This window comes from Cibotium barometz, chromosome 46 (genome assembly GCF_041138505.1).
Source record: "Cibotium barometz isolate CiBa-2024 chromosome 46, ASM4113850v1, whole genome shotgun sequence".
In the NCBI taxonomy this organism is placed as follows: domain Eukaryota; kingdom Viridiplantae; phylum Streptophyta; class Polypodiopsida; order Cyatheales; family Cibotiaceae; genus Cibotium; species Cibotium barometz.
Genome location: NC_141091.1, coordinates 2572338 through 2853654, shown reverse-complemented (window position 1 = coordinate 2853654; position 281317 = coordinate 2572338). Strand labels below are relative to the sequence as shown.

Genomic DNA, 281317 nt, shown 5'->3' with positions numbered 1-281317 from the left:
AACAAAATCATGTCTTCATAAGTACTATTTACCTGACCACACACTCATCTTGGATGTTATTAGCTTTGCTAGTAGCCAAGCAGAAGTGTCAAGGCATTACCTTGGCTGGTTAGAGCTCTCAACTCACATACAAGAATTGTGGATTCCAATTCTAGTAGGGAAAAGTCTCCCCATTGGAAGTCACATGGTCTAATGTGCGGTCCTGTGTGTGTACCTTGCAAAGTTGCAAGGTAGTGGGTATACCCACACACTGGGGATGACATGTGCTTCCATTGTAGTTTGTGACAGTTATGTGATGATATTGCCCTGCAGTCTGGTTTCTCAGTCTGTATGGACTCTATATGAAGAGCATTGGTTATTAGGGATGCCAATAATTGCATTTTGTGGTTCTAACAACTGTGCGTGGCTCACTTGTAGGCTATTCTATTGCAGCAAAATAACATGAGACCCCACCTTCTATTGAGTGTAGTGTGTACAGGGGGTGTCCTTTTCGTAGCAGGGATGGACATGGGGTAGGGTTGAGAGCTCCACTGGAAGGCTTTGGGTAAAGGCAGATCTTTGATAGATAGTAACCAGTAGTCATTATGGCACCATAGTCTAATTCTATCACCCATGAGCTCTAATTGTGCATTTGATACATTGTACAACCTTATCAACTTTTCTCTGGATAGCCAGGTGTTGCCAACATTGTCCCATACATGCCACCAACTGCAGATGCCTAACTTGTGTAGTCTGAGAGCAGCCTCAACCTTGAACTCCTCCACTGGGAGGAAGGACAGCATAGGCCACTAGATTGAGTCTCTACCATGAAGCGCCCAAGTATGGCTAGGTTTTTTTTATAGGATTAGGTCCCCTTTCATTGAATTCTAGGCTGTCCATAAAGAAATGACTAGAGGGCTACCCACAGGTTTAATGTGATATTTGCTCACTGTAATTATAAGGGGCAGTAGGTTCTTCAATTGGGATATTTTTTCAGATTGAATTGGTGTGTGTTCCTATTAATCAACCAAGCCCAGTCTTCTGAGGGGTTAAGGATGCTTCTCAAAATCCACTTAGTTGCCATTCTGGTAGCCAGGTTAGATACATCTAAGAGACCAAGTCTTCCTTTCCCAATCACAATACCGCACCAATCCCATTTGACCTTAGGCATTTTCTTTAGCCATGGGTCCCCCCCCCCCCTCCTTGAAGGCAGTTCCTGCACAACCTAATGAATTTGCTTAGGTCTTCATCTCGAGGTCTCCAACAGCCCAGAAAGCAGATGACAAAGGGGATTATGAAGTGGTTGATGATCATTTTTCTTTGTGCAAGATTGAGTTGCCTTTTTTGCCACCTTGTGAGTTTTCCTTCTACTTTGTTGAGCACCCATTGCCACCTCTGTTTCATAGTGATTTTGAAGCCCATTGGAATACCCAGTAATCTGAATATCACCCATCTTCCAAGGTGTTGCATCTTGCATGAATTAGCCACTCTGGAGGCTTGTCAATCAATGTTTTGATCCCTGTTTTTTGGTGGTTGATCACTGAACCTGAGGCTCTATAGTATATGTCTAAGCATGACCAAAAGCATCTAATACTCTACTCAGTATTGGCTCCCATTGCATTTGTGTCATCTGCAAACATCTGTGTCCAGAGTTGGTTACCACTAGGGAGGGCAATACCCTGCATCTTCCCTTTGTCCATCCTGTCTTTGATTAGCCAAATCAGCCCATCTGCAGCAATAGCATAAAGCAAAGGGGTCAAAGGGAAACCTTGCCTTATGGACTTAGTCAGAGGGAGGGCCTCAGAGAGCACCCCATTTACCTTGTTGTGGCATTACCAAATAGGGTCCCCACCATCTAAATAAAGTGCTTGCCTGCACCCATGTGTCTAAGAGATTCCAAGACATAGTGCCAACTAAGTCTATCATAGGATTTGTAAAAATCTATTTTGAAAAAGATATAGTCTTGTTTAGATTCTTCAACAAACTCCATGCCCTCATAGAGAGTAATAATAGCATCAAGGATGTATCTACCCTTTATGAATCCCTTCTGTTCCTATCTAATCCAACTTTTCATTTGGTAGGAAAGTTTCATAGCAAGGGCTTTAGCATAGATTTTGTAAGCACATGTGAGCATAGTAATGGGTCTCTAGTTTCCCAGGTTATCTTTCTTCTTATGAATAAGTTTGATCCACCCTTCATTAATTGAGAGGGGGAGAGCTCCATATGACAAAAGCCTCTTGCCATACTTCTATTAAGGGACCAACCAAGGTCTCCTTGAAGGATTTGAAGAATTTTGAGGGAAAGCCATCCACCCCTGGGCTTTTCTTCCCCTTAAGATTGTCTATTGCCTTGCTAATTTCTTCCTTTGAAAGAGTATATTCCATAGGTTTTTAGATGCCTTTTGGGATGGTGGGGCTTCCCCTATAACTGCAATGTAGTGGATTTGATTCTTTGTGAGCTCTCCCCCCTCGTTGAAGACATTGTTAAAGTGTTGGAATACCACTTGCCTTCCTCTGAACTACAGCTGATGCCAATGTTGTCTTTGAGGAGGGGAAGTTTATCATTGCTTTGTTTAACCTTTAGCATCTTGAACATTTCACGAGTGGGAAGATCACTTTTACCTACCCACCAATCTCTAAAGAAGAGATTGGCATCATGCAAGTAAATCTCTTCCTCCTTCCTAATCTTAGCTCTAATCTTGCACATCTCATTCTGAATTGATGGATCCTCCTTATTGGTTAGTTCCTCCAATTCCTTAAGCTTTAGGCACAATTGCTCTTTCCTTAACTTCCTGATTCTAGTCATGTCCTTCCTCGTGCAAATTAGTAAGGATTGGGTAGATTTGGTGGCCAAGCTCCAAGCCTTGGCTGGAGTGAGGCCCCTTCCAAAGAAGTGATCCCAAAAACTTTTAACTTCCTCCTGGACAATGGGTGTGCAAGGTCAGTGTGAAACCACTTGTCAAGAACCTAATTGTCATAATTGTCCAACAGTAAGGTGAAGCCATTGTCTGACCAATCTGAGCCTTGGAGGGGTCAATCAGACCCTTAACATTCAAGGTGGAGCACTTCATTCACCTTTTCTCTGGGAGTTGGGCTTCTTGGTACCCCCTTTCGATGTTGATTGAGGAGTAGTGGAGCCCACCAAAGAGTGGCCCCTTTTCTATTCTTTCACTACCTCCATTTCATTGAGAGTGCCATTATCTATGTCTGGCTGGGTCAGGTTTACCCTGCTCAGACCATCATTCTGGTGCTCCTCTTCTAATGGTTGGTAGGGGTTGATAAGGTCATGACCCATCTGGTTGACTTCTGCATTGATCATGTTTCTATCTAGGGGGGTGGATTGGCTGGTCTCTTGGGAATCCTCAATATCTTCTAGGTTAGAGGGGTTATCTAGTATTGCATATGAGTTTGCATAGGCCCTCTCAGGGCCTGGTCTGTGTTGCCTTGCTATTTTTCTCCTGTTGGGCAGAATAAACCCATCTCCTTTCCCTTTTGCAGAACCAGGGGCACTAAGAGGGGGACCTAGCTGAGTAGTACCACTAGGTTGCTAGCTTTTACTATTTGTAAGTTGAGGGGAAGGGGGACTAGGAGCTCCTAGGTTTGGGTGCTTAATAGGGAAGTTCCTAATAACATGTCCCTGCACTCCACAATGGAAGCATGCATTGGTAAGGTGTTTATAAAGGACTTTTCTCATGAAGGTTGTACTCCCCACAGTTAATTTCAACTTCTTCAATTAGAGGTTTGTCAAGGTCAACTTCCACAAGAATTTGGGGATGCCAAGCTGGATTATAGTCATTCTTGGGTCTTAGGCCAAGGGTTTTGCCTACAGGGGATACATTTTTTTAAACCCAAGGGTATAAGTAGAATGGGAAATTTGGCAGTTCCACCCACACCGGGTAGGCATAAGGCTTAGGACCATTAGGGTTAAATTCTTTGGACCATAAGAAGGGGAGATTTCTGTACATCCACTAGCTAGAGCCCATAACCTTGAGAGCCATGTCAGAGTCCTTGAAAAGGAAGATAAAATACCCATTGGGGAGGGCTTGAATGACCTCAACAGCAGTAATCCCACTAGACAGACCTAGCTGAGTAATCCATTTCCATCGATTGCAGAATGTCTGGGGGGCAGGCAAACTTGTGGGATAGTGGAAGGAGGATTACTTGATGATGGGGCAAAGGATTCCTTCGGAGTCGCCTTAGTGGAGATCTCCTCCTTTTCTTCCATTTGATTATAAAGCAGGAATAGGTTCAGCTCCTCTATTCTTGCTCTTGAATCTTCAAGCTGCTTCTTCGTGTCCATGAAGTCTTCAAGCATCTTCTTGTACCGCGTCAGCGCTTCTCTATTGGGATCCATTACAGGGGGCCAAGGGGGAAACTGGTGATGAGGGGGTAAGAACTCGCCTCTGGGGCCCTGAGGGCTCTACACTGTCCCTGCGCTGGGGCCGGCTCCTTGTGCAACCTAGCCAGCTAAAGATCGAGGAGGAGAAAGATGATCGCAAGCCTGCTAAACCCTAAAGATCATCATGCAGACTCCATACTCCCTGCTCGATGCTTGTGATTGCAAAACCAGTATTTTTTGAAGGGATAGAATGCTTATACCACCTTTACAACAACTAGTTTAGTCTTAATCACAACTCAATGGTGGGAAATTGGAATCCATCATACCAACGTATGTTTCAAAGTTCAAACTACATTTTGTAGTTTCACTTCTCTGTGTCAGCTGTGAGAGCACTCGTGACCTAGCTTGCTATAACAGCCAGCCACCACTGGTCGAGTTGGCAACCTGAAGTTTGAACCTATAATGCTCATTGTGCACTAAGTGTGCTCTCCTTCTCCTCACCCAACTCTTAAGGTTGCCTTCCCCGCTAGTCTTCTCTCTGTGCTCACCTGATAGCCTTGCTCAAGACTTAAGACTACAATGATTTGGTTGCCTTGCTCGCTAGTCTCCTCAGTGCTCACCTCATAGCCTTGATCAAGAGTTAAGACTACAGGTTAGATGCCTTGCTCAAGAATACAGTGGTTTGCCTTGCCCTCCCCCTATGGAGTCCATACTACAGTGACCAGACTGCCTTAAAAAAACATGTTGACTTAATAATAGATGCGGAAAAAAGTCGCATAATAAGTGATGCAAATTGCATGCTTTGTTGCTCAAAATAACTTGTCAATGGAAACATCCAAGACTTATGTCATTTTCATATATATATATATATATATATATATAAGCATACACCTAATATGCCCTTATCGAGGAATACTCCTCCACCAATTGGTACTGATTCTTCCCCAAAAACTATGGGTCTTCATGTAATAGATTTGGTACAACAAGTTCAGCTTTCCATTCAGTCGAAAAACAAGTACAATAGCTAGTATAGTCATAATCTGGGAAGAACTTAATCTTGCTCAAGAGGTAAAATTTTTAGAAAATGTGTTAATTGGGGTCTAAATTGATCATATGAGTAGTCGAAATTCGTGTTTTTAAGTGTTTTGAGAGCATCTAGATGCATCAAAACATCTAATTACATCAAGTTTTTCATCAACTAGAGAAATTTGACTCTCCTTGCTTAATTTTACCTTAAAAGAGCAGACCATAATTAAGAGTCTAATTAATGTCTTATTTTAGATTAATTTACACATTTGTTAATGCACAAAGATTAGCATTTCCTTGCTCTATCCAATCCAATAATGTGCTCAATTGTGTGAATTAATTAGAGATTAGTGGTTAATTAGAGTCTTTGATTAGTGTAAAAAAGGAAAAGATTAGTGAAATGATTAATCTTAGATTAATTCTTAATTATTTTTTTACATAGATCATTAAGGCTAATGAGCATTCAATGAGTAGATGCTCATGAGTTGTCAAATTGTCTATTTTGGGGGTCATTTATGAAGGGTGTAAGGGGTGGCAACCTTGCTTAAAACCTTCCAATCGAGATTTTTAAGAGAGGATGAGAACCTTCAAAACCATACATCCTTAATGTCTCTACAAGTGAGAAACGAAATGCCTTGTGTTGAGTGCAATCACTACGACCATCCCAATCCCCATTGTGCATACAAGGCACCTCTTCTTCTATACTGCATATATTGTAAAAACCTTTGACCACGATACTAAAAAGTGTCCCACTTCATCCACAATTGACTCAAAACCTCCATCTCCCGTGTACCAAACAGAAACAGTCCAAAGGGTAGAAACTGCTCAGGAAGAATTTAATCGAACACTTCAGTGTTTCTATTATTGTGGACCTCATAAGGTGGCAGACTGCATAATTTGGAATACTTCCATGCCCATAGTCACTGACACCTTGCGACCCATGTGTGAATAATGTGGCATTGATCACATGTTCCAAGATTGTCTAAGATGAGTTGATTCCATGCAACTTGTCTCACAAAATACAACTCTTAACATCTTAAGTGTATAAAACGAAAAATTATCCACGGTACCCTTGAATGTGCTTACACGTTTACAAGCCAAGGCACGAGAAACAGTCAAAAGGAACGTAAAAGACAATATCTCAACATGGGTAGAAGAACATGCTTTAAAACAAAACCCAAAACAGAAAACAAAACATTCTAAAACCAAGAAAAACAAGGAACAAAACAAACTATCAAGATTGAATTAAAGGGCAAGGAAAATGAGCCTGTAGAGGACATAATCCCAAAAGATCCAAAAGCTATACATGATGCAGAAGCATCCACCTCAAAGACCACCACACAAACCACAAAACCCATATGTGCGACACAGGATACAAAAGCCTAAAAGAAAATTCGATCTCGTCACATGGGTAAACATAATAAAAAACTGACAAACCAAAGAAAGTCTGAAAATGAAACAAGTTCTAGTATGTCACTAAGTGAGGATGAAACAAGTTCTTACTCTTCACTCAGTGCACCACATAGACCAATCAAGAAACTAGAACCCACCCAACCACCCCAAATGGAAAATAATGATCACACGACATATGCGCGAAACGCAAAAAGCAAGCTCAAGAGAGCATGCTTAGTTTGGTTGAATGTCTTACAGGGTCACCGCCCGGTTGTGATTGAGCCTTATAATGCCAATCCTAAAACAACAACCAAAATACAAAGCCCAGAGGAGTATCGATTTCCCTTTCAAGAGAAAGACATACTCTCTACAGAAGAGTCATTGGAGACAGATTGCACAAACTATACGCTTGTGAAAGCACGTGAGGAATTCGATAATTCCCTTACAAGATTAAAGCAGTCTCTCAAAACCTCATTTGGAGGAATGCTCTTCTCTCATGGGTGAAGCCATCATAACATCCACACTTGCACCTTTAAGGGCTCAACCTGAGTTATACCAAGACATAAAGAACTCCATAGAACAGGACTGTGAGGATTCGCAAGTTTCCAAACATATCTCATTAAGAATTGTCAGAGGGCCAAGTGTGCCAGTATACATTGGGTACTCTTGAAAAAGCTAAGAGCCAAAATGAGGATGAAAGTGAATGGGAGTATGAAACAAAAATGGGATCTAAAGCGGAAACAAAGAGTGAAACATCCATGGTTCCTTTGGAAGATTCTATCATGGTATGGTTTGATTTCTCTATAGGCAATGATGTTAAGCAAACGCACATTGATTAGCCCTCGAGCTAGTCATAACATCATGACAATAGACACCTGGGTGTCATTGTGACAACCTAAACTCATCCCTATAGACAATAGTCTTACAAGAGGAGCCGATGGACAAAACATTGAAGTTCCAGGTTACTTTAGATACACTACTCAAACAATCGATGGGCCATATGAAATTTCAATTCCATGTTACCCTAGATTCCCTTGAGTATGATGTCATTCTTGGTGAAACTTGGATAGGTGAATCGTTGTATTCAATAGATGAATCCATGCAAACAGTCACCTTGAACACTCCTGCAAGCAATGTACAATTGCTATTACGGGAGGAAGAGACCTTGGAGGACCTGAAACTTCCAACATATCTTACTAAAAAGATCCCTAGGATTTTGGTTGGATTGGAAATTTCAAATAAAATCACCACAGCTCAAGCACAACTTTTGAACATACAATGTATATTGAAACTAACCCCCCACTTGCAATTCTTTTGTGGTTGAGTATGTGTTGGAAGAAGATTTGATCTTGGGGCATAAATGGACTATTGCTGCCCAAGCACCACTGTGCTTTGCTAGCGACGATAGAGTCATCATGATGGTCAATGACAAAAAGTTGACAATACCATACTACAAGGAAGAGGATCCAACTTTAATGGATTTCTATGATGCTGAACGCAAAAGGATACAAGCCTCTTCCACAAAAGCCTCTTTACACAATGACCTACCATTTGCGTCAACGACCGACTCCAATAAAGCATATACTCCTTCAACCCCATCCTCACCAACGAAGTTCAATGCCAAAACCTCGCAATCAACAGCCCTTCCTAAAACGAAGTTCTCCCCACGTAACCATCTATCTCTAACAAGGAACTTAAAGGAAAAGCCTCGGAGCCTATGCATCTTCATCGACAAACCTCACCAAAAGAGACAACCACATGCTTGAAAACCTCGTCATCGACATACAATTCGCAGGAGACTCTAGCCTCATCATCATCAACAATGCCCATGAGTCTCAACCCTGTAGCCTCCGCACCAACCAAAGTTAAGGAGGGCCCCAAACCTTCCATATCAACCCAAAAGAAAACTCCACCAAGACAACCACAATCAAGGTACCTTAATAGTATCAAGATGTGGGTGGAAAAATAGCTACTTGTAGCTCAAGGCTACTATGAAGGTGCCAATCAATTTGGGTGCCTCGACAGTCAAAGCCTCTTCCTCAATGCAGCACTCAGAGTCCAAGGAAGAAGAAAAGTACTCTACAACACCGTCCACAAAAGCCTATGCGATTTACTTAAAGAACTTCACCAAATCAACAAGTGTGGGTACTAAAAACACTACTGCAGGCACAAGGGTACTACCAAAGAAATACCAAAGCTTGTCTACCCAAGCGCCTCACAAAGTCCCCTAAGCTTGCACAAAGAAGGAAGCCTCGGCACCAAGCACATCGACCACCAATTTATAATGTTCATCAAAGATGGGGCCTATGCAGGTGCTTCAATCACCAAGGATACTATGATGGTAATTCCATCATATGGTTCCAAAATTGAACAATGTGAAGAAAACCTCACCACTGACTTCAACCCCAACAGCTTCACACCTAAAGTTCGACAAGAATGGAGGCCCAAGAAACAACAACCAAATCACTCAACCACTCTCGTGCATTCAGCACCAACACAAGAGCTTGTGTGTTCGAACAAACAATCCGTAATCTTCCCTATTTCCTCGACAACATTTGAGCAACAAATTCAAGAATCAATACCCACGTCTGCAAAACAGAGACTTATGAGCACATCAAGAACAAAATAACAAAGCTCTTGTCACCCCTCTGGATGTGAGAAATAAGAGCACAAGAACCTGTTGCTCGCAAGTCATAACCTCGTTGTCCCATAAAATCAATTAAAATAAAAAAATCATCAAGGTCAAAACCTGCAACTTCGCGGAATTCCATCTCACGGAAATACACTTCACGGAATTCCAGTTCACTGTTGAGAATTTGTGGTGCTCATGCTAGGTGACACAAGTGGAGGAGAGAGAAGACACAAAGTCATACCAGAAATCTCTTGCTTATTAAATTGCTTACAAATGCAATTGGGCTCTACTCTCACACAAATTGTGAAGAGTTCCCATCCTTTAAATAGGAGGAGGCCACCCCTTTGGGGTGCCTTTACACACGACCTTAATTTCAACCATCCAATATTGTGCCCAAGACTAATGGTTACAATGCCTATATTCTAATACCCCCCCTCAATACCAGCTATGAATGCTTGGAATGGGTGGTATTGCACATAGAATCCCCCCCTTAATCTATGGATGGAGATGCCTTTATAAATAGGCGTACAATGGTGTTCATGGTGATGTGATTTACTAGGGTTTACCAAATACCCTAGAGCTTCAAAGGATAATAATGGCCTTTGAGTCTTTAGTTGTTGTCGATGACGATGTACACCGTAATGCGGGTGCACTCCACTCTTTATGCTTGCTCGTTCATCTTTCCACTTTGACCTTTCAAACAAGTGTTCAAGGGAATGGGTTTGGGAGGGTCTTACCACTTGTCTTAATGATTTGACAAGAGCAGTGTCTACTCCACTAATACAATGAGAAGGTACAAGCTTATTTAGAGTGATTAAGGAGCTGATTTCATGGCTCGCGATGACAAGAAACACTCTTCTTGACTCATGAGTACATTGCTTATACATGTGCCAATGTCTCTTACATAAACAATGCCAAGAGAGCTCATGCAATGTCACTAAAAAAATGAAATAGAGGCATGTTAGGATGCATTGACCTCTTCTTAGGTTCAGCTTACATGCTAAACACAATGAGTTCACAGCGGAATAAGAATGCATTGAACCATTCATGGGTTACACATGGCTTATGGGATGCCATTGCACCATACTTGCATGGAACAAGCTCAAGAAATAAGTGGAAGTTGAATAGAAGCACCCAAAATTGATGTGCTTACCAAAAACCTTCATAATAGAAGATTTGCTGATGAAGAAGCTGATGTAGAACTCCTCCTTAGTTGCAAAAACTTCCCGCTTTGATGGTTATGCCCACCGTTAGTGTTTAAAAACACTCTCCAAGCTAATAGTCACCACCGGGAGCTTTATTGCTTGAGTAAATTGTTGTTGAAGACACCGCCTTTAGAGATTTTTGATGAAGCCACCTCCCTTTAGAGCCAAGGGACTCCACTCCTCTTCAGTTGGGCCACCACTAGTGTTTAGCAACACTTGTTAGTGTTTAAAAACACCTTAATCTCGCTTTAAACAAGCTTTTGGTGAGGCTTTTATGGAGAAGATGGAGAGGGAAACTTGGTTTAGATTTTGGCTTTAGGAATTAGCCAAATACTGGGAAAAGCTTATAATTACCATTATTTAACCAAAAAATCAACTCCACTTGAAAAAAAATGAGAAATAATTAATTTTTAATCTCACTTATAAGCTTGGTGAAGCTTTGGCTATGGCACCTCTGGACAGCAGCCTGCTCTTTTGCTTGGCTCTCCTTTTGTGGTCCACCAAATGCCAAACCCTCAGAAGTAGCTTTAGCACATCATGGCGCCCCTACACGTAAGAGGGTTTGTCCCAATTGTGCACAAGCAATGCGTATGGACCGTACGACCACAAAGCAGTAGAAAAACGGGGTGATTTGGGGGCGTGGAAGAAATTGGCCACTCTAGGGGCTAATCAGAGGCATTGATGGGCCATGGAGCTTAGCAATGACCTAATCTACAAAATCCTAGAGCAAACCTCAATCCAAAAACGCCTACAATGCGTGCTATGAGCCCTCCAATGAGCTGTGGTATGGGCTGGCCAGTTTGGAAGCTAGTGAAAAAAGCAAAAATGGCATTAAATGCCCAAATCTGGCCCAAATCTCCCACAGATTGGCTTGAAGTCGACCTATTCTACACCACAAGAGTAAACCTAAGCTCTAGATACCACGTTGAGAATTTGTGGTACTCATGCTAGGTGACACAAGTGGAGGAGAGAGAAGACACAAAGTCATACAAGAAACCTCTTGCTCATTAAATTGCTTACAAATGCAATTGGGCTCTACTCTCACACAAATTCTGAAGAGTTCTCATCCTTTAAATAGGAGGAGGCTACCCCTTTGGGGTGCCTTTACACATGACCTTAATTTCAACCATTCAATATTGTGCCCAAGACTAATGGTTACAATGCCTATATTCTAATATTCACAGCCTGCACTTTCACGGAATTCCATCTCATGGAACTACACTTCACGGAATTCCAATTCACAGTCTGCACTTTCACGGAATTCCATCTCACGGAATTCCAGTTCACAGCTTGCACTTTCACCACAGAAACACCATTTCACAGGATTAACTTTCACGAGTTTAGCCCATTTCACAGAATATCCCTAAACGGCCAAAAAACCTATTATCTCACGAGTTTAGGTTTCTCATGAATTATAGTCTCACGGCTTAAGAACTTGCAGTTTCATGATTTAAGCCTCATCATGGATTAAGCCATCTCATGCATTAACACTTGCACAACGATCTTCAATAGCCATTATATATTTTTAAAGCTTATCGCTTACTATTCTTTTTGCTAAATTAATGTAGCAGCTGCTCCATTAGTACATATCCATACTCATGCACTAGAGATCAACAACTTCCAGGTATATCTTTGGATGGGGGGAGGGGGGAATGGTGGGCAAAAGCCTGATCAATGGTACAACCCATCGCCCGAAATTTTCCTTCAAATTACAAACCTCTCCAAACGACGTCACCATCTTTACAAATCAATAATCTTCAATCCTTAGTGAAGATATCTATATTAGCCTCACAAGTTAACGTAATTATTTCAATCCTCACCAACAAATGACTAATTCAACACAGAGCAGTTCAATAAGAATCTATATGACTCAATTCTTGTACTTCATGTAAATCTGCTTCATAAGAGCACTTAAATATACATAAAAACATTAAAAGAACATGGGCACAGAAGAAGACTGGAACAGGTCCTACTTACAACATTTGACAAGAACCCTGCCACACGAAGGGACATCATTAAAGGCCAATTTCCTCAAATGATGAATGTCACTCTTCAATGAATCAAATGAGGAACTAATAATCACCATCTCGTTCTGATGATTAAGTCTACGTTCCTCTCCAGATCATTCCCTCTCTTCTCTCCCATTATTAACATCTCTTAGCATCCCCACTAACACTATCATTGTATTACTCTTTTTCAATTGATGCCAAGAGGCCCTCTTGGCCTGTAAATATTTGTAAAAGGCTTCTAGCTTTGGCTTGTAGCCTCATAATAATTGTTTGGAAGAGTTTCCCCTATGGGGCAAGCCCTTCAGAAATCTACAATGAATCAAATCAAAGCGATTGTGCAATCCAAATGTCTGCTAGGCACACTCTCAACCACTGTTGTGGAAGCTATGCCACACATAAACAAATGTGGAGATAGTATGTGTAGAAAAGACCTACCATGATTTTGATCAATGTGATCTATTTAAGAGATGAAGCGACTAATTAAGCAGAGCACATGATCAATTGCAAATACGAGTCTCGCATGGGAGAAGTATGTTAAAGGCATGTGTAAGCAAGCAAATTGATTGGGATCGATTTTGATAGAGATTTGTATGCTACTAAGTTGAGATCATCGGCATAAATGAATGACTTTTGGCTAGGGTATGCAAGATTTTGTAGGAATCCTAGTTCGATAAACTGTGTGGTGGCAAGTGCCTTTAGGTTAGTGATCTAGACTAGATGATCGAAACTACACGATCTTGATGAGATGATCAGAACTTTGTTGATTGTTGAAACTGCATAATCTTGATGAGACGATTGGAACATGGCGATCTAAACATGCACAATTTGGATGTGTGCGATCTAGAAGACGATGATCAGAATGTGACAATCTAAATGTGTTTGATATCGGGATTGAGTGATTCTTGATGTTGATGCTTTGGAAGGATGTGATCTAGACAGGATAATCGAAACATGCCCGATTTGGATGTGAGATCAAAGAAAGTTAAGATCAATAATTTGGAGTTTAGATCAGCGAGCCACTATTGAGACGATCAGGACAAGGGTGTGATCCAAATGTTGGGATCGTTGAATGGGTTTAGATTGGCGATCCAAAACTTGGTAGTTGTATTTTTCCCTTTTTGTTCCCTTGGGGTTTCTTTAGCTTTGGGTTAGGTGTTTGTGTAAGGTCACAACAAAATGAAGGGGCCTAATGCATGTGTCTATGTATAAAGCATGCGGTGTTAGATCAATCACGTGTTTATGTGTAAATCATGTGGTGCAAGATCAGTGAGGGTCTATGAGTAGTCAATGATGAGGTTTTCCATTGAAAATTTTGTTATGATTGGAGAGGGGATTTTATCATGGAACTTTCCTGGCGATGGGTTGTACACACTAGGCCAAGTAGAGGAAGGTTTCCCTTCCATCCTCTTACTAGTGTCTGAGAGGCTCTTGGAGTTGAGGTTTCACTTTTTTTAGTCTGTGCTGCATGCGTGGGACTTATTCCTTCTCTCCGTAGACCTAGACTCAAACTTTAATCATTATGCCTACCACATCCCATATCATAGGCAGCTTGACTTGATCATTATGCTTATCTCTCTAGCACAAGTGACTTGAGAACAAAAGACCTTGCAAATAACATGTTGTGCTATGCTTACGATTTACACTTGGGCACATATTGGGCCTCTGTAACAAACCCGACACATTTTTACCTCTAGTGACTTGCTATTACTGCTTTGTTCTTCTTTGTGCTACTATTGAGTAAGAAATAACCTTCTTTGTCCTATGATTTAGCATGAGGGTGACAACATCCCCTCTTTACAAAAATGTTTCCACCCATGTCAACATTGAAGACTTTGTCTTTGGAATTTTTTGTTTGTCTTTAGACTTCTTCTTTTTTTATCTTTACAAATAATGTTTCCACCCATGTTAACATTGAAGACTTTGTCTTTGGACTTTTTTTTTGTTTTGGGTAGGTTCGCTTGTCATGCGATGGACACTTGTGTTGGTGACTTAGATGAACTTTCTTCATGCTAGAGATTGAGGAGAGGTTCTGAATTTGCCTTTGCAGTTGTTCCCACTCTTCTATGGTCAATTGTTCCTGTTGTTCCATGTTCATTAATTCCTCTACTTTAGCCTTGCCCTTGTTGGTTCTTTTAGGTATCCATACTTGGTTTGGCTCAGCTAGCTTGTGGATTGGCTTTGATCATGATGATGATTTTTAATGTTCTTTGGCTCCCGCCTTGGTTATTGATGGCTCCCCTTTGTGGGATTAATCTTTGGTAATAACCAGATCAAGCCTTGTCCTTGATAATTTCCTTGGGCTTTGAGGGAGTGTTCTCTATCCTTGGGTGGATGAGTCATGTCTTTGCCTAGTGTTCTTCCTCGCTTTGGGATCCATACTAGCTTGCCGTATGCAATTTGTTGTAGGTTTAATATACTGGTTTTTGAGATCCACATTTGTTTTAGTTGCTTTAGCTTGGCTTTTGGTTTCTTTACCTTGTCTTTTGGAGAAGTATGGGGTCAACTTTTGGAATAGTTGGGACTTTTGGTACCCATACTTATCGAAGTTTATCCTTGGGTAATGGTGGTGATACAAATGCACCAAGGATTGTTAATTCTTTGGCTATTTTTTAGTTTCTCCTTGTGGTTCCTCCTTGATTTTGGCTGCTTCTCTACCTTATGTCCAAATTTTGGTTTGTTGGTGGTAGAGTTGGGAAGGGTTGGGGTTGTTTCTATGAGGCTTGGAATTTGTATGGATGATCAAACTTACTGGCTCAATCAGACCTACTTCTTGTAATAATAGAGTGAGTAATTTTTGGATCTTCAAGGGGACTTATCCTTGTTCTCCTTGTATAAGAAGGAGAATGAGGACTTGTCCTCCAATTGATGTTGTAGTCATTCCTAGCATTCCTCTTCCAAGGATGATTTATTCTGGCATAGTTCCTACAATCCTCATGACAAAGAAACTACCTTCCACATGATAAGAGTTTATGTGGAACTTAAGTTTTGTAACTTCACACTCATTATTATACAATCTTGAAAACATTTGCACTAAGGCCTTTGTGGGATCAAGGGCTAGTTTTCCTAATGAAATCCATGTCTCATAGGATATGAGGTTTCTTCCTGATCCAGTGTTTATGGATAATCAACCACTCTGTGAGGGCCTTGGCATCTAAAGCAGGCTAGTGAAACTCACCTTGGCACGTCACCCCCCACCTCGTTAGGAATTCCCAATAAACCACTAACCTCTTCATTCATTAACTAGATTTTCCTATTCCTTCCGAAGGAACAAAGACCATTGAACGTCACTCAACATCAAAGCCATCAACAAAGCTTGTTCATTCTGCCCACAAAGGTCTTCAACACAATCACGACATGGACACGATCGCCATCAGGAAAAGGGGGGATGTTAACCCAAATCTAGGGTTAACAAGAGCTACCGCCATTATCTTACATCAAGGAGTCACGGTAGATACACCAAAGGGTCATACATTCAAGATATGAAGCAATAGTGTCCAAAGCTACAACTTGGACGAGCACCCGTAATGGTGTGACGGAGTATTTATGGTGATTCCCGCTTCAAGAGCGTGTAGTAGCAAGTTAGGATGAAGTCCTAAGTGATGTACTTCATGGATATATTATGAGAGTAGTCATTGTAATAGCATTAGGCCTCTTATGAGCCTAAAAGTGCTCAGTCGGCCACAGTTTAAGTGAGTGTGAACACTTATGGCCATGTATATAAGTGAATTTCTCTCATAATACAACATACTCTCCCACCATTGTGCAATTGATTCATGCTCTTGCTAATCCTCTTACTAATCTCTCTCCCTAATGCATGCTAGTGAGTGTGTGTGAGTGAAGTGAGGTGAGAGGACGAACGAGTACCCGTAGTGCAATGCGGCAGTGTGACAATGCTTATGGGAGGCGTGGTGGAATTGCTTCTCAAGGAGTTGTAGAGCTTGGAGACCTCAAGGGTTACGAGCTCGGCCATTTGAAAGATCCTCTCACAACAGTTGTGGTTCACCAGGTAATCTCTTTTTGGATGTGTTTCAAGGAGGGTTAGGGTGAGTCTTAACATCAAGTGGTGTGTACGATGATAAGATTTATCTCTACAAAATAGGCCTAGGCCTTCTTAGATTAGAAATTTAAGACAAACGATACAATGTATGCTTGGGTTAGTTAGGAGTTGGTTTAGGTCTTACCTCCTCATTGGAGCTCGGATTTAGCAACAACGACGTTATCATTAGCCCTACATTGAAGCAAACCCGATAGCCACAAGAATGAGAATCAGGTTGCAACACAACCTGACATCTAACATATCTTATCTAGTTGTTATAAGTTGGCTCTTCAGTTAGAGCCTACAACACTCGAAATTTTCCACATAGACCTACATTGAACATGGGAAACATAACAAAGATTGAATATTCAATTCACTGTCAACATAACAAAGAATGAACCAATAAGAGAAAGACTTATAGTCTTACTTTGGTATGGAATCCTCTAACCAAATTGGTGCAATAACAAGTTCTTTGCTTCAAATGGATAATCACCAAGCTCCAATGTCTGCAACAATTATTGCACTGAATTGGTGCAATAACAATTTCTTTGCTTCAAAAGGGATAATCACCAAGCTCCAATGTGTGCTACAAATCACAAAATAGATTAAAAACAATGTAAGGAATAACTTATAACAATGGGAAAATTCGACTTACTTTTTGTTATTCGCCATGATGAATAATTCTACCTCTGTAAAGTTCACCTATCTATGGTGGCTTGATCCTCTTTCCTTTTGCCCTTCTCCTTGCCTTCTAGTGTTTTAGTATGTCTTCAATTTTAGCCCTCCCTTCTTGCCTTGTGGTGGTGGTTTAGACTCTCTTCCAGGTGTAACTTCTTCTATCTTGAAAGAGTCTTTTTTTGGTTTTCTAGCTAGGGGAACTTCTAAAATGTTCCACATCTTGGCATCTCTTATGTAGATAGGCTCAAGCTATCTATCCGAGTGGCATACATCTGATATGGCATAAAGAATGAATGTCCTTGTTTGTCAAGGTTGCTCTGCCAAGATGTAAGTGTCTTTAAAAAAATTCAACAAGCCAATCTTTAGCCGCCTCCTACAAGCATAGTAAGGCTGAAGATTGCCACCTCATGCCAAGTTTGAACTCCTTGCATATCTCTTTGACAATACGCTGGAATTGAAGATTTGGCACTGCCATGCTTATGCACTTCTAGGCTCTTTTGATTTCCCTCAGTGCACAAACATACTACTTGAAACTTTGTTTCCTTCCCTCCATAAACTCAATGGACTTCCCCCTTCTTGAACCTGATTCCTGTGCCATCCTCTGTCTAGTTTGAGGGTCTTCCGCCTTATTTTTTCTTGCAATCTTCTTGGTGCGTGTCATTTGATGTATACAACAAGGTGGTGCAAAACAAACTAACTAAAACTAAATACAATGCGAATAGCAACATACCAAAAACCACATACATGTACTTACATTGTGGTGAACGATCTAATGCAATACACCATGATAAGATGAAATATGAAGTAACTATTAGTTTTTAATTAAGTAAATATTATGATATAATTAAATAAATGCTTATTATTAACAAATAAATACGAATTTTAAAAAAATATTTTTTTGAGAAAACATGAAATATGTATCTAGAAAATTTTAAATATTATTTATTAAATGACTATATTTTATTTATAAAATAAATAAGTATTTATTATTTTAAATAACTAATTAATTTATAATTTCTTAAAATTATCATTATGTTTTAATATTTTTTAGAATTTTCTCAAAGAAATATCATTATCTTTAAAAAGATTAGATAAATTATTAAACACCTAGATTTTATCTATAATGTAATTTAACTAATGAAATGCTAACTGGCTTAGTATATATAGCTTAATTTTTTGAGTCACCCACAATCTTGGAGCTTCACCAAACTGAAAGATCCCCGCCCCCTCCGCGCAACGAATTCGGGGGTGCTAGCAACAGAAGTAGCACTTCCTGTACGGGGCAAGGTCCCTCACTCAGGGCCTCGCCCCACGGATATCCGGACAAGAGACTAATCCCTCGGTTCTTCCAAAACCGAACCCGAAAAAACTTCCCCCACCCGAAAAGCATGGGTGATTCCTCCTGGATATTTTTACTCTAGCGTAGTCAAGGTCATCACTAACTAAACTGATCCAACCGAACCTGTAAGTCACTTGGTCAGATCAAGGAAGAACTTGCACTTGGATCATAGAGACCAACGCTTTTTTTCTCATCGCTCGAGAGGCACAGCCATTGATTCTTTTCCATAGAACAATTACTATCCGGGATTTACTTCATCTATCACACCATAACAGAATTGAGTCTCATTTTAGTGATCCATCAGTCCAACCTAACCCCATCCAATCCCATGGGTTAGCCAACCGCCCACCAACCATTGTAGTGATGGGATCCAATTAGGAATTTGGTTAGGTTTTGTCCTGGGTACTAGGGAAAAGAGTTCCCAGGCCCCCTAGAGCTGGCGCTTTCATGCAAACTTCAAGATAGTCACACCACTTACACACCCAATATGAAATTGCCTGTTTCACAGATTCAGCTGACTTTAAAACAATCTTTTAATGAAACCATAGTATCACTGATCATAGTTCTCCAAAATATCCGGTTGAATTCTCATTTCCAATCATTCCTTTATCGGTGTACCTATGGCATCATTGGTAACCAGAACGCTCACCACCTGTCCACTCAAGGGCCTTTTCGATAGTTCCTAGCTCATAGTACCTGACAATGTATTCACTTATAAAATTCCAGATGGAATCTCCGTTGAAGATCAGCAAGATCAACCAACATATCCATATAAAAGAGCCATGGACTCATCCGTTAAGGACCAACAAGGTCAATCAAGATCCATACCCAAATTCAGAAAATAACTCTTACTCCTTGTTCCAATATCTTCCCCGATACACATGTGGGTATCTTCGGTGACCCAGAGCCTGAGCACTGTATGGTCAGCACCCTCTAGAATCCTTCGCAGGTCACCTAACGCTTCACTCATAGGCCGCTTCCTTGGTCCCTCATCCACTGTACCGGAAGCTCACCATTTAAATCGAACTGAGGCTGGTCAAGACCTCGGCCGACCTTGCTACACGAGACATCCTCCGTTGACTCTCTGTCAGCTATTGCAACTTTATCAGTTAGGTCTCCACGACCTCATTCACAAGACGGTGTCAAAATGCTTTCCCAGCATTCTTGACATAAAACAGTGATTTAAAAACAGGTCATAAATACAGTTTCTATAACGAACTCTCGTCTTTCCACATCAATCCACATTACTTAATCCACATCCATTTCATATGTATTCCCATTCTCATCCAATCACATCATTTTCTATCTCATCACATCTTTCCTCATTTATCCTCATATCCACTTGCATCTACCCATATCCACATTTCATCACATCATATTCATTCACATCTATCCCGTTTCACCTCACATCACATCACATTCATTCACATCACATATCATCCATTCACATTTATCCCAATTTACATCACATCCATTTCACATCACATCTCATTCATTCACATCCCGATTTACATCTCACATCCCATATTATTCATTCACATCCCGATTTACATGACATCACATCTCATTCATTCACATTCCGATTCAAATTACATCACATCTATTCGCGTCCATCACATTCATTTACATCGCATCCATTTACATCCATCACATCACATTCATTCATATCCATCACATTCATTCTCATCACCATCCCATCACATACATTCTATCCACATTCTATCCACATTACATCACATCACATTTATCCACATCATATCTCATTCATCCCATCCACATTACATCACATCCACATCATGTCTCATTCATACACATCTCATCTCATTCATCCACATCCATCCAATCGTTCACATGTACGACTACCCACATCTATCCATACATTCATATCTATCACTTCACATCCACATATATTCATGTCATATTACATCTCTTTACATCACATCACATTCTTTCACATACACATCCACATCCATTCTTTCACATACACATCCACATTCATTCTTTCACATACACATGTACATCCCTTCTTTCACATACACATACACATCCACATCCATTCTTTCACATACACATCCACATCCATTTACATCACATTCTTTCACATATACATCCACATCCACATCCACATCCATGTACTTTCCATCTCACCCTTCCACATATCCTCTCATCTCATTCTCATCTCATCATTCACATCCACATCCATTTTCATTGCATCACATCTTATTTACATCTTATCACATCCTATCCCATCCCATTCACATCTTATCACATCCTATTTACATCTTATGTTTTGTTAGTTTGGAGACTACTTGAAACTTTAGAAAAAAGGTAACAATTAAGTTTAGCCTCTTGTTAATTTAGCTTATGAGTGCAAAATTATTAATTTTAACATATTGGTTAATCCAGTGGCTTACATTGAGGTATCATTTTATTAATATTTATCTATTTTTTTCCCTTTACTGTATATGTCTCAAAGAAGAAAGACTAAAAGTAATATACACACTATGGAGGTTTTTAATCACAAAGATGAGGAGGAAAAATGGATTCCTTAACAATACAATAAATTCACTTGGGTCTTAATGTGACTAAGCACTCAAGGCTCCCATTGACCACCTCCAATGACCAATTTATCCATTGATTTTAGCGGTTTCACATGCTCATGTGGCCCTAATGGAGTCAACTTCTCTAATATAGTTTGTATCTTCCTTTTCTTGTGTTCTAAACTTTGCACATTAATAAACAACTAAGCATTTTCTATTTGAACAACATGCACTGCATCCTGCAATAGTTTCCTACTCAATCAATGCATTTGAGAGCTACATAATCCTTGCTTCCTTATTCTTCAGTAGGTGTTGAGCAGATATATAAACACTATATACTTATGTAGCTCTCAATCAACACATTTGAGAGCTACATAATCCTTGCTTCCTTATTCTTCAATAGGTGTTAAGCAGATATATAAACACTATATACTTAGTTGATACGTCTTTTTTTGTATCCTAACAAATCAGCATGACTCTCACATACATACTTAATGAAAGACGTTAATCCTAAAAATTGAGGAGGCTATTGAGTAAGAGGATCAAGTGGATATATTGATCCCTCTACCCAAATCTCAACATGTTTTTTACCTGCATCTCTTTACCGTTGCATCATTGTTTGTTGCACTATACTTGCTTCTGTCCTCTTGTGTAAAGGTACATACTCAACATCTAATTGAAAGTGTTTATCTCTTTTCATGTTCCTTCATGCATCCTATATTAAAAATATACAGATAATTAACCACAAAACTTATAATATAAAAAATTAACCATTAAATCTTAATAAAAAAATAACACCAATTAAAGCATAACATCAAGCTTAAATATAACACATTTTAAGAAATTTACATAACATTGAATCATCTCAGTAAAGTACAGTATAATACTAAACTTAAATATTGTACCATTATATTAAACATTAATGAAAAGGAAAACTATATTAGAAAACCATAACAAGATATCAAAACCTAAAAAATACCAATTCCCCATAGCTTTCTTCTCCTTTGAAGTTGCAACACAACTAAACAGAAAGATTAGTGAAGGGAAAGCTGAGTTTTTGGTTCCAACCAAATGGCACCAAAAAATCAACACACCCTTCATCATCAATCTTGGTCTCTTCGTGTTTTCTAACCAGTCTCATGATTGAGAAGATCATTGCCATTAAAGTGGGAATGGAGGGAAAGGAAAAGATGATTAAAAAAATAGAGGCAAGCTACACAAATTGAAGGCTATATACAAAGATTCAAATTTCTCCTCTGTAAAGGAGGGAAACTCGAAACAATTGGGGTATCCCTCATAACCCTACAAAAAAGAATCTTAAAAACATAATGTTTAACTAAAAACATACAGAATAAGTCTCGAAGTAAAAAAAGGACTTATAAACTGAATAGAAATTGGAAAAAATGTACAGACACATTCTTTAGGCCCTAATCTAGGTGTGGATAAAAAATAATTATAAAATCTTAAGTCCACATGTAGATATATGAAATTTCTTAATTGAAATGTAAAAAGAGCTTAAATTTGTCAAATTTGATGGAATTTGAAAGGAAAAAGCTGGGAGGTTAATCAAGAGAGTCACATCAATAAGCTGCATGTTTTGAGTTAAAATAAAAAATACTTTTTGTTATCTTTAAAATCTGGTCCCAATCTTAGACAAAGATATTGTCAGAATAAAAAAATAGGTGAATCTATTATAATATATCTAAAACGTGATCTTTTAGATCCGAAAAAAATAGAGAGAGAGCTAATATTTCATAGTTCTTTTTAAACTTTTCCTTGATTCATGGAAGAGAGAGAGAGAGCCCTTACAGGTCCCCTTTTTGAGTCCATATTTTTCCTAATGTAAATCTCAAACCATATAAATGTGTACAGATCTCTTGTAAATTAAATATATATAAGGAATCTTTCACATATGCCAATAAATATATTCATTGCTAATAAATATGGACGCCTGGAATAAATGACACACATTTTCACAAAATCAAATAGTATTCCATCGACACCTAAAGACAAGTGTCTCAAAATCTTCCTAACCACACCACCAACTCACCTCCATTATCCAACCCAACGATCTACGCTTATATCAACTATGCCAATCAATTAATAAATTAATTGATTTAAAATTCAAATAACCATATGAAACTCAATAAATCAAGACGATACAACCCATACAATCATGCAAGTACGAAATCACCCACGTACCATAAAGTAAGCTACGATTAATCGGATTTAGAAAGGCTTCCCAATCTAAAACCGTCTAAGAGAATTCATAAATAATGAGAAGCGTGGGGATATAAAATTCCATTAATTTACTCCTCATAAAATTTTATCATGCTCTCATTGGGATTGATTGATGTGACTTCAATTTATTATTTAGCTGATGTGGGTTATGTTTGTGAGCTTTAGGTTATCAGCAGCATGCGAGGTATCACCAGAGGGCTTGCACAAATCGAGGGTATCGGATATTCTGAGGGCTCTGTTAATATCTATCCTACTAAGAGGATCGGGCAAGTTGAATGGGTAATTAGGGGGGTGCATTTGTTGCTGTGCTCTTTGTTGGGGGCTACTAGGATCTCACATTCTTCCAAGACCTATGTATCTCACAAGTTGAATGGGCTATTAGAGGGGTGCATTTGTTGTTGTTATTTGTCAAGGGCTATTGGGATCTCACATTCTTCCAAGACATATGGTGGGAGAAAGGGGTGGTTGGCTTGCAAGGTTGAGGCCTTGGTGAGTCCATTGAGGACGTCCTTAAGAGAGGTTGGTGGTGGGGTTGTCTTGGGAGATGAGGGGGTGATGGCGAAGTTGGAGAGGCAGGTTGGGATATCCAAGGAGGAGTGGCCAATGGCAAAGTCAAGGCAAAGAGAGGAGGAGCTGATGTAGAGGTTGGTCTAGAGTGAAATGCATGGTGCTGGCCTTGGCAGTGAGATGGAGACACTTCATCGAGACAATATGCCAGCTGTGTGTGTGCATCCACTGGTTTGCCTAGCTGATGATGTTGGTGGAGGCAGGGTATGGATATAGCTCTATGGGAATCAAGAGTTTAATGAACCCCTCATTTAGGTGGTCGGAGAAAGTGAGGACTTAGCACTAGGACTAGAGGTTGAGGCATAAGACATGGTGAGGGAATCAGAAGATGGTGGGAGGGCTCGGTAAGGGAGATGGTATTTTGGAAGAAGAGCATGGGGAGGGTGGTGTGGGATAAGGGACTTTGGGGAGAATGGCACTGAAGGTAGGGTGGGATCTCCTCGTTTTTGATGAAGATGTTGTGTTGGAAGAGGTTGAGTTGGAGGGTGTGGTGCTATAGCTTGAGGAGGCCACAAAAGGTGGTTGGGGAGAGATGGCAAGGTTTGGGAGGTCAGTGGCTGCATCCATCAAGCAATTGAATTTTTCCTCGGGTTGGGGAGGGATGGGAAGGTTCGGGAGGTCAGTGGTGGCCGCATCCATCAAGAAATCGACTTTTTTCTCGATTTTTGAGGCGATTTGCTTAGATTGGGGTCGAGCTTTGAGCTTCGATAAGTGTTGCTTGAGCCAAGAAATGTCACATCCTCTATCTCGATGGCCCACCAAAAGTCCTTGCGGTGTTCTAGTTGTGGACCTCATCCCATGAGCTTTTGGTGGTTGCACACCATTATCTTAGATCTTTGAAGTGATGTTGTGCGATGGCATGGGTGAGCTCTTTGTGGGATTGGGCTTTGGTGGTGCAAGCCCATTTGACCTCCGTATATGAAGGACTTCTAGCTCGTTCTACAAACACGTGATCTTGGAGTCAGCCTTTAGGGCCTGGTGGACTACGACATGTCGTTGATTCTTTTGAGTCTCCAGCTAGGCGAGGTTGGCCTTTGTGCCAAGAGGAGAGCCTACTGCAGTACATCTATCTGTGCTCTTTTTGTCGCACCATGTAGCTTGTCATGTTTCCTGCCAGGATTTGGAGTGGCTAGGAAAACATAACAGGGAAGTTCTGAAGGTGGCCATGTGAGTGGAAAAGGGCTTATGTGAGAAGCTTTCTAAGAGGAGAGGTTTCCTTCCTATATCTAGCAGTGAGCCTCAGTGATGTTCTACACCACATGAGATGTAAAAAAGGGGTGGCTTTCAAAGTGGACCGCCCTCCTGGCACTTCCGAGTACGTTCTTGATGAGAGGAACTGAACTGTGGGAGGGGCCACTGAACGGGGCTAATCTACATGGTCATGACTGGCACTTGGGCATATGGCTTTGTTGCCAACCTTGTGGGGGTATTCATGAGGTTGATTTCCAAAACCTCCACAAACGTCTCACTGGCAGTGGCCTCTTGGTCCAACCTTTGCTTCTTGGGCTTAGGAGAGTAAGATGTGCACTGGGGGTTGGGTGCAGAGCAAGGAGCTCTTCCTAGCCTGCAAGATAGTAGAGAATTTTAGTGAGAATCATGACAGCCCCAAACTTGCCAATTGAGTTTGTGTAGATTTTGGCTACTTTGGCAGCCTTTTACTTCTTGGAAACAGTAAGGAGTATAGTGTCGGAAGAGGTCTCATCAGAAGCCCCAGTAGTAGTAGCCATGATGATAAGGGAGGATGTGGAGGGCTGGAAGGCACGAAGGATTCTATAAAAACTAGCAAGAGCTTGGCTAGCTAGAGAGGGAATAATGGAAAATGATAGGGCCCCCTATTTTTATAGGATTTTACTTGGGAATGTACATACGTAGTGGGTATGTAAATTCGCACACCATTCTTGGGAACATGCATATGCAAAATAGCATACATACGTTCAAAGCCTTAAACGTGCATTTTGAGATGGAAACATGCATGCACAAATGGAAACGTGCATGCACAGATGGAAATGTGCGTGCACATCTTGCACAGTGTTTTTTAAAACGCCTTATCGGTATTCTGATCACTAGAAATCCAAGTGATGGGCCATACCAAGGGCTAGGTTTGCACCCTCCATGGCCTCCCCATCCAGAGATGTACTTAGAAGGCTAGTGATTAGAGAACCTAGTGTTGGCATCCTGGCTGGACTCTCCTTCACAAGTCTCCATCCCTTTGCTTTCTTCTATTTTGGCTTTCTTCTTGCTCGTTTTCACTGCTTTCCTCAACTCTTTTATCTAATTTCCTTGACAGTTTTTAGGAGTTTTTTTGATGGGTGCTCCTCTTCATCTGGTAAGGGAGAGGTACTTGCTTTTGGCCCACATGGTGAGGCTTGAGAGGGAGGTTGATGATGGTAGGGAAGTGGGTGGTGTAGGGCCCTCTACTATATTATAGGGAGTTGAGCTCAAGGTGAAAGGAATATCATGTCGTGAGAATGTGTGGAGATAGTCTAGGGGCTCCTTGAATTGGTCAATTTTTTCTTTACCCTTTGTAAGATTTGCATCAAGGGTTTCTATGTTACTAGGAACCTTTGGTTGCCATTACCATCGCTCTCGGGTGATTTTTGTTGAGACTGAAGAGGTTGGGGGAACCAACAGTGCATGGCTTTAGGGACCCAAAGGTCCAATTTCTAACCTAAGGTCCATAGTTTAATATTTTAATACTAGGGTATACACTTTTATCTAAGGTGGGGCCAAGTGCAAAAAAATTAAGGATTATTTTATCAATCCTACTCTTTAAAAATTCACACTTTAGACTTATGAAATTAATCTTTTCCACTAAGGTTTTAGGTTTATTTTAATTATTTGGTAATTAAGATTAATGTTAGGTTTCATCTACTTTTAATTTTAGGCTTCATCTGCTTCAATACTCTTAGTGTACATTCCCAATTTTTAGGCTTCATTTGCTTCAATATTCTAAGTATACACTCCCAATTTTTAAATGAAATTCAAGGTAAATCTTTACTCTAAGCCTTGACTATCTCAAGAACCCATTATTGGCAAAACTACCAATTTATGCATTTATAGCATAAGGTAAAACTGATGTATTAGGTGTTTTGATGCATCTAGATGCTCTCAAAACACTCAAAAACACCAATTTCGACTACTCATATGATCAATTTAGATCCCAATTAACACAATTTCTAATCTTTTTACCTCTTGAACAAGATTTATCACCCTTAATGACAAAAACCAGTCCATTAAGAGAAATTAGTTAAATTCAAGGATTTTTTGATGGTTTTAAAATTTTTTTTGAAAGATTAAGCTACTTCTAATGCTTGCTAACACTCTAATCCAAACAATTTCAATAACAAACACACAATTAAACTAAAATTAATGATCTTAGTTCTATGTTTAACACTAAAGAGAGCTAACATTCACTAAAAATTGCATTCTATTACATTGTTTGATGCAATGGATGCAATCTAAGCCTAATACAAACTATGTGCAAGACCTAAGAACTTGAAAAACCACAAAAATAATAAATTAATCTAAAAATTAAGCAAAAAGCATTCTTTAAAAAAACAAAACAAAAAGAGAGCTATTCTACACCAAATCTCACGCAAATCATCATTAAATCCACATCTTTTTCACAGGAAACCATTAATCAAGATAATGGGCAATGGGTAATGCGTAGATTAGAGGAAAAATGATGGAAAAAGCCAAGGGATGGTCCCCGGTAGTGGCACCAAAAATGTTATGGCTCACCCTAACCCTCCTTAAAACACATCCAAAAAGAGATTACTTGGTGAACTGCAACTGTCGTGAGGATCTTTCCAATGGCCGAGCTCGTAACCCTTGAGGTCTCCAAGCTCTACAACTCCTTGAGAAGCAATTCCACAGCAGCGTCTCCCCCTGCGAGCATTGTCACACTGCCACGTTGCACTACGGGTACTCATCCCTCCTCTCACCTCACTTCACTCACACACACTCACTAGCATGCATTAGGGAGAGAGATTAGCAAGAGTATTAGCAAGAGGAAGAATCAATTGCACAATGGAAGAGTATATTGTATTATGAGAGAAATTCACTTATATACATGGCCATAAGTGTTCACACTCACTTAAACTGTGGCCGACCAGGCACTTTCGGCTACTATAAGAGGCCTAATGCTATTACAATGACTACTCTCATAATATATCCATGAAGTACATCACTTAGGAATTCATCCTAAATTACTACCATATTCTCTTGAAGTGAGAATCGCCATAAATACTTCGTCACACCATTACAGGTGCCCGTCCAAGCTGTAGCTTTGGACACTATTGCTTCATATCTTGAATGTATGACCCTTTGGTGTATCTACCGTGACTCCTTGATGGCAGTAGCTCTTGTTAATCCTAGAATTGGATTAACACTCCCATGGTGTGTGTTCTCACCGCGCCACTGGTGATGCTTGGCTTTAAGGTAAGGGCACAAGACATGGATGTCCATGCGGTCCGTTATGTAGGTGATGGGTTCTGCCTGGAGTTATCGACTGAGTAGGATGGCAATCTCTTGCTCGAACTCCGTGCAGTCAAACGGGTCTCACTAGTTAAGAGGGTTGAGCGGAGGGTCAACGTCCTCACGCTCTAGTGGTGGCGGTGGCAGAATATTACCCTCTTTGAGGTTTTGTGGGGAGGGCTGTCATGTCGGCAATGGGGGTGGAGGGGTGGCCAAGGTGGAGGCTCCTATGGTGGCGAGGCTTGTGTCGAAGAGGGGTGGGGATTTTGTGGAGTTGGACGGAATGTTGCAATGATAAAAAGGGTGGTGAGGGTGGGGTGGGTGAGGGAGGTGGTATGGGAAAATGAATGGGGGGAGAAGAAGGTTGGGAATGGAAGAGGGGGAGGGCGGATGTGCTAGAGGTGGGTGGGGATGGTGGGTATGGGGGGAAGAGGAACCGGTTGGTGGAGAGAGAGGTGGGGGAGAGGAGGATCGTGGGGGTGGGAGACTGTCGTGGCCGTCTCGTCACCGCCATTTTGGTTGTCATGATCAGGAGAGCTGCTTTGGTGGCGTCTAGGGAGAGGAGGATCGTGGGGGTGGGAGACTGTCGTGGCCGTCTCGTCACCGCCATTTTGGTTGTCATGATCAGGAGAGCTGCTTTGGTGGCGTCTATTGGGCCATGGGCTCTGAAAAAAGCTTTTGTAGCTTCAGCATCTTCGGAGGAGAATTCAATGGGGAAGGCAATGTGTGAATCATCAAATTGGCAAATGCCAGTGTGGCTATCACTTGTATTTGCTCGTTGCACTTATAGAACGAGGAGGTCCTTAGTGGAATAGGGAGCGGTAAGTACTTTTCACCACGTGCCAGCCCATATCCTGCAAATAATGTAAAGCCTCTGTCATCCTCTGGGAGGGGTATGGGCATGGGCAGATACAACCGCCGTCCGGAATGGATAGATCTATAACCTGAGCTGGGCCGGAGAGGGGAAGCCGAATCGGAGAAGGTGACACTAGTTGAGGACAATGGCTTGGAGTGGGTGGGAGGGCAACTTGTAGAAGTCATGGTGGGGGTGGTTGAAGGAGATAAGGCCCTAAATATAAAAGTGGGGAATGAGGGGTAATGTTGCCGATGGTTGGGGATCTTGATGAGGAGGTACATGTAATTCTGTCAGGAGAGGGGCTCGTCCAAGTAGAGGTTGTGGTGGACGCTTCTAAAGTGGAGGTCAAAGAGCTGATATGGGCTTTGTGGGGGGAGGGAAAGGACATGGAGCTCCATGGTTGTATCCATCAAGGCATCCACTTTTTGATCCATAGCACTAGAGGAGGGAGTAGAGGGGGTGGAAAGGGTCTGTGCTACTTGGGCGTCCTGCTTCTTCGCCTATTTGCTTCTCCATCTAGTGGATGGTGTCTTGTGAAACACCCCTGTATTGTTGAAAGTCTAGCTGGGTTTACTCAAGGGCCCCCTCCGCAGCTTTCGCTCGATCTTGGGCTTCATGGGGCAAGGTTCTCCACGATGGAAAGTTCATGGTGTGCCCACTGAGATGCTTCATGGGCCTGTTGTAATTACCACTAGAGGTCAGTGATTTTGGTGAGGGCATGACCGAGCTGCTATGTCTATTCGTCAAACTTGCCCCGAAGCTGCATGTTATGGGAGTTGGCTTGATAGAGGTCTTTAGACACCTGTCTCTCATGTGCTTTAGCTAGTAGCATCTCCCTCTGTGAAACGGTAGCCACCTCCTGTTGACAGTAGATGCAATCTATCATTTGTGTGATCAGCTCTTTGGCCATATGTGAAAATCCCAAAGCAAAATTTGGCACGTTGCCATGGGCTACATGAACACTTTCAGCTTAGGCCTAGCTAGAGGCGAAAACTCCCCGATCATGCCCAGCGGAGGGTATTCATTGTATTCTGAGCTGCATTGGGGGAGGAGGGTCCATCTTCTGAGAATGGAGGAAAATCTATAAAATGTTATGGAGGGGGCATCTCAAATAAGTTTTATTGAAAGAAATCTTGTTTTTGTTTTTCCTCCTCCGTATTTTTGCGTGCTTCTTGAGCTGCCAGCTCATCTTGGGTAGGTCCTGGAGTGGGCGGTGGGGGTACCTATTCTGTGCCCCGCCGCTCCTGGTGGTGCCTCTTGGCTGGTGGGGAGTGGGGAGAAGTCCGTGGGGCGGGGGCATAGACGTGATCACTTCATCATGGCTACTTAGCTGTATGGCACGGGGCAACTCCTTCCACTCGGCCACATGATACAGCACCTATGTAAGTAGGAGAGTGTGGCTGTTGCCAGCTTCCCCTATGGGTTTGATCATACCCCATGTAGCTCTTTGGAGAGGTACTCCGCCCACTTCACCATTTGGCCTTGGTGCACATGGGCCAATGTGGTCATGGTGCACTTGCTAAACCAATGTGAAATGGGCGGAGTACCTCTTTAGAGAGGTACTCCACCCATTTCACCATTTGGCCTTGGTGCACATGGGCCAATGTGGTCATGGTGCACTTGCTAAACCTATATGTCTAGCGAGTAGTAAACAAAAATTGCAAGGCATGGGCTGGCATGATCAAATCTTCTTGGGTGATGTTTGCCCACTCCACCCCATCTTTGTTTGGGTTGCCTCTGTATATGCCACTGGTCAATTTGGGGGCGTTGGTGAGCTTGACATAGGGCTGGTCTAGGTTGATGAGCTCAATATGCTGAGCTAGACCACCCTGTGTCTTTGGCCTTCATTGTCCAAAATCTCACTTGTATGCAGGTTTGCATCATAGGTCTCTATAAAATACAAGATGTTGTAAAGATCTGTCCCCCATGGCTCCAAAGTAGGTCTCTCTAGGCCTAGCTGCTCCAGCTTTTTTACAACACCAGGGTCCACTGCTACTACCCTATAGCATGGGCCAATGAAATATAGAAGCTTGTGCTCTAGCTTATGGTTATTCTTCTTTCGGGAGCGCACCGTGTGGCCATTCACCTACTTCATCAGGGCCTCCCCCAAATGAGATAACTATGTGGGGTGCCGGGCATACTCCTCAAATTTGCCCCCTGCTAGTCGCTTCCGATGGAGGTATGGTGGAGAACCTCCCTGGAGGAGTCGGAAGTGTAAGTCATGGTGTAAAAGGGGTGGGAGGATGTGAAGGCTCAAGATAAAATTTTGCAAGGGTTTGGCCACAACAAGGAGAGCTGAAAGTGAGGAAATGAGGGGGTGGGACCCATATTTATAGTTTTGAGAAGGGTATGACCGTGGCATGACCATCGAACGTGCATGACAGCTGGAACGAACGGTTGTGGGATATCAAGCAAACTGCCATGGCATGTGGAAAATGAAAGCAAATGGGTGCAGAAACTCCAGCGAACGGCCATGGCATCATGATCGAACGGGTGCAACCTCCTATTTTGGTGTTGGTACGGGCGTGGGATTTTTGAAATGGAGAAGGGAATGGGTGTTCGCTAACAAAAGCTAAAAGGAACGGACGTACCGGATGGGTTGAGAAAGGAATGGGCAGCCTTTTGACTAAAAGTTGGTACGGCCATGGCTAATTCCAATCGCCCGTCCAGATGGTTGAGGATGGAACGATCGGGACATTTTACTGTGTGGGTTGGAATGGCCATGGCAAACTTGGAACGGCCGTGGCAAATCACAACTTGTAGTATGACTGTGATAAATTTGGTATGAGAGATATTCACTTATATACATGGCCATAAGTGTTTACACTCACTTAAACTGTGGCCGGTCGGGCACTTTAGGCTCATAAGAGACCTAACGTTATTACAATGACTACTCTCATAATATATCCATGAAGTACATCACTTAGGACTTCATCCTAACTTGCTACCACACGCTTTTGAAGCCGGAATCGCCATAAATACTCCGTCACACACCATTACGGGCGCCCATCCAAGTTATAGCTTTCGACACTTTAGGCTCATAAGAGACCTAATGTTATTACAATGACTACTCTCATAATATATCCATGAAGTACATCACTTATTGAAACAACTTTTTCAGCTACAATGTTACCCACGTCATCCCTCTGCTCTGTTGTAGATTGAGTTTCTCACTCCTCTCTCTCTCTCTCCAACGCACAAATAAATCAATGCTAGGTCTTGAGGGAGGAGAGCATCTCCTCAGGTTTAGGGTTTAACCCTCTCTCTCTCTCTCTCTCTCTCTCTCTCTCTCTCTCTCTCAAGTAGCTTGAATGCTGCTGAGGAACCTGAAATGATGTCTCCCTCCCTCCATCTCTCTCTCTCTCTCTCTCTCTCTCTCTCTCTCTCTTTGTTTAACAACTCACGTCTCTTTGAATGTCAAAATTATTTTGACAGATAATTTCAGTGACACCACAATGATGGAGGTATGTATATATTCACTTCCTTTTATAAAACCTTTTCATAAGTATTTCTATAATATTTTTACAACCTAAGAACCTAATTAATAAACCATAGATTCAACGTTAAGACACATTCAAGTTCAGTAACTTAAATAAAATTGCAAAATAAAGAAAATTTATGTTGGAATTTAAGTTTGAGAGGGAACTGGCCACTCCGCCTGAAACTTCTATTCTGAAGGAAGTGAATGGAATTAATTTGGTGGTATGGGACATCAGATTGGTTTCATATACTTACTCCAGACACATTTATGTCTTCTATCTTTCACCATCCTATGTGTGTATGTGCAACACGCAACACGCCTATGTGGTATGGGACACTTAGACTCATTTTACATACGTTCATTTGATTAGTTCATTACATATGTATTATGTATTGATCTAGTCTTCCACACTAATCATGAAACCATCCTCTCATGCATTTACGCAACTGTATATCGGGGACGCCTATGGGCCTCCACTATTTGTTTCAGTTGGTTTGTATGAAGGGGTGATTCTCGGGTTACTTGCACTTGGCAAACATATTTGTGGCTATGATTTGAATACTTATGGGTTGTCTATATCTCAAGACGATGTTGGGATTAATTGATGTGTTCAATTAATTTTTTATGAGGGTACCAATTGAGGTGTTGTATGGTTGGTGGATTGAGCGGTGGTGTGAAGATGGTGATCATTTTTGTTAATCATATATTAAAATTTTGTCATCTATAGCCTTTCATATATTGATAGGTTATTTTGTGCATATTACTTGTGATTTGATGATGAGTGTAAGGACCACCAATTCAGGTGTCGCACGAGTTTTTATGTTGCAGTCCATGTTTACCCGAGTCTTTGAGTCATGCCTTTGTGCCTCTGAGCCATGCTTGGTTAATGAACCTCTGAGTCTGTTTATGGTATACCATAGGAACCTCTGAATTTACATTGCAGGTTATGACATCGATACTTATGAGTATAATCTTGTTATTACAATATTTTTCTTTTACACAACTGGGGATAGTTTCTTCCTCAAACAGGAGGACTATTACAAGTATATATTTTATCATATTTTTTATGAATTAATAATCGTGGAAAAATATGCTTGATTTAATGTGTGTAGGAATCAGCTTAATGGAATGTGCGAATGTGCACAAGGTTATTATATGTGCAAATGTGCACAAAGTTATTTCATGTGAAAAGGCCCATTAGTAATTATATTTGGGCAAAGGCTTTATATGTACAAAACTTAGAAGCTTTCATATGGTTAATAATATGTAAAGCAATACCCAAAAGTGGGAAAAGAAAGCCCAATTCGTATACACATCTATTATTAGCTCCTTGGGCTATTTTTATGAATACAATTATCTAAATACTCAAGTCGTGGAAGTGGAGCTACACACTTGAGGGGGGAGATTGCACCCAATCTTATCTTGTGTGGTATTTTCTATCCTTAACTCTTGTTGCAATTTTAATTTTTGTTTATTTTATTCAATTGGTATTCAATTTTTAAAAGTGTCGAGCATGAAATAATTGATAAGTGTCGAGCATGAAATAATTGAAAAGTGTCGAGCATGAAATAATTAATAAGTGTCGAGCATGAAATAATTGATAAGTATTAAATCAATTTGTTGCAAGTTTCTTTTAAATTATATCTTCCTAGAAAATTAGATCCATGACAGAACTAGCCTTCTTCATTGTACCTTGAGTTCTTGCTCTTCGTGACACATACTCTCTCTCTCTCTCTCTCTCTCTCTCTCTCTCTCTCTCTCTCGTGTTCTCTTTCATCTGTGAACATTGAGTGAGTGAGTGTTTACAAATTTGTTTTCATTTAAAGCTAATAGTGGTATCAGAGCCAAGTTCTCAATAGCTTGGTTTTCTATTCAAGCTTCCAAGCTTTTCATAGAATAATCAACATATTTTTGAATGCAGTAATATCCATGATGAATCGAGATAATTGTTGAAATTTTCCCTCGTGATTCTTTCTTTCCTCTAACAGTATTGCAGCTAAGTTCCTAATCGATTCTTCTCTGATGCATGCAATTTGAGCATTGAATTACATCTTGTTTGTCCTTGAATGCACTTTATACATTTTGGATTTGGCATGAGCCACCAGTTTCATCTGCATATATACATGCTTTCTCTCAAGCAAGCCAATACATCTATGAGAAATTTGTTAAACATTTTTTGATATCTCGCAATCCAATTGAACCATAGATGAAAATTGGGCACTACTCTGTGTAGAATGTGGTGGCCCTTATATACAAGTGAGATGAATGTATACACAAAGAAAATGGCCCGTAAATACAAGTGAGATGCATGTATGCACAAAGGAAATGGCTTCCCTATTATAGGAACATCCTATGAAGAGGTGGGAAAGGGATTCCTAAGATTTTTCCTAACACTTATATATTCCATCTCTCCAAAGCCCAATTGAAGAGCTCTAGAGTTGGTCCAAACAACTTTCTACATGATTAACCAGAGAAAGAAGGACATTTTGGGTTGGATAATAAGCGGCGACCATAGGTGGGTGAACTTGAGGTTCCACTAGCCTCTGTCCCATGTTAGATATTTGGTAGTAGTACCTATGAGGTCATGCACTTATGCTATGGGCACTTTTTTTCCATTGGGTGTTTCCCTATGACCATCTAGGTGTGAATGGCCATCTACAGTACTTGCTAGATGGCCATAGTTCATTTTGTACTTCATTGTACCTTGAGTTCTTGCTCTTCGTGAACTAGCCCTCTACTCTCTCTCTCTCTCTCTCTCTCTCTCTCTCTCTCTCTCTCTCTCTCTCTCTCTCTCTCTCTCTCTCTCTCTCTCTCTCTCTCTCTCTCTCTCTCTCTCTCTCTCGTGTTCTCTTTCATCAATGAAATTGAGTGAGTGAGTGTTTATAACTTTGCTTTCATTTAAAGCTAACAGTGGTATCAAAGCTAAGTTCTTAATAGCTTGGTTTTTTGTTCAAGCTTCCAAGATTTTCATAGCTTCTATTCTATTGCAAAACAATGTGGGGCTCAACTGGTTGAATCTTTAATATCTTGTTGGTTACAAGCTTCAACTTTCCAAGCTTTTATTATAGGTGGTTCACTTACTTGAAGTCTTCTTCTATGTCTACAGAGTTGAACACAGCAAGGAGCAACAACAACAGCTTAGAGTCATCACATTTAGCACACTTTAGAAGGGACAGATGGAAAAAAACTAATTTACAGTGAATTGCACAATAATAAAAGAACTAGGGAGCCTCCTCTTCTCCTCCCCCTTCCATGCCTCCTACCTCCAAGTTGGCTTTACAAGCTTGCCCATATTTTACTGATTACTCTCTTTCTTGAGGTTGCAACAATTAGAGGACATCTGCTTTGTATAGAGCTATTAGACGATAACTAAAACTACCAAAATAGCACCTAAAAAAATATTTTAAATTGCAAAATTCATGCTATGTGGAGCTAAGTTTTCTTCCAATAGACGTAGTTCCTTGTTGTATGATAACAAGCCACAAACATGCAAGTTGTTTTTTTAAGATTGTGAAAAGAAGATTATATTATGAGAGTAAAAAGAAACAGATTACAAAAAGACTTTTGGATACTAATGGGAACCTCTTGAGGAGCCTTCATAGATCATCATAGTTTTGAATGTAGTTAATATCCATGATGAATCGAGCTAACTGTTGAACTTCTTCCTCATGATTCTTTCCTTCCTCTATGAGTGTTGTAGCTTTCTTGCTAGAGCCTTCTCTAATGCATGCAATTTGAGCGTCTTTTCACCATCTCGTTTGTCCTTGAATGCACTTCCTACATTTTGGATTTGGCATGAGCCACCAGTTTCATCTGCACATATAGACTTTCTCTTAGGTAAGATAATAAATCTATGAGCACTTTGTTAAAAACTTTTTGATTTCTCTTCGCAATCTAGATGAACCATAGATGGCAATCGGGAACTACTCCCTATAGAATGTGGTGTCTCTTGAGTACAAGTGAGATGCATGTATGCACAAAGGAAATGGCTTCCTTATTATAGGCACATCCTATGAAGAGGTGGGCAAGGGGTTCCTAAGAGTTTCCGCAACACTTACATATTCAATCTCCAAAGCTGAATTGAAGAGCTATGGAGTTGTTCCAAACACCTTTCTACATGATTAACCAAAGAAGGAAGGAATTTTTTCCATTGGATATTAAGGATCGACCATAGATGGGTAAACCTGAGGAGGTTCAACTAGCCCCTATCCCATGTTAGATATTCCCTATCCCATGTTAGATATTTGGTAGTACTACCTATGAGGTCATGCATTTATGCCACAAGCAATGTTGTTCCACTAGGTTTTTTCCTATGGCTATCTAGGTGTGAATGAATACCTTAGGGTTAGCTAGGATATAAGCAACCTCATCCCTAGTTTATAATGGTTGTTCATTTTGTACTTCATTTTACCTTGAGTTCTTTCTCCTCTGAAAAACTGGTGTTCTACACACACTAGTTTTTTTTCATCTATAAACATTGAGTGAGTGAGTCTTTGCAGCTTTTCTTTCATTTAAAGCTCATGGTGGTATCAGAGCTAAGTTCTCAATAGCTTGGTTTTCTATTCAAGCTTCCAAACTTTTCATAGCCTATTTGTTCAAGCTTTTTTGTAGATTCCATTCTATTACGAAACAATGTGGGGTTCAACTCGTTGAAGCTTTAATAGCTTGTTGGTTTACAAGCTTCAGCTTTCAAAGCTTTCATTACAAGTGGTTGTCTTACTTAAAGTCTTCTTTTCTATTTGTGGAGTTCAACAGAGCAAGGAGTGATAGCAGTAACTTATAGTCATCAAAGACTATAGTCCAATCTACAGTCGGCATTGCAGTAATTTGTAACTTCACTCACGTGACTCGATTTACACAGATCCATCATAGTACATCAAAAAATTGATTGAAGTCATCGGTCGTCGTCAAAGTGAGACCAGCTCCATCAAACCAACTCCATCTGTTTACCAATGTTTCATGAGCTTCTCTTGATGCGTGTGGCTGATAAACAGTGTAATCATCCACTTCTTTGATCGTGTGGTGTTCTTTTATCTCATCAGGTTCTCCAATCGTGTGTAGTTTTCCAATCTCACTAGACTGTCCAAGTTCCCTAGTTCTCCATTTGTGGATAGCTCAATCATCTAGCTTTTAGAATCACTAGCATGACTAATCAACAACTTCTCCAATTGTTTGTTTATGGTCCAATCATTTGGAGGTTTCTCTTATTGTCCAATTGCATTGTTTCACTAATCCTAGCTTCTCTCATTGTTGTCGCTAGCTTCTCCAATCGCTGCACAGAGCAATCGGTCTAATTTTCTAATCGAGCTCCTTCAATCGGCTAGTCGAATCGTGCGATTGTACATTTCCAATCATGCGATTGGTGATTTTCTAATCACCTGATTGTTGATGACCTTCAATTGTCTAATCAGTGATTTTCCAATCGTTTGATGTACCTCTCCGATCATCCATTTTCATAATCGTCTCTTCTTCTCCAATCGAGGATTCTAGCTGAAGTCTAATCGGTGATTCTTCATCTCCAATCCTTTGATTGGAGACTCCAATCGATGATTTGACTGATATATTGTAATAGCTTTCCAGAGAGTTCATGAGAAGTTTTGCTAACCTCAATTCAAGATTTTCTTTTGCATCATCCCTTCTTAAATTCACTAGCTTTCTAGAGAGTTCATTTAGCGAAGATGGGATTTACATGATGCTTAAGCTTTGGCATAAGTTTAAAAGGTTTACTGTTTCGTAGATTCGCTTTTATAAAACAATAAGATTTCTTGGAACACTCTAGAAGTTATACATGTATTGGGCTAAAAATGATGCAAAGGATCTACTATCTCATAAGGCAACTTGATAATGAAAATATGCAAGAAAAGGAGTCTATGAATGAATATTTAACAAAATTATGTAGTACATGACTTGATAGAGAAACTTCTCAATATTGATGAAGTCATTCTTGAAAAGGACATGATTAACATCACCCTTAATTCGTTGCCTGAATATTATCTAGGTTTTAATACTTCTCATCTTGTGCAATGCATCCCCTCTTACATATTAGAAGCTTGTCAGCTTACTGTTGCAGGGTGGAACACTCCAAAAAGAATGTCTTTGAGAGTTCTAGTAGTGATCAGGCTCTAGCAGCAAAGGATAAGGACAAGAAATTTCAGTGAAAGACCAATTCAAATAAAACTTCTGATATTGAATAGCCAAACAAGGTGACTTACTGGTATTGCAAAAAGCCCAACCATGTAATTAAAAATTTCTTCAAAATTTAAGAAAAGAAGAAAAGGAATCCAACAAAGTTTCTAGCAAACTTTTCTCTGACATCAGAGTTCAAGAAAGAGGACTTTACTTATATCATTATTCATTAAGATTTCTCGCTAATGGCTATTTGCAATTATAATCATAAAACATGATTCATGTCTCAGTGCAACTATCATTGTAACTATCTTTGATAGTTGGTTTCTTGATATTGGTACTTCTAATAAGCACATAAATTCTCAAAGAAATTTGGTCAAAATGTATGGAGACTATGCAAAAAGTGGTCTCACTGTTATAGGCACCAACAATGCCTCTTATCCCATCACAAAGGTATTGGTGAGATAGTTATAACTACTCTAAGTGGTGAGGATATTTGTACTTTTTCATTCTAGGAATTAAAAATAATATGCTTTTTGTGCCCACTCTAGCAAGGGGGGGTCTTAATGCTTAATTTGTAGACGATAAATGCATTATCCACTGCCCTAAAAGAGACCAAGATAAAAAGATTGTGCTTACTGGATCTTTAACCACTAATGGTTTGTACAAATTGGACACATGGATACTCCTATGCAATGAAATATGCCTAGTTATGGCATGCTAGGTTTGGCCATACTTCTAATGGTGGTTTGATGCTTTTGTAGCATTAACATGGGATGTTAGAGGATCTTTCTCAATTTAATCCACCAGCAAGATATGTTTACGAAGGATGCATCCTTGGTAAACTTTCTTGCCAAACTTTCCCAAAGAATGTAGCGGATAGAGCTGATCACAAATTGCAGCTCATACATAGTGATATGTGTGCTCCAATGAGGACTACTTCTCTGGGTGGAAACTTATACTTTGTTACATTCATTGATAATTATAGTAAGTACGGCTGGTCTTACCCTATGAAGGAAAAATCATAGGTATTTCTCATTTTTAGCACTTTGTTGCTATGGTTGAAAATGAGAAATAGCTTAAAAATTTAAACTCTTCATTCAGATAAAGAGGGGAATATATGTCCAATGCATTCAAAGATTTTTTGGCACAAAAAGGCATTAAGTATCATTGTACAAATTCTTATACACCACAACAAAATGGTGTTACTGAGAGACAAAACATGATTCTCATGGAGATGGTTAGATGCATGGTTAAAGTTCAACAACTTCCACACAAGTTTTGGATTGTAGCAATTCTTTGTACTAGCTATGTGCTAGATAGGTATCCCACTAAAGCTTTGAAGACTATCACTCCTTTATGAAGCTTGGTTTAATTCAAAACCTAAGGTTGAACACCTGCATGTTTTTGGTTATTTGGCATATGCACATATGCCAGCATAAAGAAAAACTAAGCTTGATGACAAGGCAGTGAAAAATACTTTTATTAGTTATAGTGTTAAAAGAAAAGATTATCGTCTCTATAGTCATCTCACTAAGAAGATTATTGTCAAATAGGGATGTCATTTTTGCAAAAAATTCTATTTATCCCCAATGATGGAATTCAATAAGAATGCCTATACCAATTCTTTGGACATTTTTGATGGATTGTTACATGTGCCACTTTCTAAGATCTAAATTGGGTGAGAGCCATGCAAGATGAAATTTATTCCATTCAAAAAATGGTACTTGGGATTTAGTGGATGGCAAGTACCATTTAGAAAAAAAGTACTTGGGATTTAGTGGATCTACCACTTGAAAAGAAAGGTATTGGTACTAAGTGGGTTTTCAAAGTCAAGAAAAAGACAGATGGATCTATTAATAGATTTAAAGCCAGACTTATTGTAAAAGGTTATGCCCAACAAAAAGGGATTGATTATGATGACACTTTTGGTGCTTAGGGATCCCTTGCAGATTTTTATTGACGATGTTAGCCGAGGCTTTGATTTCTTGAAGGTATATGAAATCAGGTGGGGCCCTTAAGCTTCTAACCCATTCTTGAATTATACTAGCTCTACTTCTGTCTGTGAGCCCTTTGGTGTTATAGGAGATCAGTTTGATTTCATTTATTTCCTTTGTGTTTTGGAGGGGTGTTTGGGTCTACTCAAAGGCTTCTTTTCAACTGAGGCTTGGGTCTATATATACTTAAGATTGTCTTCTTTTAGTGAGTTTGGGGATTTGGCCATGCAAGTATCCAGAGAGGGAATCTTTGCCTTTGGTAGTTCCATGTCTGTAAGGTACATTGTCAAGGTGTATCTGATTGGAAAGGGAAATCTCTCAAAGACACATGGAGTTTGATTGGTAGAAATGAAGTGTGGCATCTGAAGCACCCTCCCTTACTTGCTTTGGCACAAGTTGCAATGTTGTAATGCTGTAGCATTGTAGTATGTGAAAGAGTTTTTAGTGTGCAAAATATCATAAAAAATAAGACTTAGTTGAGAAATCGTTTGGAGACTAAAAGTGTGGATGTTCTAATGCAAATATCTATTGAAGATCCTCATGTCTTTTCATTAGGGGGCATTTGAGCATAAAAAGGGCCCTGTAAGAATCCCTAATTTTAAGGAATTAAGACTAATTTTGTTGTGGCATAAGAAGACACAGCTCATAAAAAAGAAGCGTACTTTCTTACTAAAAGTAGGGGATCTCTCTAGGCTCCCCCTCTAGGCTCTAGTTTCCCTCTCTAGGATTCTCGTATCTCTTTCTCTTTCCACATCAGCAATCTCGTCCATTAGTAGGCCCGAAAATAGGAAAAATCCATTTACTTTCAATTCTACCCTTTCAATCTTATTTACTGCACTTTAATATCGTATTTGAAATTCCCACCAAATTCCACATCAACCTCAATAATTGTTTTCATTAATTCTCCCACCTTTCCACGCCTGCATTACGATTCTCTCTGTTTCTCCCATTCCTGTAGTATCTGAGCCATCTGTTTGAGTCTCCCAAGCTCTCCTTTTCCATGTGAAGATATGTTCTCTCTCTCTAAAGCTACCATCTTAGAGTTACTATTTCATCCATACATATTCTCGGGAGCTTCTATGAAGTTCTCGTTAACCTCTATGTCCAAAGCCAACAAATCCTCTTTATATTCATTCTCTACATCAAGTAATCCGCTAACAGCTTTACAACCATCTGCTATAACTGCCAAGCAGTAATCTTCCCTAAAATTACAGAGCTTTTGAATATGGGAAAGAAGCAAATAACTCTTCCCATTTATAAGGAAAGAGGGAAGCCCAGGGATGAAAAAATTTGACTTTATGCCCTCTCCCTGCATAGAACAACCCTCATCAATGACTGTAGATGCCTTCATCAGAGCCGCATCGAACACTGTGCTTGGAATGCAGTCATCATTAGATAAAAGGTCCATGACCTCTTCATTTATAGACTCACTTTTTAAAATAAAAGGCTCTTGTGGAGCATTCTCACTCTACAGTTTGTTCTCTGTCCGAACAAGCTTATCGCACCATGGAAGGGAAACACCGTGCAAGAAAATTTTATCTCTACTCCACCCTTTTGAAAGTCAGCTTCCACGGTGGGATAAGGAAGTTTCTTCTCTGTCCGAACAAGCTTATCGCACCGTGAAGGAAAATTTATGTGATTTGTGATTTTTATGTCTACTGCTACCCACTTTATTTATTTTATATTTTATCATTGTTGTTAATATAATCTCACGTATTTATTTTATAGTTTTTATCATTATTTAGATTTATTTTTTTCAAATGGCAGAGGGCATTGGAGTGGTTGCATTATTAATTTGGTGAAGTGCCGAGTTCTATTCATGAATAGCATGGTTGGAATGCACGAAGAATGTAAATTGTATAAGTACTACTTTGTATGATTTGTACCATACTACTTAAGTTCTTTTAATTTTGAACATTGAAATTTTGTTATAGGGCATCTAAGAGAGCGGTTGCTACCATTGAAGCTATGTATCCTCAATTAGAAAAGGAGACATAGTATAAGTTTTTAAATCAACCCGTTCCTCTTTAAAAGGATTCACACTCCTGTGTGGGTGGCATGTTATTGCCAATGTATGGAAATTCATTCTTTCCAAGTACATTGAAATTAATAGCAGTTGAAAATACGTTACTCGTTCTCCCATTTTAGTTGCTTTCACCTCTTTTACAATATTCAATTTTCAACCATTTTTATTTTTAATGCAGTCTCTTGGTACGCCTGATTTTTGGTTGTGGAGCGTGCGGGCGAAGGCGATTAATATTATACTTAACAATGCAATTACACCAAAAGATCTTGACTCGCTACGTCCAACAGGTGAAACAAGTGAGGCCTTTACATTAAAGAAGAAAAGAATGCCTATGCATTCACCTTTTAACCATTTTATCTTTAAGCAAGGAACCCCTAAGAAGGTTGGCAAAAAGGATACTCCAAAGAAGAAGCTTCGATTTGCAGGCAAGAAGGCATCTACAGAAGAGACCAAGGTAAAGGATGTGGATGCAGGGCCAGAGACAGAGAATCCTGAGGGCATGGAGCCCCAGCAGCCCTAGCCTGCTGATCTTTATTAGTACAATTCATTTTGTAAAGATTCTTCTCGATACGAGCTTTTTTCTCATATCTTTGTTTTTTTAAATATCCAAAATTCTTATTGAACCCCTCATTATTTTAGCAATTTAAGACACCTTTAAAAACAATTTACGAAAAAATAGAGAGAGAGAGAGAGAGAGAGAGAGAGAGAGAGAGAGAGAGAGAGAGCAAAGTATAATACGAGTACACAGGTAAATTGAAATGTTGCAAGATATTTTCCATTAAAGTAACATTGAGATACAAATTGTTTTGAGCCCAAGTCCTCAATACAAAACATTCCTAAAATTCCTAATCATCCTACTGAGTAGGCTTTTCTTCAATTGGCTTGTTTTAGATCTTCTGAAGGATCGTTTGATACATGGCTTTGGCTTCAGCTACTATTAGTTTTTTTGCATCTTCAAGGTCTTTCTGTCTGTTTTTAGAGTACACTATAGATTTATCATCTGTATCCCTGTTGCATGACAAATGAAGATCAAATACAAGGATGCAACAAAAAAGATACTTAGGGCTCTTGTAAAGAGTTCCACTTTGTAGATGAATGTGGGAGAGGGTTTGACAATAATCCCACATGGGAACCCATTAGGAAAATTCTGGACTCAAAAGAGGGCTGTTTCAACAATAATATAATAATAGACACATAGATTGAGTGACATGTAATCTACGAACGAGATTCACCGGTGGTGGGACCTCTGTACAAACCCACCCAAAACGTGGAGAAACGCTTATCTTCATGAAATATTAAAAAAAACCATCACCTTGTCTTAAAATATTTAAAACCGTTTTTTTGTCAGAAACTAACACAATAAAAGAATGTTTTCCACATTCCTGTGTTAGACGTGGAGCACTAAAAAATTCTTTCCACCACCCCTAGAACTAATGAGCTTGAATGCTTGGAATAGATAGATACACATTCTCCTGGTTATTCCCTCAACTTGGTTCCACTTTTGAATCTCGAAACATCTTTGGCGCCCAAAAGAACACACCGTCCCTCATTTCATCTTCCCTCCTTGATCCACAAAAGCGGTTAGCCCAGTCATCCACTTTCTGCTACTTCTTCTTTCTCATACGTCTGTTAATCTATCATGGCACCCGAAAGTGGACTGAAACGAGCAAGGAGCAGTATCTCATCTGTTGTGTTGTATAACATAAAAGACGAGAACGAAGAATGGATTCCCCAAGTATACAGGAAGTACTCTTGGGTCACTATGCAGCCAGGAAAACAAGGCCACTACCGAGTGAAGGGAAAGGCATCTGAAGACTTGGCCAAACATTGGAAAGGAAGGATCCTTGACTTTAAGATGGCACCAGGAGGGAAAACTGTCAAAGAAGTGTTGATCCAGCATGTATTCATGCAAAAAGAGATCAACGTGGGACCATTGGAAGGACTTCCAAGACACATACCACATTGTAAGTGCTTGTGTTTTGTATTTCAATGTTGCAAATAAGGTGATTGATATACATTTTTCTGCCTTGCACAGATTTGTACCCATCCAATCTTCAGGAGTGGGAGCCTGCACAATGCTTGACGGGATTCTTGAATGTCGTACATGGTGAGGTGGGGGAACTTCAATATGAAGGTCGTGCACCAAGTGATCTCGCAAGAAGTAGAACATATTTCTATGACTCATTTTATACCTTGCCCACTCAATCGAGTCGACATGGAAAGTTGGAACGTATTCCGTTGCCCGCACGTGATAGTCCTGAGTGGCCATTACTTGACACAGAAGTGATAGAGTCATACAGGACCAAAATGTTTAATGATATTAAATGTGCTATGAAGCCTAGCATTGGTGCAAGAAATGTGCACTTAAGTTTGTTTGTTCCAATTGCATGCTTTGTTCATTTATTTTCTGATTGTAAACAATTGAGAAAAACTAGAACAACTTTTGTGTGCAAAGATGTAGATGAAGCCTGGCTTGATCATTTGTTTGACAAAGGTTGGAGAGTGAAATCATCAAAGGGAGATGATTTGATCGAATGTCGATTGAACACCTCCGACATTGCATTTCGGTGAGTGTTAAAACATTATAATGTATTTTTGTGAAACAGTTACAACGCTTATTTGATTATACTCGAAAAATTATCCTAATGATATTTTGGAATCAGATACTATATTGCCAGGCAACATCTGTGCATGTCATTTACTTATAGAAGGTGGCGATGGATCAACAACAACTGGGAAAGCATGGACCAAGATACAAGAGATGGCAGCCACTCTTGCTTGATAGATATAGTTATGATTCGACAGGGTCACCCATCTTTGACATTGGAAGTGGAAGAGAATTGGACTCTCGAATATGTTAGGAAGGAATTAGAAGTAGCTATTCAAAATCCTCTAGATCAATTTTGCTTCAAGCTCGTCGATGGTCGGAAGCTAAGTAAAAGAAGAGAGCATCAGATCATTTGTAAAGATGTTGCAGCCCCACATGAATTGGAGGCACTAGAAGATATATGATGTGACCATGTATACGGTGACAATGTATTTTCCATATGCAATAAACTTATCTATTCAGAACATTGCTTTTGTAATGCTTTATTGTTTAAAACAATGTAATGAAGGCAAGAATTTCCCAATTGAATTTTTATGTACACAAAAAAGGCTTAAAGTAAGAAAGCAAGCAATGAAGGAACACAGTAGCAAATTTGATCCTCTGATTTTCAAATGAAAAGTGTATTTACAATTGATGTTCTCTCTCCAATACATGTATAGCTGCATATTTACAAACGTACATTTGTTGGAAGAAGGAAAAAACTATTTATTACTCGAACCCATAGGTATCGGCTTCAGGATGGAGCCATGGCTCTTCTCCCAAGTATGGAGCCCATGTAAGAGGCTCAGGGGGGCCTATCCCCCCTCGTGGATTGGGCGGGATGAAGTCCACTGGCCCGTCTGGAGGCATAACTTCAGCGACCTCGATCAATTTCGCAATCGTTTCCTCCCTAAACGTTTGGACGTCTAGGTCCACGTAGCGAGACATTGATGGAAACTGCCATCACAATTCATCAAGGCATAAATAAGATCAACATGACAATATATAAGAAGATAAACAAGAGCACGCATGCGTATGGGAGCTGAAAATGCTTACATCCTCTGAAGGGAGCTGAAAAATGCTTCGTAGCAGCAACATTGCATTAAGTGCAACCCTCCACCCACAGCTGTAGCCATCTTCTTGTTTGGGGACACTAACCCTTCGGATGGTCGATCGATCTAGGGTGTCGATGTCCATGCTGAGGCTCTCGTAAGCTGCCATTAGTTTCCTGACTCCACTGTAAACAGAGACCAATCATTATCCTGATCAATCCGGACTTCTAACTCAAACAATAATATGTATCTTAATGATTTTTACTTACAGCAAAACATTTCCATGGACACCAGATGTCGAATTTGCAAGGTAAATGACATTTTCTTGCACGTCGACTAGTAGAAGACTCCAATGGGAACTGCACAATAGATTTCTATTAGTTTCAATCCAAAGGAAGCACTATATAACTCGTGTACGGTGATTCCTATAAACATCATGCAAGAGAGAGAGAGAGAGAGAGAGAGAGAGAGAGAGAGAGAGAGAGAGACAAACTCACTTTTCAGGATATGCCAAAAAAAATACTCGAGCATCGTCCAGCTGGACCTCCCGAAACCAGTTCAGCACATCGAGGTACGGAACTGACTCTACTAGCAACAGTGTTGAGACCAGTGAATCAATCTGGAACACTCGTTGCTGTACATCCTCGGGCAATAGCGAAATAACAAAACTTCACAAGGAAACATATCAAGAGTGAGGCATCAACTTTAAGAGCCAAGAATGAAAAATTGTGGGAGGACAGAGAAAAGAGTATACCTTAAGACACATCTGAGCACTTTGTCGTTGACTTCAGTTTTGGGATCAAACAAAATGTTGATTTCTTCAGCATGAATCGGGAAATAACATCTATGCCCTCTAATATTAAAGGGTACATAGAACTCCGGCAACAAAAATTGCAGCGCCTCCCGATTCATGGCGTGGAGTGCGCGAACATTTTCCCTTTTTGTTTGCAATGCAAGCATTGCAGCTTGATGTTCCCTTTGAGCGGTTGTCATTAAATTTGCCCGAGTCTGATGCTCATGATCTGGACCTCCCTCGGTCACCTCTTCAATTCTCACTTTTTGTACAGGACGGACATCCAAAATTTGTAACATTCGTTCATCAGTAAACGTAACTGGTCTAAGTAACTTATCGTATCTGAAACGAAGGGCTACTAGGCTGAAAAAATCTTTGTTCATTACTGTCACCCTGTGTGCGTGGGCAGCAAGAACGTAACTATCCAAAAAAAATTCGATCATCCAATCTTCTGTGGCCTCTTGCAAGCAAAACAAGGCCGATGCCTTCCACCTAAACAAAATTCCATTCTGCTCACAAATTCTCCTGGCAAGCCTCTGGAAAGGCAATCTGGGAATAGCAGCTGTCGGGTGCTTCATAAACTTTTTGATTTCTCGCAGGGCTGCCGAATGCTCTGCGAAACGCCTTAGTCTAGGCTGCGTTTTGGACAATCGGGAAGGACTGCTTGATTTCCTGGATCTTGAGGCTTTCAGAACGCCCATCTTCTTCCCAGTAGATGAGGGAGCTGCATTGTCAATGGGTCTAGCTGTATGCCTTACACGAGCCATCTGGAAACGCAAGAAAAAGCAGAAAACTTTGCTATTCAGTAGTACACGATTAACAATTCACCATAAAGCGAGAGAGGGTGGCCAAGAAAGCAATATGCACTTCCTCGCGTTATGGTGAATCCATTCACCATAACGCGAGATGAAGGCCCACAGAAACACAATAATCCTTCTCGCATTATGGTGAATTCATTGACACCAATAAGAGGCGGATTATCGTGCATCCTTTGAGCTTCGATCTTGCGTTATAGTGATTTGATTCACTATAACGCGAGACTAAGAGCCAGTCAAAGCAAAACAATCCTCCTCGCATTATAGTGAATCGATCTACTACAACGGGAGGAGGGTTCTCCCGAATCTCTTACCATTCCGTCTTGCAGTTTGGTGATTCGATTCACCATAATACATAGAGCAGTATGAGATTCTAATGACTCGTCGTCTGCTTTACGGTGAATCGAATCACCATGACGACAGAGGGCAAGCAGTCGAAGAGAAAACAATGGCAAAGGGCAAACAGTCGAAGAGAAAACAATGGCAGAGGGCAAACAGTCGAAGGAAAAACAAAACAATCAAGTATTATACAAGAAACTCACAAAACAATCAAGTAATACACTTTCATCACATTCTATGAGTGGGAATGGATGGAGACTGTCGTGTAGGAGGTGAATTAATTGACACCAATAAGAGGTGGATTATCGTGAATCCTTTGCCCCTTGGTCTTGCGTTATGGTGAATCGATTCACCATAACACGAGTCTAAGGGCCAGTCAAAGCAAAACAATCCTCCTCGCGTTATAGTGAATCGATTTTCTACAACGGGAGGAGGATTATCGCGAATCTCTTACGTTTGCCTTCTGCCATGGTGATTCGATTCACCATAAGACATGGAGCTTATTGAGATTCTAATGGCCCATCATGTGCTTTAAGGTGAATCGAATCACCACGGCAGAAGGCAAACAGTCGAAGAAAAAACAATGGCACAAGGCAAACAGTCGAAGAGAAAACAAAACAAACAAGCAATATACAAGAAACTTACAAAACAATCAAGTAGTATACAAAAACTTACATTTCTTGCGTGCGAATGGATGGAGACTGTCGTGCAGGAGGTGGAAAATCGGTTCAGTACTGTGGCGGTAGTCGGAAGTCACCTGGAGGCAAGCAGGAGGACGGACAAGGCAAAATCGATAAGAGGACGAAAAGGTGGCGTGATTTAGTCTTTAGAGCAAACACACGTGCTGGCGGGCTGCCAGGGCGACTAGGCGGCGCTGACGTGTCGCATAGCATTAAAAAGGGCTTTGATTAAACTTTATAGCTTGTACACGTGCTAGGTACACGGCGGGCTGCCACGTGGCATTCATGGAATGGTGGGTAAAAACACGGCGCTGACGTGTCGCGTAGCATTAAAAACGGATTTTCTAGGATACTCATCTCATTTATTGCCTCTCTTGGAGTTCATATTCTCATTTATCTCCCCACCAACGGCCTTCATCTCCATCAACAACTGACTATCTCCTCCAACCCTCCTTCATCAATCATCCTCCTGTATCCAACGTCAAAGACAAACCTCCAACCTCCTTCATCTCCATCTCCTGCGACGATTGTATACAATTCGTTTTCCTGGTATTTTTATCTCTTTTGTGCTTCCTTCTTCTTTTGTTATTTCGTTGTTTTGGTTTCAGTCGTGGAGAACTTCTTGCTTTGTCTTTTCATCGCGTTAAGGTGAATTGAAAACCTATGACTCCTCACCTTATGGTGAATTGACTGCGAAGAAGTGTATTTTAATTCGTTTGACACCTCCTCTCTCAGTATGGGTACTGGAGAACTATCTTTATTTGTAATTCACCATAACGTTAGAGGCGTTGCCAAAGGATGATAAAGTCGTCATGTTGCGGTGAATCAATTCACCATAACGCGAGCGAAGGTCCCATAGGAAGCACAATATTCCTCCTCGCATTATGGTGAATTGATTCACCATAACGCGAGAAGAGGTCCTTGACTTAGCTGCAATTTTATTTGCGTTAGGGAAAATAGATTCACTACAACACGAGGAGGAATACCTGGATTCCTCTGGCATCTCCTCTCGCGTTATGTTGAATCCATTCACACCACACAGAGATTTGTTGTTTAAGATCGACTGTCTCTTGATTCATTGCTTGAACTAATATTTTCCATGTCTTATCTACACCCTTGAATTCAGCCATGGCGCAAGTTCAAGTCGAGTTTGATGTGGACGAAGAGATTAAAGAAACACCTGCAACTCTATTATATGACTTCCTCTACAAATGTCGACATCATGATTTGCACCCTGCAATTTCGTTGATGTTCAATTGCGATTTTTCTCTGGAGGATACATTTTCTAGCCATCATGGATACTTCGAAGAGGCAAAGCAAGAGTTTGACGAGCTCACAAATGAAGAACCAATGATGATTGATGGGAAAAGTCACATTCATTTTAATCTCAAGGTGTCGCCGGAGAAGAAGCAGAGGTTAAACAGGGATTGGCACAAGGTGCCATGTGATAAGAAGAGAGCTTTGCTATGCCCTTTCCACAAAAGAAAATGCCGCTTGATGGAATACTCTTATGCCTTCTTATGCTTCTTGCACATGAACGTGCAATTAACAGATGAAGACTGTACAGAGCCGCATGCAACAAATGAAAGTGAAGACACGATTTCTCGTCAGGCTAGTCCCACCATTGAGGATGTTGCTGAAGAGGAGGACACTCCTCATGTGATTGAGGAGTTCAATGTTGAAGAAGAGAGGAAGCTCAGTCGGCTGTTGATATTGAGGCAGTTAGAGAACAAAACAGTGATGTAGGTCAGCTTGTGATTGAATCAGATGACTCCTCCCCCATTCCAATGCCATTACTCCCTTGCTACCAAGTAGGAGATTCAGAGTATATATTGCTGACAGACATACAACATGTATTTAACTTAAGGGAGGACCATTGCATAGCTTTCATAGCCCAAAATCTGGAGGTCGATGACAATTTTGTAGATGATGATGGGATAGACAAGTACTTACTAGTGGATAGCCATGTGAAAGACACCGAGTTCCTATCTGCTGCAGCAACACTAAAGATGATCTATGCTGATGCCCTTAGATATGAAGGAAAAGATGCCACAGAGGAAGAGCTACAAGAAGGAAGGGACAGACTGAATATCACCAACATGGGAGGGTTTAGGGATGTGCCAAATAAGTCAGCGGAAACCGTTCCTAGTTCGAGCACTAATTTATGGCAAGACGCCTTGCTTGAAGCAGATGAGAACCAAGAGGTTAGTTTTTTTTTGTTGTGGATTTGGCTTTATCAACTTTGTCCTCAAATGTTTGGTGATGTTGTTTCTGGCTAATGCTCCTTTATTTTTTCAGTTGGAAATATATGAAGACACATTCCTCAAACGTGCTTCAGACAAGCGTATGGCGGGATTGGGCCACGATTCGACACTAGGAACATATATACATCGCCTAAAATTCCCTCAAATTGTGATATTTCACGCTAGCTTCTCCAAGGACAATGCCAGTTTTCCTCTGATGGTGATAAAGACTCTATCCAGGTATTTAGGTGGCTATCACTTAAGGCTGAATGCAAACAAGGCAATACTTCTGGAGCGGCAAGCAGGTGTTCGAATTTTTGGAGAGGGACCTGGAGTATATTCGTTCAGATGTAAATATTATTTAACATATGCTGCTTACGGGTTGGCATGTGGAATCACAGATCCTAATCTGTTGAGTGATTGCGGGAAGAAGCATCTTCTTAGAACAGCAAGGCCAAAGGTCCCTGTTGTGCCATTGATAGAGGATGAAGAAGATGATGCAGAAACGTCATCAAAAAAGGCTCGGCTGGGGGAAGTCTCTGAATGTGTAGTTGAGGCTTGTGTGATAGCTCTTTGCATGTTAGGTTCTTTGCATAAGTTGCATTTTTTTGTGCTTAATAATCTTGATGCTTTGATTATGTAAGATTGATTGCTTGAGTGATGAAGAGGGATTGAGTAGGACTAAAAGTCATTAGTGTGTGGTTAACTCATCTTCTCCCATTCGGGATAGCCTCTATGCGCTAACCGGGTTGCATTCACGGATTGACAAGTGTGTGGGTTGGAGTGTAGCCTCCGCTATGCTATGATGTCCCAAACAATGGTGCCGCTGCCGGGGAACGCACACCTAAGTTAGTGAAGGGTGTTAACCATTACTTCTTACTAAGTGCTCCATTGATTGCAAAATCATGAATTAGGGTAGATTAGAGTAGAGTTTGCAAGGGCATTGAGTGTGTGATCTCAAGGGCGCCTTGTGTGTTTTCAGTTTTTTGATTAGAAGCAAAAAAAAAAACAAAATTAATTAAAACCCCAATGCGGTTGAGAAATCCCGCCATTAATCAAATTTATGCACTTTCTGTTTTTGCACCTTTGACGGGGTTGGCGAGTGGGAGGTAGAACATTGGAAGCGGCCTCCTTTCTTTTATTGTTTTGTTGTGTTGTTATTTTGTGGGGAGCCAACGCATCAAGTGCAGCAAAGATAAATATATATATATATGTATAGATATATATATATATATATATACATGTACATGTAAGGCGGCCAGCAAAAGCGCAACCAAAGGCGGCTTTTTTTTTTTAAGATAATATATATATATATATATGTTTCATACAGTGACGTAGATGGGCCTGCATTGAAAAGTGAAGCGCTGGTTGAAGGAGGTGGTGATGGCGCTGTCTGCGCAGTGGGCGCTGCAAGAGCGCAGGCGAAGGTGGCCTTAAGAAAAAAACATATAAATCTATATATATTTATTTATTTATTTATTTATACTTTTACAGTGCGTCGAACGTTGCATCGTGGAGGGGGCAGTCGGCGTCGGGTTCTGCGTTGAGGGGGTGTCTGTGAAGCACCCGTAGGAGTGTGAGCAGCTTGCAGTGGGCGCTTCGGCGTAGGCGGCTGCTGGCCGACATTGGCGTGGAGAGTGGCAGCGGGTAGCAGCAAAAGCGCAGGCATCTGAAGGCGGCTATAATATATATATATATATATATATATTATATTAACGTGGAAGTAGGCGGCTGGAAGCAAACGTCTGCAGCAGCTGAAACGAATGTCTGCAGTGAGAAGCGCAGGCATCTGAAGGCGCAGCAACTGAAGCGAGTGTCTACAATAGAAGCGCAGGCATCTGAAGCGCAGCAAGAGGCGTGCAGTGAGAAGCGCAGGCATCTGAAGGCGCAGCAACTAAAGCGATTGTCTGCAATTGAAGCGCAGCAAGAGGCGTGGAGTGGCTGCAGTAGGCAAAGGCCGCCGGTGCGAAGCCAGCACAGCAGCAGCTGGCTGCAGAGCAGATGAGGGTACATTAAAGAATCGGCACGCCAGCGAAGGATCCTGCGTGCGGTGAGCTGCAAACGGTGGAGGATAAGGTAGGTGGAATTTTCCTTTTTTTTTGTTTTTTTTATTTTTATTAATTTTTTATGTTTTTTTGTATTTTTAAATAAAAAACAAAAAAATAATATTTTTTTATTAAAAAAAAGAAAAGAAAAAGAGATTAAAAAAGAAAAAAGAAAGAAAAATAATTAAATTTAAAAAAATAAAAAAAGAAAGAAAAAAAAAGAATAGTAAAAAATTAAAAAAAAAGAGAAAAAACAATTAAATTTAAAAAAAACAATTTTTATTTTTTTGAATCCATTGTTCCTTATTTAAATTTTTGCATAAGTAAAGTAGCGTGCATTTTTTACTTTTATTTTTGTAATTATGTGCATAATTAGTAGATTTATATTTTTTGTAATTAGGCACGAAATTTATTAGTTTTAAAAAAAACAAACAAACAAACAAACAATTAAAATAATTTAAAAAAAAACCAACAAAAGGAGAAAACAAAACAAAACAAAACAAAACAAAAACACATTTAAAAAAAACCAAAAAAATTTGACATTCATGTGCTATAAGAATTCATATCCATGGGACAGCTTTCTATAATCCAAGAAAATATATTAAAATACACATTACACTTTTTATTGGTAAATCATAAAAGATTTTACAAAAATGATTTGAAAAGGAAGCTTGGAAGGTATTGTTCTAGAGAAGTTCATTAACTCATTGATATACACTCAGCCTCCCAGTCGGTATCTACCAAGGCCATCGGCTCCATTCGCTTATGAAGCTTCCTATTATTCACCTTGAATTGTGCCTTGCTAATATCCTCACCTCTTACAATTTGAAGGTGCTCCCTAAAATTTAGGAGAGTCCAATGTCTACTTGCACTTACAACTTCCACCACACCACTTGGCAACCGAACACATATGTCAACAGGTAAAACAACTTGTTCATCTGCCTGCATTGGAACCCAATAACTGTTCTTTTTCATCCACCGCTTATAATAAAAGCGTATGTATAACGTGGAACAAGCTTTGAGATACCGAAATGAAACACTAGAGTCTACTATATTACACTTGAATGTGTCATTTTTATGCACCTCCTCTACAATACTCCAGTGCTCTCCAAGCAAGGCAACCATGTGATCACCTAGTACTTTCTTGCACACAAACATCGTAGATGTTTGTGAGAAGGTAAATTGATTGAACATCTTAGCAAAAAGATGTATTGGGCATACCCAACTAAGACCCAAAGAGAGAGGGCTTTGCAAACTTTAAAGACCCTTGTATATCACAAAGCATCTTTGATTTCATGACCATTACAGTCCAAGCATCTGGGATTGGCCATTCAATAGAAGAGAGGGGGGGAGATGCTATCATCTGTAACTTACCAAAACGAGCATCATACCTTGGAACCACATATAGGAGTGCCGGTAAAAGAAAACTTTTTCTTTGAGAAGTTCTGCACTGTCTACAAGAAAACATTGCTTCACCGATATCTCCATGTAATGCTTAAAATGTTCCAGTAAGATTGCGTAATGACTACTTCTCTACCAAGTTTGAGGGGAAAATGTCTACAAACAAGAAATAAGATGACTTAGAAAGAAAGAAACTTCTGGCAGTCATGAAATCATATGCTCCTTTCAAACTCATGATACTTACAGTTGCATGGAAACTTAGTTTATTGGCGAAGATGGATATCTCGTGTTGTGTAAATGTGTTGTACCATGGCCACTAGTTCTCCATTGCTCGCCTTTTTGAAACCCTGTAAACGACCTTTCCAATGAAGCTCCATCACATCTCGCCGTCGCACTCGATGGGGATCAATTGCAGTAGGCTGTAGATAAACCCAAGAACCCTTGCGAAATGCCTCTTCCACCCAAGCACCATCGTCGTCCTTCCTATTGTGCTGCGATATCTCCTCAATCTCTTTTTTTGGTCTTCTTGGTGCGGCCATATCAACTTGAAGCTAAAGGTGAAGCTTGTTGTGTATTGGGTGAATGTTCTAGAATGAGATTTGTAGATTAGGGTTTTGGAGGAGCCTTGGAGAATGAAGAGATGAAAGAAGGGAGGAGATTAACGGGAGTATAGTTTGGATGTTCAAGAAGCTAAACGGACTTGAAAATGAGATTTTGGTCTATAATCAAGTTTGAGATGAGTTTTTGGGAGGAAAAGTGACTGTTTTGGAATAATGAGCCACGAAAATTATGGGACCACACCTACCTACTCTAACCCCCTACTTTTTGTAGGAGACAAATGTAATTAAGTCCAAATGTGCACACTCCTCTATTCTTATTGGTCCGTTACTAATTACTTTCATTAGTAAAAGGTCCAAAATATATTCAAATGCCCCCTAATGTGATTTTACAGATGCCATTGGATTATGGAGAGCTGGACCAAAGACATCAAGACATGTCTATACACATGTAGATTGAATGAAGGCTTTCATTATGATATTTTGGACTTGGAAGTATTGAAGTATGCTAGGCTTAACTTTTTATAACTCAAGTCTCGAATATATATCATCGAAATTACTCAAGATTTTCACACTTGTATCTTTGAAAGTTTTATATTTGATAAATTTAAGTTTTGTAGCATCTCATGAATTTTTAATTTTAAAAATGACTTTTTGTTGTATCAAATCTCAAAAAAGTTTTTTTAACCTAACTTTTTTGTACAAATTTTTTTTTTTCACATTGTGTATTTGAAAATTTGCAATTTATTTCTTTGAGCTTGAAATATTGGAAGTTTTTTTTTTTTTACTTGTACATCTAACCCCAACTTTCAAGTTAACAATTTTAATAGCTTGTTTTAGATTTTCCGTGAACACCTACGTATAAGCAACAACCATTTCTGGCAAAATGCACTGTTAGGTCTGCCTAGTTTAACTTTGCATGATCCCAACACGTGCCCGACCACACGAGTTATCTTACATGTTACAAAGAATTGTAGGAAACTCGTCACTCAGGATTAGTGACTATTCCAAATTGTAGGTATCAATACATTCTATCGATATCAAATGGTATTTGCTAACTATCAATACATCTGGCAGCAAGTTAACCTCTGTTGGAAAAAAGGGGGAAGAAGGGAAGGGGGCGGGGCGGGTGTTTATGATCAGATATCGGAGTGAATTTCCAGTTACCGTACTTCAGTTCATAAGAACAAAATTGCTGAAGCGCTATAGTGGGGAACCATGTTGAGATAAGAACAACTTTGAAGGCCTTCAAGCGGAACTTAGAAGAACCATCGCGATGAATAGCCATCATTGTTCCAAAATCCATCTGAATTGAGTTGCTCATGTAAGCTGCTCCTCAGCTTCTACGATCAGCAAAAGGGTTATATTCAAAAGAGACCTTTTGTCAGAGAGGGCTTTCATGCTTTTGCTGCATGCTGGTGAATGCAAGAAACTGTGAATCGAGGGAAAAGCTGTACACAGGTTTTAAGAGTGCACATACGTAAATCCTGTACGCAATCTGGATGCAGGTCTCTTCATTGGCGAGAGCAGCAAGTTTCGCAGAGCATTGGATGGATTGTTGCCCCCGGGAGTGAACAAGTTGGATGGCTTCGTCGAGTCTTTGAAAGGCGAAGTCGGCCCCCTGCTGAGAAGGTTATTGGGAAGCCCCCGATGCTTCATCTGAGCTGGTTGGATGGCTGATATTTCGAACAGATTTTGCATGTCGTTGTTCCTTGAGGGCCTCATTGGCCAGAAATCCGTCTGTCCGGGAGTCACTGGAGCAATATCAACCAGTGACGAAGCACCTGCAGTAAATCAATAAACTGAAACTTTTTTTGGGGGTTCTTCCTAATCCACAATTAACATCCGGCTAACAATTGAGCGTGATCACTGGCCGTGATAGCTGATAATGGGATGAACTGCAGACCAGGGCTGGGCCGAGTAGTTGGCTCCTCAAAGCCCGAAGGTGCTGAGAACATGCCGTGCACTGCTTTCTGCACCACAAAAGGATCCTTGTGCGAAGGCTGTATGGCGGACCGTTTCATATTGTCGAAGTCGTTCCTCAGGTTGTCGTACATTTCTTCCAACTTCCTTTTTTGCCTGAAAATGAATCCAAAGCATCATCTTCAAGGCATGCGCACTCGCTTGCCGACATTATGAGAACAAAACAAATCTGGCAGGTGAAACCGGCACGGAAAGACCGTTTTTGGTATAACTTTTCAAAATCAAAGCCCGCTGCGGAGATGAATCGAAGTCGGTAGAAGCTTTCAAAACGGGACATCTGTGGTAACAGAGGCAAGGCAAACAAAATTACCTGGACTTCTCAGTATATTTTTCTTGCAACTCCGCCTTATCTTTGCTGAGGCTCTCAAGATCCTGTTCAAGAGCTTGAATCCGCTTCATAGCTTTCTGATAAGCTGCATGGGCCTGTTCCAGCTTCTCCACAAATTTTGCCTGCATCTGTTCCTGCCTCTGACGCAGCTGCGTAGCTGCCTTCTTTACCGTCAGCTGCGCTTCAACGTCCTTTTGCCCAATCCAGAAAGTGATTCCTTTGAATGCACTCTTCATGACTGTTTTGGTGAAGAAAACAAGTCGAAATGTTCATCACTAAATTCAAAGCACAATAAAGCTTGCGTTCTACAATATATAAAAGGATACTAAGATGAGGCGGAACTCCAGCCATAGCCATCTGCAGACCCAGTCAAGACCAAAGGTTTGGCATCAGGAGAACACATTAAATTGACTAATGCATAAACTGTTCCACCAATATTTCGAGGGCTAAAGCATAATTAGCGATTTCCAATAGAGCGTATGCATTATAGGAAATTTTGTAAGGCTGTGTGTAAGAACTGTTACGCTGATCCATTCGTCGCTTGGATTCAAGTCTACCGCTTTCATCTGGCTGCAGTCAACAACAAAATGGCAGCAGCAGGTCTAATCTCGTCCAGAACGAATCCGTAAAAACTGAAAACATCAAGTGTTGGAAAGCGGGAGTTCCAAAAAGCCTAAGAGCACCTTTTCGACAAAATCTGCTCGCACATTGGACAAGTAGATTCGGAGCTGAGTATTCTGCTCGCATCTTCAACACCTAAAGGTTTTGTTAAGAGAAACATCGATCCGAGAGACGAACACAGAACGCCTAGCTTAGTTAATTGACGGACATGGCCAGATGTCACAAGAGCCTTTTGCAGGATACAGAATACATGGCCACAAGTAGTTGCGATTCCTCGCGGTCCTTCGATCTCCCTCCAGCATGCATTGCACCTCATGATTGCTTTCCCGAAATGAAGCCAGAAGCTTTTGGATTTTGCTACTCCTCAGGCCCTGTTAACATGGATCAAACAGCAATGAATCCAGAACTGCCATCATCTATAAACAGCAAAGCGAATTAAGCCTCCTGCAAACGGGTGAAATTCTGTGCGAAAGAGAAACGGAAAGAGCGTTTGCAACCAGATTAAGCATTGTAAAAGCACACGAAAGGCCATAAAAGAGAATCACTGAGAAAAGCCTGCATGAAAAACGAGTTTCGAAAATCAACGAGAAGTCATGAAGTATTGAATCTGTTTTATCGAATCCAGAATCGTTTCTCAAGCAGCTTTGGTCATGTAGATAGGGCGAAGTTTAAATTGTACCGAGACAGCGCCAAATCGAGCTTTCTCTATGTAAATCCGTTTAGATTTTGAATCGGCAAGGTATGGACATGAAAGGAGAAAATTCGAGCACCAGTTCTCCAGCTGCCAGTCATCCAAAAGCTATCATGGTTGCTAAGGCGCGGTCTTTGAGCAAGAAAACCATGACTAGCGAAAGTATTAAAAAATGCAGCACCTGTGAAGTCAAGCAGAGAACGTTGCTGTTGCGGCTTAAAACAGAAGTTAGGATGCGGCGCTGCTGTCGTTCATCCAAAAGAAATGGTTGAAGGTTCGGCGGACAAAGCTGCTCTGCAAAAGCGATCAGCTGGTCCTTCCTCCTTGCGTGGCTCAGTGCGGCATCTTCAGGACAGAAACCGTGCGCGTTTTTGAGTCGTCGTCACGAGGGCATAAAGACTGTCTGTCTCTTCCAAATGGAGCAAAGCGTCAGTTCAAATAGTTTGGAGAGTCATCGTGCTCACTGCATTACACATCAAAATACAAAACGGCTGCTGGAAAGTATTGTCCGGCAGTGGGCCAGGTGGGTTCACACGCCTAGCAAGGATAGCGCAGGCTTAGCCTAGAACTTGTTCAATTTTTAAGAAAGCTTTCCGGAATTTATAGGAGAAACCTCAAAATTTTTAAGAATTAGTTGTAATAAGATTTATTTTAAAAAACTTATAATTTCCTTTTCGATCTAGCTCATGAAAAACCGGCTTTTTAGTGTATTTTCAACTGACTGAAATTCAAATTTCTCGGTAAGAATTTAACTTCATCCTTAAGAAAACCGACAAAATTTTGACATATTTAGTTATAAAACCGGTTAGTAGCAAGATTTTTATTAATCAAAACCAGCTAGGCTTCAACCTTGTCCTTTTTAAGACTCATTGATAAAAAAGTTTTTCGTGAGCACTGGATCATGTAAGGCTCAATAAAAGAAGTTTCCCGAGAACTGACTCCTAGTGAGCCAATAATATCCGGCCACTAAATAGTAAAGGCATAGATGGTTGGGCTATTTAATAGCTCACAAACTTTTATTTGCTCTGAAATTGTCGTTATTGGCCTCCCCTCCCTCAAGTTAGAAGGGCTCCTACCCCCTTTTTTTTGTTTGGGCGGGTGGCAGCGGTGGCTTATGCATTACCCTTCAAGGTAGAAAGGCAAATTTTAACCTAATCCTTCATTGGCAAGATTTTTTCCCCTATCCTTTCCTTATATTACAATGCCATATAGGAAAAAAAATGAAAACATTCCCTGTTATGCTTACACTTAATCACTCAAATTTAGACATGTGAACATTGATATAACTTTATTTAATATCAAGAAATTCAAGTACATGTTACTCTAAGAAGAGTTGTTTCCAATCAGTTTTTGGGGTCTTCTATCCCTTTTTGACTTCCACATATCAGATATGTGATGCCAATTCACACTTTCAAGCAACACATAGTTTTGGGGTCTTCTATCCCTTTTTGACTTCCACATATCAGATACGTGATGCCAATTCACACTTTCAAGCAACACATAGGGACATGAATATGAGCATATCTCTGGTTCTCAAGCTAAGGCAAGACCAATCATGACTCTTTATTGTTTGGAGAATCCTCTTTCACACATAACAGAACTAGCAGGTATGAGAATAATAATTTGCTATAGCTTTAACATTTTGGGAAACATTTGCCTCCATTCTATCTCACTACTACATTGGATCCATTTTTCCTTTGCATAGCTCTTTATCCACCAATGAAGATGAGCCTCCACCATCAAACTTATCACATAATCGATAAAAAAATTACCCTGCAAAACTTGTTTGATCTACTTTGTTGTTTGTATAATTTCGTGGTGTGAAGAGCTTTCTTGTGTTAAACAAACTACAAATCAATAAATCTTTCATCAAAACTTCACAGAATTTTTTCAATAAACTCCCTTGTTAAGGCCCTCCCGTGTCTCCTTGTTGAGTACTATTTGGAAGACTTTCATACTTGAGTACATGTGTGATTCTGAGAAGTTCTATGTCTTTTTAGTCTAGTAGCCCACTTTGGGATCACGTTCAAAAAATCCTTAACTTGTTTTGAATCAATACCAAATGCACTTATGCACTTCCCAAATACCTATCTTTCAACAAGTTAATCACAATGTTTACATCTCTTCCAGTAGTTGTAATATCTGGGTAATATCTACAAGTTCTTTTTGATATTATATATCAGTACATCAACCAAAAAGTGAATAAGAAATTAAACTTGAAACATCACCCCTTTTGTATATAATCTCTCATTCTTTTGTTACCAAAATGAGAGAAGTGTAGGGATTATTTTTATTAACTGATTCATCACCTTTCCTCTTGAAATCCATCTAACACCATGGATCTATGCATCCCCTTTCAAGATAACAGTAATATCGATGCATCAGGCTCATCCACTGTTGCGAGAGGAGATGGTAAGAGCATTTTGGAATACCTTTGGAGCATGAAGAAGGAAAACACATTAACAAAGATTTTGTTGAATGTTAAAGAGGTTATCAAGGCCGTGGAGATTCCTAGACAATATAATGGTGATATTGTATTTGAGTTCCCACTGACCATGGGAACACGCTCCAGGAATGGACTCCATGGAGGCTCATCCACTGTTGCGAGAGGAGATGGTAAGAGCATTTTGGAATACCTTTGGAGCATGAAGAAGGAAAACACATTAACAAAGATTTTGTTGAATGTTCAAGAGGTTATCAAGGCCCTGGAGATTCCTAGACAATATAATGGTGATATTGTATTTGAGTTCCCACCGACCATGGGAACACGCTCCAGGAATGGACTCCATGGAGGCTCATCCACTGTTGCGAGAGGAGATGGTAAGAGCATTTTGGAATACCTTTGGAGCATGAAGAAGGAAAACACATTAACAAAGATTTTGTTGAATGATAAAGAGGTTATCAAGGCCCTGGAGATTCCTAGACAATATAATGGTGATATTGTATTTGAGTTCCCACCGACCATGGGAACACGCTCCAGGAATGGACTCCATGGAGCATAAGTATCATCCCCACAGGTGGTCAAATCTAAAAACCTGTAATATTTCCATCCATAGAGTATGTCGGAGAAGCCATTGCCTAGGTAGTTTGAAGTGTGTTAATGAACTTTACCCGCATTTAAAGAACCACAGGGTATCAAATACATCACATTTTAATGGAAGCATGCTAAAGGCACCAACCACTAGAAAGGAGTGCAGCAATGCGTCTCGAAAGTTCCTTTGCCATTACTGCTCAGTGATGTGTATTGCTACATGCAATTGTTACATCTATTATGTGATGCCCTTTAATGAGACGACATGAGTAGATTAATGATACACACATCGGCTTCCATCAACATAATGTACGTGCAGGCACATTAAAGGCACTAACTGATAAGACAAGGCAAATGGTGTCCAAGGTGCTAGGGGTGGATTGCAATGTTGGGGCAAGGAAGGTATAAATGTGTGTGGCCAAAGAAATCATAATGGTAGCACTAGTGCAAGAAGGTGGTTCCTCACATTTCATTGGAGAGTTCATCAACATTGCAAAGGAGATGGGACCACTAGTGGAAGACAGCTTTAGTAGGCTAATATGGTTGGACAATTAGGTTTGTGTAAAAAGAGTTATTAAAATCTAGATAACTAAATTGTGATATTTGAACAATTTGAGTTTAAGGTTTCAGAGGTCAGTCACTGCAGCCTGGCAAGGGTCTTCAAAGGATATCTTTGGCTTGGATGCACTTTTTGAAGCTGAAGCAAGAGTGCATTTACAACTTCTTCCATGGAAGCAGGTTCCTAGGTCAAGGGTTCTCAGGTGAGAAGTGCTATGTTTTCAAGATGTCCACCATTGGACTCACTTCAAGGTTGGATTTAGTGAATCGAATGCGATGGACTAGCTCTGGCGACAACCTGTGAGACATGTGTGGATATAGTTCGACCACACCCGACAAACATCAGATTGGGTGACCATGGCTTGTCATGTGTATGATCTAAGGTAGCAAATTACCAATGTAGAGTATTTAGGTAGTTAGAGCTAGCTAATTGTACAATCTCTTAAATGACTAGAGTTTTCACACATCATGTAGGATCTCACGATTGCGATATGTGAAATGAAAGAGGAGGATATGGAGGACCAATGTCTGTTTTGGGAGTGCATTAATGAAGTGATGGCCAACCATGGTTGTGAGAGGGAAGATTTCTATGGTTTCATGCCAGATGAGGCTTAGGCTAATTGGAATGCAGTTCGGCACATGTTCAATGGCAGAATCAAGATCTCATCGCTCGCACAAAGAGGGACCGTGGGGAATATACACAACCACAAGCTAGCACCACCCTAATCATGCATGATCTTATGGGGGAACAACCTGTGTGGTGGTACCTATACCTTCTCAAGGCTAGGTGTTGGAAGGAGTACTGCTATGCGTCGAGGTATCTCAAGACCAACCCCCTCTATTTTCCAATCAAACAAAGATGGGCCTGGGACCTCTTCGAGTAGGATCTAGATAATACCCCCAAGATATTGTTCAACTTCCCATGCATACCTCCACCTTGCCCACCCCTCATCCTACATGAAGAATGGATGCTTTGCACCATGTGTAAGTTTATCCAAGATTACAATGTTGTGCCAGATCCTGATGTGGGCCACACCATTCACTTTTTTAGGCTCATCATTGTCCTTGTGGTGGAATTCTCATTTGATTAGGGTCAACAAGGCATGGCCTTCGACATTAATAAGGGTCTCACACTTCACCAAATACTCAACTACTACAAGCAAGTACACTAGATGCAAGGTTGGCGTATACTCTTTTTCAAAGACATGTTCAAAACCGCCTTCTAGACATCCTACAAAGCCTTTCGTCAAACCACCCCCAGTACACAAAGTCCCACTTTGACTTCTACTAGAACTTCAGTGGCTTCTATCGCTAGTCTCCCATAGCGTGTCACTGCCAGTTTTGAACCAATTTCAAGGAGGGAACCGTGATTAGGGAGGGACTATGTTAACCATGTTAGCTAACATTAGTTCACATTGACTAACAGTAGTCTACACAGAACTACCATGATGATTAGGGAGGGGGATATGCTAACCACATTGACTAATATTTACTCCATGCATGAAAACTTCTTCAAACCATATTTTTGTACCGCACAATGTGCTTCATGTAAAATGATTGTACGAAATTTTTGAGCTTATGACTTATGTAATGCCAATGAAGTACATTTAGGATAGGAAATTAGCCTAGACTAGCTTATTGAGGACCCTTGAACATTAGTTAGGTGGCATCTTACAAATAAGTCTTGTATAAGACATTTTTACTAAATGAGAAAACACACAATCCTATACGCACAATAGAGTTTGAGTATTCTTGCTCTTGTGATTGAAGTTTCTTATATGCTTTTCTCTTCTTCCTTATTGCATGCATGCTTAGGTGTTGTGTGGGTGAGTGATGGTGTTGATGTATGCTCTCTTCTCCCTTTCTCCTTCTCTTGTCTACTCTCTCATGCTTTTACTCATTGTGGCATTGAAGTAGAGGTTTTCTCCATAGCGCTCTCTCTCTCTCTCTCTCTCTCTCTCTTTACTTCCCACCCATTTGCAAAGCTCTTTTGTGGTGACAGGGTTCTCAACAAAGGAGGCAATGTTGAGAACCCTAGATCTCCACAAAGAGAGAGTTACTCTACCAAGAGTGGCTTGAGGTGCAACCCAGTATGACCCTTACATTTTCCTCTCCTTCTCTTTATCTTGCAAGGCTTAAGTGTTCTCTCCCGTGAACAGATCTCCAATTTCATCAAATTTGGTCATCATCTCTAGGTGCTATGCTTGTGGTAACACCCTTGCCCATTTTAAATGCCTTCTTAAGCATGTTTTCTACATATGCACATGGTGGGAAATGTAAGGGAAAAGTTGCGCAAAACCCTTTGTTTTTCAGGGTTTGGAATTTCTTTCCCCATATAGGATTAGGTTGTGTGGTTTCCAACATGGCACTTGTCCTACGCTTGCCTAGCCTCGAGACTATAGGCTATTGCTCATGCCACTAAAGACACAATATATGAATGCTGCTCTTTTGGATCCTGTGGGTTTGTGGTCATCCCAGTCATTGGCTTTTTACCCTTCCACGTGTTCTATTAGCTTTTTACCCTTCCACTCGTTCCATGTACCTTATCCAAAATGGAGAGGAACTCAAACTCAGTTCCATAGAAGAAGGTCCTCCTATAGATAGTGGGACTTTGCACTGTGTGATTATTATTGGGTGTTTTATGGAATGCTCGTCCCTAATGGTACAATAAAAGAGACATTGTTGTAACTATGGTTGTTAGGTTGCTTGGTCATGGCCATCTTAGGGCAAACCTAATGCACAATCGGCACCAAAAGTTTCAAACATTATAGCATGTGACATGGTTTAAACGATCACCACTTCCTAAGGGAGCAAACCTTGAGGGAGGTTCCTAGTTCTCTACTCCTGCTCCTTCACTAGAGCTTTGCCCAAAGATCAAGTGGTTCTCTTCACAAAGTTAATGGAATTGTTTAATGGCACTATTTATAAAGCCAATTGTTGGTGAATAGGACCATGGTGGCTCTCACTTTCAAGGGTTCTATTGTTCCCTACATCGAAAACTGCATTTGATTGGCACATCTCTTCCCAAAACTCCTCACTTAAGTTGTATCCAAAGGAGTCTTGCCTGGAGCACTCTGTTAAGTGCTAGTCATTTGCTAGGACCAAAGGCTACGTGGGGTTGAGGAAGTGTGTTTAATGTACTACATAATACGATTGTATTATCATTTTCAACAATTTAGTCTGAATCAAGTTTGCATTGGTGAAATGGTATCTAGTGCTTCCTAAAAAAAAGCACATCTCTAAAAAGAGAATCATTGTGTTCTTTAGAGATGTGCTTCCTAAAAAGCACATCTCTAAAGAGAATCATTGTGTTCCACTCAAGCTGGTTTTAAAAAAAATGAATTGTTTTGGTTTTTTAACCTTCATTTTTTGTTAGGCTCATGTCTCTAGGCTCATGCATGTAGACTTGCATTCACGTCTATGGGCTCACATATGTGGGCTCATGCCTTTGGACTAACATGTGGTAGATTCATAATTTTTTTATATGAAATAAGCTTACACGGGTATAGTGAGATAGACACACATACATTTGTTGGAGGGCTTACTCGTGTGGGCTCATGTGTCTCTAGGCTCATGCATGTAAAATCAGTGATTTAGGGTCACAGATATAGGCTCACACCTTCTTTATATGAACTATGGTCACGGATTTAATTTTTTATATGAATTATGGTCATGGATTTTATTTTTGTGAAATAGACCTATCTAGACAAATTTTATTTTTATGAAATAGGCCTATCTAGACACGGATTTAATTTTTTATATGAATTATGGTCATGGATTTTATTTTTATAAAATAGACCTATCTAGACACGGGCATGCTATATGTATAGTTTCTGCCACAAAGGAAATGGGTGATGCTAAGCTATGGCATGCACGATTTGGTCACTTGAACTTTGGCAGTTTATTGCGTTTGCATAAACATAACATGGTTTCTGAGCTACCACATCTTGAAGCCCCTATCAAGCATGTTTGTGAGGGTTGTATTCTTAGAAACATGCAACGGGCATCATTTACCAAAGATGGTTTAGTTAGAGCATTCTAAAAATTGAATCTTATACACAGTGATGAATGTGCTCCATGAGGATACCATCTATTGGGGGCTACCTCTATTTTGTCACATTCATCGATGATTATTCCAGACATACCTGGGTATATCCATTGAAATAAAAATCAAAGTTTTTTATGTGCTTTAGGCACTTTGCTACTATGGTTCAGAATGCTTCTGTACGTAAGATTGGTACCCTACGTACTGATCGAGCAGGGGAGTATACGTCTAAGTATTTTTATATATACATGGCTAATCATGGGATAAAACACCAATGTATTGTGCCCTATACACCTCAGAAAAACGGTGTAGCTGAGCGTAAAAATAGGTCCCTCATGGAGATGGCACGTTGTTTGGTCAAAAGTCAAGAGTTAATCATGGTTTCTAGCTAGAAGCAGTCATGTGTGCAACATATGTTTTGAATAGGTGTCCTACAAAGGCTTTGCATACAATTACACCTTTTGAAGCTTGGAATGACAAAAATACCTCTATGGCTCACTTACCCATTTTTTGTTGTCTTGGTTATGCACTTGTGCTTGAGCAACTTCACAGCAAGCTTGATATCTCAGCCTCGTGGATTTGTTCAGAAAAGTCAGGAATCAAAAGTATGCAGATTAAAGAAAGCTTTATATGGTCTTAAGCAGGCTCCCAGAGCATGGTACGAAAAGATACATGCATACTTGGTTGCATAGGGTTTTCGCAATAGCCCAACTGATAGTACCCTTTATATTAAGGGGACTAAGGATGATTTATTAGTCATCGTGTTTATGTTGATGACATGCTGCTCATAGGCCCTAATGATGATCATATTTCAACTTTTATAGCTGATTTAGAGAAGTCTTTTGAGATGCCAAGTCTTGCACCGTTACTTTATTATTTGGGCCTTAAGTTTTGGTAGTGTAATGATGGCATTGTTGTGCTATAGAGGAAATACATAGATGCATTGTTGAAGAGGTTCAATCTTGAAGATTGTAAACCTATGGCTACATCGATGGAGCTAGGTTTATGACTAAGTCTTGAAGATGCAAGTGACTCTTTTGATGCTGGCTTGTATCAAGAAGCTATTGGATGCCTTACCTTTTTGACATTCAATATGTGGTCTCAATATTGAGTAGATTTATACATAGTCCAAGCACAAAGCATTGGTAGTCTGTCAAACGAGTGTTTTGTTACCTAAAGAGCACCAAGCACTTTGGGTTATTTTATCCCAAGGGGGGTAAATCATAACTACATGCATTTACAGACTCACACTAGGCTGGATGTTATGACATATGAGTGTCCATGATGAGTGGTTTTTGATTTTGCCTTGGTGATTCATGTAAATCATGGCTCAGCAAAGCAACCCACTATGGCCACTTCTAGCTGTGAAGCTGAGTACAGGGCAGCATTTACAGCTACAGTTCAGTGTGTTTAGCTCAAGTGTCTTATCGTTGATTTGGGTATTGCCGAGTCCTCTACCACTACCATCTTCACTAACAGTCATAGCGCGATGAAAGTTGTGAGGAATCTAGTTTTCATGCTCATACAAACCACATTGAGGTGCACTATCATTATGTCAGGGAGAGATGCCCTGCAGTGGAAATTAGCTTGGCTTATGTGCCAACATAGAACAACTTGGCAAATTTTTTCATGAAGGCTCTCCCACAAGAGAAGTTTGAAGCTTTTCAAAAAGCTTCAAACTTACTTCCCTTTGGGGACTAGTCTAGGCTCCCTATCACAATCCAAAGAGCCTAGCACATCTCTGTACTTTTTTAGTGCTAGGCTAACCCCTTGTTCACATCATTACTCCCACGGGGGATTTATAGCCATATTTGGTAGTGATGTATGTGAACACACTAGGACCAACCGGGACACTTTTTCCCTCTTTAGGAGGCTTTTTCCCCTGTGCTAGTGTATACACGTATCTTGGGGTATACTTATCATCTTTTGTACATCAAAAAATCATTATCTATCTATCATCTCATTGTGTGCTCCCTTGATCTTCTCCACTGTGTGTGTGCATTCTTGCAACCCTATTTTCGATAAATTTTTGCTATTTTGTGAAATGGATTTCTCTAAATATAGTCTCAACCAAGAGTCATGAAATTTTCTCATTTTTCTTCCATTCACATATCTTTTTAATGGTCCTCCAGAAGATAGGTTCTTTAGAGAACCCTAAGGATTGAACCCTTAGTATTTTCAAAAATGCAGTGAAAAAAAAACTTTCATAAGAGATGTTCACATGGGAAATAAAATCCTAATGTACAACAACAATACGGTGTATTTACATAATATTGGCAAGACATCATTAGCATGTTCTTCACCTTGGCAAGGACATCATTAGCATGTTCTTCACCTTGCACATCATCATCAAAATCGATAAAAGATTGGGCATCTACTACATCATCAACAACAAAAACACCATGATAAAAAAAATCACCAAAAATTTATAACCTTTGTAAATGCCACCAATATGAGTAGCCATGAGTCTTAAAGTGTTGAAATTCTGTGGCCAAATGAGTACATGTGGAATAAGTGTATGTGAGAGTTAAAAATAGCTCTCAAGAAAGTCTAGAAACATAATCAACGAGTCATTTGCAAACAAGAAGACCAAGCTCAAAGCGTCTCTGTCTGAAGCGAAGAACGAGCCAATAAACCCAACAACAATCGTGTTAAAACCCTAAGATCTCTCTAGATAATTGTTATGCATAAACATGCATAAATCAGGCATAAACTCATCCACCCGACCACCCCCGAGCCCAAGGGATGCACACATGAATTATAATGAAATACATCATACCTTTACCTTAATGTCCCATACCATCAAGAGGTATAACTCCAATCCAATAGCATGTAGCTATAGTGTGAAATGGTAGGTGAGTAGATATGATCCTCTACACAAGAGACCATAGCCTAAGCCTCCAAGCCTCCCTTAAGTGTGCCCCATGCCCCTATTATATAGAAGGGCCCTCAAGTGACTCTTGACTCTCCATTTCCCATGTGTGACCCTTGGATGCCTGACCCTAACACCTTAACCCTTAAGGTTAGTCCTAACCCATGCTCCACTAGAGCTTGTTCCCATGCTCCCATGCTCACAAGCCTAATGTGGGTTAGCCTCCTAGAATATACATACATAATGTGCATATAACATACTTCCCCTCTCTCAGAACATTGCACTCTTGCAATGTTAATGAAAAGAAGGAGAACTGCGCTGAACAATCTCAACCAACTCCCAAGTCGAATCCTCTATTTTCCTAATTTTAACCTCAGGGATTAGTCAACTACAAAGTTTCCTTTCCCTGAATTCAAGTACCTTATCAGGTTCATGTGGAACATAGGATAATTCTTCGACTTCAACGTGTTCTTGAGGAGTAACTATGTTATCCTCACCTCCCAGTTTCCCTTTCAATCTATTGATATGAAAGATTGGATGAACTCTAACATTTGGAGGTAGTTTTAGTTCATACGCAACCGTGCCAATCCGATGTATAAATAGAAATGGACCACAATACCTAGGAGATAAATTCGAGCATTTTTTTATTGACAAAGTGAGAATCTTTAGGAACATTAAAATAAACCAACGCTCCTAGTTCAAAAGACCAAATTAAGCGTCCTCTATCAGCATAGAACTGTCCCCTATCCTCAGCACTCCTGTGATAGAATCCCGAGCTTCGGTCAGCATTTCCTGCATATCACGCAAGAAATCCCTCGATGCATCAAGCTTGATGTCCTTAAGATCGACATCAATAGGTGCCGTGGGTTGATACCCATACATAAGCATGAACGGACTAAAACCAATAGCCATATGTTTAAAACTATTATAGGCAAATTCTATCATTGGAAGATATTTTTTCTAATTTGATGCTTTTCCAGAGACATATGCACGAAGCATATCCTCTACAATCTGATTCATACGCTCTGTTTGCCCATCAGACTGCGGGGATGATCAGAGCAATTCATACTCAAAGTAGTTTCCTCATTGTAAACCATTCGGAATAAAGTAGGAAAACATGGCATTATAACAGCAGGAACTAGGGATTCATCGGCGCCCCGAAATACCCACATCTGTACATGGAATAATCGATGTCCCGAGTTACCCATATCAACATAAAGAGTCATCAGCGTCTCGATGAGTCACATATGTCCATCCGTAAACCACATCAGGTTGACTGTATAAATTACCTAAAGTACGGAACTAGAGAAAGAAATGCCAACAAAGGAAAAATCCAAATTTCCTTAATCCGAACACAACAAGATAAACTCGTTGAACTCTAAAGAAAGAGATTTCAACAAGTGAAAATGCCGACGAGATTACACTCATCAATATATGCAGGCTATAGATAAAAGAAGTTTATCTAGAGAATGCCCACACTATAACTTCTAGTGAATTTAGAAAATGAGATTGTCTTTGAATGTTGAGGTCAACATTCTAAGTGATGTAAGCAAAGCAACAATCTTGAGCCCAAATTATCCCATAAGATAATATATCTGAGAGATCACTAGTGTCCCATACCACCATGATACCACCCATACATACCTTAACAATTTGAAAACTCCCTAGTATGCCGTCTAGGATAAAATCCTCTATAAAAGGAATAAGATGGCCTTATCCTAGACTTTCACATACTAAAACCTGTCTCTATATACCTGAGACTACATCAAGGAATAACTCTTTTCGAGTACATCATTAGAAAAGAATTTGAATTATTGGCGCCTTTCTAATGATAACTATCCAAAACACAATAAAGTTAGGGTAAAAAAATAACTCACCTAGATATATAAGCAACTAGGTATCCAAGTTGGAATATGTACAAGAGTACAAGCAATATACTCCAAAATTATGTGCAAAAAACGAAGGTAAATCTACCCTCAAAGCACATGATATTATCCAAAAGATCAAAAGATCCTTATAAAACCATGGATAAAAGCATAGAAGCTCCTCGAATCCATGAAAACCATAGTTGATCATAAAAATAAATGCATGCCATCTAATGGACATTAATCATGCCAAAAAAAGCATTAAAATTGGTGGCCAACTCATCAATTTGGAGTATATGAATGTAGTGTCGTTCAAACAAAACTCCAAAGTAAGCAAGTGAAACATGTGTGTAACACTCATTAAAAAAACCCCTAGACACAAGTGATCTAAGCAAAACCTGATGAGTCCATATAAAACTTGGAAAATATCCAATAAAATCCACCAAAACAAACAGATCAACTAACCCATGATAGAATTTATCTTAGGCTTAAGAAATTAAGCATAGAGCACACTTAAAAAAGTGTAAAATAAATTATCATGAAAAAGTGTCAAAGGTGAGACACACTTTGAACATAGATTATAGCTATCATTGAAAAACTTAAGAAACATGTCCAAAAAGAATGGCTAAACAAAGGTAAAAAATCATGAAAATATCATTCAAAATTAATCTAAACAAAAATATCTACTAATACGAGGTATAATCGTATTAATAATATGCGAATAACCCACATCTATCTAATGTCAACGCATGAGAAAACGTACTTCAACATTAAATAACCCTCAAAAATATTAAATTCTTGAGAAAAAGAATTATCATAATTTTTTCCTAGTATTCCCTAATTTTATAGGGCCTCAAAATACGATAATTTTGAATTCCACCAAACCTATCTTATGGCATTCCAAACCTATATTTTTTCAAAAAAAGTTAGCAATTAATTTTGCCAAAATACCATTGATATTTTAAAAATACTAATTTTTAGGATTTCTAAAAATAATTTCTAGAATATTCCTAATTTTTCCTGAGAATCCCATCGATGGTTCACGAAATTTCCAATTCCGCTCGACAATTCTCAAATCCAATGAAAATTTACAATTTTAATGCATTTTCTAAATTGCTAGGTCAAAAAATATATTTTTAAAGTAATTTGAATGGTCACGGGCACCCGAATGGACACACCACATGCCAAACACCAACCCCACATTTTTTTGAAATTTTAAATAACCTTTGTCTAATTTTTCACTAATTTTGAGAAATTTTTTAAAAATTTTTATTTACCACGAACGCATTTAGAATACGAACGATCAAAAAATTTCAAAATCCCAACAGTTTTCCCGGACTACGGAAAGCCAAAAGTTTCAAGAAAATGAAAAGACAGAAAAATCGGAATGTGAAAGGTCAAAAGTTTCCGGAATACGAAAGGTCAAAAGTTTTTCAGGAATTCAGAAAGCCAAAAGGTTTCGGGAAAGCGGAAATCCAAAAGGTTTCCCAGAAGATGAAAAGCCAAAGGTTTTTAAATTTTAAAAAATCAAAAATTTCTAGAGATTTTTTTTTCTCAAATCCCATATTTTCTCATAGTTTTCAGGCTTTTTTGAAAAATTTCCAAAAGCTCTTTTTTTTGTATAAAAAACTCATTTTTAAAAAAAATAATAAAAAAACCGATTTTAATAAGCTTTGATTCAAAGCTTGTGAAATTTTTTTTTGGGGGGGGGGGCGATTTTCGCCCGGCGGCCGGGCTGCGCTGCAGTCCCCCCCCCCTGCGTGTGCCAAAGGACCAAGAGAGGGAGAGGAGGTCTCCCTCTCCACTCTCCTCTCTCCTTCTTCTCCAAATCAACTCCTCTCTCACCACCCCAACTCTTCTCTCTCTCTCTTAATCATTAATCAGAGAGATTAATTTTTAATTAATCTCCTTAATCATAATTAATCTTAATTATGATTAATATTAATAAAAATGTAAATTTTTAAGAGGTGGTTTATACATGCGAGAGAAAAATAGAAGAAAATTCAGAATTGAGAGACAAAGAGGGTCCCACGCACACGGGAGAGCATTTTATGCATCAACATGCTGCCCCCACTACATTTCAACATAAAATCGGCAGAAATTTGATCGCATACATTTTTAACCATAAAAATGCTCTAAAAATTTTTTAAAAATTAGAAAAAATTTCCTAAAAATTTTAGAAATTTACGGAATCCATTCTACCAAAAATATCCACAATAAAATATGTGTTATTTTTGTGAAAATTTCCATTAATGCTTATTTTAAACCACAAAAAATAGAAAAAAATAGCATTAAACTCACGGAATCCCCCGCAACGTCGATTCGTCCATTGAATAGTAGTAACACGCGTTCCAATCGCCATATCGACAATCCACGTGCAAATCATCATCAACATAAATCAACAAAATAACATTTTTATTGGTGAATATTAAAATTTACTTCAAAAAAATACCAAAAATTGCAATAAGAAAAAATCAACAACAATTAACTAGAGATTGCTCTGATACCACTGTTAAAACCCTAAGATCTCTCTAGATAATTGTTATGCATAAACATGCATAAATCAGGCATAAACTCGTCCACCCGACCACCCCCGAGCCCAAGGGATGCACACATGAATTATAACGACATACATCATACCTTTACCTTGATGTCCCATATCATCAAGAGGTATAACTCCAATCCAATAGCATGTAGCTATAGTGTGAAATGGTAGGTGAGTAGATATGATCCTCTACACAAGAGACCATAGCCTAAGCCTCCAAGCCTCCCTTGAGTGTGCCCCATGCCCCTATTATATAGGAGGGCCCTCAAGTGACTCTTGACTCTCCATTTCCCATGTGTGACCCTTGGATGCCTAACCCTAACCTTAACCCTTAAGGTTAGTCCTAACCCATGCTCCACTAGAGCTTGTTCCCATGCTCCCATGCTCACAAGCCTAATGTGGGTTAGCCCCCTAGTATATGCACACTTAATGTGCATATAACAAATCGAAGGCCACTTAAGGTAGCAAAAAGCATGATAGGCATGGCTTCTCACCCATGAAGACTAGAGCTTGTTCCCATGCTCCCATGCTCACAAGCCTAATGTGGGTTAGCCCCCTAGTATATGCACACTTAATGTGCATATAACAAATCTAAGGCCACTTAAGGTAGCAAAAAGCATGAGAGGCATGGCTTCTCACCCATGGTTGTAACCCCATCTTCATGTGTGTAAAGTGTCAAGTCAAAACCAACATTGTAGCCCACAGGGCAAGCTGAGACAAAGCACTCCACAATATGACTAGGAGTGACTAGTGGAGCATGTTAGGTGACATACCCTCATGACATTGCGGGGGAGTGTTGAAATAGAAATATGTTGGGGTAGAACATGAGTAGAGAAAGAAGAAGAGAATGCACATAAGAAACAAGGATTTCATATTCACGTGATCACAGCCTTTTTTCTTGTGATCACAGCTATTGTTCACAAATCTCAATGTTCACAAAATTCACAGTTCTCAAATCCTAGAGGGTGGGATGACCTGGTAACCCACAATTGGCCCGCCGCGCTACAAGTCTGGACCGCCGGGCCCGCTGGGCGCGCAGAAGCCCGCCGGGCCCGCCTCCCGGCCTGGCGGGCTATATTGTGGTATAAAAGGGTGGTCCAGGGGGTCACTGTTCACAGAATCTTCCTTGTACTTGGTGTCAGTGGTGCTAGTGTGATCAATTTGAGGTAATTTTTAAGTTGAAAGTGTTGGTGTCATTTAATTTTTTGCATACGCTTAAGTTTAACGTTGTTTGTGATGCATGTGCATGTGTCGTTAAATGTTAAGAGGCCCGCTGTAGATGGCCGAGCGATTGGCTAGGTCTGCTGATGTGCACTCTTAATATTTAACTTATGTAGAAGTTTTCGTTGTGGCACGGTATCTGCAAATGGTCGGTTTACTGACTAGGTTTGCAGTTACCAAGTTACAATGCGGCTTTGTTTTTGTTAAATGCTTTGAGAGCCTGCTGCAGATGGCCGGTTTACTGGCTAGGTCTGCTGATGTGCGCTCGTAGCATTTGACATGTGTGATGCTTTGCTACTTAGTACGGTATCTGCAGATGGTCGGTTTACTGACTAGGTCTGCTGACACCAAGCTATGTGGTGAAGTTTGTTTTTGTTATTTGGTTTGATAGTCATCTGCAGATGGTCGGTATACTGACTAGGTCTGCTGACGATGTGTCAAAGCATTTAACTTGTGCCATAGTTTTCATCTTAATGCGATATCTGCAGATGGTCGGTATACTGACTAGGTCTGCTGACGTCAAGTTAAGTCGTAAACTTGTGTTTTGTGTTTGTTTTTGACGATGAATGTGATTATTTAGTTTGCATGACATGAGTCATAAGTGTGTTGGATGTAGAAATCTCTTAGTTAGCTTACAAATAGCATTTTTTGTGGTTATAAATGTTGCAACTATTTGTCAATTATATTGTGCAGATTGATGGCGACGCTTGCACTTACTCCTGAAATCAAGAAATCAATTCGTATCAAACTCGTTACCCTCATTAGTTGCTTGTCACCTAATCACATCGAGGGTATTGTGTCTGATAGGAATCGATTTGAGCAAATATTAGGTGAGGTTGTCCGCGCAGTGAAAAATATCCATGTGGGTGCTGATGGAGCAGCCATCAAGCATTTTGTTACTAGCATTGTGGGCAACATGCCTAGATGCGCTGTTGACCTAGGTGACGACAGACCAGCGGAAACAAATGAATCCAAGCTGGAGCACTTCCACACAAAATGGAAGGTAGAGAAAGAGAGGTCCAAGCGTGCAAAGGCCATAGACACCCAAGCTATCCTGAGCAAGAGAGCTCGCAAAGAGCTGGACCGGCCTGCTGATGAACAAGAAGATTTATCATCTGGTGCACGTGAGGTCTCTAAAGGCACCCACTTGCAGCGCACAAAGCATAATACTAACTGCAGCATGACAATTGGGTTGCCTGCAGAGGCCATCATCACAGAAAAGAAGATGGGCTCTGGATCGTACGGCGTTGTACATAAATGCCATATTCAAGGTGTCTCCTGGTTTCCAGAAGGCATTTCTTATTGTGCAAAGCAATTCCTTGGTAGTCGAAGGGCTCAATTGAAGTCTTTTGCTCAGGAGGCTTCAATCGACCTAACCCACAGGGGCATAGTGCGCGCCATTGGGCACACAAGGAAGGAGCCATGGATACTGCTCTTCCCCCTCTTTAATGGGGGAAGTCTTGGAGATATAATGGAGTGTGTTCCGCCTCCTAAGGGGACCCTCAGTTCCATGCTTGCTGCAGGCAAAGGCAACAGATACAAGAAAAAACAAGTGGCTCCTCATGAAATGGAGCGATACAAGTCTTTGATTTTTCATGCTCCCGAGCTTATCTGTGCCCTTGTGAATACCATGGCCTTTGCACATGCTGAAGGGATCATCCACAATGATTGCCACCCCTGGAATATAATGATAGATTTCACCAAAGAAGGGGTGCCACGGGTAGGCATCATTGACTGGGGTCTTGCATTGAGGGATGGGATTGAGTTCAAACCCACAAATATCGCCAACAAAGCAGAGCACGATCAACGCCCCTGGAGAGCCCCTGAGCTCGCAGATGTAAGGTCCCCTTGTCCATGGAGCAAGGCATCAGATGTCTTCTGCTTGGCTTGGGTGATTGAAAAGTTTACATTATTTTGTGCTGAGTTTGCAGAAATGACCAAAGTGCCGTGGGTGGGTAAAACTGCCATCCACACAAATTTGATTAAGGAATGGACGGCTGCCTATATGACGCCATCAAAGGAAGATAGGAAGACCATGGCAGATTTTGAGGAGCAATTGAAGAATTTGGAAGTGTCACCTGCTGCATGCTTACGTCCACTATCTGAGATGACACCACACTTATTATAAAGCCTCTTGTAAATGATATGTTTTGGTTGGCTATCTATTCCATGACCTGCCTTTAATCGACTGACACTATTTTGGTCCCAATTGTTAAATATTATTTTGATCCCAATTCTCTCTCTCTCTCTCTCTCTCTCTCTCTCTCTCTCTCTCTCTCTCTGAGTATTTGAAAATAACAAGTTTGCAGTAAATAAACATTGATTTTATAAACTTATACCTAACATCTGAAAATAACTTTAAAGCTATTCCTAAATTAACATTGATTCTATAAACTTAAAGTGTATACATACTTTTTCTCAGATGGCTGATAATAATGAAGCCGCAAAGAAGGCATTTGAACGCTTAAAGCAAATCTCGGGCAGTGGCACTGTGAATGATGCGGCACGTATTACCGGACGCACCTCCAAATGGGCACCGGCCCATGGATTACAGTATGCCCAAGTAAACAAGAATGTGTCCAAAGAGATGGTCAAGAGCATCTGGCCTGACGTCTCCAATGATGCCATAAAAAAAGGGCGCTTGAAGCTGACACAATGTAGTGTTCCTTTAATTATCGAGCATGCGGAGCGCATTTTTGTGGATGTCATGGCCCAACCCATGCATCACGGTGACTGTCCCCTCTGGTTTGCTAAAATGCTATATGCACAATTTGTGCAGAATTCAGTTGTAGACTTTAGCTCTCGACCTCCTCATCTACATGTGGAAGACATTCGGAGTGAGTCAATCACTATGCCTCGAGATGAGTTGCAACTGGCCATTCTTGGAGCCTCAATGGAAGTTCATCACACGATTGATGAGCTTCAAACTCAAATCAACCAAATTAGAGGCACCCAAGGCCCTCAACAGACGGAAGCAGCACCAGAGCGCGGGCAAGCACCTGAAAGTTCAAGCGCTAGAGATATACTAAGAGAGAACAAGCTCTTGAAGAGACGCATAACGCAAATGGAGGAGCAAGGCCATGCAAACTCTCCTATGACGGCATTTGAACACCCGAATAGTTTGGAGCAACCACCTCTACATGGGCACGAAAGTGGCGGACCATGCCCTATTTGTTATAGTTTCTTTCACTCATGGTCTGGCCACTACACTGTCCCATGTGGGCACATGTACCACTTGACCTGTCTTTTGCAACACATGGTCAACAGTACTACGTGTGCTTTGTGCGGCAAAGAATTTCACAAAAATTTGTATATATGTTTTAAATTGGGTGCCGACTATGATCGATTGACCAATGCACGACACATGGATGAGAGAGAGCCGCATTTAAACTTATCTCTCTCTTAAATGCAACCCTGGAATTTAACAAGATTCGGCAACTTTGTTCAAAAGATTTCCAATGCTCTCTCTCTATCTCTCTCTCTCTCTCTCTCTCTCTCTCTCTCTCTCTCTCTCGCACACACACAAACACATGCACACAGATTACTTTGGAGTGTGTCAAAACTAATATGATTTCGTATTCTAAGTTTAACATGACATGACTAAAAACCATACTCTCTAAATTGACACTAACATGTTTGATATCCAGTTGTTGCAAGACGGATTACTTTGGAGTGTCTCAAAACTAACATGATTTCGTATTCTAAGTTTAACATGACATGACTAAAAACCATACTCTCTAAATTGATCACCAACATGTTTGATATCCAGTTGTTGCAAGACGGATTACATTGGAGTGTGTCAAAACTAACATGATTTCGTATTCTAAGTTTAACATGACATGACTAAAAACCATACTCTCTAAATTGACACTAACATGTTTGATATCCAGTTGTTGCAAGACGGATTACTTTGGAGTGTCTCAAAACTAACATGATTTCGTATTCTAAGTTTAACATGACATGACTAAAAACCATACTCTCTAAATTGATCACCAACATGTTTGATATCCAGTTGTTGCAAGACGGATTACATTGGAGTGTGTCAAAACTAACATGATTTCGTATTCTAAGTTTAACATGACATGACTAAAAACCATACTCTCTAAATTGACACTAACATGTTTGATATCCAGTTGTTGCAAGACGGATTACATTGGAGTGTGTCAAAACTAACATGATTTCGTATTCTAAGTTTAACATGACATGACTAAAAACCATACTCTCTAAATTGACACTAACATGTTTGATATCCAGTTGTTGCAAGACGGATTACATTGGAGTGTGTCAAAACTAACATGATTTCGTATTCTAAGTTTAACATGACATGACTAAAAACCATACTCTCTAAATTGACACTAACATGTTTGATATCCAGTTGTTGCAAGACGGATTACTTTGGAGTGTCTCAAAACTAACATGATTTCGTATTCTAAGTTTAACATGACATGACTAAAAACCATACTCTCTAAATTGATCACCAACATGTTTGATATCCAGTTGTTGCAAGACGGATTACATTGGAGTGTGTCAAAACTAACATGATTTCGTATTCTAAGTTTAACATGACATGACTAAAAACCATTCTCTCTAAAATGTTCACCAACATGTTTGATATCCAGTTGTTGCAAGACGGATTACATTGGAGTGTGTCAAAACTAACATGATTACATCAAACGTGAGGAGCGTCTGCGGGTAGCTTTACTAACACCAAAATCGGGTTGCAAGTTTTCTTCTATCTCTTCAATAAAGCACAAGTTATCGCTCGTATGTGGGAGCTCTACATCTCCATTCTCTTCTGCATCATACTCATCCTGAGTAATGTCATATGTCCACTTAGGCATCTCTTCGTTGTAATCATCTGACTCAATTGACTTCACCAATTTATCATTACAATACATATACACCAACTTCTCAGCTCTATCACTCAATAAACGATTTCTGCTAATAGAATGCACATACTTGTAACTGCTCCAATTACGTTCAGAACTAGAATTTGAAGCACATTGCGCAAGCACTCTCACAGCTAAGCGTCGCAAAGTTGGAACACTTCCCCCATTCAACATCCACCATTTCCAAGCAGGCTGTTCCTTAGCAAGCTTTTGCACAAACTCCAAGGCAAATCTACCTTCTTTCAATTTATACTTGGTTAGCTCAATTACCGCTGTTGCTTGCTCATCTGGACCTTCATAAAATCGCTCCACAACATCATAGAAATCATCGATTACCTCCTCATCTAGGGCATTCACGTCCATATGCCAGTATTCTGGGTCAAGACAATATGCAACACTATGCAATGGACTATGTGCTCCTACCCACCGAGCGCTTACATACTTGGCCAAGATATTTCTCCTTGCTCTGGTGAATGGAGGACTCCAATGCTTGACAACAGTTTTAGTGGGCTCCTCTGGGTTTGCGAGGCTTTCTTGAATGGACCACCACGCCATCCAAACCTTCCCGATATTTGGCAATCTAGAATCCAACTAGCGCAAAGCAAGCATAACTGGCATCATAACATGATAACAATCTGCTGCTTCCTCCCATAAACTACGATCCGATATCAAAGATCGCATGTACCTCACCTTTTCTTTAACCTTTTCGGACTGGTCAACCTCCCACTCAGAGAAGCCAGCACACACAAAGGTTTCCATGACTGCATTCCTATTTCTTAGGAGAGATTGAAGCATATAAAAATTAGTGCAAAATCTGGTTTCACAAGGCAACTTTAGCATAGTTTCCATGCGTTGACGATACATATCTAAAACACGTTGCCGTTTGAGCACAAATTTGACAATCTTACTTGCACTATCGATAATCTCCTTGAACCACTCTGTATCAGCATTTTTGTACCAATCTTGTAACACCAAGTTAAGGCTATGAGTGTTACAACCAAATGTATAGATATTGGAAAATCGAGATTCCAACATACGACCTGCTGCTCGACAATTAGCTGCATTATCCATAATCACTTGAAGCACATTTTCAGACCCAACTTGGTCGATAGCATCACCAATGATATCGGCGATAAATTGACCAGATTTAATTTCCCCGGAGCTATCAACAGCTTTGATAAAGCATTCCCCACGAGGACATACCAACATTACATTTATCAATGGACGTCTTTGGGCATTCGACCAACCATCACTGACAATTGTGCATCCAGACTGATTTGTGGTGTCAATTATGAGTCTTTGAACGCTCTCCCGTGTGTTGTCATAGCACTTGTCAAGTAATTGATTTCGCATGTGGTGATAAGTTGGTGGACAAAACCCAGGTCCATATTCTCCAATCTTCTTCCAAGCCATCTTCCATGAATCTTTCGTGACCATAGACAATGAAGAACCAGTAAAGAAGATCGCTTTCGCTAAAGCAAGTTGAGCATCCTCTAAAGCAGTGGCACGAAAGCTGTCAACTAGATTAGTTTGTCTGGTACGAGACATACCCACCTGAAACTCAGGAGATGCATCCATCGGTATTGAGACATCTGGACTTTGGGTGTCATTTTGGCAAGTAGTATGTGTTGGAGTCACTCCTTGGTTGGAGATCCCTCCACTTGATGCTGCCAAATTCGGCGATTGGTGATTTCTTGCACAGAGATTGGGCCTCTTGTTTTGTGATGCTTGTTTACTTATCAAAGCTCTAAGGCGCTTTGCAGCATCATCAGCTCCTGCACCCTTGCATTTACCTCCGGGATTTTTTGTGCTAGTGCCAAGCAAATGCTCCCTTATTCTGGGAGCACCCCCAGATTTTACCAAGCCACAAAAATTACACTTCCATTCGACAAATCTAGAAAGATTGGAAGCAAATTGCCATTCAGGTCCCGGTGATTTTCCTCCGCTCCTCCTCTTGCCACTTTGAGACGCAACATTCAAAGTTTGTGCTGTCATATCTCGTTGCAAGGAAACTCCACTAGTTTCTAATGGTCTGTTGCTTCGTTGGGTTGATGTGCCGCAATTAGAAGCAACCATTGTAACACCTAAACAACAATCATGCAAGATTTGAGATCCAAAACAGCCTGAGTAAAACTAAAATATGCAATTATAAAGTCTAAAACCCACTTCTTGCCAATGCAACCGAACGTTTGGTGAGATGCATTTGAGGCAATCCATCCCTAAATAGAGATGATGTCCCGAACATCTCACCACCTATATCCTCCTCTAGAGAAGCTCCTACCCAGACCAAATGGCACTCGAGTAGACCACCCAAGAGGAGGTATTGCTAGTCGACCTAAAGAAATCAAACGTTTGGTGAGATGCATTTGAGACAATCCATCCCTAAATAGAGATGATGTCCCGAACATCTCACCACCTATATCCTCCTCTAGAGAAGCTTCTACCCAGACCAAATGGCACTCGAGTAGACCACCCAAGAGGAGGTATTGCTAGTCGACCTAAAGAAACCAAACGTTTGGTGAGATGCATTTGAGGCAATCCATCCCTAGATAGAGATGATGTCCCGAACATCTCACCACCTATACCCTCCTCTAGGGAAGCTCCTACCCAGACCAATTGGCACTCGAGTAGACCACCCAAGAGGAGACATTGCTAGTCCACGTAACAAATACGATAAACCATTTACAATCAAAATCTTATAAAATATAAAATATTATTAACAAGCTTCAAACAAAAATCCAGAATATTTATACTCACCTCTTGTGTCTTTTAGCCTGAGGTGCGCCACCCAAGTGCTTTGGTAAAGCACATTTGGAAGTGAGGGGAAACCCTTTATATAGGTCCCTCCAAAACAGCCAAATTTTTGGCGCAAAAAAAGGCCCGTCGGGCTAAACAGTGGCCCGCCGGGCCAAGCTAGTAGCCCGCCGGGAAAACCGGGATAGCAAGTTTCTCCCGGTTGTGTGAATATCTATGATATTAACAAGTGTGTGAGAGTGTTATTAACTAGTGTTATTACCACTTCGCGGTTAACGTGATCACGTGAATGAAATCCCTGATAAGAAAGGAAGAAGAAAGACTATGTCCAAAATCAAAGATTGATTTGTATGGATACTTGTAAAAGGTGAAGTCAATGGTCAAAAAGGCAGCACATGAAAAGCACAAGGTGGCACATGGAGTGTGAGAATTTAATGTCACATGGACGGCACAAGGGTACACATATCTTGTGGATAAGGGCTCCTTGAGAGCTAAAAAAACATGTAATCCTTGGCTCATTTGATAAGCTTGATTAATGAGTTTTATTATTTTTTGTGCCAAGTACATTACCTAAACTAGTACAACTCCCTTTCTAGCCATTTAAAAGTACCAAAACTCCCTTTCTAGCCATTGACCCTCTTTGAAAAGTACCAAAACCTCATCAATTTGATTAGTGCAAGTACATAGGGAGAAGAAGAAAAAAATGTGGGCTGCCAAGGTATTACATAAGTCATCTTCATCAAATTTGCATCTACACTAAATCAAATTCAGGCCTTAAGAGGTACAGTTAAGAGGTACAGCCTGTATGTCCAATTTGAATTAATTTAATTTATATGTTTTTTACATAAATAAATATGCAAGAACCATAGGAATTTATCAAGGTCAAAGGTTTTTTATATGGTTATGTGTACCCAATTTTAATTTAATTAAATGTGCACCATGTAGGTTTCTAAAGCTTGGAATACACCTTGAATAATAGATTAATTTAATTCTTTAAGAGGAATATTCTTTGGTTTTTCTCTAAAAAATAGAATCATTACTTTACTTTAGGAGTTACCTTAGGATTCAAATTGATCTTAGGTTTAAAACCTAGTCTAAGGGTAAAGCTCAATAATTAGTTGAAATATGCACCAAAATACTCATGTATTTAGCCTCAGGGGATAAAGGGGCATATGGTCTAGAGTTAATCAAAGGTTATTTATATTCACTAGCCCAATAGGATGTCATTTACTAGAGAATCTCTACTTTTGCAAGTGGTCAAACTCAATGCCAATCAGCCCACCTTATATCTAGGAAAGCTAGAATCATGGGAGAGAGAATAGTGGAGTGTGGAGAGATTCAAGGAGGAATCTAAGGGAGAAAATCATGGAGAGATTTGTGGACTTTATTAGTAGGTAATCTTGATTAACTCTTTCATACTTGCCTATTTAAAGAGGCACACTAATGCAAGAGATACGCTCTCATTCCCCATCATTACCTTCTCATTATGCTAATTCATGTATTTAAGCTAATCTCATTTTACTTAACACTTATCTCTCATCATTATGCTTAACCATGTTGCTCATTGATCATTTATGAGCTACCATGAATGCCAAAAGTTGATGCCCAAGGATGAACCTTGGATAGGATGGAATAAAAGCCTTGATTTTAAAAATTCATTCAAGTTGAATTCACTAAATTTTGTGCATAAGTGTCCTATGGATGCACACAAATGTACACATGGTACACATAAAAGTATACAAACAGTCCCTTTGCAAAGGAAAGCAAGTGAGAAATTAGATTTTGAATAAAACTCATTTTAGAAAAACCCCTAACCTTAGAGAGAAAATAATAATAACTAATATTTTAAAGAGACAAAATGGTTTTAAGTAGACAAAGCAAGCCTTAGATCAATTAAATTTATTTAGTGGAATGCTTAGACTTCTTTTTTAGAATTATGTGAAGAATTGCAAAGAGATAATAATCCCTCAAGTAGAATTCTAGAGAGATAATAAGGAAATTAGAAAGATAAAGTAAAAGACACGTTGAGAGCAAGTAAAATTATGTCTAAGGTTAAGCTAGAAACCTAAGATTAGCTCAAAGAAGTATAGTTGACCTTAAAAATGTTTAGATTGAGTCCAACTCTTTGACTCTCTCTGGAAAAAGGAGATTTCTAGAGAGAGAAATCCCTAGACTACCCATGACTCAAAAGGTGAAGACACTCTAATCAAGAAAAGGGTGTATCTCAAAAGCAAAGTGTAAGAAGACTTAAATAAGGCTAGATTAAGTGAAATTTGATGAAAAATTAGGATCTAGATGAGCAAACTTTTTTGTGTCAAATTCAAGAAGACCCATACTTTAAGAAGTATGATAAGGAACTCTCAAGGAGAGAGGTAGCCTTTATGACCCTCAAGAAGATCCAATTAGCCTTGAAGAAGTATGATAAGAAACTCTCAAGGAGAGGTAGCCTTTAAGACCCTCAAGAATGATTAAAGAACTGTGATAAGTTAATCTCAAGGAGAGGTAGCCTCCTTTAAGACTCTCAAGAACGATTAAAGAATTTTTGATATGTGATAAGGCTTAATTCCTAGAGTTAGAAATGACCATCCTTGTATGTGTAAGACCTTAGATAAAGTTTGGTTGAGATTAGATTTGGAAATATCCTCAATAAGGGAAGATTCTTGAGAAGACCTTACCAGGATATGTTATGGCTTGAGGAATTTGACTTGTTTGGAGTTTTGGTTAGAGAGCTAATTAAAGAATTTTTGATATATAATAAGGCTTAATTCCTAGAGTTAGAAATGACCAACCTTGTATGTGTACGAACTTAGACAAACACTAGTTAATGATTGGATTTGGAAATATCCTTGAGAAGGGAAGATTCTTGAGACCTTGTCAAGATATGTTAGGCTGGAGAAATTTGACTTGTTTAGAGCTTTGACTAGAGAGTTTTGATGTCTCATTAAGCCTTTTGATTTTACTCTACTTTGGAATGAGATTATAATGTGCTTTGATTATAATGTGCTTTAATTATAATAGTGTTTATTTATTTGGAATACTATGTATCATGTGTTGCATATGTTTGTTTTTGTGTAGCCTATAAAGGTACCACAAAGGTTTATGGATGCCCTGTGGTGGGTGCCATCATCCAAGAGGTGTATCAGACAAAGGAAATCATTTTCCAAGACTTTGATCCCTCTCGGCAAAATGTGGGTGTACTCCTAGCATAATTGGTGTGATGACAAGAAGCAACTCCGAAGTGATACAAGCAAGGCAGTGCCTTGGTGATATGTTTCTCTTTTGGATATTGAGGTGGTGGTTAAGGGTGGTGAGTAATTATTATCAATGGTCATGAACCTATGTGAGTTTACTTTATTACACTTAGCAATCTATAGGAGTGTGAATATATATGGGTGGTGGTAAGGGTGGTGAGTGTACTTTGTTACACTTAGCAATCTATAGGAGTGTGGATATATGGGTGGTGGTAAGGGTGGTGAGTAATTATTATTAATGGTCATAAACCTATGTGAGTGTCCTTTGATACACTTAGCAATCTATAGGGTTGTGTGCAGGTATATTTGAGTGGCTTACTAGAAGTGGAAGAAATATCTTCATCCTTGGAGAGGCTACTTATTTTTATTTCTTCTCATTAGTTGCACCTAGCTTTTAGTTAGGAAGCTAAATCTTGGTATTACATTGATGCAAGCTAAATCATGGTGTTACATTCATTTTGAACTTGTAAGAGGTCTTCGCTCACCATACCATGTCTTGTTCATAGTATATCATTGCCTTGTCTGAACCCCTATGCTTTTAGGATAATCTTTGAAACCCACCTTTGTTGACCTTTATGATGATTAGACCTTTTGGTGTTCTTGCTTTAAGGTGAGTCGTGACTATACCCAAGCTCACATCTCAAGGTAGGCTGTTAGGTGGATAGATGTTATCAATGTGCAGACAAAGCAAACCACCACCACCAACACAAAGTTTTTTATATAAAAAAAAACTTATTTATGGGACATGTAATAGGAGTTGCTACAATTACAAGAGTTGTGGCCTTCTCAAGAACTTATCATCTCCACAACTAGCTTAACATCATTACAAAAAATATTCATAAATATGTTTAGTTAATTTTAGTGATGAATAAATGAACACATATATGTATATGCTAAAATCAATATATGCAAATATTCTTATATGTTTCTATAGAGTGTAACTAAATAGTAACCTTTCTTCACAAGGCAAGAGACCATTTACAAATGCCATTTTATGACTTGTTTCTTTAGGTAAAAATTGACCACCTGTTTCTTTAGGTAAGTGTTACCCACTTGCCATTGTGTAACTTGTTCCTTTAGGTAAGCATTATCCACTTGCCATCATGGAGTGGGTCTAGAGAGAACCCAAGTGTAAAAAATATTTTCATAGTCATTATCAATATCGTCTACATGTGCGTGTGCCTCTCTGCAGAGCTGATCTCTATGCTGATGCAGCTCTATCAGGTAGAGTCCCAAGCATTGTTGGTATGAAAATTCAATCCATCTCATTCCATCCATTCTAAGAATTTCATATTATTGTCATAGTTCGTTGGAAAAATAAAGATCCAGGGCCATAAGACACTAAAACATTTTTTAAAGGGATCTTAATCAATTTTGAAGAAATATTTATTCATTTGTGGTCTCACATCCCATTTTTAACATCAAATAGTACAAAATCTTCTCTTTTGGTAAGGCATATGGTAGTGCATGCTCTTTTTTTCTCTAATCCTTGTGCATCATCCTAAGTCTTCTTTTCCATCATAGGAAAATATATTCACCATCAACCTTTCATGTCTCCTTGGAAATAACTCCTCCCGTCATTAAACTAGATTACCCCTAAATTTCCTGCTTATGTGTGAGCTTCTCCTAGCAAACATAGACTCGATTTCACCTAAACTTATCCATTGTAGGCAAGTACTTCACCTTCAACTTTGTGTGTCTTCTTGGAAACAACTCCATGTCTCATCAATCAGAATCAATTACACCTAAATTTCTTGCTTATGTGTGATTTTAATGTGATCTCCTTGAGATCATATGGGAGCCCTACTCTCTCTTCTATCCCTTGGGTGATTTGAGGATCTCTCTCTCTCTCTCTCTCTCTCTCTCTCTCTCTCTCTCTCTCTCTGATCGAAGGGTTTCTCTTTCAGACTCTTTTAGACCACAATATGGTCTCATCTCTTTCTATTTCTCTCTCTAGTTTGTAGGTTTTTCTTATGGGGGGGAGATACTAAGGTTTAGACTTAAGTAAACTTAGGTGTATAAGTTGCCCATCATTTTATACAAAACATAGTTTTAAGGCAAATATGCATACAAAACATAGGGGGAGGGTGTGAGATATCCTTCTCCTCATAGAGCGAGAGGAGAAGTGCATCCTTCCCCCTTTTTTGTTTTTTAATCTTCACTTTGTACATGGAGGCAAGTTTGTACCTAGCAACTTGAGGCTGTTTTTTGTTAACTAATAGAAGGACCTTGTTTCTGAAAAAAAAAAAACATACCAAGAGTGGGGGCAAGGGAGGGAGGGAGGGAAGGAGGGGGAAACACCTAGGGGGTGTGAGAGGCAAAGAGAAATAATGGTTTACACTTAAGTAAACTTAGGTGTATGAGTTGCTCATTATTTTATACATAACAAGTTTCAAGGTGAATAGGCATAAAAAACATAAGGGCTATACATGATGGTTAATTTAAAATAAGGAAATCCCCTATGCTGTTACATGGAAAATAATTGCATTAGTGAAGTGTGGATATTTATGGATTTATATAATTATTTGCCCAACAAGCTGTGTAAAGAGAACCCTTCATGTGGTGGTTTCGCATTGGACACAAATTTGAGATTTGTTGTACGCTTTTAGTGAATTATAGATTAAAGTTTAAGTAACTTTTTTCAAAAAGTCCAAGTTGTAAATATATACTTCGAGTTTAATTTGATGAGTTGAAATTTAGTCTATTATAATTTATTAGGATTAATATGACTTGAAGAGTTCTGGTGGGTTGTGATGGAACTCTTTTCATCATGTTGGATAAACACAAAGACAAGGATGACCATCACAAAATGTATCTCATTAGATTGGAACTCTTGTTCTTCGATTACTCAAGGCTATCAGTATTTGATCACTCTTTATCAAATGAAACACATATATGTAGACATCTTGTTTTCATAAGCGTTTAATGTTTCACCTATGATAACAATTTTCATTATTGTCTCTATTAGAAATCTTTGCTTTTACTCTTATTATTTTAATAAGAGTCGCTTTAGCACAATCAATACAATACACTCATGTAGCCTCCCCAATGAAATTGTCAAATCCACAAGTTTGGTGAATTGAGTGAAAAATTATAGCATCTACATGAATAAAATCAATATACCACTTATCTAAAAAACAAATCAATGATTTTATTATTGATTCAAAATAAAATGATAAATAAAATCTCAAAGGCCAACTGTTGTAATTCTAAATAAAATGATAGCTAATGTCTTAAAGACCAACGTTGTAATTCTAAGTAAAAGAAAAATATAAATTTTAGCTAGTTAAACCTCAAATATATAAAATAATACACCTCTTGTTATTGTGAAGTATAACTTGCACTAAAATAAAATTAATATACCTCTTGTTATTGGGAAGCATTAGAACTTGCACCAAATAGACTATCAAGATGGTCTTTCACTTTCTTTCTCCCTAGAGGTACAACATTCCAATGCTTAACAACATTTGGTTCTTTATTAAACAAATACCCAACATTTTACAGAAACTAATATGATTTACCATTTATAATTAAAACCTTCAAACCTTTCATATTAAAAACTCGTAGTATGCCAAAATTGATAAATTAGAAAACTGTAGTACTTAAGGTAGGAACAATAACAGTGGCATTGAAATTACCAAAATTTTGTCGACACTAGATGGGCCATCTCTAACAATTAGAGAATTGTGTCAACTAAATGCACCATCTCTACTCTAGCAATTAGAGAATCGTAAACAAATTAACAAAAATATACTAATTAAATAGAAAAAATGGAATTGATTTTTACCATCTCCAACAATTAGATAAATGTAACTTCTTATCCTTTTTCCTTCTTGCAAAACAACATCAGGAAGAGTAGTATGCAAATTATGTGATAGCTTCATTCCCAACTCCAAAGTTGGTTTCCCATCTATAGCATGATGTAAGTATGATGATCTCATGATCATAGTCCTTTATATAAACTTCAAAATTAAAAATTGTTGAGTGGAGATGAAGGTAGCAACACACATAGATGCAATAAGTAAGCAGAGATGCAAAGAAGCACACCACCCAAAGTAGATTGATGAGAACAAATGAAGTATAAGTGAAGTGACATGATAAGGTCACTTACACACTCACTTATAAGAGTGTGTATACACGCTCGAGGGAAAAAACCTCCTAAAGAGGAAAAAAGTACTTAGCCCATTATTAGCCTATGTCCACACACGACTACCATATACATGGTTACAATAATATATCATAAACAATGCTAAAAGTTAAAAAAAAAGAAACACTCACAATGAAACTTCACAACTATGAAGGAACAAGAAAAGCTCATTATATAAAATAAATATTAATTGATTGAAAATTTTACTTTATTAACTTATGCTATAGTTTAATTATAATAACATCTTGAAAATCATTAAAGAAAGTCTTTCTTCAGAAATGTGTACATAGTTTGCATGCATATGTAGAATTGCCATGAAAAAAAGTTTGTTTTGTCACATATGCTTCACTTAAAGTGATGAGTTTCATGAATATCGAGTAGAAAAAATGAAAACAACCCTTAAGCTTATATCATGTGTAGGAAAAAGAGTTAAAAAATGAAAACACGCTAACATTGAGTTTACAACAAAAATAATCCATACAAAAGCATGCAAGAAATATCGACTATAGCAGATTGTAGTTCTCATTTTCATGAGTCACATATCTATTGCGTTAACAATCTGACCAACATTTCCCATTTTTTCCACCACCACTAACCAACAATAACATGCACATATTTGCAAAATTCGTAAGTCTCATACACTGAAATCACCACCATTATAATAAAGACAAAACCTCTACTAAAGCCTTAGACCATAATCTACAAATATCATTTTCTATTTGAAAAATGGAAAGATGAAAAAACCGCAACCATTAGTAGATGTGGGCGATGTTGAAGATACGGGGTTGACTAAAAAATGTAACCACCATTTCCACAATATCATGTCATAGGGTAAGATCATCAAAAGGCTAATAAAAGATGATAAATAAGCAAAGAATTTACATTAACGTGCCTTGGAAATAATTAATCTTTAAATTTTAAATATATATATTTTTGGCCTTCATGCTTAGAGGGCCCTCGAGGCCCTCCAACCTCCTCTCGCCTCCTCCCTTGCTAGAGAACACTGATAGCTCGCCTTGAGAGATCTCCTTGCTCGCCCACCCCACCCTCCTGAGGCCCCCTTCCTCATGAGACAACTACCATGATGGCCATGAGAGCTGCAGATCCAAAGAGAGTAGGACAATGTTGATTGTCTTGAGATCCTACCTGCATACCTTCATACAACCCGTAGGCTTAGACCTTGTACGAAGAGAGGGGTTCCCTTGGACCCTCTCTCCTTGTAAAAAGAGATCCTATGTGCATGCCTCTCGATAACCCATAGGCTTGGACCCTGTACGAAGAGAGGGGTTCCCTTGGACCCTATAGAAGAGAGGGAGAGAGGTGGCCTTAGAGAACCTTGTACAGGAGAGGGAGAGAGAGGACGCCTGGACCTATACGAATAGAGAGAGAGATAGTTAGGTCATTGTGAACCCCACACACGAGACATAGTTTAGGTTGGATGTTATGTACGAGAGTTAGATAAGAATGCCATTGAACCCTAAACCCAGAGAGAGAGAGAGAGAGAGAGAGAGAGAGAGAGAGAGAGAGAGGGGACTATCACCACATGCATTAACATTCTAAATAAGAAAGGATTGTATGGATTAATTGCTAAAAAAAGACCTTTCAAAATGTTAGAGAATATTCTTTACAACTTAATTCAAACAAAAGAAAGTAACAATTATTTTCTAAAAGTTTTACAACCAGAATATGTTGGTTACAACACACACCCACCCACCATCCGACAAGTTACAAGGATGTGTACACCATAGCCAACACAATTTGCCACAAACTTGGGGAATATCACAATTGCTCTATCCACTGAACTGTTGCCGTGTTGACACAAAGCAACATTTAAGTGCCTTGATTATCTAAACACTACTATGCTTATGTTGAATATCTAATCCCATGTGGTGGTGTTTTCTCACAATCATATAAAAGGTATCGGCCCTCATTTGAAAGGTGGTAGAGAGACTCTTATTTCATGTTTGACTCTTAAATAAGAAGGTTGAAAAGGAAGTAGTGGTTTTTCTTCATCCATAAAAAAGAAAACGCAAAGCCATCTCAGCAGCCCATTGAACCGTCTCTTGCATAGGTATAGGTATCCACGTCAGCAGAGGATGCCACGCAGGAACTTGGCGGATTGCAGCGAGGTCGCGGGAATCTCACGTTTTTAGTAGATAGCAGTGAGGTCGCGCTGCCATGGCAAGCGGTGCAAATCACCCGCTCGAAGAAGGCAATTGCTTTCACCAACACCACGAGGAGGACGATTGCACCAGCAGAAACAGCACCAGCAGAAACAACGGCAGTATCAGTAATAACATGGGTGGAGGGCATGCTCCTCCTCCGCCCTTGGCTGGTCCTCCGATGCATCGCTCCCCGTCGCGGCCACAGCTGGACCTGAGTGGAGCAGCCATCCACGGATCGGCCGAGGAGGACCGCACGCCTGCCATCCTCCTCCCCAACCAGAGCGATGACATCTCCCACTTCGCCATCGACATCGGAGGTAACAGCCTCCCCCCCTCTCTCTCTCTCTCACACACACACACACACACACACACACACACAGACACACACACTTGCCGTGCAAGCTCGAATTTGTTTCACCATGCTCCCTCCCAAAAGTTTATAGCTTTTGCAGTAAATTTTGTTATTTTGATCCTTGAAAAATTTACTTTTTCAACTAGTCATTAAGGGTCTGTAATGCCATCAAGGGATCGTTGTTAATCACAAGCTTGTCAGAGTAAGCACACATGATGACGATGTAAAGAAGCTCATTGAGGTAGATATCGAATTGTGGGGTATCAGTTAGATCGAAAGTCTCATTCCATCTGGTGAATTTGACTCTTGGTTCCATCCCCTAGCGTTGAGGCCATTTACGCATGAGTCTAGTCATAGGTAGGATCATAAATTCTTCACACACTTCACAGGAGCAATGCATAGATTGGAATTCAACATACTGGGCAGATTTGAAATGGTGTGCTTGGCAATGGAGAGTTTTCAGATGCCTTTTACCCTTCCTCCCCATGTCTTAGGAGAACACAAGGTCTTGGTTTTCTAATCATATAGGCTACTCAATACAAAAAAAAATTAATTACTTTGCTGACCTAGGACAGAAGTTTTTCAAGTTTCAAAGAAGTTATCATTATTGTCATAGCTTCTTATGTTTTTGTCTTGACATGCAGGGTCATTAATCAAGCTAGTTTACTTTTCAAGGCATTCCGATAGCTCCAAAAAACCATTTAGCAGAAAAAAAGTGCATGGGTTGGAACGACGGAGGGAGATCCTGCATCCGGGTCTACAGCACATTTTTCCTGTTCTTGGTGGTCGTCTTCACTTTGTCAAGTTTGAAACCAGCAAGATCAACGAGTGTATTGATTTTATTCAATCAAAGAAGCTTTATTCAAGCAATGTGTTCTGTAAGCTTTTCTACTCCCTGCTAGTTGGTGTTTTTCTTTTATATGGTATCCCATGCCTTTTTGTAGTTTTTTTTTGAGATAACATTTGTGTGTGTGTGTGTGTGTGTGTGTGGGAATTACAAACAAAAATCACCTCAACAGAGGCACAACCTTATACAAAATCTGCTACCCAGGTCCCAATCTGGGAGCAGACCATCTGCAAAGAAAAGGCCACATGCTTTTCTAGCAAAAGGGGAAACCCATCTCTCCATAGGAAATAGTAGCTTTCTGTGTTCTGAATTAAGCCTTTTTTGTAGTTTTACCATTTATTGGTTCTTTAACTCTCCCCTTCAATAAAGGGACAGTTGAAAGGCAAAACTTTACTCTTTCTCAACCATCAGCAAGTGTCGTCCATGAAAAAGCCTGCTTAAAGTTTGGTTAGTGTTGTGTGCCGGCAAGCATCGTGACCAGCCTTTTGACTTAGGGCTTGGGTTGAGTGGGTCTGGAAGAGAGTTCTTCCAGTGTCCTGTCATTTTTTGACGATCAAAGAATTGCGTTTGACTATTTTTCGACCTCATTGGAAGAAAAAGCACATCAAGAGAATCAAAAGAATTTAGTATTCCTGGACTTGATCAATCTATACGACTACTGTGTGACGTGGTACTTGTGCTATCATTGGACACGACTTTAGCAAGTTACTGGGGAATCTCCACCAAATGGCGAATAGCCAAAACTAAAGAAGAAATGTTATGCAAGTGAACATTCAACTGCTGCAGCTATGTGCAGGCTGAAATCAGAAAAACCCTGGATCTTGCTGCAGATGCTACATGTTGCCTGTTCGAGAGCCCGCTGCTGATTGCTGGGTTCTCAGGTGCTGAATGCCTAAAATGAGAGTGGAGTGTGCTTTAAATAAGCCCACAAGTGTAGGTTTGTTGAAGGTTTGCTGTATTAGCGGAGATGCAAATTTCACATTGTGAAGTTTTTGTCCAAGTTGTAGCCAGTTGATATTGTGTTAATTCTTCTATCTTTAGTGGTGCATATGCCCTATCAACTACCTTTTTGTTGTAATAATTCTTTCTATTTGTTATGATCCTTGGTGCTAGGCTTCATTATGGCTAAGTCTGCCTTGTATCTTCGGAGCTTTGACAGAAACTCAGGACACAGACCTTTGTATGAATGTGTGCTGTGGGGGTGCGTGGGGGGGGGGTGTGGGAGCGTATATTGATACCAAGTTCTACACCCACTATTGGGCACTGATGACGTTAGTGGGGATGTCGTAGTATCTAGTCCATACTATGCATGATGGAGTTGATGGTTTATTGTCTTGTGGATGACTACCATGAGGTTATAAATTGCACTTTTTTATAAGGTGAATTTGGGCATGTTCCTAGATTCATCTAGGTATATATATGTAAGCTCAAGTATAAGAACAAGGTTTGAAACCTTAGGTTGAAAGAAGGCAAGCTCAATAAATATTTGGGAAGAGAGAGCATAAGAACAAACTCTAAAAGTTTAGAGTGACATCCCTTCTCATCTTTGGCCAATAAAATGAACGCTAACTTATCCAATGTATTGTTGATACCTCAATGACCTCCAACAAGAGAGTCATGGGCATCGTCAAGAAGTGCTTGTTGCTTTTCGCTTAGTATGCATGTCTAGCTCTTGTAGAACAACTTGGGTATAGTGACTCGGTTCTGACTAAAGGGCCAATCTATACTAAGTCTCGAATTCCAAAGAATCCTCATACTTTGCCTTCATACTATCTAAATCCTTTTCTTGTATCTCAACTTTCAAGCATAGTGGACTCTTGCAGAGTCTGAATGGTACCTTTGCGACTTATAGCATTGGCAAAGGGGTTATTGTTGCCAGGGATGTATTCAATCATACCTCCAAATTGCTGAAAAATCTAATCCACCTGGCTTGTTTGTCTCTCCATTGGGCATTAGGCATGGTTTGCATCAATTTAAGTACGTGATGATCCGACTTAACTGAGAATTCTCCCCAATAAAGGAATGGCTTCCAATGCTTAAGAGCCGTTATCACCCCCAATAACTCTTTGTTGTACTCTACGTTGTTCAATTTCCGGCTACAATAAGCCATTGGGTGCTAAATTGCTGGCATCGGTAATCACCTCAAAAGGATCATCCCATGAAGCCAACTTGAGAAGAGGCATGTGAATGACCAGCCATCAAATCAGTCCATATATGGCAAAAATCAGCATCCAAATGATACAAATCTCGCATAGCAGATAAGTCTCCATGCGAGGCCATTGAGACTGCAGCTACATAAGGCCTCCTGGATAATGCATCGGCCACCACATTTTTCTTTCCTGGAGTATGCACAATCTGAAAATGAAACATGGAAAGAAAATTTGCCATTCTCATCTGCTTCTCTGAAAGCTTTGTTTGAGATAAAAAGTATCTCAAGCTTTGATGATCTGTCTTGACTACAAATTCAGCCCCAGGAAGATAATGTTTCCATATCTTTAAGGCGTGAATTACAGCCAAGAGCTCTTTCTCATAGATATCCTATGAAGCTCAGCATCATGCAAACGACGGCTCTCGTATGCAACTGCATGCCCTTCTTGATTTAGGACAGCTCCTATGCAATCACCACAAGCATCACATTCAACTACGAATGACTTGTACAAGTCAGGAACAATCAACACGGGTCCACATATGATTGCATGCTTGAGCTGCAAGAAAGCATCCTGTTCCTTTGAAGTCCATTTGAAAGCAGTTTTCTTCTTTGTGAGATCATGTAAAGGAGTGGCAATCATAGCAAAATGCCTTACGAAACGCCTGTAATACGAACATAATCCCAGAAAACTACGTACTTGATGTACGTTTTGCAATTCGGGCCAATTCTGAATGGTCTCTATCTTTGCAGGATCCATTGTAACTCCATTTTTGGATACAATATGACCCAGATAATGAATCTCTGAAAGGAAAAACTCACTTTTCTTGGCATTAATGAACAGTTTATGCCGCCGCAACTCTTCGAACACTGTGACCAAATGAGTTCTGTGTTCCTGCTCATTCTTGGAGAAAACCAAGATATCATCAAAGAATACTCCTGTAAACTTGCGATGGGGTCGGAATATCCTATCCATTATACGATTAAATGTAGCAGGAGCATTGGTGAGACCAAAAGGCATTACAAAAAATTCATATAATCCGAAGGCTGTCCTAAATGCAGTCTTATGGACATCTTGTGGTACCACACGTATCTGGTGATAACCACTCTTCAAATCAAGTCTGCTAAAACAACCGAACCATCAAGCTTATCCAAAATATCATCAATACGCGGAATTGGGAATCTGTTCTTGATGGTAAGCTTGATCAAAGCTCTATAGTCCACACACATACGGAATGATCCGTCGTCCTTTTGAACAAGAATTACAGGAGAGCAGTAAGGTGAGGAACTGGGCTGAACCAAACCTTTCTCTAAAAGCTCGTTTACCTGCTTCATGATCTCTTCTTGTTGTGTAGTACTCACTCGGTATGCGGGTTTGTTAGGAGGAGAACTACCTGGCACAAGATCTATGCGATGATCTTCGGGCCTTTGGGGAGGTAATTCACCTGGCAATGAATCAGCAAAACAGTCGTTGAATGCATGAAGAAAATTCAGCCTATCATTAGACATAGCATCCACATTTTGATGATTTGGTACAAGGCTATCACGAACAAAAACCAAGTACGCAGAAAGACTCTTTTTCATTGCTTTATTAATTTGGATGTGTGATACAAGTGGGATGGAATCCCCTTCTTTGCCAGCATCAATAAAATGCATGGGGCCTTTATGCATAAAAGAAATCATATTGGACTTGTAGTCTTTGCGGGGCTCAAGCCTATGGTGCCACGGCTTGCCCAACAATACATCACATCCATTGAGTGGAGCAACTAGGAAATGTTCATTATCAAGGTAGCCCTGGATATGGATGCGCAACTTCCCTATCAAAGGGGTAACCTGCACCTCTTTACCAATAAATGCAGCTTCAGCTTCAATCTGAGGTCCCATGTTCTCAACCTTAATACCCAATGCAGCTGCCATTTGCATAGAGATGAAGTTATCAGTTGCACAGTCATTAAACATGAATAAGGCGGGCTGATCCTTGATTTGCCCCCAAGCCTTGCAAACCATTCGCTCTTTTGCATCATGACTTGTATTTCCTTGCATAGCAGGAACTGCATGTACATTAGCCTTGGTCTGCTTGTCTTCGTGCTTTGGTTTGCGATTTGGGCATTGTCGAAACATGTGGTCTTTGCTACCACAAGAAAAGCATTTTCCATCCTTGGCATATTGCTCTCTTTGCTCCGAGGTTAAGCCGAATTTGTTCTTCCTTGGGCCCTAATCTTTAGATGTGTATTTTCAGCTTTACCACCCTTGTAGGCCTCCCGGAAGTTCTTTTTAGGTGGCTGTCCACCCTTTTGCAGATTTGGGACAGCCTTGTCTTTCCCTTTGAACCTCCTTGATCCTGTTTAATCTTCAGCACCAATTGCTCCGTAGCAAGAGTAGAAGCTGAGCTGTTGCAAAGTATGTTTCGAGTGCAATTCAATGCCCGATCGATATGCTGGTTGCAGTCTAGAACGAAACTTCCTCTTTCTTTCATCCTCAGTGATTTGCATAAAGGGAGTTACTTCCAGCAACACTTTCCAGAACTTGTTAACATACTGTTGCACACTTTCATTATCTCTTTGCTCCAGCCTGTCCCACTTTTGGGTGAGAGTTTGCTCCGCATTTGGTGGCAAAAACTGAGCATAGAATCTATCCTTAAATTCCTTCCAAGTGGAAATGGGATCCTTGGTGATCTTTTCAGTGATCCACCAATGAGCAGCAGTCTCTTTCAAAAACATGCTAGCATGGCGTACTTTTGACTTTTCCGTGAAGTCCTCGCTAAAAGCAATGTCGAACTGTGCCACAAATGCTAACACTTTAGAAGCATCATGTTCACCATGAAAGACATCAAACTTAACAGATTTGTCACCTGCTTTGAATTCCTTGAGCTTTTTGGCATGAGGTTCATGGTCTTCTCTTTTTCTTTTCCCCTTATCCAACAGGGCAGCCCTATCTGCATGGGCTCCATGGGCCATCATAGAAGTTTCATGAGGCACGGTGGCATGTGCTCCACGAACTTGAAACTCAGATGCATGTGACTTACCTGCATAAGGCAGTGTCTCTTCATGAGACAACTCAGAAGGCAAAATTTTTCTAGAAGCAGACCTGTCACCCCTACCAAGAGATACATGTCTTGAATGCATGTGACTTTCATGCCCTCCATGAGCACTCGCATACATATATCTGTCAGGCTTAGTGCCTTGTGGAGAAGATGCATGTCGAGAGGTGACTGTCACCTCTTCCTTTTGCATAAAAGATTTCAGCCTTTGACATGCGGGATCTCCATGCTTCAAACGAGGTGGATTTCTGAATTTCAGCTCTCCGTCATCCCCCTCTTTGATATCACCTTTGCGGAGGAGGTAGGCAAGTGCCAACTCCCTTGGCTTCTTGCCCACTTCCCGTGCCATAGACTCAAAAGTTACATCTACCATTGCATTAGCCTTCCTGGCTTCAATAGCACTTTGCACATGGGGATCTTCATGCAAAAACTTTAACTCTTGCTCTTGAGCCTGCAGAAGTTTTCTCATATGTTCCATTTCAGCCCTCATAGCATCAGGCTCTTGTTCAAGCATGATTGTCTTTCCTGGAGACAGTTGACCCTTTGATTCACTATCATTAACCCTTTCAAGGGGCTTGTGTCTTCCTCGCAGGGCATCAGACTCACGAGAGGCACTAGATGGACCCCTCGAATTTGGCACTTCCAAAGGGTTGCCTTGGCTGTCCATTGTGTTTAAGTGTGCTAAACGCGGGATGTCCAGTACACAGGTTCGTTTCCCCACTAGGAAGAGGGAAACAACCGTGCTCTGATACCAATGAAACCGATCCCGTCAAGTGGGAAGACTCCGTTGGACACCCACACGCGTAATAGCACAACTTTAAAACCACAATTTGAAATGGACAACTTAATACAACTTGAAATTGAAATGAAATGAAATGGAAAGATGGACACCAGCACTGGGGCCGGAACGGGCGGACCCCCCCCCCCTCAATATATGATATATTTATTGGGAGTATTTAACAAATACAATGCTCCATGGGTTCCAAGAACCAGATGATGTCCATGTACATATGAATACAGTACCAAACAAATAGGCTCGAAGTCGAAATTCGAAGTAGATGCTCGAAGTAGAACGACCACTAGTGTGGTCCAATCTCTACGGTCCTGTGCTTTCACTGGACTCTGCGGAGAGCGCCTCACTGGTGTTCCGAGACCATGCACAAACAGGCACTCTCGTACTAACGCCTGGCTCTCCCGATCTCAGCACCTTTGGTCCGAGGTTCTCCAATAGAGCTTGGACTACCCGGCACCGAACGGGTGTTACCGTGGGGAATGAATCCCTTATCAGATTTAACACAAAGTACTTTATTTAAATCTGAAAATTCACTTACTTGTGGATGGCAGAAGGAAATCCAATAGTGTGAGTACGCAGTTACTTGAGAGAAACTCCATGATGCAGCAACACATCGAGAGAAGTAGCTGCCCGGAGTAAAGTATAGCCTTCTGGCTACAGGAGCTCAACCATCAACAGGAGGAACAGCAGCTGTGCACGGAAGGTACAGCCGCCTGAAGCGAGGATGAGCAGCTTGTAGAGGATGGAGATGTGGCCGCTTGTTTATAACGTACAGCTGTCGGCCACCTAGCTGTAGTAGCACTGTTGTTGGAGATAAGCACACGCCCACAGCCTGCTGACGATGAATTTACAGCCAGCTGCTGCAGCTAGGCGTAGTATAGGCGCCTGAAGATAGAGCACTTTGCTGGCTGGAAAACAGGCGCACAGCCAGCTGATGGACAGTAGGCGCCTGGCTGTAGCCTGCGCAGCCTGGGGTACAGAGAATACAGCGCCCGTTGAAGGACTAGCGCAACCACCTGTAGCCTGTAGAGCCGCTAGCAACGATGGAGGAGGAAGCACCACTCAAGATCATGCGCCGGCTGATTGCAGAGCACAGTCGCCTTTGAATTTTGCTCAGCCGTCAGCAAGCGATGGAGCGCAGCAAAAACGGAAGGTGATGGAGGCGCACAAAATCATATCTTCAAGGTGGTCGTGGAGCTTCTTTTATTAAGGTTGGAGAGGGAGTGATACAACTAGTGCTGGCTGGCTCCCCACACTTGCATGTGGACGGCCAGCTCTTTGGGGGTGTGGGTAGGTGACCATGCACCCACCCCCACACACTCACTTAAGTGGGGCTCCCCACCTTGGCCCCTAAGTGGGTGCCCAAAGGGGTTGCCCACTTTTAAGTGAGTGAACAAATGACCTTATAAAATAAAGGTTAAAATATGAAATACAACATGTGCGATATACTTACCACCTGTTCACATGCACCAAAATTCGTCAGAATACAAAACAGACTTAATGACTCACTGGTAGGCGTCCCCACTTAGTAAGTAACACGTCAAGCAGGCAAACACAAAAATACATGTCATGCGAAAACAGTTTCAAACATGCAAAACATGTGTGCATGTGCAAATAGTATCATGGACATAGCTCCCGTTCATGGAACAAGTACAAAATATCTGTCGGGCACGACGTAAAACATAAAAACCTGATCTTCCTATGGAGTGACAGTCCCATAGGTAAGACACAGTTCCAGGCACGAGTCTCCCTATGGTGTGACAGTCCCATAGGCAAAACACGGCACGAATACTAGCTCTTCCATGGCGTGACAATCCCATGGGTCGAACACAGTCCAGGTCATACACGGGTGGCACCAGTCTGGCTCCCGTCTATGTCAGCAAAATACTGGCCTCTTCACATGAGACACTGGCCTGGCCTCAAGTGAACGAGACTCAAAATCTGGAGATGGACCAAATGGTCGGCCAATTGGTGACATCAAACAGGCAAACACAAGAATACAAGTCATGCGAAAACAGTTCCAAACATGCAAAACATGAATGCATGTGCAAACAGTAACATGGACATATCTCCCGTTCATGGAACAAGTACTGAACATTTCTGTCGGGCACAATGATGGCACGACAGAAAACATAAATCCCGGTCTTCCTATGGAGTGACAGTACCATAGGTAAGACAGAGATCTAGGCACGAGCCTCCCTATGGAGTGACAATCCCATAGGCAAGACATGGCACAAATACTGGTCCTTCCATGGCGTGACAATCCCATGGATAGAACATAGTCCAGGTCATACACGGATGGCACCAGTCTGGCTCCCGTCCATATGACACCATCCTGCTAACACACGGGTGGCACCAGTCTGGCTCCCGTCCATGTTATACAAAATACTGGCCCCTTCACATGAGACACCGGCCTGGCCTCAAGTGAACGAGACACAAATCTGGAGATGGACCAAATGGTCGGCCAATTGGTGACATCCCCCCGGGCTTCTAAAGAGTTGTCCTCAACTGAAAAGCCTCAAGATATGCCTGCAATAGTTGTGGGTAATCAACAAAATAATCCTCGTTTACCCACTTTGCATCAATGGGCAAATAATTCTTGAATTTCACAAGGTATCTCCTGGAAAGCTTTCCTGCAGGTTGCTTCCTCTCCTTGTGAAAGACAATCTGTTCTGGCTGGAGGATTTCCTCAAGCTCATCAATCTTTGGCGGATCTTCCGTGATAGGCTCGTCAGGATCTGGCCCGACATATTTCCGAAAAAGACTCACATGAAATGCATTGTGAATCTTCCAATGACTAGGTAAAGCAAGCCTGTATGACACTTTGGTTTGCTCGTTGAGGCTCCCGCCCATCCCTGCTTGCGCTTCCTGCACACCTGCGCCCCCCGCCTACCTACCTGCTTGTCCCCTCACGCCCCCCTCGTTCCTCGCGCCTTCTCTTGCCCCCCCCCCCCCCCCGCCTGCTGTCGCTTCTGCGCCCCCCTCCCACGCTACTCTGCCCGCCGCCCCTCCTATTGCCCCCTCCGCCTGCTTTCGCTGCTGCGCCCCCCTCCCTCGCTGCACTGCCCGCCGTCCCTCCTCGCCATCGCGCTTCCCCTCCTCCTTCGCGCCCACCTCCCCTCTGCAGCGCCCCGACGCCCCCCTCCGCCAGCATTTCTCCTCCCCGCCCCTCTTGCGCGTAGCTTCCGCCCCCCCCCCCCCCAGGGCTTCTCCCTCGCCACTTCAGCTCCCCCCCTCCCCTTTCTTGCTGACTTCCGCCCCCAGGGGGTTCTCCGGCCTTCGTCTTCCCCCTCTCTGTGCAGCTCGTTTCTTGCAGGATCTCCGCTTTCGCCTCGCCTTCGCCTTAGCTTCAGACTCTGATGGAGGCTCCTCCCGCCCCGCCTCAGAGGGACTCATCTGCAGCCCCCTCGCCCGCCCCTGAGGACACCCCCATCAGGCTTTCTCTTTCGCCGGAAGAGGAAGCGAGCCTCACCGCAGAGGTGGCTCATTCCACCATCTGCCGTATAGTCGGCACTCGCCCCAGCAGAGGGGAGATCCGGGATCTTCTCCAGGCCCGCCTTCTTGCAGATGTGGGCAAGATCCTAGACGTACAGCTACTGGGCCGTGGACATTATCAGATCGAGTTCGAGACCGCCCAGAGCGTGGCCAAGGTCCTTGCCATGAGTCCCCTTGACATCAGGGGTGCTCGGGCTTTCTTCAGACCTTGGCAGCATGGCTTTGACCCAGCAGCGGGCGGCTGAGCAAGGAGAGCGCCTTTTTCATGTTACAGTTTGCTTCCCTGGACTCCGCCGGGAGTATCTTCCGCTCCTCTCTCGGCTAGGAGCATTTGTGGGCTCGGTACTAGAGACTGGCCCCACAGCAGCTTCAGTGGTGGCCAGAGCAGCTGGGCTACCTTCCGTCAGAGTTTTGGTGTCTGACATCTCCTCCCTTCCTAAGGTCATTCAGCTACCTAAGATAGGGGGGGATGGATTGATTAGAGAGTGGAGTTCTCGGGGCCCGAACCAGTGCTTCATTTGCAGGCAGGTCGGTCATCTGGCCAAGGCCTGCCCTCGCAGGAGACCTCGACCCTCACCGGAGTTTTCTCATCATGTGAGCGATCTGGAGGTGACAGATGTGATAGGCCGGCTATGGGAGTTGGCTCATTTTTTCTTGGATCCCGGGAGTGTGGATGCCTCAAGGATTCGTCATTTGGTCGTGCGTATAGTGGTAGACGTAGCACGCGACCCTGGATATGTATGTATACACGAGGTTGCTCTGTCAGAGCGGGAGGCAGTCGCCATGGGCCACAGCCACTGGCGCCTGATCCGTGATTCTTACAGTACACCGGGTGGGCAGATTCGCAGCCGCTCGGATGGGGACTACTCTCCATCCAAGCCGCTTGCGAAGGCCCGCCGTACGGCTGAGACAGCATCCACCTCAGCAAGTCATCCATGAGGATCATCTCATGGAATGTACAGGGCCTGGGCGGAGCACATTTTATACGCTATCATGGTTGCTTGAGGCAGGAGCTTCAGAGATGCTTGGTTGGTGGCAGCATTGATATTTTGATGATGCAGGAGCACCACTTGGGTGAGAGCAGGATCCGGAGATATGGTTCGGTGATGCCTGGTAGATGGGATACCTTTTGGTCTGCAGGGTTTGGTCCTTTGGGTGGACAGGGAGGAGTATGCATGGTCATTGCATATGTATGGCGGCAGGCCATTGTGGATCGAGGGATCATTGTGCCTGGTAGAGCACAGTATGTCATTCTGAGGATGCATGATGAGCTGTTGGGCGTGCTCAACGTCTATGCGCCTAATCATGCTAGTGCCAGAGCAGAGTTCTGGACCGAGGTTACGGATGCATTGCCAGAGGCCGCACATTGGTGTGTCGGGGGAGACTTCAACATGCTTGAGGACCCGGCCGATAGGGTGGGAGGTAGTCATGTTACAGTGCACGGCACGGAGCTTGCAGCTTGGGACCGGTTTTGCATGTCACTGAGGATCACTGATGCATGGCAGCATGGGGCCTTCTCCCGCTCTCAGGACAGTCTTAGTTTCTCTCGGTCGGATCGCCGACAGGGAGGGACTAATCTATCACGGATTGATCGCTTTTATGTGGGCGACTGGTTAGGGGAGCGAGGGGGCTCCGTCGGCATTCTCGCTGGCACTTCATTTTCAGATCATGCGCCAGTTATCCTGATATTGGAGGAGAGGACACGGGAGCCCAGCTTGCAGTTGAGGATCCCAGAGAGGGTACTTACAGATCCCAGTCTCGCTGAGGACATTGAGAGGATTTGGCATGATAGTCAGTGCTCTGACCAGGATGCAGCAGGCCAGTGTGCCCAGGGACTCATCGAGCTTAGCTCTTTTCTGCACGCTGCAGCTTTGACACGGCTGGGAGAGATTCGCGAGCGGGAGCATCGGCTGAGACGCAGCCTTGCTTTGCTACAGTGCCTTCAGGAGCAGCAGCCTGCATGTGAGTGGTTGGCGTCACAGCTGAGCTAGGCACGCCAGGAGGTTAGAGAGGCAGAGGAGCAGAGACATGAGTTTTACTATCGTCGTCAGGCCTCTCAGTGGACGCAGCTTGGTGATAGAGTGACTGGGGAGTTTTTTGAGATCACTGGACCCCGCCATGCTCGGGCAGGAGTCCGTCAGCTTGGTAGACCGGATGGATCGGTAGCTACTGAGCTCGGGGAGATCAGAGCCATTGCCACTGCATTTTATAGAGACCTGCTTTCAGCGGAGCCAGCCACTGAGGATAGAGATGCTTGCAGATAGACTGTGTGGGCCCATGTGCAGAGGCGGGTCACAGATCGTATGCGTACAGTTCTTGGTGCGCCTCTTTCAGAGATTGAGCTTGCCGAGGCCTTGAGGGTCCTGCCGCGACATAGTTGCCCAGGGGAGGACGGACAGACGCCGGCCTTTTTTATGCGCTATTGGGACCTTTTGGGGCCAGGCCTCTGCAGGGGCTTTCAGTATGTTTTGGACACTGGGGTGATGCCACAGAGCTTTTCAGAGGGCTTGATCTTTCTTATCCCCAAGGGGGAGGGAGTATCAGATGATATTCGGCATTGGAGGCCTATTACAATTCTCAACACTGTCTACAAGGTCTTAGCAAAGGCTTTGAGTTTGAGGATCCAGCCCTTTCTGGGGGAGTTGATTCATGCTACCCAGACAGGATTCGTCAAGGAGCGCAGTATCCTTGACAACATCTTTACTTTCTGGGAGGCGATGGCCCGAGCTAGATTTCTTGGCGAGGACTTGGTCGTGATGCTTCTCGATTTTGAGAAGGCATACGATAGAGTTGATTGGGGTTTCTTAGAGGGCACTATGCTTCGCCTTTGAGCCAGGATGGATCAGAGGGGTGGCAGCTCTATACTCCACAGCTCGTAGCCAGGTGTTGATTGCAGGAGGACGGGGGCCGAGTTTTGAGCTGACCAGATCAGTCCGACAGGGGTGTCCCCTCGCCCCTTTTCTTTTTCTCTTCTTTGCGGAGGCTATGAGCATGTATTTGACGGCAGAGGAGGTTGGTTTGAGAGGACTCCAGCTCCCAGTCCGGGGGGAGGACCTGCTTGATGCTGAGTTTGCAGACGACACAGGCTTATTTTTGCATGGCCATGAGGCCAATCTTCTTCGGGCAGAGCAGTCGCTCCAGGTTTTTAGTGCAGCTTCGGGAGCATTGATCAATTGGCGCAAGACAGTGGCCTTTTGGATCAGTAGTGCTCCCACTCCGGCATGGAGCCCGGACCTCGGTTTTAGATGGATTCCTCCTGGCACAGCAGTGCGGTATTTGGGATGCCAGATTGGACTAGATTTGTCACCTGAGCAGCAGATTGCCCTGCTTCTGAGCATTCGGAAGAAGCTTTTGTATTGGAGTACAGCCCGACTATCCTTGGCTGGGAGGGTGGTGGTGGCAAATCAGGTGCTGTTAGCGACCATGTGGTACATTACGTCTTGCTGGATCTTCTCGAGCTCTTGCATCAGCCAGGTATAGAGGCTGATCAGGAACTTTCTTTGGTCTGGGCGGGACGGTCAGCCAGCCCGGGCAAAGGTTGCATGGGCAATTATTACACTTCCGCTGGCTCAGGGAGGCTTGGGCATTATAGATCCAGTTGATCAGAGTAGAGCCTTATTGGGGAAGCTTATTGTTCGGGGGCTGCTTCCAGGCGCTGTGCCTTGGAAAGAGCTTCTCTTGCAGCGGCTGCAGGCTCGGGCTCCCCCAGCAGGGGGCACTTGGGCACCAGAGATTCGCTGGATCTTCATAGAGATGAGGAGGACAGGCCTCAGTAGAGGATGGGAGGACAGATTTGCTACGAGTATCCTGAGAGCTTGGGAGCTGCTGAGACCGGGGCTCTCTTAGCGACCTCCTTCTTGTGTTGAGGAGCGGGCTAGACAGCCGCTCATCTGGAGCCCAGCGGTTCGCACAGAGCAGGGTCATATGCTGGGTTCTCGGCCTCGTCTAGCCTGGGGACCTTTAGCGGCAGGCCCAGCACGCAGTTTTGGAGACTGGCAGGCCTTCTGCAGTCTCCCAGAGGAGATCCAGGTGGAGAGGCTGAGTCACTTCAGAGGGGGGTTGATTATGAGGGATGATATTCAGGAGGCACTCACAGAGGAGTGGTTCACGCCTTTCGAGCCAGTGGCCCCACGGTGGATGGGAGCCTTTACTCAGTTGGAGATCCTGATTGCTGTCAGAGCTTGCACTGAGGATGGCAGATGCCTCTACTATGAGATTCAGGATGAGGGCAGACTTCAGAGAGTGGAGGTGGAGTCGCCTTTGGTTGTAGAGTGCACCTTTCAGAGGATACGGGTAGTGGCCGCCGCTTCTCGGAAGTGGCATATTGACCCCGACCCTGCTGATGTGCTCCCGGATTGGCGCATATGGGCATATGCAGCGCGCCCCTTGGCCCGGTTACAGTGGGACTCGGGGGAGTACGAGTGGCATGATCCTTATGCATCCCTTGAGGCCACAGAGATCACCTTTCTTCAGTATACTGTTCGGCTGGGGAGGCATATTTTGACGGCGAGGAGGATGGTCTCTCGAGCTGCAGCGGGGCATTGGCGGCTGCAGGGATTCTCACAGGAGTTCCTGGAGGATTTTTGGGCTCGGCTCTGGGCTAGTCGACAGGCCCGCAGGATCTCGACTTTCCAGGGCTGGTCGCCCACAGGGGCTCAGCAGTTGGCACCTGGCTTGTTTACAGCGGTCTTCCGGCGGCCTGCGTCCGATGCGGCCACCCTATGGAGACACAGAGACATTGCCTTTGGGATTGCCCTCAGGCGCAGCAGATTTGGTTGCGGATGCTGCGTATTCTGGCCCCCCTCTCTCCAGAGGGTATGTTTACGTGGGGTGCCGCTGCTTGGTCGACTTCGTCAGGGCCTGCTATGGGCTATGAGATGGAGCAGGACAGTCAGGCCATCAGATTCATTAGGGGCCAGCCTCGCCTGGTTCCGGCACCGGATTTCTCGTCCGCCAGCTGGACACAGGAGAGGGATTTACGATGGGAGCTCCTCAGCAGCCTCACCATCTGGTTCACCTGGAGGGCCCGGTGTTTCACGGCCTTTGAGGGGAGACTGGAGCCACCAGCAGAGACTGTACGGGGGATTTGGCAGGAGTTGATCCATACCCTGCGAGGACAGTACGACCGCATCCGGGGCGACTCGGACGAGGCGATCTTGCGGCGCCAGGCCTTTCACACCACCTGGCGCAGCGGCCCCTTCTACACCTTACACACGGGATCCCCCCGTTGGCATTATAGGCCACGTGTTTGGCTATTCCCCCCCCCTATTGTATGATTTACCCCCTCAGTCCTTAGTACTGATGCTTGTATTTTGCAGCACCTAGGGAGAGTCTCCCGGGCTGCCTTGCTGTATTCACTGCTCTGTTTCTCTTATGAGCAGGAGAGATCTTTTGTAGCCCTACGGGCGTTTTTTTTTATAACTAATGAAAGGTTCTTTTCTCGGGGAAAAAAAAAGCCTGTATGACACTTCATTGATCTTTTGAATCACCTTGAAGGGTCCATAATAGCGAGGAGAAAGCTTAGGATATGATCCTTCTCGTCCTGGCCTCTTCCGAAGCCTAGCTTTCTCAAATTTCAGCAAAACCCAATCACCTTCTTTGACTTGCATGTCCCTTCTATGCTTGTCAGCAGCCATTTTATGCTTATCTTGTGACCTTGCAATGGCTGTGCGGACTTGAGCAAAGGTTACATCCAAGTCACGTACATACTCATCAGCTGCAAAAATCTCATCCTTTGTACGAAGGATGGGTGGCAATACTACTCTGCCATAGATAATCTCAAACGGGGCCTTTCCCGTGGAGGCATGGATCGTATTGTTGTAGGCAAACTCAACAAGTGGAAGATACTTCTCCCATGGAGTCTTTTGATTTGCCACATAACACTTCAACAAATCCAACACGGCTGAATTTGCAGCTTCACTTTGGCCATCTGTTTGGGGATGATAAGCTGATGAAAACTCAAGTTTAGTGCCCATGTTATCAAATAAAGCCCTCCAGAAGAGGCTCGTAGTCCTGGGATCTCTATCCCCAACAATGGATTTAGGCATACCATGATGTTTGAAAATATTAGCAAGGAAAAGCTTTACCATATGATCAACTTTAATGGTTTTCTTGACGGGCAAGAAATAAGCTTGCTTGCTAAACCTGTCCACAATGGTCCAAATAGCATCATTCCCATGCTGGGATCTAGGCAAGTCCATAATAAAATCCATAGTAATACTTTCCCAAGGTTGCGAGGGAATAGGCAATGGCTGAAGCAAACCTGGAGGTTTTTGCCTGTCAAATTTCACCTTTTGGCAAGTAATACATGCACGTACATATGCCTCAATGTCTTTACGTATGCTTGGCCAAAGGAAATATCTCTCAATCATGCGTATAGTGGGCATGATACCTCTATGACCAGCATAAGGTGGAGCGTGACATTCCTCCATAACCTTTGGACGCAAATCCTTCACCACACATAGGCAGTTATCCTTCATAACCCTCGTTGATAACATAAGAGGCATGTGAGTGACCAGCCATCAAATGAGTCTATATATGGCAAAAATCAGCATCCAAATGATACAAATCTCGCATAGCAGATAAGTCCCCATGAGTGGCCACTGAAACTGCAGCCGCATAAGGCCTCTTGGATAATGCATCTGCCACCACATTTTTCTTTCCCGGAGTATGCACAATCTGAAAATGAAACATGGAAAGAAAGTTTGCCTTTCTCATCTGCTTCTCTGAAAGCTTTGTTTGAGATGGAAAGTATCTCAAGCTTTGATGATCTGTCTTGACTACAAATTCAGCCCCAAGAAGATAATGTTTCCATATCTTTAAGGCATGAATTACAGCCAAGAGCTCTTTCTCATAGATATCCATATGAAACTGCAGCCGCATAAGGCCTCCTGGATAATGTATCTGCCACCACATTTTTCTTTCCCGGAGTATGCACAATCTGAAAATGAAACATGGAAAGAAAGTTTGCCATTCTCATCTGCTTCTCCGAAAGCTTTGTTTGAGATAGAAAGTATCTCAAGCTTTGATGATCTGTCTTGACGACAAATTCAGCCCCAAGAAGATAATGTTTTCATATCTTTAAGGCATGAATTACAGCCAAGAGCTCTTTCTCATAGATATCCATATGAAGCTCACCATTATGCAAATGACGGCTATGCAACTGCATGCCCTTCTTGATTTAGGACAGCTCCTATACAATCGCCACAAGCATCACATTCCACTACGAATGACCTTTGTAAGTCGGGAACAATCAATACGGGTCCACATATGATAGCATGCTTGAGCTGCAAGAAGGCATCTTGTTCTTTTGGAGTCCATTTGAAAGTGGTTTTCTTCTTTGTAAAATCATGTAAAGGGGTGGCTATCATAGCAAAAATGCCTTATGAAACGCCTATAATATGAACATAATCCCAGAAAACTACGTACTTGATGTACGTTTTGCAATTCTGGCCAATTCCGAATGGTTTCTATCTTTGCAGGATCCATTGTTACTCCATCCTTGGATACAATGTGACCCAAATAATGTATTTCTGAAAGAAAGAACTCACTTTTCTTGGATTAATGAAAAGTTTATGCTTCCGTAACTCTTCGAACACTGTGACCGAATGAGTTCTATGTTCCTGCTCATTCTTGGAGAAAACCAAGATGTCATCAAAGAATGCACCTATGAATTTGCGATGGGGTCGGAATATCCTATCCATCATACGATTAAATGTGGCAGGAGCATTGGTGAGACCAAAAGGCATCACCAAAAATTCATATAATCCAAAAGCTGTCCTGAATGCAGTTTTATGGACATCTTGTGGCACCACTCGTATTTGGTGATAACCACTCTTCAAATCAAGACGGCTGAAACAAGTCGAGCCATCAAGCTTATCCAAAATTTCATCAATACGCGGGATTGGGAATCTATTCTTGATGGTAAGCTTATTTAAATCCCCTTCCTTGCCGGCATCAATGAAATGCATGCGGCCTCTATGCATAAAAGAAATCATGTTTGTCTTGTACTCTTTGCGGGGCTCAAGCCTACGATGCCATGGCTTGCCCAGCAATACATCACATCCATTAAGTGGTGCAACTAAGAAATGCTCATTATCAAGGTAACCCTGGATATGTATGCGCATCTTCCCTATTAGTGGGGTAACCTGCACCTCTTTACCAACAAAGGTGTTGGGTTTTATGCTGTGTATGCACCCAGAGGAGTGCTAGTGATCATCAGTAGATTACTTGGGCACTTTTTACTTCAGTTAGTGGAGGTTTTTTCCCCCAGTTTAGTTTAGTTACACTTATAAATAGTTTATAAGTGTTTTGGTCCTCCCGGCACATTTTATGGCCGGACATGTGAACACATCCTTTTAGGTCACTTTATTATGTGGCTATTGTACTTCACATCATTATCTGAATACACAAAGAGTCGTGTTCTCTCTCTCTGCTTCCCACGCTTGTGTTTGCTGTACCTCCAAACCCTAACCCTAACAGTTGCCAGCCTTCATTTGGTATCAGAGCTTCCAGGTCGGCCTGCCCTTGCCCTGCCCGTACACCGCAGCCTTCCGTACTGCACTGACCGTACAATCTCGCCTGCAACAGCCCGTACACTGGAGCCTTCCGTACCAGTTCGCCGACAGCAGCTACAGTACTGTTCCGTACACCTGTGCTTCCGTACAAGTCAGCGCCGCCTTCAGTACCGTACTGTACCTGCATACAGTCGACACATCACTAGTCGACTGTTTCAGTACTGTACTTGCTACGAGTACCTGCAGCTACCTACAACGCGTACCTGTTGTGTACGTGGTCGCCCTGCTCCGTACAGTCCTCCGTACAAACCTGCGCAGACAGCCGTACATCATTTAGTGCTGCGTACCTGCTTCTGTACCAGTCGATTGTACCTGTTGTACATTCGACTGAAGCTTCCGTACAGTACTGCTTCGACTGTACCTGCTGTGCATTCGACTGCAGTTTCGCCTCCTGTTTCCGTACTGTACCTGCACGCCCACCTTCCGTACTGCTTCCGTACAGTACCAGTCGATTGTACCTGCATAGTACAGTCAACTCTACTTGTTCATTAAAACTACCACAACCTACTCAGTACAACTGTGGTAAGCATTACAAGTTTTGAATATTGGGCATTTTTATTTTCTTTGTGAAAATCTACAGGCAGATACAAGCAGACTTTCTTGCAAAGAAAACTCTACAGGTTTCTTGCAAGGTTTTGGGTGCAGTAACTTTGGGCAATTTTTGGGCATCTTGGCACTGTGTAAGCCATTTTTGCTGCTCTACTCAGTCAGTGGTGCATTGAGTTGCACATTCAGAGGATTGAGAGTGCAGGCATATTTGGGTGAACTGTATTCAGTGGAGTACAGTTGCTTTCAGGGTTCTTGCTATTGGGTTTTTTGATACACAGGTACAACGTTGTGCATAGGCATAATGGCAAATCAACAGCAGAGTGATGTATTCACGTATTTGTCTAAGGAAGACAAATTGGACGGCACGAACTACTCCTTGTGGAGTTTTATGCTGAAAAATGTGCTTGTGGCAAAAGGTCTTTGGGATTTTGTTAGTGGTGATGAACCACGTCCAGGTCCATTGGCTTCAGAGACTCCTCCCCAAGGGGGTGCTCGTGGACGAGGACAACAGGTACAGGCTCCAGGTCAGCCATTGCCTGTTCAAAGAACAAATGCTCAGAAGACATGGGATGCCAGAGATGCACAAGCCTTGTCACTCATTGCATTGTCAGTACAGAGGTCTATTATACCTCATATTCGTTCAGCTGGCTCTTCACAAAATGCATGGGTGACTTTGGAGCAGATGTATGCTGCTCGTAATGAGGCTCGGATCTCATTTTTGAAAAGAGAGCTGGAAAATCAGAAAATGCATGAAGGAGATGATATGTCTAGCCACTTAAACAAGCTGCAGGATTTGAGAGAGCAACTCATCAATGTGGATGAGATTATTCCTGAGACACAGCTTGTGTCCACCATCTTACACTCTTTGCCAAGATCTTACTTGGCTTTTCATACCTCTTTGAACCTCAGCATGAGGAATGCTGCTGAACCCCTTAAGTATCAGGAACTTGTTGCTCTCTTGCTACAAGAAGAGCAAATGAGAAAGAATATGAATATGAACACAAGTGCTGAACAAGCATTTACTACAGGTTAAAAGGGGAAAGGAAACTCTCAACCAAAGAGTTCAAATCAGAATTCAGGTGATGGTGGTTCATCTCAGGATACCAAGAAAGGTGATGGACAGCCCAAGAAGAAGGGCAAATGCCATTACTGTAAGAAGCCAGGTCACTACATCACAGAGTGTAGAAAGAGGATTGCCAAAGAGAAGGCAAAGGAATCTGGGATGTCTGTAAATGATGCCTCTAAAGCTCCTCCAGAGACTGCTTCTTTTGTTGAGGACAGGGATTAGTGTTTCTATACATGCAGCTATGATGCCTCTTGGTCTTCACAGGCACTCAGTATGACAGAGCATGCATGTACTTGGTATTTTGATAGTGGTGCTTCAAAGCATATCGCATCTCGCAGGGATTTGTTTTGTAGTGTGCCAACAATGCTTCATATCCAGTTCGTGGCATTGGGGAGATTCAGCTCACAGCCATTGATGGCTCCATTCTCCGCCTTACAGATGCCTTATATGTACCAGGGATAAAGAAGAATTTGTTGTCCATTTCTTCTTTAGCACATTGTGGTATGCAAGTCCACTTTGATGATGATAAATGCATGGTCAGAGACAAAGCTAATGCATTGACCTTGATGCTTACTAGTACATTATGTCATGGACTTTATCAGTTGGATGCATTTCAGCCAGTGGATCAGTTTGCTTATAATGCATTCACTCTTACTCCAGCTATGGTTGATGTGGAGTTATGGCATGCTCGCATGGGGCATGTAAATTTTGGTAGTCTTATGCTTATGCAGCGACATAACATGTTTATAGACCTACCTCTCATGGAGAAGCCTCCAGATCACATTTGTGAAGGATGTATTTTGGGAAAAATGCATAGGTTTTCCTTCCCACGTGATCAGGCTCTACGAGCAACTGCAAAGTTGCAGCTTATACACAGTGATCTTTGTGGTCCCATGCAGACGAAGTCATTGGGAGGTTGCTTCTATTCTGCAACATTTATTGATGACTTCTCTCGTATATGCTGGGTCTATCCTTTGACACAGAAATCACAGGTATATGATGCATTTTTGGCCTTTGTAGCACTTGCTGAAGCAGAGTCAGGATGCAAGGTTAAGACTCTCCGTTCTGACCGAGGGGGGGAATATATGTCACACATGTTGAATTCCTTTCTTGAGAGTAGAGGTATAAAACATCAGTTTACTACTCCTTATACTCCACAGCAGAATGGGGTTGCAGAAAGGAAGAATCGGTCACTCATGGAGATGGCCAGATGTATGCTAAAGGCAAAGAGGCTACCACATATCTTTTGGGTGGAAGCTGTCATGTGTGCTTGTCATATTTTGAATCGATGTCCCACAAAGGCATTGGTGTCCATTACTCCTTTTGAGGCTTGGCATGGCCGCAAGCCTTCGGTATCACATTTTTGTATCTTTGGGTGTCTTGCATATGCACACATACCCAAAGAGTTGAGGAGGAAGTTGGATGATAAAGCCACAAAATGCATTTTTGTTGGGTATAGCCGTGAGAGCAAGGGCTACCGGTTATATGACCCACTATCCAAGAAGATATTCACTAGTCGGGATGTGATTTTTGATGAAAAATCAGAAATATCCATGGCTGGTTATGATGCAAATCAGGCTGAAAATGATGTGTTTGAAGGTCTACTACCTATGGAGTTTCATTCCACAGTTGGTGATCCAACTCATGAGGGTACAGGACAGCCAGCAAATCATGAAGGTGGTGCAGAAATTCAGCAGCAAATTGAGCCAGAAGCTGAACCAAATATGGGGCAGCAAGCGCCACAGGTACTGCAACAGACATTTGACATGTCTGATTTGGGGCTTGTACACTACTATTTGGGCATACAGTTTGTGCAGGATAACAGAGGCATTGGGTTGTTGCAATCTCGGTATGTTGCTAAACTTCTGGAGAAGTTTAAATTTCAGGATTGCAAGCCTATTAGCACTCCTATGGAGCCAGGGATGAAACTGTCACTACAAGATGACAGTATTTCCTTTGATGCCACTACATATGCTCCGGCTGTTGGATGCCTCATTTACTTGTGTACTACATGGCCAGATATTCAGTATGCCGTATCTCAGTTGAGCAGATTTATGCATAGCCCGCGGTTGTCACATTGGCAAGCTGTGAAGCGTGTATTCCGGTATTTGCAGGGTACCTTGTCTCTTGGATTGCTTTATCCTGAGGGGGGTGACATGCAGTTATACGCTTACAGTGATTCAGATTGGGCTGGTGATTTTGATACCAGACATTCCACTAGTGAAAATTGTTTCTTTCTTGGCTCTTCATGCATTTCTTGGCTAAGCAAGAAACAGACCACAGTGGCCACTTCGTCTTGTGAGGCAGAGTACAGAGCAGCCTACACTACTTCTGTTGAGTGTGTTTGGCTGCATCGTCTCATGACTGATATGGATATTTCAGTGGAGGAGCCTACACCTATCTATACTGATAGTCAGAGTGCCATTGCTGTGGCCAGGAATCCTGTGTTTCATGCTCGCATGAAACACATTGAGATTCACTATCATTTTGTTCGGGAGAGACTCCAGGCAGGTGATATCAGTCTGATCTACTGTCCTACAGATCAGAATGTGGCAGACATCTTCACCAAGGCATTACCACGTCCGAAATTCGAAGCATTTCGCACTGCTTTGAATTTGTTTCCTTTTGGTGGATGATGTGCAGTGATCACATATCACTCCAGGGAGGTTTGTTGGGTTTTATGCTGTGTATGCACCCAGAGGAGTGCTAGTGATCATCGGTAGATTACTGGGGCACTTTTTACTTTAGTTAGTGGAGGTTTTTTTCCCCAGTTTAGTTTAGTTACACTTATAAACAGTTTATAAGTGTTTTGGTCCACCCGGCACATTTTATGGCCGGACATGTGAACACATCCTTTTAGGTCACTTTATTATGTGGCTATTGTACTTCACATCATTATCTGAATACACAAAGAGTCGTGTTCTCTCTCTCTGCTTCCCACGCTTGTGTTTGCTGTACCTCCAAACCCTAACCCTAACAGTTGCCAGCCTTCAAAAGGCAGCTTCTGCTTCAATCTGAGGTCTCATGTTCTCAACCTCAATACCCAAGGTTGCTGCCATCTGAATAGAGATGAAGTTATCGGTTGCGCAATCACCAAACATGAATAAGGCGGGCTGGTCATTGATTTGACCCTATGCTTTGCATACCATCCATTCTTTTGCATCATGTTTTGTGTTTCTCTGCACATCGGGAACTGCATGCACATTAGCCTTGGTTTGCTTGTCCTCATGCTTTGGTTTGCGGTCAGGGCATTGTCGAAACATGTGCTCTTTGCTGCCACAAGAAAAACATTTCCCCTCCTTGGCATATTGCTCCCTTTGCTCGGGGGTCAAGCCAAATTTGTTCTTCTTTGGCCCATGATCTTTAGATGAGGTATTTTCAGCTTTACCTCCCTTCTGGGTCTCCCGGAAGTTCTTTTTAGGTGGTTGTCCACCTTTTTGCAGATTTGGGACAGCCTTATCTTTGCCCTTTGAACCGCCTTGATCTTGCTTAATTTTGAGCACCAATTGCTCCGTAGCAAGAGCAGAGGCTATAAGCTGTTGCAAAGTATGTTTCGGGTGGAATTCAATGCCCGAACGATAAGCTGGTTGCAATCCGGAGCGAAACTTCCTCTTTCTTTCATCCTCAGTGATTTGCATAAAAGGAGTTACCTCAAGCAACACTTTCCAAAACTTATTGACATACTGTTGCATACTTTCATTATCTCTTTGCTCAAGTCTATCCCACTTTTGGGTGAGAGTTTGCTTCGCATTAGGTGGCAAGAACTGAGCATAAAATCTGTTCTTAAACTCTTTCCAGGTGCAAATGGGGTCTTTGGTGATCTTTTCAGTGATCCACCAATGAGTAGCGGTCCCCTTCAAGAACATGCTAGCATGGCGTACTTTAGACTTCTCAGTGAAGTCCTCATCGCTAAAAGCAATGTCAAAATGTGCCACAAATGCTAACACTTTGGAAGCATCATGCTCTCCATGAAAAACATCAAACTTAACAGACTTGTCACCTGTTTTAAATTCCTTGAGCTTTCTGGCATGAGGCTCATGGTCCTCTCTTTTTCTTTTCCCCTTTTCCAACGGGGCAGCCCTATATGCATGGGCTCCATGGGCCATCATGGAAGTTTCATGAAGCACGGTGGCATGTGCTCCACGAACCTGAGAATCAGATGCACGTGACCTTCCTGCATAAGGCAGTGTCTCTCCATGAGACAACTCAGTAGGCAAGGCTCTTCTAGTGGCAGACGTGTCACCCCCTCCATGGGATACATGTCTTGAATGCATGTGACCATCATGCCCTCCATGAGCACTAGCATACATATACCTGTCAGCCTTTGTGCCTTGTGGAGAAGATGCACGACGAGAGGTGATTGTCACCTCTTCCCTTTGCATAAATGACCTCAACCTTTGAGATGCGGGATCTCCATGCTTCAAGCGAGGTGGATTTCTGAATTTCAGCTCTCCATCTTCCCCCTCTTTGATGTCACCTTTGCGGAGGAGGTAGGAAAGTGCCAACTCCCTTGGCTTCTTACCCACTTCCCGTGCCATGGACTCAAAAGTCACGTCTACCATTGCATCGGCTTTCCTTGCTTCAATGGCACTTTGCACATGGGGATCTTCATGCAAAAATTTCAGCTCTTCCTCTTGTGCCTGCAAAAGCTTTCTCATATGCTCCAATTCAGCCCTCATTGCATCAGGCTCCTCTTCTTGCATAACTGTCTTTCCACGAGACGGTTGTCCCCTTGAATCACTATCATTCACCCTTTCAAGGGGCTTGTGCCTTCTCTGCAAAGCATCAGAACCACGCGAGGCACTTGATGGGCCCCTCGAATTAGGCACTACCAAAGGGTTGCTTTGGCTGTCCATTGTGTTAAGTGTGCTAGTAGCGGGGTGTCCAATACACAGGTTCGTTTCCCCACTAAGAAGAGGGAAATAACCGTGCTCTGATACCAATGAAACCAATCCCGTCAAGTGGGAATAGACTCCGTTGGACACCTACACGCGTAATAGCACAACTTAAATATCACAATTTGAATGGACAACTTAATAACAACTGAAAACTGAAATGAAATGAAATGTTGATCAATGGACACCAGCACTGGGGCCGGAACGGGCCGACCCCCCCCTCAATATATGACATATTATTGGGAGTATTTAAAAGATACAATGCTCCATGGGTTCAATGAACCAGATGATGTCCATGTACAAATGAGATGAATACAGTACCAAACTAGAGACTCGAAGTAGACGTTCGAAGCAGAGCAATCCACTTGAGTAGTCTAGTCTCTACGGTCCTGTGTCTTCACTGGAATCCGCAGAGAGCGTCCCACTGAGTTCCAGGACCACGCACAAACGGGCGCTCCCGTACTAACGCCTGGCTCTCCTGATCTCGGCACCCATGGACCGTGGTTCTCCAGAAGCTTGGACTACCCGGCACCGAACGGGTGTTAGCAGGCACCGAACGGGTGTTAGCAGCAGAGAGTATCCCTTATTAGATTTACATCAAAGCCCTTTGCTTAAATCTCAATCAACGTACCTTGTAGCACAATGAATTATGGCCTTCAGCAGTATTAGACTCCCACGTATGAAAGGAGGAACATTGCTGTTTCTGCCAGCTTGAGAGATGGAGAACTAGTAGCTGCCCCGTAGAATGATATGAAATATTCGCTTGTTGTGAAGTCAGTATGCAGCCTCCTGCAAGGCAAGGGGAGAGAGATGGCCTGCGCAGCCTCCTATATGCAGTCGCCAGCAAGCAAGGAGAAAGAGATGGCCTGCGCAACCGTACAGCGGCCTGAGGGCAAATGGAAGTGAGGCCTGTGCACAGCCGAGCAGCATGCAACAGTCTGAGGGCAGGCGGAAGAGAACTGTGCGCAGCCCAGCAGTACAATCGACCAATCCTGCAGCGTTGGAGAGGACAAGCGGAGAGATGATGCTGATTCGCTTGTGCATAGCTGAATATAAGCAAGAGGAGGTTCACTCCTAAGCGATGGAAGGGGGTGCATGATAAACAGCTGGCCGGCCCACCACAGTTGCATGGAGGCGGCCAGTTCCAAAGTCTCAATGAGGGGTGGGTAGGTGGCCATGCACCCACCCCCCCACATAAGATTAAGTGAGGGGTTTCCCTCCCCACCTTGACCCATACGTGGGTGCCCATAATGGGTGCCCACCCTACCAAGGACATCATGAAATATTTGGGAGGGTGCCCACTCTTTAATGAATGTGAACTTGCAACCTTAAAAAATAAAGGTTAGAAAGAAAGCTATAAAATAAACAATTGCAATACACTTACCACCTGTTCACATGCAACAAAACTCGTCAGAATACAGAGCAAACTCTACGACTCACTGGCAGGTGTCCCTGCTCAGTAAGTGGCACGTCAAACAGGCAAACACAAGAATACAAGTCATGCGAAAACAGTTCCAAACATGCAAAACATGAATGCATGTGCAAACAGTAACATGGACATATCTCCGGTTCATGGAACAAGTACTAAACATTTCTATCGGGCACAATGATGGCACGACAGAAAACATAAATCCCGGTCTTCCTATGGAGTGACAGTCCCATAGGTAAGACACAGATCCAGGCACGAGCCTCCCTATGGAGTGACAATGCCATAGGCAAGACACGGCACAAATACTGGTCCTTCCATGGCGTGACAATCCCATGGATAGAACATAGTCCAGGTCATACACGGGTGGCACTTGTCTGGCTCCCGTCCATACGACATCATCCTGCTAACACACGGGTGGCACCAGTCTGGCTCCCGTCCATGTTATACAAAATACTGGCCCCTTCACATGAGACACCGGCCTGGCCTCAAGTGAACGAGACACAAATCTGGAGATGGACCAAATGGTCGGCCAATTGGTGACAGTCGGCCAGCATACTGCTGTCGGCCCCAGCAACTTTGGACAAAATAAATGTAAAAATAGCATAAAATGCTATCTTGGCTGCAAATGCTTTCGGTTGCTGTCCAACCTCTGTCGGCTGCCTCCACAAGCCCCAAATGCTTTGGTCTAGATGGCTAATGTTATGCTACAATGCTGAATCCAGCCCATACCATGTGGTACATGCTGAAAATCTTCATTTAAATGCTTGAAAAATGCCCATAAAATGCCTGATAAATCCTGATGATGTTTATGATGCTAAAATGATGCCATGTCACTGCACACCTGAAGGGTGTGCACGTGACATTCCCCTCTGCTAAACTGTTGCTGAGTGGTAACCTGGCAACCTTCTGACTCCCTGTTGACCTTCGTCCAATGAGACTCCTGTCCCCTTTGACTTCTTCTGTGGGGACTGAGGTCAATGCTGGACTGAGATCCCTGTGGGCCAAAGACTACTGAACTGCGGGAACTTCATGGCACAATGCTGCTAACCTGCAACCTGCAGATCTACCTGGAATACTTGAGTCACCCTTGACTTGCTTGTGGAGTCCTTTCACACACCTCTGAACCTCTGAGGCGAATGTTGGAGCAAACTTCCCTCTTCTTCTGTGAAAGAAACTCCCTGCTGCCAATTGAAGTCAAAAACTCCATTCACTCCTTTGATGATGGATGTCATTCTTCCCCAGAGAACTCATGGGTGAAACCTGTAGGCCTTGCTGAATGCATGATGCAAGGTATGACTGCTAGGATGACTAAAATACTGATGCAAGCTTATATGCTGTGCAAAATGCAGATGGATGGCTTACTGATGCATGCCTAAGGGAAGAACCCTAGGGATGGCTTCAGAATCTTGAGAACTGGATTTAGCTGTGCGGAAACGTGAAACATGATGACTGAATGACTTTAGAGAATGAACATGCACTGACTGCTAAGGCTGCCTACCCTATGCTCTGATACCAATGTGACATGCGGGGGACTGATCGAATGTTAAGCAACCTTGGATTAGTGCTGCACTCTACTTAAGGATGATTAACTGAGATGGACACAAGAGAGATGAGTGTCAATGCAATGCAATGCAGCTATATTAGATGATGAATGCGGTTACAATGAGATCCAAATGGATCTATTCCTAGATGATGTCTACCCCTGGAAGAGATGGAAACATGCTGAAGGATGATGAAGGATGGCTGTCCTGACTCCAATGCTGAGTTCCACCACTTGTATGCTGGTATCCCTCTATGTAGGAGTTGGGAAGATGGCTGAATATGCTGATTACTGATGTAGATGCTGAACTGCAGACCCCAAGGCTTCTAGGAAGAGAAACGATGAAGAGCAATATGATGAGAATGGGCCTGAATGCTGGAATGCTGTGATGCGTGGATGCGCTGCTGTTCCCAGCCCTCCTGGAGTAGAAACGCTGAAGAACACACTGTTGAATGCTGGAATGCTGTGAGGAATAGAGGCGCTTGCTTTATATGGCTCAAATAAGGCTGGTATGGGCAAAGCTTGCATGCCCATGGCGGAGAACCGCCTCCATGAGCGAATGGGGTGTAGTTAACCTCCTCCCACCATGTCCATCCCGTCGTCCTTCTACGGGAAGCCTCGGCATGTGAGGAGGATGCCATGGTTGAAGATGGCTTGAGAGAGGGAGAGAGACTTGAGGGAGAGAGACTAGAGACTAGAGTGCTCGTGTGAGAGCCTAGAGGCTTGGAAGTTGGAAGAGGCATGAGGGAGAGACTAGATAGTAGAGACTCGAGAGTAGACTCTAGAGACTAGAGTGGTTGAACCTTGTGTGAGGGGCTTGGAAGTTGGAAGAGGCTTTAGGGAGAGAGACTAGAGAGAGAGTGTGGCTTGCCGCTTGAAGCTTGAGCAATGAGCAAAGTGCCAAAGACTTAAGAGACTTGAAAGTTGAACTTTCTTGAAGGCTTGAAGGTGTGTGTGTGAGGAAGTGTTTGTGTGTGTGCTTGTTCTTATATGGATAGGCAAGAGAGAGAGGCAAGGGCCAAGGCAAGAGGAGACGATGTCCCAAACGTTCAGATGAACGGCCAGAAAACCGACCGTTGGAGAGTGCAACGGCTCTCTGCTATCCCCCACTGCGTCCCTGGTCGGTAACCGTCCCCGTCCCCGTCCCCGTCCCCCCGTCCCTTGTGAGGGACGCCTCCAGGGGGATGTCCGTCCGTCCCTGCTGCTGCCGCGTGCCGGGGTGGTGTCCCCGCGTTCCAAGCTCCCGTCCCCCGCGTCCCGTGTGACTATGCCTTAAACAAGCTTCTAGGGCGTGGTACCAAAAGATTGATGCTTTTTTTTTCACTCATTCCTTGAGAGAACTCTTGCAGACAATAACCTTTACGTTTTGATAGAGGAGGATCACATTGCAACTATCATTTTGTATGTCGATGATCTTATTCTCATTGGATCCGACCCTGACCCCACTGCTATGATTATGAATCTTTTAGTCATACCTTTGAGATGACTAATCTTGGTCTACTTCACTACTTTCTTGGCATGGAGGTCTGGCAGTGCCCACAGGGGATATTTCTCATATGGTTCGTGACTACTTGACGCTCGTTACCTTAACACTGGAGTACTGTCCTACCAGGGACAATGTGGCGGACATCTTCAACAAGGCGCTTTCCAGACCAACTTTGGATCACTTCCACACGCCAGTATGTGTCCTCTTCTGTGGAGTTGAAGAGGAGGTGTTGGAGGGGTCATGTCCATTGTTCTGGGTGCTTCCCCACTGTTTTTGCGTCTCTAGAGGACCTCCCCCAGCTTGGGAAATTTTCCCATATTTCTCTGGATTTTTTCTACATCTTTGGCTCCTTTTTTTGGCATGTTCCATTTTATGCTCCAATCGGCCTGCTTTATGCTGGCTGACTGGGCTCTCTAGGTGCTATATAAGCATGGGCTTTGCCCTTAGTTGTATCATCTCATTTTCCGCATATTCTGGGATCTTGGCTGCTCCTACGGTGTGCCTTATGCTGCCTACTCCACCTTTGTAACCACCTTTTGGTGTATATGATCTTCCTTCAGTTCCTGTGCATCCTGTATCTGTGAACTTCAGTTCTCTTTCATTGTTTGGCACTTTGTCGGGGCTCAAGAAAACCTTCAACGATAGTGAAAGTGTCGTGCCTCCAATTAGGAATGGGTGCATACTCTCTAAACCACTGGATCAGGAGGACCATGTCACACCCTAAAAGAGGGGAGACAATGAAATCCCGTTGGAATGTTGCCCTTTGAACTTGAAACTCAAATTGCTGAGCTTATGAGAAATGTGTGTACGTAGACCAAGGGTAAACCCGTTTCCATGTATATGATAAGGAACCAAGGTACATCTCATCTCGTTTGCCAACTGCGGAGAGATGGCATCCTCAGAACTGTCCATGTAAAAGAGGACAATGATATGCTGTCCCGTTGGAGTGCCATAGGCACGGATGAGAGCCTTTGTTTGTCCCTCAGCCTCACCCTCCTGCTTATTCAAATACCACCGGGGGCATTGAAGTCAAAGCAGGAAAAAGCTGAACGGCATTAGAGACTGATGGCGGAGGTGTGGATGGGGCTGCTATGGTTGCTATTGTGGAAGTGGATGCCTTAGGAGACCTTTGAGCTTGCAACTTAGTGCAATCTTTCTTCCCGTGTCCCACATTGTGACAGAAGAAACAATGGTTCTTTATCCTATACTGTGTCTGTTCATCCGGCTGGAGATAACCTCCAGTGATGCCCTCCTTAGCTTTTTCCTCGGGAGTCTTCTTGGGTGTAGAATCCTTCTTATTGTCCGATTGACCTTGAGCATTTTTCTTTTGGTCCTTTTGGTCTTTGCTGTTCTGAGCCCCCTTACCCTGGGTAGATGACTGCTGGACAGATGATTGGTGTTGGGGCTTAGGGGTAGACTCTACCTCCTTGAGCTTATCTCCTTCCGATATGCCCAAGTGCTGGGCCATTGGGAACCACCCTGAGCGAGTTTGTAAAACTCGTCCTCAAGATTGATCATGTACTGTGGTGAAAGAAAACGGGCTTTGAGGATTGCCACGAAGGTAGTCCAATCAAATTGGAATTGGCTTGTAATGGGGTCTGTGTGAAGTTGTGACCATTGGTGCCACCAAGTAACGGCTTCCCCAGTGAGTTGGGGTGTTGCTAGGACTTTGTCTTGTGGATCTGTAATTTTGGCTAAAGGAAAATGTGCTTCAAATTGATGAATAAATTGAGGAACAGCAGTGTGATCACACTTACTAAAATTTGGAGAGGTTCGTATGACCGTGGTGGTAGGGGTGGTGGAGGACGAGGTATTCGGAGCCATCTCGGGGAGGGATGCCAGAATCTGTGCCATCGTCTACTGATGCTGGATTTGCATAGCAGCCCCCACCCCCACCCCCCGTTGAGTCTTTGCTGAAACTCTCGGTTGGCGGCTTCTCGACGGCGCTGGTCTTCCTCATATATGCGTGTGGCTTCCTTATCTCGTTGTTCCTGCTTATATATGCGTGTGGCTGGTCATCTTCGGCTTGATTGCTTTTCAAGAAGAAGAGAGACGAGGAGAAAAAGTTAAAACAGAAGGACTCCGACGACAAAGAATCCAAACCCAAAGACAGAGGTGTGGCCTTTGTTCTAGTCGAAGAGTGCACCTCATCCATTGAGGCGTAGACTACTACCTCTCTTAATAACGACTGGATTGTGGATTCCGGGGCTACTTCTCACATGGCTCACAACAAGGATATCTTGGAGGACTCTCACTCTGTCTCTATGCAGGTCCAACTTGCGACCAATCAACTTGTTGATACACTGATCATGGGTAATATTCCTCTAGTCACTCCCTCAAGGAGGCCCTAGCACCTAGAGAATGTTCACTTTTGGGGTCAAACATGACTATCCACTCTCTCACATAATTTGGTTTGAATATTGGTGAGACTCCTTGTGGACAAATTTTGGGGGGAAGGCTCAAGATTTGCTCAGCCAGTGGTGCCCATTCTATTATATGCACATGACATTGTTCTGATCTCAACCTCTACAGAGGAATGGTAGAGACGTTTGGATGCATTGCAACGGTCCACGAGAGAGACCTCACAGTCAATCTTGGCAAAACCAAGGTCATGATCTTCAACACATCATATCGGGTTACATCTACCATATCTTTCTCATACAAGGGAGCCCACATGGAAATAGTTTCATCTTCTCTATACCTTGGGGTTACTCTTACATGCCCACTCTTTTCCATGAGACTAGCTGCTGATGCACGATTGGCGAGAGGATATGCATCTCTAGCCCACCTAGAGAGGCAGTGTTTCTATTACGTACCTAATGCTAACCACACGGTTAGCCAACCAAATCTGGGGGCTAGGGAGCTCGGGGATTAGGAAAGCACACTGATTTTAAGGGTTAAGGTTTATAATAACTCAGAAGTGAGTTATAAGTGAATAATCCCGTAAGTATAGCTTTTATTCGAAAAAGCAATATAAGTCAGGGTTATGAGTGGAGTGGGTTATTGTATTGTTGTTGTAGCCTTGTGCTATGATGGTCAGTACTTGGGCCATGAGAAAGCTAACCCACTCCTACTAGTCCATAGTGATTCAAACAATTTGCATGGGTCTTGGTGGTATGAGACATCAAGGCCTGTTGGTTGAGTTTGTATGGACAAGAGCCTTGACCCCTATGCTCGAGGGTGATCTTGGTGGGTTGGTGAGCTTGAGTCTACCGATTCTAGTTTGGATTAACATGCATTAGCTTGTGTTTAGGGGATCTTGAAACAGACGAAACGTTTCTTGTAACTATGGTTGGATCAAGATTAGCCTTTGTGTCATCGATGCAGTTACATCGGGATGGACATAGCAGATCATGGTACTCTTAAGTGGTTGATTGGTTTGATGGGCACGACCTCAAGATTGGACTGCCTTTGTCACCATTTGGCCACCCAATTGGTCCGCCCGTGTTTTCTCATCATGTATAACATTGGACTGGTGTCCATGGCAGTTGTATATGCCAGGGATTGATGCCACTCTTTTGATACTGTGGACTTGGCTTTCCGTTGGGACTTGTGCCTCCGTGTACATGCCCGGAAATGCTTGGTGGATTGGTGTTCCATTGGGTCTGGTACCTCGTGTACTTGCCTGGAGCACGTCTATTTTGGTATGCTTGGTGGATTGGTGTTCCATTGGATCTGGTACCTCGTGTACTTGCTTGGAGCACGTCTATTTTGGTAGTCTCATGAACGGGGATTGTCCATACCAATGCTGCATTGCATAGCATCTTTATGTGCTTGCTTGCAATTGAAGTTGCATACTGTTTTCATGCTTGCTTGACCAATGTGTAGTTCCGAGTAAGGGGACGCCCGCCCGCAAACCGTGCGTGTAAAACTGTCTGCTGACATGGTTATGTGGCATGTGACAAATGGTAAGTATTGGTCATAAACCTAGCCTTAGGAGTTAGCACTAATTTACAAGTGAGTGTGTACACACTTCATTAAGTTTTGGGACCAAAACTCACTTATAAATTATGACCAGCCCGGTGTTCACACACACTGATGTCCCGAGGTGGACATAACCCAATGTCCACTGCCCTGACCTTATCCCTTTTGTACAAAGGGAGTAACCAGCCATGTGTCCACTCTAGCTTGCTCCACAAAGCACCTGCCTGCCACCTACACTGGACAACTCACCACCTCACTCCTCCTCCTCTCTCTAGAGATGGGCGCCTCCTTCATGAGGTCTGTTGGGCTGCATTTTCTGCACTTTCTCCTTCCCAACTCCATATCCAAGCTTGCTAAGGTGTTTTTCAAGCTTCGAAGAGTGTTTCCGGATGCTAATCACTCTCCTACTCACTCCCAATGACTGAAATTCAGCAAAACAGCTCTCTTTATTGCTATAATTTTTGGTATTTTTGCTGAAAACCCTAATTTCAGCCCTCCTTTCTCAAGTTGAACCATAGGGGAAGCTTTCCCAAGGTTGCCTTCATTCTCTTGAAGACTTTTGTCGCGAAGAAATGCGACAAATCGAAAATCTCTTCACTCCAAGGACTTCCATCGCGAAAACTTCCGTTGTCATCGACTCTACTTGCAATTGGTAAGCTTTAATGCTTAAATATGGAAGCAAGTAGCAGGAGGGAGGAACCGGATTACAAGATCACATACCCTGTGTAGTGTTCTCTTGTCTTACGTGCTCTCTTGCACATTGTTGCTACCATGTGTTGGTGGAACAATAGAGAGTACATGTAGGGAACATGGGCACTTGAGAGGGTAGTGTGGATTGCAAGTCTACATCGACAACTACTTGTTTCTAATATTGTATTAATATGCATTGATATGAAAATTTGGTCAGAAATGCGCATGACACTATGTACTTGATTCTTTCAAGATCAATATACTTTATTTGAGGGAGGGGTTGGCTGTTTTGGCTCATTGTGTGTCTCTTGTCAATTCAGCAATTTACTTCTTGTATTTGAGCAAGTGTCCATCAAATCTTAGTGTATTTAAGTGTATTGATTAGCATTGTGTTCAACCATGTTACATTGGTATCAGAGCATACGGTTCTCTTTCACTTCTATTGTGAGAGACGATCACCGTGAACACTAGCTATCTCTACACTTAGAACATTATGGACAGCCATACAATGAATGTTGGAGATGCTAATACAAGAGGTAGGGACAATGAAATGCATGCCTCCAATGCTTTATAGGATGAGCAAGCTCATGTGGTGCACAATAGGGAACATGAATATGTGGAAAAGCGATCCCGTGGCAAAGAGAAGATGTAGGAAGAAGAGTCCATAGTCTTGAAGGCTGAACTTACTCGTATGCAGGCTCTTCTCCATGCACAACAAGAAGAATTGAATCTCTATCGCCGCGAGGATCCATTGGAACATGACCGTTTGAAGGCCAAGAAAGCTGAATCTTATATGGATCATGCAATGGCAATGATTGCTCAAGAGTTGCACATGCAACCGAGGGATGCAGCACGTGCATACTTGGCTCGTACTGAGGTTGCCTATGTAGAAAAGGCAACCATCCCACATGTCTCGGAATCCCCACAGGTGCCCGAACAAGAACTTATGTCTAAGAGGATGAATCTCCATGCTATGGGAGAGGAACAATCAGTGACTTCACGCCATGCAGGAATACCTTATGTAGCCCGTGAAGGATATAATGTTTATGGCAGTGGTCAAAATGTATGTCAAATGCCATTGCTGGCTGAAAATGTGCATGCACAACACATGCAACATGGGCTGCAATTTTTTGTCGGTGCAGGTGTTCCGCGTATCTCTCATGCCACTCATGCCTTCGAGTGTGCTCGTGAGGGAGAAGCTATGGCTGAAAATGTATCAATGCATGTTGAGGGGCCAACCATGCCTCATGCTGACAGGGACGTGTATCTATGCCTTATGCATCATCTTTTGGTCCTAAAATGATGCCAGTCACAGGGGCTGTCCCAATGGACAAACATGGGGGAAAACATGTTGAGATGCAAGCACATGCATCAAAGTCTCGTGACTTCAAAGTGGGAGACAAATCTGTGAAGTTTGACACATCATGGGGAATATGATGCATCAAAGGCACTTGCTTTTATTGCCTAGTTTGATATTGCTTTCAGTGATGAGGATTTCACTCAGAAATCCATGATCCGGCATGTAAGCATGTTCATGAAAGGCACTGCTGTCCATTGGTGGCTCACTGAGAAGCTCTCACCGAATCCTGAAAGATCATGGGAAGAGTTCAAGGAGAGGGTCTATGCTCAATTCTTGCCTAAATGCATTGAATGAGATAACAATGAAGTGGGATTGGGTGAAAGCAAAATGAGGGGGAATCAGTAAATGCATATGTACAAAAGCTTTGGAAAGTGCTTTTGGAGGTGTCTCCATTTATGCATGTCACCGAGGCGGAAAGGAAGAGAAGGTTTCAATCAGGATTGCAACCTGTGTATAGAGCGGGACTACAAATGTATGCTGGTCATACCTTACACCAACTCATCGCCACCGCCACTGCCACCGCAATTGAAACTCAAATTGAGTCGATCCAGTAAGGCTAAACCCTCATTTCAAGCCAATGAGAGGGCTGTCCAAAACTTGCAAAATAATGGACAGCCACCTGAAAAGGACCAAAACCAAGATAAAAATGGTCCAAAGCTGAATATAACACTACCAAGAACCGTCTCTTCAAATTGAGAGAGTATGGTCTCACTCCGGAGCAGAAAAAGCAATATATGAGTGAGGGGAAATGCTTTACTTGTGGTAGCACTGAGCATATTGCAAAGGCATGCCCAAACAAGAAGAAGCGTGATAATGCAAATGCATTAAAGCCTAATGTGCATATGGTTTTGGATGTGTAGAGCAACACGTCACATGATAGCAAAGACAGGGTTGTATGTAAAGCTTGGGGATAGCTCAAGGATCAGCTCGCTTTGTTTATGTTTGATGATTGTGCATATGAAAATTTCATATCCAAACAGATGGCAGTTGCTTTGGGTATTGAAGTGGAGGACATGGGTCCTCAAATTGAAGCAGGGGCTGCCTTTGTTGGTAGAGAAGTGCAGGTCATGCCTATTTTTGGCAAGTTGCGCATACACATTCAAGGCTATGTGGATCATGAGGATTTTCTTGTGGCGCCTTTGAATGGTTGTGATGTATTGCTTGGAAAGCCTTGGCATACACGTATTGATCCGTGCAAGGCTTACAAGACCAACAGGATCATCTTCATGCATAAAGGCTGAGAGCATGTAATTGATGCTGGTGAAGAGGGTGATACCATTCTCCTTGTATCTCATGTACAAATTAAGAAAGTAATGAAAAAAAGTGTTTTTGCGTACTGAATTTTTGTACGAGATCATGTTGAGGAAAATAATGTACATGTAAACACTCTTAGTAGTGATAGGCTGAAATTTTTGCAAGAGCACAATGATTGTTTTGCTGATGAGTTACCAAATGAGTTGCCACCCGTACGACTGGAATATCATCGCATTGATCTTGTGCCGGAAATGCTCCGGCAACATTCAATAGAATGATGGATCGTATATTCCGTGGACACAAAAAATTTACAGGTATCTTCTTTGATGACATCCTAGTCTTCTCGAAGATGGAAGAAGAGCATAGAGCTCATTTGGCCATTGTTTTTGAAGAACTCCGTAAGCATAAACTCTTCATAAATGCAAGGAAGAGTGAGTGAGTTCTTGTCAGAGATACATTATCTTGGGTATATTGTGTCCAAAGATGGAGTGGGAATGGATCCTGCAAAAGTTGATGCAATTCGGAATTGGCCCGAATTGAGTTCGGTCCATGAGATCCGTAATTTTCTTGGATTATGCTCTTACTACCGCAGGTTCATTCGGCACTTTGCATGGACTGCTTCTCCTTTGCATGGTTTGACAAAGAAGAAGACCGTGTTCAAATGGACTAATCTAGAGAGGGATTCCTCAAATTGAAAGATGCAACTACTCATGGTCTAGTGTTGATCATTCCGGATTTGCAAAAGCCTTTTAGTGTGGGATGTGATGCATCTGGAAATTGCATAGGAGCTGTCTTTAATCAAGAGGGACATGCCGTGGCTTATGAGAGCGGTAGATTGCATGATGTAGAGCTCTCTCTTGGCATTTATGAGAAAGAGCTATTGGTTGTAATTCATACACTTACTATATTGAAACATTACCTTCTTGGGGCTGATTTCACTGTGAAGACAGATCACCAGAGTTTGAGGTATTTTCTTACCCAAACTAAGTTGTCAGAGAAGCATATGAGGATGGCCAATTTCCTCTCTATGTTTCATTTTTAGATCTTGCACAACCCTGGAAAGAAGAATGTAGTGGCCGATGCATTGTCACGAAAGCCGTATGTAGCAGCTATCTCGGTTGCCTCTCATGCGGACTTGTCTGCCATGCGTGATTTGTATCATACGGATGCTGATTTTGCCACTATTTGGACTGATTTGATGGCTGGTCATGCACAAGCCTCATATGTGATCAAAGAGGGTTATCTCATGAAAGATAATTGCCTATGTGTGGTGTCTGACAAGAGGCAAGAGGTTTTGGATGAGTGCCATGCTCCTCCATATGCTAGTCATAGAGGCATAAAGCCTACTACGCACATGATTGAATGGTATTTCTTTTGGCCAGGTACGTACATGTATCACCTATCAAAAGTTGAAATTTGATAGGCAAAAGGCACTAGGTTTGCTTCAGTCATTGCCTACTTCCACGAGCCATGGGAAAGTATTACAATGGATTTCATTATGACTTGCTACGGACCCAATAGGGTAATGATGCAATTTGGACAATTGTGGACAGGTTTAGTAAGCAAGCTCATTTCATGCCGGTCAAAAAGACCATTAAAGCTGAGCATATGGTTAAAATATATCTTGCACAAGTGTGTAAGTATCATGGAATATGCCGAAGGTCATTGTGGGGGATAGGGATCCCAAGACTACAAGTCTCTTTTGGCGGGCCTTATTTGATAATATGGACACCAAATTGGACTTCTCATTAGGTTATCACCCTCAAATGGATGGGAAAAGTGAGGCTACAAATTCAGCTGTGTTGGATCTCTTTAAATGTTATGTGGCGGATCAGAAGTCTTCTTGGGAGAAGTACTGACCGCTTGTGGAATTTGCATACAACAACACGGTGCATGCATCCACGGGAAAGGCCCCGTTTGAGATTGTTTATCGGAAGGTGGTTTTGCCACCCATCTTTCGCACAAAGGATGAGATATTTGCAGTTGATGAGTATGTAAGAGACTTGGATATTGCTTTTGCTCAAGTGCAGACAACCATTGCAAGGTCACAAGACAAGCATAAAAAGGTTGTCGACAAGCATAGAAGGCAATTGGATGTTAAAGAGAATGATTGCGTATTGTTGAAATTTGAGAAAGCAAGACTTGCAAAGAGGCCTCGCAAAGAGGGTGCATATCCTAAGCTTGCAACTAGGTACTATGGGCCTTTTCGAGTGAGAAGATCAATGAAGTGGCTTTCAGATTGGCATTACCTAGTCATTGGTACATACACAATGCTTTTCATGTGAGTCTCCTTCGCAAGTATGTAGGGCCGCAGCCCAGTGAAACGGTCATTAAGGATCCACCGGAAGTGGATGAGCTTGAGGAGATCTTGCAGCTTGAACAAATTGTGTATCACAAGGAACGCAAGCTTGCTGCAGGCAAAGTTGTCAGGCGTGACCTTGTGAAGTTTAAGAACTATCTTCCCATTGATGCTAAATGGGTAGATGAAGAGTTCTTCAGAGATTGCCCGCATGTGCTTCAGACATATTTGGATGCTTTTCAGTTGCGGACAACTGTTTAGAAGCTGGGGGGGGGATGTCACCATTTGGCCACCCAATTGGTCCACCCGTGCTTTCTCATCATGTATGTACATTGGACTTGTGTCCATGGCAGTTGTATATGCCCGGGATTGATGCCACTCATGTGATACGGTGGACTTGGCTTTCCGTTGGGACTTGTGCCTCCGTATACATGCCCGGAAATGCTTGGTGGATTGGTGTTCCATTGGGTCTGGTGCCTCGTGTACTTGCCTGGAGCACGTCTATTTTGGTATAGTCTCATGAACGGGGATTGTTCATACCAATGCTGCATTGCATAGCATCTTTATGTGCTTGCTTGCAATTGAAATTGCGTACTGTTTTCATGCTTGCTTGACCAATGTGTAGTTCCGTGTAAGGGGACGCTCACGAACCGTGCGTGTGAAACTGTCTGCTATCATGGTTATGTGGCATGTGACAGGTGGTAAGTATTGGTCATAAACCTAGCCTTAGGAGTTAGCACTAATTTATAAGTGAGTGTGTACACACTTCATTAAGTTTTGGGCGACCAAAACTCCCTTATAAATTATGACCAGCCCGGTCCTTCATGAGGGCTGTTGGGTTGCATTTTATAGCACTTTCTCCTTGTGCCCAACTCCATATCCAATCTTGCAAAGGTGTTTTTCAAGCTTCCAAGAGTGTTTCCAGATGCTAATCACTCTCCTGAAATTCAGCAAAATAGCTCTCTTCATTGCTGTAATTTCTGGTCTTTTTGCTGAAAACCCTAATTTCACCCCTCCTTTCTCTGGTTGAACCATAGGGGAAGCTTTTCCAAGGTTCCCTTCATCCTCTTGAAGACTTTTGTCATGAAGAAATGCGACAAATCAAAGATCTCTTCACTCCAAGGACTTCCATCTCTTCACGAAGACTTCTGCTGTCATCGACTCTACTTGCAATTGGTAAGCTTTAATGCTTAAATATGGAAGCAAGTAGCAGGAGGGAGGAACCGGATTACAAGATCACATACCCTGTGTAGTGTTCTCTTGTCTTGCCTGCTCTCTTGCATATTGTTGCTACCATGTGTTGGTGGAACAATAGAGAGCAGGTGCTAGGGAACATGGGCACTTGAGAGGGTAGTGTGTGGATTGCAAGTCTACACGACAACCACTTGTTTGCAATACTGTGTTCATATGCATTGGTATGGAAATCTGGTCAGAAATGCCCATGACACTATGTACTTGATTCTTCCAAGATCAATATACTTTATTTGAGAGAGGGGTCGGCCATTCCGGCTCATTGTGTGTCTCTTGTCAATTCAGCAATTTTCTTCTTGTATTTGAGCAAGTGTCAATGAAATCTTCGTGTATTTAAGTGTATTGATTAGCATTGTGTTCAACCAAGTTACATTGATATCAGAGCATACGGTTCTCTTTCACTTCTATCGTGAGAGACAATCACCGTGAACACTAGCTATCTCTACACTTAGAACATTATGGACAGCCATACAATGAATGTTGGAGATGCTAATACAAGAGGTAGGGACAATGAAATGCATGCCTCCAATGCTTTATAGGATGAGCAAGCTCATGTAGGGAACATGAATATGTGGAAAAGCGATCCCGTGGCAAAGAGAAGATGTAGGAAGAAGAGTCCATAGTCTTGAAGGCTGAACTTACTCGTATGCAGGCTCTTCTCCATGCACAACAAGAAGAATTGAATCTCTACCGCCGCGAGGATCCATTGGAACATGACCGTTTGAAGGCCAAGAAAGCTGAATCTTATATGGATCATGCAATGGCAATGATTGCTCAAGAGTTGCACATGCAACCGAGGGATGCAGCACGTGCATACTTGGCTCGTACTGAGGATGCCTATGTAGAAAAGGCAACCATCCCACATGTCTCGGAATCCCCACAGGTGCCCGAACAAGAACTTATGTCTAAGAGGATGAATCTCCGTGCTATGGGAGAGGAACAATCAGTGACTTCACGCCATGCAGGAATACCTTATGTAGCCCGTGAAGGATACAATGTTTATGGCAGTGGTCAAAATGTATGTCAAATGCCATTGCCGGCTGAAAATGTGCATGCACAACACATGCAACATGGGCTGCAATTTTTTGTCGGTGCAGGTGTTCCGCGTATCTCTCATGCCACTCATGCCTTCGAGTGTGCTCGTGAGGGAGAAGCTATGGCTGAAAATGTATCAATGAATGTTGAGGGGCCAACCATGCCTCATGCTGACAGGGACGTGTATCTATGCCTTATGCATCATCTTTTGGTCCTAAAATGATGTCAGTCACAGGGGTTGTCCCAATGGACAAACATGGGGGAAAACATGTTGAGATGCAAGCACATGCATCAAAGTCTCGTGACTTCAAAGCGGGAGACAAATCTGTGAAGTTTGACACATCATGGGGAATATGATGCATCAAAGGCACTTGCTTTTATTGCCCAGTTTGATATTGCTTTCAGTGATGAGGATTTCACTCAGAAATCCATGATTCGGCATGTAAGAATGTTCATGAAAGGCACTGATGGGGAGAAACCTGAATTAGGGTTTAGAGTTCATTCATGGGAGACATACACAGAGAAGCAAGGGAGAGAGAGAGAGAGTTGTGGGGATAAGTCAACTCATGAAAAGCATGAGTGTGTGACTCCCCTATCACACATGTATATTGCACTAGTACACATAGTGCACTTAGTACATTAAAAGTACTAAGTGTACTATGTACTATAACTTATGGGCTTGTACACACTATAAGGGTGGGCATAACGCCTTTACCCCAACAACCTCCCACTTAAAGGCAAAGTGCCCTTAAGTAAAGGAAAAGAAAAAATCAGCATGTACATGATAATATACAAGGCCATATCAAGGCTGAAAATGGCCTCATCCAATGCCCATCAAGTGTCTGCAATGAGCAAACCGCTCCGGAGGCAAACTCTTCGTCAACAGATCAGCCGGGTTGTCATCCGTGTGAATCTTAACAAGCTGAATTTGCTTGTTCTCTATCACCTCTCTGATGAAGTGATACTTCACATCCACATGCTTCGTCTTTGCATGAAAGACAGGGTTCTTTGCCAACTGGATGGCACTCTGACTGTCACAATGCAACAATGGAATATCCCCTGTATAACCCAAATCAACCACTAACCGAGATAGCCATAATGCCTCCTTGCAAGCCTCTGTGGCTGCAATATACTCGGCCTCTGTAGTAGATAAGGCAATGCACTTCTGCATCCTGGATATCCATGACACAGCACCTCCTGTGAATGTAAAGACATAACCGGTAGTAGACTTCCGGTTATCTGGATGACCGGCATAATCCGAATCCGTGTAACCATGCACTAATGCATCCTGTTTGCCAAAGCAAATGCACAAATCCTGTGTGCCCTTCAGGTATCTCATGACACCTTTCACTGCTTCCCAATGCTTCTTGCCAGGGTTGGCCATGTATCTAGAAACCACTCCCACTGCAAATGCAATGTCCGGCCTAGTAGCAACCATGGCATACATGAGACTGCCACAAGCTGAAGCATACGGAATCTTGGCCATATCAGCCCTGTCTCTATCTGACTGTGGGCTGTCCATAGCACTGAGTTTCACATATGGAGGCAAAGGAGTACTAGCTTTCTTCCCCCCGTCCATATTGAACCTCTGCAAGACTTTGCCAATGTATTCCTTCTGAGACAAATACAACACATGCTGATTTCTGTCCCGAAGTATCCGCATACCCAAGATGTGATTAGCATCACCCAAATCCTTCATATCAAAGGTTTGATGCAGCCTCTGCTTCAAAGCATCCATCTCTTTACGAGATTTCCCAGCAATCAACATATCATCAACATACAAAATGAGAATCAAGAGACTGCCATCCAAAGCTTTCTTGGTGTACAAGCAGTGATCTATGTCACTTCTCCTGAATTTCTGAGATTTCATGAATGTATCAAATTTATGATACCATTCTCTTGGTGCCTGTTTGAGCCCATAAAGACTCTTTTTCAGCTTGCATACAAGCTTCTCCTTTCCACTTACTGCATAACCCTCTGGCTGCTGCATATATATCTCCTCATGGAGATCACCGTGAAGAAAAGCAGTCTTCACATCCATCTGAATCAAGTCCAGATCATCATGCGCAACCAAAGCTAACACAGCTCTAAGTGTGGTCATTTTGACCACTGGAGAGAAGATCTCATCAAAGTCCACACCATATTCCTGCTTGAAGCCCTTAGCCACTAACCTGGCTTTGTATCTTGGCTTTGCATCTGGTGCAACTTTGAGCCTGTAAACCCACTTGCATGGCAAAACTTTCTTGCCTGCAGGCAAATGCACCAACTTCCATGTTTCATTTTTATGCAGAGAATCCATCTCTGAGTTCATGGCACGCTCCCATAGAGCCTTGTCTGCCCTCTGTAAAGCCTCTTTATAACATGAGGGCTCCCCACAGTCAGTAAGCATCAAATAGTCAACCCCTGGAACAAACCTGTCAGGGGCTCTGGAGGGTCTAGTGGACCTCCGTACCCAATGACCATCATTTGACTCCACTTTTGCCCTTTGGCTTTACATCTTTGGCTTCATCCTTCTCTTTGTCTTTGCCTTTTCCCTTTTCTTTTTGATCATTTTTCCATTTATAGCATTGCTTTTTGATGTGTCCCTTCTTGCCACAATAATGGCATTCCAAATCCTTTTTGGAGCGAGACTTGCTCCTTCCCCTTTCTTGGCTTTTCCCCCTTTGCTGGGATCTCCCACGTGCATTCATTGCATTGGACTTTCCAACAGAGTTGTTCTTCCTGTTCATCTCTTCTTGAAGAAGAGCACCCTCAACATCTGCATATGACAGCATAGCATTCAAATTGCTAGTGGCTGTCCTGAATGTGTCCCAACTCTCTGGCAAAGTGCATAACAAAAAAGTGGCTTTGAACTCATCGTCCATTGCCAACTTTTGATTAATGACCTGGCTGACAATACCATTAAACTCATTTAGATGGGCTGTCATAGACGCCCCTTCCTTCATCTCAAGACCTATGAGTTTCTTCAACCAATACACTTTGCTTGAGGCACTTTGTTGGGCATACAAGTCCTGCAATCTCTGCCACATTCCCCAAGCTGTCTTCTCTTCACGAATGCTGAAAAGTAATGAGTCTGACACAGACAACATGATAGTAGATCTTGCCAGCTCATCCATATCTTCCCACTCTTCAGCAGTAAGAGAAGCGGGCATCACACCCCTTTCTTTGATAGGCTTGTGCTGCTTTTTCTGGAGCAACACATTGTAGCACTGGGTTTGCCAAATATCATAATTATGCGAGCCTTCAAGCTTCTTGATGTGAAGCAATGAAGAGCTCTCACCTGTGGTTGCCATAGCAATATGCAACCTTTAATGCCTGACTCCCTGCAAATGTGCAAACACTGCACCCAAGATGTGCAAACACTGCACCCAAAGCACACAAAGTGCTCACAAATGTTCTCCCAAGCTTTATCTCCCACTGCGGAAGCACGAATGCAACTTTTCTCCCACTTTATGTGATGAAATCACCAAAATCTGGTTGCTGCAGATTTTGGACAGCACCTTAAATGTGCTCTGTTGCCCTTCCAAAGTACTGTACAGCAGTACCAAGTGCTCACCTGTAATGTACCAAAACTGTACCGGCAAGTACAACAGCTGAAATTGAACCTTTTGGTCACTCAAAACAGTGTACAGCCATGCCAAAACATGCACAAAGCTGTGCCAAATCTGTACCAGCAGGTACAATAGCAATAAATGCTCTCCTGGCTGTCCAAATGAGTGAAAATCAGACTTTTACAGTCCCGTACACTGCATACAACAGTCCCGAACAGAAATTGGGCAAAAGCCCCTTGACTGCAAGCTGATTTTTGAGGATTCAAGGCATAAATGTCTTGCCTGCTGCTTTGCCAAGCTCAACAAGCATACGAACTTGAAAAGCCCCTTGATTTAAGATCAATTTCTGATCATACATGGTACATTGACGCACATGAAGGCATCCAGAGTGTTCACGATGCTTCCCCCTGGCCACATATACATTAAATACATGAAACCCCCTTGATTTACAGGCACATTGAGTGCTTGTAAGGCATCAACACATTATCCACAGCATCAAATGTGATTGCCTGCATGCAAATCAACCAAATCGGCACAAAAGCCCCTTGATTTGCACTGCAATTTGCTGCAATTTTGCCCAAATGTGCGATTTTTCACATCATACAGCATGTATGAGTGCTTAATTGCACAATTACATCAAAAGCCCCAAATTTCGACATTCAATTTCCTGCAAATTGATCTTGATTGTGACCAATTTCCTGCAAATTGATCCTGATTGTGACCAATGTCACCCAATTTTGCCAATTTCGCTCAAAATTGAGCAATTCGGCACCTGTACCTGCTCAATTGATTGAATTGATAAGAAATTCCCAAAATTGAAGGCAAATACCTCTTAATTTTTTGAATTTCTCTGATCTACAGGCTGAATTTCAGTTGTTGCAGGAGAAAGAGGTTGATGATGCTGCTGCTGCTTTTGCAAAAATGGGCAATTGAAGGAGCTGCTGTGCAGGTTCTTGGAGGTGATCCTTGCTGCAGATTTGATGGATGCTCCAATCAAGCTGATGCGTTTGCTGCTCGCAACCCGTGGCTTCAGACAAGCTGTTGAGTCTGATGAGAGGTGTGTTGCCTATGGCTTCTAAGACTCCACCTCTCCGACTGTTAATTTGCTTTTGCTGCGTTGTCCATGGCCATGCGCGAGCCTCCAGTAACGTCGATACAGAATTGTCGCTATGAACAGTGTGAGAGACGCTGCAGTTGCAGGAATCAAGCCTCGCGCAAGCTTTGAGCTCCCCATGTCATAGTTGTCTCTCGAGTCTCGAGTCTGGACATCAGTGCCTCCGCGTGCAGATTTAAGCTGATTACTGCTGTGCGCTTCAAAGTTGCCGCCACCTTCGCCTAGTGCTCGCTACACGTGTTTTGTTACCACACTCGCCTGGTTGCTACACGCGACAAGCGTGTTTTTATTGACGTCGCCTCTTCGCTTGATTGGCTGCGCCTGACTCCTTGTCCGCCTGGCTGCTGTGACCCTGATGCAAGCTGCTCAGCGCTCTCTGCCACAGCTGTAGTATGACAGCAGCAAAGCAAGCAGCTCGTTCAGCTATCAAGGAGAAGAGGGAAGAGGGAGGGATCACTAAGCTCTGATACCAGTTGATGGGGAGAAACCTGAATTAGGGTTTAGAGTTCATTCATGGGAGACATACACAGAGAAGCAAGGGAGAGAGAGAGAGAGTTGTGGGGATAAGTCAACTCATGAAAAGCATGAGTGTGTGACTCCCCTATCACACATGTATATTGCACTAGTACACATAGTGCACTTAGTACATTAAAAGTACTAAGTGTACTATGTACTATAACTTATGGGCTTGTACACACTATAAGGGTGGGCATAACGCCTTTACCCCAACAGGCACTGCTGTCCATTGGTGGCTCACTGAGAAGCTCTCACCGAATCCTGTAAGATCATGGGAAGAGTTCAAGGAGAGGTTCTATGCTCAATTCTTGCCTAAATGCATTGAATGAGATAACAATGAAGTGGGATTGGGTGAAAGCAAAATGAGGTGAAATCGGTAAATGCATATGTACAAAAGTTTTGGAAAAGTGCTTTTAGAGGTGTCTCCATTTACGCATGTCACCGAGACGGAAAGGAAGAGAAGGTTTCAATCGGGATTGCAACCCGTGTACAAAGCGGGACTACAAATTTGTGTTGGTCATACCTCACACCAAATTATCGCCGCCGCCGCCCTCGCCGCCACCGAGCAATTGAAACTCAAATTGAGTCGATCCAGTAGGGCTAAACCCTCATTTCAAGGCAAAGAGAGGGCTGTCCAAAACTTGCAAAATAATGGACAGCCACGGTCCAAAGCTGAAAATAACACTACCAAGAACCGTCCCTTCAAATTGAGAGACTATGGTCTCACTCCGGAGCAGAAAAAGCAATATATGAGTGTATGTTTGATGATTGTGCATATGAAAATTTCATATCCAAACAGATGGCAGTTGCTTTGGGTATTGAAGTGGAGGACATGGGTCCTCAAATTGAAGCAGGGGCTGTCTTTGTTGGTAGAGAAGTGTAGGTCATGCCTATTTTTGGCAAGTTGCGCATATACATTCAAGGCTATGTGGATCATGAGGATTTTCTTGTGGCGCCTTTGAATGGTTGTGATATATTGCTTGGAAAGCCTTGGCATACATGTATTGATCCGTGCAAGGCTTACAAGATCAACAGGATCACCTTCATGCATAAAGGCCGAGAGCATGTAATTGATGCTGGTGAAGAGGGTGATACCATTCCCCTTGTATCTCATGTACAAATTAAGAAAGTAATGAAAAAAAGTGTTTTTGCGTACTTGATTTTTGTATGAGATCATGTTGAGGAAAATAATGTACATGTAAACACTCTTAGTAGTGATAGGCTGAAATTTTCGCAAGAGCACAATGATTGTTTTGCTGATGAGTTACCAAATGAGTTGCCACCCGTATGACCGGAATATCATCGCATTGATCTGGTCCCGGGTAGCTCACCACCTAATAGGCCAGCCTATCGTGTAAGTGCATCCCAAAAAGAGGAGATCATGAAGCAGGTGAATGAGCTTCTTGAGAAGGGTTTGGTTCAGCCAAGCTCTTTTCCATATTGTTCACCCGTCCTCTTGGTTCAAAAGAAGGATGGATCCTTTCGTATGTGTGTGGATTATAGAGCTTTGAATAAGCTTACCATCAAGAATCGGTTTCCGATTCCATGCATAGACGACATCCTTGACAAGTTGGATTGATCGGCATGCTTTACCCGAATTGATCTCAAGAGTGGATATCATCAAGTGCCTGTAGTGCCTGAGGATGTACACAAAACTGCTTTTAGGACAGCATTTGGGCTTTATGAGTAGCTTGTTATGGCTTTTGGTCTTACAAATGCTCCGGCAACATTCAATAGAATGATGGATCGTATATTCCGTGGACACAAAAAATTTACAGGTATCTTCTTTGATGACATCCTAGTCTTCTCGAAGATGGAAGAAGAGCATAGAGCTCATTTGGCCATTGTTTTTGAAGAACTCCGTAAGCATAAACTCTTCATAAATGCAAGGAAGAGTGAGTGAGTTCTTGTCAGAGATACATTATCTTGGGCATATTGTGTCCAAAGATGGAGTGCGGATGGATCCTGCAAAAATTGATGCAATTCGGAATTGGCCCGAATTGAGTTCGGTGCATGAGATCCGTTTTCTTGGATTATGCTCTTACTACCGCAGGTTCATTCGGCACTTTGCATGGATTGCTTCTCCTTTGCATGATTTGACAAAGAAGAAGACCGTGTTCAAATGGACTAATCTAGGGAGGGATGCATTCCTCAAATTGAAAGATGCAACTACTCATGGTCCAGTGTTGATCATTCCGGATTTGCAAAAGCCTTTTAGTGTGGAATGTGATGCATCTGGAACTTGCATAGGAGCTGTCCTTAATCAAGAGGGACATGCCGTGGCTTATGAGAGCCCTAGATTGCATGATGTAGAGTTGGGGCTGATTTCACTGTGAAGACAGATCTCCAGAGTTTGAGGTATTTTCTTACCCAAACTAAGTTGTCAGAGAAGCATATGAGGATGGCCAATTTCCTCTCTATGTTTCATTTTCAAATCTTGCACACCCGAGGAAAGAAGAACGTAGTGGCCGATGCATTGTCACGAAAGCCGTATGTAGCAGCTATCTCGGTTGCCTCTCATGGGGACTTGTCTGCCATGCGTGATTTGTATCATACGGATGCTGATTTTGCCACTATTTGGATTGATTTGATGGCTGGCCATGCACAAGCGTCATATGTGATCAAAGAGGGTTATCTGATGAAAGATAATTGCCTATGTGTGGTGTTTGACATGAGGCAAAAGGTTTTGGATGAGTGCCATGTTCCTCTATATGTTGGTCATAGAGGCATAATGCCTACTATGCACATGATTGAGCGGTATTTCTTTTGGCTAGGTATGGGGAAGGACATAGAGGCACATGTACATGCATGTATCACCTGTCAAAAGTTGAAATTTGATAGGCAAAAGGCACCAGGTTTGCTTCAGCCATTGTCTATTCCCACGCAGCCATGGGAAAGTATTACAATGGATTTCATTATGGACTTGCCACGGACCCAATAGGGTAATGATGCAATTTGGACAATTGTGGAAAGGTTTAGCAAGCAAGCTTATTTCTTGCCGGACAAAAAGACCATTAAAGCTGAGCATATGGTGAAAATATATCTTGCATAAGTGTTCAAGCATCATGGAATGCTGGAGTCCATTGTGGGGGATAGAGATCCCAGGACTACAAGTCTCTTTTGGCGGGCCTTATTTTATAATATGGACACCAAATTGGACTTCTCATCAGCTTATCACCCTTAAACGGATGGGCAAAGTGAGGTTGCAAATTCAGCCGTGTGGGATCTCTTGAAATGTTATGTGGCGGATCAGAAGTCTTCTTGGGAGAAGTACTGACCACTCGTGGAATTTGCATACAACAACACGGTGCATGCATCTACGGGAAAGGCCCCGTTTGATTTTGTTTATGGTAAGGTGGTTTTGCCACCCATCCTTCGCACAAATGAGATATTTGCAGCAGCTGATGAGTATGTAAGAGACTTGGATGTTGCTTTTGCTCAAGTGCAGACAGCCATTGCAAGGTCACAAGACAAGCATAAAAAGGCTGCCGACAAGCATAGAAAGCAATTAGATGTTAAAGAGAATGATTGCGTATTGCTGAAATTTGAGAAAGCAAGACTTGCAAAGAGGCCTAGCAAAGAGGGTGCATATCCTAAGCTTGCAACCAGGTACTATGGGCCTTTTCGAGTGACCGAGAAGATCAATGAAGTGGCTTTCAGATTGGCATTACCTAGTGATTGGCATATACGCAATGCTTTTCATGTAAGTCTCCTTCACAAGTATGTAAGGCCGCAGCCCAGTGAAAGGGTCATTGAGGATCCACCAAAAGTGGCTGAGCTTGAGGAGATCTTGCAGCCTGAATAGATTGTGTATTACATGGAATACAAGCTTGCTGCAGGCCATGTCTATTTTGGTATAGTCTCATGAATGGGGATTGTCCATACCAATGCTGCATTGCATAGCATCTTTATGTGCTTGCTTGTAATTGAATTAAATGCTGTTTTGATGCTTGCTTGATCAATGTGTAGGTTCGGGTAAGGGGATGCCCGCTCGCGAACCGTGCGTGTGAAATTGTCTGCTGACATGGTTATGTGGCATGTGAGAGGTGATAAGTATTGGTTATAAACCTAGCTTTAGGAGTTAGCACTAATTTATAAGTGAGTGTGTATACACTTCATTAAGTTTTGGGTGACCAAAACTCACTTATAAATTATGACCAGTCCGGTGTTTACACACACTGATGTCCCGAGCTGGACTTAACCCAATGTGCACCGCCCAGACCTTATCCCCTTTGTACAAGGGGAGTAACCAGCCATGTGTTCACTCTAGGTTGCTCCACAAAGCACCTGCCTACCACCTACATTGGACAACTCACCACCTCACTCCTCTTCTCTCTAGAGATGGGCGCCTCCTTCATGAGGGCTGTTGCGCTGCATTTTCTGCACTTTCTCCTTCCCAATTCCATATCCAAGCTTGCTAAGGTGTTTTTCAAGCTTCCAAGAGTGTTTCCGGATGCTAATCACTCTCCTACTCACTCCCAATGACTGAAATTCAACAAAACAGCTCTCTTTATTGCTTTAACTTCTGGTCTTTTTGCTAAAAGCGCTAATTTCAGCCCTCCGTTCTCAAGTTGAACCATAGGGGAAGCTTTCCCAAGGTTGCCTTTATCCTCTTGAAGACTTTTGTCGCGAAGAAATGCGACAAATCGAAGATCTCTTCACTCCAAGGACTTCCATCGGGAAGACTTCCGCTGTCATCGACTCTACTTGCAGATTGTTGCTACCATGTGTTGGTGGAACAATAGAGAGTAGATGGTAGGGAACATGGACACTTGAGAGGGTAGTGTGGATTGCAAATCTACATCGACAACCATTTGTTTGCAATACTGTATTCATATGCATTGGTATGGAAATCTGGTCAGAAATGCGCATGACACTATGTACTTGATTCTCCCAAGATCATTATACTTTATTTGAGGGAGGGGTCGGCCGTTCCGGCTCATTGTGTGTTTCTTGTCAATTCAGCAATTTACTTCTTGTATTTGAGCAGTGTCCATCAAATCTTAGTGTATTTAAGTGTATTGATTAGAATTGTGTTCAACCAAGTTACAACCTCCTCCCTTTTCCAATACAGCCTGGACTCTCCATTTTTGGATATGTCACAATAATAACTCAACCGTCTTATATCGTTAAACTTGCTAGAGCTCCACACGAGCCGGACATAGGTGTCCCACTAGAGCTCACAATGAAACCTCACTTTTATAGCAAGTATTTTTTGAGACTTTTTGAGGATGGGTTCATTGGGGGATCAGATTACTTACAGTTGCACAGTATGACATGCGGATAGCGATCAGCCAGCTGAGGGTATCTTCACGTCGCCTTAGAGTTATTCCACGACATGCACATATATTGTAACTATTTGGCCCTCTAAACGTATGGAACTCTTCGGACTGAAAGTTCCAAAACCCTCAAAATTTCAAAAATCCTAAAACTACTCGAAAAACCCTAGAAACTGCTTTTTGGAGGTTTTTATCGCCCGAAAACCATTAAAACAAGTTTTATATCAGTTTTCTTGCCAGAAAGAGCTTTTACATGGTTTTCTTCATCGACAAGGCTGTAGGAGTTGTGGGGATTACTTATGGGATGAATGAGTGATTCTTGAACTTGAACTTGGATTTGGATTTGGACTTGGAGCTTGGAGTTTGGACTTGGAAGTTGGACTAGAACTTGGACTTGGATTTGGATTTGGATTTGGATTTGGATTTGAGGTTTGGATTTGGATTCATTGGACTTGGAATCAGTGGATATTGGATATTGGATATTGGATCTTGTCCTAGCCTGGTGAGAGGTGTGCTCGGCATCAGAGATATTGTGCCTCGACATTGACATTGACTTGGATATTCTACATCGGTATATCTGTTTGTTTTGTATTCATTGATTGTATTGATCTTGGCCAGCGTGCCCGTGGATTGTTCCTGAATAAATTCGTGAAAGGGGGCGGGGCCTTTTCGTCGCTTGGTGCATTGTACTGTGCAAGATCCCTATTCCGTTCTCTCTCTCCCCTCTCTCTCTATATCTTTATCTCTTGGACACGTCGTTGAATCTGTCACGGCACGCCCCGCTGGGCTTACAGTGGTATCAGAGCAGGTTTTCTTTTGAAGAAACTTTTTTGGGGTGATAGAGCCACGTCGAGAGCAAAGGGAGACCAAGGGCCTAATGAAGGGAACAACTATGAGGCCAATATAGGACTTCAAGATGGGAACTAGGGTCCATTACGCATGAGACCACGGCCATGGCATCAGAAGAGTACCATGACCTTCAAAAGTTCAGACAATTTCTCCAAGATGAAGAATTCCTAGTTTGGAGAGCCAGGAAGTAAAAGGACCAAAGAAGGCTCAAATGTTTGAAGATTTCATCAAGGATCGAGCCACTGAAGCCGAAGGAGTTCAAGATGCTAAAACCTATCTTCGGGCCAAAGGAGTCATCATTGCAGAAGGATCTAGAGCTACCCGCTCTATTCCTCATGGAGGAGACAAGGAAGCTAGCTACTCCTAGGCCTGCTCTCTGAGATGCAGTTTCCTCAAGATAGGTAAGGGAAAGGAAGGCAATGAAGCTAGAGAGATTGGAAGATCATCAGATTGACATCATACCAGGAAGTTCGATAAATGGTTTGCAGTGGTGTTTAGCCCATTGCATGTTTCGACAAATAAAGCCGTGGAATCTGTGTGGACCAAAGCTGAAATAGAACCCTTTTGAAGCATTGAGACTTTATGCTAGCAAAGAACCGGTGTTGGTTATTCTAGACCTTTTTTTTGTTGAACATGACGAGATTGCATTGGAGCAGTCTTGAACCACGCAAGTCATGTTGTGGCCTTTGAATGTCAAAGACAACAAGGAAGCAGATGCATTATCTCGGAGACCCCTGAGCCATGCGGTTTCTATGGGTTACCATATGGATCCTTATGCTACCAAAGAGGATTTCAAAGATGTTTTGGAACAGATTGTAGAATAGAGATTTGGTGACTTTTTATGTTATCAAAAAGGGTTTTCTTATAATGCAAACCTGCTTATGTGACACAGGATTTTGAGGCCAAAACCGACTACAACTTAAGCTTTGGAAAGCTACTTTTATTGGCCTTGTATGAGAAAGAACGTTGAGTTATACGTTTGAGAAGGTTTGGTTTGTTAAGTTTTAAGCTACCACGATTATTACACCCATTCAATGTTCTATGGGAGAGTATTGTTATGGATTTGATCTTTGGATTGCCAAAGGCAGGGAATGATCGTGTATGGACCTCTTCAGAATACCAAGAAGATTAATAGTGTATGCTATCGGTTGGACCGTTTAGATCACTCAAGGATATATAATGCCTTCCATGATAGTTTATGGAAACCATGTACATGGTTACCCCCAGAGGAGCCTGTATTGATGGATCCACCAAGGGTGGAAGAGCCAGAATAGATTGAGTTTCATTCTGTGAGAAAAAAGAGGAAAGACAAAGGTTAGAAAGTTCCTCTTGGACTTTGAGAATTATTCGCTATTGGATGCGAGAGGAGTACTTCTAGGACTCTTCAGATATACTTCAAGCTTATGAGGAAGCGGTTGGTTCAGATATATTTGAAGTGTAGGTTGTAACTTGCGGCGGGTGCCCGGGGGACTAGGGTCTTTTACACACTTCTTGATACCATCAATGCATATTAAAACATTTAAACATGGCCACAGCCTTAACACATATCCATCATCACTTCGCATAAAACATAAAGCTGGACAAAACATCCACAAATGCTGAAAATGGAGCTTGCACGTGTGACACCGCATAGAGGCCGGAATGGGCCGACCCCCCATCATGTACATGCGTTGAGGGCCTTACTCTCCGCACGGGAGATGCCGGATTATCCCTATACAAATGCCATAACACAGCCCAACACAAGGCTACCAAGCCGGAACATAGGCTGTAGAAATGCCGAGCCAACAAGATAATCCATGTACCTCCGTGTGGGTACTGATTCTTCCCCCAAAACCACGGGTCTTCATGCAATAGAAAGGGTACAGTAAGTACAACTCTCCATTCAGCCGGTGCAGCAGGTACAATGGCTGGTACAGCCGGTACAATGGTTGGTACAGCAGGTACGGTGGCTGGTACAGCTGGTACAGCAAGTACAAATGCTGGTACAACAGGTACAATGGCTAGTACAGCCAGTACGGTGGCTGGTACAGCAGGTACAGAGGCTGGTACAGCCGGTACAATGGCTGGTACAGCAGGTACAACAAGTACAAATGCTGGTGCAACAAGTACAATGGCTAGAAATCATATTAAATGATTAAATACCCTTGCCTTCAGTATTTCTTCGCAATGGAAGCCTCCAAAACAGTCCCCAACAGCCGGTATTCTTCATGGGCAGCCTTCAAGAGAGAGAGAAAGAGAGTAGCCATCATTAGGGCAGCCTGTAACGGTGGTAGAGAGGCTAGTGTGTAGCAAGAGAGCCTCCATTAATGAAGAGAGAGGGCTCCAATTTATAGATTTGGGCCTCCCATGAGCTAAAATGGCAAGTGAAGGCTACAATGACAAGTGGAGAGCCACACAATAGCTGAAGTGACAAGTGTGAGGCCACTTGTCTCACTTTGATCCACTTTCTAACAAGTGTCAGGCCACTTGTCTCACTTTGGTCCACTTTCTTGCCACATGTCCCAATCTAAGAGATGGGTCCTTCCATAAACTTTATCTCTAAAAATATCCCAACTGGTAGACATTCTGTCATAGGCACTTTGCCAACTCTTGGTATCTGCTCAATTCCAGATGTAATGACGCGAGCAGAATTTCCATCGGAGTCGGGCCAAAAATAGCAACTCTCCTAAATTTTAGGAGTGTGGTCCTTTGTATTCTAGGATAATCCCCCATTCCCAAAGCTTGTACTTTCCAAATATTTAAACATCCTGGAGTCCACCAGACCCCTTTCAGACTGGGAAATGTCCAGGTTGGTGACATAGGTATATCAATGTCTTGCGTGATCTAGACAGATTCAAGAGGGAGGGATTGTACCTCTAGCTCTCTTCATTGTATATATATATATATATTGGATTAGAATTGATCATTATTCCGCTTATAATGGTTACTTAGACATGCTCTAGTTGGGTGGCAACGATGCCCGATAGCCCAAGGAGCAAGATTTGTATATGTGTCAAATCCCCATAGGATCTCCTCGTGGAACGCTCCTGGTACAAGCTGACAATTAAGAACCGTTATCCTCTCCCTAGATCAGATGACCTGATTGACCGGTTAGCAGGAGCGAAATATTTCACGAAGATAGATTTACGTACTGGCTATCACCAGATACGTATTCATGAAAGGCATGTCGAAAGAATCGCCTTTCGGACTAGGTATGGCCATTACGAGTTTCTCGTATTACCTTTTGGGTTAACCAATGCTCCAGCCACTTTTTAGCAAATGATGAACGATCTTTTTCGTGAACATTTGGAAAAATTTGTGGTTGTGTTCCTGGATGATATTTTGATATATAGTCATACTCTTGAGGATCACGTTAGATACCTCACGATTGTCTTAACTGTTTTAAGACAGAATCGACTATATGCTAAATTAAGTAAATGTGAGTTTTTGGGACACAAGATCACCAGAGATGGATTGAGCATTGACTATGACCGAGTTCAGAAGGTTCTGGACTGACCTATACCGCGAACAGTGAAATAACTTCATTATTTTCTCGGTTTTGTTGTTTTTCTTCGGAAATCTGTGCGGGAGTACTCTCAGCTCACACTACCGATGACCGACTTGTTGAAAGGTCGTGGACGTAAGTCAAATCAGCCTATCACTTGGAAAAACGATTTGGATATGGCCTTCAGACTTTTGAAAGATAAAGTCAAGAAAGCACCTATCTTAGCATTACCTGATCCTAGTCGGCCTTATATTCTTGAAACTTATGCCAGTGATTATGCCGTCGGGGTTGCTCTATTTCAAGATGGTAGACCTGTTGCTTTTGAAAGTAAAAAGCTAGACGACACTCAATCTCGTTGGCCAACCCTTGAGAAGGAGCTTTATGCTGTGATTCATGCTCTCAAGGTTTGGAGACATTATTTATATGGCTCCAAGTTTGTGGTATTGATTGATCATCAGTCAATCAAGTATGTGTGTGATGCGGATGATTTGAGAGGAAGGAAAGCTCGATGGGCTGAATTAATGCAAGATTTTGATTTTGAGATTCGTTATAGAAAAGGGTCCATGAATAGTGTTGCAGATGCGCTTAGTCGAATTAGAGAGGTGAATGGGTTGTGGTAGATCGCTTGATAAAAATGGCTAGATTTTTACCCACCCGGAAGACCATTATAGCTACGCAATTAGCAAGGCAGTTTATCGAGCAATTGTTTAGATTGAACGGGTTACCGCAAGACATAGTCAGTGATAGGGACTCTAAGTTTACGAGTGTTTTTTGGAAACTTGTTTTTGAGAAGTTGGAAACAACTTTGAATTTGAGTTCCTCAGATCATCCTCAATCTGAAGGCTAGACTGAAAGAGTGAATCAGATTTTGGAGGATATGCTTCGAGCATATGTATCTAAAAGATAGAGTTCATGGGAGGATTATCTTCCTATGTTAGAATTTGCATATAACAATACTAAGCATACGAGTACAGGTTTTAGTCCTTTCATGCTTATGTATGGTTTTCAACCTAGATCACCTGTTACAGTGGGATTCTTAGGACTTCAGCATGATGCAGCACGTAATTTTTTGTAAGATATGCAAGAAATGTTACAAGTTGCAAAGGAATCTATTAGAAGTGCTCAAGACCGGGATAGATTTTATTCTAATAGACATCGTTCACCCAGAGAGTTCTCTTAAGGAACGATGGTGTATTTGCGAGTTCTGAAAGATTCCGAGACTTTACGGACAAGTCGATCTCCGAAATTATCCCTTGGACCATTTCGTATTACACGCCGGATTGGTTCAGTCGCATATGAATTGGATTTGCCTTCTCATGTGAAAGTTCATCCTGTATTTCATGTCAGTAGACTTAAGGAAGTATTGGGTGGAACAGACCAGTTAGTCACTCCTCAAGAAATCATAGATGTCGAGGACATGACATTTGTTCCACACGAACCTGAAAAGATTCTTGGATTTCGTGAAAGAAAATTGCGTAATACGCTTATCACGGAATACAAGATCAAGTGGAAGGATCGTGTTGAGGAGGACGCTACATGGGAGACATTGACTACTCTTCAGAGAGATTACCCTGGCATTTTAATACTTCGAACTTTAAAGAGATGAGAGAGAGATATATGAGAAATGTACACCAGATTGGGTACCAAATTACCCACTGAAGGGCCCCCTATCCCGTTACCGAGATAGTATTTGCTTTATTACTTTAGAGAGAATGACTGTGGACTGTAGATAAGCCAAACACAAGATCTCGGAGGATCGAAAGCCTGGCTGAACTGTACACGGCTGTAGAAACACCTTGATGAACTGATCTTGAGCCTATGCACACTTCCCAAGGGCATGAGGAAGGGCTGCACACCTGAGGCTGAGAAAGGACTGCGGTGGACTATTCTAAGCTAGTGAGCTCAGGAGTGAGCTCTTAGAGGAAGGGGAGTATGTCATGTGCACAGTGTGTATCTACCGTGTGCTACATGCACACAAGCCTAGCTTCGAGGTTGGGGAAGCTTGGAGCTAGGTAGGTTCATTGACGAGCTGAGTTAGCGATAGACTAACGGGCGAGCACCCAAGTATGGACGGGCAGGCGCCCAAGTGTGGACGCCTGGTGAACGACAAGAGCCTATAAAAGGGTGGCCAAGGTTAGTCACTAGTCATATAGAGTTTTGTGAGAGCTCTATGGTCAGGAGCCTGGATCTAGTGCAGACGTGCACCTGCTTCATGCAGCCGAGGCCGGCAGCAGTCTCGAGGCCCGCAAGGGCAGCTTTGTGGTGGTATGGGACTTCACGAGGTAGAGATTGGTCGGTACGTCCATCTAGTTAGCTCAGCTCGTGGCTCGGTGGGGATAGCCAAGTCTTGTGGCTTGTCCATGGCTGTCGAGGTTGGGAGGTGAGTCAAGCTTGCACCCCCGTCTTGTTTGTTTGGTTTATTTTCGAGTCATGTACCAGGAGCGTTCCACGAGGAGATCCTATGGGGATTTGACAATATGGGAGGCAGTGAGGCCAGATGACCCATTGATAGCAACGATGCGAGATGACCCATTGGACGGCAACGATGCAAGATATCTTGGACTTCGCAGTCGGGCGGTCATTTCGACCAGATGGCCCATATGACTGTATTGGATTTCATAGTCGGGTGGTCAATGTGACCAAATGGCCCAGATGACTATTGATGAATTCTCGGGCGGTCTTAGTGATTAGATGGCCTTGAGTGAATTCTCGGGTGGTCCTAGTGACCAGATGGCCTTGAGCAAATTCTTGGGTGGTCCTAGTGACCAGATGGCCTTGAGTGAATTCTCGGGCAGTCCCCGTGACTAGATAGCCTTGAGCAAACAATGTGGCGGTCCTAGTGACCAGATGGCCTTGAGCGATAGTTTGAGCGGTTTCCCTTGGGAGCCAGATAGCTTAGCACGAAACTAGACAATCCACGAACAGGAGGATCATTACTTGTGCACTGCATACTGGTGTATGTTTGAAATTCTCTAACTTTGTGTGTTGTTTTTGATGCGCGGACAATGCTTGGATTTACATCATGTGATAGTCCATTGGGCTCCAGAATACCTGAGAGTACCTGGAATATCCCGTAGACGTGAATGATGCATACTTGTTTGTTGACTAGCTTTTGTCTAGTTTTTGCATGAGGTAAGTATGCATTTATTTTATCTAACACATGTGACAGGCCATGAAGATGTACCATCAAGAACAAAGACATTGGTCAAAGATAACGCATAGAGATGTTGCCAGATGAGCAAATGACACCACAGATATGGGGAAAGACCAAATGCACAAGCTCACCCGATAGGGATGGTACTGGAAATATTTGAAACATATGGATGTTCTTGATGTACTTGGAACACATGGATATACTTGGAACATATGGATGTACTTGGAACACTTGTATTCCACAGTTGACGATATAAGAGGGAGGGAATGTAACTATTTGGCCCTTTGAGCTTTATTTCACATGATGGAACCCTTGCTTGGACACTAGACAGGTGGAAGGAAGCATGGGGACAAGGACCATAATGTTTGTTCAAGAGAAAGTACCAGTCTTGATCAAAAAGCAAGAAAAGCAAAAAGTTAAACTGGGTTGACCGCGAGCCAGGAGCATGACTGGCAAGAGGAGATTGAGGCGAACCAAAAAGCAAAAAGCCACTTCTCCAAAAAGCAACTCTAGGGCCAAAAAGCAAGGCCCTGAAGCTAGAAAAGCAAAACAAGAACTTTTGACTAAAGTTGAGTAATATTTTACTATTAAAAAGACCAAAAGCAAAGTAAAAAGCAAAAACAAAGCAAAAGTATCACTTTTTGGCAAAAAGCAAGGCTTCCCCAAGTATAAAAGAAGCATGAAACGACTGTATGATCTGTACAGCCGTACGGACTGAAAAGTTCAAAAACCCTAAAACTGCTCCAAAAATTGTTTTTTGGAGGATTTTATCACCTAAAAACCATTAAAACAGGCTTTATATGAGTTTCCTTGCCAGAAAGAGCTTTTACATGGTTTTCTTCATCGACAAGGCTGTAGGAGTCATGGAGATTACTCATGGGATGAGCGAGTTATTCTTGGACTTGAACTTGGATTTGGATTTGGACATGGAGTTTGGACTTGGAACTTGGACTAGAACTTGGATTGGAACTTGCACTAAAGCTTGGATTTGGAACTTGGACTAGAACTTGGAATTGGACTTGGATTTTGGCTTGGATTTGAGGTTTGGATTTGGATTCATTGGACTTGGAATCATTGGATTTGGATTTGAATATGGATTGTATTGATCCTGGCCAGCATGCCTGTGGATTGTTCCTGAATAAATTCTTGAAAGGGGACGGGGCTTGTGTCCCGCTCAGTGTGTTGTACTATGCAAGATCCCTATTCCCTTCTCTCTCTCCTTTTATCTCTTGGACACGTGGTTGAATTTGTCATGGTACGCCCCTCTGGGCTTACATATATGCAGAGTATGCACCACTGAGGTGGAGAACAAAAAGTACTATTTGTTTCAATGCCCACCCTACTATGAGATCCCAGGGAGATTTCATTCTCTTCCGAGATAGATTCGGCCCCCTCTCACGGGTCATGCAAAGATGTTTAGGCATGTATTTACTTGAGCTTTGCCCTCGCAGAGAGCTGCCAAGAGATTGCCAACAAGGTGGCATCAAAACCTCCATCACATATTTTGTTGGTTGAGCCACCGATTATCATGGCCCGACAACTAGAGCAACATCATGTCCAACCACGTCCACAACGGCCTGGACATGCGATCCTCAGGCACCACATATACGGGGTGTTACTACTGAGCGTGTGCAATCCCTTCTGAGAGCTAGACGCCCCAAATCTCAGAGGCCTCATCTCTCCACTTGCCTGCACCTATAGATCTAGGATCTCCTTTGATGACATGGCAGGCTTCCATCACAGAGTAGAGATGTTATGGTTGCTTTGCATTCTATTCTAAAGGATGGTATCATTGTATGACCAAACATTATCACCATGTAGCATCACATGGATACTTTTGCTTATGTAGCTATTTTCACATAGTTTTTTCTTTTGCATGCTTCAATATTCATCATGGATAAATTGTACAACCCTTTTGGTCTCATAGACCATGTGGGTCTTTTGACAGTTTCTAGCGTTTCTTCATGGGCGCTTAACTAATGGGCACATGCAATCTCTTGTATGAGCCTGCATCAGACTTTCTGTAGTTGTTGGAGCAGCAACTGATGGCCGTGCAGTGGTCTAGCCCGACTGTCCACAGTCACCGCACTTGCTAACCATGATACCTAAGTGGTTTAACCTCACACCAAGTGTCACCTTGCACTGGGGTACACAGTGACACACTGGCATGATCATCAGTGCAACATTTTGTACAAAAATAGTACCTTTTTTATAGGAACATTTGTCGTACGCCGTGACCCCATTGTGAGCCCTTAGTCCACGGATAGTCATGCACGAGCTACTCTGGTCAGTCTCCGAGCCATAGAGGTTCGAGAGTCAGTCGTCTTAACCTACTTGGAGAATTCATTAGATAAATCATGTAGAAGTCTAGCCTTAGTAGTAGGTATGCATTAGGTTCATAAACATAAGCATTGAGCTAGCTAAAGGGCCGGCCCTTGGCTTCATCAGCCTATCTAAGGGCTGTTCACAGCCCTAGACAGTAGTGTGGGCCAGCCAATAGACATTTGGAGCATTCATACACCAGTCGGCCAGCGTTTATAGTGGCCGACAGCCTTATGATAGTTAGTCTCCAGTCGGCTAGGCCCGTAGCGGTTGGGCAGCATAGAAAGGCACTGTGGAGGGAGAGAGGTACTCGGCGGAGGTGGAGGAGAGGTAAGAACCAATGGTGAGGGTGGAACCAAGGAAGGTGTTGCTGGTGATTTCGGGGATCAAGAAGTCTCCGGGGTTTCATTAAAGCACACGTCCCGAGATAATATAACTTTCTCTTTGTTGGGATCCCAAAGCTGGAAGGCTTTGAGTGTTCACTGTAGCTTTCGAAGATCATTTTGATGGATTTGGGGTCAAACTTCGTTCGATGAGAATTGGGAACATGAACATGAGCATCACATCCAAAGACGTGGAAATGAGAAACTGATGGGTTTGTCCCAGAATATGCCTCCTCTAGAGTCTTCCCATCGACTGCCTTTGTGGGGGAACGGTTGATGATGTACAAAGCAGTGTTAACTGCTTTAGCCTAAAACTTTTGAGGAAGCTGAGAATGAGAAAGAAGAGGTGGAGCCATGATCCATCTCAACCACGGACTTGTTCTTCTGTTCTACTGCCCCGTTCTGCGAAGGACTGTGGGAAGTAGAAAACTGTCTCTGTATGTTGTGGGAAGTACAAAAGTTAGTGAATGCTCGAGAAGTAAACACATCACCATTGTCGGAGTGCACTTTGACGACTTTGAGGCTAGTGTCGGCCTTCACCATAGCAACCCGTTCTTTGAACTTTGTAAATGTCTAAGATTTCTGGGACAGGCTAGCCTCCTCTGTAAGAAGAGCGTGATGGGAGGCTAAAAGTTGGAACAGATGAGAGTGATCAAGGTTGGGTTCCTCCTCAAAACTAGTGATCTTGTAGAGACCACCCTCTTGTATACCCCGAGCGATAATCGTGTGAGAATCTCTGTGAATGATCTCCAAAATCTGATCATTGAAGTATAAGCCATAGCCTTTCTGGGCCATCTTAGAGACATAAAGTAAGTTTTTGGATAGTTCTGCAAATATCCCCCGAGGGCCCCCCTGGTGCCTTTATTTTTCTAATCACTGCCTCATATAAAGCCACCATGCCCCCCATATGTCTGGTGGAAACTAGAGCTACTGCAGTTGTCCCAACAAGAGAGAGAGAGAGAGAAAAAGAAAGAAGAAAGAAAATATATAGTAACGTCTACGGAAGGCCAGATTGGCCTATGAGACAAATCTGTATACAACAAGTCCATGTCCTAAGTATCATGGAAAGAAAAACTGAAATGAAAAGCTAATCCTAGTCATATGTAGCTCACTATGCAATCACTGTCTAGCATTCTATAGATGTACAATCATGATAAGTGGTATACTGCTAATTCCACCCAGTGGAGATGGTGCGGTGTAGTACCTGAAATCAAAAGTTAAGCCCCTAGTCATATGCAGCTCACTATGCAATCACTGTCTAGCATGCTATAGATGTACAATCATGATAAGTGGTATACTGCTAATTCCACCCATATGTCGGGTGGAAACTAGAGCTACTGCAGTTGTCCCAAAAAGAGAGAGAGAGAGAGAGAGAGTGGCTTGACAAGAGGCTCATTGTGTAGGCCAGAATGCATACAAGGTAGAGCTGAGTCAAGGTTCATATGAAGGACCAACTATCAAGGTACATGTCACGTGAAATGGTTGGATCTCATACATTTCTAATAACAATGATTTGGCTGAAAGTGTCATATTAGTGCTTTTGTGACCATAACTGTTTTTTTAATCTGACTAGGCCACAGGTGGTGGGGCATTTAAATTTGCTGATCTTCTGAAAGAGAAGCTTGGATTGACCTTGGATAAGGAAGATGAAATGGACTGTCTTGTTGCGGGATTAAATTTTTTATTGAAGGTGTGAGCTTTTTTGTTTCAGTGGGGCTCCTTCTTTTTGTAAGTTGGTTTTTACTGTCATGGCAAACTTTAATGAATAGAGTAGATGCATAGAGTTCGAAGTGCAAAGCTTTGTGTTGATGCTTTATTGAGCCAATGCAACACCGTGTGCACCATGATGGTGCCTCTTTACAGGCTAGTGAAGGCAACTAATGCACCATACCTTCTAGACTGTGAGGTATCCTGTTGTTTTTAAGTTTGAGAAGCGCAAACACAGGCCAGTCATGCTGAAGCACCCTGACGTTCACTTTAGAATCCCTCACTTATTCACTTGAGATATTCTGTAATGCTTTGTAATTGAATCGCTGCTTTTGATACCATGTCGAAGTCTACTGTGTTTGGAATTTTTTTACCTACTTCTAACGACATCCATCATTGGCCAAGACACGTTTTTGCTTTTCTGTTTGATTTTTTGAGAACATGATGCTTCTTATCACATGATGTGTTTCTGGCATACTGATAATCTCCAGGCTATTCGAGATGAAGCATTTACACACATGGAGGGACAGAAGAAGTTTGTTCAAATCGATCACAATGAGATGTTTCCTTACCTTCTTGTGAATATTGGCTCGGGTGTTAGCATGATCAAGGTGAAAGACTCCTTTCTTTCCAACTTGTGCAGTTTCTCCCAACGAGCAATAGTAAAATCCCATGGTTTCAAAACTAAGGGAAACCCTGCACTGGCTTTGTTATGAAGAATGGGGTTTTGAAAGTTGGATGTTTTATGGCTAGGTGGATGGTGATGGAAAGTTTCAAAGAGTCAGTGGCACTAATGTGGGAGGGGGTACTTTCTGGGGCCTCGGTCGACTTCTCACAAAGTGCAAAAGGTAAACAGTCATCTCAGATACCAAATCACGGAGTTTTCCCTCATGTTCTCCCCTGCCGTGCCTCCCCCCCCTTAGCGCCTTACGCAGCCTGCTCTGCACTGCCCCATCCCCTCCTTCCTTCCACCTGCGCTACTGCCCCCGGCCTTCCCTTTGGGCTGCCTGCTTACCTTTTCGAACCTCTCCCTCCCTCCGCCTGCACGGCCTCCTTGCGCCCACCTCCGGTTTTTCCTCCATTGTGCTGTCCGCTGCCCATTCTCCCCTTTTTGAGCTCTCCTCCACTGCTCCCCTCCACTCAAGATTTCTTCTCCATCCGTCTTTCCCCTCCTCCCTCATCTTTGTAGCACAGGTGCTACTCCGGGCTATTTTTGTCTCTTAGGCAAGATTCGGCAACTTTTGGCCTCGAATCCCCAGGAGGACTCCATGGCAGCCGCTCCGTCATCCCCGACCGAGGCCACCGACCTTGCCTCTCCTTTTCTGAAGAGGATCTCCAGCTCCTTGCCATGACCATCGCTTCTTTGGAAGCCTCCACCTTGGTATGCAAGATTGTGAGTAGCCGCCCGGCACGCGGACAATTCAGGATTTGTTACAGGAAAGCCCTCTTGGAGCGTCTGGAATGATCACTGACATTTATCCCTTGGGGCGTGGCTACTATCAGGTCGAGTTAGATTCACCTGCAGCTTCACACCGAGTCACGCAGTTGAGCCCCATCGCACTCCGTATGGCCTAGGCCTTCTTTGCGAGGTGACAGCATGGCTTCAACCCGGCATCCGATCCTTTGGCTAGCGTCTGAGGCTTTCTTGTGATAGTCTGCTTGCCAGGTCTAAGGAAGGAATACCTTCCTCTCCTCCCGGTGATAGGTGGTGCTTTCGGGAGAGTGATGGAATCCCCCCTCCACCGTCTCTTCGGTTCTTGCATAGACGGCTGGGATTCCATCCCTTTGTATCTGCATTGCCTCCCCACACTCAATGCCTCACACCATTTCGCTTCCTAGTCTGTGGGGGGACTATCAGGTCGAGTTCGATTCACCTGCAGCTTCGCACAGAGTCACGCAGTTGAGCCCCATCGCACTCCATACGGCCTATGCCTTCTTTGCGAGGTGGCAGCATGGCTTCAACCCGGGATCTGACGCTTTGGCTAGCATCTGAGACTTTCTTGTGACAGTCTGCTTGCCAGGTGTAAGGAAGGAATACCTTCCTCTCCTCCCGGTGATAGGTAGAGTGATGAAATCCCCCCTCCACCGTCTCTTCGGTTCTTGCATAGACGGCTGGGATTCCATCCCTTCGTATCTACATTGCCTCCCCACACTCAGTGCCTCACACCATTTTGCTTCCTAGTCTGCGGGGGGACCCGATTTTGCAGAGAGTTGATTCCTTTGGCCTCCTAGGCCAATGTTTCATTTGCCGCTAGATGGGACACCTCCAATGTTTCATTTGCCGCTAGATGGGACACCTCGTTAGAGTTTGTCCTCATCGGCAATTGAGGAGGCCGCCTCCAGTTGTCTACCTCCCTCCCCTCTTCTGGAGACCATTACCTCGTCGGGATCCCCCTCCAAGTTTTTAGGTTCCCGAGAGGATTGCTGACCCTCTGCAGGTTGGCCTCGTAGCCTCCCCCAACTCCCCCTCCCCATGCCTCCCCCGTCATTTGCTCCGATGTTCCCCCCATCAGCTCCCCTTGCTCCCCCCTCCCCCCCTGCCCTGCCTTGCCAGAGCACTCCCGCCGCCCTCCGGTTGCGCCAGACCCAAAGCGGAGATAGCCAGCTAGCTCAGTCTGCCGTTTGATTCATTGTTTTTTGGAGCCGGTGGAGATGACCATCGCTGCCTTCCCGGTGCGGGCTCTCCCTCCCGAGTCATTGGGCGGCCTCCACCAGGGTGTTGGGGCAGCCAGTTGATTACAGTTTGTTCCTGTGCCTCCCTGTTGACGGAGCTAGAATGTTCGAGGAGATGTTACTTCCCATTCGCATGTGTCGTGTTATACCACTCCAAGCTGGCCACCCTAGAGAGTGGCACGATGATCTTCTCCTTCCCATTGAGTGCAGCATAGGGGATGGACTGGAGCATGGAGTCAGTGTCCTCCACTATACAGGGGTAGGCTATAGAGCTTTCACATCATCTACATGACTTGCGTATCACTGATGTGCTTACCCACCTCTGGCCTTTGGCTCGGATGGAATTGGGTAGCTCGGGCCTTAGGGATCAGGTACTAATTCCAAGAACATGCACAAGCAACATGATCTGAAATTGATATGTTTATACTTCTTGAAAACTCTGACTCGGCACCAGCCAGATGGATTCGGGGAACCTCTATGCTTTATTCCGCTCTCGGAGAGCCTTGCCATCCCCTTTTTTCATTACACCATGAGGATGGATTGCAGGATCCAGATTCATGAGATAGATGGCATCATGGCACCCTCTCAAGTGGCAAGCCATTGGGCCTCCTAGGACATCTCCCACTTCACCGGAGATTTTTGGAAGCATCTATGGTACAACTATCTGCCCAGGAAAGTCACACTCTTCCTCTAGCAGCTAGCCCACTGCAACATTGCTATTGGCACTTAGTTGCCCACCAGAGGACGGCCATCAGAATGTGTGCAATGGAGCCACCCCTCGGAGTGGCAGCGGCATTGCCTTTGGGACCGTCCAAAGCGCAACAAGTTTGGCAAAGGATCCTTCACCTATACATGACAGTGCAGTCCACACAACACACTATCACTTGGGGGGAAGTAGCCTAGGTAACTATGGCCAGCCCCGCTCTCCTCTACGAGGAGGCAGTAGATGGGCAAGCCCTCCATCTTTCATTGTAGAGTTTCCATCCATGATAGGTCCGCAAAGCCCTGGTCTCCAAGCAAGCACCAGTCCAAAATGGGAGATCATTAGCAGAGCATAGTTGCCTAGAATATAGTGCAGACATGTTGCAATGAGACGTTTGTACTCTCACCCCTCTAGCAGAGTCCATCCGCTCATTTGGACTAACATCATTCATATCCTCCCCGGTTAGTGGGGGAAGCTTCAAGGCGGGTCGGATTGCATGCACATGGTGCACACGTCGTTGTAACTCCGAGTGAGCAAGTGTTTCACAAAACACTCGACTATTAATGCAATTAAACACTTAAATTGGCCGCAACCTTGACATATGCCACTTGATTCCACAAAGCTGTAAAGGAGAGATGTGCACATCTGACACCACATAGAGGCCGGAATAGGCCGACTCGCCTCTTTGGAGCATTTTATTACCCAAGGAGAAAAATATCATGTGCAAGCTTTTAGGACCTTACTCTCTCTAGGGGAGATGCCAGATTATCCATAAGCATCCATCATTTGACCATACACACATGCTTCCCCATCACAATGGGTCTTCAAGATGCCATATGTGATAGAAACACTCAGCTGAAGCAAATAATACTTCCACATATACCATAAATCCAGAAGATTGATGAAATACAAACTCGGACAGGTGTAAAACCGGTATAGAACAATCTAGACAGCTTTAGGCACCATCCCAAGCATTATGAACATGTCGGGCACCACGGGCAACCAAAACAGGTCGGGCCAGCACCAATAGAGTTGGTACAACAAGTACAAAAGCTGACAAAGTAGCTACATGGGCTGGTATAGCAAGTACTTTCTCGTTGGGTACACTAGGTACTGTGGCGGTATAGCAAGTACAAAAGCAAGTACAATGATTGGTACATCAAGTATAATGGTTGGTACAGCAAGAATACCGCCATAGGAAAGCTAGAGAGATAGAGTATCCTTTTGTTGAGGAAAGTGAAGTAGTGTAAAGACTTTCCATAAAGTGTTGTTGGTAAGAATGTGAGTAACCAACATAGTAGAGGCTAGTTTGTAGTAAGAGAGGCTGCTCAAATGAAGAGAGAGAGAGCTCCAATTTATAGATTTGGGACTCTCATGAGCTAGAATGGCAAGTAAAAGCTATAATGACAAGTGGTATCGCCAACTTACAGGCAAAAGTCAGATTCCCCCAGTTCCTTTTGATATAGCTGCAGTGGATTCTTTCATAGTAGATTGTAATGCAAGACGGTGATTTGAAGGCCAGCTTCTCAACCTCTACATGCCAATTTCGAGGAGGGAAAGTATTCTTTTTTGGCAATGGGTGTGCCATTACCTTTCTTTGATGTATGCATGGGTTACAGGAGGCGACTGACTGACAAACTCAGAGGTAAAAGAGGAAGAAGGGAAGGAGTTGCTTATCTAGGAGAGAGGGCTCTACTTGGGAGGAGTTTTCGCTAGCTTTCAGAGCCAGATCGTTGTAATGAGGACACATTGGAGAGAGAGGTATCCATGTAGATCTTTCTGTCATACAGTAACCTGGAAGAACTGCAAGCCATGTTGGTGCCTTGAAGTCTTTCTTCTTCCTGTCTATTTGTACCCATAAACATGGCAGTGAAGGCTTCTCTAGTTGCTTTATTGATCTACACTTTGGAAGTTGGGGCATTGTAATGAAGTTGCGCGGACATGTTTGGCTTGTTGATGAAAATGTTGGTGTGGCTCTTTTGTTTCAGTTTTGATGAGATACTGGAGCTAAGCCAGAGAGGTGATAATAGTGCCGTGGACATGCTTGTGGGGGATATCTACGGTGGTCTTGACTACAGCAAGGTCCACTATTCACCTAACTTATCTCAAGCATCATAAAAACAAGTCTTTGCTTTGAGAAATTAAAAACCATAATAAATAAGCTCCTTTATGGTAAGTACTGAGGCCTTCAGTCTCATGTTACAAGCTCTATTCATACCTTTTTGATATACTATTTTTGGTATGGGCAGATAGGTCTTTCTGCTTCAACAATTGCCTCCAGTTTTGGAAAGGTGACTTCAGGAAGTAGAGATCTCTCGGATTATAAGCGGGAGGATATTGCGCTCTCTTTGCTACGAATGATCTCTTACAATATTGCACAGGTACTTCACTTAGATTTATACCGTGCCCACCCCCCCCCCCCCCCCCCCCCCCCCGCGCGCGCGCGCACGCGGCCAAAAAAAAAAAACGGCAAAACAAAAAAAAAACCCCCACCCACATTCATGCACCCACATCTGCCTGCCCGCCTATTGTAAAATTTAAAAACATATTTGATGATGTGTAGATTGCTTACCTAAATGCATTACGGTATGGTCTAAAACGCATCTTCTTTGGAGGGTTTTTCATTCGTGGACACGCATACACCATGGATACAATTTCCTTTGCAGTTGGGTTCTGGTACGTTCAACTCAATTTCCTTGTGCAATGCATTCTTTCATATTCAGAACTACTTGCTGGTAGAGTACATGTATATGGAAACTTAGTAAACTCACTCTTCTTTAAAATCTGGCATGGGTTTTCTGTGCAACCACATCACCCATGATTTGAATTTTAGTTTATTTCGAATCATGTCGAATATAAAATACATAAACTTATGTGGCCTTGGGTAATCAATGAGCAGGTCAAAGGGAGAAGCACAAGCAATGTTTCTACGGCATGAGGGATTCTTGGGAGCTTTGGGAGCATTCTTGAGTTATGACAAGCATGGATTAGCAGACTTCACGTCCCATCATTTTGTGGAGAGATTTCCTATGGGGGCACCATATGCAGGTGGAGAAATCCAGGGTCCACCCATTCGAGACCTAAACGAGAAGGTGGGTTTGATTACAGATTAAGCATGGTTGCTTCTGATATGTGTGTGAACATGCACATGCTTCTTGTCTTTGGGTGGTCCTTAGAATGAACACTCAGGGCTAAACATATATTCCATCCTCATGTCAATGGGTATCTCAGAATTGTGAATGGTTGTGATATACTTTTAAACAGCTATTTACTGATGAACAAGTGTAAGGTAATTTTAAGTTAAGGACACTCTCAGTTGAGTTCATATAGCTGAGCCATAGGTTCCTTAATGGGTTTCCCACCGGGGGATCAAGATTGTTGGATCAGGCATTGGATTAGCGTTAAACTAACGCTTGGAGGGCTGGCCTTAATGGTATGGATGAGGATCTTTACCTGGTGTCAATGTAGCTGAGGTTAACACGACAGGACAACAGAAACAAGAGGAATGTGCAGTAAAAAAGTGGCACCTCGTGTTTTAACAAATTGCTATTTTAACTCGTTCATTTTTCTGATGGTTTGGCCAGGTTGAAAAGGTTTAATGCATTGTTTTTGTAACTTTAATGAAGAGAGTCCTCTCACTTTGCAGATTACTTGGATGGAGAAGTTTATTCAAAGGGGGACTGAAATAACAGCACCTGTCCCCATGGCTGTTCCTGGCACTACAGGTGTTGGTGGTTTTGAGCGTCCTCTCGCACGCTCTGGTTCCTTACGATCTGATGCGAGTGCGGCCCTCAATGTTGGTGTGCTCCACCTCATGCCATCATTAGAGCCGTTTCCACTTCTAAAAGATTCAAAGGGGTGGGTAGTTCTCACTTTTGTCTTGGATAAGGTTGCTTGATTATAGTTTTCATGGATTGTCTCATTTATTTTTGAGAGAAGTTTGGGAGGAGTGATGACATGTTCTAGAAGATGTTAATTGGAGAGAGAGAGAGAGAGAGAGAGAGAGAGAGAGAGAAATGAAATGATATATTAACGTCTTCAGAAGGCCAAAATGACCTATGAGACCAAAAAGGTTACAACAATTGGTGGATCTGATACAATGTCTGTGTAAGAAAACTAAAAAAGAACTAAATAGCTAACTGAAACTGAAACAAGTATGAGGAAAAGTACGGTACTAGGAGCTCCTAATGGATAACATCTGGGAGGAAAACTCCAGCAACAAAGGTAAGCATCATACACATCACTATCCAAAGATGTCTCTCATCGGTCGATGGCGGATATCCTCAATGTCCTCCATGGTGAGTACTCTGACTGGACGTCTCCCATGCCGTGCTAGTATGGTCCTGATCCTCTGTTGTAGTCTCCGCCGGTGTCGAGATGGGCCTCTCATCTTGGGGCGCCTGGACCGCCCCAGCTCTATAGCCCGATCAATTAGTGTACCTCTGGTGCGGCTATACTCTGGGGCTAGCTGCAATGCCTGCTGGCCTGACTGCTCAATCTCTGGTCGAAAGAAGTTTGTAATCTGCCTCTGTAGGTGTCTCTCCCTCTCTGATCCCCTCCCTCTCAAGAGACCCTCTCTATGTCTACGCAGCTCCAGCAAGTATAATCCGAGGCATCTCTGATCTTGGTATCTCGTGACTCTAGAAAGTGGTCCGAAACCCTCTCTAAACAGGCAGTGAAAACGGCCTCGTATCTCATAATATACTGGACAGTGACATATGTAATGTAACTCTGTCTCTGGCTCCATGTGGCATAGCTTACAAATCTTGGCCTCAGCTAGTACTCCTCTGAATCTGCCAGTCTCAATCTCAAGCTGGTGTGAGGATGTGCGCATCTGACCAATAGCACACCGTACCCCATGAGAAAGATGAGTATCCATGTAGCTGGGTCTAATCACAAACCCATCCTCCGTGAGTTGGAGAAGATAACTATAGAAAGCCATCTTCGTACCAAGCTCGTGTGTAGGCTGTATCCATGTCCTCCTAGTGTCCAGCTGAGTCAAGTCCTGCCTGATAAGTCTGGTAATCTCTGCCTGTGTGAGAGAGAGGGAGGGTGCATCCAGGGAGTACTGAAATGGAGGTAGCCTATCCATACTAAAGCCATGCAGTTGGAACCAAGCTGTCATCTGTGCATACCAACATGATCCGTCTCCCTGTGATGCCAACTGTCGTGAAGACTCCAGGGCTAAGCGAGCATATTTGTCTCTAGGGAGAGCCCAAGTGCTATGTATAAAGGAGACTGATCGAGTGAGTGCCTCTACTACCAATGGGGGGGCAGCCATCTCTGCACGGATAATATCATGTGGTACGGAGGCCTTGGCCCTAATCATCCAGGAAATCATAGAAACCAAGGGCCTCTCCATACGTCTCCATCCATCAGTGCTACCAGCTCGGCTGTGGTGATCCACTGAGGGTCCCCATATCTCCACTCCATATAGCATGGCTGAAGTGACCAAAGTGTCAAAGAGCCAGAGGTTTGTTCGAGGTTCCTGAAACTGAACCTGCGAACACATCCTCTCTAGTCTCCCCAATGCTGCACAAGCTCTGGTCAATCTGGTCTCCGCTGCTCTCCTCAAGGAAAATAGTGGGCCACTAAAAACCACACCAAGGTAGTATATGCATCTGTATACTCCACTGTCTCCTGACCATATGTAAAGGTGGGTACTGACCTCCTAACCCACTGTGTTGTGGTGTTAAACACGATCACCTTGGTTTTACCAAGGTTAACAGATAATCGACTGTCCTCTGCAAACGTGTGCAATGAACATGACCTGGGGCTTCTCAACTCGCTGCCAATCCTCATCGGATAAATATGCCCCCGAGAAGTTTGCTCCATACATCAAGGCTGGTGTGACGAGGGTGTCCAAAAGGCAGCCCTTCGTCCTGGGCTCTTGGAAATGTGCCTGGAAGCACTGCCGCTCAAGTAAGCTCAAGGCTGCATATCCCCGCGTCACTCTGTCATGTGTTGCGGGAACCATGGTAAAGCGTGGGCCACTGGAAGTGACACGAAGGTAGACATAGGATGAGAATCTCCATAGGATCCCCTCTATATGTGAAGCTCAATCTGGATGTGAAGGGGCGAGAGGTATTGAAGACCATTACCTTGGTTTTACCATGGTTAACATAGAGGTCCTGTTGAGTGCAAAAGTCATGTAAGGCATCCAACTGTCTCTGAAGCCCTTCGGCTGAGTCTGAGAGGAGGACGATGTCATCTGCATAAAGTAGTACGGGGATCAATATGCCTGCCAATGTGGGACCAGCCCCTCCTAATCCATCAATGAAGCTCGAAATCTCATCAATGTAGAGGCCGAAAAGAGTGGGTGATAGAGGGCAGCCCTGTTTCACCCCAATAGTGTTGGAAATCTCCTGTGATGTACCTCTTGGGACTCTCACTCGTCCGGTGATAGACTCAGAGACGGCGATGATGCTCCAAACCATGTCAGATGGGACTCCGATCTCTTGTAGACGGTGTAGGAGGCGGGCTTGGCGTACAGTATCAAAAGCTTTGCGGAAATCCACAAAGTAGCAGTAAATCCTCTGATGTCGTGCTCTACCCTCCTTGATGATGGCACGGAGGGTGAAGATGTGGTCAAGGGTAGAGTAGCTCCTCCGAAAGCCAGCCTGTCCCGAGGCTTTGCATCCTTGGCTCTCTGCAAATGAACCGAGCTCCGCCTCTAGCACTGATCCATAGAGTTTGGCCATTGTGTGGCCAATCATGATCGTCCTGTAGTTATTAGGATCAAGTGGATCTCTTGCTTTGAGGATGGGGGTGATGGTATTTGTCACAAATCCCTATATTCTAGGGACATGCGGATGCGTGTCAGGCCTAGAAACATGCGGATGCATGTATGTATTATACCTGGGCATGTGTATGGATCATATGAGTGGATGCATATGAGTCCAAGGACATGGCAGGACATTTGTGGACTTTCGGGCGGTGCCCGTGTGGATTCCGGCCATGCACACATGGTGTGTTATGATGGCAGGCGGAATATTTTCAAGTACAAGAATGATGATAGGTGGTTCTCCAAGTTTACATGTGCACAATGCATAAATGATGCATGCCATAACTTTATTTTACTTTGCGTGACATTGTCTTGCTGCCTGGACAATGCTTGTTATTTTGGCTTGTGAAACCCGAGGGACCGGGGACGCCCGGGCACCTTGTGGACACGTGTGTGCACTCCTGCTTGGGCCTAAAACTGTGGGCTTATGGGTTTTGCAGGTGGTAAGTGCGTCCACACTCAATTTACAGCTTATTTCATTTACTACTAAAGTTTATTGGTTTGCAGGTCCACACTCATTAATAAGTGGCCGGACAACTTATAATGCGTTCGCATTTGGTTGGACCAAAATTAATGAAGTCCGGACAGCTTATGGCCATTTCCCATTTGGTTGGACCTAAACTTATACAAACAGGACAAATGGAGCACTATGGGCTGGACACCTACCTGGACACCTTATGGGGACACTTGTCAGCCATTATGTGTACCCACCAAGCCCCATAGGTGGCACTGGAGAAAGGCGCCTCCTTCAAGAGGCCATTTGGGCTGTTTTATTCATGATTCAACACATTGGAGAGCTGATTGAAGCTTTGGGAGTTGCTACAGGGCTGGTTGCTTGCTTCCCGGACTCACACAAGCTTGGATAATGATCCCCACACTCTTCTAAAGGGCTGGTTGGTAAATTTCAGACCTGTATTTTCTGGTTATTGCGAGTTTTGGGCTGGTTACAGGTGTCCAAAGTCAACTTGGACAATACAGGACAGCTCTAGGGACCTCCACAGGGCTGTAGGACCCTTTACAGGTGGATTTCTCGCGATGGAAAGCTGCTGTTTTGGACTGGTTATTGCATAAAACAGGCCGGACAGCAATGGAATATGTGAGCATGGATGTGTCTCAAGGATTCCTGGTGTAACAGGTGCTTAGGGCAAGCATTGGAAACACTTGTTCGCGGGGAACACAGGTTTCTGGATCAGTTTCTCGCGTGGAAACAGGACCTAAAGATCCATTTACATCCTGTGCAGGGCGGAGTACCTGCGAGGATTGTGATACTCTTGTGCAGGGCGGATGTACCTGTGTGTAGGGCGGATGTACCTACAGATTCTCTTGTTTGAGATGTATTCATACATGATGTATTTGGTAGAATCAGGTGCAGGCTGGTGGTGAATCCCCAGGCACCCGTAAACTTGTACTTTCAGACTCTTTTGGTAATATAACCTAAAGGGGGGGGGGTCAGCCTATCATCGGCCCCTTTATGCGGTGTACTGTCATTTTCAGCTTTGTGGTTGTAATGCTCAAGTGTTAAGTGCTCAGAATCTTGTTCACATTTATACGATTCCAATACACGCGCCCGCCTCCCGTTACATTGGTATCAGAGCTCAATTTTTCCCCTCATTGGAAAACGGTCTGAGGCTTGGAATCATAAGTGGTGACCTGATTTGAGTGTCATGGACAGCCACATTTCTGACAGTGTGGAGAACACACAGGACCGTGAATTTCATGGTACAAAGGATGCAAGAGATGCTGCAGGCAATGATGTCTATGGAGATGCAGGTACTCATGACACTATGCATTCTGATTTGGAATCTTTGAGGCGTCAAGTGCGACGCTATAGGGCTGAAACCGAAGAGCTTAGGTCATTGAAAAATGACCCGGATGTACAAAGGGTGTTGGCTGCGAAGGCAAAGGCTTCGGTCCATGAAGTCACTTTTGAAGCAATTGCAAAGGAAATGGATGTTGAGAAACCCCGAGAGCTTGCACTTGCATACCTAATGGTTAAGGGTGATGTATACACTGAAGCAGATGGTAGTTTGGCTTTCAAGAAGCCACCCCTCATGGCTGCCCATGGTGATGCACATGATGCACAACAAGCAGAAAGAGCACAGCAAGTGCCAAATGCTGAAAGGACAAGAGTCCCTGGTGCTAGGCTTGATGCAGGTCAAGAGAAGAGTAAGGATGAGGGATCCTCTACTCATTCCCGCTTTGCTCCAAGAAGACATGTCCGTTCTCGTGTTGAGCTTTCCACTCATTTGGAGAGTGTGACTCAAGAGAGAATGAAGAGGGATCGTGAATCTTCATCGCGGCATCATCATCATGCAGATGAACAGGATGTACTTAGGGATGCATATAGAAGGAAGAAGCCTCGAGAGTTCAAGTCCGGTGACAAGGATGTAAAGTTTGAAAACTTTCAGGGACGGATGGACTCTACCAAAGCACTTGCTTTCATTAGACAGTTTGAGATAGCTTTTTGCAATGAAGACTTTTCGGAAAAGTCTATGCTCAGGCATGTGGGAATGCATCTCAAGGATACGGCAAGTGATTGGTGGCTTGCAAAAATACTTGATGGAAGTGCTGCCCCAACTTGGTCTTCTTTCAAAATTCAGTTTTATGATCAATTCTTACCACCAAACTTTGCAAAGGATGTACGCAAGGAGTGGGATTGGCTGTCCCAAGATGAGGGAGAGTCCGTTGCTTCATACATAGCAAAGTTTTGGAAAGTCCTTCTCAAGGTTACTCACTTCATGAAGATTGGAGAGGACGAGAAGAAGAGAAAGTTTGAATCGGGGCTCCATCACATCATCCAACAAAGCTTGGGAGTGTACCCAAATAAGACCATACAAGAGCTTATACACTCAGCCATGATTGCGGAGAACTTGCACATAAAAGCACCCACAAATAAGCCATTTGCAGGTCAAAACAAGAGCAAATTCAGGGCTGGTTATGACCAGAAAAAGGGTGGACAGCCACCTAAGAATGCTCCCAAAGATGGCCGAGACGCAAAGGATGACTCCGAAAAGAAGCCGGGGGGTAAACGCCACAATTTTGGGCTCTCAAAACAGCAATTGGAAGAGTACAGGAAGGCTGGAAAATGTTTTAAGTGTGGCAGTAAAGATCATATATATCCTAAATGCCCACAGAATCCTAAAAATGCTGAGCCTAATGTGCAAAAGCCTCTTGTGAATGTTGTACCCGATGTGCAGGGTAATACAGGGCATGAGCCCAAGAGTAGAGTCATATGCAAGGCTTGGGGCAAATTGAAGGATCAGCCCGCTTTGTTTCTTTTTGATGATGCTTCCACAGATAACTTTATATCCGTACAGATGGCTGCCGCCATAGGTCTTAATGTGGAAGACATGGGAATGCAAATGAATGCAGATGCCGCCTTTGAGGGCAAACAGGTTGATGTAACTCCGGTCATTGGTAAGCTCCGTGTACATATACAGGACTACCTTGACTATGAGAGCTTTTTAGTGGCTCCTCTTACAGGTTGTGATGTTTTGTTGGGGATGCCCTGGCATCACCGTTTAGAGCCTGTTAAGGCTTACAAAGAGAAGAAAATCAGCTTTGTACATAGAGGCCGTGAGCACTCTATAGATGCTGGTACTACTGGAAGTACCATACCTCTTGTAAGCCATGTACAAATTAATAAGGCAATAAAGAAATCAGCTTGTTCTTACTTGGTTTTTGTACGTGATACCATTGAACATTCTAGTGTTGATGTTAGTACATTAGATCAAGACAAGCTTAACTTTTTGAATGAGTTCAAAGATTGTTTTGCAAATGCTTTGCCAGCAAGGTTGCCACCAGAGAGGCCGGAAGATCATTGCATAGATCTAATTCCCGGTAGCTCTCCACCTAATAGGCCACCATACAGGGTGAGTGCTAGTCAACAAGAAGAGATTATGGCACAGGTGAATGAACTTTTGGAAAAGGGTTTGATTCGGCCTAGTTCCTCGCCATATTGCTCGCCGGTACTTCTTGTTCAAAAGAAGGATGGTACTTACAGGATGTGTGTTGATTACCGTGCCCTCAATAAGATAACCATCAAGAATCGGTTTCCGATTCCGCGCATTGATGACATCTTGGACAAGCTTGAAGGTTCGGCATGTTTCAGCCGAATAGACCTCAAGAGTGGGTATCATCAAGTGAGAGTGGCACCTCAAGATGTACACAAGACTGCATTCAGGACAGCCTTTGGTCTTTATGAGTTTTTGGTGGTGCCTTTTGGCCTTACAAATGCCCCCGCTACCTTCAACAGGATGATGGACAGGGTGTTCAGAAAGCATAGAAAGTTCACAGGTATATTCTTTGATGACATTATTGTATTCTCAAAGAATGAAGCCCAACATCGTGAACACCTGGCTATTGTGTTTAAAGAGCTTAAGGAAAATCAGCTCTACATAAATGCAAAAAAGAGTGAATTCTTCCTCCCAGAAATTCACTATCTTGGTCACATTGTATCAAAGGATGGTGTGCGCATGGATCCCGCAAAAATACAAACCATGCAAGAATGGCCAGAGCTGAAATCAGTCCATGAAGTGAGGAGCTTCCTTGGTTTATGTGCTTACTACAGGAGGTTCGTCAAGCATTTTGCTTTTATTGCCGCTCCGTTACATGACTTAACGAAGAAGAAAGCAATCTTTAAATGGACACAAGAAGAGAGAGATGCCTTTCAAAAGTTGAAGAGTGCAATCATCTCGGGACCGGTACTCATTATTCCGGATTTGCACAAACCTTTTGTTGTGGAATGTGATGCAAGTGGGGACTGCATAGGGGCTGTTTTGAACCAAGAAGGACATGCCATTGCCTATGAGAGCAGACGCTTGCAACATGCAGAGCTTCACTTACAGGTTTATGAGAAGGAGTTGTTGGCTGTAATTCATGCCCTTACTATTTGGAAACACTATCTTTTAGGGGCTGATTTTATGGTCAAAACTGATCATCAAAGTTTGAGATACTTTTTGACTCAAAGTAAGCTCTCAGAGAAGCATATGAGATGGGCAAATTTCCTCTCAATGTTTCATTTTCAGATTTTACACACTCCAGGGAAAAAGAATGTGGTGGCGGATGCCTTATCTAGACGACCACAGGTTCATGCTATTACAGTTGCATACCATGAGGACTTATCGGATATGCGTAATACTTATCATCTGGATGAGGATTTTGCACATGTATGGGCTGATTTGCAAGAGGGTATTGCTGTCCCATCTTATGTCATAAGAGATGGATATCTCATGATGCAAAATCGTATGTGTGTGGTAAAGAACCTTCGCCATAAGGTTATGGATGAGTGCCATGCTCCTCCATATGCAGGTCATAGAGGTATTTTGGCCACAGCACAAGCTTTGGAGAGGTATTTCTTTTGGCCACATATTCGCAAGGATATTGAAGCATATGTACGTGAATGTATGGTATGTCAAAAGGTCAAATTTGACAGACATAAAGCACCTGGATTGCTTCAACCTTTGCCTATACCAAATGAACCATGGGAAAGCATTGCTATGGATTTCATTATGGATTTGCCAAGGACGCCACAGGGAAATGATGCTATTTGGACCATTATTGACAGGTTTAGCAAGCAAGCACATTTCATTCCCGTGCGCAAGACCATAAAGCCAGATCATATGGCTAGGATGTTTTTGGCACAGATATTCAAACACCATGGCATGCCTAAATCTATTGTGGGGGATAGAGATCCTAGAACCACAAGTTTATTTTGGCGCGCATTGTTTGACAATATGGGTACAAAGCTGAACTTCTCATCAGCTTACCATCCACAGACAGATGGGCAAAGTGAAATAGCAAATTCAGCCGTCCTCGACTTGCTGAAATCTTATGTATCCGACCGCAAATCGGATTGGGAGAAGTATTTGCCACTTGTGGAGTTTGCCTACAACAATACGGTACATACTTCTACGGGCAAGGCGCCCTTTGAGATTATCTATGGCAAGGTGGTACTACCACCCATCCTTCGTACAAAGGATGAGATTTTTGCAGCAGATGAGTATGTCAGAGACTTGGATACTGCATTTGCACAGGTACGGACAGCCATAGAGAGGTCTCAAACCAAGAATAAAAAGGCAGCTGATAAGCATAGAAGGGATGTACAATTCAAACAAGGTGATTGGGTCTTGCTGAAATTTGAAAAGGCACGCCTTCGGAAGAGGCCAGGAAAAGAGGGAAAGTACCCTAAACTTTCCAACAGGTACTATGGACCTTTTCAAATCTTGGAGAAGATCAATGATGTTGCATTTCGGCTTGTACTCCCAGATCATTGGAACATGCATAATGCTTTTCATGTGAGCCTATTGAGGCCTTATGTGGGACCGACACCGTTTGAGCCGGTTTTGGAAGACCCACCCGAGGTGGATGAGCTGGAAGAGATTCTTCAACCTGAACAGATTGTTTTTCACAAGGAACGAAAGCTTGCAGGAGGCAAACTTGTTCGTAGGTACCTTGTGAAGTTCAAGAATTATTCAGCTTTGGATGCGAAATGGATGGATGAGGCCTACTTCGAGGATTACCCAGATCTTTTGAAGGCCTATCTGGAGGCTTTTCAGTTGCGGTCAACTGATTAGAAGCCGGGGGGATGTCACAAATCCCTATATTCTAGGGACATGCGGATGCGTGTCAGGCCTAGAAACATGCGGATGCATGTATGTATTATACCTGGGCATGTGTATGGATCATATGAGTGGATGCATATGAGTCCAAGGACATGGCAGGACATTTGTGGACTTTCGGGCGGTACCCGTGTGGATTCCGGCCATGCACACATGGTGTGTTATGATGGCAGGCGGAATATTTTCAAGTACAAGAATGATGATAGGTGGTTCTCCAAGTTTACATGTGCACAATGCATAAATGATGCATGCCATAACTTTATTTTACTTTGCGTGACATTGTCTTGCTGCCTGGACAATGCTTGTTATTTTGGCTTGTGAAACCCGAGGGACCGGGGACGCCCGGGCACCTTGTGGACACGTGTGTGCACTCCTGCTTGGGCCTAAAACTGTGGGCTTATGGGTTTTGCAGGTGGTAAGTGCGTCCACACTCAATTTACAGCTTTTCATTTACTACTAAAGTTTATTGGTTTGCAGGTCCACACTCATTAATAAGTGGCTGGACAACTTATAATGCGTTCGCATTTGGTTGGACCAAAATTAATGAAGTCCGGACAGTTTATGGCCATTTCCCATTTGGTTGGACCTAAACTTATACAAACAGGACAAATGGAGCACTATGGGCTGGACACCTACCTGGACACCTTATGGGGACACTTGTCAGCCATTATGTGTACCCACCAAGCCCCATAGGTGGCACTGGAGAAAGGCGCCTCCTTCAAGAGGCCATTTGGGCTGTTTTATTCATGATTCAACACATTGGAGAGCTGATTGAAGCTTTGGGAGTTGCTACAGGGCTGGTTGCTTGCTTCCCGGACTCACACAAGCTTGGATAATGATCCCCACACTCTTCTAAAGGGCTGGTTGGTAAATTTCAGACCTGTATTTTCTGGTTATTGCGAGTTTTGGGCTGGTTACAGGTGTCCAAAGTCAACTTGGACAATACAGGACAGCTCTAGGGACCTCCACAGGGCTGTAGGACCCTTTACAGGTGGATTTCTCGCGATGGAAAGCTGCTGTTTTGGACTGGTTATTGCATAAAACAGGCCGGACAACAATGGAATATGTGAGCATGGATGTGTCTCAAGGATTCCTGGTGTAACAGGTGCTTAGGGCAAGCATTGGAAACACTTGTTCGCGGGGAACACAGGTTTCTGGATCAGTTTCTCGCGTGGAAACAGGACCTAAAGATCCATTTACATCCTGTGCAGGGCGGAGTACCTGCGAGGATTGTGATACTCTTGTGCAGGGCGGATGTACCTGTGAAGAGGCTTATGCAGGGCGGATGTACCTGTGTGTAGGGCGGATGTACCTACAGATTCTCTTGTTTGAGATGTATTCATACATGATGTATTTGGTAGAATCAGGTGCAGGCTGGTGGTGAATCCCCAGGCACCCGTAAACTTGTACTTGCAAACTCTTTTGGTAATATAACCTAAAGGGGGGGGGGTCAGCCTATCATCGGCCCCTTTATGCGGTGTACTGTCATTTTCAGCTTTGTGGTTGTAATGCTCAAGTGTTAAGTGCTCAGAATCTTGTTCACATTTATACGATTCCAATACACGCGCCCGCCTCCCGTTACAGTATTGGTGGACCAAGAGGGTGGAAATCCTTTACAAAGGGCTCTATTGAACATGTAGGCTAGTAGGGGCACTAGGGTATCATTGGCATGCGAGATGTACTCGGCAGTGAGTCCCTCATGATCATGGGCTCGCCCATTGCGTAGTCTACGAATGGCCTTGAGGACCATGCCTTTTGTGAAGAAGGTGGAGGTGGTGGGACGGGGATCTGGTGGTGGGGGTAGGGGTGGCTGATGGGGGATATGATAGAGGGAGCGTGCATAGGAGTGCCATGTGTCCGAGCAGGTGATACGTGTGGGAGGGCGATGTTCTCGGAGTTTCCTCCAGGCCTCTTTGCAGTTCGGCCCTAACAGAAGGCGGTATAACTCATCCTCTTTCCGAGCATAGAACTCCCGTTTCTTCCATTGCGCTTGGCGCTTTGTGATTTTCCCAATCCGTACCTCATGCTTAAGACGGGAGTGTGTGGCCCGGCATTCGTCATCATACCAACAGTTTTGGGCATGGAACCGCAAGGTGGCTTGGGGGTAGACCGTTGCGTGCAGATGAAAGCAGCAGTGGGGGATGTGTGGAGTATGGTGGTGAGCTGTGCTATGAGGGTGGATAGGGGTAGAATAGGTTCCAAATCTTGGAGTTGGCGGTAGAAGTGGTTGAAGTAAACAAGGTCAAGCTCGTGATCAACAAGGACGTGAGTGTAATGTTAGATGGACTCCCACTCATACCCGGCTATGTATGGTAAGCCCCTCTCAGGGCTCTGATGAGTCTCTGTATGAAAAATGACATCCCTGCCTGTGAGAATCTCACTCAAGCCTCCTGGATTCGACCACAACATGCCATTGTAGTTCCATATTGCCAACCTCCGGTGTTTGGTCTCATAGACCCCGCGCCCCTATTTGGGACGGCGCTTAGTGATAATGACTCTACCATCTCTGTAGATAGCCCACTTGCCTGCTCTGCGGGCCTCATGAACAATCACCATCGCCTCATGCCGGTGTGCCACCTGTGCTGGAGTGAGATCATCTCCCATGTACACCTGTGTGCCCTTGAGGGCAGCCCTCCTGTGTAAGAAGGCCTGTCTGCTGGTGGCATCAGGGAATCTAATGATGAGGGGCTGCTCTCGTGTCATATCCTTGCGTGCCTTCCATGTGTATGCAAGGGGGGGGGCTATCCCGTCCACTCCTAGCATCTGGCAAAGCGTCATGGCATCCTCCTTGGGGGAATCCCCCGCATGTAGCCCCCGTACTCGCACATGGAGGGCCCTATCCTTCCTGCGTTTCTCCTCCTCGAGAGTCTTACGTATGATGCTCTGTGGGGGTTTGTGCTTCTTTACCACCTCCACCCAATCTTTCTTAGTGGTCTGCAGTTCTACCCGCAGCTTATCACTCGCAGCTTTCAACTGCTCCAAGTCAGTCCTTAAACCCTCCTGAATATTCAGTTCCCCTTCCTCCATTGTATGGTCCTTGATTGTAGCCTTTAGGGCTTCCATTTCTGCCCGTAGAGAGAGAGAGAGAGAGAGAGAGAGAGAGAGAGAAATGAAATGAAATGTTATATTAACGTCTTCAAAAGGCCATAATGACCTATGAGACCAAAAAGTTACATCACCTCCACCCAATCTTTCTTAGTGGTCTGCAGTTCTACCCGCAGCTTATCACTCGCAGCTTTCAACTGCTCCAAGTCAGTCCTTAAACCCTCCTGAATATTCAATTCCCCTTCCTCCACTGTATGGTCCTTGACCGTAGCCTTTAGGGCTTCCATTTCTGCCTCTAGAGAGAGAGAGAGAGAGAGAGAGAGAGAGTTCTATTAACGTTTGCAAAAGACCAAAGGGTCTGTGAGACCAAAAGGGTTACAATGTGTCCATGAAGTGAATGAATCATGGGAAAAAAGAAGAAACACAACTAGAGCTGAAAGAGAAAACAGCCATATAAGTGCTAGTGGTACAACGCTACAACGATACAATGTGAAGGGATCAAAGTGTGTCCTCATTATCTATGACTTTATAGAGGCTCTCCACATCCACTACACGTGGAGGGGCACTCCTATATTTATGGAGGATTGCATTTGAAGCTGTCGGTTGGAGCATCTCCGCCGCTCGGACTAGTGGGTCTTAGGCGTCGAGCTCGTTGCTCCTTTATCGCTTTGACGCTTGGGAGGTGGGGCGGCACCTGCGGCACATGGGCTGTCACTGCATTGCTTGGTCAATCAGGTAGGGGATCTTTGGTCAGAGCTCTCCCGTGGTGGTTGGCGGGGGCCTCCATCTTGGATCGGATGAAAGAAACTTATCATGGGGAGTTGAGGTATCTGGGGTCTGTCACCATTTGACCACCCGAATGGTTCACTCTTGCTTTCACACTATGTACATATTGGATTGGTGTCCATGGCTTATGGAATGTGCCTATGCATGTGATTGACACGTGTCATGCTGTATAGTTGGATATGATATTCCGCTGGCACTTAATGTTATCATGCCCGGAATATCTGGAGGACTTGTGCCTTTGTGTACATGCCCGGAAACGCCTGGAGGACTTGGCTTTCCGTTGGGACTTGTGCCTTTGTGTACATGCCCGGAAACGCCTGGAGGACTTGGCTTTCCACTGGGTCTGGTATCGCATATACTTGCCTGGAAACGCCTGGTCTTATATGGTTTCATGAACGGAAATTGCTCATGCCAATGCTGCATTGCATAGCATCTTTATGTGCTTGCCTGCAAATGAAATCGCATGCTGTTTTCATGCCTGCATGACCTATGTGAAGTTCCGGGCTAGGGGACGCCCGCCCGTGAACCGTGCATGTGAAACTGTCTGCTGACATGGTTGTGTGGCATGTGAACAGGTGGTAAGTATTACCCAATCTAGGCTCAAATAGCCCTTAGGACTTAGCCAATATTTATAAGTGAGTGCGAACGCGTTCCCATTTCATTAAAGTTTGGGCACCCAAAAGTCACTTATAAATTATGACCGCTTCCAAGTTCACACTCACTGAAGTCCCGAGGCGGACAAGACTCAATGTCCAGGACCTGATCCTCCCCTTTTACTCATAAATGGGCATCTCCCCATGTCCCTTCACCTGATTGGACCCCAATTCACTTACTTATTAAGAGAAATTCGTGTTTTCTCTTCATGAGGATTTTTGGAGGCTGAAAACTCTGTTTTTCCACCATTTCTCTCCATTTCCAAGCTCTCCATAGCCATACCCAACTTGCTAGGGTGTTTTCCAAGCTTCCAAGAGTGTTTCCAAGTGCTAATCACTCTCCTGCTCACTCCCAATGACTGAAATTCAGCAAAACAGCTCTCATTTTTGCTGTAATTTCTGGTCTTTTTGCTGAAAACCCTAATTTCAGCCTTCCTTTCTCAAGTTGAACCATAGGGGAAGCTTTCCCAGGGTTCCCTTCATCCTCTTGAAGACTTTTGTCGCGAAGGATTGCGGCAAATTGAAGATATCAACACTCCTAAAGCTTCCAACGCGAAGGCTTCCGCTTGCAACAACTTCTATGAAGACTGGTAAGCTAATTGGACAATGTGTTGTCATTACTTATTCAGTAGAAGGAAAGGACTCCTTGTTTAGCCGCCCTGTGTAGTATTTCTCTTGTCCTATGTGCTCTTGAAGATGTTGCTACCTTGCTTGGTAGAACATAGAGCCAATGGTAGAGAATATGGGCACTGAAGTCGGGCCGGGCATGAAGGCAGCTCCTTGGTGATCTACATCGACATACCATTGTTTTCTAAATGCTGAATTTCATATGCATTGGCATGGAGGATTTTGCAATGGATGCCCGTGAAGCTATGTATTGAATTTCTCCAATAGTAATACAATTTACTCAATACAAGAGGCAGGGACAATGAAATGCATGCCTCCAATGCTTTACAGGATGAGCAAACTCATGTGGTGCACAATAGGAAACATGAATATGTGGGACAGCCGTCCCATGGCAAAGAGAAGATGCAAGAAGAAGAGTCCATAGTCTTGAGGGCTGAACTTACTCGTATGCAGGCTCTTCTCCATGCACAACAAGAAGAATTGAATCTCTATTGCCGTGAGGATCCATTGGTACATGACCGTTTGAACGCCAAGAAAGCTGAATCTTATATGGATCATGCAATGGCAATGATTGCTCAGGAGTTGCACATGCAAATGAGGGATGCAACACGTGCATACTTGGCTCGTACCGAGGATGCCTATGCAGAAAAGGCAACCATCCCACATGTCTTTGAATCCCCACAAGGGCCCGAACAAGAACTTATGTCTAAGAGAATGAATCTCCATGCTATGGGAGAGGAACAATTAGTGACTTCACGCCATGCAGGAATATCTCATGTAGCCCGTGAAGGATACAATGTTTATGGCAGTGGTCAAAATGTATGTCAAATGCCATTGCCGGCTGAAAATGTGCATGCACAACACATGCAACATGGGCTGCAATTTTCTGTTGGTGCAGGTATTCCGCGTATCTCTCATGCCACTCATGCCTTCGAGTGTGCTCGTGAGGGAGAAGTTATGGCTGAAAATGTATCAATGCATGTTGAGGAGGCAGCCATGCCTCATGCTCACAGGGCACATGTATCTATGCCTTATGCATCACCTTTTGATCCTAAAATGATGCCAGTCCAGGGGCTGTCCCAATGGACAAACATGGGGGAAAACATGTTGAGATGCACACACATGCATCAAAGTCTCGTGACTTCAAAGCCGGAGACAAATCTGTGAAGTTTGACACATATCATGGGGAATATGATGCATCAAAGGCACTTGCTTTTATTGCCCAGTTTGATATTGCTTTCAGTGTCGGAGAAGCTCTCACCGAATCCTGTTAGATCATGGGAAGAGTTCAAGGAGAGGTTCTGTGCTCAATTCTTGCCTCCCAATGCATTGAATGAGATAACAATGAAGTGGGATTGGGTAAAGCAAAATGAGGGGGAATCGGTAAATGTATATGTACAAAAGTTTTGGAAAGTGCTCTTGGAGGTGTCTCTATTTATGCATGTCACCGAGGCGGAAAGGAAGAGAAGGTTTCAATCGGGATTGCAACCCGTGTACAAAGCGGGATTACAAATGTATCTTGGTCATACCTTACACCAATTAATCGCAGCCGCAACCGCCACCGAGCAAATGGAACTCAAATTGAGTCGATCCAATAAGGCTAAACTCTCATTTCAAGGCAAAGAGGGCTGTCCAAAACCTGCAAAATGATGGACAGCCACCTGAAAGGGACCAAAATCAACCCAAATCAGGTCCAAAAGCTGAAAATAAGTTTGCTAAAAAGCGCCCTTATAAGCCGGCAAACTTTGGTCTTAGTGCTGAGAAGGAGGAGCAATATATGCGTGAAGGCAAATGCTTTACTTGTGGCAGCACTGAGCACATGGCAAGAGCATGCCCAAATAAGAAGAACAAAGGTGAAAATGCTAATGTACCGAAACCCAAGGTACATATGGTTCCCGATGTGCAAGGGGATACAATGCATGATAGCAAAGATAGGGTTGTATGCAAAGCTTGGGGACAACTCAAAGATCAGCCCGCTTTGTTTATGTTTGATGATTGTGCATCTGAAAATTTCATATCCACTCAGATGGCAGCGGCTTTGGGTATTGAAGTGGAGGACATGGGTCCTCAAATTGAAGCAGGGGCTGCCTTTGTTGGTAGAGAAGTGCAGGTTATGTCTATTTTTGGCAAGTTGCGCATACATATTCAAGGCTATGTGGATCATGAGAATTTTCTTGTGGCGCCTTTGAATGGCTGTGATGTATTGCTTGGAAAGCCTTGGCATACACGTATTGATCCGTGCAAGGCTTACAAGACTAACAGGATCACCTTCATGCATAAAGGCCGAGAACATGTAATTGATGCTGGTGAAGAGGGTGATACCATTCCCCTTGTATCTCATGTACAAATTAAGAAAGTAATGAAAAAGAGTACTTTTGCGTACTTGATTTTTGTACGAGATCCTGTTGAGGAAAATAATGTACATGTAAACACTCTGTGTAATGAAAGGCTGAAATTTTTGCAAGAGCACAATGATTGTTTTGCTGATGAGTTACCAAATGAGTTGTCACCCGTACGACCGGAAGATCATCGCATTGATCTTGTGCCGGGTAGCTCACCACCTAATAGGCCACCCTATCGTGTAAGTGCATCCCAAAAAGAGGAGATCATGAAGCAAGTAAATGAGCTTCTTGAGAAGGGTTTGGTTCAGCCAAGCTCTTCCCCATATTGTTCACCCGTCCTCTTAGTTCAAAAGAAGGATGGATCCTTTCGTATGTGTGTAGATTATAGAGCTTTGAATAAGCTTACCATCAAGAATCGGTTTCCGATTCCACGCATAGACGACATTCTTGACAAGTTGGATGGATCGGCATGCTTTAGCCAATTGATCTCAAGAGTGGATATCATCAAGTGCGTGTAGTGCCTGAGGATGTACACAAAACTGCTTTCAGGACAGCATTTGGGCTTTTTGAGTATCTTGTTATGCCTTTTGGTCTTACAAATGCCCCGACTACATTCAATAGAATGATGGATCGCATATTCCGTGGATAGAGGAAATTTACAGGTGTCTTCTTTGATGACATCCTAGTCTTCTCGAAGACCGAAGAAGAACATAAAGCTCATTTGGCTATTGTTTTTGAAGAGCTCCATAAGCATAAACTCTTCATAAATGCAACGAAGAGTGAGTTCTTCTTGTCAGAGATACATTATCTTGGGTATATTGTGTCCAAAGATGGAGTGCGGATGGATCCTACAAAGATTGATGCAATTCGGAATTGGCCCGAATTGAGTTCGGTGCATGAGATCCGTAGTTTTCTTGGATTATGCTCTTACTACCGCAGGTTCATTCGGCACTTTGCATGGATTGCTTCTTTATTTTCAGATCTTACACACCCCGGGAAAGAAGAATGTAGTGGCCGATGCATTGTCACGAAAGCCGTATGTAACAGCTATCTCAGTTGCCTCTCATGGGGACTTGTCTACCATGCGTAATTTGTATCATAGAGATGCTAACACTATTTGGGCTGATTTGATGGCTGGTCATGCACATGCCTCATATGTGATCAAAGAGGGTTATCTCATGAAAGATAATTGCCTATGTGTGGTGTCTGACATGAGGCAAAAGGTTTTGGATGAGTGCCATGCTCCTCCATATGCTGGTCATAGAGGCACAATGCCTACTACGCACATGATTGAGCGGTATTCTTTTGGCCAGGTATGCGGAAGGACATAGAGGCACATGTACGTGCATGTATCACCTGTCAAAAGGTCAAATTTGATAGGCAAAAGGCACCAGGTTTGCTTCAGCCATTGCCTATTCCCACGCAACCATGGGAAAGTATTACAATGGATTTCATTATGGACTTGCCACGTACCCAATAGGGTAATGATGCAATTTGGACAATTGTGGACAAGTTTAGCAAGCAAGCTCATTTCTTGCCGGTCAAAAAGACCATCAAAGCTGAGCTTATGGTTTAAATATATCTTGCACAAGTGTTCAAACATCATGGAATGTCGAAGTCCATTGTGGGGGATAGAGATCCCAGGACTACAAGTCTCTTTTGGTGCGCCTTGTTTGATAATATGGGCACCAAATTGGACTTCTCATCAGCTTATCACCCTCGAACGGATGGGCAAAGTGAGGCTGCAAATTTAGCCATGTTGGATCTCTTGAAATGTTATGTGGCGGATCAGAAGTCTTCTTGGGAGAAGTACTTACCGCTTGTGGAATTTGCATACAACAACACAGTGCATGCATCTACGGGAAAGGCCCCGTTTGAGATTTTTTATGGTAAGGTGGTTTTGCCACCCATCCTTCACACAAAGGATGAGATATTTGCAGTTGATGAGTATGTAAGAGACTTGGATATTGCTTTTGCTCAGGTGCGGACAGCCATTGCAAGGTCACAAGACAAGCATAAAAAGACTGCCGACAAGCATAGAAGGCAATTGGATGTTAAAGAGAATGATTGGGTATTGCTGAAATTTGAGAAAGCAAGACTTCCAAAGAGGCCTGGCAAAGAGGGTGCATATCCTAAGCTTGCAACCAGGTACTATGGGCCTTTTCGAGTGATCGAGAAGATCAATGAAGTGGCTTTTAGATTGGCATCACCTAGTCATTGGCACATACACAATGCTTTTCATGTGAGTCTCCTTCGCAAGTATGTAGGGCCGGAGCCCAGTGAAATGGTCATTGAGGATTCACCAGAATTGGATGAGCTTGAGGAGATCTTGCAGCCAGAGCAGATTGTGTATCACAAGGAACGCAAGCTTGCTGTGCAGGCAAAGTTGTGAGGCGTTATCTTGTGAAGTTTAAGAACTATCTTCCCATTGATGCTAAATGGGTAGATGAAGAGTTCTTTAGAGATTGCCCGCATGTGCTTCAGACATATTTGGATGCATTTCAGTTGCGGACAACTGTTTAGAAACGGGGGGGAATGTCACCGTTTGGTCACCCGAATGGTTCACTCTTGCTTTCACACTATGTACATATTGGATTGGTGTCCATGGCTTATGGAATGTGCCTATGCATGTGATTGACACGTGTCATGTGATTGACACGTGTCATGCTGTATAGTTGGAGATGATATTCCGCTGGGACTTGATGTTATCATGCCCGGAATATCTGGAGGACTTGTGCCTTTGTGTACATGCCCGGAAACGCCTGGAGGACTTGGCTTTCCGCTGGGACTTGTGCCTTTGTGTACGTGCCCGGAAACGCCTGGAGGACTTGGCTTTCCGCTGGGACTTGTGCCTTTGTGTACATGCCCGGAAACTCCTGGAGGACTTGGCTTTCCACTGGGTCTGGTATCGCATATACTTGCCTGGAAACGCCTGGTCTTATATGGTTTCATGAACGGAAATTGCTCATGCCAATGCTGCATTGCATAGCATCTTTATGTGCTTGCCTGCAAATGAAATTGCATGCTGTTCTCATGCCTGCATGACCTATGTGTAGTTCCGGGCTAGGGGACGCCCGCCCGTGAACCGTGCGTGTGAAACTGTCTGCTGACATGGTTGTGTGGCATGTGAACAGGTGGTAAGTATTACCCAATCTAGGCTCAAATAGCCCTTAGGACTTAGCCAATATTTATAAGTGAGTGCGTTCCCATTTCATTAAAGTTTGGGCGCCCAAAAGTCACTTATAAATTATGACCACTTCCAAGTTCACACTCACTGAAGTCCCGAGGCGGACAAGACTCAATGTCCAGGACCTGATCCTCCCCTTTTACTCATAAATGGGCATCTGCCCATGTCCCTTCACCTGATTGGACCCCAGTTCACTTACTTATTAAGAGAAATTCGTGTTTTCTCTTCATGAGGATTTTTGGAGGCTGAAAACTCTGTTTTTCCACCATTTCTCTCCATTTCCAAGCTCTCCATAGCCATACCCAACTTGCTAGGGTGTTTTCCAAGCTTCCAAGAGTGTTTCCAAGTGCTAATCACTCTCCTACTCACTCCCAATGACTGAAATTCAGCAAAACAGCTCTCATTTTTGCTGTAATTTCTGGTCTTTTTGCTGAAAACCCTAATTTCAGCCTTTCTTTCTTAAGTTGAACCATAGGGGAAGCTTTCCCAGGGTTCCCTTCATCCTCTTGAAGACTTTTGTCGCGAAGGATTGCGGCAAATTGAAGATATCAACACTCCTAAAGCTTCCAACGCGAAGGCTTCCGCTTGCAACAACTTCTATGAAGACTGGTAAGCTAATTGGACAATGTGTTGTCATTACTTATTCAGTAGAAGGGCAGGACTCCTTGTTTAGCCGCCCTGTGTAGTATTTCTCTTGTCCTATGTGCTCTTGAAGATGTTGCTACCTTGCTTGGTAGAACATAGAGCCAATGGTAGAGAATATGGGCACTGAAGTCGGGCCGGGCATGAAGGCAGCTCCTTGGTGATCTACATCGACATACCATTGTTTTCTAAATGCTGAATTTCATATGCATTGGCATGGAGGATTTTGCAATGGATGCCCGTGAAGCTATGTATTGAATTTCTCCAATAGTAATATGGGACTCCCAGGCAGCACTAGTTCGGGAAGTCCATGATCTTGGAATGGGCCAAAACCCTCATGGGACAGACAGTGGTACCTCCCACGGATCTCATAGTACACTGGGCAGTGACAGGTTTTGTGCTTCTCTGTCTTGACCCCTGTGTGGCTCTCCATCTCTGCATATGTGCTCTGCCCGCCTTGTGTCCACGTGTGGAGGATACCCGTAGCTGGCCAATCATGATCCTCATGGTATGTGACTTGTGTATACCCGCTGGATGAAGCCATCCACCGTGAGCCTGAGGAAATGATCTCTGTAGAAGTGCATCTTTGGTGGGAGTTCTGAAGGTGAAATCCATGTGTTGTGTATGTGGAGGCTAATGAGGTTGAACTGGATAATCCGGTTGACCTCCCCATGGGAGATCTGGAGAAAAGGGGAGTCCAAGCTGTAATGAAGAGGTGGGAGGTGGTCCATCTAGTGCCCATGTCCTGAAAACCTGGTGTGTGTGTGTGTGAGAGAGAGAGAAAGAAAGAAAGAAAGAAAGAAAGCTGTATTAACGTCTACTAGAGGCCGAACTCGACCTATGAGACAAATCAATGTACAACTGTCAATGTCTTCTGGATGTCCAGAAAAAAAAAAAGGCAAAATGATCATGAAATAAAGTATGAAAGTACTGAGCTAGTGGGGGGGTGTGATGGATGGAGCACTACTGCTAGAGGCTCAGTATGCAACCTATATGCGTAGGGTATACAAGAATGCAATGCAGATCTGTCTAGCTCCAACCAGTACCATAATGGGGGTGTAATATGTGTGAGAGAGAGAGAGAGAAATGAAATGTTATATTAACGTCTTCAAAAGGCCATAATGACCTATGAGACCAAAAAGTTACATCATGGTGGATCTGATACAATGTCTGGATAAAAAACTAGAAAATGAAAAATAAAGATGATACTACTGGCACCTAGAAAATGAAACTGGAACTGGAAGGTAAACAGAAACCCTTATAGGGTGTGAATATAGTGAGGGGGGGGTACGCTATGGAGGTGAGTGGAGTACAGTGAGGGGATACAATATCATGTGGGACGGGGGGGTACACTATGGAGGTGCCTCCATCTCATAATATGTGCCGCATCGGACGCTGGCGGATCTCCTCAATATCCTCTGAGGTCAGCACCTTGACTGGGTGTCCCGCATGTCTCGCAAGAATAATCCGAATCGGCCGCTGCAACCTCCGTCTATGCTGGGATGCCCTCCTCCGTAGTCGTGGGAGTCTGGACCAACCCAAGCTCAATCGCACGATCAATCAGTGTACCGTTGGTGTGGGCGGTATCCATGTCCTACTGCTGCTGTGGTCCATCTGGCGCAGTGATGGCTGGACTAAAGAAGTCTGTAATGTGCCTCTGAGTCAGGCTCTTTGTGTGCCTAAGCAGGCCATCTCTATATCTCCGCAGCTCAAGCAAGAACAATCCCAAACACCTCTGGTCCTGGTACCCCATGACTCTGGAAAGTATCGGCCAATCTCAATCTCAAGCTGGTGTGAGGATGTGTGAATCTGATCAATAGCACATCGTACTGCATGAGCAAGTGTACATCCATGTAACTGGGTCTGATCACAAAACCATCTGCTGTGAGCTGAAGAAAATGCTCTCTGTAGAAAGCCATCTTCGTGCCCTGCTCCTCAGTCGGCTGTATCCATGTCCTCCTAATGTCCAGCTGAACTGAATCCTGACGGATGAGTCTGGTAATCTCTGTCCATGTGAGAGTGAGAGAGGGTGCCTCCAGAGAATACTGGAAGGGAGGCAGTCTGTCCATGCTAAAACCATGTGCCTGGAACCAAGAAGTCATCTGTCCATACCAACAAGCCGTGTCTCCCTGTAAAGCTAACTGTCGGCGGGAGGACTCAAGGGCGAGGCGTGCATATCTGTCTCGGGGGAGATCCCACAAGCCATGTATGTAGGAGACTGATCTCGTAAGAAAAATCAATAGCTAGAGGGGCAACCGCCAGCTCTGCTCGAATAATCTCATGAGGTATCAAGGCCTTGGCTCTAATAATCCTAGCAATCATAGATACCAGAGGCCTCTCCATACCTCTCCACCCGCCTGCGCTGTGATGGCCCATTGAAGGTCCCCATATCGGCACACCATAAAGCATAGCTGATGTCACTAGAGTGTCAAAAAGCCAAAGTTTCGTTCGAGGTTCCTGAAACTGAACCTGCGAACACATCCTCTCCAAACCACCCAGGGCTGCATGTGCTATAGTCAATCTAGTTTTTGCTGCTCTCCTCATCGAAAACACTGGCCCACTGAATACTACCCCAAGATATGTATATGCATCTGTATACTCCACAATCTCCTGTCCATATGTAAATGTGGGAGCTGATCGCCTAACCCACTGTGGCGTGGTGTTAAACACCATAACCTTGGTTTTGCCAAGGTTGACAGACAATCCACTATCATGTGCAAACTCATGTAAAGCATCCAGATGACTCTGCATACCCTCAGGGGAGTCAGAGATCAACACAATATCATCAGCATATAACAATAGTGGGATCCATGTACTTGCTAGCTGGGCTCCTTTGTCCCCCAATCTCTCAATGTAGTCAGAAGCCTCATCCACATACATACCAAACAATGAAGGAGATAACGGGCAACCTTGCTTCACTCCTATAGTGGAGTGAACCAAAGTAGAGAGGTGCGTACTTGTCCTGCAACTGATCTATATAAAGCCATAATCCCCCATTTGAGCTCTGTGGGTACCCCCATCTCCTGTAATCGAGAGAGAGAGAGAGAGAGAGAGAGAGAGAGAGAGAGAGAGAGAGAGAGAGAGAGCGTCTACTAAAGACCCAATGGGCCTATGAGACCAAAGTGATACAATAATGTCCATGGCATGCATATCTCATCATGGAATGGAAAATAAAACAGAAGGAAAACATAAACATAGCTATCATCACTGGGGTGATACAAAAGTGTCCATGGAAACTCATCATGGAATACTAAGAACATAGAAACATGAGAGCAACATCAGTTCCGAGTAGATGGTATACCACTCTCTAAAATATCAAGCATGGGGATAACGAGTATGGCTGAGAGGCCCTCAGCTATGTCACGTGGAAAGGTAGCTTAATGGCGGTGGAGCATGTCCTGGATCTGGAGCTGATGAGGTGATTGTGGCTGATCGGGGGTGGGGGGGGGTTGTGCAGAGGCTCGGTCCGAGGTAACTCCTCTCAGGTGAGGTAGGTCCAGAGCAGCTCGTGGAGGGTCCACAAGATCCACTATGTCGGTGTCCTCCACCTTCTGGGTCCAGAAGAAACTGGTGATGGTTGGTTGGCGAGGGAGGGGGCGGGGTGGCTGGGGCTGAGGCTCTCTCAAGAAGGTGTCCCTGTGTCTACGGAGCTCAAGCAGGAAGAGGCCCAGGCAACGCTGGTCCTGGAAGTCAATGATCCTGGAGAGTGGACCGAATCCCTCACGAAATAGATAGCGAAACCTCCCGCGGATCTCATGGGCAGCGGCATATGTAATGCTCCTCCTTCTCAACCTCTGGGTGGCATAGTCGGCAGATCCTCTCCTCTCTGGGTCTCCGTATGAGCTTCCCGGCTTTCAAGTTGCGCTCAGCTCTACCTGTCTCCACTATGAGGCGGTGGGATGAAACCCGTATCTGGCCAATCACAATCTGCATGGCATGGGACATGTGAACACTCAAGTAGCCCGGTTGCTGGATGAAGCCATCCTCAATGAGTGTGAGGAAGTGATCTCTGTAGAAGTGCATCTTCGTGGTGGGGAGCTCCCGAGGTGTGATCCATGTGCAATGTGTGTAGAGGCTGAGAAGATCTAACCGGATAACCCGGTTGGTATCCTCGTGAGACAGCCGGAGAAAAGGGGAGTCCAAACTGTACTGAAGGGGGGGGTAGGCGGTCCATGCAAAGCCCATATACTGAGAACCAAGTGGAAACTAGTGCATACCATACTCCAGAGTGGCCCTCAATTGCTAGCTGTCTGGAGGACTCTAGGGCAAGCCTCAGGTACCTGTGGGGATCCATGTGACTGATGCGATGGAGGTATGTGACTGTCTCGAAGAGTGCATCCACTATCATCGGGGCTGCAACATACTCTACCTGGATAATCTGGTGTGGGACTGATGGTTTGCTGCGGATCATACGGGAGAACATCATGACCTGGGGCCTCTCAACTCGCTGCCAATCCTCATCGGATAAATCTGGCCCCTAGAAGGTTGCTCCATACATCAAGGCTGGTGTGACGAGGATGTCAAAAAGCCAACCCTTCGTCCTTGGCTCCTGGAAATGTGGCTGGAAGCACTGCCGCTCAAGTAAGCTCAAGGCTGCATATCCCTGCGTCACTCTGGCATGTGCTGCGGGAACCATGGTAAAGCGTGGGCCACTGAAAGTGACACCAAGGTAGACATAGGATGAGACAATCTCCATAGGATCCCCTCTATATGTGAAGCTCAATTTGGATGTGAAGGGGCGAGAGGTATTGAAGACCATTACCTTGGTTTTGTAGGCATATGCTCACTTATGGTAGTGCTATGTGTGAATAGGGCTTAACCAAGGGCACTTTTTCCCATGTGGTTTTTCCCCTTGGATATCAAGTGTGAAAGGACACTCTATCCATATAATATTTTGTACTTCTATATTCTATGGATGTGACACACATGCAAGGGTTGACTTGCATTTTGTTTCTACCACACTTTTGGCTCTTTCTCTCTCTTTCTTCATAGCAGAGATGGTGAGGAGGGCTATCAAGAGATTGCATACAGGGAGGGCACAGGATCATGAGGGCATTGTAGCCGAGCATTTGACAGTCAAACTTCACCTTCTGACATACGATGCATTGCCTAACAAAAGCATCAACATGTCTTTACAAGGTCAGCCAATAAAAGAAAGTCTCAACTGCCTTTACCATGGCGTCAATACCTTTATGACCTGCATACGGTGGAGCATGACTTTCAATCATAACCTTGACTCGTAACTGCCTTGTAACACAGTCTACCATGCATCGACAAAAAGCCATCCCTGAGAGTGTAATGATCATGCCGCTGACCCTCAGACATCTGATCATAGAGCGTTCCAAAATCCTCATCTTGGGCATACTGCTCTTTCATCTCATCAAGCTCATGATGATAAGCAAGTGAAACTTCGGAGACCTGTGGCTTGCATGACATCATCTGCCACAACATTCTTTTTGCCTTCCACATGTACAATCTGAAAGTGGAACATAGACAAAAAGTTGACCCATCTCATATGCTTCTCAGAAAGTTTAGTTTGCGTGAGGAAATAACGCAAGGTCTGATGATATGTCTGCACAGTGAAATCAGCCCCAAGCAAATAGTGTTTCCATGTAGAAAGAGCATGAATTACAGCCAACATCTCTTTCTCATAAACCTGTAAATGCTTCTCGGCATTCTATAATATACGACTCTCATAGGCTATCACATGTCCTTCCTGCATGAGAACTGTCCCAATGCTGTTCCCACATGCATCGCACTGGACAACAAAAGCCTTTCGGAGATCCGGCAATACCAATATGGGATCGGAAGTAAGCTTTTCTTTAAGCTTTTTAAAGGCTGCAATTTTCCGATCAGCCCATCGAATCAGAGTTCCCTTCTTAGTTAAAGCATGAAGGGGCAAAGCAATCTCAGCAAAATACTGTATGTACCGCCTGTAATAGGAACACAATCCCAAAAAGCTGCATACATCATACACGGTCCTCAAATCTGGCCAATTGAGAATTGCTTCCACTTTCGAAGGATCCATATGGACTCCATTTTTAGACACAATATGCCATCCCAAGAAGTGTATCTCTTCCAAGAAGAACTCACTCTTCTTGCCATTAATGGCCAACCTATGCTTCCAGAGTTCTTCAAACACAATGGCCAAATGTTTCCTATGCTCCTCCTCTGTGCGTGAATGCACAATCATATCATCAAAGAATGTGCCCACAAACGCTCTATGAGGCCTGGAAAATCATGTCCATCATCCTGTTAAATGTGGCAGGAGCATTTGTCAAACCAAAGGGCATAACCAAGAACTCATATAGTCCAAAAGTGGTTCGAAATGCTGTCTTATGCACATCCTCGGGTCTAATGCGTATCTGATGTTACCCGCTTTTCAAGTCTATCCGACTAAAGACTGTGGAGCCTTGTAAGCGGTCCAATATATCATCAATCCTCGGAATAGGGAATCGATTCTTGATGGTGTTCTTGTTTAGCACCCTGTAATCTATACACATGCGCCAAGAACCATCTTTCTTTTGCACTAAGAGCACATGTGAGTAAAAGGGTGATGAGCTAGGCTGGATCAACCCCTTTTTTAACAACTCCTGTACTTGGCTTATAATTTCCTCTTGTTGGGGTCCACTAACATGGTACGGTGGTCTATTTGGTGGGGTACTCTCCGGAATTAGATCAATAGCATGATCTTCAGGCCTTCCCGGAGGAAGTTCTCCTGGCAATGACTCGGAAAAACAATTTTGGAATTCACGTAAGAAATCAGTCCTGTCTTTATCTTAACATAGACAAATTAGATTTAGACTCGTCATCTTTTGCATCCTTTACAAAAACCAAGTACGCAGAAAGATGCTTTTTCATTACTGATGAACATGCCGAAGCTGATACAATAGGAATAGATTCCCGTTTAAGCTTTACATCCAAAATATGCTTTTTCCCTCTATGAGTCAAAGTAATCTTCTTGTTATACGCATCCACCACCACATGTACTCTATGGCACCATGGCATACCCAACAAAACATCACACCCATCAAGTGGCATGATTTCTGCATACCCACGACAAGCCATATTAGCCTCATACAAAGGCCCCATCTCCTCTGTGCGGATCCCCAATCGGCCAGCCAAATCCGGTGAGATAAAGTTGGCTCTAGCACCTGTGTCAAAGAAAATCAAGGCATTCTGATCTCTCACTTTGCCCCATGCCCTGCACAACTCAGTCTCTCACCTGGCTGTTCCCCAAAAAGATCAGATTACATAGAGGATCATTTTGGGCAAGTCAAGCCTGTATATCAAGTGGCTGCTCTCGCCACAAGAGGGCAAAACCTTAATACCTTTGCCAGGAGACCACCTCTTTAATGCTACGATTGTGGTGGACCGCATCGTGTAGCGGAGGGCCCTAATAGGCTATACAAGATCGCTACTCAAATGCAACCAAATCAAGGGAGCACGTTGGGAATGCCGATACTTACATGTAATCGTTGTGGCATAGATCATTTGATTGCTCAATGTCCACATAATCCAAGTGCACCCAAGATTACGCCATTGAATTTGGTTGAGGTCACCAATGAGGCACTAGGAACCACACCTGTTGTACCCACCACAAATGTAGTCACACGATCAATGCTTCAAAATCAAAACTACATTCTTGAAGAGAGGGATACTGGATCAATTGCTCGAGCAAAGAACAAGAAAACGTGACGGAAGAGATCGTTTAATGCCACATGCTCCAAACCTATTTTAAAGACTAATATAGGGATAGGAGATGACCCTGTGTATATGAATGATCATGAAGATGATTGTAATTCAATAGAAACCATGGGGACCAAAGCCACTGCTTTTAACCTTGTAGAAGGCTTTGGTTTCTTAGACTTGGACTCCCCTTTAGTATCAAAGTCCTTTTGGGACTTACGCTTGGGACAATTAAAAGACATATGTCCCTCCTCTGTACAGAAAAAGCACTTCCTAGCATCCATCAAAGCCTGTCTCTCCTCGGGAGTTCTTTTGGGCATTAGTAACTTCTTATACCGCTTCTCTGTAGACCCTTTTATATCACGCGAAGCATGCCCTGACTTTTCAGATTTCTTGCTTGAGCTTTTACTTCCTTTAAATCCAGATGAGACTCCAGTGAGTAACGCATAGAAAGTTGATGATGGGTCCCAGCAAACGGAACCTTAAAACCGGCCTTTGGTAGAAACCAAAGTGCCGTAGACTAGCAATCACCTATCCAATTGTAGTCCAGACAATTAACAAATAAACAAGAGCTAGAATGCTCCAAAACAAAAAGGAGAACGACACCTGTTGGCCCCAAAGCTTGGCGCCCCTTTCGGTATTTCTTTATTCAATTTCAGTGGAAAAGCTTAACTAAGTACGACAAAGCCAGTCAAGGAAAAGAAACCTGTGCATGTCCAATCTGACAACCCTCAAGACCTCTTAGCATAGAGGATATACATACAGATCTATGTCCCACAAAAGCAACACACTGCTGTCTCCTCTAATCAACCAAGACAATGCAACAAGGAAGCCTTGAGCACGCTTCTGGTTGTTCCATGATCATAGCTTCAAACTCAGCCAAAGAACAAATCCACTATCTAACTCTGTTTCCACCCTTCAAACTGCCACACCCCTCCTCTCACAAAGGGCCAGAAGAAACAACTCTGAAGCAGTCGTAAGCCAGTGGAAAGAGAGAGAGAGATATTCAGCAGATTGACTGTGCTGTCCCTTAGTCCAGTATAAAGTATGCTGTTTTGAAAGTGCAGCCACCCGCCTTTGCCCTCCAGAGCTCACACGAGGGGAAGAGAAGAAGAGAGAGAAAAAGAAGGATTCAACTTGCACCAGCTACCCTGCACAGTTCTGCACCAACCGACCTGCTGCCACTGACAAGCGGCTGCCTGTACCTGCTGGCCTGCACTGCCTGTATCCGCATGCACCAGTTGACCTGCAGCCACCTGCGTCAGAAAACCTGCAGCAGCTGCTTGTATGAGACGCCGCCTGTACCTGCAGCACCTGTACCAGCCTGTACCTATCCGTACCTGTCGCCCTGTAGCAGCTGCTGTACTGTACGGCTCTCCTTCAGGCGACCTGTACCAGCCTCTTCTCCACGCAGCCAGCCGACTCCCTTTTCCAAAAGCAAGAGAGAGAGATGGAGAGGGAGGCGTGTACTCTAAAAGTGGAGTAGCCCCCCCTCCATAATTATCCTAGTGGCCCTTATAGTTTTTAAAACTTTCTAAGGGCCACCCAAGGTTATAAACCTTATAAAGTTTAATCCCTTGGTCCCCCTTCACACTTGGGGTTGTCCACACATGTTACCTTTTTGTCCGGACACCCAAGTATGAATCTTTAAAAAATTATCTTGCTCACTGACCACCATGCCCACACTTGTGCTGTTCGAATTTCACAGGGTCATGACATGCCCTGTCTCAATCCGCAGCTGGTGTGATGAGGTCCGGATCTGTCCAATGGCACAACGTATCCCATGTGATAGGTGTACATCCATGTACGCCCGGCAGGTGATAAAATCATCTGGTGAGAGGTGTAGAAAATGGCTCTTGTAATGAGCCATTTTCGTGCCTAAGGGCTCAAGGGGACTAGTCCATGTCCTCTCTGTGTCCACTCTGATGATATCCATCTTGATCACGCGGTTTTGCTCTGAGAGGGTGAGATCCAAAAATGGACAATCCAGACTGTACTGAAAGGGTGGTAGTGCCTCTATCCGCAAGCCATGTAGGTCAAACCATGATCTCATCTGAGCGTACCAGCAATGAGTATCTCCATCCTTTGCCAACTGTATGGATGAGGTCAATGCCAATTGGGAGTACCTTTGCTGAGGGAGCTCCCATAGCCGCTGTAAAAAGGTAACTGCCTGGAATAGGGCCTCGGTCACTACTGGTGCGGCACCTAGCTTAGCCCGAACAATCTCATGTGGTACTGGTGATTTGCTCCGAATCATGCGGGCAATCATCATAATCAGTGGTCTCTCCATTTGCCTTCATCCCTCGTCCGTCCCCCTTTGAGATTTGTGATGTATGCTGGGCGCCCAAATTGGAGCTCCGTACAGGAGGGTCAGTGTGACAACAAGCGTATCAAATAGCCACAATTTGGTGTGTGCCTCCTGAAACTGTATGTGTGCACACTGCCTCTCAAGTGCCCCCAAGGCTGCATGCCATTGAGCTAATCTAGTTGTTGCTACCTCCTTCAGGGAGAAACGCGGTCCAGTGAAAGTAACTCCCAAGGAGACATATGACTTGACGTACTCAACCGGCTCCCCTCGGAAAGTGAACTGAGGCTCTGATTTCGTTACCCATGCCTGTGTGGTGTTAAACACCATAACCTTGGTTTTCCCAAGGTTCACTGTCAGATCTCTATCTGCACAGAAAGCGTGTAATGCATCCAGGTGTCTCTGTAATCCCTCCGGAGAGTCTGAGATTAGAACAATATCATCAGCATATAACAAGATGGGTATCAACACCCTTGCCAGGCATGCCCCTGGGCCTCCCAATCTGTCTACATAATCAGAGACCACATCAATGTATAGTCCAAAGAGGGTGGGTGATAGTGGGCATCCCTGCTTCACCCCTATCGTGCTGGTCACCATATCGGATAGTCCCCTGGAGCTTGGACTCTGCCTGTCACAGACTCATACAAAGCATTTATCCCCCACTGCATATCCTCGGGTACCTCAATGTCATGCAATCTGTACATAAGCCTGGCACGTGGTACGGTATTGAAGGCTTTGCAGAAGTCCACAAAGCAGCAGTATATCCTTCTCTTCTGTGCCTTGCCCTCTTCAATAAGTGCCCGAAGTGTCAGTATGTGATCCAAGGTAGTAAATCCTCTCCTGAAGCCGGCCTGTCCGTGTGCTCGATGACCATGCCTCTCTGCCCAGCGGCTCAACTCCGACTCCAATATAGAGCCATATAGTTTGGCCAAGTAATGACCAATCATGATCGTCTTGTAATTGCCTGGTACTATGGGGTCCCCACTCTTAAAGAGTGGTACAATGATATGCTCTATCCAGCTTGCCGGGAAACCCTCACAAATGGCACGATTAAACACATGTACGATGAGTGGAGCCAAAGTGTCGCGCGCATATGAGAAATGCTCTCCAACTAGCCCATCATGATCCTGTGCCTTTCCATTTTGTAAACTGTCTATCGCATCTAGCACCATCCGCATAGTAAAAAAGGTGCTGCTAGCCGGTCTAGCTCCCAGTGGAGGGGGGGCTGTCCTGGTGCATCATATAGCTCTCTAGCATAAGTATGCCATGCCTCAGGTGCAGTAATCGGAGTACCAGGCTGTCTCTTCTGAAACATCTTCCATGCCCTCTTGCTGTCTTTCCCCAGGAAGAGTTGGTAGATCTCCTCCTCTACCTTAGCCAGGTAGGCTCGTTTCTTCCTCCGCACAAGGCGCCGAAAGATCACCCTGGCCTGTCTATGCATGTGTAGCAGTGCTCGTGTCTCACGACACTCATCATCATACCAACTGTTCTGTGGGGCAGTGCTGCGCCGGGGAGAGAGAGAGAGAGAGAGAGAGAGAGAGAGAGAGAGAAATGAAATGAAATGAAATGTTATATTAACGTCTTCAAAAGGCCATAATGACCTATGAGACCAAAAGTTACATCATGGTGGATCTGATACAATGTCTGGATAAAAAAACCCAGAAAATGAAAAATAAAGATGATACTACTGGCACCTAGAAAATGAAACTGGAACTGGAAGGTACACTATGGAGGTACCTCCATCTCATAATATGTGCCGCATCGGACACTGGCGGATCTCCTCAATATCCTCTGTGGTCAGCACCCTGACCGGGTGTCTCGCATGCCTCGCAAGAATAATCCGAATCTGCCGCTGCAACCTCCGTCTATGCTGGGATGCCCTCCTCCGTGGTCGTGGGCGTCTGGACCACCCAAGCTCAATCGCACGATCAATCAGTGTACCCCTGGTGTGGGCGGTATCCATGTCCTGCTGCTGCTGTGGTCCATCTGGCGCAGTGATGGCCGGACTAAAGAAGTCTGTAATGTGCCTCTGAGTCTGGCTCTCTGTGCGCCTAAGCAGGCTATCTCTATGTCTCCGCAGCTCAAGCAAGAACAATCCCAAACACCTCTGGTCCTGGTACCCCATGACTCTGGAAAGTGGTCCAAAACCCTCTCTGAATAAACAGTGGAAACGACCACGTATCTCATAGTATGCAGTACAATGGCATATATAATGCAGCTCTGTCTCTGGCTCCCCATGGCATACTCGGCATATCCTGGCCTCAGCTGGTATACCTCTATATCGGCCAATCTCAATCTCAAGCTGGTGTGAGGATGTGCGAATCTGACCAATAGCACATCGTACTGCATGAGACAAGTGTACATCCATGTAACTGGGTCTGATCACAAAACCATCTGCTGTGAGCTGAAGAAAATGTTCTCTGTAGAAAGCCATCTTCGTGCCCAGCTCCTCAGTCGGCTGTATCCATGTCCTCCTAATGTCCAGCTGAACTAAATCCTGACGGATGAGTCTGGTAATCTCTGTCCGTGTAAGAGTGAGAGAGGGTGCCTCCAGAGAATACTGGAAGGGAGGCAATCTGTCCATGCTAAAACCATGTGCCTGGAACCAAGATGTCATCTGTCCATACCAACAAGCCGTGTCTCCCTGTAAAGCTAACTGTCGGGAGGACTCCAGGGCGAGGCGTGCATATCTGTCTCGGGGGAGATCCCACAAGCCATGTATGTAGGAGACTGATCTCGTAAGAGCCTCAATCACCAGAGGGGCAGCCGCCAGCTCTGCTCGAATAATCTCATGAGGTACCACAGCCTTGGCTCTAATAAGCCTAGCAATCATAGATACCAAAGGCCTCTCCATACCTCTCCACCCGCCTGCGCTGTGATGGCCCACTGAAGGTCCCCATATCTGCACTCCATAAAGCATAGCTGATGTCACTAGAGTGTCAAAAAGCCAGAGTTTTGTTCGAGGTTCCTGAAACTGAACCTGCGAACACATCCTCTCCAAACCACCCAGGGCTGCATGTGCTCTAGTCAATCTAGTCTCTGCTGCTCTCCTCATCGAAAACACTGGCCCACTGAATACTACCCCAAGATATGTATATGCATCTGTATACTCCACAATCTCCTGCCCATATGTAAATGTGGGAGCTGATCGCCTAACCCACTGTGGCGTGGTGTTAAACACCATAACCTTGGTTTTGCCAAGGTTGACAGACAATCCACTATCATGTGCAAACTCATGTAAAGCATCCAGATGACGCTGCATACCCTCAGGAGAGTCAGAGATCAACACAATATCATCAGCATATAACAATAGTGGGATCCATGTACCTGCTAGCTGGGCTCCTCTGTCCCCCAATCTCTCAATGTAGTCAGAAGCCTCATCCACATACATACCAAACAGTGAAGGAGATAACGGGCAACCTTGCTTCACTCCTATAGTGGAGTGAACCAAAGTAGAGACCCCCTCTGGGGTGCGTAGCTGTCCTGCAACTGATCTGTATAAAGCCATAATTCCCCATATGAGCTCTGTGGGTACCCCCATCTCCTGTAATCGCCTCATCAATCTGGCTCTGGGCACTGTATCAAATGCTTTGCGGAAGTCCACAAAGCTACAATAAATCCGTCGCCCATGCGACCTGCCCTCCTCAATAATGGCCCGGAGAGTCAAGATGTGGTCAAGAGTAGAGAAACCTCTCCTGAACCCTGCCTGTCCCTCTGCTCGAATGCCAGCTCTCTCTGCCCATCTACTCAACTGCTGCTCAAGAATGGATGCATACAATCGTGCTAGTGTGTGACCAATCATAATAGTGCGATAATTCCCTGGCTGCATAGGGTCCCCTGACTTGAAGATAGGCACGATGGTGGACCTACTCCAAGTCTCGGGTAAGCCTTCGCACATAGCACGATTGAACATCACTGCTAGAAGCTCTGCCAGCATGTCTCTCGCATGAATAAAGTGCTCAGCAACCAATCCATCGTGATCATATGCTCTCCCAGTCTTCATCCTATCAATGGCCTTCCTTACCATCTCTGCGGTAAAGAAAGTACATGTCTGTGGGCATGGTGCTGGCGGGTCAGGAAAAGGTGTCTGTCCAGGAACTGTATATAGAGATGCTGCATAACTACCCCAGACCTCTGTAGAAGTGATGGCCAAAGCAGGGGAGGACTCATGAAACAGACGCCAAGCCTCCCTCGAATCCTGGCTCAAGAACAGCTGGTATAATTCCTGCTCTAGCTGAGCAAGGAAGGCCCGCTTCTTCCTTCGCACAAGGCGTCGGAAGGCAATACGTGACTGTCGGTAAGTAGTGACTCCCAAAGCAACCTCCCGCTGCAGTCGGGCTCTGGTCTCTCTGCACTCCTCATCATACCAGCTGTTCTGGGGCATACATCTAGAATGCTGTCTCTGTCCAGGCCGAGTATGTGGATATGCCTCTCTCGCTGCATCATGTAAAGTCTCTGTCAGTATATGGGTCAACTCCTCCAAAGGTCTCCCTGGCTCCTCTGTGTACAGACGTCTATAAATCCCATCTGTGTAGACAGCATCAGTCTCTGAGGTAAAAGTATATCGAGTGTGATCTGCCCCTCGTGTCCTCTGAGCTGTGGTAAAGTGAAAAGAGATAGTCAATGTCAACAATGCATGATCCACTACTACCCCAATGGGCCGAGATCCAACTGTGAAGTCCTCAATGCATGAAACAAAGCTGGGCATAGCCATAACATAATCCACTGTGCTAGCACCATGTCTATGTGGAAAGCAAGTAAATCCAGCTGCTGACGGAAACCTCTGCAAGCCATTAAGTATGGCCAAGCCATGCGCAGTCCCCATATCTACCAAATATCTCCCATACTCTGTGCACTCCACATCCTGTGAGCTTCTGTCTAATCCCATATCCAGAGTGTCCAACTCTCTCAGCATCTCCTCCGAGGTATCATAAAAGGCTGTCTGGCGGTTGCCCGTCCGGGCATTAAAGTCCCCTAGCAGGATGATGTCTCCATCCCTAGAGAACTCCCATATGTCATCATCTAGCACAGAGAAAGGAGACTGCCCTCTAGGTGCTGCATATGTCGATGTACTAGGAGCAAAATAGCATATGGCAATATACAGGAATCTGCCTGTGTCGGCCCTCAGTCTCACCCACATATATCTGGCCTGATCATCTCTCCGAACTATGTGTATAAGCGGTTGCAGCTCCTCCCTGAAAAGAACTGCCACCCCTCCTGATCCTCTACTACTGTGTACCGATCTCGTCCCTACTCTGCAAGCTGTCTCCCATCTGTATCCTGTCACCTGTGGCATCATCTGACCAGGGGCCTGGTGAGTCTCCGAGTAGAAGACTATATCTCTATCTGTAAAGCTGTCCTCAAAGGCACCTACATCAAGTCTGAGGGATCCATTGCAGTTCCAGGCTGCCAGCTTTAATTTGGTCCCATAGGTCTCGCACCGTCATGTAGAGCGTCGCTCCACGATGACCACCCTCCCTTCTCTATAAAATGCTATCTTACCCTTTTCTCTTGCTGCTCTAATCTCTGGCATGACTTCCTTCATATGTGCAAGCTGTGAAAGAGTAAGATCATCACCAAGAAAAATGCCTGTATTCTTTAAAGTGGGTCGTCTTTTCAAGAACTCCTTCTTCGCCTCAATAGAAGGGAAGCGAAGTATGAGAGCTCTTTCCTTTGATGTTTCCCCGTTGCCTCCGCTTTTTTTGCCCACTCTCCAGGCTTTTGCGTGTGTCGGACTGTCAATCCCCATCAACACCATAAGCTCTTTCACCTCCTCTTCAACTTTATCCCCGTCTTTAAGGCCGGTAATCCTCACATGCAAAGCACGTGTACGTCTTCGTTGTTCCTCTTCCAAAGTCATATTAATGATTGTAGGTGTAGGGGTTGTTATCTCCTTACCTTTACCCTTCTTGGCGACCTCTATCCACTTCTCCGCTTCATCCATCTTCTTTTGCGTCTTGGTGATGACCTCCACCCATGAGGAAGTCTTTGCTTCCTGTTGCTTCTCTTCTTCCTTAATTGCCCGTACTTGTTCCTTGATAACCTTGAGCTCTTCTATCATGGATGGCTGAATTTCACCTTCTTCAAGTCCACCATTTGCCTTGGCCTCTGCAAGCTCCCTCTGAAGAGCTGAAATTACGCCTTTGAGCGTGTTGACTTCCCCGTGAAGGTCTTTGACTTCCGCTATGAGGTCCTCCTTCTCCTCTTTCCACCGCTTACCCTCATTGAATACCATTTGGAGAAAGTTTGCTTTCTCCTTCCACCATCCCTCCATCTCTGCCTTCCATTCCTTCATTTCCTTTTCCACATTTGTTATCCTCTTGTTTGTGACCATAAAGGTCGCCTTCGTCGGGTTGCGCAAGGGTGAAGCCATGGAAGAAGTGAGAGAGAGAGAGTTATGCTGCTGCCTTGGGGGCCTGAGCACACAGCCTAACGGAGAGCAAGGGTGGCCATTCCCAGCAGACCTGTGCGGCGTACAGCGAACAGGTCAGCAGGCGGGGGAAGCGAGCAGGGTGGCGGCGGCGGCGTACAGCGAACAGGGCAGCGGTGGGCAGAGGCACAGGCGAAATGGCGGGGAGGGGGGAAGCGAGGTGGCGGCGGCGGCGGCGGCGTACAGCGAACAGGGAGAGAGAGATGCGAGCGAAACAGGCGGGCAGGCGAAATGGCGGGGAGGGGGGAAGAGAGCAGGGTGGCGGCGGCGGCGGCGTACAGCGAACAGGGAGAGAGGCAGCGTGGAGAGAGAGAGAGAGAGAGAGAGAGAGAGAGAGAGAGAGAGAGAGAGAGAGAGAGAGAGAGAAAAGAAAAGAAAACTATAGAGAGAGAGAGAGAGAGAGAAATGAAATGAAATGATATATTGACGTCTCTAAGAGGCCATGATGGCCTATGACACCAAAACTGAGAAGACATCTGAAGTTGGTGTCTCATCAAAGAGAACAACCAAATGAAACTGGAAAGTACAATAAACTGACTATTTTACAGTTGTAAGAACTGTAAGTAAGACTCCTAGATGATACTGAGTAGAAAATACTGGAAAATGTATATCAAGTAGAGAGAGAGAGAGAGAGAGAGTAGTTCACTTCAATTTCTTGCCAAGTTTATGGTTGTTAGCTAAAGATGGATACCAGAGTTTTAGATTGATTGGTATGCTTGCCTGTTCTTATTTTTGTGGAATGTAATGTGGTGAGTGACAATAGAATCATCTTAGTTCAGGGATAGGTGAAGCTTCTCTGGAGAAGAAATAATCCGCCTAAGAGTTGGGATTTTGATTGCCATGTTAGGGTAGAGGTTACGGTCTTATGTCCCAGATGCTGGCCAATGAACGTTAAGAGTTCATGGTACTCTCTGGATTCTGGGCAGGCGAGGGTAGTAGATTGTCACTGGGAATTTAGCATCAGCAAGGTTTGGTTCAATGTCGGGACTTGGGGTGGGAATGTAGCAACGTGTAATGCCAGGGGTCTTGGGTGTTAAATGCTGCTTGACCAAGGCTGGGAGTCAAACTCAATTGGAAGTACCTGCAGTGCAGCCCTGCTTGCAGGTAGGTTGTCTCAAAGATGGCCTTGGGCTGGTTTGCTTTCAAACATACTATCCATAAGAGTAAAGGATTCAAGAGTTGCAATTAAATTGGGAACTCACCTTTTACAAAAAGAAGTTGAGGGTGTCCTTGGTTGGGGAAGTGGAGCAGGTGCCATGGAGTCCTCCAAGGGGGGGGGGGGGATTAAAGGCTGTCAAAATCTTGCTAAGCACAAAAATGGTGAAGCCAAAATGAAAGGGTGAGGCGAGGTGTTCAAGGCTAGCGGGGGGCAGCAGCATTGGGCTTGGCAATGGGGACAAGCGAGGGTGCAGGGGGACGGCTAAGCTCCTACACATTCTTGTCCCTGATATTTGCACTTCTTTATATCATCGCCACATGTATGCTTAGAGTGGTAGTGTACTTCATTTCGGCTCTCTGAAGTGTGAATTAAATGCTTGTCAATAAACCTTTTCTATAATGTTTTGCAGATACGAACCCAATACTGTAGATTTGAGTCAGGATGATGAGAGAGAGTAAGTCTTGTTGCTGCACCTCTATTTCTTTTTCTGGTTTCAAAACCATAAAATAATCTGAATTCGAACAACTATTTTGATTTGTAATGTGCCATGATTCGGATTTTTTTATGTTTGTAATTTCCCTTTTAAAATTCTACAGATACTGGTTTAGCATTCTCTCTGATCATTTGCCAACACTAGTTGATACGGTGAGTATGATCTTCAAAAGCTCTTTGGGATTGTGTACAGGTCATATCATTAGTTTGTACACAACAAACAAGCTATGGGGTAATATGCAAGAGAATCTGGCAGTAAAGGTTTCCTAACCAAGCAGCTTGTGTGTTTGAAGGCTGTTGCTTGTGAGGGTGCCACTGATGACGCGATGCGTAGGGGAGATGCTTTTGCACAGGCATTCCGTGCACACCTTGCAAGGTTTTTTAATTTATTTTTTTGCATTTAGATGATAATGATTGCTAATCTGTTGACAACATACCAAATACTCTAGGGGAGATGCTCTTGCTCAGGCATTCCATGCACCTTGCAGGGTAATTTAGATGTTAATGATATCTCTTCCTTTTTTTTTTCCCGGGAAAAAGATCCTTCTATTAGATACTGAGAAAACAGCCAAAATGGCTACATACTAACTCGTCCTCAAATGGGAAACGAGAGTCGAGATGCATAAAAGCAGAGGATGCTCTTCTCCTCCGGCTGGCCGCTCTAGGAGGAGAAGGCTATCTCATACAATGGGGGGAGGGGGAACAACCACACAACTGGTCTATAATGCCAAGTGGGCTCGCCACCGCTATCAGTGTGAAAGGGACCATAATGCCAGATCCTCAGGAAGGCCTCACGGCACTTTTGCAGGGCGTGGTGGCATGATTGGTATTTTGGCCGGCACTACTTTTCTCGACCATCCGCCGGTTATTCTATCCCTGGATGACCCCTGGAGACAAGACATACATGTGAGTACCTGGATTCTAGACAGCCTTATCCAGGAAGGACCCAAAGATCTGAAGTAGGATAGAGGGGATTTGGAAGAGGCTTGATTTTTACTCAGGAGCAACCGTAGGCGCTCTAGATGCAGGCTTTGGAGATATTAGCTGTCTTTTACAGGAGGCAACACAGAGCAGATTGGCTAGCTTCTGAGAGCAGGAGAGGAGTATTCGTAGGGGTCTTGCCTCTCTACAACGGCTTTAGGAGAGTGCACCTGATAGCCCGTGGATTGAGAGTCAGCTGGCTACCGCCCGTACAGTGCTCAAATCCATAGAGGAGTGGCGGGTGGAGTACAGATACCATGCCAAAGCCCGACAGAGATGCATACTCCACCTTGTGTCCCAGAGGGGCCGAAAGAGTGGGACCAGAAGGTGTGACTCTTGCCTTGCAAGAGCTTCCCGCAATGGCAGGTGCGTCCCTCTGAAAGATGGTGCTCCTGTATGAAGAGAATGTCAATGGGTCCATCAATTTTACCTTTGGAAGCATTGTGGGCCCCCAAACCCTGAATGTTCCATGAGACAATCCGCATAGCTAAGAGCGGTGGAAGCGGAACTATTGGAACTGCCCTCAACTTGAAGAGTCTTGGGGATGGGTGTTGATGGAGAGTAGTCATTGTCGGTCCCGGGATGAAGCCGCACAAGATGGGCATGTGTCTTGGCCTCCATGTGGATCCACTCTGTTCGAGCCCTAGAGTAGGCATACTCTGGACTCCACCTGCCACAATGCACGTATCTGTAGGAGGGGGGAAGTGGTACTGCCACTGAAGCATGAAGAAACTCAAAAAGTAGCACCTCCAGGCTGGAGGACACCATCTCCCTTGCCTGATCCCTAAGGTCTGAGCCCCCCAACTCCATTTGAGCCAAAGGCCAGACGTGGGTAGGCACATCAGTGGTACGTAGGTTGTGCAGATGATGCGATAGCTCTATGGCCTGTTCTTGTATAGCGGTGGACACTAACTCCGTGCACCAATCCGTTCTTTGTGCTGCACTCAGTAAGAAGGAGAATATCGTTGCGCCACTCTCTGGGGTGGAGGGTCTGGAGTGGTATAACGCGACACATGCGGATGGGAGCGTGTCTCCTCGAACATAACATTTCAGTTCTGTCAACGGGGAGGCACTAGGAAAAACTGTAGTCAACTGGTTGTCCCAACACCCTTTGGGGGGGGGGGGGGGGGGGGTCTCGGGAGGGAGAGCCCTCACCGGAGAGGCAGCAATGGTTATCTCTACTGGCTCTGAAAAACGATGAATCAACGGGCGGACTAAGCTGGCCGGTTGTCTCCAATCCGGATCTGGCGTAGCTGTAGGGCAGCGATAGTCTTGTGAAGAGAGAGAGAGAGAGAAATGAAATGAAATGAAATGTTATGTTGTCTCCAATCCGGATCTGGCGTAGCTGGAGTGCAGTGATAGTCCTGTGAAGAGAGAGAGAGAGAGAGAGAAATGAAATGTTATATTAACGTCTTCAAAAGGCCATAATGACCTATGAGACCAAAAAGTTACATCATGGTGGATCTGATACAATGTCTGGATAAAAAACCAGAAAATGAAAAATAAAGATGATACTACTGGCACCTAGAAAATGAAACTGGAACTGGAAGGTAAACAGAAACCCTTATAGGGTGTGAATATAGTGAGGGGGGAGGGTACGCTATGGAGGTGAGTGGAGTACAGTGAGGGGATACAATATCATGTGGGACGGGGGGTACACTATGGAGGTGCCTCCATCTCATAATATGTGCCGCATCGGACGCTGGCGGATCTCCTCAATATCCTCTGAGGTCAGCACCCTGACTGGGTGTCCCGCATGTCTCGCAAGAATAATCCGAATCCGCCGCTGCAACCTCCGTCTATGCTGGGATGCCCTCCGTAGTCGTGGGCGTCTGGACCACCTAAGCTCAATCGCACGATCAATCAGTGTACCGTTGGTGTGGGCGGTATCCATGTCCTGCTGCTGCTGTGGTCCATCTGGCGCAGTGATGGCTGGACTAAAGAAGTCTGTAATGTGCCTCTGAGTCAGGCTCTTTGTGTGCCTAAGCAGGCCATCTCTATATCTCCGCAGCTCAAGCAAGAACAATCCCAAACACCTCTGGTCCTGGTACCCCATGACTCTGGAAAGTGGTCCAAAACCCTCTCTGAATAAACAGTGGAAACGACCACGTATCTCATAGTATGCAGTACAATGGCATATATAATGCAACTCTGTCTCTCGCTCCACATGGCATACTCGACATATCCTGGCCTCAGCTGGTATACCTCTATATCGGCCAATCTCAATATCAAACTGGTGTGAGGATGTGCGAATCTGACCAATAGCACATCGTACTGCATGAGACAAGTGTACATCCATGTAACTGGGTCTGATGACAAAACCATCTGCTGTGAGCTGAAGAAAATGCTCTCTGTAGAAAGCCATCTTCGTGCCGAGCTCCTCAGTCGGCTGTATCCATGTCCTCCTAGTGTCCAGCTGAACTAAATCCTGACGGATGAGTCTGGTAATCTCTGTCCGTGTGAGGCAATCTGTCCATGCTAAAACCATGTGCCTGGAATCAAGATGTCATCTGTCCATACCAACAAGCCGTGTCTCCCTGTAAAGCTAACTGTCGGGAGGACTCAAGGGCGAGGCGTGCATATCTGTCTCGGGGGAGATCCCACAAGCCATGTATGTAGGAGACTGATCTCGTAAGAGCCTCAATCACCAGAGGGGCAGCCGCCAGCTCTGCTCGAATAATCTCATGAGGTACCGAGGCCTTGGCTCTAATAATCCTAGCAATCATAGATACCAAAGGCCTCTCCATACCTCTCCACCTGCCTGCGCTGTGATGGCCCACTGAAGGTCCCCATATCTGCACTCCATAAAGCATAGCTGATGTCACTAGAGTGTCAAAAAGCCAAAGTTTCGTTCGAGGTTCCTGAAACTGAACCTGCGAACACATCCTCTCCAAACCACCCAGGGCTGCATGTGCTCTAGTCAATCTAGTCTCTGCTGCTCTCCTCATCGAAAACACTGGCCCACTGAATACTACCCCAAGATATGTATATGCATCTGTATACTCCACAATCTCCTGCCCATATGTAAATGTGGGAGCTGATCGCCTAACCCACTGTGGCATGGTGTTAAACACCATAACCTTGGTTTTGCCAAGGTTGATAGACAATCCACTATCATGTGCAAACTCATGTAAAGCATCCAGATGACGCTGCATACCCTCAGGGGAGTCAGAGATCAACACAATATCATCAGCATATAACAATAGTGGGATCCATGTACCTGCTAGCTGGGCTCCTCTGTCCCCCAATCTCTCAATGCAGTCAAAAGCCTCATCCACATACATACCAAACAATGAAGGAGATAACGGGCAACCTTGCTTCACTCCTAAGTGGAGTGAACCAAAGTAGAGACCCCCTCTGGGGTGCGTACCTGTCCTGCAAAACTGATCTATATAAAGCCATAATCCCCCATATGAGCTCTGTGGGTACCCCCATTTCCTGTAATCGCCTCATCAATCTGGCTTTGGGCACTGTATCAATTGCTTTGCGGAAGTCCACAAAGCTACAATAAATCCGTCGCCCATGCGACCTGCCCTCCTCAATAATGGCCCGCAGAGTCAAGATGTGGTCAAAAGTTGAGAAACCTCTCCTGAACCCTGCCTGTCCCTCTGCTCGAATGCCCTCTCTGTCTGCCCATCTAGTCAACTGCTGCTCAAGAATGGATGCATACAATCGTGCTAGTGTGTGACGAATCATAATAGTGCGATAATTCCCTGGCTCCATAGGGTCCCCTGACTTGAAGATAGGCACGATGGTGGACATACTCCAAGTCTTGGGTAAGCCTTCACACATAGCACGATTGAACATCACTGCTAGAAGCTCTGCCAGCATGTCTCTCTCATGGATAAAGTGCTCAGCGACCAATCCATCATGATCATATGCTCTCCCAGTCTTCATCCTATCAATGGCCTTCCTTACCATCTCTACGGTAAAGAAAGTAAGTGTCTGTGGGCATGGTGCTAGCGGGTCAGGAAAAGGTGTCTGTCCAGGAACTGTATATAGAGATGCTGCATAACTACCCCAGACCTCTGTAGAAGTGATGGCCAAAGTAGGGGAGGACTCATGAAACAAACGCCAAGCCTTCCTCGAATCCTGGCTCAAGAACAGCTAGTATAATTCTTGCTCTAGCTGAGCAAGGAAGGCCCGCTTCTTCCTTCGCACAAGGCGCCGGAAGGCAATACGTGACTGTCGGTGAGTAGTGACTTTCAAAGCAACCTCCCGTTGCAGTCGGGCTCTTGTCTCTCTGCACTCCTCATCATACCAGCTATTCTGGGGCAACACCCAGAACGCTGTCTTTGTCCAGGGTGAGTATGTGGATATGCCTCTCACTGCATCCTGTAAAGTCTCTGTCAGTATATGGGTCAGCTCCTCCAAAGGTCTCCCTGGCTCCTCTGTGTACAGACGTCTATAAATCCCATCTTTATGGACAACATCAGTCTTTGAAGTAAAAGTATATCGAGTGTGATCTGCCCCTCGTGTCCTCTGAGCTGTGGTAAAGTGAAAAGAGATGGTCAATGTCAACAATGCATGATCCATTACTACCCCAATGGGCCGAGATCCAATTGTGAAGTCCTCAATGCATGAAACAAAGCTCGGCATAGCCATAACATAATCCACTGTGCTAGCACCATGTCTATGTGGAAAGCAAGTAAATCCAGCTGCTGACGGAAACCTCTGCAAGCCATTAAGTATGGCCAACCCATGTGCAGTCCCCATATCTACCAAATATCTCCCATACTCTGTGCACTCCACATCCTGTGAGCGTCTGTCTAATCCCATATGCAGAGTGTCCAGCTCTCTCAGCATCTCCTCTGAGGTATCATAAAAGGCTGTCTGGCGGTTGCCCGTCCGGGCATTAAAGTCCCCTAACAGGATGATGTCTCCATCCCTAGAGAACTCCCATATGTCATCATCTAGCACAGAGAAAGGAGACTGCCCTCTAGGTGCTGCATATGTCGATGTACTAGGAGCAAAATAGCATATGGCAATATAGAGGAATCTGCCTGTGTCGGCCCTCAGTCTCACCCACATATATCTGGCCTAATCATCTCTTCGAACGATGTGTAGAAGCGGTTGCAGCTCCTCCCTGAAAAGAACTGCCACTTCCCCTGATCCTCTACTATTGTGTACCGGTCTCGTCCCTACTCTGCAAGCTGTCTCCCATCTGTATCCTGGCACTTGTGGCATCATCTGACCAGGGGCTTGGTGAGTCTCCGAGTAGAAGACTATATCTCTATCTCTAAAGCTGTCCTCAAAGGCACCTACATCAAGTCTGAGGGATCCATTGCAGTTCCAGGCTGCTAGCTTTAATTTGGTCCCATAGGTCTCACACCGTCATGTAGAGCGTTGCTCCACGATGACCACCCTCCCTTCTCTTTAAAATGCTATCTTTCCCTTTTCTCTTGCCGCCCTAATCTCTGGCATGACTTCCTTCATATGTGCAAGCTGTGAAAGAGTAAGATCGTCACCAAGAAAAATGCCTGTATTCTTTAAAGTGGGTCGCCTCTTCAAGAACTCCTCCTTCGCCTCAATAGAGGGGAAATGAAGTATGAGAGCTCTTTCCTTTGATGTTTCCCCGTTGCCTCCGCTTTGCCCACTCTCCAGGCTTTTGTGTGTGCCGGACTGTCAATCCCCATCAACACCATAAGCTCTTTCACCTCCTCTTCAACTTTATCCCCGTCTTTAAGGCCGGTAATCCTCAGATGCAAAGCACGTGTACGTCTTCGTTGTTCCTCTTCCAAAGTCATGTTAATGATTGTAGGTGTAGGGGTTGTTATCTCCTTACCTTTACCCTTCTTGGCGACCTCTATCCACTTCTCCGCTTCATCCATCTTCCTTTGAGTCTTGGTGATGACTTCCACCCATGAGGAAGTCTTTGCTTCGTGTTGCTTCTTTTCTTCCTTAATTGCCCGTACTTGTTCCTTGATAACCTTGAGCTCTTCTATCATGGATGGCTGAATTTCACCTTCTTCAAGTCCACCCTTTGCCTTAGCCTCTGCAAGCTCCCTCTGAAGAGCTGAAATTACGCCTTTGAGCGTGTTGACTTCCCCGTGAAGGTCTTTGACTTCTGCTATGAGGTCCTCCTTCTCCTCTTTCCACCGCTTACCCTCATTGAATACCATCCCTCCATCTCCGCCTTCCATTCCTTCATCTCCTTTTCCACATTTGTTATCCTCTTGTTTGTGACCATAAAGGTCGCCTTCGTCGGGTTGCGCAAGGGGGAAGCCATGGAAGAAGCGGGAGAGAGTTATGTTGCTGCCTTGGGGGCTTGAGCAAGGGTGGGTGCGGTAAAGGAAGCAGCCACCTCAGCGAACAGAGAGAGAGAGGGCGGAGAGTGAAGCGACGGGCCCAGGGCAGAGGCAGGCAACGTGAGGGTGAGGCGCAGGCAGGCAGCATGAGGGGGGGGCGAAGGGCAGGCAGCGGGAGGGGGGGGCCCGCAGCGGGAGAGATAGCGAAGGGGGGCGTAGGCAGGCGAGGGGCAGGCAGCGGGAGGGGGGGGCCCGCAGCGGGAGAGATAGCGAAGGGGGGCGTAGGCAGGCGAGGGGCAGGCAGCGGGAGGGGGGGGTAGGTAGACAGGCAGCGAAGGGGGGGCGAAGGGCAGGCAGTGGGAAAGAGAGCGAAGGGGGGCGCAGGCAGGCAGCGGGAGGGGGGCGCAGCGGGAGAGAGAGCGAAGGGGGGCGCAGGCAGGCGGGAGGGGGGGGGGGGCGCAGGCAGGCGGGCAGCGAGAGAGAGAGAGAGAGAGAGAGAGAGAGAGAGAGAGAGAGAGAGAGATTGTATTAACGTCTTCAAAAGGCCAAAATGACCTATGAGACCAAAAGGTTACATCATATCCATGAGGTACATCATCCTGGGTACAAAATAGTAATAAAGAAAGATAACAAAAATCTAGAACTATAAAATCTGATCTAGGTACATGAGCAGAGAGCTCTCATATCACCCTAATACATCCCTCATGGGCAGCTGTGACATGGTGCTCAAGGTGGTAAAACTGAGCTGGAGCGAGGAAGTCCTACGATGATGGCCCGGATCCTCCTGTGGTGGCGTGGCCGTGGACGAGGGCCATGGGGTCTGGGGCGTCGAGTGTCACACCTCTCGGCCAAGCTCCTGCAATAGAGAGAGAGAGAGAGAGAGAGAGAGAGAGAGAGAGAGGGAGCTGGAGGGGGGAGAGTCGGAGTAGGCAGCAGGGGAGGGGGATGGATGGGGGGAGAAGGGTTTGCCTAGAGGGAGGGGGGAGGTGATGGCTACGAGGGTGGGCCCTCTGCAGGCTCAAAAGGGTCAGCAATCCTCTCGGGAAGCTGAAAACTTGGAGGGGGGTCCCGACGCAGTAACGGTCTCCATATTGGGGGGGGGGGGGTCGAGGGAACTGAGGGGGCCCATCACCGTTGGGGGGACTGCTGAGATAAATGCTCAAAACGGTTCTCTGACACAACCATATCCTCGTGGATCCTGTCAGCCTGTCGCACCTGCTGGTGCCGCTTTGCTCTTGAAGTTAGCCAGCGATTCTGCCTCGGTCTGCCACTCTCCTGCGCTGGTCTCAGCTGAGGTCAGGGCTTGGTGCTCTGGTACATGGGGGCCTGTGTCGTGCTCACCCTCCTGGGGAGGGTTTGAGCGGGCACCGAGGGGGCCGGCAGAAGCACACCAGGAGCCGGGATAGCTGGGCGTGGTCGGGCAGAGAGCAGAAGGGCGGCGAAGAATGGAGGGAGGAGGAGGGGGGCGGGCTTAGAGGGAAGCAGGCAGAGGAAGGCAGGGTGGCGGCACAACTAAAGGCAGGGCAGAGGCAGGGGCTGGGCGTGCTAAGGTTATGCAGAGGGCAGAGGGGCATGAGAGAGAGATGGGGGGGATGGTGCGAAACGCGCAGGGAGGGGGGAGGACGATCGAAGGGGAGAAGGGCCAGGGAGGGCGCACAGGCGTTCAGCGAGGTAGAAGAGAGAGAGAGACCAAAGTTAACAGTTTTTTGTTAACAAGAAGTAAAGCTATAAACAACAAGAGAGCCGAAGGAGTTGGCTTGGAACACAAGGAATTCCACACTGGAAAAGGGCCACGAAAGGAGAGGGGGGGGGGGGGGGGGAGCTCCAGCTCGTAGCTAATGATATCTATTCTGTCGACATCATACCAAGTACTCCTAGAGCTGACTGCTCTAGAGATACCTGTATGCATTTATCTATGCACCCTCTCATCACTGGGTTCATTGCAATACACTATGATAGCTTTTGTCAAGGTTCAGAAAATTGACAGACTTGCTAAAAGAACCCCTAACCTCCGTATGAATTAAGGATCTCAAAAACTCAACCATCCCATTCTAAAGCCTGAGAACCCTCACATCACCTCTAACCTTCTCAGATATCTTTTCCCCTTCTTAGTGCTCGGAGGACATCAACTGCCAAGAAAACCATTTTTACTTGTAGGCATCTTGCTTAAAAAGCTTGCCAATCTTTTAGATTTTCCTTCTCAGCTCAAGAATTTAATGACGTTGGCAGGGCAGATGGGAAATGCCTTGCTATTGATTGGCTACTTACCATTTTTTTTGAAAACCTTTTGGAAAAGCCTTCGTAAGGCCATCCTCATGGTTTGTAAGTGCATCAATCAAAAATGAATACAGGAGTCTTAAAACTATTTCAAAAGAGAAGAGCTTAAAACATTTGGAGGCTTCTCACTACATTGTACCATCTACAAGATACATGTAAGCCCTAGCTATGAGACTTTCTAATCACATGGATGGATGTATTAGAAAGGAAAAAAAAAGACACTTATCAGAGGTAGACGGGTTATTATTTTGGAATCATGTAGTGGCATCAAAGAGGGTGAGGCTTTCTTATGTGTTTCCACCTTGTGGTTTGATGTGAAGGTTGAGGCAAGAGCCGGCTGCCTATGGGAATCTCAGCCTTGCAAATCTTTTGGAGTTGCGGGAGGAGTGCCTACGCGAGTTCCACTTCATGGATGCATACCGAGCAATAAAGCAAAGGTGAGATGATGTCGTGCAAAACATTTCAGTACCATAGCGTCATACAGATATGCGAAAAAGGGTGGAGATTGAATCATGCTATGTGGTGTTGCACATACAGGGAGAATGAAGCCTCATTGGCAGTGCTGCCTGATCTGTTGTTGGAGCTTGATGCTATGAATGAGGTACTGTTGGAATCTTTTCAGTCTTAGAAGATACTTCTTGTGTGCTATATGATGTGTAACATACTCTGTCTCAGTTGTAATAATGCATCACAATGTGGTAGCTACAATTGCCCTTTGGAATGGCTGCCTACTGTGGGATCACACTCTTGCACCCCCTATAATTTCGACCAAAATTACCAGCAGAGCTCTGTATTCTACTTCTTGGTGCTAGAGGTCAGGAGTAGGAGCTGCGTCTATCGTGCAATGAGATAATTGGAGATCCTGTCCTCCTACTGCCTTCTCATAGAAGAGGGCAAGGCCAGCCTCTGCCTCCAAGTGATAATGTGCGGTGTGGTCCACACTGTCGAGTAGAGGTGAAGAATGCTCTGCCAAACGTGTTGCGCTTTGGGGCAGTCCCGCTGCAACTCCGTGGGGTGGCTACAATGCGCACATTGCGCCGGCTGTCCTCCTATGGCCAATCAAGTGCCAATTACAAGGTTGCGGTGGGCTAACTGTTAGAGGAAGAGAGTGACCTTCCTTGGGCGAAAGCTTTCCCACAGACGCTTCCAGAAATCTGTGAGGAAGTGAGAGGAAATTACCTGGAGGCCGAGTGGTGGGGAGTGGTCTGATGCTGCTGGAGGGGTCCTGCCATTCCCACTTGCCAAGTCCCAGTGGATACGCTTAAAGGTTGTCTTTCCCAGAGCCGCCACCGCTAGGAGCTTTCATGGGCCACCTTGGCTGGAGGATGGTCAATGTGCCACTGATGATCAGGAAAGCGAGGAATCCTCACCGCTGGAGTGAGAACAGTATTTTTCCTAGCCCCAAAAAGGGGATTTTTTCTGGGTATTTTTGGTTTTATTTGGGGATTTTTGTGTTTGCTGCTGGCCGACTAGCACTTCCCCTTAGTATATATAGCTTTGCCTCATCATTCACCTCAGTGTACCATATCATTGATCATATCCGGCACCACTTCATATGCTGCTATCTACCAGGCTCTACACAACGTCGCTTCATCATCCTCGCCTGACAGGACATCACATCAGCGTTTTCTCTTCTGGCCACATCACGGGACAGCAGCCCTCTCTCTGCTACCGGCCACACTCTGGGACAGCAGCCCTCTCTGCTACATCAGCGCTTACATCAGCGCTTCATCATCATCAGCGTTTTACATCAGCTGTTACATCTCCTACATTCAGCGCTCACATCAGGGTTTACATCAGCCTATCATCAGCGCTTACATCAGGGCTTACATCAGCGTTTACATTAGCCTATCATCAGCGCTTACCTCAGGGCTTACATCAGCATTTACATGAGCGCTTACATCAGCATATCAGCATTTTTCTCCACAGCTCATGGGACAGCAGCCCTCTCTGCTATACATAGAGCACTTCAGCATTTTTCTTCAGCTCTCACCTTCAGGACAACAGCCCACTCTCTGCTACATCACACCATTGGGACGGCAGCCCACTCTCTGCTTATCTTCACCATCGACACCAGTTCAGGTACACAACACCCGTGTCACCAGAGCTTGCGCCACTCGGGACGGCAGCCCTCTCTGCTCCTCACCACCCCTCAGGTATGCAACACCCTTGTCACCAGAGCTTGCACCCCTCAGGTACGCAACACCCTTGTCTCATCAGAGCTTGCACCCTTCAGGTCTTGCAGCACCTTTGTCATCAGAGCTTGCACCACTACACCACTCGGGACGGCAACCCTCTCTGCTCTTCATCTACCATCTCAGGTACAACAACACCATTGTCACCAGAGCCTGCAGCACCTCATCTTCCGCTGCCACTACCACCTTGGAGTGCCTCTGCATCCACCGAAATGAGCCATCGACACTGACTACCTCTCGGAGTGCTTTGCCTCACATCGACGCGAGCCTTCATCATTGACCGTGCTTTAGCTCTGACATCATCTCTGCTTCTGCACTGGTCTTTCTACTCAGAGTTACCTCACATCAAAGGGCTCTTGTACATATGTTCATGAACCATTATATATAGACTCACTCACATATTTCATGCTGCGTTGTTTTGCTCTGATCTCTCGTACATCTGGTTCTTTCGTCTTTTGCCCTCACATGGTATCAAAGCTATCGTGAGCAAAGGGATTGAAGACACACAACATGGATCGTCTACCCACACTCTCGGAGGACCAATTCTTCTCACCCGAAGTTGTTTCTCCAAACTCTGATCTATGCCACACAGGGAATGGGACTTCTTACTTAGAGGAGAGTCCAATTCAAGATCTTACTTTGGGAGACGATCAACCCATGTGCATCCACTCATCTTCACCACCTTTGCCATCACGATCGCCCTCTCTGACTTTATCAGATTTTGTTTCCAAAGGGGGATACATTCCTTCTGCCAGCGTGTCCGTGTGGGACCCTGGCATCCATCATCTTCTCTCATGGTCCCCTTTTTGGCTTGAGAGGGGGTGTGTGAAACAATATTTTTCCCAGCCCTTAAAAGGGGAGTTTTCTAGGGATTTTTGTCTTTGCTGCTGACCGACAGCCTTTAGGCTGGCCGACCAGCACTCCCCCTTAGTATATATAGCTTTGCCTCATCATTCACCTCAGTGTACCATATCATTGATCATATCTGGTACCACTTCATATTCTGCTGCTACTGCATCTACCGGGCTCTACACAACGTCGCTTCATCATTCTCGCCTGACAAGACAACACATCAGTGTTTTCTCTTCTGGCCACATCACGGGACAGCAGCGCACTCTCTGCTACCAGCTACACCATGGGAGAGGATCCCTCTCTCGGAGTCTCTGCTACATCAGCACTTCATCATCGCATCATCAGCGTTTTACATCAGCTGTTACATCTGCTACATTCAGCGCTCACATCAGGGTTTACATCAGCGTTTACATCTCAGCCTATCATCAGCGCTTACATCAGGGCTTACATCAGCCTATCATCAGCGCTTACCTCGGGGCTTACATCAGCATTTACATGAGCGCTTACATCAGCATATCAGCGTTTTTCTCCACAGCTCATGGGACAGCAGCCCTCTTTGCTATACATAAAGCAGTTCAGCGTTTTTCTTCAGCTCTCACCTTCGGGACAGCAGCGCACTCTCTGCTACATCACACCATCGGGATGGCAGCCCACTCTCTGCTTATCTTCACCAACGACACCACTTCAGGTACGCAACACCCGTGTCACCAGAGCTTGCACCACTCAGGACGGCAGTCCTCTTTGCTCCTCACCACCCCTCAGGTACGCAGCACCCTTGTCACTAGAGCTTGCACCCCTCGGGTACGTAGCACCCTTGTCATCAGAGCCTGCACCCTTCAGGTCTTGCCGCACCCTTGTCATCAGAGCTTGCAGCACTACACCACTCGGGACGGCAGTCCTCTCTGCTTTTCATCTACCACCTCAGGTACAATAGCACCCTTATCACCAGAGCTTGTATCACCTCATCTTCCGCTGCCACTACCACCTCGGAGTGCCTCTGCAACCACCAATGCGAGCATTTGACACCGACTACCTCTCGGAGTGCTTTGCCTTACATCGATGCGAGCCTTCGTCATCGACCGTCTTAAGCTCCGACATCATCTCTACTTCTGCACTGGTCTTTCTACTAAGAGTCACCTCACATCAGAGGGCTCTTGACTCACCATTATATATAGACTCACTCACATATTTCATGTTGTGTTGTTTTGCTCTGATCTCTCGTACATTTGGTCCTTTCGTCCTTTTGCCCTCACATGAGCCACCTCTTAAATCCTTGGAGGGGGAGAGAGTCAGCTGGGCCTTGGGTCGAACTGAAAAAATGAGGGCGGGCCCCTCATCTGAACAACTGAGGACTGCTAGGGGGATATCATGACGAGTGAAGGCTCCCAGCCACTGTGGGGGAGGAGGATCCCGGAGAGGGGTCTTCCAATCGGGAGGTGTGGTTGAGTCGATGGCGAGGGTAACTTGGTCTCGACTCCGGATCCTAGTGAGGCGTCTGTTCGGTATCTCTGCGGTGAGTCTAGTGAAGTTGGTCTACTCTCCCAACAATGAGTCAATGACAGAGCGGGACCATTGCTAAGAGGCCCCCATGAGGCAATGTGGGAGTGAGTGCTCAAGGGGTGGCCGTTGGCATCCTAAAGAGGGTGTTCTAGAGAAAAGGCTGGCGGAGTCTCTCGTCATTTGTAGTCGGAGGCAACTGGGAGAGTACAAACTTGTGGTGTCCCCAAGCTATGACCAAACTGGCTCTGCAAAGTGGTCCACAAAGGAGGAACTAAGACCGTCGGCATAGGTCTTCGTGAAGATCCAGGGGTCGAAGGGCCACCGAGGGAGGGGGTGTATGATGAAATCCACGCGAGAAGAAAAGCCTTCTAGGGCTCACCACCTTGCTGAAGGCCTTAAACAACCAATTATCCCAACAAGCCTCTGTTGTGGATAGCTGGATTAATGATGCCCAAGCCCCCATGATGATGAGGTTGTATGATCACCCTCCATGCCAGCTTTGAACAGTGCGGGCCAACCGCCTGTCCCTGCCAAAGAATGTTCCCGATTAGCCATATTGTACTTGTTCAAAGCATGCCCTACGGCAAGAAGTAATGTACCACATGGTAGCCATGAGCACTTGGTTGGCCACAACCGCGGAGTTGATGAGGGAGAGATGGGCAGTGCTCCGGTAAAGAAGCTTCTTCTGCATGCTCAAGAGAAGAGGTTACTACTCAGGTGAGATATCTATCCCCACAAGACAACTCAAATATTGGACGTTAGGAATCCATTGAAAAGACTCAATTGGGTTAAAGCAAGGTTGGCTATGGTTTGTTTGTTCATGGGGAAGTCTAGGCAAAGCCTTGCGGGTTTGACTTCTTCCTTCTCATGATCGTTATGCATTTCAGGCTTCAGCCATGTGGACAGGTATAATACGTCTACGTCGCTTACCTTTTTCCGCTCGGCGGGCTTTAGCTTCCTATTGGGCTGGTCTCTTCATCTCGGCCTCTCGTTTTCTCTTTTCTTCAGCCCTCTGAATGGCTTGAAGTTCATAGGACAATATAAGGTGACACAAATGTTGAGATCCTAACTTGAGCATTTCCCATGTTGAAAACTCAGGTCTGAAGTTGTCCTTGACCTCTTGCATGATGTGTCTCCACCGAGCGTGAGCATAATCTTCAGGATGCAAGGTGGCACTACTTCTGTCCTTTTGGATGCTTTAAACAGTCTTTGTGAATTAGTCAAGGAATCAACTCCACTATTGAACTCAAGGGTTTAGGAAGACTATAAGTGGGAAACCTAGAGCCAGGAGCTAATCTTCTTTGCAAGCCCTGTGGTAGGTTTTTCCATTAGACCATAGGTTGGTGGCGCGTTGTTCTCTTTGTCAAATAGCTCCTCATCCTCATCATCACTATCTGGCAACACATCCTGAGCGAGCCCTTTACCCTTACAATCTGGCTGATTCAAGAAGGCTTGCAGGTCATTCTTGATTTTTCTGATTTGAGTGAAGAAATTATTGAATCTACCTTCCTGCTGCATATGCAGATAGGTCGGCTGTGTGGCAGATGAGTTAGCTGTTGCAAGAACACTCAAGAGTTCCTTTGATCTCATCATCATGAGCTTGATGTGATCTGGACAATGATCTGCTTCTGGTCTTCAGAGAGGGACTACCTTTTGGCTTGTTATCTCTGGTAGCAAAATGGACCCTAATGGACGTGGCTTATTCCTTTTTTTTCCCCCCGGGAAAAAGATCCTTCAATTAGGTAAAAAAAAATAGCCACAAAGGGCTAAGTACAACCACGAAGGGCTAAATACAGACTCGCCTCATATAAGGGTGGGAAACAAGTGATCATAAGGGGAAGAGATGCTTCTCCTCCGGCTGGCCACTTTGTGAGGAGAAGGCTATCTCATACAGGGGGAGGCGCGCGGGGGGGGGGGGGGGGGGGGTGGGGGACAACCACACAGGTGGTCGGTAATGCCAAATGGGGTCACCGCCTCTATCCGTGAGGAAAGGGCCAGGCCTCCAAAGTCTCAAGAAGGCTTCCCGCCGCTTCCGCATGCAGTCAAAACCTCCCTGTAACTTCCCCCACTGACCGCGGAGGGTGTGAATGATATCAAGCCATATGCTCTTGATGGTCTCAGCCGGTGGAGTGTGGGTATCCTTGATGGTCTTGCTAGAATCTAGCACGCCAAATGTGCCAGGCTGTAATGCTATTGCAAATCTCCCATATTTGGCATGAGCTTGGCTGCCAATCACCTGTAGGAGGGGTTGTGACTGGTATTGCTGCAATATGATGGTGAGAGACCTGAAGGGCTAGTCCTCCCCCATCCTCCTCGTAAGCCTTGATCACTCCAACTCTGTGGCCCAAGCGATAGCGCTCGAAGTGATGATCCGGGTCGATGCCCTGTCCATAGCGAAGATGCGGAGAATCCGCTGCCGAACTTGCTGAGCCTTTGAGCAATCCCAAAGGCAATGTTGTTGCGACTACTGATGGTGGCCACACCGCGGACAAGTCATTGACCGATCTCCAACTGCTAGCCAAGTACCGACCGCCAAACTCTTGTGTGCCATCAGCCAAATAAAGAGTGTGATCTTTCTAGGCCGAAAGCTGTCCCAAAGCCTTTTCCAGAAGTCTGAAAGGAAGTGCTATGATAGGCCTTTTGACTGCCAATGTGCTGCTGCTGCCGGTGTGCAAGCATCTGGATCACGCGGCCAAGCCGCACTGTATATGCAAAGAAGGGGGCATCTAGAGTCTCCTCCCGATCCGCAGGATCATGCCAAGTCCACTTTGGTGGACCCACTGCAGCCGCATGAGAGGTCCGCACTCCCCAATCCATAGCCACCATAGTTTCTCCCTGGCCACCTTGGCCGGTGCTAGATCTATGTGCCATTCCCATTCCCATTCCCATTCCCACTCCCATTCCCGAAAACCGATCACCCTCACCCTCTGGAAGATGTAGCCTCTGAAATCCTCCAAGGGACACTCCAATATCTCTAGTGTGCCCTGGGAACCAATAGAAAAAGTGAGCAGACCGCTGTCCTCATGTGCTCTGTGGACTGCCACGAGGATATCATGTTTGGTAAACACTCCTAGCCACATGGGGGACGGGGGATTGGGGAGGTGTCTAGAATAGGCATCAGCCACTCCTGAGGGATAGTTGAGTCGATGTCGATGTTGAACCTATCTCGATCCGTGATCCTTGTCAGGCCTCTCTCTTGCTCTGCTAGGGGTAACTGCCTGTGTGCAATCTAATCTCCAAGAGACTTGGCTGGTCCCGTGCTCAAGGCTCCCCAAGATACATGCAGTTGGGCCCCTAACATGTGGCCACTGGGTAAACGGATCAGGGGGTTCTAGATTAAAGGTTGCCGAAGCCGCTCCTCTGAGGCAACTGGTACTCTCTGTCTGAGGGCTGTCTGAGGGCTGGCTTGAGATGATCCCAAGCCCGAAGTAAACTGGTTGCAAATCTGTCCTCAAAAGCCGGGCTAAAACCATGGGCTCGCATCTCTGTGAAGATCCATCGGGTACTTTGTGGCCACGGGCCCCCGAGGCTCGGAGTGCGGGTTGAGATCATGGCCAATAAGAAATCCTTCTAGGGTTCACCATCGGGAAGGAGTTCTCTGATAATCAACTTGCTCAGCAGGGCACGACTCTGAATAGCAGGATTGATGAGGCCAAGCCCCCTCTGCTACGTGGCTGAATGATCACTCGCCATGCCACCTGGCCTTGGTTGGCCTCCCATACTTCCGGCCCCTAAGAAGTTCCGGACATAGTGACATGGGACGGGGGGAACGGACCCTAGGGACGGGGAATGCGTGGGACGGGGGCGGGACGTCCGCGGGACGGAGGGACGGGGACGGCTGCTGACTGCGGGACGGGGACGCCGGGAACGCGTTCCGGGAACGGCGTTCCCTGTCCGTACGGGGACGGTCAAACTGACCGTTGGCGGCAGTTTTTGACCGTTGGCGGGGCGCCAACGGCTATCTGTCCTAGCCGTTTGGTGATGCGCAACTCCTCCAAGGCTCCAAGGCTTCTTCCTTGAGTCTCTCTCTCCTACATGGCTCCCCTCTTCTTCTATATAAGAGACCTCCATGCTCTCCTCAAGCCATCTCCTCTCCAAGCTCTCCCTCTCCAAGACCCAAGGCTCAAGCTCTCCCTCTCCAAGCTCTCCTTCTCCAAGCTCACCCTCTCCAACCTCTCCAAGCTCACCCTCTCCAAGCTCTCCTTCTCCAACATCCAAGCTCTCCCTCTCCAAGCTCACCCTCTTCAAGCTCTCCTTCTCCAACATCCAAGCTCTCCCTCTCCAAGCTCACCCTCTCCATTGTCCAAGCTCTCCTTCTCCAACATCTCCATCCCGATTCTCTGTCTTGAGTCTTTCTCAAGCTCTACCATCCATCTCAAGCTCTACTCTTATCACTATGGCATCCTCTTCTCAAACCTCTTCCTCTCCTCAACCCGGGTCCGCCGCCGCCTCCACCACTTCAACACCCGCTCCATCACGAAGGAGGAGGCCCGCCGTACATCGATGGAGTTGGTGGGATGAGGTAGGGTGCTCGCAATACGGTCAAGGGGGTGGTTCAAGACGATGGGTATGTAAGCTTTGCGGCTACAAGCGAACCGGCGGTGCCCACAAAGTGCGTGCTCACTTCTTGCATGAGCCCGACAACGAAGTGCAATTTTGCAAGGAGGTTTCGGCCGAGAAGAAGGAGCTCCTTGAAAAGCTTGTGGTTTATGAGGCGGCCGAGTTGGCAAAACGCAATCCTCAAGTGGCCGTGGACCCCACATCCTTTGTGAGGACATCAACGCCGCATGTACCTCGTTCATCAAGAGAGGCATCCGCTTCCCGGGGACGCCAAAGTACTCTTGATGAGAATTGGAACCCTCAATTGAAAGAGGAGGTGGACATGGCGGTGGCACGATTCTTCTTTCATGACCACATAGCATTTCGGGCGGCACGGTAAGTCCTTGGCACTATGCTCATGTACTATTCAAAATTCAAATATCATGCTCTAAAGACTAAAACTTAAAAGACTAAATGATGGTAAAAATCTGAATTTTGTTTGTGTTTTGCATATGGTGTTTTGGATAGATCTCCATACTTTCGGGCCATGTGCAAATTGATAGCGGAGTATGGACCCATGTTCCCCCCTCTTCGGAGACCATCCGCACCTCTCTCCTTGAGAAGGAGAAGGCAAGCATGGAGGTGGCGGCCAACCACATGAAAGAGCAATGGGCTGAAAATGGTGTTACCCTCGTCGTTGATGGGTGGAGTGACACTAGAAAGCGCTCCATCCATGGAGTTGTTGCCTACTCACGAGGGGAGACATACTTTGTCGACTCCCATGATGCTTCCGGGACGGGGAAGAGTGCCGAGATACTTGCTGCGGAGTGGGCAACAACACTAGAGACGGTGGGGGCGGAGAATGTCATTGCCATATGTGCGGATGGAGAACCGGCAAATAGGGCGGCGGGGACAATTCTCCAAGCAACTTATCCTCGCATCACCGTGTGCTTTTGCATGGCCCATTGCCTCAACAACCTTATCAAAGACATAGGGGCCTTGGATTGGGTTGCACCTGTCATTGAGGGTGCCAACAAAATAAGAGATATCAATGCCAACCTAGCAACCAAGATAGTGAACTGGAGTGCCCCTTAAAATCCACTGGAAAGCCTCAACTGGTCTCCAAGTCGGAGTGGGTGCTGAACCTACCCAAAAACCACACGACTTGTGCTAGTTGATTCGCGCTCCTGATGCGCGGTAGAAAATCTCAATCGCCTCCGCGAATTTCTGGAGATTCCCAACATATTTTGAGAGGAAGGCTGCTGGGTCATCCGGAAACTCTGAATCAAGCAACTCCTCCTGCGTGCGGAGGGGAAGACGCAATCCCTGGAGCCCTCTTGGTTTCCATGCTTTTACCAAGATATGCCCTAAAACATGACCCAAACACAAAGTATCCTCCTGTACACACACCTGAAATGCTCAATTTTGAAGCATTTTTGCTCCAATGACCTGAGAATTTTTTAAGTAGGTTCAATACTGATTGCTAACACAATAAATTAAATCTGAAGCATAACTAATGCCTATAAATTCCCGATTGCATGAACTGTGGGCATGCAGGTTGCACATCATAATCGTTTCCCCTATATTGGAACGATGGACAGGCTGAGATGAATCTGCTGATGTAAAAATCAGCTCAGTCTGAGCACCTGAAGTTGGCTCCTTCCTAGGTACTGACATATGTCAGAAGCTGATCGGAGCAATGTCTAGTTTGCACAGAGATAGGGTCTAGCATCAAGATCTGATGCACTAATTTTCAAGATGATAGGGAAGAGAATTACACTAAATGGTCCAAAATCTATGCTTTGATACCAATTGTAAGAAGACTGTTTTACTAGAAACTATAGCTATAGCAAGAAACAATGCATGCATGGTTAAAATAACAGAACACTAGAAAATTAAGAAAGAAGAAAAGATTTTTCTTCTACTTGGTAAGAACGCGTGTGCTCGGATTAGCACACTAGTGAGTGGTCCTTCTTTGTAAAGCGTCGAAACTTAATACGAAACACAAGGGGCTAAGGTTAAACCCACACAACTTCCCCCCTATAACCCAACCTTGAACTCTGAACACACCAAGGTCAACTTAGAGGGTTAACCTAATCCATGCTAATTTGAGGATGAAAGTGTAGAGGGGTCAGATGCCCATTGTAATGGAGTGATTGTGTGAAAGCAAGTTGTTGTGTGTGTGAGTTATCCCATATGCAAGGGATTGAAATGCCTACGGGCTTTGTGTAAAAGGGGACTCTCTCACTTATTGAAGGAATGAAATAGTCCAATTCGTGTGTTTACTCTTTGTTTGATTTAGTCGTTGCCATTCAGTGCAGCTACAGGTGTAGCTAAATTCTAGCGATCCTGCTGGGGAAGGGGGGATTTCATCTCCCCCCTTCCCCATCTCCATTTTCTGTCTTCTTTTTAAGGGTTTTGCCTTGTGCTCCTTAGTTTCTAGGGTTTTGTCATCAGTGTTGTGTTGGGTGCTGTGAGGGTTGGGCTGCAGGTGCTTTCACAGGAGGGTTGCCATTTTGGGGCTGTTGTGATTTGTTGTGGCCTCTTTGATTCGCATGGGTACCTGCACTCCCTTCTACTTGACCCCTACCCACCCCTCTACTCGACTCCTCCCACCTGCCTCCCCTCAATCCCCTTCACTTCCGTTTCACCCCTACCTTGCTTCAGCCTTCTTTGTAGCTTGTGATTGCTGCCTGCCCTCACTGTCTGCCCATGACCTTTTTCGTAGCTCATCATTGCTTCTGTTGTCTGCTTATTACCATGCCCACAATTTTTCCACGTCTGGAATATTTTCCTCCGTGAACGCAAAGCTTAACCTCAACACGAGCCTTCCCATCTACCCTTTTTAATCTTTTCTCTAACCTTTCCCTCAGGCTGTAAACCCTTAAACCCTCTGCTACCACTTCTTTCCAAGTAAGCACGTAAGTCTAGTGTGCAGCAAAAAATTAGAGAGTTGGTAGGGAGCAATTATGTGGAGTCGGTCGATAGTAAAACGACATAGAGTACGATCTTTTTCGTGAACATTTGGGAAAATTTGTGGTGGTGTTCCTGGATGATATTTTGATATATAGTCGTACTCTTGAGGATCATGTCAGACACCTCACGAATGTCTTATCTATTTTAAGACCGAATCGACTATATGCTAAGTTAAGTAAATGTGAGTTCTTTATGACCGAAATCATTTACTTGGGACACAAGATCACTAGAGATGGATTGAGCATTGACTATGACCGAGTTCAGAAGGTTCTGGACTGGCCTATACCGCGTACAGTGAAACAACTTCGTTCTTTTCTCAGTTTTGTTGTTTTTCTTCGGAAATCTGTACGGGAGTACTCTTAGCTCACACTACCGATGACCGACTTATTGAAAGGTCGTGGACGTAAGTCAAATCAGCCTATCACTGGGAATAACGATTTGGATATGGCCTTTAGACTTTTGAAAGATAAAGTCAAGGAAGCACCTATCTTAGCATTGCCTGATCCTAGTCGGCCTTATGTTCTCGAAACTGATGCCAGTGACTATGCTATCGGGGGTGCTCTATTTCAAGATGGTAGACCGGTTGCTTTTGAAAGTAAAAAGCTAGACGACACTCAATCTCGTTGGCCAACCCTTGAGAAGGAGCTTTATGCTGTGATTCATGCTCTCAAGGTTTGGAGACATTATTTATATGGCTCCAAGTTTGTGGTATTGACTGGTCATCAGTCAATCAAGTATGTGTGTGATGCGGATGATTTGAGAGAAAGGAAAGCTCGTTGGGCGGAGTTAATGCAAGATTTTGATTTTGAGATCCGTTATCGAAAAGGGGACTTCAACATGATGCAGCACGTAATTTTTTGCAAGATATGCAAGAAATGTTACAAGTTACGAAGGATTCTATTAGAAGTGCTCAAGACCGAGACAGGTTTTATTCTAATAGACATCGTTCACCCAGAGCTGAACGAACGATGGTGTATTTGCGAGTTCCGAAAGATTCCGAGACTTTACGGACAGGTCGATCTCCGAAATTATCCCCTAGATATTGTGGACCATTTCGTGTTACACGATGGATTGGTTCAGTTGCATATGAATTGGATTTGCCTTCTCATGTGAAAGTTCATCCTGTATTTCATGTCAGTAGACTTAAGGAAGTACTGGGTGGAACAGATCAGTTAGTTACTCCTCAAGAAATTATAGATGTCGAGGACATGACATTTGTTCCGCACGAACCTAAAAAGATTCTTGGATTTCGTGAAAGAAAATTGCGTAATACGCTTATCACGGAATACAAGATCAAGTGGAAGGATCGTGTTGAGGAGGACGCTACATGGGAGACATTGACTACTCTTCAGAGAGATTACCCTGGCTTTTTAGTGAGCTCAGGAGTGAGCTCTCAGAGGAAGGGGAGTATGTCATTTGCACAGTGTGTATCTACCGTGTGCGCACGCAAGACTAGTTTCGAGGCTTGGGGAAGCTTGGAACTAGGCAGGCTGATTGACGAGCTGAGTTAGGGATAAACTTACGGGCGGGCACCCAAGTATGGACGGGCAGGCGCCCAAGTGTGGACGCTCGATGACCGGCCAAGAGCCTATAAAAGGGTGGCCAAGGTTAGTTATTGGGATATAGAGCGTCTTGCGAGTTTGTGAGAGCTCTATGGTCTTGGAGCCTGGATCTAGTGCAGACGTGCACCTGCTGTACGCAGCCGAGGCCGGCAGCAATCTCGAGGCCCTCGAGGGCAGCTTCGTGGCGGTATGGGATGCCGCGAGGAGGAGATTGGTTGGTATGTGTTGGGGTAAAGGCATAATGCCCACCCTTATAGTGTGTACAAGCCCATAAGTTATAGTACATAGTACACTTAGTACTTTTAATGTACTAAGTGCACTATGTGTACTAGTGCAATATACATGTGTGATAGGGGAGTCACACACTCATGCCTTGATGAGTTGACTTATCCCCACAACTCTCTCTCTCTCTCCCCCTTGTTCTTCTTCTCTGTGTATGTCTCCTACATGAATACTCTAACCTAACCCTAATTCCTGTTTCTCTCACACAACTGGTATCAGAGCCAGTCTGCAGCTCTCTGCATGTGCAGTATACTTCCAACATGATGGTGGAGCTAGGCGCCTACAGCTGTCTGTGTTGAACGTAGGAAAGCGTAGCTCTTCTCTTTCTGCAACTTACGTAGGCTTGCAGCAAGGCGCCTGGCCACATAAAGCGTTCAAGCGCTACTAAGCGAAGCAGGCACACACGAGCGAAGAAGTGTTGGGCGGAGCCCGTCTTGTAGACTGGCGCCTGGCGAGCGTTAGCCATTGAAGGAGGCGAGCGGTGAACAGTAGCGAGCCACTGAAGCGAAGGCAGCGTGGCGATTTGGTCGACGGCTAGCTACGTGTAGCGCTGGATCCGACGGAGCGAAGAAGAAGCGTTGGGCGGACAGGCTGGCGGGCGGACCTTTACGCGTGTGGGTTTCGCTCCTCATCATCCATCTCCTTTGCCTTTTGAGCAATGTCTGCCAACGCCACAATCTGTTCCGTCATGTTCGTTGCTGCCTTGTACTCATTCAAGGCCAGATCTGTCGTCTCGGGCTCATTCAAAGATGCAAGGTAGCCTAAGGCAACATTCTTCAAAGCCCGTCTTGCCATACTTTCATGATCGAAAGCATATGCCTCATTGCTACGATTAGCATTAATTGCATCAAGAAACTCTTGGCGCAAGCTTGAGGCAATCTCCTTTACAACAAAACGACGGACTGTGTGAACTGCATCAGGATCAGCCACTTCCATCAAATCTGCAGCAAGAAGTGCCTCCCCCCCCCCCCCCCCCCCCCCCCCCACCTGCACAGAACAGCAGCAGCATCATCACCTCTTTTCCTGCAACAACAAAACCCGCCTGCAAATCAGAGAAAAATCAGAAAATTACAAGGTATTTTCCTCAAATTTTTTTTTTGGGATTTGCAATTGAGCAAGTACAATCAACAATTGAGCAGATACAGGTGTCGAATTGCTCAATTTTGAGCAAAATTGGCAAAATTGGGTGAAATTGGTCACAATCAGGATCAATTTGCAGGAAATTGGATGTCGAAATTTGGGGCTTTTGATGTAATTGTGCAATTAAGCACTCATACATGCTGTATGATGTGAGAAATCGCACATTTGGGCAAAATTGCAGCAAATTGCAGTGCAAATCAAGGGGCTTTTGTGCCGATTTGGTTGATTTGCATGCAGGCAATCGCATTTGATGCTGTGGATAATGTGTTGATGCCTTACAAGCACTCAATGTGCCTGTAAATCAAGGGGGTTTCATGTATTTGATGTATATGTGGTCAATGCTATGGACAGCCCACAGTCAGATAGAGACAGGGGGAAGCATCGTGAACACTCTGGATGCCTTCATGTGCATCAATGTACCATGTATGATCAGAAATTGATCTTAATTCAAGGGGCTTTTTCAAGTTCGTATGCTTATTGAGCTTGGCAAAGCAGCAGGCAAGACATTTATGCCTTGAATCCTCAAAAATCAGCTTGCAGTCAAGGGGCTTTTGCCCAATTTCTGTTCGGAACTGTTGTATGCAGTGTTCGAGACTGTAAAAGTCTGATTTTCACTCATTTGGACAGCCAGGAGAGCATTTATTGCTATTGTACCTGCTGGTACAGATTTGGCACAGCTTTGTGCAAGTTTTGGCATGGCTGTACACTGTTTTGAGTGACCAAAAGGTTCAATTTCAGCTGCTGTACTTGCCGGTACAGGTTTGGTACATCATTGGTGAGCACTTGGTACTGCTGTACAGTACTTTGGAAGGGCAACAGAGCACATTTAAGGTGCTGTCCAAAATTTGCAGCAACCAGATTTTGGTGATTTCATCACATAAAGTGGGAGAAAAGTTGCATTCTTGCTTCCGCAGTGGGAGATAAAGCTTGGGAGAACAACTGTGAGCACTTTGTGTGCTTTTGGTGCAGTGTTTGCACATTTTGCAGGGAGTCAGGCATTGACAGGTTGCATTTTGCTATGGCAACCACAGGTGAGAGCTCTTCATTGCTTCATATCAAGAAGCTTGAAGGCTCGCATAATTATGATATTTGGCAAACCCAGTGCTACAATGTGTTGCTCCAGAAAAAGCAGCACAAGCCTATCAAAGAAAGGGGTGTAATGCCCGCTTCTCTTACTGCTGAAGAGTGGGAAGATATGGATGAGCTGGCAAGATCTACTATCATGTTGTCTGTGTCAGACTCATTACTTTTCAGCATTCGTGAAGAGAAGACAGCTTGGGGAATGTGGCAGAGATTGCAGGACTTGTATGCCCAACAAAGTGCCTCAAGCAAAGTGTATTGGTTGAAGAAACTCATAGGTCTTCAGATGAAGGAAGGGGCGTCTATGACAGCCCATCTAAATGAGTTTAATGGTATTGTCAGCCAAGTTATTAATCAAAAGTTGGCAATGGACGATGAGTTCAAAGCCACTTTTTTGTTATGCACTTTGCCAGAGAGTTGGGACACATTCAGGACAGCCACTAGCAGCTTGGGGAATGTGGCAGAGATTGCAGGACTTGTATGCCCAACAAAGTGCCTCAAGCAAAGTGTATTGGTTGAAGAAACTCATAGGTCTTCAGATGAAGGAAGGGGCGTCTATGACAGCCCATCTAAATGAGTTTAATGGTATTGTCAGCCAAGTTATTAATCAAAAGTTGGCAATGGACGATGAGTTCAAAGCCACTTTTTTGTTATGCACTTTGCCAGAGAGTTGGGACACATTCAGGACAGCCACTAGCAATTCGCATGCTATGCTGTCATATGCAGATGTTGAGGGTGCTCTTCTTCAAGAAGAGATGAACAGGAAAAACAACTCTGTTGGAAAGTTCAATGCAATGAATGCACGTGGGAGATCCCAACAAAGGGGGAAAAGCCAAGAAAGGGGAAGGAGCAAGTCTCGCTCCAAAAAGGATTTGGAATGCCATTATTGTGGCAAGAAGGGACACATTAAAAAGCAATGCTACAAATGGAAAAATGATCAAAAAGAAAAGGGAAAAGGCAAAGACAAAGAGAAGGATGAAGCCAAAGATGTAAAGCCAAAGGGCAAAAGTGGAGTCAAGATTGAAGAAATCAATGTGTCACATGCAGGTGGCAGTGAGGATGAGGTCCTATTTACGTCTTCACTTGATGCCCATTCACTTCTTACAGGTGGTCATGGTATGCACTCATGGATCATTGATTCAGGTGCCTCCTTTCATGTCAGAGGTTGCAGAGACTTGTTTGTCAAGTATACTGCTGGCAATGAAGGAGTGGTTTATTTGGGTGATAACCATGCATGCAAGATTCTTGGCAGAGGTGATGTGAGGCTTGTGTTTTCAGATGGCTCACAGCTTATGCTCCATGATGTCAGGCATGTGCCTGAGATAAAAAAGAATCTGCTTTCTACTGGACAGCTTGATGATGCTGATTATGTTACCACATTTGGTAGTGGAAAGTGGAAAATTAGTAAGGGCTCACTGGTTGTTGCCAGAGGCTCTAAGGTGGACACTCTTTACTTTATGCATGCAGGTGTTTGTCACCATGCTAATGTAAATGCAACCGAGCTGCCGGAAATCTCTATGTGGCATAGCCGGTTGGGACACATGAGTGTCAAAGGAATGGAGCAATTGTCTCGTTTGGGTTACTTGCCTTCTCTAAAGTTTTCAAGTTTTCAGTTTTGTGAGCATTGTATATATGGTAGGCAACTACAGTGCCCCCACAAGAAAGCTCTTGGACAGAAAGATGCTCAGTTAGAGCTTGTGCATACAGATGTATGTGAGATGCCTCAGCTTTCTTTGGGAGGGGCAAAATACTTTGTGTCTTTTATAGATGATGCCACACGCAAGGTGTGGGTTTATCCTCTTCGTTTGAAGAGTGATACATTCTCAGTGTTTGAGAAGTTTGTTGCTCTTGTTGAGAATCAAACTGGCAAAACACTGAAGGCTTTGCGTTCCGACAATGGTGGAGAGTATATGTCCAAACAGTTTCAGGACTTTTGTGATGCTAAAGGCATCAAGAGGGAGCTCTCTACTCCTTATGATCCTCCACAAAATGGGACAGCAGAGAGGATGAACAGGACCATACAGGAGAAGGTCCGTTCTATGTTGTCACATGCTGCATTACCTCATGGTTTTTGGGCTGAAGCTGTTATGACAGCCGTTCACCTTATAAATAGGTCACCTAACACGAGGCTTGGTGGGAAAGTGCCAGAAGAAGTATGGACAGGGAAGCCTCCGTCATACAAGCACTTGAGAGTGTTTGGTTGCGTTGCGTACGTGCACATACGCAGGGAAATGCGCACCAAACTTGATCCTAAGTCTCACAAATGCATATTCCTAGGATATGGTGACAGAGGTGAAATGGGGTATAGACTTTGGGATCCCGTGAATAGAAAGATCATACGCAGCAATGATGTCATTTTTGATGAAACATGCATGTATAAGGAGCCTGCAAGGCAACAGGAGCCTGGCAGAGTCATCTTTGATGATGATGGACATCATGGACAACAACAAAGGGCTGTAAATCAGCCATTACAGCAGGAAAGCCAGTCCTTAAATGGTGCTGAAAATGGTCCAAATGGACAGCCAGAGATGGTAGAAGATATCCCTATGGATATACCACAGTTAGAGGATATACCGGGCATGATATTTCAGCCTTATGACATGGAACAGGAGCCACCAATGGGTGATATGCAGGCTGGACAGCAACTTGCAAATGATGGTCATTGGGTACGGAGGTCCACTAGACCCTCCAGAGCCCCTGACAGGTTTGTTCCAGGGGTTGACTACTTGATGCTCACTGACTGTGGGGAGCCCTCATGTTATAAGGAGGCTTTACAGAGGGCAGACAAGGCTCTTTGGGAGCGTGCCATGAAGTCAGAGATGGATTCTCTGCACAAAAATGGAACATGGAAGTTGGTGCATTTGCCCGCAGGCAAGAAGGTTTTGCCATGCAAGTGGGTTTACAGGCTCAAAGTTGCACCAGATGCAAAGCCAAGATACAAAGCCAGGTTAGTGGCTAAGGGCTTCAAGTAGGAATATGGTGTGGACTTTGATGAGATCTTCTCTCCAGTGGTCAAAATGACCACACTTAGAGCTGTGTTAGCCTTGGTTGCACATGATGATCTGGACTTGATTCAGATGGATGTGAAGACTGCTTTTCTTCACGGTGATCTCCATGAGGAGATATATATGCAGCAGCCAGAGGGTTATGCAGTAAGTGGAAAGGAGAAGCTTGTATGCAAGCTGAAAAAGAGTCTTTATGGGCTCAAACAGGCACCAAGGGAATGGTATCATAAATTTGATACATTCATGAAATCCCAGAAATTCAGGAGAAGTGACATAGATCACTGCTTGTACACCAAGAAAGCTTTGGATGGCAGTCTATTGATCCTCATCTTGTATGTTGATGATATGTTGATTGCCGGGAAATCTCGTAAGGAGATGGATACCTTGAAGCAGAGGCTGCATCAAACCTTTGATATGAAGGATTTGGGTGATGCAAATCACATCTTGGGTATGCGGATACTTCGGGACAGAAATCAGCATGTGTTGTATTTGTCTCAGAAGGAATACATTGGTAAAGTCTTGCAGAGGTTCAATATGGACGGGGGGAAGAAGACTAGTACTCCTTTGCCTCCATATGTGAAACTCAGTGCTATGGACAGCCCACAGTCAGATAGAGACAAGGCTGATATGGCCAAGATTCCGTATGCTTCAGCTTGTGGCAGTCTCATGTATGCCATGGTTGCTACTAAGCCGGACATTGCATTTGCAGTGGGAGTGGTTTCTAGATACATGGCCAACCCTGGCAAGAAGCATTGGGAAGCAGTGAAAGGTGTCATGAGATACCTGAAGGGCACACAGGATATGTGCATTTGCTTTGGCAAACAGGATGCATTAGTGCATGGTTACACGGATTCGGATTATGCCGGTCATCCAGATAACCGGAAGTCTACTACCGGTTATGTGTTTACATTCACAGGAGGTGCTGTGTCATGGATATCCAGGATGCAGAAGTGCACTGCCTTATCTACTACAGAGGCCGAGTATATTGCAGCCACAGAGGCTTGCAAGGAGGCATTATGGCTATCTCGGTTAGTGGTTGACTTGGGCTATACAGGGGATATTCCATTGTTGCATTGTGACAGTCAGAGTGCCATCCAGTTGGCAAAGAACCCTGTTTTTCATGCAAAGACGAAGCATGTGGATGTGAAGTATCACTTCATCAGAGAGGTGATAGAGAACAAGCAAATTCAGCTTGTTAAGATTCATACGGATGACAACCCGGCTGATCTGTTGACAAAGAGTTTGCCTCCGGAGCGGTTTGCTCATTGCAGACACTTGATGGGCATTGGATGAGGCCAGTTTCAGCCTTGATTTGGCCTTGTATATTATCATGTACATGGTGATTTTTCTTTTCCTTTACTTAAGGGCACTTTGCCTTTAAGTGGGAGGTTGTTGGGGTAAAGGCATAATGCCCATCCTTATAGTGTGTACAAGCCCATAAGTTATAGTACATAGTACACTTAGTACATTTAATGTACTAAGTGCACTATGTGTACTAGTGCAATATACATGTGTGATAGGGGAGTCACACACTCATGCCTTGATGAGTTGACTTATCCCCACAACTCTCTCTCTCTCTCCCGTCATCTGGATGCTTTACATGAGTTTGCACATGATAGTGGATTGTCTGTCAACCTTGGCAAAACCAAGGTTATGGTGTTTAACACCACGCCACAGTGGGTTAGGCGATCAGCTTCCACATTTACATATGGGCAAGAGATTGTGGAGTATACAGATGCATATACATATCTTGGGGTAGTATTCAGTGGGCCAGTGTTTTCGATGAGGAGAGCAGCAGAGACTAGATTGACTAGAGCACATGCAGCCCTGGGTGGTTTGGAGAGGATGTGTTCGCAGGTTCAGTTTTGACACTCTAGTGACATCAGCTATGCTTTATGGAGTGCAGATATGGGGACCTTCAGTGGGCCATCACAGCGCAGGCGGGTGGGGAGGTATGGAGAGGCCTTTGGTATCTATGATTGCTAGGATTATTAGAGCCAAGGCCGTGGTACCTCATGAGATTATTCGAGCAGAGCTGGCGGCTGCCCCTCTGGTGATTGAGGCTCTTACGAGATCAGTCTCCTACATACATGGCTTGTGGGATCTCCCCCGAGACAGATATGCACGCCTCGCCCTGGAGTCCTCCCGACAGTTAGCTTTACAGGGAGACACGGCTTGTTGGTATGGACAGATGACATCTTGGTTCCAGGCACATGGTTTTAGCATGGACAGATTGCCTCCCTTCCAGTATTCTCTGGAGGCACCCTCTCTCACTCTCACACGGACAGAGATTACCAGACTCATCCGTCAGGATTTAGTTCAGCTGGACATTAGGAGGACATGGATACAACCGACTGAGGAGCTGGGCACGAAGATGGCTTTCTACAGAGAGCATTTTCTTCAGCTCACAGCAGATGGTTTTGTGATCAGACCCAGTTACATGGATGTACACTTGTCTCATGCAGTACGATGTGCTATTGGTCAGATTCGCACATCCTCACACCAGCTTGAGATTGAGATTGGCCGATATAGAGGTATACCAGCTGAGGCCAGGATATGCCGAGTATGCCATGGGGAGCCAGAGACAGAGCTGCATTATATATGCCATTGTACTGCATACTATGAGATACGTGGTCGTTTCCACTGTTTATTCAGAGAGGGTTTTGGACCACTTTCCAGAGTCATGGGATACCAGGACCAGAGGTGTTTGGGTTTGTTCTTGCTTGAGCTGCGGAGACATAGAGATAGCCTGCTTAGGCGCACAGAGAGCCAGACTCAGAGGCACATTACAGATTTCTTTAGTCCAGCCATCACTGCGCCAGATGGACCACAGCAGCAGCAGGACATGGATACCGCCCACACCAGGGGTACACTGATTGATCGTGCGATTGAGCTTGGGTGGTCCAGACGCCCACGACTACGGAGGGGGGCATCCCAGCATAGACGGAGGTTGCAGCAGCAGGTTCGGATTATTCTTGCGAGGCATGCGGGACACCCAGTCACGGTACTGACCACAGGGGATATTGAGGAGATCCGCCAGTGTCCGATGCGGCACATAATATGAGATGGAGGCACCTCCATAGTGTACCCCTCCGTCCCACATGATATTGTATCCTCTCACTATATTCCACTCACCTCCATAGCGTACCCCTCCCTCGCTATATTCCAGTTCCAGTTTCATTTTCTAGGTGCCAGTAGTATCATCTTTATTTTTCATTTTCTGGGTTTTTTTTTTAATCCAGACATTGTATCAGATCCACCATGATGTACCTTTTGGTCTCATAGGTCATTATGGCCTTTTGAAGACGTTAATATAACATTTCATTTCATTTCATTTCTCCCCCTTGTTCTTCTTCTCTGTGTATGTCTCCTACATGAATACTCTAACCTAACCCTAATTCCTGTTTCTCTCACACAGTATGTCAACCTAGTTAGCTCAGCTCGTCGCTCGGTGGGGACAGCCAAGACTGTGGGCTTGCCCACGGCTGTCATGGTTGGGAGGTGAGTCAGGCCTGCACCTCCTTGTTTGTTTGTTCGTTTGTATTCGAGTCTCGTACCAAGAACGATCACGAGGAGATTTGTGGGGATTTGACAGCTACTGTGGAATGTTTTTGGCTACGACGCCTTCTTGCCGATCTTGGTGTTGGACAGCAGTCCCCTACCACCATTTACACTGACAGTCAGAGCGCTTTGGCAGTTGCAAGAAACCCAGTATTTCATGCCCGCACAAAGCATATTGAGGTTCACTATCACTATGTCAGGGAAAGGCTCCATGCAGGAGAGATTGACTTGGCTTATGTGTCTACACATGCCAATATAGCAGATGGGTTTACAAAGCCTCTTTCGAGGGAAAAGTTTGAAGCTTTCCGCGAAGCTTTAAGCTTACAGCCTCTTCCAGGATAGTCTGCTACACCCTGTCCCCGTTCACACCATTCACTTGAGGGGGGTTTGTTGGTCATGACCACTCCTGGCTAGTTCAAGTGTGAACACAGCTTACTCATGGGCACTTTTTCCCTGTGGACTGGACACAGGTTTTTTCCCCGTGTGAACACACTTATGTGTGTTGGGCACCTTGCCCTAAGCTACTTTATGTACTCACATTGTACTTTCATTATAATATAGAGTACATCTTTTCCAGCACTCTCACGTTTCTTTGTGCTTGAGGTTGTGTGCATGTGTATGTGTGTGCAGGCTAGCTTCCCTCCTACCCAACATGTGTATAACCATGAACCATCACAAACATGCGTTTGCTTTTCTATAAAAACATCATAACCTGCTTTTCTTAGATCATCAATGCGCAATCCTTTCCCTACATGGCACCCCTCTCTAGCGCAAATCCATCCTACGTGTAAGTCTTATGGTTAGTAGACCAACAGCTATGGAGGGTCATGGACATCCATGGTGTGTGTGCGGAAGAGAGAGAGAGAGAGAGAGAGAGAGAGAGAGAGAGAGATGTAACATAGCAAACTGAAAACAGATGATTGCACCGTACAATGTAATGCTTGTATTGATTGATATGAAGTTCACAATGCTTTTATAGGCTGAATACCTTGTCTTTCTCAACACTCTACTCATAGGGCAGTCACAGTTGGCTAAACTAATGACATCGCCGCTTACACACACGAACACTCTAGTGGTATAAGCCCTTGTTCACACACTTTTTTTTTTTTTGTGTGGAATCACAAGTATATTAGATTTACAAGATGACTATCCAAAGTAGATAGTCTCAAAGTACATCAACTGAAGATGTCAATAGAAGACAAATATACATCATGATCTATTTGGTCAACGTGCATGCAATCGAAGAAAGATTGATGCAGGGAGTACCGAAAGAAAGAAAAAGCAGAAAAAGCCGCATCACCGAAAACTCCATGGTTGCGAACTTTCCATAGTGTCCATAAAGCCCAGTAGCGCACCCATGAGAAGAAAAGAGTGAATTCTGGTCTGGGCAAATGAAGACCAAATAGCCAGAAAAACTTTCCAAATTTCATATTTGGAAATCTAGCCCGCAGAAGCTGGATGATAGAAAGAAAAAACTGACGAGAAGAAGGACAGTTCCAGAAAATATGAATGACTGTCTCCGTGGAAGCAGAGCATCTATGGCAAGTGGATGAGGATATATGACTGCGTGCCAGAAACTGTCCTGAGGGAATAACAGCCAAAAGAACGCGCCACAAAAAAAGCTGTTGTCGAAGAGGAAGCTTCGAATGCCAAAGAGATTGCAATCGTCTTTTCCACCACAAAGACGACCGATGCATATGCCAGAAGAGATTTGCCCGTTCAGAAACCCAAGGCAATGGCAACAAATGTTTATACAGACCAGCAACTGTAATATCAGATAGCCTCGAGGGATGGCATGAAGAATCAGAAGAGGAGATAGTCCAATCCTGTAGGCGATCTCGAATTTCCAACAGTGGAATCTGTAAAAAAGGCTGAAGCATCTGAATTATATCACGCCAAAGACGACGATAGTGAGGTCCCAAGCCATAATGTGCAGCAGCCTGTGGAAAAGAAAGAGGGGAGCCATCAGGATGGATGACATCTCCCACAGAGGTAACACCCTTTGAGTGGAGAAAATATGAACGCCGGGGTTCTTGCACCGCGAGGGGAACTGAAAATGCTTTGGACCTATGGATGCTCTCAGCGCGGAGAGAGTTGCCTTGTAAGGAGTCACGACCATTCCATTTTAAATTTGAAAGGACAAGCTTCCAATCAGCAAGTAAGCCAGAAATGAGAGGACAGCCCTTAATTTTGCCAGTAATGTAACCAAGAATAAATTCCCAATGAGTAGGTTGCCAATGGCCAAAAGCCGAAGTCGTCAGATGAAGTAATAAATGACGGATCATCGCTGTCCAAGGCTGAGTGCCTTCTAGAAATTGAAGCATCAGTTTACCTCTGTGGGCAAGAATATGCACCTGTAAATTAAGGATATTCAAGCCTCCATGCATTTTAGGGGTACACAAACGATTTGCCGAAAGCAAACGTACACTCTTTTTCCCCTGCTTCGATCTCCAGAATATCTCCAAGATGGTGGACATAAAGAATTTCAGCTCCCCCTGAGAAAACCTGATGAGAGGAAGGTAGAACTGAATATAGGCAACCAAGATGGATTGGAGAATCCGTAAACGAACATGCAAAGGCCATGTTGCAAGTTTCCAGTATTCCAACTTTTTCTTGAGCTTTGCCAAGACCCAATCTGTTTGTTGACGGCGAGTGACTGTCCATCCCAAAGGATATCCCAAATGCCGAATCAAATGAGTGGAGTGAACTATTTCCCCTGGCCATAGCAAATTATGCCACTGTTTTGAATGCAAAGGCAGCAATTTAGATTTTTGAAAATTGATTTGTAGGCCAGCTGCAAGTGCAAACAAAGAAAGAGCCTGCATCAAAGTAGAGAGATCCTGATGTGTATTGCGAGGAAGAAAAAAAGAATCGTCAGCATAAGCTTGAGCAACCAACTGACGTCTATTCTGAATGTCCAATCCATGAAGACTGCCAGTATCAACCAAATGATCCATATAAAGAAGCATGGGATGCGTCGCTATAGCATACAAAAGAGCACTTAAAGGGCATCCCTGCCTAACTGAACGATGCAAAGTCCATGATTCTGAGAGATCTCCTGACAATATACAAGCCGCCTGACTATCAGCATAAAGCCAGTAAATGATATTCTGCATTTTTTCTCCAAATCCCAGAGCACGCATGGTTTCTTGAATGAACCCCCATTTAATAGTATCAAAAGCCTTAGCAATATCCACTTGCAATAATAAGACATCCTGCTGCGTGTATTTGGCATATTCAATGCCGATATAAGCATTTGCAATGTTATCTGTAATGTTCCTGCGAGGAATAAATCCATACTGTGCAGAATGAAGTCCATCATTCAAGTAACCCTTAATGCGATCGACAACCATTTTACTGATAATCTTGTATATCACCGGCATAAGGGTAATTGGTCTCCAGTCTGCCAAAGACTGACATAAGTGTTTTTTAGGCAACAGCTTCACTAATCCTTTTTTCCAGGAAGCTGGCATTTGCCTTGTCTCCCAGGCAATGTTTACCATACGCAGCAAAGGTAATTTGAGGGTGTCCCAATATGCAAGAAAAAATTCAACTGTAAGGCCATCCCATCCTGGAGCTTTCCATCGGCCACAAGACCTGATTGCATCAGACAGTTCTTGTTCAGAGAATTTTGTTTCTAGTTGTTGCGCTTGAGTAGCAGAAAGGATGGGGGATACATGCTGTAATAACTGATGACGTGCATCATACACTTCCATGGCGTGAGAATCATCCTCATCAAATTGAGAGGAGAAATGGGCAACACAAGTCGCAGCCAATTGTGCTCGGGTGGAGGTCCACGTGTCATCTGAAATTAAAGTGCGACATATAGATGCAGCTTGTTTTCTGGAATGTAAACTCTTGAAATTTTTTTTGGAAGAGCAGCCTTTGTCCAAAAGCGCCTTTTGTCGTGCCCGTATCTCCCATTTGACAAGCTTTCGATGATCATTTACCTGAATACAGTGACGAGCTTGACATAAAGAAGTGGCTTCAGCCAAAGTTAGAGAGCGAAGATGACTAAGCTCAATTAACGATTGGCATGTTTGCTTAGCATAAGCAACAGTCTGTCTCCAACCTTTCAGATACTGTTTACCATAATCACGGATGACTGATTGCATGCGAGCAATAAAAGCTGTCCATGCATAATCCAAGTCAATGAAAGATTGAGGAAAGAGTGGCTGACAGGCCTCAAGTATCAGTGCTTTGAATGCATCATGCTCCAAGTAACTATTATTGATGATAAGCAACCTTCGAAGTGGCAATCTGTCATCGGGCATGTCATGCAGATGAACTCTGAGCCATAAGGGTACATGATCTGAATATGTAAATGTATAATCTAGCCACAATTTGGTTGTGAGAGTATCATAATGAAACGGATCAAGCTGATACCATCGATCCAATCGAGCTTTGTAAGTGGATTGAGCATTATGTTGGAAGGTATACCCAGGCATCAGAGGCTGAGATTCTTTCCAAATATCAATCAGATAGCCCTTGTTCACACACACACACTTTTTTTTTTTTTTGTAAAGCTTCATGTCATTAATTACAGGTGGGAAACCTCAAAACGAGGAAAACCCACTAAAAAGACCATTTACAAGGGAGACTAGTAGAGTGTTCACTATGTTCAGTGTGAACATAGTTAAACATCTAAAAAACAATCTGTAAAAAGAGCATATAGAGATGAGTCAATCTCATGAAGAGAGAGACAGTCATATAAAGATTGCTGAAGAGAGGAACGGAAGAATGAGTAAGCATCCAAATGAGGCCCAGCAAAAACTATCCTGTTGCGAGACTGCCAGGTAGTCCATAAAGCCCAATAACGAACCCAATCAAAGAAGACTTTATAGGATCTAAGGGGTGATGGGAGAAGACCGAAGATCCAAAAGTATTTCCCAAAGGGTGCCTGTCGGAAGCGGGCTCTCAAACGTGCAGCAATCTGATCCAAAAAAGTCCTGGTGAGAGGACAACTCCACAAAAGATGAAAGACTGTCTCTTGAGAAGCACCACAACTATGACAAGTTGACGGTGCCAAAAGTCGCCTAGCCAAGAAAAGCCCGACTGGCAAGACTCCAATCAAGCATCTCCATAAAAAAAGTCTACTTTTCAAAGGCAGACCGCATTTCCAAAGAGAATGAAGCCGCTGTTTCCACCAAGTCTGACTTTTATGAAGATGCCAGATCTGATTCGCATGTTCTTGAACCCAAGAGGCAGGCAACAAGAGATGATATATCGAACGAACCGAAAGTTTAGCCATTGATAAAGGGCCTCGTGCAGGTTGTTCTCTTCTAAGGCTCCAATCAACCAAACGATCAGAACGATCCAAATCAGCAATTGGTTCAAAAGGAGCAAGAAGCTCTCGAATAAGCTGCCAGATTGTTCTATAATGCATTCCCAGACCAAATTTTCTGGCGGCAACCACAAAAGAAAGCACGTGGCCACCAGCATCCAAAACATCATCAATAAGATAAACTCCTTTCTTTGAAAGGAAATATGCCTTCCTAGGCTCACGTAGAGCCAAGGGTACATCAAAAGCCTTTGACCAATGAATACTCTCAAGGCGAAGCGAAGAAGATTGCCCATTAAGCCTGGGATTCCAAAAAAGATATTGCGTAACCTGTTTCCAGGCAGAAACCAACTTAGATGAAAGAGGGCAACCGACAATTTTTCCATCGAAATGGCTGAAAATTGCATCCCAATACGTAACAGTCCACTTTCCAAAAGCAGATGAAGACATTGACATACACATATGACCCAACATAATAGCCCATGGCTGGCGCTGTTGTACAAATTCCAATAGCAAAGTGGATTTACGAGCAAGCACATGAAAATGAATATTCAATATGTTCAAGCCACCATGTATCTTTGGAGAACACATTTTTGGCATTGACAAAAGACGAAGACCCTTTTTACGATGTTGAGTTTTCCACACAATTGCCATTGCCAGAGACATAAACCGATCTATATCAACTTTCCTCCACATAATCAACGGAAGAAAGAACTGTATGTAAGCCATTACAATAGCCAGCACTATCTCGAGACGTACATGAAGAGGCCAAGTGGAAAGCTGCCAATAATCAATTTTGCGATTCAATTTTAGCATAACCCATTGAATCATTTGTGAAGATGACATCTGCCAACCCAAAGGGTAACCCAAATGACGAACGATATGTCCACCAGGAGGTATTCCACCGGGCCACAATACATGATGCCATTGCTGTACATCAAGCGCAAGCAAGGTAGACTTACGGAAGTTTACTTTCAAACCAGCAGCCAGACCAAAAAGTTCCAAAGCCTCCATTAATCTGTGAAGATCTTGTTGCGTATTCTTGGGCATAAAAAAAGAATCATCAGCATAAGCCTGAGCCAGGAAAGTATGCCCAGCAGGAAGCTGTAAGCCATGCAATTCATCAGTAGCTTGCAAAAAATCCAAGTAGCAAAGAAAAGGATGTGTGGCAATAGCAAACAACAGGGAACTAAGCGGACAACCCTGGCGAACTGAACGTCCCAATTTCCAAGAATCTGATAGAGAAGAGCTCAAAATCAAAGAAGCATCACTGTCATTATAGAGCCAATACACAATATTTTGCCACTTTGCACCAAAACCAAGATAACTCAGAGTCATAGCTATATAATCCCAATGCACAGAATCGAAAGCTTTCTCAATATCAACCTGCAAAATGAGTACATCCTGCTTGGTGTATTTGGCATATTCAATGGCAATATAAGCATTAGCCAAATTATCATTGATTTGCCTGCGAGGCACAAAACCATATTGCGCAGGATGCAAACCATCATGTAAAAATCCTTTAATACGATTTGCCAACATCTTAGTCAGAAGCTTATAGATGACGGGCATAAGAGTAATGGGCCTCCAATCAGAAAATGCTTCACAAAGATCCCGTTTAGGGAAAAGCTTAACCAATCCTTCTTTCCAAGAAGATGGTAGTACATCATTTGCCCAAGCTTCATTGATCATATACAACAATGATTGTTCCAGCTGAGGCCAAAACGCATGGAAAAATTCCACTGTCAATCCATCCCATCCGGGAGATTTCCATCGACCCATTGAACGCAAAGCATCTTTAAGTTCAATATCAGTGAACGGAGATTCTAATTCCAAAGCATCCTGTGGAGAAATAATGGGCCGAACATGATGCAATAAAGCATAACGAGCATTAAGTATGTCAGGTGAAGTTGTTGGCGGTTTAGCAAAAAGAGCTGCAAAATGCTGACTAGCAATGTACGAGAGCTCCAACAAAGAATGAGTCCATTGACCATCAGATTTTTTCACCCTTCTGATGCATTCCTTTTGTCTTGAAGCATGTAGATTTTTGAAAAAATCTTTGGAAGAGCAACCCTTATCTATGATAGCTCGATGTCGCGAACGTGTCGACCATTTTTGCAATTTTCTTTGATCATTCAGCATGAGGAAGTGCTTAGCCTGCATTAAAGATTCTTGTTCATTGGTATTTAAAACCCGAAACTGAACAAGATCAGCCATAGATTGACATGTTTCTTTAGCCTGCAAGATCCGCTTCCGCAAGTCGGCCATGTAATAACGACCATAATCACAGATCACAGCCTGCATGCGCTGAACAAATTGAAACCAAGCAATGTCAATATCCTCATGTATTTGAAGGGGCAAAGGCTCAATGGCTTGGAAAACCATTTCCTTGAAATCAGCATGCACAAGGTAATTGTTGTTTAAAAGCAACAGCCTATGTTTCTGAAGAATAGAAACATCTTGTGGCATATCAAAATAAAGGCCTAACCATAAAGGAGAATGATCAGAGAGTAACATGGAGCGATCAATCCATAGCTTGCAAACAAAATCATCGTATTGGTCTGCATGTAACAAGTACCAGCGATCCAGACGTGTCCAGATATGCGGAAAAGCATTGTGATTAAAGGTAAACCCTTGCAGACGAGGGAATACATGTTGCCATAGGTCCAAAATATTGCAGGAAGAGAGCAAATCATTCCATGTTCTGCGTTCAGCTCCAAGCATATGAGTTCTTCCAGTGGAATTAAATTCAGGAGATGGAGCATTATTAAAATCTCCACAAAGGAATGCATTATGGAGCCAGGGATAAGCCAACATTTGCGACCATATATTTGCCCTGTCAGCTGAGCTTTGCGGCGCATAAACTGCTGCAAATTCATAAATTTGTCCATACAATGAACATTGAATGACCATCCATCTGCCAGCAGAATCATTATAGGCCAACATTGGTTGCAGATCATGCTTAACAAGCATAAAAACTCCTGAGTAATGCTGAGTGCCCGCATAAAATATATCATAACCAGCAAAGTGACCTGATTGACCCACTAAGGTATGCTGATTGTGTTCTTGCACACACACTAGATGAGGTTGCATTTTTTGTACATAGTGCCAAAACAACCTAAATTTACCAGGATCACAAAGTCCTCTAATATTGTATGAGAGACATTTTATTGGAGCATCAAACATCAAATCTGTACAAAGGTATATACAGTGAACAGCCAGCCAAAATCAATGCTGCATAACAGCAACTGAGTCAGGGAGAGAGCCCTCGCCCTGAATCAAGAGAGACTCATGCATATTCGTATCAACACACATATCCAAAGGATTTACATCGGCATCCATACTTGAGGAAGCACCTCGAACTACATCTGACCATATTCTAGAAAGCATAGTCGAAGAAGTGGAAGACTGTGCAATAGTGGCAGATGCAGTCCAATTACGTGAAGGAATGGGAGCACGACGAACCATAGTAGCTTTTTTCGGAGTTTTCCATTCAGCCGAAGATATTTTATCTTTTCCTTTATCCTTGGGTTGATTAGGCACGGCCAAAGAAGAAACAACTTGTGGAATAACTTTAGCTTTTCCTTTTTCTTTCTCCTTTTGAGTGTTTCGAGTGGCTTGATTTGTTGGTATCTCCTTAATTTGAGTAGACTGCACATTCGCTGAAATGGGAGGTATAGCAGATAATGGCGGAGGATGCAGCAGAGAAGGACATTCAGAAGCCATATGCCCAAATTTATGACAAGTGAAACAAGCACCTGCAAAGACTCCCCAATTTAATTTGAAATAACGTGCACCCATGCCACGCACATTTTCTACTTCAACAGCAATTGCAGGTGGTTGCTCATGGTCTGTATCCCACAAGATGCAAAATCTGTTTTTGTTTCCTGTAGGACGAGGTGCACAAACCACTTTGCCCAGAGTGGCTGCTATACCTGGCAAGTGTTCCCTCAAATATTCCGGAAAATCCACGACCTCGACCCAAACAGGAAAACGATGCCTAATCAAGGACTGATAGTCCTTGGTCGGGGACCAAGGTAACACATGTACCAACTGTATACCAAACATAAGGGGAGAAGTTTCAAGCATCTGCTGCTTATATTGACCATCAGACAGTAAAACATCATAAAAACCCCTTGCTGCAAAGTGAACTCCATCTACAAAGGGTCCACCTAGAATGGACTGAATCCATTGAGCTACTTCTTGCGCAGAAGGCATTTTGCCCGGAAAGAACAGGATAATCCCTTTTTCTGAGTATCTACGCAGAGGAGACACAATCGTCGGCAATTTAATCTTGTAACTGAAAGAAGGAGGCGGGTCCTTCCATTTGATACGACTGTCTACAAAGTCCTCACATAAAGCCTCATATACAAACTGTGCATCCGACGAGTCTTGCTTAATCATGGTGATAGATTCAATTGCAGTATGCTGCCTCTTGTTACTGTCTGCAGCAGTATCCCGGCGAGCATAGGTCACAACAGTCTCAGACATAATTGTAAGAGTAGAGTCTGTACAACACTGCCAAATAACTTTTTTTTTATTTTTTTAAATGAAAGCTGTATGCTGTATACAGTAGCCTAAAATTTCTGCTGATGCGAATCAAAAAGAAGCTCTATTTGCTGGAATGCTGAAACTGACTTTTGCTGATGTGAATGAAGAGAAGCTCTGTACACTGGAAATCTGAAACTGATTTCAAACTGTAGAAAATCTGCAGAAGCGAAACTGAATCTGAAAAGGAGGGCGAAGCTATACGAGGAGAGAGGAAGGCGTGCGAAGAACCGACAAGAAGAAGCGCACACACACACACTACACACACACACACACACAGTCGTATAGGCGCACACAGAATGCGGAAGACAGGAAAAGGGGCTGATAGACGATGGGAAGGCAGAGTAAGCGTGCGTAAAGAGGGGATCCCCAGGTGAACGCGATGAGGGCTGGAAAGGCGACACAGTCCAGGAAGCAAGCGAATCAGCCGAGTAGGTCGAGGCGAGCGAACAGGTCGAGCGAGCCTTTCAAGGTAAGTCGCAGGCGAGCTCACACACACACACACACACACACACACACACATACTTTCACCTCTAAGAGGTGTTCACACACTAACACTCATAGGGAGTGCTCACACATAAGAAACTCCGAATACCCAACAATCCCCCTTCGGAGTTAGGGTGGTGTTACGAGGAATAGTCTTCATTGGGCTCATTGGCACCACGTGACACAAAAGAACACAGTGGCCATACTTGACGTGATACAACAAATCAGAGTCAAGACTGCAAATGGAGCTTGACCACACATAAGATTCTTCAGCTTCCAGAACTATCCCCCTCCCCACCCACCCACACACCCCCACCGCACCCAAGTATAATATTGGAATGGAGCCTTTTATAAAATAAGGCGTTACAAACACACATGGTTTATTTAATTCAGATTTCGGGGGACATCCCGGACAGAGAACCCTTGACTCAAACATAAAGATTCTTCAAAAAGCCCATCAGGCATCTACCTGAGAGAGAGAGAGAGAGAGAGAGAGAGAGAGAGAGAGAGATTAAAGAATGTGTTAGTGAAGTCTTTTTGAGGTACTGGAGTAGAGGTTTCTAGAGCATCTCCAACTCTTCATCTTCCTCTTTTGCCAGTAGGTTGGCATGATTTTGTTCCTGCTCTTTTGCCATCCCCTTGTAGCATCTTTCTTTGGTGTGTCCTAGCTTCTTGCAAAATGTGCACTCGACTGCTTTTCCCTTGGGTCTATTGAAACCGGCCTCTGATAGAAAACCAGAGTGCGGTAGGAGCAATCACCCGCCCACTTGTAGTCTAGATGAGAAACAAAACACAGATTGGAGCTAGAGTGCCCAAATCTGAAAACACAGCGACACCTGTTGGCCCCAAAGCTTGGCGCCCCTCGCGGTATTTCTTTATTCAATTAAAAATAATATGTATGGCTGAGTACAACACAAAAACCAGCCAAGAGTTTACACCTGTAAGTCCAATCTGACGGGCCACAAATCCTTCTCAGCACAGAGGATCTATGCACACAGATCTGTGTCCTCAAGCAACACACTGTGCCTCCCTCTGATCAGCCAAGATCACAAAGCAGGCCAGCCATGGGCATACATCTGGCATAACTCAAGAGCATGATACATCTTCTCAGCTCAAACATACATGTGCTGTCCAATCTCTGTCTTAATCTCTTGTCAATCTGCCATACCCCTCCTCTCACAAGGAGCCAGATAACACATATCTGCAACAGACATCAAGCAGTAGAAAGAGAGATAGATGAACAGAAACAGAGCTTACCAAGTTCAGCTCGTGAAACAACACTGGAGGAAGCAACAGCACCAATCTGTGCTTGCAGGCACTTGAATCCACAACCCTGCTTCACACATGTGCTTGCACTTGCCTGTATCCTCCTCCTGATGCTCACTCCTATGCTGTCCTTGAAAATACAGATCTGAAAATCAGCACTGTACCCGTCTGTACCGCCTCGGGATACGTGCCAGGAGTTGTACTTGCATAAACAGCCTGCTGTCCACTTCTGTACCAACCTGAATCAGAGTATTCAGGTCTGTCCAGCCACCTGACAAGCGCCGCCTGCAGCTTCAGAACCCAGAAAAGCGTGCGTCAGCCCTGTCCGTACACTGTACGGCTGTCGTACAGGGCTGTACGGCCTGTGTACTTGCTGGTACAGCCTGTACTGGCCTGTGCGCAGAGTTTCCAGCAGCAGTTTCTGTGCGCAGCCAGCAACAGAGGAGAAAGAGAGAGAGTGTTTGCCCAGTTCTGGCCGTACAGTGCTGTACGGCTGATTCCACTCTGAAAAAAGCAACCAGACTGGTCTTCAGCAGCCGCCTTCAGCTTCTATGCTTTTCCACGCTAGGATTCAAGCGCATGAAGGAAACTCCTCTTTTGCTACACGATTCCCCAAAAAGGGAAGAGAGAGAGAGAAGAGAGAGAAAACTCCTCCCCAATTTAATCCCTAGGGCCCCAACTTTAATAAGTTCCTAGGGCCACTAAGGCCTAGGGGCAAACTCCAATAAACATTAAAACTTAATGTTTCTAGTTCCCCCCTTCACACCTAGGGATGTCCACACATCTTAAACTCTGTCCGGGCACCCCCCATGTGAATCATAAAATATTCTGACCCTGCAACCACCATGCCCACACTTGTCCTGCTCCATTTTCACAGGGCCATGACATAACCCCCTCTTGAAAGATGGCAAGCGTCCTCGATTGCATTCTGGTGATGCATCAAAATATCCAAAGTGAAATATACAATATGGCAAGATCAGCGTCCCAATCTCTCTAAGCCATACACATGTATCATCATTCACTGCAAACCAATGGCATAGTAATAGTCCAAGTTGTATACCACTGTGAACCATACATATCCACAAAAATCTCCATGTGACTAGTACACATATATCATAGAAGTCCCATAAACAGATGTACTGTCAGCCTTAGTACCTTCGGGTGAGAGAAAATCTGCACCAAGCGACCTCTAGATGTCATCTGAGCCTGTTTGTATCAAGGGAGTGGAGGTGCTACCCCCCTCTTGAGCATCAGGTAATGCTCCAGACCCATGCTCTGCTGAACCTGAATGAGCCACAATAAGAGTCGGCTCTAACTCAAAGGCATCGAGATAAAGCTGGAAAACCTGAGGTGAATCTGTTAAGTCACCTTCCTCCATCCACTTCGCATCCATCGGTGAATAGTTCTTGAACTTCACAAGATAGCGACGGGAAACTTTACCTCGTACCTTCCTTTCTTTATGTGCCAGTATCTGCTCTGGAATCAGAACCTCATCAAGTTCCTCAACTTCCGGCTGAGCCTCATCTGATACATCCTCAGGCACATCCCCACGGAAAGGTCTAAGAAGACTCACGTGAAAAGCATTGTGAATCCTCCAGTGATCTGGTAACTTCAAACGATAGGTTACCTCACCAATCTTTTCCAAAACCTGAAAAGGCCCATAATATCGCATGCTCAACTTAGGGAATAAGCGCTCTTTACCCTTCATCTTCTTGAGTCTAGCCTTTTCAAAGCGCAAAAGAACCCAATCACCCAATGCAAACTGTAAATCACGTCTGTGACGGTCTGCGGCTTTCTTTTGCTTCTGCTGAGTTTTCTGGAGGGCCAACTTAACTCTCCGATAAGCTTCATCCAAGCTCTCCACATACTGATCAGCCTCAAAGATCTTATCCTTTGTATGCAAAATGGGTGGTACCTTCTTCCCTCCTTCTACAATCTCAAAAGGCGCCTTGCCTGTCGAGCTATGTACAGTGTTGTTATATGCAAACTCCACCAAAGGAAGATACTTTTCCCATTGTTGCTTGTGCTCTGACACATAACACTTGAGACGATCCAAGACTGTAGAGTTAGCCTCTTCTGACTGACCATCTGTCTGTGGATGAAATGACGATGAAAACTTGAGAGTTGTACCCATGTTGTCAAACAACCCTCTCCAAAACAAACTCGTCATCCGTGGATCACGGTCACTAATGATAGACGTAGGCATGCCATGATACTTGAAGATGTTCGCCATGAACAACTTCACCATATGATCCACTTTAATTGTCTTCCTCACGGGAATGAAATGAGCCTGCTTACTGAACCTGCATATGATAGTCCAGATGCCATCATTTCCCGTTTGTGTCCGTGGAAGATCAAATACAAAATCCATGGCAATGCTCTCCCAAGGTCTATCCGGAATAGGTAAAGGCTGTAATAACCCTGGTGTCTTCTGACGGTCAAACTTTACCTTCTGACATACGATGCATTGCCTCACAAAGGCATCAACATCTCTTCTCAAGGTTGGCCAATAAAAGAAAGTCTCCACTGCTTTGACCGTGGCGTCAATACCTCTATGACCTGCATACGGTGGAGCATGACTTTCAATCATAACCTTGAGTCGCAATGGCCTGGTAACACACAGTCTGCCATGCATCAATAAAAACCCATCTCTGAGAGTGTAATGCTCATGCCGCTGACCCTCAGACATCTGATCATACAACCTTTCAAAATCCTCATCATGGGCATACTGCTCTTTCATTTCATCAAGCTCATGATGATAAGCAAGTGAAACTGCAGAGACCTGTGGCTTGCGTGACAAAGCATCTGCCACTACATTCTTTTTGCCTTCCACATGCACAATCTGGAAGTGAAACATTGACAAAAAGTTTGCCCAACGCATATGCTTCTCTGAAAGCTTAGTCTGCGTGAGGAAATATCGCAAGGTCTGATGATCTGTCTGCACAGTGAAATCAGCCCCAAGCAAGTAGTGTTTCCATGTAGAAAGAGCGTGAATTACAGCCAACATCTCTTTCTCATACACCTGCAGATGCTTCTCGGCATCTTGCAAAACTCTACTCTCATAGACTATCACATGTCCCTCTTGCATGAGAACTGCACCAATGCTACTTCCACATGCATCACACTGGACAACAAAAGCCTTTCGGAGGTCCGGTAACACCAATACTGGGTCCGAAGTAAGCTTTTCTTTGAGCTTTTTGAATGCTGTAATTTCCCGATCAGCCCATCTAAACGGAGTTGCTTTCTTCGTCAAAGCATGAAGAGGCGAAGCAATTTCAGCAAAGTGCCGTATGTAACGCCTGTAATAGGAACACAATCCTAGAAAGCTGCGTACATCATGCACGGTCCTCAAAGCTGGCCAATTAAGTATTGCTTCCACCTTTGCTGGATCCATACGGACTCCATGACCAGACACAATATGCCCCAAGAAATGTATCTCCTGCAAAAAGAACTCACTCTTCTTGCCATTAACCACCAACCTATGGTTTCTGAGTTCTGCAAACACAATGGCCAAATGCCTTCTATGCTCTTCCTCAGTTCGTGAATGCACAATCATATCATCAAAGAATGTGCCCACAAACTCTCTATGAGGCCTGAAAATCCTGTCCATCATTCTGTTAAATGTGGCAGGCGCATTCGTTAAACCAAAGGGCATAACCAAGAACTCATACAACCCAAACGTGGTTCGGAATGCTGTCTTATGCACATCCTCGGGTCTAATGCGTATCTGATGATACCCGCTTTTCAAGTCAATACGACTAAAGACTGGAGCCCTGTAAGCGGTCCAATATGTCATCGATCCTCGGTATGGGGAATCGATTCTTGATGGTATTCTTATTCAGCGCCCTGTAATCAATACACATGCGCCAAGAACCATCCTTCTTCTGCACTAAGAGCACAGGTGAGCAAAAGGGTGATGAGCTAGGCTGAATCAACCCCTTATTCAATAGCTCCTGCACCTGACTCATAATCTCTTCCTGTTGGGCTGCACTAACACGATACGGCGGTCTATTCGGTGGAGTACTACCAGGAATCAGATCTATGGCATGATCTTCTGGCCTCTCAGGAGGTAATTCTCCTGGCAATGACTCGGAAAAACAGTCTTGAAACCCACTTAAGAAATCAGCCCTGTCCTTATCTAACATTGACAAATTAGACTTAGACTCATCATCCTGTGCATCCTTTACATAAATCAAGTACGCGGAAAGATGCTTTTTCATTACTGATGAAATCGCCGAAGCGGATACAATAGGAATAGATTCCCCTTTGAGTTTTACATCCAATACATGCTCTTTCCCTCTATGAGTCAGAGTAATTTTCCTATTGTAAGTATCCACCACCGCATGTACCCTGTGGCACCATGGCATCCCCAACAAAACATCACAGCCATCCAAAGGCATGATGAAAAACTCCTCGCTGTCCACATAACCCTGCAAATGAAGCCGAAGCTTCCCAATGATAGGAGTAACGGGTTCTGCATACCCTGGACAAGCCATATTTGCCTCATGTAGCGGCCCCATCTCCTCTGCGCGAATCCCCAATCGGCCAGCCAAATCTGGTGAAATGAAGTTGGCTCTAGCACCTGTGTCAAAGAAGATCAAAGCATTCTGATCTCTCACTTTGCCCCATGCCCTGCACAACTCTGTAGCTTCACCACCTAGCTGCTCCCCCACAAGATCAGGAACTAAGCCTGCAGAAGGCTTTGGTTTCTTTGGCTTGGGCTCTCCTTTATTGTCAGGGTCCTTCTTGGACGTTCTTTTGGGACAATTGAATGACATATGCCCCTCTTCAGTACAGTAAAAACACTTTTGAGCATCTCTCAAAGCCTGTCTTTCCTCAGAAGTCCTTTTGGGCATTGGCAACTTCTTATACTTTGTCTCTGAAGACCCTTTAGCATCACGAGAAGCATGCCCAAATTTTTCAGCTTTCTTGCCCAATTTCTTACTGCCTTTAAACCCAGATGAACCACCTGTGAGTAACGCATTGGCTGTCATAGCATTCTCAATCATCTGTGACATGTTCGTTACTCTCGTCTTTATACAGTAATCTCGTACCTCCTTGGGCAGCCCACAACAATACTTCTCTACCTGCTCAGATAATGGCACGGCACGATAAGAAGTCACTGGGAGTAGAGCTTCCCAAAACTTCTTGTTATAATCCTCCAAACTATCACACTTTGAAGCATCCAGCTTGTGCCATGCGGTCATAACATCCACCTCAAATGTAGATGTGAGCCATACGGAAGAGAAAACCTGTTTGAATTGGACCCATGTGGTGGGTGCTATGCCCTGCAAAAGAAGAGTAGACCACCACTGCAAAGCATTGCCCTTGAGAAAAGTGGCAGCTTTCCTCACCTTAGAGGACTCTGTGTAATTCCCACCAGAAAAAGCAGCATCAAACTGCTGTAAAAAGGTAAGTGCCTTCAATTTATCCTTGGCCCCACTGAAAGTGTCAAACTTCACTGCAGCTCCCCCTTCCTTGTAATCCTTCGCCTTTCCCATAGGCGTTAGATTATCATATGGAAGTGGTTTCGTGAGATTGCTGCCCCCAACATTCATACCCATCATTGGGTCAACATTTCCCATTCCCATGCCAGGCATACCATACATTCCAGCCATGTTTCCATACATTCCACTATGCATACCTGGCTGCATGCCACCAAACATATTGCCTTGCATCCCAGGTTGCATGCCTCCAAACACATTTCCTTGCATACCGGACTGCATACCACCATACATATTCCCTTGCATGCCAGGCTGAAAATTGGCTCCAAAAGGCCCATACATACCCATGCCTCCCTGAGGATAACCCCCAGTCATGGATTGGAACACCGAGCCACCACCAAAGTACCCTGGATGCATGTTCTGCTAAGGAATAGGTGGCTGTCCATAGAAGGAACTCTGTGGGTTAGCACCAAAAGCATGCTGCATGTTCGGAAACTGGGCAGGAGATGGATCCTGTGGAGTGGTACCACTATGACCCTGAGAAAGATTCTTTGAACGAACCTTCTTCTTCTTTTTCTGGGGCTCTGTGCGGGGCTCTGAGCGAGATCTCAAAAATTCAGCAAATCTCTCACTCTGTGTGAGCTGCATAAAAGTATCCATAACACTAGCCAAGCGATCTTTGAACCGAGCATCATCATCCTCTTTACCATGCACATCTTCTGGCTGTGTTACATCCTCATAAGGCTCAACATCTGCAGCCTGTTCTCCTGCAAAAATATCCTCAGATACATCTCTTTCAGGAGAAGTCTCTTGCTCTTCTTCTTCATGATAGAAGTACTCTTCCTCTGTATCAGACATGATTGCTGAATTTTCAGCGATGGCTTTCTCCAAAGCAACCACGAGCTCACCCCCTTCAGAAAGTTGATGATTGGTCCCGGCAACGGAACCTTGAAACCGGCCTCTGATAGAAAACCAGAGTGCGGTAGGAGCAATCACCCGCCCACTTGTAGTCTAGATGAGAAACAAAACACAGATTGGAGCTAGAGTGCCCAAATCTGAAAACACAGCGACACCTGTTGGCCCCAAAGCTTGGCGCCCCTCGCGGTATTTCTTTATTCAATTAAAATTAATATGTATGGCTGAGTACAACACAAAAACCAGCCAAGAGTTTACACCTGTAAGTCCAATCTGACGGGCCACAAATCCTTCTCAGCACAGAGGATCTATGCACACAGATCTGTGTCCTCAAGCAACACACTGTGCCTCCCTCTGATCAGCCAAGATCACAAAGCAGGCCAGCCATGGGCATACATCTGGCATAACTCAAGAGCATGATACATCTTCTCAGCTCAAACATACATGTGCTGTCCAATCTCTGTCTTAATCTCTTGTCAATCTGCCATACCCCTCCTCTCACAAGGAGCCAGATAACACATATCTGCAACAGACATCAAGCAGTAGAAAGAGAGATAGATGAACAGAAACAGAGCTTACCAAGTTCAGCTCGTGAAACAACACTGGAGGAAGCAACAGCACCAATCTGTGCTTGCAGGCACTTGAATCCACAACCCTGCTTCACACATGTGCTTGCACTTGCCTGTATCCTCCTCCTGATGCTCACTCCTATGCTGTCCTTGAAAATACAGATCTGAAAATCAGCACTGTACCCGTCTGTACCGCCTCGGGATACGTGCCAGGAGTTGTACTTGCATAAACAGCCTGCTGTCCACTTCTGTACCAACCTGAATCAGAGTATTCAGGTCTGTCCAGCCACCTGACAAGCGCCGCCTGCAGCTTCAGAACCCAGAAAAGCGTGCGTCAGCCCTGTCCGTACACTGTACGGCTGTCGTACAGGGCTGTACGGCCTGTGTACTTGCTGGTACAGCCTGTACTGGCCTGTGCGCAGAGTTTCCAGCAGCAGTTTCTGTGCGCAGCCAGCAACAGAGGAGAAAGAGAGAGAGTGTTTGCCCAGTTCTGGCCGTACAGTGCTGTACGGCTGATTCCACTCAGAAAAACAGCAACCAGACTGGTCTTCAGCAGCCGCCTTCAGCTTCTATGCTTTTCCACGCTAGGATTCAAGCGCATGAAGGAAACTCCTCTTTTGCTACACGATTCCCCAAAAAGGGAAGAGAGAGAGAGAAGAGAGAGAAAACTCCTCCCCAATTTAATCCCTAGGGCCCCAACTTTAATAAGTTCCTAGGGCCACTAAGGCCTAGGGGCAAACTCCAATAAACATTAAAACTTAATGTTTCTAGTTCCCCCCTTCACACCTAGGGATGTCCACACATCTTAAACTCTGTCCGGGCACCCCCCATGTGAATCATAAAATATTCTGACCCTGCAACCACCATGCCCACACTTGTCCTGCTCCATTTTCACAGGGCCATGACATCTATCCTTCATTTTGGACATGTAGCCCCTCTCTATGTCATGATTCATAGAGGCTTGCTCTCGAACTTGACGATCCTCGTCTATGAGGATAACCACCATGTCTTCACATAGCATCTCTCTAGACACCCGAAGTGAAGATAGCACCTCCTTGTACCTTTTCATCTCTTCCAAGTTGGAGAAGAGTACTTTCAAGCTGGAGAAGAGTACTGCTTTCTTGTCATCATCATCATCAATGTTGGCTTTTAAAGCAGCTAGTTGTTGGAGGAGGGAACCGAAGGAGCTGAGGTGCTCTTGCAGTGTGATGGTTTTTTTTTTTTCCGAGAAAAGATCCTTTCATTAGTTATTAAAAAAACACCCACTGGGCTACAAAAAACCCTCTCCTCCTCATAAGAAGGCAGAGCAGAGAGCCAATCAAGGCAGCTAGGGAGACTCTCCCTAGGTGCAAAAAAGTACACATAACAGTACAAGTAACTGAGAGGCTATATCATACAATAGGAGGGGGGAAAATCCAAACAGGTGGCCTGTAGTGCCAGCGGGGGGTACCCGCGTGTAGAGTATAGAAGGGGCCGCTCTTCCAAGTAGTGTGGAAGGCCTGGTGCCGCAAGATCGCTCGATCCGAGTCGCCCCGGATGCGGTCATACTGTCCTCGCAGGGTGTGAATCAACTCCTGCCGCCAGATCCCCCGAACAGTCTCTGCTGGTGGCTCCAGTCTCCCTTCAAAGGCCCTGAAACAACGAGCTCTCCAGGTGAACCATATGGTGAGGTTGCTGAGGAGCTCCCATCGTAAATCCCTCTCCTGTGTCAGCCGGCGGACGAGAAATCCGGTGAAGGAACAAGGCGAGGCTGGCCCCTAATGAATCTGATGGCCTGGCTGTCCTGCTCCGTCTCGTATCCCAGAGCAGGCCCTGACGAAGTCGACCAAGCTGCGGCTCCCCACGTATACATGCCCTCTGGAGAGAGGGGGACCAAAATGCGCAGCATCCTCTGCCAAATCTGCTGCGCTTGTGGACAGTCCCATAGGCAATGTCTCTGTGTCTCCAATGGGTGGCCGCATCGGACGCAGGTCGACGGAAGGCCACTGTAGACAAGCCAGGTGCCAACTGCGGAGCCCCTGTGGGGGGCAACCAGCCACTGGAAAGTCGAGATCCTGCGTGCCTGTCGGCTAGCCCAGAGCCTGGTCCAAAAATCCTCCAGGAACTCCTGTGAGAGTCCCTGTAGCTGCCAATGCTCCGATGCAGCTGGAGAGACCATCCTCCTCGCAGTCAAAATATGCCTCCCCAACCGAACAGTGTACTGGAAAAAGGTGATCTCTGTGGCCTCGGGGGACGCATAAGGATCATGCCACTCGTACTCACCAGGGTCCCACTGGAGCCGGGCCAAGGGGCGCGCAGCATATGCCCATAAGCGCCAATCAGAGTCCACATTTGCAGGGTCTGGATCAATATGCCACTTCCGAGAAGCGGCGGCCACTACCCGTATCCTCTGAAAGATGCACTCTGCAACCAAAGGCGACTCCGCCTCCACTCTCTGAAGTCTGCCCTCATCCTGTATCTCATAGTAGAGGCATCTACCATCCTCAGTGCAAGCTCTGACAGCAATCAGGATCTCCAACTGTGTAAAGGCTCCCATCCACCGTGGGGCCGCTGGCTCGAAAGGCGTGAACCACTCCTCAGTGAGTGCCTCTTGAATGTCATCCCTCATAATCAGCCCCCCTCTGAAGTGACTCAGCCTCTCGACGTGGATCTCCTCCGGGAGACTGCAAAAGGCCTGCCAATCTCCAAAACTGCGTGCTGGGCCTGCCGCCAATGGTCCCCAGGCTAGACGAGGCCGAGAACCCAGCATATGACCCTGCTCTATGCGTACCGCGGGGCTCTAGATGAGCGGCTGTCTGGCCCGCTCCTCATCACAAGTGGGAGGTCTCTGAGAAAGCCCCGGTCTCAGCAGCTCCCAAGCTCGCAGGATGCTCAAGGCAAATCTGTCCTCCCATCCTCTACTAAGGCCTGTCCTCCTCATCTCTATGAAGATCCACCGTATCTCTGGTGCCCAAGTGCCCCTTGCTGGGGGAGCTCTAACCTGCAGCCGCTGAAATAGAAGCTCCTTCAAAGGCTCAGCGCCTGGGAGCAGCCCCCGAACAATAAGCTTCCCCAACAAGGCTCTACTCTGATCAGCTGGATCTATAATGCCCAAGCCCCCCTGGGCCAGCGGAAGAGTAATAACTGCCCAAGCAACCTTAGCCCGGGCCGGCTGACCATCCCGCCCAGACCAAAGAAAGTTCCTGATCAGCCTCTGTACCTGGCTGATGCAAGAGCTCGAGAAGATCCAGCAAGACGTGATGTACCACAAAGTCGCTAAAAGCACCTGATTTGTCACCACCACCCTCCCAGCCAAGGATAGCCGAGCTGTACTCCAATATAAAAGCTTCTTCCGAATGCTCAGAAGAAGCGGGGCGATCTGCTGCTCAGGTGACAAATCAAGTCCAATCTGGCATCCCAGATATCGCACTGCTGTGCCAGGAGGGATCCAGCTAAAACCCGGGTCTGGGCTCCATGCCGGAGTGGGAGCGCTACTGATCCAAGAAGCCACTGTCTTGCAAGCCACACCAAAAACCTGTAGCGACTGCTCTGCCCTCTGCAGATTGGCCTCCTGGCCATGCAGAAACAATCCCGTGTCATCAGTAAACTCAGAATCGAGCAGGTCCTCACCCCGGACTGGGAGCTGGAGTCCTCTTAAACCAACCTCCTCTGCTGTCAAATACATGCGCATAGCCTCTGCAAAGAAGAGAAAAAGGAACGGGGCGAGAGGGCATCCCTGACGAACTGATCTGGTCAACTCAAAACTTGGCCCCCGTCCTCCTGCCATCAACACCTGGCTACAAGCACTGGAACATAAAGCCGCCACTCCTCAAATCCAGTCTGGCTCAAAACCCAGGCGAAGCATAGTGCCCTCTAGGAAACCCCAATCGACTCTATCGTATGCCTTCTCAAAATCGAGAAGCATCACGACCAAGTCCTCACCGAGAAATCTAGCTCGGGCCGTCGCCTCCCAGAAGGTGAAAATGTTGTCAAGGATATTGCGCTCCTTGACGAATCCTGTCTGGGTAGCATGAATCAACTCCCCAAGGAAGGGCTGGATCCTCAAACTCAAGGCCTTTGCTAGGACCTTGTAGACAGTATTGAGGATCGTAATAGGCCTCCAATGCCGAATATCATCTGACACTCCCTCCCCCTTGGGGATAAGAAAGATCAAGCCCTCTGAAAAGCTCTGTGGCATCACCCCAGTGTCCAAAACATACTGAAAGCCCCTGCGGAGGCCTGGCCCCAAAAGGTCCCAATAGCGCATAAAAAGGCAGGCGTCAATCCGTCCTCCCCAGGGCAACTATGACGCGGAAGGACCCTCAAAGCCTCAACAAGCTCGTCCTCTGAAAGGGGCTCACCCAAAACTGTGCGCATACGATCTGTGACCCTCCTCTGCACATGGGCCCACACAGTCTGTCTGCAAGCATCACGTGCCTCCGTGGTGGCTGGCTCCGCTGAAAGCAGGTCTCTATAGAACTAAGTGGCAATGGCTCTTGTTGGGTTTTATGCTGTGTATGCACCCAGAGGAGTGCTAGTGATCATCAGTAGATTACTGGGGCACTTTTTACTTCAGTTAGTGGAGGTTTTTTCCCCCAGTTTAGCTCAGTTTCACTTATATGCAGTTTTATAAGTGTTTTGGTCCACCCGGCACATTTATGGCCGGACATGTGAACACTTATCTTTAGGGTCACTATCATGTGGCTATTGTACTTCATTTTTTTATCATTGAAGCATACTGAAGTCGTGTTCTCTCTGTGTGTTGGTTTCCACGCCTGTTGTACCTTCTGTAAACCCTAACCCTAACACCCATTCTCTTCATTTGGTATCAGAGCATTGAAGCTTTGCATTGCCCTGCCCGTACACTGCCAAGCTTTTGTTGCTGCTGCCCGTACAGCATCCGTACATCCAGTCTACGCCGCCTTCAGCTATACGTGTGCGCTAGCTGCCCGTACATCCAGTCTGCGCCGCCTTCAGCTACACGTGTGCGCTAGCTGCCCGTACATCCAATCAAGCGCCGCCTACAACTTCTGTACCTGGTCGCCTTCAGTCGGGTACTGCAACAGGCGTCGCCTACAACTTCTGTACCTGGTCGCCTTCAGTCGGGTACTGCAACAGGCGTTGCCTACAACTACTGTACCTGCCCGTACAGTAAGCGCCGCCTTCAAGAGTTCTGTACCTGGTCGCCTCAACGCTGCAGCACCCTGTACAGCTTCCGTACCTGTCAGAGCCGACCAGAATCTGCCACGTCAACATTCGACTGCAGTTTAGCCTTCTGCATCCGTACTGCTTTCGTACCTGCTTCCGTACAGCACCTGGACTGTACTTGCTGTGTACCTGCACAATACAGTCGACTGTACTTCTGCTCAGCACAGAAGTGGTAAGCATTACATATTTTGAATATTGGGCATTTTTATTTTCTCTGTGAAAATATACAGGCACAACAGGCAGATTTTCTAGCAAGGAAATATACTGGTTTTTTTGCACAGTTTGGGTGCAGCAAATTTGGGCATTTTTGGGACATTTTGGCATTGTGTACGCCATTTGCTGCTCTACTCAGTCATTGGTGCATTGAGCTGCACATTCAGAGGATTGAGAGTGCAGGCATATTTGGGTGAACTGTATTCAGTGGAGTACAGTTGTTATCAGGGTTTCTGCTATTGGGTTTTTTGGTAAACACGTACAACATTGTGCGTAAAGCATAATGGCAAATCAACAGCAAAGTGATGTATTCACATATTTGTCTAAGGAAGACAAATTGGATGGCACGAACTACGCCTTGTGGAGTTTTATGCTGAAAAATGTGCTTGTGGCAAAAGGTCTTTGGGATTTTGTTAGTGGTGATGAACCACGTCCAGGTCCATTGGCCCCAGAGACTCCTCCCCAAGGGGGTGCTCGTGGACGAGGACAACAGGTACAGGCTCCAGGACAGCCATTGCCTGTTCAAAGAACAAATGCTCAAAAGACATGGGATGCCAGGGATGCACAAGCTTTGTCACTCATTGCATTGTCAGTTCAGAGGTCCATTATACCTCATATTCGTTCAGTTGGCTCTTCACAGAATGCATGGGTGACTTTGGAGCAGATGTATGCTGCTCGTAATGAGGCTAGGATCTCATTTTTGAAAAGAGAGCTGGAAAATCAGAAGATGAATGAAGGAGATGATATGTCTAGCCACTTAAACAAGCTGCAGGATTTGAGAGAACAACTCATCAATGTGGATGAGATTATTCCTGAGACACAACTTGTGTCCACCATCTTTCACTCTTTGCCAAGATCTTACTTGGCTTTTCATACCTCTTTGAACCTGAGCATGAGGAATGCTGTTGAACCCCTCAAGTATCAGGAACTTGTTGCTCTCTTACTACAAGAGGAGCAAATGAGGAAGAATATGAATATGAACACAAATGCTGAACAAGCATTTACTACAGGTCAAAAGGGGAAAGGAAAAACTCAGCCAAAGAGTGCAAATCAAAATTCAGGTGATGGTGGTTCTTCACAGGATACCAAGAAAAGTGATGGACAGCCCAAGAAGAAGGGCAAATGTCATTACTGTAAGAAGCCAGGTCACTACATCACTGAATGTAGGAAGAGGATTGCCAAAGAGAAGGCAAAGGAAGCTGGGATGTCTGTTAATGATGCTTCTAAAGCTCCTCCAGAGACTGCTTCTTTTGTTGAGGACAGGGATTACTGCTTTTATACATGCAGCTATGATGCCTCTTGGTCTTCACAGGCACTCAGTTTGACAGAGCATGCATGTACTTGGTATTTTGATAGTGGTGCCTCAAAGCATATCACATCTCGCAGGGATTTGTTTAGTCATGTTGGCCCTGCCCCTGTTGGCAAAACTGTTCAGTGTGCCAACAATGCTTCATATCCAGTTCGTGGCATTGGGGAGATTCAGCTTACAGCCATTGATGGCTCCATTCTCCGCCTTACAGATGCCTTATATGTACCAGGGATAAAGAAGAATTTGTTGTCCATTTCTTCTTTAGCACATTGTGGTATGCAAGTCCACTTTGATGATGATAAATGCATGGTCAGAGACAAAGCTAATGCCTTGACCTTGATGCTTACTGGTACATTATGTCATGGACTTTATCAGTTGGATGCATTTCAGCCAGTGGATCAGTCTGCTTATCATGCATTCACTCTTACTCCAGCTATGGTTGATGCGGAGTTATGGCATGCTCGCATGGGGCATGTAAATTTTGGTAGTCTTATGCTTATGCAGCGACATAACATGTTTACAGATCTACCTCTCATGGAGAAGCCTCCAGATCACATTTGTGAAGGATGTATTTTGGGAAAAATGCACAGGTTTTCCTTCCCACGTGATCAGGCTCTAAGAGCAACTGCAAAGTTGCAACTTATACATAGTGATCTTTGTGGTTCCATGCAGACGAAGTCATTAGGTGGTTGCTTTTATTTTGCAACATTTATTGATGACTTCTCTCGTATATGCTGGGTCTATCCTTTGACACAGAAATCACAGGTATATGATGCATTTTTGGCCTTTGTAGCACTTGCTGAGACAGAGTCAGGATGCAAGGTGAAGACTCTCCGTTCTGACCGAGGGGGGGAATATATGTCACATATATGATATGCTGAATACCTTTCTTGGGAGTAGAGGTATAAAACATCAGTATACTACTCCTTACACTCCAAAGCAGAATGGGGTTGCAGAAAGGAAGAATCGGTCACTCATGGAGATGGCCAGATGTATGCTAAAGGCAAAAAGGCTACCACATATCTTTTGGGTGGAAGCAGTAATGTGTGCTTGTCATATTTTGAATCGATGTCCCACAAAGGCATTGGTTTCTATTACTCCTTTTGAGGCTTGGCATGGCCGCAAGCCTTCTGTATCGCATTTTCGTATCTTTGGGTGTCTTGCATATGCACACATACCCAAAGAGTTGAGGAGGAAGCTGGATGATAAAGCCACAAAATGCATTTTTGTTGGGTATAGCCGTGAGAGCAAGGGCTACAGGTTATATGACCCACTATCCAGGAAGATATTCACTAGTCGGGATGTGATTTTTGATGAAAAATCAGAAATATCCATGGCTGGTTATGAGGCAAATCAGGCTGAAAATGATGTGTTTGAAGGTCTACTACCCATGGAGTTTCATTCCACAGTTGGTGATCCAACTCATGAGGGTACAGGACAGCCAGCAAATCATGAAGGTGGTGCAGAAATTCAGCAGCAAATTGAGCCAGAAGCTGAACCAAATATGGGGCAGCAGGCACCACAGGTCAGACACATACCTAGATGGTATTTGAGGACATTACAGGACAGCCATTTAGAGGGTCCTCTTGCTGGTCGTACTCGTAGGGAGACAAGGACCAATGAGCATGCACACATCATGGATTTGAATCTGGTTATGGCAGCCAGTTTACAGGATGATGATGAGCCTGATTCATTTGTGGATGCACGAGATAATGTGCATTGGAACAAAGCCATGCAGGATGAGCTTGATTCTATTAAAAAGAATCAAACATGGGATTTGGTTGATCTGCCCAAAGGCAAGAAAGCAATTGGTACTAAATGGGTGTATAAGTTGAAAAAACATGCAGATGGATCCATTGACAGGTACAAAGCCCGTCTAGTTGCAAAGGGCTGAAGAGCATTGATTATGAGGAGACATTTGCTCCTACATCCCGTATGTCGACACTTAGGTGTGTCATTGCATTGGCTGCACATCGTGGTTGGGTTGTTCACCAGTTGGACATAAAGACTGCATTTCTACATGGGGACCTCGAGGAGGAAGTTTATGTATTTCAGCCCATGGGTTTTGCAGAACATGGTCATGAGGGGAAAGTTTGCAGGCTGAAAAAGGTATGGTTTGAAACAAGCTCCACGAGCTTGGTATGCAAAAATAGATGCTTTTCTACTCACTCAGGGATTTGTGAACAGTCCATCAGAGGCCACTCTGTATGTAAAGAAAGAAGAGACAGATTTGCTGGTCATCAGTCTTTATGTGGATGATCTCTTGCTCATGGGATCAAATGATGACAAAATTGCAGCTTTTAAGGAGATACTGCAACAGACATTTGACATGTCTGACTTGGGCCTTGTACATTACTATTTGGGCATACAGTTTGTGCAGGATAACAGAGGCATTGGGTTGTTGCAATTTGTTATGTTGCTAAACTTCTGGAGAAGTTTAAATTTCAGGATTGCAAGCCTATTAGTACTCCTATGGAGCCTGGGATGAAACTGTCACTACAAGATGACAGTGTTTCCTTTGATGCCACTACATATGCTCAGCATAGTCACAAGGGACGGGGGACGGTGACGGGGGACGGGGACGGGGACGGGACGGGGGACGGCCATAAGTAGGGAACGGGGACGGGGGAGAGAACGGCACTCAAAAAATACTTTTTTTTAAAATTTTCTACTCTGCACTTATTCTACTTTGGAAGCACATCAAAATGAGCACAAATTTACACTAAAATGCTAAGATTTTGAGTCATATTAATAATTAAGTAGATACAAAATAAGTCATGACTCAAGAGTCAGGACTCAGGAGCCTTAAGGAGGCAAAATACAAGGACGGACTCAAATGAGTCAATGACAAAAAAGTGCTGAAGACTAGAGGCTAGAGGCTAGAGCTAAGTAGTAAGGCCCATGAATCATGATCCATGAATGATCATCCACGTGAAGTGCTCGCCTCATGGTCATGGGTAGCTTGTGCAGCTGCCAAAGAAGCATCAAGCTCATCCTCAGTCTCATCCTCACTGGCATGCTGCTCCTGCACCTCATCCTCCCGTTGCTTTTCTTGTTGACTCATCTCCCACTCGGTGAAGGAATCTGCCTTCTTGGTCATGCTCTTGCAAAGCATTCGCAAGTTCGTGCTGACGAAGACAAGGTCATTGGCACGCTCTACCCTGAGTCGGTTCCTCTTCCTAGAGGCAATGTGGCTGTAGGTACTCCAAAGTTGCTCCAAGCAAGAGGAGCTGACGGCCTGGCTAAGTATGCGGATGGCAAGCTGCTGCAGCTCCGGTCCATCTGAACCAAAGTCCTCCCACCATAGAGCAGCACCAACTTTGGAGCGGTCAACCTGTGCATCATGACAGCCATAGGAGCCATGAAACGACCTGTACATCGAAAGCTGGTCCCTGATCTTGCGCTTAACCGATGCATCAGGCACAAGACGATCCAAGATGATCCTCCATCCAGCGCTCACCTCCCGGTCGCTCTCCTGCTTGTTGCCTTGGAATTCTGGGTCCACCACATAAGCTGCTGCATGCAATGGAGAGTAGTAGGAATTCCACCTTCCTAGACACAAGGCATGGATCTCCTCGTATCTGTCTTCGTCAGGCACGAAGTCTTTCAACTTCTCTATCATGCGATCCATGGCCTCGTAGACCTTGCCTATGCATGGCTGCATAGCGTCTACAATCCTCAACAGGTGGACTATGGGCCTCACCATAGCATCTGTGGTCTTCACACGCTCCCACCAAGAGGCGTCATCCGCCCGTAGCCTACACTCTTGGCCAGTGTTTGTATGGGACTCTTGCATGGCGACAAACTCGTCGCTAAGGAAAAGCCCCCTCAAAGCACCACTACAATCCTTCAACCGGCCCAACATGAGAAAGTTGTAGGCGAACCGGGTGTCGGAATATTTGAGAAGAGAGAGACAGGACCTCTTGTTGAACTCATGCCGAAGTCTTTGGTGGTTGAGGACAAAGGAGACCATGGTGTTGGCCTCCTCAATGAGCGGGCTGATCCATGGTAATGCCCCGATGTCCTTGAGGAGGTTGTTTAGGCAATGAGCCATACAAAAGGACACCGTGACATGTCCATACATACCTTGGAGAATAGCTCCCGCCGCCCTATTGGAAGGCTCCCCATCCGCAACAAAGCCCACTACATGCTCGGGGCCAACGATCTCCATGGTAGTAGCCCACTCCGTCGCAAGCACGTCCGCGCTCTTCCCAGTGCCGGATGCATCATGAGATGAGATGAAGTACATCTCTCCACGGGAATATGCAACCATGCCGTGAATACTCCTCTTGCGGGTGTCACTCCATCCATCCACAATGAGGGAGACTCCGTTCCTCTCCCATTGCCGCTTTGTGTTGTCGGCCGCTTGCTCTACAATGCGCTTCTCCTTGTCGAGCAATGTAGTGCGCAAGCTCTCGGATGAGGGGGGGCGTATAGGTTGAGCCATACTCCCCAATCTTCTTAACCATTACCTTGAAGTATTCCGACCTATTCAAGAAAGTAATTTACTAATGAGAAGGAGACTAGGATGATGAAAACATGAATGATGAATTGGCAATGATCGATTGCACTTACCTAGCCGCTTGAAAGGCAATGTGGTCGTGGAAGAAGAAGCGGGCCACCGCCATATCCACCTCCTCCTTCAACTTGGGGTTCCAATTCTCCCCAAGTGTAGATTGTCGCCGTGGGCCACGTAATGATTGAGAGGCCGTGGAGATGGAGGGTGCCAGTGTCGTGGATGGAGTAACATTCCGACTTGATGGCGAAGGTGATGGTGTGCATGATCCCGATCCACCACATGACTCCATGGTAGAGGCTTGAGTTCCTCTCCCCATCGTCGCGGGATCCACGGCCACTCGTGGTGTCCTTCTTGTCACTTCGACCGCTTTGTAGACGCTAAGCTTGTCAAGAAGTTCCCGTCTCTTCTCGGGCGTGACATTTGTGCAAAACCTCACCTCATGCCCACTCTTATGCAAGAGGTGGGCTCGCACTTTGTCAGCGCCACCCGTTCGCCGGTATGGGCAAAGCTTGCATACCCATGGCCGAGAACCGCCTCCATGAACGGATGTGGTGTAGTTTACCTCCTCCCACCATGTCCATCCCGTTGTCCTTCTACGAGAAGCCCCGGCACGTGAGGAGGATGCCATGGTTGAAGATGGCTTGCCGCTTGACTCTTGAGCCTTGAGGAGTGAGAGAGAGAGAGAGAGAGAGAGAGAGAGAGAGAGAGCCTAGAGGCTTGGAAGTTGGAAGAGTCAAGACTCAAGAGGCTTGAGGGAGAGGTGAGAGCCTAGGCCCTAGAGCTTGGAACTTGGAAGTTGGAAGAGACTCGAGAGAAGATTCAAGAAGCTTGAGCAATGAGCAATGAACTTGTGTGTGGCAGCTTGTAGCCTTGTAGAGGTGGGCTCTTATATAGATAGGCAAGAGAGAGAGAGGGCCAAGGCCCAACAGCCATAAACGGCTAGTAGAGCCCAAGCCCAACAGCCATAAACGGCTACAGTGGCAGGCACGCGCAACGGCCAGAAACGGGCGCAGGCGACGCAGGCACAACGGCTATCTGCCGTCCCCGCACAGGCCGTCCCCGACAGCCGTCCCCCGTCCCTGCTCCGTCCCCGGTTTGAAACGCCCGTCAGGGGACGTCCGTCCGTCCCCGTCCGTCCCCGTCCCTGCGCCGTCCCGTGTCGGCGTCCCCGCGTTCCTAGGCACCGTCCCCGCCGTCCCCTGTGACTATGATGCTCAGGCTGTTGGGTGCCTCATTTACTTGTGTAATACAAGGCCAGATATTCAGTATGCAGTCTCTCAGTTGAGCAGATTCATGCACAGCCCACGGTTGTCACATTGGCAAGCTGTGAAGCGTGTATTCCGTTATTTGCAGGGTACCTTGTCTCTTGGATTGCTTTATCCTGAGGGGGGTGACATGCAGTTACACGCTTACAGTGATTCAAATTGGGCTGGTGATTTTGATACCAGACATTCCACTAGTGGAAATTGTTTCTTTCTTGGCTCTTCATGCATTTCTTGGCTAAGCAAGAAACAGACCACAGTGGCCACTTTGTCTTGTGAGGCAGAGTACAGAGCAGCCTACACTACTACTGTTGAGTGTGTTTGGCTGCGTCGTCTCATGACTGATATGGATATTTCAGTGGAGGAGCCTACACCTATCTATACTGATAGTCAGAGTGCCATTGCTGTGGCCAGGAATCCTGTGTTTCATGCTCGCACGAAACACATTGAGATTCACTATCATTTTGTTCGGGAGAGACTCTAGGCAGGAGATATCAGTCTGATCTACTGTCCTACAGATCAGAATGTGGCAGACATCTTCACCAAGGCATTACCACGTCCGAAATTTGAAGCATTCCGCAGTGCTTTGAATTTGTTTCCTTTTGGTGGATGATGTACAGTGATCACATATCACTCCAGGGGGGTTTGTTGGGTTTTATGCTGTGTATGCACCCAGAGGAGTGCTAGTGATCATCAGTAGATTACTGGGGCACTTTTTACTTCAGTTAGTGGAGGTTTTTTCCCCCAGTTTAGCTCAGTTTCACTTATATGCAGTTTATAAGTGTTTTGGTCCACCCGGCACATTTATGGCCGGACATGTGAACACTTATCTTTAGGGTCACTATTGTACTTCATTTTTTTATCATTGAAGCATACTGAAGTCGTGTTCTCTCTGTGTGTTGGTTTCCACGCCTGATTGTACCTTCTGTAAACCCTAACCCTAACACCCATTCTCTTCAGCTCTAATCTCCCCGGGCTCAGTGGTGGGTAACGATCCGTCCTGCCTCCTGAGCTGGTGTACTCTTGCTCGAGCATGGCGGGGTCCGGTGATCTCAAAAAACTCCCCAGTCACTCTATCACCAAGCTGCGTCCACTGAGAGGCCTGGCGATGATAGTAGAACTCATGTCTCTGCTCCTCTGCCTCTCTAACCTCCTGGCGTGCCTGGCTCAGCTGGGACGCCACCCACTCACATGTAGGCAGCTGCTCCTGAAGACGCTGGAGCGAAGCAAGGCTACGTCTCAAGCGACGCTCCCACTCTCGTGTCTCTCCTAGCCGTGTCAAGGCTGTAGCAAAAAAGAGTTGAGCTCGATGAGTCCCTGGGCACACTGGCCTGCTGCATCCAGGTCAGAGCTCTGGCTATCATGCCATATCCTCTCAATGTCCTCAGAAAGACTGGGATCTGTAAGTATCCTCTCTGGGATCCTCAACTGCAAGCTGGTCTCCCGTGTCCTCTCAAGTGTCAAAATAACTGGCGCATGGTCTGAAAAAGAGGTGCCAGCGAGAATGCCAACGGAGCCACCACGCTCCCCGAACTTGTCGCCCACATAGAAGCGATCAATCCGGGATAGATTAGTCCCTCCCTGCCGGCGATCCGATCGAGAAAAACTAAGACTGTGCTGAGAGTGGGAGAAAGCCTCATGCTGCCATGCATCAGTGATCCGCAGTGTCATACAAAATCGCTCTCCCAAGCTGCAAGCTCCGTGCCGTGCACTGTAACATGACTGCCTTCCACCCTATCGGCCGAGTCCTCAAGCATGTTGAAGTCCTCCCGACACACCAATGTGCGGCCTCAGGCAATGCATCTGTAACAAGGGTCCAGAACTCTGCTCTGGCACTAGCATGGTTGGGCGCATAGACATTGAGCACACCAAAGTGCTCATCGTGCATCCTCAGAATAACATACTGTGCTCTACCAGGCACAATGACCCCGCGATCCACAATGGTCTGCCGCCATACATCCGCAATGACCATACATACTCCTCCCTGCCCACCCAAGGGGCCAAAACCTGCAGACCAAAATGTGTCCCATCTACCAGGCATCACCGAACCATATCTCCGAATCCTGCTCTCACTCAAATGGTGCTCCTGCATCATCAGAATATCAATACTGCCCCCAACCAGGCATCTCTGAAGCTCCTGCCTAAAGCAACCACAATAACGTACATAGTGTGCGCCGCCAAGGCCCTGTACATTCCATGAGATGATCCTCATGGATGACCTGCTGAGGTGGAGGCTGTCTCAGCCATACGGCGGGCCTTCGCAAGCGGCTTGGATGGAGAGTAGTCCCCATCCGAGCGGCTACGAATCTGCCCACCCGGTGTGCTACAAGAGTCTCGGACCAGGCGCCAGTGGCTTTGTCCCATGGCGATTGCCTCCCGCTCAGAGAGAGAAACCTCATGTATGCATACATAGCCAGGGTCTCGTGCTAGGTCTGCCACTATGCGAACCACCAAATGTCGAATCCCGGAGGCATCCGCACTCCTGGTATCAAAGAAATGTGCCAACTCCCAGAGTCGGCCTATCACGTCTGTCATCTCGAGATCGCTCACATGGTGAGAAAACTCAACTGCCTGAGTCTTCAAAATACTAAGAGCGAGATCCAGAGTCCACTCCCGGTCGCTAGTGCTGCAGAGAGGGAAGGAGGAGGCCACCGCTAAATCAAGTGCCTCCTCCCCTCGGGCCGGAGGTATCACCACATGAACTCTGATGGGTGCTGGCTCATGGGGGCCCTCCGCTCCAAAAAGGCGTGTGAAGGAGTAGTCGAAAGCCTCCGAGCGCTGTCTAGTGTCGAGACTACTCAGCCGACTACGGATAGAGGATATCCGTGAAGCATGAATCGGCATGGTAGGTCTCCTCTGCGGTGCTTGAGCAAGGTCGGTGCTCAGTGCCCGCCGGACTGCAGGTGAGCGCCAGGGTACTGCCAGTGCCTCTCGGGGAGCTGAGGCGAGCGGAGGGGGAGGAGGGGGGGGGAGGAGCCACTGAAAAAGCGGGAGCGGGAGCGGGAGGAGGCGAAGGTGGAAGCGAGGCGGGAGGGGGGGAGGGGGGAGGTGGGCGCAAAGGGGGGGGGGCGCTGGCATCTCCTGATCCTCAGTCTGCGCTGGGGTCTCCTCCTGGAGGGGAGCAAAGCTGTTCCTCACTGGAACCCAGTGATGCTGAGGCTGTGACTGCTCTGCTGCGTCGGTCTCTGGGCATGCTGCTATGGCTGTCTCCCTCTACGGCGCCCCTGTCCAGGCTGCCAATTTGAGGTCTCTGTGGGCTGAGCAGGTGTCCCAGAGGCTGCGTGCCGAGCCGCATCTGTGGGCGGGCCATCGGGGGTCTGCTGCTGCGGTGAAGGTCGGGGTCTCCTGCGAGGGCAGGCCTTGGCCAGGTGGCCGACCTGCCTGCATATAAAACACTGGTTCGGGAGCCCCGAAAACTCTCGTCTCCGATCGATCCATCCCCCCCCTATCCTAGGTAACTGAATGACCTTCGGAAGGGAGGAGATGTCAGGAACCAAAACTTTGACCGAAGGCAGGCCAGCTGCTCTAGCCACCACTGAAGTGCTGTGGGGCCAGTCTCAAGCACCGAGCCCACCAATGATCCTATCCTAGAAAGGAGTGGAAGGTACTCGCGGCGGAGTCCAGGAAAGCAAACTGTGACATGGAATAGGCGCTCTCCCTGCTCGGCCGCTGCTGGGTCGAAACCATGCTGCCAAGGTCTGAAGAAGGCCCGAGCGCCCCTGATGTCAAGGGGACTCATGGCTAGGACCTGGGCCACGCTCTGGGCTGTCTCGAACTCAATCTGGTAGTGTCCGCGGCTCAGTAACTGAACGTCCAGGATCTTGCCCACATCTGCAAGGCGGCGGGCCTGGAGAAGATCCCGGATCTCCCCTCTGCTGGGGCAAGTGCGAACTATACGGCAGATGGTGGAATGTGCCTGGAGGCGTTCCACCTCTGCGGCGAGGCTCGCTTCCTCTTCTGGCGAAAGAGAAAGCCTGATGGGGGTATCCTCAGGGGCGGGCGAGGGGGCTGCGGAAGAGTCCCTCTGAGGTGGGGCGGGAGGAACCTCCATCAGAGTCTGAAGCTGAGTCGAGGGCGAAGCAAAAAAAAAAACGGAGGGTCCTGCAAGAACCGAGCTGCACAAAAAAGGCGGAGCGGGGAGGGGAAGAGGGGGAAGGGCGGAAGACAAGAGGGGGAGGGGTGGAAGACAGAGGGGAAGGGGCGGAAGGCAGAGGGGGGCAGAAAAACAGAGGGAGAGGGGCGGAAGGCAGAGGCGTAGAAAAAAAGGGGGGCAGCGGGGAACGAAAAGGGGGGGGGCGGGGAAAAGCGCGAAAGGGGGGGGAGGGCGGGGGCAGGCAGGAGGGGCGGGATGCAGAAGAAGGGGGGGGAGTGGGGGGGCGCGAAGGAGACGGGGCAAGCGGGCAGGGGGCGACGGGCGCAAAAGGGAGGGCGGGGGGCGCGAGAAGCACAGGGGCGCGGAGGGGGGGGGTGCGAGTAGGCGGGGAGAGGCAGTCACGAGGGCGGGGAGGAGGGGTGCGAGCAAGCGGCAACTCGAGCAGAGGGGGGGGGGTGGGGGGGAAGCTTCAGCGACACCTCATTGATCTTTCTTTGGATTCAGGACACAGTTCTTCCTCTTGCAGTGTGATGTTCTTTGATTACCATAATACTTTCGCTTGAGGAAACTTTTGAATTGTTAAATCTTATTCCCGAACAGATTTTCGAGATTGTCCCACACATGATTGGCGGTTTTGTCAAAGTCGACGTGATTAATGAGATTGTCAACAAGTCCTAGACCGATGTGAGCCAGTGCTCAATCGTTCTTCTCTGTCCGGTGGAGGCAGAGTGGAGCACATGAATGAAGAGAGAGCCAGGTTAATGTTGAGCAGCATCAATGGCAAGGGAGGATGACGATGACCAGTGCTCAATCGTTCTTCTCTGTCCGGTGGAGGCAGAGTGGAGCACATGAATGAAGAGAGAGCCAGGTTAATGTTGAGCAGCATCAATGGCAAGGCGAGGTGGTGCAGCTGGTCTACCAGGCAGAATAGGCGCAGCGGCGGAAATGCCAGGGGTGGTGGTTGCCTCAGAACTCACTCCACTTGAAATTGACGGAGCGGCCAATGAGCTAGGCGGCAGTGGTGAGCCCAGCACTAGCGCCGCCTGAAAAGGGTGGCTGGCAGACGGTGCTCCATAGTGGCAGCAGCAAGGTAACCTTGCTTTGATGCCATTTGTAGGCCTTAGGGTTAGTAGACCATCAGCTATGGAGTTTCATGGACATCCATGGTGTGTGCAGAAGAGAGAGAGAGAGTGGCTGAAGCAAAACGCAAGTACTCCAAGGGCTGGATGAGACTAGTCTAGGGCTGAAGGCAAGGGTACTCCTAGGGCTGAGAAGGAAAGCTCTTAGCACACTGAAGACTGAATGAGGAACTAAGCCCTATGGAAGCCTATTTATACTAGATAGGGGTTGGTCAAGTTGGCTGGTCATAATTTAATAAACTTTATGTTTATAAATGACAATAAATGCTAAATAAATACCATAAAATATGGAAAAAACACCAGATAAATCCTAGTAAATTCCCTAAGGCTTCTGGGATGTTCTAAATGATGCACAGGCATATGAATGCATATTATGCAGGTTGGAGAGTGCTTTTTGATGCAAACCCTAAGGCTTCTACTGACTCTACATGCATGAATGATTCTCTCCAAGTGGGTTAAGGGACTTGACTGACTGATTGACATGCTAAGGCTGAGGAATGACCTACGTAGCTCGTGCCTGACTTATCCTGGACTAAGGATGTACAATGGGGTCACGGCGTACGACAAATATCATCCTACTAGGTTCTAATAATGTACAAATGTTGCACTGCTGATGATGAGCCAGTTTGTCACCATGCACTGAGTGCAAAGTGCATGTGACATTCCCTCCTGCTTAGCTTGGCGGCAGGTTCATGGCTTGCAAGTAGTCCGCCAACAACTGGGGTTACTCCTGGAAGAACTCCTTGTCTAGCCATACGGCTTCGTGGGTACCTCGATCTCGGAATTTCGTATAGAACTGACGTATCCGTCAATCGGAACCATGCTTCCATCGATGAAGAAGGATCTGCTCGGGCTCAATAACTTTTGCTTCGTCTACCACGTCTGGCTGCTGTTCATCTGAAACATCAAACACTTCTGGACCAACAGATGGTTTTAGCCAAGAAACATGGAAAACATCATGCATTGTCCAACTGGTAGGTAACTTTAACTTCATGGAGACATCACTTAACTTCTTAACTATTGGAAAAGGGCCACTTCAACTATAGAGAAACGTATCTATCTATCCATATGGATAGATAGATAAGAGCTGTTGGTCGAATAGAAAGGTGTGAAACACCTTCTCTTCTTTTTTTTCATGTGAAAAGATTCGACCCTCTCTTTATAAACCGTGAACGTTTCTTATTTATTTACTAAATATTCAACCTGGAGCGTTTTCTAACGCTACGGGATCCACAACACCATAATCTTGGGCTTCTTATGCTGATAGAAAAACGTCTCTTTCCGTGTCTTCAGAGATCATCCATAAAGGTTTGCCTGTTCTTTGTGCATAAACCCTAGTTATACAATCGCGGAGTTTTAATACTTCTGCTGCTTCCAAAACTATGGAATGAAAGCTTGGGACAATGTTTGCCCACTTGTTTCAATCTTTGGTTCATGATGCGCTGATAGACCCAATCCCCTTTCTTGAAGTGGATATCTCGTCTAAACTTACTTGCCTGTTTGTGAGCTGAATAATGGCCAGGCTCAAAATTTAGGGCCAAACTGGGTTGAGTACCAAACTCTGCGGAATCTACATACTGATCTTCTATGTCTTTTCCAGAGATGTTGAGAATGGTAGACTCCTGACTGGTCGGGATGCTGGTCTTTCTACTAAGAACATCTGCTACTGGGTTATGCTGACCAGGGATGTACTTGATCATTCCTCCAACCTGGTGGAAGAGCTGACCCTGTCTAGTGTGCTGAGCACTCCATTGGGCACTTGCATCGTCGGGAGCCCACTTAAGTGCTTGGTGGTCTGTGATGACTGTGAAAATGCGTCCATAAGGAACAGGTTTCAAATGTTTGCGAACTGGCGGCTGTTCTAGCTTGCCCATAAAAGTCTTGGAAAGACAAGAGGGAAACTTACTAGGAGGTTCTGCTAACTGTGGGATACTGGGTGGGAGATCATCCTTAAAAATGTCTGAATGAGAAAGGAGATCTGACAATTGAGGGACTGAAGATGATGAGACAGCGGTTATCGATGAGATAGAAGCTGTCTGAGCATAAATCAATGCTCCTTCTGCTCCCTTGCACATAGCTCGTCGGGCCTGGAGATGAGAAATCATAGGAACGCCAAGAATGCTCCTATCCCCCCGAATCATGACAGGCTCAGGAAAACCTTTAGAGATAATAAAGGCGTCCTGCTCCCAATTGGGAATAGGTTCATACTGACGAACTGGATTCCTAAGATCATGTCGCATCCCAAAAGAGGAGAGACAATGAAATCTCGCTGGAATGAGGTCTTTTGAACTTGAAAAGAAAACTGCTGTGCCTGTTGAGATATGTGGGTGCGGAGACCAGGTGTAAACCCGTCTACCGCCAAATGATAGGGCACTAAGGTACAGCTCATGTTGGTAGCGAACTGGGGAGAGATGGCGTCCTCAGAACTGCCCATGTCAAAAAGGATGATGAACTGTCGGTCCTTGGCAGAGCCATAAGCTTGGATTAGGCTTTTCTGTGTGGTTGTTGCCTCACCCTCCTGCTTAGCATCAAGTACCATGGATGGCATGGAATGCATAGAAGGTAAGAACCGCATTGGTGGTAGCAGGCGGGTCTCGAGGAGCGGGGATACTGCGGCAACTGTGGCAGAAGGCTCTTTGGAGGCTTGCTCCGCTTGCCTTTTTGGACAATCCTTCTTACTATGCCATGGGTATGACAGAAAAAACATCGGTTTTCTGACTGATATTGTCTTTGCTCCTCTGGAGGAAGATAGCCTCCAAGGATGCTTGATTGAGCCTTTTCCTTAGGGAGGCTTGGATTCCTTACCCCCTGAACTAGAGCTAGGACTGGTGTCTGTCTTAGTGTCTTTAGAAGATGAATTACCCTTCCCCTGTTGGGGTTTGGTACTGGACTGTGATGATTGCTTGGGCTTGCCTCCGTTCATCTTCATTTCTTCATTTTGAGCGAGAGTCAGAGCCTGGTCATATGGTTCAAAGTTACGAACTGTGAACCGAATGTTAGAGTCCAATCCATGAATGAATTGCTCCATCTTAGTTTGCGCTGATAGCCCTAAGTGCTATGCTAAAGTAATAACCTTTCAGGAAAACTGAAGCACTGGGGATCCGTTCTGTTTGAGTCCATAGAACTCATCTTTCAGACCGGTCATGTATTGGGGCGGGAGAAATCTGGTCTTCAAGTCATGGATAAAGATGTCCCAGTCAAAGGTTGTGACACCTGTGGCCTGGTCTGTATGAATACTAGACCAATGCGGCACCACCAAGTGACTGCCTCACCAGTGAGATGGGGAGCCGCTAAGTGGACTTTATGTTGGGGGTCTGTGATCCTAGCTAATGGAAAATGAGCATTAAACTGATGAATAAATTGATTAACTAATGAATGATCACACTTACCATCATACTTACTGAAGTTTGGTGGACTGCGAATGACGGTGGTTGATGCTGCTGCGGACTGCTGGCTAGTGACACCTATGACTGGGGAGACTAAGGAGAGCTGCTGAAACCTCAAGTGTATGGCCTCCTTTTCCCGTTGGTGCTCGAGTAACATACGTTCTCGATCAAGCTCACATTGGTGTTCCGGAGCGGCGAGTTCAGCCTGACGCCGGTCTTTGTCGATCCTGCGTTGGGCTTCCTCATAGTCCCGTCTTTCTGCTTTTTCTTCTTTCCTTCGGGCCTCATCCTCTCTCCTTTGTTGTTCCATTTGAAAGAAGAGGAAGATGTAGTCGGGTGTTGCTGGAGGCGGAGAAGGACATGCTGCTGCTGCCTCCAAGAGTTGGAGATGCTCCATGAGCAGCTGGTTTTGAGCTCTAAGAAGAGCTATGGTGTCTGCTGTAGGTGGAAGAACATGGTCTCCTTCGGGGGAGACGTCTTCCGGCTGATGAGTACTCTTTTTTGTAGACATGATGCTGAAGTCGGTGGTCGTGCCGGAAAATTGCTATTATTTTTTGACCCACGTCCAATCTAGACCTCATCCTACGTGTGAGCCCTCTAGGTTCCTACGTCCTCCTAAGCTTTAACTCTAATCCTGGGTCAGCACATGGCCCTAACTTCGGGTTACCCTAACCCTAGGCTGGTCGGGATGTAACAGGAGCATAGTTGAGATATATATATATATATATACCTAGATGAGATATAGCCTTACAACTAGAGTGTCCTTGAACTATTATAGGGTAAAGCATCGACTTGTAACATGACTTTGTGTCTTGATGTTTGAGACATTATTTTGTTGGGCAAGTAAGAGTGATGTGTGCTTCTCAAGAAGCAAGGTTCCTTTGTGGAATGGTTGTTTTCACCTTTTCAATCAACTGGTATAAATAATTGGTTCTTACTGACCATACAGGATGCGCGCTTACTTGCATTGATTGAGGGCGTACTCGCTGCAAACATTTTTGATTGGGGTTCAAGAGCTTGTGTGGAGCTTTACCACAGCGGAACGATAATTGAAATCTATCGAATGAGTCGCAAGAAAATGCGGCGACCATGGCGGGTATGAACTCGGGTCATAATAATAGGCAGAGATATGCAGATGTTAGATCAACCTGGGTGGGAAGGCTTGTAAGAAAGGTCTGGCATGCTGATTACATTAATCTTGTTTGCACAGGTTGATGACTTTGATGCTTTTCGAGCTAGGTGGCTAGGTTGTGAGGGGGACAAGGAGCCCCCTAAACCCCACAGAAGGGCTCTGCTTTTTGTTGACAATTCTGGTGCAGATGTTGTGCTTGGTATGTTGCCGTTAGCTCGGGAATTACTGAGACGTGGTACTGAGGTAAGGGTAGTAGGAATCCTCCCTTTAATAACCAAGTTCTTGCACATCTTTTAGCTTCATTAAGGGGTTTTTGCTTGATATGCAGGTGGTCTTGGTTGCCAACTCTCTCCCGGCTATCAATGATGTCACTGCTGGTGAGCTTCCAAGCTTGGTGGCTGCTGCAGCAAAGGTTGACGACTATGTCCACTCTTTAGAATTGATCTCCCAGGCTTTGGAAGTGTACATTCAAAATAGTAAACATGGCTTGTTTGAGATAATCAAACCATACGGTGTGTGATTATTTTTACAGCACTGTGATATATTAAGGAAGGCTGCTGAGATTGGAGGTCTGTTGTGGGATGCAATGGCCATAGACTCTGATGATGGTCTTGACATTCCAAGACATCAATCCTATGTGCCACCTTTGATGGTTGTGGAGAACGGATGTGGGAGTCCATGCATTGACTTCCGCCAAGTGAGCTCAGAACTATCAGAAATAGCTAAAGACGCTGACTTGGTAAGTGTGATCTTTGCTTCCTCGTTGCAAGCCTTTCGTGAGAGCCTTCCCATTTTCTCTAGAAGGGGCTCATGTTAATTTTGAGTGCGCGCGCGCACGTGCAGATCATCTTGGAAGGGATGGGTCGGGCTTTACACACCAATTACAATGCAAGGTTTACGAGCGAGTGTTTGAAGGTATTTCTTGAGCATTTTTTTCTTTGAAATTTTGAAGTTGGGAAGCGTGTGTTTTCCTGTGAGCAGTTTCTCATTGCTTTTATGTGTTTTCTTTTGGGTGCTTGATCAGCTTGCCATGATAAAAAATCAGCGTTTGGCAGAACGATTGGTCAACGGGGCCATATATGATTGTGTCTGTCGTTATGAACCATCACAGAAACAAGAATGTTCAGGCAGTGCGCGACCTCCCTCCTAAGAATTCCTTCTTTTTCTGGTACTACAAAATCAAATAAAAGTAATCAAAAGAAGCTCCCTTCGCATCACACAGGAGGGTACATATATATATATATATATATATATATATTAGCATTTTATATTTCGATATTGGGAAAAAAGGCTTCGTAAATGGTGAAAATGGAGACTTTGCTCCTCAGTCCCTCGGCAATTTTGTAGGTGTCAGTAGACCCATCCCGCAAAATGTCCAAGCAACTAAACTGAAATTTATGATCCATGTTACATGATCTGAATTGAAGAGCCATCTTCTCTCCAATCACCCCCTGTGATGGACCCCCGTCCCAACAATGAGTGCTCAGCGCAATGCCATGCAGGGATTACATCTCTTGACCATGCTCCTCCAGTCAAAGAACAAGGCATCTCGAGAAACATAGTACAAGAAGGATTCTAATACTGTAAAAGAATGAGTGTCCCTGCGCCATAGCCCATAGATAAACAGCGACGTTACGCATTTGAGTCTGAACTGTTAAGTTCATGCGCTAACATTGCAAATGTTGAGAACAAAGTCATACATTTTGTGCATTACTTACAGACGAACATTATCGAACACTACAATGTACTGCACAATAAACTATACTAGAAAATAATATAGAATAATGTTGTGCTCATGCCATAGTAGCATTCTTATGTAGAGAAGTCTATTGGGATCTCCCTTTACAAACCCATTACACCACCTCCTAGTGGCAGAGGCTATTCGTATCACATTCCCATATTGTTGTCACCCTCCGTCGTCGTCCTTTACTCCGATGAGTATAGAGTAACACGAAGAAGAAGATCATCATCACTCCCATACCAGCATGTAAGGCATTCCCTCTCTCAAAACCTAGCACACTACCACACACTAGTAGAGCTTGGAAGTGGGAAACAGAATATAGAAGAAGATAAGAATCCAGTCCTGCAAAATGGGATTTTCCCTTTTTCATTGCTCGAAATTGGCTTTTCTACATACCTCGGTATTTACACTTGGTCGCTCATGGATGAGTAGAGTGTTCATTGCTAGTAAAAAACACTTCTTAGCTAGGTATAAGACACTACTGGCTCACAAGATTGGCATTTAGAGTGTGGCTTTCCATTGTACACATATCAGGGAGCATAAGATGTGAAATTTAAAACGATCATTGCAACTCACTCCACAGGCTAAAATGAACGGCCATGTTAACTTACGGCTTTACTCTTTCTTGTACTTATCCTATCCTCTCGTGATGTAGGGTTGACATGGATGTTAAACAGATTTTGCACCTTATAAGCGTTATGGGGATCTACCACTTGAAGTAGTAAAAGGGTGTTTGATATATTTGTTAACCCATAGAATGGGGTTGATTGATATACAGGGCCTTTTGTATTCACAAACTGGTGTGCACGGCTCATAAATGGCCTACTGCTTAGTTGGGCTTGCAGGCTTGAAGAGGCTTTAAGCTCGGGAACAAGGAAAGTTCCCAACAACAAGCTGCATTGCTTTCCGTGAATGAGTAGAGTTCTAAGAGTAGTATGAACAATACCCTCAAATGTAAAACCGTATTGGTGCAAGTACTCCATTTTATTTGAACGTAAGCTAGAACTTGAGGCAAGTTTGTAGTCCCTCGTTCAGATTAAAGGCCATGCAATTTGGTGCTGGCCTTTTTGTGAATGTATGAAGTACTACTCTCACCAAGATTCTTATGAGATTGAAGGATCAAATGGTTGGCAATCGCTGATGCATCCAGTACTAATTTGTACTCTTCAATAAAATTTGACATCGTCTTTAGCATTAGGTGCTCTTTTGCGTATGATGATTGACTATTTTTTCCTCTTCTTAGGCCACCTTGATTAACATGTATGTCGGATGGATCGTTTTGTAATGCGGAGCCCTATATATATACATACCTTCTATTTTGGTATGCTTTAAGCTCCCATTTCTACCCCCTATGATCTCCTCCTCTTGTAATGTAATGGCAGGTTGCATGTATCCTCTTTCTTCCTACAGATGCCAGCTTGTCAGGAACCTTTTACAGAGAAACTTCTGGAACTTTTGAAGCCGTGTTTTGATTAGTCTCTTTGTCCTATCTTAAATGTCCCATTAAGGCCACTTTAGTAAGTTTGGAAAAATCGTAGTATTATTAATTTTGAGATTGGCTGTGTGATATTAGAATGATGAAGTAAATTTTATTTGCTAGATAAGGGAAAATAATAAATGTGTTTTCTCAATTATCTTCGACAATACCCTTTTACAAAGTAGGTTGAAGAGCTCTTTGATAAATATCTTTGATTTTGGTATTTATAAATCACCTTTTTCAAAAGTTGATAATCCATTTTTATAGCTACATCTTTTGGCTTTCCTCTACTAGTTTGAGGGCTCTCCTAAGGCTTCTTGCATATGGTCCTGGGGTATTATGATCCCCTATGGTGTTTTTTTGACCCTTGGCCACCCATGCTACGATGATGGAATCAACATCGTCGGAGCATGGCTTCTTGCATATGATCCTTGGGATTATGCTCCCTTGTGGTGTTTTTGACCCTTTGTCACCCATGCTTTGATGATATAATAATCATATTCCTGACAAATAAGATATTTCTTGCTACACATCCACTATTTATCCCAACGGCTTGTATACACATTCATCTCTCTCTCTCTCTCTCTCTCTCTCATCAAGCAACAACACCAAAAAATCAAGCTTGAAGTGAAGTCTACATGGAACTAGAGGTAGAGGAACTACATGGAACTAGAGGAAGGTTTTGACACCATGAGGATATTATGTTTTGTTTGATGTTTCATGATGTTGTATCAACTATTCTGGTGGTTTATATACACTTACTAATTCATGCAACTTAAGCCAAGCTATGATATTGGGAGTGGCCTATGTAGACCTTCATACATTAAGTACGCATCTTTAAATGCAACTTTCTAAGGCTCTCAAATTCCTAGAGATACTCTTCCGCTACATGGATTCTAGTCCTAGGGGTGCTCTTGGAGTCGACTCTTATAAGTGAAACATATAATTTGGGACTAAATTTATCCTTGTAATTTATGTTTTAGGGGTTCACTAAGACAATAGAATCCATATGGTTGAAGAGCACATCTAGGACTTGACTCGTAGAGTTACACTTCCAAGACATGAGTCCAAGTCGTACTATAAGAGAACTCTTACAACCTTAGTCGTAGAGCACCACTATGTATCGAGTTAAAGAGCACTCTTAGAACCTTAGTTCTAGAGCTCGAGTCAAAGAGAACCTCTAGGTACCTTGTATTCAAGTCCCAAAGCGCCTCTAGGGCTTGAGTTCATGACAATTACAAGACTAGAGATCAAGAGCACCTCAAGGACTTCACTCCAAGAGTAATTGTATTCCTTGAGTCCACAGTGTAGCTCTAGGACTTGATTTCTAATGCACTTCCATGACTTGAGTGCAAGAAAACGTCTTGAAGTCTAGGACTTAAGTCCAAAAGGAGCACCTCTTGGAACGAAGCCCAAGAGCTAACAGTAGCTCATTCTATCCCTCGAATTTGTGGTGCACCTCTAGGACTTGAGCTTGAGATAACATCTAAAAATTGAGGACGAGTCTAAGAGTACCTCTTGGAATTGAGTGTAGAAGCTGACAATAGCTAACTCTAGTTCTTGAGTCCAAGATGCAACTCTAGGATCTGATTCTAAAACAACTTACCAAACTTGAGACCATGTGGTAAATAGCACCTGTAGGACTTGACTGAGAGCACCTCTAGGATAAAAGTTGACACAAGCTAACTATAGCACTTCTAGTAGTTGGCCAAGAGCACCTCTAGGACTTGACCAATAGAACCTCTGGGAAAAAAGCTCACATAAGCTCACTATAGCACCTCTAGGACTTGACCAACGGCACCTCTAGGACAAAAGCTCGCACAAGGTAAGTATAGCCCCCTTGAGTCCTTGTCGGTGCAGGACTTGAGCGCTAGAGAACCTCTATTCCTTGAGTCCATGAGAACTCACAGGACTTGAGAGACCAAGAGCTGACTTGATCAAGATCACCTCAAGTACTCAACTCTTAATAGATTAATCTAGCTAATTTTATTCCTACAACTTGAGACGTAGAGCACCTCTAGGAATTGAGCCCAAGAAAATGTCTAGAAATCTTAGAAGAGAAAATATAGAACATGAGTCCTAGGGGTGAATCTAGAACTTGAGTCTATAACTCTTACCATGTGCACCTCTAGGAGTTAAGCCCTACAACACCTCTAGGACTTGAATATATATCTTTGAAGAGTAGCTCTAGGACATGTGTCATAGAG

At 44.5% G+C, this 281317-nt stretch overlaps 2 protein-coding genes across 4 annotated transcripts; one reads left to right on the top strand and one right to left on the bottom strand.

Annotated features, from left to right (window-relative positions):
- Nucleotides 1-56920: 56920 nt before the first annotated feature.
- Nucleotides 56921-58704, bottom strand: HEI10 (RING/U-box superfamily protein). Its single transcript, XM_086783893.1, has 7 exons — nt 58632-58704; nt 58451-58523; nt 58292-58337; nt 58094-58124; nt 57750-58005; nt 57363-57535; nt 56921-57240 (listed from the first exon to the last, which is right to left on the bottom strand). The coding sequence occupies exons 1-7, from the start codon at nt 58702-58704 to the stop codon at nt 56921-56923; spliced, it is 972 nt and encodes a 323-aa protein (XP_086640019.1).
- Nucleotides 58705-92219: 33515 nt separating this feature from the next.
- PANK2 (pantothenate kinase 2) lies at nt 92220-278830 on the top strand. 3 transcript variants are annotated; one of them, XM_086783647.1, is made up of 23 exons: nt 92220-92739; nt 93419-93652; nt 156505-156563; nt 156675-156791; nt 157300-157419; nt 157562-157656; nt 162173-162266; nt 162434-162565; nt 162748-162860; nt 163084-163276; nt 163831-164042; nt 202863-202907; nt 203050-203098; nt 203239-203321; nt 212772-212888; nt 212989-213052; nt 275710-275856; nt 275971-276135; nt 276221-276304; nt 276425-276631; nt 276736-276807; nt 276917-277060; nt 278289-278830. In XM_086783647.1, exons 1-22 carry the CDS (start codon nt 92436-92438, stop codon nt 277040-277042), a joined length of 2832 nt encoding a protein of 943 aa, XP_086639773.1. In that variant the 5' UTR covers nt 92220-92435; the 3' UTR covers nt 277043-277060; nt 278289-278830. The 3 variants fall into 3 exon arrangements, with proteins under 3 accessions (XP_086639773.1, XP_086639774.1, XP_086639772.1); XM_086783648.1 differs by having other exon boundaries at nt 278412-278530; XM_086783646.1 differs by lacking the exon at nt 278289-278830 and having other exon boundaries at nt 276917-277686.
- The last annotated feature ends 2487 nt before the right edge of the window (nt 278831-281317 follow it).

Coding starts and splice junctions, on each gene's coding strand:
- PANK2 (XM_086783647.1), top strand. CDS start 92,436: ATGGCAAGCGGTGCAAATCACCCGCTCGAAGAAGGCAATTGCTTTCAC. Junction 162,267..162,433: donor GTGGTCTTGACTACAGCAAG/GTCCACTATTCA, acceptor TGGTATGGGCAG/ATAGGTCTTTCTGCTTCAAC. Junction 203,099..203,238: donor TGCCAACACTAGTTGATACG/GTGAGTATGATC, acceptor GTGTGTTTGAAG/GCTGTTGCTTGTGAGGGTGC.
- HEI10 (XM_086783893.1), bottom strand. CDS start 58,704: ATGAGGTGCAATGCATGCTGGAGGGAGATCGAAGGACCGCGAGGAATC. Junction 58,006..58,093: donor TGGAGTTCCGCCTCATCTTA/GTATCCTTTTAT, acceptor TCACCAAAACAG/TCATGAAGAGTGCATTCAAA. Junction 57,241..57,362: donor AACTACTCGGCCCAGCCCTG/GTCTGCAGTTCA, acceptor GATTTACTGCAG/GTGCTTCGTCACTGGTTGAT.